The sequence below is a fragment of the Aphelocoma coerulescens genome, chromosome 17 (genome assembly GCF_041296385.1).
Source record: "Aphelocoma coerulescens isolate FSJ_1873_10779 chromosome 17, UR_Acoe_1.0, whole genome shotgun sequence".
NCBI classification, from domain to species: Eukaryota; Metazoa; Chordata; class Aves; order Passeriformes; family Corvidae; genus Aphelocoma; species Aphelocoma coerulescens.
This window is the reverse complement of record NC_091030.1, coordinates 1434-247995: the sequence shown is the minus strand read 5'-3', so window position 1 is coordinate 247995 and position 246562 is coordinate 1434. Positions and strand designations below refer to the sequence as shown.

The 246562-nt window shown below is 53.5% G+C and overlaps 18 protein-coding genes and 1 pseudogene across 36 annotated transcripts; 11 read left to right on the top strand and 8 right to left on the bottom strand.

Moving 5' to 3' along the window:
- Window positions 1-2972: 2972 nt before the first annotated feature.
- LOC138119824 (POU domain, class 5, transcription factor 3-like) lies at window positions 2973-9267 on the top strand. Its single transcript, XM_069032030.1, has 5 exons — window positions 2973-3567; window positions 5161-5272; window positions 5634-5764; window positions 6287-6451; window positions 7190-9267. Exons 1-5 carry the CDS (start codon window positions 3070-3072, stop codon window positions 7439-7441), a joined length of 1158 nt encoding a protein of 385 aa, XP_068888131.1. The 5' UTR covers window positions 2973-3069; the 3' UTR covers window positions 7442-9267.
- Window positions 9268-9359: 92 nt separating this feature from the next.
- FUT7 (fucosyltransferase 7) lies at window positions 9360-11667 on the bottom strand. The gene has a single exon (XM_069032031.1). It carries the CDS (start codon window positions 11657-11659, stop codon window positions 10613-10615), a length of 1047 nt encoding a protein of 348 aa, XP_068888132.1. The 5' UTR covers window positions 11660-11667; the 3' UTR covers window positions 9360-10612.
- Window positions 11668-16279: 4612 nt separating this feature from the next.
- Window positions 16280-50429, top strand: ABCA2 (ATP binding cassette subfamily A member 2). Of its 6 annotated transcripts, none has more exons than XM_069031902.1 (49): window positions 16280-16506; window positions 23431-23524; window positions 25831-25942; window positions 26367-26533; window positions 26734-26861; window positions 26981-27085; window positions 27576-27758; window positions 27840-28058; window positions 28677-29011; window positions 29252-29411; window positions 29620-29748; window positions 30029-30196; window positions 30935-31031; window positions 31389-31562; window positions 31643-31745; window positions 32275-32389; window positions 32739-32929; window positions 33160-33310; window positions 33610-33814; window positions 34269-34433; window positions 34738-34921; window positions 35215-35427; window positions 35744-35940; window positions 36021-36203; window positions 36620-36804; window positions 36893-37013; window positions 37738-38025; window positions 39058-39276; window positions 39429-39531; window positions 39894-40219; window positions 40685-40898; window positions 41044-41149; window positions 41427-41538; window positions 41964-42024; window positions 42289-42463; window positions 42549-42664; window positions 43117-43264; window positions 43474-43597; window positions 44413-44545; window positions 44720-44837; window positions 44957-45135; window positions 45445-45586; window positions 45924-46058; window positions 46236-46339; window positions 46610-46702; window positions 46998-47100; window positions 47236-47373; window positions 47567-47773; window positions 48009-50429. In XM_069031902.1, exons 1-49 carry the CDS (start codon window positions 16441-16443, stop codon window positions 48042-48044), a joined length of 7530 nt encoding a protein of 2509 aa, XP_068888003.1. In that variant the 5' UTR covers window positions 16280-16440; the 3' UTR covers window positions 48045-50429. The 6 variants fall into 6 exon arrangements, with proteins under 6 accessions (XP_068888003.1, XP_068888002.1, XP_068888004.1 ...); XM_069031901.1 differs by having other exon boundaries at window positions 27573-27758; window positions 34741-34921; XM_069031903.1 differs by having other exon boundaries at window positions 27573-27758; window positions 37738-37944.
- Window positions 50430-50672: 243 nt separating this feature from the next.
- LOC138119760 (chloride intracellular channel protein 3-like) lies at window positions 50673-54316 on the top strand. Of its 2 annotated transcripts, none has more exons than XM_069031910.1 (6): window positions 50673-50836; window positions 51690-51799; window positions 52155-52280; window positions 52408-52514; window positions 52836-53011; window positions 53354-54316. In XM_069031910.1, the coding sequence occupies exons 1-6, from the start codon at window positions 50801-50803 to the stop codon at window positions 53513-53515; spliced, it is 717 nt and encodes a 238-aa protein (XP_068888011.1). In that variant the 5' UTR covers window positions 50673-50800; the 3' UTR covers window positions 53516-54316. The 2 variants fall into 2 exon arrangements, with proteins under 2 accessions (XP_068888011.1, XP_068888010.1); XM_069031909.1 differs by having other exon boundaries at window positions 52803-53011.
- Window positions 54317-54402: 86 nt separating this feature from the next.
- Window positions 54403-56829, bottom strand: PAXX (PAXX non-homologous end joining factor). 3 transcript variants are annotated; one of them, XM_069031908.1, is made up of 7 exons: window positions 56720-56829; window positions 56567-56627; window positions 56400-56434; window positions 56081-56271; window positions 55466-55540; window positions 54914-55007; window positions 54403-54531 (listed from the first exon to the last, which is right to left on the bottom strand). In XM_069031908.1, exons 1-7 carry the CDS (start codon window positions 56803-56805, stop codon window positions 54501-54503), a joined length of 573 nt encoding a protein of 190 aa, XP_068888009.1. In that variant the 5' UTR covers window positions 56806-56829; the 3' UTR covers window positions 54403-54500. The 3 variants fall into 3 exon arrangements, with proteins under 3 accessions (XP_068888009.1, XP_068888007.1, XP_068888008.1); XM_069031906.1 differs by having other exon boundaries at window positions 54438-54799; XM_069031907.1 differs by having other exon boundaries at window positions 54440-54799; window positions 55466-55537.
- Window positions 56830-57015: 186 nt separating this feature from the next.
- TMEM141 (transmembrane protein 141) lies at window positions 57016-58700 on the top strand. 2 transcript variants are annotated; one of them, XM_069031816.1, is made up of 5 exons: window positions 57016-57096; window positions 57201-57267; window positions 57379-57462; window positions 57631-57711; window positions 58390-58700. In XM_069031816.1, exons 1-5 carry the CDS (start codon window positions 57043-57045, stop codon window positions 58467-58469), a joined length of 366 nt encoding a protein of 121 aa, XP_068887917.1. In that variant the 5' UTR covers window positions 57016-57042; the 3' UTR covers window positions 58470-58700. The 2 variants fall into 2 exon arrangements, with proteins under 2 accessions (XP_068887917.1, XP_068887916.1); XM_069031815.1 differs by having other exon boundaries at window positions 57631-57762.
- A 94-nt stretch (window positions 58701-58794) lies between these two features.
- LOC138119707 (splicing factor YJU2 pseudogene) lies at window positions 58795-62120 on the bottom strand (annotated as a pseudogene).
- LOC138119708 (ATP-binding cassette sub-family A member 2-like) lies at window positions 61035-64479 on the top strand. The gene is made up of 7 exons (XM_069031813.1): window positions 61035-61050; window positions 62092-62206; window positions 62477-62569; window positions 62865-62967; window positions 63103-63240; window positions 63434-63640; window positions 63877-64479. Exons 2-7 carry the CDS (start codon window positions 62133-62135, stop codon window positions 63910-63912), a joined length of 651 nt encoding a protein of 216 aa, XP_068887914.1. The 5' UTR covers window positions 61035-61050; window positions 62092-62132; the 3' UTR covers window positions 63913-64479.
- A 7328-nt stretch (window positions 64480-71807) lies between these two features.
- LOC138119857 (chloride intracellular channel protein 3-like) lies at window positions 71808-75443 on the top strand. Of its 2 annotated transcripts, none has more exons than XM_069032094.1 (6): window positions 71808-71971; window positions 72825-72934; window positions 73291-73416; window positions 73546-73652; window positions 73974-74149; window positions 74492-75443. In XM_069032094.1, exons 1-6 carry the CDS (start codon window positions 71936-71938, stop codon window positions 74651-74653), a joined length of 717 nt encoding a protein of 238 aa, XP_068888195.1. In that variant the 5' UTR covers window positions 71808-71935; the 3' UTR covers window positions 74654-75443. The 2 variants fall into 2 exon arrangements, with proteins under 2 accessions (XP_068888195.1, XP_068888194.1); XM_069032093.1 differs by having other exon boundaries at window positions 73941-74149.
- Window positions 75444-75535: 92 nt separating this feature from the next.
- LOC138119854 (protein PAXX-like) lies at window positions 75536-77973 on the bottom strand. Of its 3 annotated transcripts, none has more exons than XM_069032089.1 (7): window positions 77858-77973; window positions 77705-77765; window positions 77538-77572; window positions 77219-77409; window positions 76603-76677; window positions 76051-76144; window positions 75536-75936 (listed from the first exon to the last, which is right to left on the bottom strand). In XM_069032089.1, the coding sequence occupies exons 1-7, from the start codon at window positions 77941-77943 to the stop codon at window positions 75897-75899; spliced, it is 582 nt and encodes a 193-aa protein (XP_068888190.1). In that variant the 5' UTR covers window positions 77944-77973; the 3' UTR covers window positions 75536-75896. The 3 variants fall into 3 exon arrangements, with proteins under 3 accessions (XP_068888190.1, XP_068888192.1, XP_068888191.1); XM_069032091.1 differs by having other exon boundaries at window positions 75536-75669; XM_069032090.1 differs by having other exon boundaries at window positions 76603-76674.
- A 7-nt stretch (window positions 77974-77980) lies between these two features.
- LOC138119856 (transmembrane protein 141-like) lies at window positions 77981-79682 on the top strand. Its single transcript, XM_069032092.1, has 5 exons — window positions 77981-78078; window positions 78183-78249; window positions 78361-78444; window positions 78613-78744; window positions 79372-79682. The coding sequence occupies exons 1-5, from the start codon at window positions 78025-78027 to the stop codon at window positions 79449-79451; spliced, it is 417 nt and encodes a 138-aa protein (XP_068888193.1). The 5' UTR covers window positions 77981-78024; the 3' UTR covers window positions 79452-79682.
- A 1578-nt stretch (window positions 79683-81260) lies between these two features.
- On the bottom strand, window positions 81261-90772 carry ENTPD2 (ectonucleoside triphosphate diphosphohydrolase 2). The gene is made up of 9 exons (XM_069032088.1): window positions 90523-90772; window positions 86486-86603; window positions 85837-85987; window positions 85024-85183; window positions 84704-84931; window positions 84117-84383; window positions 83792-83911; window positions 83380-83514; window positions 81261-82377 (listed from the first exon to the last, which is right to left on the bottom strand). The coding sequence occupies exons 1-9, from the start codon at window positions 90631-90633 to the stop codon at window positions 82177-82179; spliced, it is 1491 nt and encodes a 496-aa protein (XP_068888189.1). The 5' UTR covers window positions 90634-90772; the 3' UTR covers window positions 81261-82176.
- A 14505-nt stretch (window positions 90773-105277) lies between these two features.
- On the bottom strand, window positions 105278-115929 carry SAPCD2 (suppressor APC domain containing 2). The gene is made up of 6 exons (XM_069032039.1): window positions 115416-115929; window positions 110720-110850; window positions 107165-107311; window positions 106949-107047; window positions 106302-106415; window positions 105278-105426 (listed from the first exon to the last, which is right to left on the bottom strand). The coding sequence occupies exons 1-6, from the start codon at window positions 115927-115929 to the stop codon at window positions 105298-105300; spliced, it is 1134 nt and encodes a 377-aa protein (XP_068888140.1). The 3' UTR covers window positions 105278-105297.
- Window positions 115930-118949: 3020 nt separating this feature from the next.
- UAP1L1 (UDP-N-acetylglucosamine pyrophosphorylase 1 like 1) lies at window positions 118950-137145 on the top strand. Its single transcript, XM_069031718.1, has 9 exons — window positions 118950-119277; window positions 126091-126295; window positions 127963-128138; window positions 129201-129373; window positions 130179-130372; window positions 131204-131344; window positions 132869-133054; window positions 133797-133863; window positions 134771-137145. The coding sequence occupies exons 1-9, from the start codon at window positions 119001-119003 to the stop codon at window positions 134855-134857; spliced, it is 1506 nt and encodes a 501-aa protein (XP_068887819.1). The 5' UTR covers window positions 118950-119000; the 3' UTR covers window positions 134858-137145.
- A 1975-nt stretch (window positions 137146-139120) lies between these two features.
- Window positions 139121-158538, top strand: MAN1B1 (mannosidase alpha class 1B member 1). Its single transcript, XM_069031824.1, has 13 exons — window positions 139121-139314; window positions 141512-141620; window positions 142698-142834; window positions 143815-143975; window positions 145629-145738; window positions 147468-147653; window positions 149717-149865; window positions 150478-150666; window positions 151504-151694; window positions 153340-153460; window positions 155086-155283; window positions 155587-155718; window positions 156514-158538. The coding sequence occupies exons 1-13, from the start codon at window positions 139180-139182 to the stop codon at window positions 156715-156717; spliced, it is 2022 nt and encodes a 673-aa protein (XP_068887925.1). The 5' UTR covers window positions 139121-139179; the 3' UTR covers window positions 156718-158538.
- On the bottom strand, window positions 158449-180887 carry DPP7 (dipeptidyl peptidase 7). The gene is made up of 13 exons (XM_069031825.1): window positions 180764-180887; window positions 180347-180460; window positions 176118-176257; window positions 175267-175430; window positions 170267-170402; window positions 166493-166574; window positions 164575-164741; window positions 163394-163454; window positions 161930-162048; window positions 161690-161846; window positions 161319-161383; window positions 160411-160481; window positions 158449-159354 (listed from the first exon to the last, which is right to left on the bottom strand). The coding sequence occupies exons 1-13, from the start codon at window positions 180828-180830 to the stop codon at window positions 159219-159221; spliced, it is 1479 nt and encodes a 492-aa protein (XP_068887926.1). The 5' UTR covers window positions 180831-180887; the 3' UTR covers window positions 158449-159218.
- A 1901-nt stretch (window positions 180888-182788) lies between these two features.
- Window positions 182789-193300, bottom strand: LOC138119801 (ficolin-1-like). 7 transcript variants are annotated; one of them, XM_069031978.1, is made up of 9 exons: window positions 193150-193300; window positions 192237-192368; window positions 191442-191495; window positions 189498-189533; window positions 188141-188176; window positions 186242-186369; window positions 185688-185829; window positions 185018-185152; window positions 182789-184159 (listed from the first exon to the last, which is right to left on the bottom strand). In XM_069031978.1, exons 1-9 carry the CDS (start codon window positions 193226-193228, stop codon window positions 183912-183914), a joined length of 990 nt encoding a protein of 329 aa, XP_068888079.1. In that variant the 5' UTR covers window positions 193229-193300; the 3' UTR covers window positions 182789-183911. The 7 variants fall into 7 exon arrangements, with proteins under 7 accessions (XP_068888079.1, XP_068888080.1, XP_068888081.1 ...); XM_069031979.1 differs by having other exon boundaries at window positions 185688-185817; XM_069031980.1 differs by having other exon boundaries at window positions 192237-192350.
- A 12320-nt stretch (window positions 193301-205620) lies between these two features.
- On the top strand, window positions 205621-212718 carry LOC138119784 (serine/threonine-protein kinase pim-1-like; the record flags this gene model as incomplete). Its single annotated transcript, XM_069031944.1, is given in 7 exon segments — window positions 205621-205710; window positions 205828-205878; window positions 206084-206252; window positions 206255-206464; window positions 207098-207274; window positions 209110-209245; window positions 209533-212718. Coding segments are annotated over 6 exon segments (786 nt in total), but the record flags the coding sequence as incomplete, so codon positions are not given.
- Window positions 212719-231307: 18589 nt separating this feature from the next.
- LOC138119798 (olfactory receptor 14J1-like) lies at window positions 231308-232291 on the top strand. Its single transcript, XM_069031975.1, has one exon. It carries the CDS (start codon window positions 231308-231310, stop codon window positions 232238-232240), a length of 933 nt encoding a protein of 310 aa, XP_068888076.1. The 3' UTR covers window positions 232241-232291.
- Window positions 232292-246562: the final 14271 nt, after the last annotated feature.

Genomic DNA, 246562 nt, shown 5'->3' with positions numbered 1-246562 from the left:
ATTACAGCTCAGGGGCCTTTGTAATGAGGGGACAGAACTGGACAAAACACCCTCTGTGATTTTCCCCTAGGCCAGGTTTGGAAGCACAGACTCCATGCTGTCCTCCTAGGCCAGCTGCAGTCCAGAAAGCTGTGCTGACAGGGAGCAGATCGGCATTCCTCCATGCATGGGATTTCTGGAGCTAAACCCCCTGTCCAGCCCTCCTTAGATGGTCCTGGGGTGACCCCCTCACCATGGGACCCTGACCCACCACATGCAGGACTGCAGGCCCCCTTTGGTGGGCAACTCAGGGGTATCCAGCACAGTCCCAATGGCTTTTCCATCACCTGCTGCAGAAAAGGGTGGCCTGGCCATGAATAAAACATCATCTGTGCTCATCCACTCTCTTAAAATCTTGTCCCCAAGCACCAGTGCCACACCAGCACACTCAGCAAAGGGAGGATGAGCAGATGTACACCTCAGCTCTCCTCAGCCTGCTGCCATCTCAGCGAGCCAGAAAAGCAGATGCATTTCTTTCTGCTCCCATTTTCTTAGCAGGCTCCCACCGATCCCTGGCTGCCTTAGACGGAGCCTGGCCAAGCCTGGAACCCCAGCAGGTTCCAGATACGGGCTGCTGGAAGGATGCATCCATCCATCTCCTCTGGAGCAGGCAGAAGAGACATGTGGTCTGGTGAGACTGGTACTCAAAGACCACAATAACCTCACACAGCCCCCCCCCAAAATCACCCCATTGAAATGTATGGGGGGGCACACACCGAGAAACCCCACTGACTCCTTCCACATCCCCCAGCTAAAACCATCACCGCCACAATGGGCCCCGCGCCTACAAAGGGGCCGGTTCAAAGTCAACGTCTCCCTTCCCCTCCGTCTGTATATGAAAGGACCAGGAATGCGTTTGAGGGCCGGGGGGGGCGGGGGGGAAGGAGAGGCGGAGGGGGGGAGGGGGGCCTGGGAGGCTTCCCGGGGAGATGGAGAGAAAAAGTAGGTTGGCAGGAGGAGGGGGTCCAGCCCGGGAACAATAAATCAAAGGGAAAGGGAGTTACTGCCCGGCCAAGGAGCTTCTGAAACCCTGGGCCGCAGCAGGAGCCCGGGAGGAGCAGGGCTGATGACTGCCATCGGGGTCCCGCAGAGAGATTTCCTCTGCCCGCCGGCAGTGGGGCAGGCAGCAGCACAGCAGGCAATGGGCTGGTCTGCCTGCACAGCACTGGGTCCAGTATCCCCAGCAGCACGGTCCAGGTCGTCCCTTGGCAGATTGAATGCAGCCCCTGCTGGGGAAGGTGCTTCACCACTCTGGGCATGGGATCCCCCAGATCCAGAAGCCACAGGGCTCACTCAGAGCTGTCCATGTCCCCACTGACAGGGTTTTTGAATCCTTAGTTCATTTTCCTGGGGCTGCTTTCCCTCCTGGAGCAGTCTGGCACAGCTAGGATGGGCAGCCTGGAACACGTCCTGCCGGGCGTCAGGAACAGACATTAATTCCAGCTCATCCACTGGGCCATTTTTTTCCTCAGAGGAATATCATTAAGAGGCTTAGCTGTTCCACTTCCCCTGACATGCAGCAGTTCCATGTGCTGGGCCAGGGGCTGCTGCAGGCACTGTGGATACCAGTCCCTGGGTGCCAGTCCCTGGATGCCAGCTTTGGGTACGAGTCCCTGTCTACCCGCCCTTGGGTGCTTGTCCCAGGGCATCTCTCCCTGGGTGCCAGTCCCTGGGCTCCAGCCGTCTCGGGAGCCAAAGCAAGTGCTTCATAAACATCATCAAGCACCTTCCCCGAGTCCCCCCGCCCACAGCCCCATTCCCATCCCGCCGCGGGGGAGGCTGCTCCAGCCTATCTCCTCGGCATATCTCCAGTGCTAGACGGCAGCAGCTCCCGGTAATCCGGGTTAATAAACAGGCAGCCGTGTCGGCAGCGGGATCACTCCCTGCCTTGCTCCTGCTGGGATCACGGTGTGCTGGCAGAGGGAGCACCCCTCGCCCTGCTTCAGCTGAGGTCAGGGGGTGCCCACGCCACTGGGACCTGCCCGTACGCAGGAGCTGGCATCGGGCAGAGCCAAACAGAGGCTGATGTCATGGCAGTGTCAGGATCGGGAAAGCTCCCGGTGCTGAGCCGGGAGGGAAGGAAAGGGGAAAGCTCTGGAGCACCATTGTGAAGGGCAGTGTGAAGGAAAAGTCTTTAAGACAGAGAAAATGCGGAGCATGCTTCATTGTGGAGCTGATGGACACGATAGCTGGGCCTGCAATTCCCTCCCCGGCAGCACACCCCGAGCTCTGGGGCCTCAGGGACAGACACACTCCTCCGAGCCTCAACCCTTCTCTGCAGAGTGAGGAACAGGAGAGGGATGGTGAGAGCGTAAGGGGCCCCAGGAGCCTCAGCTCTCTCCATGCTCCCCAAGGAGCTAAGGCTCTGTCAGCAAGACCAGGCATCAAGAGGGGCAAGAGGTGATGGTCCAGCCCTGGACCATCCCTGCTGCTGCACTATGGCACCGGCATCGCGGGGCTTGTCCTTTGTACTGAGGACAAGTGGCTGCTGCAGCTGGATGGGCTGCCCTCACACCAGCCCCTGGCCCCGGTTCATGCCGCCAATAGCTCCCCAAAGACATCCCGTTTCTTGCCCAGGCTCCGCAGCGCTTGGGGGTTCCCAGGTGGCAAGACCCCGGAGCTGCTGCTGCCCTAACACTGACGCGGTACCCCCCGAGCAGCGTGGGGCAGGAGGGGTGAGAGGGACGTGGGTCTTCTCGAGTCCGGGACCGGAGGGGTGCGATGCCCCGCGGCAGGATAGGTGTCCTGCCCCTCCCTGTCCCATCAGGGCCGCCCCGTCCACCTCCCCGCCGGCGCTGGGTGCGGGCCGGCTCAGCCCCCTCCCATCGCACCTTCTCTCCGTGCCCCCCGCCCCCCCGGGGGATCAAGTTCACGCCCGACCCACCGAAGCGGGGTCCAATGGGGCCGGAGCCCATCTCCATCCGGCCCGGCCCGGCCCCGCCGCTCTCAGAGGCCCCGGCGGCGCCGCAGCAGGGAGGCAGCGGCCGGCAGCCCCCGCATGGAGCCCTAGGGCAGCGGGCGGCGGGCAGCATGTTCAGCCCGGACGGGGGGCTGCCGGCCGCCCCCTTCGGCCTCCTATCCGACGCCGGACCTCCCTTCCCCCGCGGCAGCTTCGACGGGGCGCCCGCCCAGCCGCTCTTCTTCCCCTTCGCCGCCACCCCCGAGCCCGAGCCCGCCCGCGACCCGCCGCCGGCCCGCGCCTGGCTGCCCCCGCCCGCTCCCGCGCCGCCCGCCAAGGCGGAGGCGCGCCCGGGCCGGCCCTGCAGCCAGCCGGAGACCGAGCCCCGCACCGCCGCTTGCTGCGGCCCGGCCTGGCCGCCCCCGCCCTGGGCCGGCCCTCCGGCCCCCGGCCCAGCCGCCCTGCCCGGGCCGCCCTTCCCTGGCCCGGCCGCCCCTGCCTTCCCTGGCCCCCAGCTCTGCCCCGCCGCGCTGCAGCCGGGCTCCGGCGGCCCCTCGGGGCTGGGCAGCAGCGGCAGCTCCAGCGGCGCCGCCAGCGAGGGCGGACACTCCAGCGACAGCGGTGAGGAGGTGAGACCCGACGGGACGGGGATGGGGCGGGCTGTCCTGCCCCGCTCCCGCCGTGCGCACACGGTATGTCCCTGGGGCTTTCCTCCCCGTCCGGAGCCCCGGTTCGCCGCCCCGTCGGCAGGAGCTGCCCGGCTGCTCTCGCGGATCGCCGAGACCCCGCCGGTGCCACCTGTCCGGCCCCGCCGTCGGGTGCCCCCGGGAGAAGCTCTGACCCGGCGCTGGGGCTCGTCCCCCATATGTCAGAGTCTCCGCAGGGTGGAGAGCCTTGGGGAGGCTGCTTTGGGGTAAGAAAGGGGGTTTTGGGAAGTCGGGAGAGCAGCTTCCCGTACGGGATGCGGCGGGGCAGTCCCGGGTAGCGATGCCGAAGGTCGGCTCCGGCGGGGTACTCGGGGCAACGCAGTGCCGTCACCGAGGGGTCCTGGCCAGCCCCTCAGTCCCCTTCGGTCGGCTGCGTCCCCGGCCGCCGCTCCCGGAGGTCCACGGGCACTGAAGTTTGCTGGGGCAAGAGACAGCCGGCAGAGGAGGGCGGGAGGAAGACGGGGGCAGCAGCTGGTCCCCGGCACGACTGGATTTGTGGTTTGCGTTAGTTTTTAATATTTCTTAATATTGACATAACACGAGTTCGCCCCGGGGACAGCAGCGGATGCCGATGCTGGTCCCTGAAAGGGTTGGGAGAATTTGCGCTGCCGCCGCCGGGTCGGAGCTGCGGGAGGTCCCACACCACGATGGGTGCGGGTGTGTCCTCGGGCCTCAACCGGCCCCGCTGGGGGGGAGCGGTCACGAATGGCGTTTCCCAGCTGCGGGACGGTGATGCAGGACGGCGATGTGAGACGACATCCCACCCCCGTGGGAGGGATGCTCCGAGTTTACCGGTGCCGATTTACGCCAGGAATTAAAAGCCGTGGCTCGGTGACAGGAAGAACGCCTGGAAAACCCGTAACTCCGCTGAAAACGTGGAAATTGGGTAAAAGGCTTCAATATGCCCCCGCAGAGGCTGGAGGCTGCACGGCAGGAAGGTGGGAAGTGCCTAGGTAGCCGCTTGCCAGAAGGGAAGAGCTTGCTGGTGGCAATTAGGTGCTTAAATCTCACGCGGCTCACGGGCACTTTTGTCCCTCTCTTTACGGGAGCCTTTTCCCTGCTCTGGACGCAGGCGGGAGAGGTGGTGAGGGGCTGCCTCAGCCCGAGAGCCAGGGGAAGTGGCCCACGCCGCAGGAGAACTGAACCGTCCCCGTGCGGACGTGTCGTGGGATGAGTGAGTGGGGCGAATCTGGGGTTCAGCCAGTGTCATCATCGGTGGTGCCTCTGGCCAGGCCAGGAGGGTGCGAGCCAGAGGACAAAGGGAACATTTCCAGGGCGTGTTGAGGCAGAGCGGGAGCTCTTGGTGCCCTTGTGCTGCCCTTGGACGCCGCCGCGCCGGGCTGGGTTGAGCTGAGCAGTGTGCGTGGTCGCGGGGGTGCTCTGTGGGCCTGCTCGGTGCCAGTGCTGCCGAGGGCTCAGCCGAGCCCTCTTGTGCCGCTGTCTTTCGGGGACCCCGATCAACCCTGGACCTTGGGCGCGAGTTGTCCCCTCTCAGTGTCTTTCTGCCCCTGCCAGGATGCGCCAACCTCGGGAGAGCTGGAGCAGTTCGCCAAGGACCTCAAGCACAAGCGCATCATGCTGGGCTTCACCCAGGCTGACGTGGGACTGGCGCTGGGCACGCTCTACGGTGAGGGGTCGGGGGAGGGCCCCTTGCGTTACCCCACAGCTGGTGGGAAGGGAGAGGCCCGGGAGGGGTTTGGAATCACCTGGGCTAACGATTTCTGCTCCTTAACGATCCGCAAAGGAGCCATCAAGCACCAGCCCCGGAGGGGCACTCGAAAGTTCGAGCTCACAGGGAACTGGTTTAAAAAAGCTACATTTTTTTATTGAGACGCGTTTCAGGGCTTTAAATCCCTGCTGAAGGAATGGGGAGAATCCTTTTCCTGGTCTCCCAGGAACAGGGAAAGCTTGGGGGCGGCCGATCCTGGGGAGCTGCTGGCAAGGGAAGCTGCGCAGTGCATAATGCCCTGCCCACCTTGCCCGCGCAGGGAAGATGTTCAGCCAGACGACCATCTGCCGCTTCGAAGCGCTCCAGCTCAGCTTCAAGAACATGTGCAAGCTCAAACCGCTGCTGCAGCGCTGGCTCAACGAGGCGGAGAACACGGACAACATGCAAGAGGTGCAAGGCTGAGGGGGCTGGGAGCTGGGGTACCTGCAAGCCCTCAAGCCACAGATTCTCCTCCCTTTCCCACGTGTTTTTGGGGAGAGAAGAGGGGAACAGAAGGCATCTTGTGCCACTCGCTGCATGGCTTGAGGCTGGCTTGAGAGTGAACCACTGGGTATCACCTTCTGCCAGGCTGGGGGAGGGAGCCCAATCCCCCTGCAGACACCTTGTCATTGTGGCAGTTCCTATTTAGGAGCAGCAAGGTCCTGCTGGAATCTCATAGACTGAATGTGCAGCTTGCTGCTCCCTGGGGAATGGGGGGGGGAGGGGGAGGGGATGCAGAAAGATGTGTCCAGCCTCACTGCTGGCAGTGCTGGGGCACTGGGAATGCCCCCAGTCACAGTGGAGTGATGCTCAGTGGAGAGTCACAGGGACACAGTCTGTCCTCTGAGCTCTGCAGCCAGCTACACGTGTGTCCCAAGCGTGGTGGAGACTCTTCCACCTGGTAACCCAACATATTCCCTCTCTCATTCCCAGATGTGCAATGCAGAGCAAGTACTGGCCCAAGCCCGGAAGAGAAAACGCAGGACCAGCATCGAGACCAACGTGAAAGGGACGCTGGAGAGCTTCTTCCGCAAGTGCGTGAAACCCAGTCCCCAGGAGATCTCCCAGATCGCTGAGGACCTCAACCTGGATAAAGATGTAGGTTGCAGGGGGGGAGGATGGGTGCCCAAATGGTACCAGCTCCTAAGCCCCTGGCACTTTCATACTTTGGCTCAGAGCAAAAATGAAATGGAGAGGTGTAAAGAACTGCCCTTTAGCTCTGCCAGACAGTTAGGATATATATGGCTCATCAATATGAAAAAGAAATACCCACCTGGTTCCAGAGAAGACTTTTGTTCACAGATTTAATATTTAAATTTAAGAGAGAAAAAAATAGTTCCCAGACCCAACAACAGGCATCTGTGTTTGTGTATATGCACATAAATATATAAAAGTAATCCTCTGATACTAATTCATCCCTGAAGAAACTGATTTTTGCCCCCAAGAACCCACATAGAAAAGTTACAATGTTTTTCTTCTGAAGTGGAAATGCACCAGAAGAGAGACAAAACACAACCTACTAACGATACACAAGTTTGTGTATTAGCTTCATCTGGCTATGGCACCAGCCTTTGGAGGGGAACCTTTCTTTTAATTTGTTATCTTCTTTCCTATTTAACATTTGCCATTTCTGTCATCTCTCAACTCTGGAAGCAGTGGGAAAGTGGTCATGGCTAAAGTTTGTTGGAGCCCAGCCTAGCAAGGAATTGTGGCAGGGAGGGGGCTGGACCAGCAGGTTGGAGTGCTGTGGAGATGCCACCAGCAGAGGGGTCTCTTTGTCACCGAAATGGTGTGCCTGGGTCATGCCCTCACCCTTCTCTGTCTCCCTTCCCACAGGTGGTCCGGGTCTGGTTCTGCAACCGGCGTCAGAAAGGCAAACGGCTGCTGCTGCCCTATGGCAACGAGGCAGAGGGGATGATGTATGACATGAACCAGCCCCTGGTGCCCTCCGCCTTGCCCATCCCAGTGACGTCCCAGGGCTACAGCCTGGCACCCTCCCCTCCTGTCTACATGCCGACCTTCCACAAAGCCGAGATGTTCCCACAAGCGCTGCAGCCTGGGCTCTCCATGAGTAACAGTGGCCACTGAACCAGGGGCTGTGGGATCACTGCAGGTGGGCTGGTGCTCTGGGGAAGCCTCCTTTGCCCTGGGCTGACACAGGCACAGCCCTGCTTCTGCTTGCTGGGCTGATGTGTGGGGCTTTTGGGGTGTGAGGGGCTGAGAGCCTGGCGCAAGGATGGTGCCTGCTCTCTGCAGATGCTCCCAGTCCTTCCCAGTTATGTGAGCTTACTGGTCCCAGCAGCGCTGGCCCCCCCCTCTGACCTCACCTGGGGGCAGCTCCTGCCCCACTGCACCCTCTGAAGCCACATGTGCCCAGGGCTCTTGAGCCTGTGTCCGGCCCCAGCCCAGCCGCTCTCCTGCAAGACCCAGAAAAAAGTATTTTTTAGATTTTGGGAAGGGTGGGGGGAGGGGGTGGTTTTATTATTTCTTTTAAAGGTTTTTGGTTGTAGTTTTTAAAAAGCAAAAATTTTTGTAGTGATCTAGTTTCCCAGGTGTCTCCTTCCGCCCTGTCATGTAGAGCAGGGCTGGGGTGCCGTGCCCAGGGCCAATGGCCCTGGTGGCTCTGCCCACCCTCCTGGGCAGCCAGGGTGAGCAGAGGGCTGGGGCAGGGGAGAAGGTGAGCCCCCCACCACCCCTCGCCCCGTGGCACAAGAGGTCCTCACCTGATGAGGCTTGTTTGGGTTGGGGGGTTCCTCCCCAGTGCTTTGTGCCCAGCATTACCCCCAGTCCCCCAGGCCCTCCCTGTTCTCCAGTCGATGTCCCCCTACCCCAGCCCGGCTGCCCAGAGACCTTTCCCTGGAGGGCCCAGCCCAGGGGGCCTACACCACCCTGTCCATGCTGCTAGCACCCCATGCCTTCCAGCCTGCTGTAGTTAATTATGATTTTTTAATTTTTTGTTCTTAATCACATTCCCTCTGGCAGTGAAATAAATCTCAGAGTTCTTAGAGGCAAGAATGAGTTAACCCTTTCCTTGCCTCCCTTTGCATCCCTGCTCCTGCATCCCAGCAGTTGAGGTTTGGCTGCATGCAGGGGCACAGCAGGGCTGGAACAAGGCACCCTAAGAAGGTGGACATGTCCCCATCATGCCAGCAATGCCCAGCTCTTGGCTGCCTGCAGCTTGGCCTCCCTCCATGACTGGTGGCATCTTGGCCCTGGAGTGGTACCAACTTGTCAAGGCTGTTGCCCCCCAAAATCAGAGTGGGTCAAAAGTGAAGGGAGGGGATCGTCTTCCACCCAGTTCGAGCTGCTGGTTTGCTGTAGCTACCTCTGGGAAGGTTGGAAGCAGTGTGAGCTTACTTGCAGGTTACTCCAGCAGCTGCCAGGCTCAGAGAAAAGGAGTAAGGAGAATGTAGCAGGGTGGGCAGTGAAGAGGTCTGGAAAGCTGGGGCTGTCCTCACTGTAATAAGATGTCGATAGGGGAGGGATGTATGTTCCCATATGTGTGGTCCAGATGACGCAGTCTCTGGTGGGGTGATAACAACCCAGTCATGCAGGTCCACTGGGCACTGAGAGCTGAGCTGGTGGGGTCAGGGTGTCTAGGGGATGACCCTTCACTTTTCCCCACCACAGCCTCTCAGTTGGTTTGCCCCCAGTCCCATTCTCTCAAGGGGCCCTTCCCCTGAGCAGAATGAAATCCCCAACCAAGCCTGTAAGGAAATGTCTGCAAAGCCCTGTTTTCAGTTTGATGGCTGGTAGCTGGGGCTTTGCTCTCTAGGGCTGCCTGGAATAGGGGCACTGCAGGCAGCTGCTCACAGGGCACCTTGGGACCCTGCAAAGGGCTGGGCTGGGCTAGGTGCCAGACCTGTGGGGCGGGGTCCCCTGGGTGGCATCCACCAAAAACTGGCCCCTGTTGCTGCTGCCCAGTGCTGCCTGGTGCTTTAGGGGTGCAGGAGGCTGGAAGGGTCAGGAGCAGAAATGTGGGACAGATGCCATCTCCTGAAGGTTTGCTTCTCTCCACATTTCCACTATCTAGTTTTCTGCTTGCAGCCATGCAAGAGCTGCAGTCTACCATAGGACCCCCACATCCTGCTACCCTGGCATCCCCTGCCCACGAGTACCCAGCAGCTGTCTGTGGGCACCCACAGCCCCTCCTGTTCCACTTCTGGTTGACCCAGAAAACAACAAAGCGGAAATCAGAAGTCACAGAAGTCAGAAGAGCACAGTGTGCCCATCCAGCTGCCACCTCACCAGGGCTGGGCCAGGGGAGGGATGTCCCCTATGCCAACTCTCAGTCCTGCTGGGCACCCGGCAGCTCACAGGTTTGGTGAGTTCAGGAAGAAAACTGGAAAGGAAACCTGTGACAAAAAGAGTTGTTTATATCAAGGGAGTTGATAGCACTGATTAGAGGGGCAAAGAGCAAGGCACAGAGGGAGCAGTCATGTCTGACTCCATGTCCTGTGACATGTCCTGTCACTCAACCCCTATATCATCACTGATTCCAGATAGGTGCTTCCTCTTGAGATGCCTGTGGTGCAGGGTGGCCTCTGTGCAGGGTGTGCAATGTGCAGGGTTTCCACAGTGTAATGTGTGCATGTGCAAGTTGCCCACAGGACTGGCTTTGCTTCAGGCTTGTGCAAGCCTCCAGAGGCTGCCAGCTCACTGGCTTCCTGTCACAGCAGGGAGGGAGTGACAAACCACAGTGTCCCTCTGCCTGCCTGGCAGCACTGAGATTGCTCTGAGAGCATCCACAACTCGGGGTGGGGGCAGGAAATGGGTGCTGCTGGGAAGGGGGGGAGCAGACGCTGTCCTTCCTCCCTGGCCATGGGGTAATGGATCCCTGCCCCGGGCTGACCACCGCTCCTCCAGCCCAGCCACAAATGTTACCACTGGTGGCAGGACTTAGGCACTCAGCAGAAGGTGCTGGGGGGACATTGAGGATCACAGGGAAAGGCTGGGGAGTCCTGAGCCACCCACCACCCCCCTGCCCTGCCCATACCACATGCACAGTCTCAGCAGCACTGTGCTGCTTTTTTCCAAAGCACCCTCTGGTCCTGCCAGCACCCTGGCAAGGTGTTCAGTGTTGGGTCGGGGTGATAAGTCCTGTTTCACAAGAAAGGAAGTCTTGAAGTTCCAGTGTGGCAACAGCTGGGTTGGGAGGAGAGTGGGGACTCCTGTCCTTGCTCCATGTCCTGTGTGCAGGTGGGTGCTGCACACACCTCCCACCCCTGCCTGGATTCATCCCAAGGGTCCCGGCATGCACTAGGAATTGAACCAGCTCTGCAGGTCGGGATAGAGGCGGCCACGGGGCAGGTGGGGGTAGGCCGTGCAGATGGTGCAGATCCGCTCCCTCCAGTCAGTGTAGAGCTTCACGCTGAACCTCCTCTGCCAGGCAAAGAACTGCTGGTAGCGGCTGGAGTTCATGGTCTTCAGGAAGGTGGCCAGCTCCTCCAGGGAGCCAAAATCATTGACATGGATGAAGGAGTCTGCAGGAACAAATTGCTCATAGTTGGCCCTGGGTGGCCCCAGCACCACAGGCACGGTGCCAGCCAGCAGTGAGTTCTTCCAGAGTTTCTCTGTGATGTAGTCCCGGTGGATGGAGTTCTCGAAGGCCAGGTAGAACTTGGACTTGGATATTGTTGGCAAGAGGCAGTCCTTGCAGAGGGGCTTGTTGTTTGCTTTCCCATATATATTCACATGGAGGTACTTGGAGAGGTTTCTGTAGACCTCAGCTCTTTTCTGAGTCCTGTGGTAGTTGCTGATAACCCAGGACACCAAGTTGGTCTTTGCGGGGATGTTCACGGTGGCTGACCGGTTGGGCACAAGCTTGCCATAGGGGATGAAGATGTCCGAATCCTGTCTGTAGGTCATCACCCAGTTGAAGGTCTGGTTCCATTCTGCTAGAGCTCTAGTGTGGGAGGGGGACTCCAGGGAGACCCACACCCAGTTCTGCCCCGGCAGCCTCTCCTTGGGCAGTCTGTCCCGGCCAGGCTGGAGCCGGGAGTGGAAGAACACCACCACATCGGCCTGGTGCAGGAGCTGCTGCTCTGTGGTGAGCTGGCAGCCTGTGATGCCATACAGCTCACTGCACACATCCCTGCTGACATTGGGGACCTGCTTTGAGGGCCATTCCCACACCAGGATCACCAGTGGCTCCCTGTGTTTAGAGTCTTCTCCAGACCCCTTGGAGGGGTTGAGGAAGAGCCTCAGGTTCCAGAGGGTGGTTACAAACAGTCCGGCAGTGACCAAGGCCTTCACACCAGGCCGGCCCCATGGAGACCATCGCAGCAGCAATGCCCAGGTCACCATGGTGGTGGGTTGGCTGTCACCTCATCGGGTGACAGAGCTGACACCTGTGAGAGAGGAGCAGCCACCGAGGGCCATCAGTTCAGCTTGCCAGGGGTGATGGGGGATGGGGAGGCACTGGTGCCAGAGGGGCCAGAGAAAGGGCTTCTCCATGAAACCTGGGCCTCAGCATCACCCCAGGACCCTCTGCTTCCCTGTGCCACAGAATTCCCCATGCATCTGGTGTCACCCCAGGGTGGCCTTTGTTCATGCTCCTGCAGTCCCTGGTGACCTTAGGGGGAGCAGAGATGCTGCTGGGAGGTGCAGAGCTGATGGCAATATTCCCTGTGCCCTTCTGCCCCACCTGGCTGGCCCCACTACAGGCAGTCTTTTCTTGCTCTGTGCCTCAGTTTCCCCACCTGACAAGCAGCCACAGTCTCAGTCTTCACTTCTTGTTTTGCCCAGAATAGGTCAAATCTAATATGCAGCCAGCCTTGCCACTGCTGTGCACCAAAGGACAAGAGGGAACATCCTGGTCCCACCTGAATAGCCCCATGGTGAGGCCTTAGCTGCAAAATGGGGGGACTCTGAAGTCCAAAACTCTGACGAGGGCTGGGTTTGGGAGTGTCCTGCCCAAGAAGTGCTCCCTCACCCCAGTATTCTCCTGTGACAATGGCAAGGCAATTCCCAGGCTCGAGGTGCCCTCCCCAGGTCAGGGTGCACTCCCCAGCCCCTAAGGGCATCAGGAGCCCCAGCAGGCTGGGAGCTCATAGCCTCAGTGCCCCAAACACGTTTTATATTCAGGATGTCAGAGATGGCCAGTGCTGTCAGAGCTGTTTAACCAGCAGCACTGCTGGGAGCAGAGCAGTGGCGGAGGTGGTGAGGGGGATGGTTGGCTGCACTGAGGACCAGCCGCCAGCTTAAGCCCTCTCTGGAGCGCTGGTCCCACTGCAGGGCTCAGAGCATTCAGCAGCAAAGGTGGTTTCCCCTTTTCTGGAAACCTCTGGAAATGTGGGTTGCCTGAGCCCCGCTGCCAGCTGGGGCTGAGTCCCTGCCTCCAGGATGGAAACCTCCTGGAAAGCAGTGCCCTACTTTCCCACCCACCCCAGCACTGCCACTTGGCTGCAAAAAATCCCTTCCCCACCTTGGCCCACTCCGTCTGTCCTGCTAAAATATATGAGCTAAGTTTAGGCTCCAGACAAATCTGGCATGGGAAGCAGAAAGGGCTGGGAAAGCTTTGCTGGTTCCTTGAACTGCACATCAGTGCTGCAGGTCCCTGTCTCCAGCAGCAGGACTATTGCTCCTGTTTTGGGGATGTTGCCCCCATTTTGGGGATGCTGCCCCTATTTTGGGGATGTTCTGAAAGGGAAACCCCTGCTCTATGAGTGGTAGGGGCCACCCCATTTCTCAGCCCCTCTCCCCTCCGCGGTCAGTAATGTTGAACTCAGACTTACTGTGGTGGAGGTGTGCAAGGTGCGAGGTGCGTCTGCCCGGGTGCTGCTGTGCTGGGCTGGGGCACTTGAGGGCTTCCTCTTTTTTGTCTTGTCCCAGCCCCATGGGCAGATCCTTCCTGCCCCACGTGGCAGCTGGCACACCCCACTCCCAGCACTTCCCCTGCAGTGCACCCACAGGGTGGGTACCCTGTGGCTGGGTGGGTGCCCCACAGTTGGGTGGATACCCTCTGGCCAAATGGGCCCCATGGCCCAAAACCTGTTGGGTGCCCCGTGGCTGAGAAGGTGCCCTCAGCCTTGACAAGGTGCCACCCATCTGCCACCCGCAGCTTGGTTGCAAACAGGATACCAACTCCCACTGACTCATCCTGAAACCATCAATTAACAGCTCTGAAGTGCCACAGAGCCCTGGGCACTGTCCTGTCCAGGATGTTTCCTGCCAACGAGCCTCAGCAGTGTGTGCACAGGGAGCTGCCTCCTCTGCTCCTGCCCCACTTCTGCCTTGCTCCCAGTCTGGCTCACTTGTGTCCTTTGCTGGCATTGCTGTTCAGGACCCAAGACTCCATGAAAGCCAAAATGAGATGGGTAAACCGAGGCAGAGGCAAGGAGGGGAGCATCGAGGTGTGCAGCACTGCCCCAGAAGCTGGCAAGGGTATGCCCTATGCCTTGGCACACACAGAGCAGGGAACAGGGCTCCAGACTGCTCCCTGGGGGTTCTCAGGCTGCTCCAGTGCCCCTGGGATCTGCACCCTCATTCCTGCTGGCTGCCAGCCTCTTGGAATTCCTGTTGGGCACAATGCCATGCCACTGTGCTAGGGTGTAGCAGGGCTCTGCGGTTTCAGGAGCCCTCAGAGGCCAGCTGCAGCCCCAAGGGAGGGTGTTCCTTCTTCCGCAGCCATGTCCGTTTCCTGTCGTCTTTTCTCACTCCTTTTCTGCATTTCTTCCCCTGCATGATTGAGAGCCCATATATCATAGTCCATGGGCACCACTCCCAGCCTTGCCTGCCCTAGCCCTGCTGGTTGTGGGCAGTAGTCCCGGCCTGGCTGGAGCATTCAGCATCATCCTGCTGCTGTCCCATAGCTTGAGGGCCCAGGGCCACAAGGGCTGGGGCCACTCCCCCCCCCCCCATGGAGGACAGCACTGGGGACAGCATTTCCATAGGGCATTCAGGATGGCTGGTAGAGCAGCAGGGAGCGCTTCCCTGGCACTTAATAGCTGTCATGTGCAGGTGCTGCCCCAGGACACCCTGGGTGCAGGGACAATGCCCTGGGAGGACTTGCAGCCAGTAGATCCAAGCACCCTGACCCTGTGGCCCAAGGGACATGGCTCTGAGCCAGGCAGGGAGCCAGGGCCAGTGCTGCCTGCGTGGGCTGGGCAGAGATCAAGGCCGGGGGCCAGGCCATGGTACCATCAGGAATGCTGGACAGCACCAGCACAGAGCAGGGAGATGCATGTGTGTGGGTACTGCCATCTGTAGATGACTTCACACAGAAAGGAGCTTGGCCACCCCACAAAGAAGTCCCCTGAGAGGTGCTCAGGGCTCCATGTCCCCACATCTTCAGGACCCCTGGTCCATGAAGGAGATGGGCCACAGGGTCTTTGGAGCTTCTAGGCTGTGGAGGGGATGAGCCCTGGGTCCTTGGAGGAGATGTGCCACCATGTCCCCGGGGCTGTGCTGCCCTGTGGTACACTGCTAGGTCTGTCTCTTGCTGGCTTCTTGAGGATTCTATGGCCACGCCAAACAGAAGAGCAGCTGTGAAGCTCTCCAGGACCCACCCACAGGAAGGAGGAGGGCAGGAGCAGGAGATCCAGGTCAGGGCTTTGACCCACCCACGGGTCCCCCCACTGTGCCCCTCCAAGCTGGAGACCCACTCTGCTGCAGGACAGGGGTTTTGAGGTACTCCTTGTGTGGGCTGGGGGCAAACCATGCACAATTCTTTGCTGGGAGCCAAGGGTGACTGCATCCCTCATTCCCCAGGGGCCTAGTAAAAGCCCAGCTCCGCCCAATTCTGAGCAGCTCTGCTGCCTGTAGCCCTGCTCACGCACCCGGCAACCCTCCCAAACCAGTCACCCTCCCCAGAGCATGGAGCTGGGCACACAGTGCCTCTCCACCACCACATCACCAGGCATCCTTTGTCCTCCTGGACCTCAGCACAGTGTTTTGCCCAGAAGTTTGGGGAATAATGCTGCTTTGTGTTGGACAAAGGGAGATTTGTCAGCCCCGGGCAGCTGCCAAAGGGCCTGCCCTGAGCACAGGCACCTTGGCAGCACCACTGGGGCTGGGGCAGCCAGAGAGGGATTCACTGCTCCTGACTACATTTGGCCCAGGAAGCAGCATGGAGAATGAGATGGTTACAGGGAGTTGGAGGAAAGGAGAGGGAAGGGGCAAAGGAGGCTGCAGAGAGCAGGAAGAGAGAGGGACAAGTGGGAAATGGAGAGAAGCAGAAGGACAGGAAAGGGGAGGGAAAGAAGGATGGGGGAATGCATGGAAGTGAGCACAGATGGAAGGAAGAAAAGATGGCAGGAAGGAGGAAAAGAAAGAAGACAGGATGGAAGGAAAGATGGAAGGAATGATAGATGGGAGGATGGATGGATGGATGGATGGATGGATGGATGGATGGATGGATGGATGGATGGATGGAAGGAAGGGTGGATGGGATGGAGGAGAGCTGGGAGCTGGCCTGGTTCAGTCCCTACTACTGCTGAGGGCATCCTTCCCAGCCCTGGGTTCTGAGCTGACAGGGAACAGATGTGGCAGCAGGTTGGTCCCTCCAAAAACACCCGTGGTCGCCCCAGCACGTGCCCGTGGGTTAGGTCAGGCAGGAGCAGGGTGGGCAGCATCCAAGAGCAGGGACAGCCGTGGCACCCTGGCACACAGACCCCGCAGCCACGGGCTAGTCCGTCCTATCCTGCGGGGGTACGAGGGGCAGAGGTGCGGAGGTGACCCGTGCATGGCTGCGGGGCGGGAGGGCGGCCAGGGAGGCAGCTCGAGGGGAGCGAGGGTTCCGCAGTCCCCGGGGCAGCACGCCCGCTCCGGACAGGCCGCGCCGGGGCCTCTGCTGCCGGGATGAGCTGGGCGCGGGCCGCGCTGGGCCGGGGCCGCCGTGCGGGCGGAGCGGGCGGGCCCGCCGGTGCCTTTAAGGGGCGGCCGTCGCGGGCCGGGGGCGGTGCTGGTGCTGCGCAGGGTCGGGGCGGGTGCGGCGGAGCCAGGCCCGGGCCGAGGCCGCTCCGCTTCCTCGCAGCCCACGGCAAGCAGTAGTCGGCGGTTGGGAGGGGATGGCGGTGGGCGGCGGGTGACCGCGGAGCTGAGCGCGGCGCGGCCCTTCGGCGGGGCCGGCCCGGCCCGACCCGACCATGGGGTTCCTGCATCAGCTCCATCTTCTGCTCTGGAAGAACGTGACACTGAAGCGGCGCAGTCCGGTGAGCGGGGGCGGAGGGGCCCTGCAGCCCCAAGGGGCGAGGCCGGGCGCCGCGTGGAAGTGGTGCCGGGGGGTCCCCCCGGTCCCTTGGCCCGGCGGTCCGCCCGCCTCGAGCCGCCCGTGCACGAATCCTCCGGCCCGGCGCACCCGCCGTGCGGCAGCAACAGCTGGGGCTCTCCCGCTCCGCTCTCGTGTCCCTGGGGTCGGCCGGGCCCGGGGACCGCAGGAGGAGCCCGGCACCGGGGCTGGATGTCGCCCCCACCGGGTGGGATCGTTCCCGAGCCTCGGTACCCGCCGGGTATAAATAGGTTTTCAGCCCATATGTGGGTCGGAGCCGCCTGTCTTCCGTGGGCTGGAGAAGAGCTGCGCTTCGTGGGGCTGGGGGCCAGAGAGCTGGTGTGTGTCCCTCCCGGGTTGGCAGAAGGGGCAAGATGGCATCGACCGTGCTGTGACCTCGGCGCCGCTGTCACCTTGTCGAGGCTCCCTGTGTGGGGTCACCTATCAGTCCTGCGAGGGAGCCGCGGACCGAGGGACCCCGCGGCCGTGGGCAGGGGGTGGGTGAGCGGCCCGAGGGAGCCGGTTATTTTTAGCGGGTGGGGGAGGGGAGCGAGCTGCTGCTCGCAAGCTGGCATCGCTTTTCCCTTCTCCTCCCAAATATCCTGCAGGCCCGATCCTGCTGTTCCTCGCCGGCAGCCGCCGGCACCACACCCCGTGGCCCGGTGGCCGGAGCAGCAGAGGCTCCTGTGACAGGAGCAGGGCCGAGCCTGGCGCTGCAGGCAGGTTTCCATGCACGGGCAGCCCCGGTGCCCCCGAAATGGATGAGGGGGATGATGCTCTTTGGCTGAGTCATCTCAGCTCTTTACCCTGAGCAGAGCTGCGTGGCCACGACAGGGGCTGCCCCGGACCCCGGCCCACGAGAATGAGCAGCCTGGCACAGCTGGGCCCTGACACACGCCAGCTGACCCAGCCCTGGCTGCCATGGCCATTGGGTTACAGAGTGGGGGTGCACACAGCTTTTGGGGACTCATTTCTGGGCAGTGTGGGGGTGCAGCGCAGGAAGCTGTGGCTGGAGGAGGAGGATGAGGAGCCCAGGCCCCATCGCCTCCATGTGTAGAGACTGTTGCTGGAGTGCCACTGCTGCAGTCAGGGTGGCAGGCTATGGAGCAGCCCCTCCTTGCCCACCCAGCGATGCAGTGTGTGCATGGGGTGTGCAGGGAACCAGCCGTGTGCCAGGACGAGAGGTGGTCCCAGTGCCGCTGCTCATGGACGGATTTGGTGCAGTCCCTGGGACAGCTGTGCCCTGAGGATGTGCATGCCCTGTGTGTGTCACCTCCTTCCTTGTGGCTGCTGCTGTGTGTGAATTCCAGAGTCACTTGGTGTCCCTGGTCTGCTCAGGGGCCATCATCCTGCCCACTCCTGGGGGAGCTCTGCCCTTTCTTAGCAGTGCTGGGCTGAGCTGCCAGTGCTGGCTGACCAGGGCATAGCCAGGCCCTGTGTGGTGGCTGTGCCTGGCATCCAGCAGTGGATTCCCTAGTGCAGGTCTGCCCTGGCAGTGGCCACAGATGGATGTTTCACTGAGAGAAACCAGCTCCCTCTGGGGTGATCTTACTGCAGCAGCCAGAGGCTGGGGGATTGGAGCAGGGAAGGGGGGATGCACTAGCCCATTCTCCTGCTGGGTGTTCACCCAGGGGCAGGCAGAGTTGGGGGTTTCTGGGCTTCTCCCAACCTCAGAGAGAGAGTGTGGGCACTAGCAGCTGCCCTTTGGCACAGCCTGGTGCTGCAGGTGCTCCCCTGGGGTCAGTCCTTGCCACCATGTGCTCCTGGACTCCTGGCAATAGGTGGAGCAGAGACCCCAGGTTTGACTGAGGGCTCTGGGCTGGGACTTGAGAGCTGGAGCAGTTCTGTGTTCTGCCTGTGAATGCTGATGGCCTGGGGGTGCCCATGGCAGCCCTGGGGATTGCTGGTTGTGCCTTGAATCTGCTGGGACAAGAATTGTTAAAGGATGGGCTCTCCCATGACTTTGGTATCTGGTTTAAACCCATGTTGGATGTAAACTTAGCAGGTGCTCTCTCAAAAATCACCACAGGCACAGTTCAGGGTGTTCACCCACCTGCCCTGGGGCTCTTTGTGCCCATTCATTTGGGATGGGCAGGCAGCCACAGCTGGAGCTCCCTGTGATAGTAGTGTGCTGCCAGTTTTCTTGGTCATGGGGAAGGGTTGGTGGGCAGGACAAGGCTCTTTTGGGGGAATGGTGTGAGCAGTTCTGTGCTGTTTTGGTGCTGCAGCACATTGGTGGGGCTCCCTGTAGCATGGGCCCTGGGATGAGGGAAGGGGTACAGGGAGAGCTGACAGCAGCGTAGCTATTCTGCCCTGTGCAGGATCTGTGCCTTCTGCTCTTTGTCCTGAAGACGGAAAACTCTCTCCACACAGGAGCTGGCAGATCTGTCCCTTCCCCCTGGCTGGTGGCAGCAGAGCTGGAGGGAAACTGATGCTGCCGGAAGAAGCAAGGCTGACGTTTGGGGTGCCAGGGGCCTGTAACAGGGCCTCTGCTGGGGTGCAGTGTCCCTAGAACGCTGTGCCTGTGGCGCTGCCAGCTCCTGCTGCCAGGGCTGGGAGAATGCTGGTACCGGATCCTGCAGCAGGAATCGGTTGGGTGCTGCCCTGGCTCTGGGTGCTCTTTGCCCTCTTGTTGTTTGCAGCAGGTGTGGGGAGGAGAAGCACGGGTGTCAGGGGTGTGCTGGCCCAGCAGTGTCCCTGTGAGTCCTTGCTGGCAGGGCAGCCGGGGGCACCTGTTGCAGAGCACCTTCCTCCACTGGCTGCTGGCATGGCCCTGTGCTCGGGTCAGGCATCTTGTGCCAGTGGGAGGGTGGCCATGTCCCAGTGCTGTGTGGCTCTGGGACAGGGCACTGGTGATGACATGCCCCCTCAGCCCACACAGGTGCCTGGCTGACACCGCAGGGATGGGGAGAACCGTGGTGGATGTTCCTGGGTCCTCGGCTCAGGAGCTGTTGACAAACCCCAGAAGGGATTTCTTCCTCCTCCAGCCTCCCCACGGCAGGACCCCAGGCTGCTTAGCCAGGTCTGTCAGGGTGGGGATGTGCCCATGCTGGAGACAGGGGGTAGTGGGACAGGAGGTGATGGACATAACTGGCAGTGACCAGAGGCAGAGGTGAGGGCAGCCAGGCCTTGGCAGGATGGGAGTTGGCAGCCCCTGGACTTGGGCTTGTCCATCGCCATGGGGCAGGTGATCTTGAGGAAGCCTCTCAGGCCCACACCTGGGTGGTGGCCATCAGTGAGTGTCCATGGTCAGGTCCCCATTGGAGCTGGGGGGCTCGGCACAGCCTTATGCATTTTGGGGCCTGTTTTGCCCCAGAGCTCTCGTGCTCATCTTTGCCAGTGACCGTGGCTTTATCTGCCTATGCTTTCTGGCTGTGGGCAAAAGTGGGCATTTAACGGTGATTAAAGTCTGGAGCCATGAAAATTTAAAGGTATTTCTGCAGCCTTAAAATGATATTGGAAAAGTTGGATCCTGCAAGAGCTGAGAGCCCCATCCCTCAGGGTTGCTGCAGGCCAGCATCTGTTGCCAGTTCCTGCTGGCACTGTAGGCAGCACTGGGATGGGAAGAGAGGCTGGCAGGGAGTAGGCAGCAGCTCCATCCTCCCATGAGGAGCACAGGCAGACCCTGCCCTGTTCTCTGGGGGGTATGTGTGGGGGTTTTGGATGCTGTGTGTGATGCTGCTTCACCTGTGTCGGAGCCAGTAAACCTCCTTGCAAGTGCCAGGCTATGGGAGACGGGGGCTGACCTGGCAGGTTTGGGGTGCAGGGGTGTCACTGGAGTTGCCAGCTTGAGAGTCTTAGGATGGGGGTGCCCAGCCCCTGGCTGCCCCTCTCCCATGCCATGCTGGCTGGAGGATGTGGCTGTGGGCATCAGGCATTGCTTGGGGACAGGCAGGAGGGAACTGAGCAGACTTTTGGGTGGCAGTGATGGACAGGAAGAGCTGCCTCTGCCTGACCTGGCTGTCCCCACGACTACTGGGACATGAGTGCTGCCACACCCTGGGGACACCAGTGGAGTTGTGCATTTGTCCATGACCTGATGCCCATGTCCATGCTGACCCTGGCTCCAGCACATCTCCCAGCTGTCCCAGTGCTGTGTGGAGGTGGGCATGGTGGCACCGCTGTGCTGGGCTGGGCTGTTTGCTCTGCTCTGTTTGCACCACTGTCCTGTGGTGCTTGTCTGGCCTTTTGACCTGGCTGTGTGGGCACTGTATGTTGCAGCAGGCACTGCTGCCTCCTGCTTGGCCTCTTGCTCCCATCTGATGGTGTGGCAGAGGATGGGCACAGGCATTGAATCACTGTCCCAATGCTCCAGGAGAGACATGTCCCCCTGCCAGGGGCCAGTACCCTGCTGTGGCATCCATCCCAGCTCTGCCTCCCTGCCAGGGGAGCTGGGCAGGACCCTGCCACCCCTGCCTCCAGCCAAGGGCAGGGCCAAATGTGGGACAAGTTACCCCACTGTCTGTAGGGTGGCAGGTGGACACCCAGCACTGGTGCAAACCTGGACAACACCTATGACCTCATCATGACCTCATCCAACCAGGCTGAAATGAACATGTGGCAGGGGGTGTAGAAGGAGTGAATGCCACCGTCCAGGAGCTGTCCCTGGCTCCACAGCCACTGTCACCTGGTGCAAGGGCTCCTGGGACCAGTGTCCCACCCTTGGTCCTGCACCTGTGCCCTCGTCAAGAGAGGAGGGAGGCAGGGGATGGGTGGGAGGGCAGGGCAGACTAGTTGGTGCAATCATGGCCAGCTGCTGGCAGGGATGGGCCTCTCTCTTCTCCTCTCCTACCTTCTGGGGAGCATTTCCTTCTCAGCTGCTTGCATCCTGGCCATTCCTCCTTGCTTCCTCACACAATCCCAAAATATTCCCCAGTGTCTTGCACCTGTGGGCAGGGACCCCACCATCCCCAGGCTGTGCTGGTGTCCCTGCCAGGTGCCTCTCTGGAAGGCTGAGGCTCCCTTGGGCCCCACTGCGTGCCAGTGTCCCACTGTGGGTGTGGAGCAGCCCTGGCTTCCCCACCTCCGGGAAGTTCCCATAGGGGCAGCTCTGGGGACCAGGGGGCCAGGATCAGTCCCAGAGGTGCAGACTGGTAAACAGCCATCTGCTACTATGTCTGCCCATCACCATATCCCTCTGGGTGCCAATAGGTGTGGGTCAGCCTGCTGTCACACTGGGGTATGTGGCAGTGCAAAGGGGCTGGGGACAAGGGACATCTCTGGGAATGGAGGTGAACAAAAGTCAATGACCCCTGTCAAAAAAATAAATAACAACAAGCAGGTTCCTTGCCACCAAGGACAGTCCCCACATGAGCCTGGTACAGCCCAGCGTGGGGGTGTGGGGATGGTCCCCCCAGTGCCCGGGCACAGAGGCCCCGTTGTGTGCCTGGTAAACAGGCAGGGGGCGGGGCAGGGGCCTCGGGACAGCAGTGTGTGTCAGGGTGTCCCCTGCTAGCGTGCCTTGTGCAGGAGCAGTGACACCAGGGACTCTCCCTGGGACTGGTGTTATCAGAAAGATGAGGAGTCTCTGGTACTGCTCCTGGGGCATTTTCCATCCCCTCCAGCCCGTCTTCCTCTGGTCTCTGCCTCTTCCAAAACCAGGAACTCTGATGTGGCGAGGGCAGCATGGGTAGCAGTCATGGGTGCAGTCGTGCTCATCCCACAGCAGTAGCACTGTGGCCATTTGCTGGCAGGGACCCACGTGCAGGGGTCCCACTGCTCGCTGCCATTTGGGGCTGCTCTGACTTTCTTGACTGAGCGCTGGCAGCCCGTGAGTGAGGCAGCATGGAGGTGATGTTGGAGACAGGAGGGCTTGACCCTGTCACCTGTTGGCAGCTGCATCCTTCCAGGCAGGCCTTGCCATGTTAAAGTCCATTCTTCCCACCCCATGGGCTTGCCCATGGGCGCTGGTCGCTGGTGGGAGGCCGGTGTGGGTGGTGTAGCAAGTACCTTCCCAGCAGTGGAGCTGGGCCCTGCCCTGCCCATGGTGGCAGCAGGTTTTGGGGTCTCAACAGCTGCCTTGGGTCTCATCTGGCCCTCGAGTGAGCCACAGTTGGCTCACCTCACCCTGTGCCTCAATTTCTGAACCTGCAGTTGTTCTCTGCCGCTGGGCAGTGGGGCCGTGATGTGTCCGGGCACTCCGGTACAAAGTGGCAGCAGCTGTGCTGGCAGTGTGCCCGGTGCTTGCTCCTGCCCATGGCTGGAGATGCTGATGCCTATCCCCAGGGCCTCTGGGCATGGAGCCTAGCCTGGAATTCTGAGCCACTGTGGCCAGGAATTCCTGGGGATTTGCTGTTATTTACCACATGCTGCCAGTGGAAATTCTTTGCAGCCAGAGCCTTTTAGGAGGGCACGGAAGGGATGCCAGGATGGCACAGTTGCACCTGGAGCACCAGGGGCTGGCTGAACTAAAGGTCTGCCCTCTGCTATTAGATTCAGCTGTTGGACCTGATGACATCCAACAGTGGCACAAGTGACAAGGGAGCATCATGCTGCTCCAGGCTGTGAGGGCACTAGCCTTCAGGACTTGAGGTGGTCTCCCTGGGCAAGCCCAGCTGTAGTGGACCACCACGGCTGGGCTCAATCCCCAGCACCCTGTTTGCACTGCTGGAGGAGGGTTCCTTCCCTTCTGTGTACCCTGCCCTGTCGTGCAGTGCTCTGGACAGGGTGGAGCAGGCAGGAGGTTGTGGGATGCCCAGGAAGCCATTTGCCGCTGGCTGAGCTGTGACAGAGCCACCAGCCATCTTCAGAGTGTGGACACTGCTGCACTGCACCAGTGCCTGGGGACCCCTGTACTGCCCATGCTTCTCCCTGGTGGCTGGGTTCTGTCCCTAAGCATTGTGTTCCCTCTGCTCTGTGTCATCCCCAGTGGGTGCTGGCTTTTGAGATCTTCATCCCCCTGGTGCTCTTCTTCATCCTCCTGGGGCTGCGGCAGAAGAAGCCAACCATCCCTGTGAAGGAAGGTGAGTCCCGCCAGGGTGGTGCTTGGGGCGCTCCCACACCTGGGGGCACCCTGAGGCTCTGGGGAGATGCTCCAGCCTGGAGGCAGGGGGGACCTCGAGAGGCCTTTTGGGAGACATTGCACTGGGCAGGGGCTACAGCCAAGGACTGGTGGGGCAGACATGGTGGGTGGAAGTAGCAGTCTGTCCCAGTCTGGGGAGGCTCCCCTGGGGGTGGCAGCACTAACCAGCCTGTGACTGTCATCAGCACGGACATTTTGCATGGGGAAGGGTGAGCCGGATGGTGCTGGAACAGTCACAGTCCCCTCGAGTTCTCGAGGGTCAGTTGGAGTGGCTCTGGGAAGGGCTCCCCAGTGAGGGGGAAAGTGACTTACAGAAAGCCCTGTGCCTGGCCCTGGAGGGGGCCAGAGGCCTGGCAGGATGATAAATTGATGGGACCAGAGCTGAGGACTCTGGGAGAATTCCAGCTGGAACTTTGGCCTGGGCTCTGGTGCCTGCAGTCTGTGCTGCTGGGAGGAGGCAGCGGAGTGGAGCTGCCAGCTTGCAAGGGCCTGTGGATGCCCACCCTGATGGGTGCCCTGGCACAGATGGCACAGCAGAGCCAGGGGAGATGCTGGGCCCTGGTGGTGACCCCAGGTAACGATGGTTTGAGCCTGTGTTTCAGTGTGTGCCGGCGAGGGAGAGCCCAGCTGCCAGCGCGGTCCGGCTGCGGCAGGCACTGCCCGGGTTCCTGCCCCGGCGCTGACGTGCGCTCCGTGTTGTGTGGTTTTTGGTTTGGTTTTTGTTCTTTTTTGCTCATGTTTTCTTTTTCTCTCCCACCATCTCCCCTGCCCGCCTGCCCTTCATGCCTCAACTGCATGCGCCAGTCTGTAAGTTGGTGGGACGGGTGGGTGCCTCCCCCCATTCCCTTGCCAGTGCAGGCCTCGTAGTCTGGGGAGGAAGAGCCTGGTTTAGATCAACTCACTCTGGCCTAATCCCTGCCTCTGTAACCCCCTTGCCTTCCTCCACAGCTGGTGAAGATGAGCTTGGGCAGCACAGTATGGCCCCTGCCTGCTCCTCCCTGGGGACTGACCAGCCATGGTGGTGTACCCCCTTGGCTGATGGTGCTGGGTTCCCCAAGTGCTGGGGCTACTGGTGGCCATGTCCCCAGCCTCCTGGGCTTCACAGGGCTCTCCAGGCCAGGTGGAAGCTTGTCTTACCCCTTCTTCTTGCCTCCCTCCTAGGGCAAGGTCTGCTGGGTCCTGTCACCCATGTGGTGGCCTGTGGTCACCCAGTCTTGGCCAATCACCAAGGGGTTGGGGCTGGCTCCCACCCTGGCATCACCACCAGGTCCCTGTCTTGGCCCCTCATGGCTGGGACAAGCTGGGATGTGGCACTAGAGGAGCCTCAAGGCCAGGAAGATGCTGTGCACTGACTTTGTCACCAAACTGTGGCATGGCCACCAGTGTGGGTCCCACCATCCCAGCTGGCCCATCCCATGCTGCACCTGTCTCTTGTTCCTGCCAGAAGCCCATCTTCACCAGTCCCCACCGATTGTGGCCATGCTAACAGCACTGACCTATCTCTAACCACAGGGTCATCGGATGGGTGGCGAGAGCAGGGTCCCTGCCTGGCACTGCCCGGTGACAACCTGTGCTCCCCATCAGGCAGGGGCATTCTGGGCTTGCCCTGCCCTGGGGAGGGACATAGGAGGGTCCCAGCAGGGATGATGATTCAGTGTCAGTGGAGGGGGGAAGGTTTGCCAGCCCTTTGCTGCTTCTTGTTTCTTCCATGTTCTCGTTCTGTGTCTCCATTTCCACCCACCTCCAGCCGCCGCACGTCGGGGCAGCCGGGTTGGGGGGAGGCTGGGGGCTCTGGGAGCTGCAGGTGACGACTGTTTTCCCTGTCATATTCTTCCTCCTTTTCCTCTGGAGATCCACCACTGCCTCTGAGGCTACTAACAGGAGAGGCTGGGAGCCTGGAGGAGGTTGGTGGCCACCTTGGGGGCAAGCAGCAGAAACTGGCATCATCATGGGACTCAAGGGACCCATCACTCAGGGCAGAGTGGGTGGGGGCAAGAGGGCTGGAGCCAGGGGTGCTGGAGCTGCCTGCAGCCCCACAGAGTCACCAGCCAGGACTGCCCTGATGGGAAAACTGCTGACTTCTGACCATGGCCGCCAGCCTCCCATGGGCTCACAGACCCCAGCGTGTGCTTTTCTGAACTGAGTGTCTGTTTCTCTGGTGGCCTCCTTCCCCCTCCCTGCCTCTTTGCCTCTCCTCCCCGCTGCCCGCACTTTCCTTGGCCTCTTCTGCACTCTTACTGGCTCCAGCTTTCTACACGGCGGCCCCGCTCACGTCAGCTGGGATCCTGCCGGTCATGCAGTCCCTGTGCCCCGATGGCCAGCGTGACGAGTTTGGCTTCCTGCAGTACTCCAACTCCACGTGAGTCCTGCCCTCACCATGCACTTCCTCTCCCACCCCTCATGCTTCCACACAGAGCCTGCCCCTTTCCATGCTGGCACTGCCACCCTGGGGCTGAGGCAGAAGCACTTTTGGCATCCCCCAAAGTGCAGACCACCGTGTCCTCAGGGTGCAGGGGACACCTTGGTCTGTCTGTTCTGCTGTGGGCTCCCAGGTGTTCGGTGCTGGGAGAAGGATGGAGGTGGCTCCTGGAGACACCTTGAGGTGCTGGGGCTCTCCTCTGAACCCTGGCACACTGGATTCAGTGCGCAGGCAAGGGCAGTGGTGCCCCGTTTCAGACAGGACTGCTGTCCCCTGCACCTGAAGGGCTGTTTTCCCCAGAGCTCTGGGGAAGGTGTCCCCATCCCTCTGTCCCTGAAGCCAGGGTGGTGCTGGACTCTCGCAGGGTGACACAGATTCTGGAACACCTCAGCGAGGCAGTAGAGCAAAGCAGCCTCTTCGACCCACAGCACCCAGGACTGGAGGAGGAGCTAGAGTCGCTGCGCCGGCACCTGGAGGCCCTCAGCAGCCCTGAGCCCAGCTCCATGGAGACCCACTTCAGCAGCCTCGCAGGTGGGTTGTGCTCTGCCTGCCCCACCTGCCTGTGTGGGCAGGGACAGAGAGTGCCAACTTGCCTGGCACCCAGCAAAGTGGTGGTGTGTGGGGCAGTGCCGTGCCACTGTCCTGCATCACTGCAACGGGCCAGCTCTGGGGCCGTGCCGTGTCCCTGATGCTGGTGGGCTGCTCTGACACCCCACCTTGCTCCTTGGCAGGGTCTGGCTTCACACTGGCGTGGGCGGCCAAAGACCAGGGCGAGCTGCGGCGCTTCCTGATGCAGAACTTGTCCCTCCCCAACAGCACAGCTGAGCTGCTCCTGGGCTCCAGCATTGACTTGCGGGAGGTGGGTGACCTCTGGGCTTTGCAGGGGTCTGTGCTGCCCCGTGAATGGCAAGCAGCTGGGATTTATCCTACCCTGCTCCACTTGGCACACCTGGCAGTCCTGCTCTCATCTCGGTGCAGGTGTACCGCCAGTTTTTTGATTCCTTTCCTTTGGTACCCGATGAGACCCATGAGCGAGACCTGTGGGATGGGTTTGGCCCCAGCAAGAAGATGACACAGCTGGAGGTGAGGAGCGGTGCTGCATGCAGGGGACATAGTAGGGTAGAGCCTGTCCTCTTTTCCCCTCGATATCCCATCCCAGGTGATCTGGGGCTGTCTGGGGCAGTAGAGGGCAGTGAGGGCTGTAGAGGGGCTGTGGCAGAACGTTGTCAGGGGGCAGAGCAGCAGCAGGGATGGCTGGTGTCCATCCTGGAGCTGCCACCAGTTCCCCCAGGGTTATGAGACACACCAGTGCCTATGCCTGGGTTTGCCATTGCAGTGAGGGTTGGCACTGCCTGGTTGGTGGCTGTAGAGGGAGCAGGGGAGATTGTTCCCCCTTTGTGTCTGGCATGTGGGAGACCCCTGCCTCTGCACATCCCTTTTTCCACCCCCCCCGTCCCCCATGGAGACCATGGGTGCTGTGGGGCTGTTCATGTATGCTTGGGGACACACAAGGATGGGGGTCTGGGGGGAGGCCCCATCCCACCAGCCATCCCCATTCTTTGTCTTGCAGAAGAGCCTCCCCAGTGGCTGGAGGAGCCTGCAGGAAGGGCTGGTTCACAGGGTGCTGCGGGACCCAGTGGCAGTCCCACACCGGCCGGCGCTGCTCCGCATTCTCTCCCAGGCTCTGGGCCTCACCAGCACTGCTGTGGCACCTGCCCTCTCTGATAGCCCCCAGGCCTTTGTCACCGAGATGGAGGTGAGCACCTCATGGGGCAACCTGGGCTGCTCTGCCAGAGTGGGCACTGCAGCGCTGTCCCTACAACTTCCTGCCCTGTAGAGTGTCCTCTTCACCGGGCCAGTGCTGGAGCAGCTGACGTGTGAGCAGAACCCAGGGGGGCTGCGCCGCCTCCTGCGCGTGTCCCCCAGGCAGCAGCCGCTGCTGGCAGCGTACCGGGCGCTGGCCTGCAATGGCAGCCGAGCCACCCGCCAGGAGCGCTTTGCCCAGCTGGCCACCGAGCTCCAGGAGCAGCTGGACACCCCCAAGATTGTCAGCAGGGTGAGAGCTGAGCAGGCGGGGCAGGCTGGTGGCAGGAACGAGACTTGGGCAGAGGTTTCTACTCAGCTAGCATTGTGTTGGGATGGGGAACTATTATATGGCCTGGCTTCTCCTGGTCACCCCCTTCCCTGACATGAGCACCCCCTACCCAGCTCCATGGTAAGATCCCAGGTGATTTCCCCTCTAGCACTTGTTTGGACACTGCCTGTTGGATGGGACTGAGTGTCTCCAACGTGTTCCAATGTGTCCCTGCCAGCTTCTCTCCCCAGGACCGGCAAGGCCCTTGGTGGCACAGCTCAAGGCTGGCTCTGAGTTCCCATTCCTTGTCCCACCCAAGCTCGGTCCTTTGTAGAAGCAGAGGACCACCCTTCTTCCTGTCTTGAATGATATCTTGTGTCCTAACCCAAGTCCCTGCCAGCGTTTGCCACCATTCTCACTGCCTCATAGCCACAGGTGCACAGCAGTGAGTCCAGGGCCTTTCCTGGGCACAGCTCCAACCTTTTAACCAAGAAAGTGGAGTTGCTACTGCTTGGGGTCCCCATTGGTCCCTTCCTAATGGCAAGCAGAACCCTTTGTTGTCCCAGCAATGAGTAACTCCTTGTCCACTCATCCTGACAGCTGAAGCTGGAGGAGGTGAACAGCACGGCCACCCAGCACCGCCTCCGTGCCCTCCTTGAGGACCTGGTGGAGATGGAGAAGGTTCTCCGTGACGTGGACATCCTCTCAGCACTGGCCAAGCTGCTGCCCAGGGGAGCCTGTGCCAGCAAGGCCCCACTGCCCACTGCCAACAGCACCAGCTGGGCCGGCACCAATGCCACGGCCGGCAATGCCACTGCAGAGGAGGAGGAGGGTGCCGGGGAGGGTCCTTCTGGCAGCGACAACCCCCAGGGGCAGTTCTCAGCATTCGTGCAGCTCTGGGCGGGGCTGCAGCCCATCCTCTGCGGCAACAACCGGTAGGAGTGCTGGGGGATGGCTCCAGGTTCTCCCTGCACAGGCCAGGGGTGTTACCCCTTGCCGAGTAGGCAGGATGGGTGCTGGACCGCAGCCTTGTGCTGCAGCCGAGGATGCTCCCTGTGTTGGGCAGCACCATGCTGGAGTCAGTGTGAAGGCCTGTCATGGGCAGGGGCGGGGGCTACCTGCAGCAAGGGGTGCTGGGCCTGAAGCAAAGTGGACAGCCTGAGCTCCCTTTGCAGGACCATCGAGCCTGAGGCACTGAAGCAGGGCAACATGAGCTCACTGGGCTTCACCAGCAAGGAGCAGCGGAACTTGGGCCTCCTTGTGCATCTGATGACCAGCAACCCCAAAATCCTGTATGCACCTGTGGGCACCGAAGTTGACAAGGTCATCCTGAAGGTGAGGATGCATAGGCTGGGGCCCCTGTCCTTCTCCCACCAGTCCTGCTCTGCAGATGGGCTGTGTGGCAGGGAAGAGGTTGACTGCCAGAAACAGGCAGCTCTCACAGGCAGTGGGAGGTGGGCAGGTATCTCCATGGCTGCTAGCCATCCCAGAGAGCAGGAAGCCCCTGCCTCTGCCTGTTGTATGACCTTTGCCTGGCCCCCAGGCCAATGAGACCTTCGCCTTTGTGGGCAACGTCACCCACTACGCCAAGGCATGGCTGAACATCTCCCCTGAGATCCGAGCCTACCTGGAGGAGGGCAGGCTGCAGAGGCGCATCCGCTGGCTCCAGCAGGTAGGACAGTGTGGTGAGGATGAGCCTGCCTGGGATTTACGGCTCAGGCAGTGGAGAAGGGGTTGTCCTCCCCCCAGATACCCTGTTACTTCTTCATGGGGTACTCCCTGGTACCCACCTTGCTCATGTGGAGACTAGTCTGGATCCCTGCGCAGTGTGCACGCTGTCCCCCATCCCCAGGAGGAGCTTTGGGCCCTACCTGTGTCCATGGGGAGGACAGTGACCTGAGAGGCAGGGCATACCCCAGCTTCTCCTTCCCATGTCTTCCTCTCTGTCTCAGTTGACTGCTGACCTCCACAAGCACCCAGAGATCCTGAATGTCTCCGACAGTGATGTTCTCCACAACTTCCTCAACGGCAACTTCTCCCTGCCCAATGCCAGCGTCCTGCTCCAGCAGCTGGATACCATTGACAATGCTGCCTGTGGCTGGGTCCACTTCATGGCCAAGGTGAGGGGGAGCCCACCTTTGGGAAGGTTGAACCACCCACAGCCAGACTCTGTTGGGCTGAAGAGGGTCAGATCCACTGAGACTATTTTAAGAGCATGGGGCAGGAGCCCTGGGGGAGGTGGTGGCTCCTGCAGTGTCCAGAGGAACTTTGGTGTAGATGTCTAGGGTGGAAGTGCTCACACACTGTTGACTTCAGGGGCTGGGGCTGGCTTTGGGTGGCACATGCTGTAGAGTGTGCAGGCTCTGTGTGCTAGACCCATCCAGAGCCTTGGGATCTTGCTAGCCTGCTGGAGCATGTCTAGAGAAGGGCACTGGAGCTGGGGAAGGTTCTGGAGCACAGGTCTGATGGGGAGGGACTGAGAGAGCTGGGGGACCTCAGCCTGGAGAAAAGGAAGCTCAGGAGGGACCTTTTAAGTCTCTACAATTACCTAGAAGGATGTTGCAGCCAGGTGGGGGTTGGTCTTTTCTCCCAGGTGACAGGACAACAGGAAACAGCCTAAAGTTGTATCAGGGGAGGTTTAGATTGGATTTTAGGGAGAACTTCACTGAAAGGGTGATCAGCACTGGAACAGGCTGCCCACGGCAGTGGTGCTAACCCTGGAAGTGTTCAAAAAGTGTGTGAATTTGACACCTGGGGACATGGTTTAGTGCTGGGCTTGAAAGTCTTTGGGTTAATGGACTCAATGATCTTAGAGGGCTTTTCCAATCTTAGTGATTCTATGACTCTCCTTCCACTAGGTCAGCGTGGACATCTTCAAAGGCTTCCCGGATGAGGAGAGCATTGTCAACTACACGCTGAACCAGGCCTATCAGGACAATGTCACGGTCTTTGCCAGTATGTCCCTGGGAACCAGCCCTTCTCAAGGGTCCCTGAAACTTTGCCCTTCTCCAGCTGTGCCCTGGAGCCACTGGCTTCAGGATGTGGGTCACTTGGTGCATGTTTTGGGTGGATGAGGGGGCTGAGCATCTCATGGTGCCCATCCTCTGCCCCATGCTGCTGTCCTGGCTCTCCCACTCCCACAGCCTGCTGTCTGTGTGCCCTTGCATCCCATGGGGGTCTCACATCCCTGGCCATGCCGCCTGTCTCATCCATGGCATCCCTCATGGTGCCCTCGCCATCCCTTCCTGCTGCTGTGGGTCAGCTGATGTGGCTGTCCCCCTGTGGACTCTCTGCCTCTTCTGCTGCCCACAGGCGTCATCTTCCAGACCAACAGGGATGGCTCCTTGCCCCCTCATGTCATGTACAAGATCCGGCAGAATTCCAGCTTCACGGAGAAGACCAACGAGATCCGTCGGGCATACTGGCGGCCTGGCCCCAACACCGGCGGCCGCTTCTACTTCCTCTATGGCTTCGTCTGGATCCAGGGTAAGTGTCAGTGCCCTGCCACAGCTGCCCACAGCCCTGGCCCCTGTGCACTTAGCCTGGCCTCTCCTCCTCTTCCACAGACATGATGGAGCGTGCCCTCATCAACACATTTGTTGGCCACGATGTGGTGGAGCCCGGCAACTACGTACAGATGTTCCCGTACCCGTGTTATACCCGGGATGAGTGAGTAGCACTCACCTTCAGGACCTTCCCCCTTCCACTTTGCAGCCCTGGATACTATAGCCGGGGAAAGGGAACAAGTTTGGGGGCCTGAAAGAGATTGGTGACACTGGGAATGATGAGCAACCAGTTAAGTCCAGTTCCTTGGACTACCAGGCTCAGGAAGGCAAAGCAAAGTAAAGGAATGGCACATGGGTCTGTCAGTGGTTATGGATTACGGTGATGTGGAGGCAGCACCTGTAGAAGTCCCAGAGCCAGCAACACTCTTGGGCATTGGAAAGGGCCCCATCCACACCATGGTAGGCGGGGCCCTGGGCTGAGCCCGTGGCTACTACCTGTCAGCCACAACACTGGATTGTCCTGTGGGCTCACTGGAGAAGTTCTTTTAGGGCACTAAGGAGGTGCTGGGTTAGAGACTGGTTGTCCCTGATTGGTGGGAGAGCCCCTCCAAGGCCCCATGCCCCAGGGTCTCCACAGGTCTCTGTGGCAGTGCCACCATCCAGTTCTCCTTTCTCTTCCTCTACCCCATCAGCTTTCTCTTTGTCATCGAGCACATGATGCCCCTCTGCATGGTGATCTCCTGGGTCTACTCGGTGGCCATGATGATCCAGCACATTGTGACAGAGAAGGAGCATCGCCTGAAAGAGGTAGGGGTGGTGGAAGAGATTCTTGGGAAGGTGTGGGCATATCTGAGTCCTACATTCTGTGCTGTGTCCTTGGTCACCTTCCTTGTATTTCTGGGTTATATGAGCTGGGGCAGATGCAGATCCCAAATCCCTGGGCTGAGATGGTCCTTCTGAGTGTCCCCAGCATGAGATGAGCCCTGCCCAGTGCCGGAGGAAGCCGAGCTCCTTGGCACTCCAGTACAGGGTGCTGTGTCCTGCCCACTCCCAGCAGCTCCCTTGGTGCTACCCCTTGTTCTCCCAGCCCAGTGAGAGGGGCAGCAGGGGTGCGCAGGGCTGGGGACAGCCCCGCTCAGCAGTTTTGGCCTCACAGGTGATGAAGATGATGGGCCTGAACAATGCAGTGCACTGGGTGGCTTGGTTCATCACTGGCTTTGTCCAGCTCTCCATCTCGGTCACAGCGCTCACTGCCATCCTCAAGTACGGCAAGGTCCTGATGCACAGCGACGTCCTCATCATATGGCTCTTCCTCGCCATCTATGCCGTGGCCACCATCATGTTCTGGTGAGCTGCCTGGTCTGTGCTGGGCAGTAAAGGGGCATGGGCAGTGCCAGATTCTTGTGCCAGGAGCGAGGGTTCTGGGAGCTGTGTGGGCAAGGGCCAGTGGAGGGGCACAAGTCCCTCCAAGCAGCTGATTTGGGGAGCCAATTTATTGCCTCAACACCACCAAAACCAGCCGGTGTGGGGAACGTCCTGGTGGAGCAGGATCTAAGGAGACACTGTCCGCCCTGCAGCTTCCTGGTGTCGGTGCTCTACTCCAAGGCCAAGCTGGCCTCTGCCTGTGGCGGCATCATCTACTTCCTCAGCTACGTGCCCTACATGTATGTGGCCATCCGGGAGGAGGTGGCGCATGACAAGATCACAGCCTTTGAGAAGTGCATTGCGGTGAGTTGGCTGTGGTAGCTGGGGACGTGCTTGGTCCCAGGTTTGCCTCAGGCACCTCGTGTCTAGTACAAAGCCACCAAGCTGTCACCAAGCCCTGGGCAAGCCATTGCCTATGTGAACCACCTCCCTGTGGGACTTCGGAGGTATCTCCAGAAGGTTTGCTGCCTCTCAGGGCGAGGAGCATTTCCATGGGGCTGGGTGGGGGCAGTACTGGGTAGGAATTCACCCCAACCTCTTCCTCTGGAGCTGGCCTGTGGTTCCTGCTGACCTGCCATTCCCTTCCCTCCACCTCTTCACAGTCACTCATGTCCACCACAGCCTTTGGGTTGGGCTCCAAGTACTTTGCGCTGTATGAGGTGGCTGGCGTGGGTATCCAGTGGCACACCTTCAGCCAGTCACCTGTGGAAGGAGATGACTTCAACCTCCTGCTGTCCATGATGATGCTGGTTGTGGATGCCGTGGTGTATGGGGTACTCACATGGTACATCGAGGCCGTGCACCCGGGTACGTGTGGGCAGAGGGGCATGAGGGCACCCCAGACCTTACAGGAGCCTCTTTGCTGGAGGACACCTGCCCACATGTCCTAATCTGCTGGTGTCAGCCAGGTGTCTCAGTTCAGGGGCCAGCTGTAGCAAAGCTGGATGTCCACAGCTGGGATAGCGATCCCCCTTATTTCCCCTTGTGGAGGCATCTCAGCTGCTCCCTATTTTTTCATTGTAAAACTGAAGCATGAGCCAGCCCAACCTGAATCCCAAAGGACTTTGTTTCCTGGCACAGCCCACAGACCTGCCCTGAGCCCAGCTGTCTGGAATGTTCACAGCTGCCACCCTGCAGTGGTGACCTGACCTGGGGAAACCCCCAAGCCCATGCCCGTGCCAAGCTCTGACCCAGCCCTCAGCAACTTCTGCATGGCCCTGGGTGTAGGGTTGGCCCTGACTCCCTGGGGTTGTGGTTGCAGGCATGTTCGGCCTGCCACGGCCCTGGTACTTCCCTTTCCAGAAGTCTTACTGGCTGGGCAACGGGCGCGTGGAGACCTGGGAGTGGACCTGGCCGTGGTCACGCACCACCCGCCTCAGCATCATGGAGGAGGATCAGGCCTGTGCCATGGAGAGCCGGAGGCTGGGTGAGGGCAGCTGGGGGCGGCAGTGGATGGCACAAGGGTGGCCCTGGCTCTGCCGCAAGGTCTTCCCTTGGCCATGGACCCCTGTGCTCTTGTCAGGGCAGGATACTGAGCCGAGCACTGTGGCCTCTCTGGGAGCTGCCACTGTGGCATGGGAGGGGGAAAACGGGTGAGAAGCAGAGGGGAAGGGACCACAAGCCAGCATAGCTGCCATGGGATGGAGGCGGGTTGATTCATTCCCAGGGAGCCCCACTCAAAGCCTGGCTTCCCTGCCCTCCTCTGGCTCCTCACCATCCCACTGTCACAGCAGAGGAGACGAGGGGCATCGAGGAGGAGCCAACCCACCTCCCCTTGGTTGTCTGCATCGACAAGCTCACCAAAGTCTACAAGACAGACAAGAAGCTGGCGCTAAACAAGCTGAGCCTCAACCTCTACGAGAACCAGGTGGTGTCCTTCCTGGGGCACAATGGTGCAGGCAAGACCACCACCATGTGAGTGCCTGTCCGGGCTGACAGAGACCATGTTCCTCTGGCCAGCTGCAGGGTGTGAGGAAGGGGCTTTGGGATGTCCCTGCAGGGCCCTGTGGCAGCTGGTGCCATGCCCAGAGGGCAGCAGTGTGGGTGTGGGGCTGGCACAAACATGGGACAGGCAGTAGGCTCATGGCCCTGTGCTGATAGGGCTCTGCCTGGGTCCCAGCAGGTGCTCCCAGAGGTGATGGTTGGCATTGGGACCAGACTGAGGAACATGAGCTCCCTCACATTGTTGCCTTTCTCCATCCATCCAGGTCCATCCTCACTGGCTTGTTCCCTCCAACATCGGGCTCTGCTACCATCTACGGCCATGACATCCGTACGGAGATGGACAAGATCCGGAAGAATCTGGGCATGTGTCCCCAGCACAACGTGCTCTTTGACAGGCTGACAGTGGAGGAGCACCTCTGGTTCTACTCACAGCTCAAGAGCATGGCAGAGGAGGAGATTCGCAAGGAGATGGACAAGTAGGCACCCTCCAGCTCCTTTGTCTTCATCCATGCCTTTGGCATGAGTGAGTCTCCGTCCTGCTGGCTGTACCAGGGGGTGTGATCTGGGGGCAGAGGTGTCCCCTGGAGCAGCTCCACCAAGTGTTTTCCCACCCTTGGGGTGTTAGGCTGTGGAAGTGAGCACAAGATGCTCATAGGCCTGACTGCAGCTGGGCAGTCCCAGCAGCTGAAGGCCGCAGGTACTTTGTGGGGAAGAGGCATTACATACTCCCCACAGGCACTGGGCACCAGTACAGCCCCCCCAGCATTCCTGGTGCTTCTGCCCTGTCCCCAGGATGATTGAGGACCTGGAACTCTCCAACAAACGGCACTGCCAGGTGCAGACTCTCTCGGGCGGCATGAAGAGGAAGCTGTCAGTGGCCATTGCCTTCGTGGGTGGGTCACGGGCTGTTATCTTGGATGAGCCCACAGCTGGTGTGGACCCATATGCCCGAAGGGCCATCTGGGACCTCATCCTCAAGTACAAGCCAGGTGAGCAGAGCTGGGCAGAGCCTGGCATACTCCTCTGTGGCAGCCCTGGCCCCTCTGCTGAGGCTTTGTGCTGCCATCAGGGAGGACCATCTTGCTCTCCACACACCACATGGATGAGGCTGACCTGCTGGGGGACCGCATCGCCATCATCTCCCATGGCAAGCTCAAGTGCTGTGGTTCTCCATTGTTCCTCAAGAGCACCTATGGTGACGGCTACAAGCTGACAGTGGTGAAGAAGCAGTCGGACACCAGGAACGGCACAGGTCTGGGGAGCAGTGGGACCCTTTGTTTAGAGGAGTAGATGGCACCAGCCCTTCTTCAGCCCAGCAAAGGAGAGGTCAACACCCAAGTACTCCCATCCTGAGTCTCCTTAAGGCCACTTGGAGGGCAGTGGGGATAGGGTAGGGGTGTAGGAGGTCCCATTGCTCAGCCTTAATTTTTCCGAGCTGGGTCCTTGGCCAGACCCTACACAGTGGCATTTGTCTGCAGGTGCTGGTTCTCTCCAGCTTGTGGGTTGCCCACTGAGATATCCAGTGTGGACCACATTGCAGAACACCATCCCCAGGCCTGTCAGGGTGACAGGGAAGCCCCCATGGTACTGGGGAGTAGGGAAAATGTGATGGGTCTTGGTGGGAGGCCAGGTGTGAAGTGACCAATGGGTACTGCCCCTCTGCCCCAGAGCCAGGCCAGCCACACAGCCCCCTGGGTCACTCCTCTGTCAGCCCCTGCTCTGAGCCTCGCGTCTCCCAGTTCATCAAGAAGTACGTGGCCTCCTGCCTCCTCATCTCAGACACCAACACAGAGCTCTCCTACATCCTGCCCAGTGAGGCTGTCAAGAAGGGCTGCTTTGAGAGGCTCTTCCAGGTACCTGCAGGGGCTGGCAGGGTGGACAGGCAGAGGGCTGTGGCACTGTGGACATCTGCCCTCCTCACGCAGCACTTTGCTCCCACAGCACTTGGAGCAGAGCCTGGAAGAGCTGGACCTCACCAGTTTTGGGCTGATGGACACCACGCTGGAGGAGGTCTTCCTGAAGGTGTCTGAGGAGGATCAATCTCTGGAAAACAGTGACGTGGGTATGGGCGCTGGCGGGGCACAAGGTGCTCCTGGGGCTAGTGAGGGGCTGTGTGATCTTGCTGGGCTTGGTGCCTGCAGGAGTCTCCTGTCCCGGATGGTGGAGGGGTTTCCAGCATTCCATCCTGGCCAAGGGCAGCCAGCCTCTGCTCCCCTCTGGGTTTACTCCCACCTAGAATAGTGTCTAGCTCTGGTGTCCTCAGCACAGGCCTCCAGAGGACACCATGGAGATGCTCCGAGGGCTGGAGCACCTCTGCCGTGGTGCTGGGAGGGCTGGGGGTGTTCACCTGGAGAAGAGAAGGCTCCAGGGAGACCTTATGGCACCTTCTAGTGCCTAAAAGGGGCTTGAAAAAATGAGAGAAGGTCTTTACGTGGCCAGACAGTGTTAGGACAAGGGGGGGAATGGTTTTAAACTAAAAGAGGAAAAGTTTAGATTGCATGTTAGAAGGAAATTCTGCCCTGTGAGGGTGGTGAGGCCCTGGCACAGGTTGTGCAGAGGAGCTGTGGCAGCAACATCCCTGGAAGTGTCCAAGGCCAGGTTGGACGGGGCTTGGAGCAACATGGTCTAGCAGAAGGTGTCCCTGCACATGGTAGGGGGGTGGAATGAGATGAGGTCCTTTCCAGCCCAAACCGGTCTGTGCCTGTATGGCATGTATCATCCCCAGTCGGTGGCATGATGCAGTGAAGAGTAGCATGGCTGCTGGCAACCCACGTTTTTTCTTTCAGACATGAAGGAGTCCAAGGATGCCCTGCAGCCACCCGCCTCTGAGCTGGGCCCAAAGTCTGAAGCCAATGGGGAGCCCCTGGCCGAAGCGGCCATGCCAGAGAAGCCGGAGGTGGAGCTCAGCAACCTGGTGACCTGCTCCAAGCTGGCGCAGTCGCAGGCGTCCCTGCGCTCAGCGTCCTCGGTGGGCTCCGTGCGCGGCGATGAAGGTGGGGTTTATTCCGAATTCTTTGGGGATTACGCGCCCCTGTTCGATAACCGGCAGGACCCCGATAACGTCAGTCTGCAAGGTTGGTGCTGCTGGTGCCCGGCCAGCGGCAGGGGCCGGGGGAGGTACTCAGCTGGGACATGGAGGGTTTGCCCAGGGCGGGCAGAGCTGGCCCTGGTCCTGCAGGGTATGCGGTTGTGTCTGAGGTGGGTGGCTGTGACTGCTGGGACAAGAGCCCGTGGGGAGAGGACTGATGGTGCCTCCAGCGACACAGCACCCAGAGAGCCACAGCCCGGGTGGGGGGGCTGGGAATGGGCTCTTTCCACAAGTTTGCACCCCATACTGGTAGGGTGTGCATGAGGGTCTTGTGCCAAGGCATGGAGCCAGTGAGGGCAGCCGCTGTTGGCTCTGCCTCTGCCTCCTGTGTGTCTCCAGTGCCACCTTGCAGACTTGCCCCACTAACATGCCCTGTCCCCACACTGGCACCAGTTGGGTTTTTCCTCTTGGCCCTTGTGCACAGAGTCACCTTCCAGGTGGTGGCTTCACCTCTCATACCCTGCCCCAGGTGCAAGGCTCTCCCTGCCTGGATGTTGGGATTGCTGGATATGGAGGGTGTGGGCAGGTGCCTTGAGGTTGTTGCTGTAGTCACAGATCCTGTTCTGGGTTATCTCAGCAACTCTTGTGACTAATTTAGGGATGTGCCACCTCTTCCCCCCACCAGGGCTGTGGGAGGCAGAGCTGGGACAGTGCTGTGGCAGAGCTCCCACTGTCTCACTGGGACTCCCACCTGTGTCTTGTTCCCTGTTCCTGACTGTGCTGACCCCTCATCAGCTGGCAGAGCTGATGGGAAAATTGAGGGGTCCTAGAAAAAAGCACCAATTTCAGTTGTTTTTTAAAACTATTGTCTAAATTTTCCTTCTGGGGCCAAGAGCAACCTGCCAGCCAGCTGCCTTGCTTCCCACTGCACTGCTGCTGTGGCTTGGTGGCAGAGTTGGGGTTGGGTGCTCACCCTTGGGATGGCTGAGCTGGGCTGGGTGTCTGGTTCAGCTTCCTGGGAGCCCAGGCAGGTGTGGGAGCAATTGTGCCAGGGGGCTGATGTCCTTCTCCCTCCCAGAGCAAGAAGCAGAGGTGGAAGCAGAGGATCGTGACCTGGCAGGTCAGGGGAGCTTCAAGCTGGAAGGCTCGTGGCTGAAGCTACGCCAGTTCCATGGGCTGATCGTCAAACGCTTCCACTGTGCCAAGCGCAACACCAAGGCCCTCTTCTCGCAGATCCTCCTGCCCGCCTTTTTCGTCTGTGTGGCCATGACTGTGGCACTCTCCGTTCCTGAAATAGGTGCATGCAAGCCGCCTACCTACCTGCATGCTGGGTGGCCTGTTCTGCCTGCCCCAGTGTGGCCACTGGCTGCAGTAGGACAAGGCCAAGACAGTCTCCCTGTGTGCAGCGGTACTGTGGGTACAAGCAGGTTCCTGTCCTTGTCCCCACAGGTGACCTGCCACCCCTCATCCTCTCGCCATCCCAATACCACAACTACACTCAGCCCAAGGGCAACTTCATCCCTTACGCCAACGAGGAGCGGCGTGAGTACCGGTGAGAGCTGCCACCGCTGGTGACCAGCACCCTGTGCCCTGTCTCCATCTGTGGGACTGCGAGGAGGCCAAGTGGGGAGGGCAGCCCCAGCAGGCCTGGTGCCAGGGCTGGGTCAGGCTTGGAGCAGAGCCCGGGTAGTGCCATGTCCCCTGACAGAAGGCAACCTCTGTCCTGGCCCGGGTGTCTCTGGGAGATGTGGCAGCCCTGGCGCTGTGACTAGCAGCTCAGTCATGCCAGGCACCGGCTGTGTGTGCCCATGATAAGTGCCAAGGCCTCAGGGAGGTCCTTGAAGAAGATGGCCATGGTGCTGAAATCTGTGTCTCCTGCTCCTTGCTCCTCCTCACTGGCTCCTTTCTCTGCAGCATTAGGCTCTCTCCTGATGCCAGCCCTCAGCAGCTGGTGAACACTTTCCATCTGCCCTCTGGTGTGGGGGCCACCTGTGTGCTCAAGACACCCTTCAACAACACGCTGGACCAGCCCATGCAGACCCTCAACCTCAACAGCAATGAGTCCAAAATGCTGGCAGCCAAGTACTTCGATGCCATGTGCATTGACTCCTTCACCCAAGGCCTTCCACTTTCCAACTTTGTGCCGCCGCCTCCATCCCCAGCTCCCTCTGACTACCCCATGTCAGTGGATGAGGACCTGCTCCATGCCTGGAACTCCACGACCTTCTCTGCTGTTAAAGGTATCACCTGTGCTGGGTGCTCCTGTGTCTGGGATTTTTCTCCAGCAGGGAGATGATGATTCTCCTCACAAAAGTGGCTCCAGGGACCCCTGGGAGTACCTGTTAGTCTGGCCTGGCCACACAGCAGAGCAGGGCTTTGTTAGGATGTTGGGCTCTGGCCCTGGAACACTGTCCCCATTCAGCCCCAGCCATGCCAGTAGAGCCCCTTGGATGGTGACACTGTCACAAAGCCCTGTGAGGAGCCTTGCATCACCTTTGCTGGGTGTGGTCCCCAGCCATTTCTTCTCCAGCCACACCTCGTGGCCCGTCTCTGAATCTCTGTTCCCCCAAAGCTTTTTGCACGTCCATCTCTTGGTCCCTCTTGGTCACCAGGACCCTGCCTGGCCAGCCACCCAACCCTCATGCTGTCCCCAGCAGCTGGGGCAGGCAGGAGCCTGGCTGTGAGCCACCCCTTCTGCTCCTCAGGGACTGTGACCTCAGCCCCCGCCCTGCCCCGCATCATCCATGAGCCCATCAAGTGCACGTGCTCCATGCAGGGGACTGGCTTCTCCTGCCCTAGTGGCGTGGGGGGTCATCCCCCGCAGATGAAGGTGGTGACAGGGGACATCCTGACAGACATCACAGGGCGCAACGTCTCTGAGTATCTGCTCTACACCTCGGACCGCTTCCGTCTGCACAGGCAAGAGGGGAGGCTGGGAGGGTCTGCCCTGCACCATAGAGCCCCAGGGTGCTGGCTGGGAGTCAGCAACATCCTCGAGCATGCTTCCACCCCCGGAGGTGGGGGACAGCAGTTGCAGCTTCCTCAGCACTGCCCCGTCCTACAGGTACGGGGCGCTCACATTTGGCAATGTCCAGAAATCCATCCCAGCCTCCTTTGGAGCCAGGGCTCCGGCCACGGTGCGCAAGATCGCTGTGCGGAGAACGGCCCAGGTGGGACAGCGCTGCGCCTTGGGGCAGGGGGGATGGGTGAGAGGAAAGGGGGCAGGCAGGGACCCCTGGGACTGCTCTGCTGCAGTGCTCTCCTCCAAGTGCTTTGGGAGGCTCCAGCCATGGGGGGAGTGGTTAGTAGGTCTGGCCCAGCAGAGTCAGCAATGGCCTATTCTCCCCACAGCCTGTGGGCTGTCCATCCCATCCTGTCCTTCCCTCCCAGTACATCTCTGGGCCTAGCTCTCTTGCCACCTCCCACTGTTCCTCTCTCCTCCACCAGGTCTTCTACAACAACAAGGGCTACCACAGCATGCCCACTTACCTCAACGCCCTCAACAATGCCATCCTGAGAGCCAACCTGCCCAAGAGCAAGGGCAACCCTGCTGCCTATGGTGAGCATCTGGAGGTGTTTGAGGGTAGGAGCATGTCAGGATCAGCATTAGGGCATAGTCCAACCAGGCTCCAAAGTGCAGTGTCCACCTTGGGCCAGCAAGCTAGTGTCCAGCTGGAACAGGGGTTCACACACCTCCGCTGTGAGATATGAGAGCTGGGATAACCTCTTTGTCAGGCCTGGGCTGGAATATCCCAAAGTGCTGCCTGAAAGTGCCTGACATGCTTGTGACATGTCCAAGGGTGCTCTCCAGTGAGGGAGGGCTTGGCCTTGAGGTGCTGAGTTGCTTCAGAGAGCCCAGCTCCTGCTGAGCTTCAGGTTGGAAGCCCATCCTGCTCAGAGCCAGGACCAGGCAGAGTGGGGACAGGGGTCTGTGTCCCAAGCCAGTTTTCATGCTTCCATGTTTCTTCTTGGTCGTTGTTGCAGGCATCACAGTCACCAATCACCCCATGAACAAAACGAGCGCCAGCCTGTCCCTGGATTACCTGTAGGTTCAAGGAGAGGGTCTGAGGGGAGGGTGGCTGTCCCACGGGAGGTAGGGGGCTTCTTACTGATGGTTGCAGGGGAAGGCCAAGGCTTCTGCTCCACAGGCTGCTTGGTGGGGAGGGACAGGGTGGCTGTGACGTGGGGCTCCCTGTGCCATGCCCTGCACTGTGCACAGTGATTGCCCCATACCAGAGTGGGTGGCCATTCCCCAGGCAACTGAGGGTGCTGGAGTCCCTCCATGGAGCTCTCTTTGCTCCCCATGCAGCCTGCAAGGCACAGATGTGGTGATTGCCATCTTCATCATTGTGGCCATGTCCTTCGTCCCAGCCAGCTTTGTGGTATTCCTGGTGGCCGAAAAGGCCACCAAGGCCAAACACCTGCAGTTTGTGAGTGGCTGTGACCCCGTCATCTACTGGCTGGCCAACTACATGTGGGACATGGTAAGCAGGACACGTGGCCCTACTGGCCAAGCCTCTGGGGCTGTGCCAGAGAGTGGGCAGTCACAGAAGTTTCTGTCTTCTCCAGCTAAACTACCTGGTGCCAGCCACGTGCTGCATCATCATCCTGTTCGTGTTTGACCTCCCAGCATATACCTCTCCCACCAACTTCCCTGCTGTCCTCTCACTCTTCCTGCTCTATGGGTATGTTGCTCAGAGGGGGGTGGTCAGGAGGCACTGGGGATGCCTCCAGAGTCTTACGAGGCGGTGGTTTTAAACTAAAAGAATAGACATTTAGACCAGATATTATGAAGAAATTTTTCACGATGGGGGTGGTGAGGCCCTGGCACAGATTTCCCAGAGAAGCTGTGACTGCCCCATTTGTGGAAATGTCCAAGGCCAAGTTGGACAGGTTGGAGCACTAGTGGAAGGTGTCCTTGCCCATGGCCAGGGACTGGATTAGATGACTTTGAAAGGTCCTTTCCAGTCCAAACCATTCTGTGATGTTCTGCAGCCCCCATAGCTGGTTGGGGTGGGGTGGCTGTGAGGGCTGGGGTGGGAGAGTCTGGGAACAGCAGGCTGGAAATGGGCAGTCCCAAGGTGGGGGGCCCCTCTCCTGCCATGCTGATGTGTGCTTCTGCTTCTCACCTCCCCAGCTGGTCTATCACCCCTATCATGTACCCAGCCTCCTTCTGGTTTGAGGTGCCCAGCTCTGCTTACGTCTTCCTCATCGTCATCAACCTCTTCATTGGCATCACAGCCACTGTGGCCACGTTCCTGCTGCAGCTCTTTGAGCACGACAAGGTGCGGCATTCACAGCTCTGCCAAGGGCCACCGGGAAGGGAGACACTGACATCAGGTTGTGGGGTGGCTCAGTCTGGGAGGGACCTCAGGAGGTCTCTGTTTCCAGCAGGATCAGCCATGAGACCTGACTGGGCTGGATCTTGGGGATCCTGATCCTACCATTCACTCAGGGTTGTTTGATGGTTGTGTCCTCTCTGCTGTCCCCACAGGACCTGAAGGTGGTGAACAGCTACCTGAAGAGCTGCTTCCTCGTGTTCCCTAACTACAACCTGGGCCACGGCCTGATGGAGATGGCCTACAATGAATACATCAATGAGTACTATGCCAAGATTGGTATGGCCTCTTGTTCTCTCCCTCCCTTGCTCCAGGGCATATGGGGCTGGAGGGGACCACGATGCTGGCACATCCCCTCTGCCTGCCCCGTGGGGGTGTCCTGAGGCCCAGAGCAACCTGGAGCAAAAAGCCAAGGGGGTGGACTAGATGGGGCACAGAAAGAGACACAGCTGAGGGTCAGCAGGGGCATGGTGCCAGTGCTGCTGAAAGTGGTTCCTTGGGCCATCCCACATAGCAGCCCCAAGGGGAGAGGAGGGTGTGGGCCTTGACAGAGGCATGTGGTTCTGCTGCTGCTGCACACTGCCTGTGGTGGGCCGTGGTGAGGCTGTGGTGGATCTTAGTGGGGCCATAGTGTAGCTGTGGTGGGCCACGGTGGGTCTGTGCTGTGACAGGAGGGATGGGGGCTGCAGGGACTCCCAGACAGGGTCTCTTGGGGGCTGTGCTGCCTAACCAACACAAGCCTGTTGCCAGTTACAGCTTCAGCCTGGCCTCAGAAGCTCGCCTGCTCTCTGCTTTTTGAACAGCTTCTGTACTTAAGCCAGGTGCTGCTGGCATCATGAGGGACAGTTTTGGGTCAAGATTTGACAAATCCATCTGATACCACTCTCAGCTGGGTTGATTCATCCTACTGAGGTTGAAAAGTTGCCAGATGATTTCCACAGCACCCATGCTCTGCGAGGGAATCGTGTTGCAACCAGCCCAGGCAGCTGTTGTGGGGGAGCAGTGTCATTGTCATGGGTCAGCTCAGGAAGTACAACCAAGCTGTCCCCATGGGAAGGTGTCCCTAGCTGCTCTCTCCTCTTCCTCGTGCTCAGGGCAGTTCGATAAAATGAAATCACCCTTCGAGTGGGACATCGTGACACGGGGGCTTGTTGCCATGACAATTGAAGGCTTTGTTGGCTTCTTCATCACCATCATGTGCCAGTACAACTTCTTCCGGAAGCCCCAGTGAGTGTGGCATGGGGCAGGGATGTTGGGACTGGCCATGGGGTAAAGATTTGCCATGGGAACCCTTGAGCTTCAGGCTGCCCTTCTGGTGGTGTTGAGTGGGAGCTGCCTGGGCCTGTCAGGGATGCAGCTCCTGGTCCCACATTCCCCCGGTGTCCCTGCCCCCTCCCACAGACGCCTGCCTGTCTCCACCAAACCCATCGAGGATGACATCGACGTGGCCAATGAGAGGCACCGGGTCCTGCGTGGTGACGCCGACAACGACATGCTAAAGATCGAGAACCTCACGAAGGTGAGGGCTGCATCAGGGTGCAGGGAGACTCTTGGGACCAGCCTAGCCCAGGGATGTGGGTGGGGCAGGGGGTCCAGGTGGCTCCTGGTGGGCTGAGTCCCCGTCCCCTTCCCTGCCAGGTGTACAAGTCCCGCAAGATTGGGCGCATCCTGGCTGTGGACCGGCTGTGCGTGGGCGTGCGCCCCGGGGAATGCTTTGGGCTGCTGGGCGTCAATGGTGCGGGCAAGACCACAACATTCAAGATGCTGACAGGGGATGAGAGCACCACGGGTGGAGAGGCCTTCATTAACGGACACAGGTTAGGGGGGGCTGGGGGCTGCCTGCTTTCCTGGGAATGGGATGGGATGGGGTCTGCTTGGAGGGCTCCCAGGATAAAGCAGCATAAGTGAGCTTGTGTGTCTCTGTAGGACTCTGCAGCCTTGTGTCCTCCTTGGTGACCATCATTCTGGGATGTGGGGCAAGAGACAGTGGCCGTGGGCTGAGGCTGCGCCATGGGGTTTTAGCTGGGGGGAGATGCTCCAGTGTAAAGGCGTGTGAAAGGGGGCTCAGCAGCAGTCCTCACAAAAAGAATTCCTTCTTCCCACAACCCCTCCATCCTCTCCCACAGCATCCTGAAGGAGCTCCTGCAGGTCCAGCAGAGCTTGGGCTACTGCCCCCAGTTCGACGCACTCTTTGATGAGCTGACAGCCCAGGAGCACTTGGAGCTCTACACCCGCCTGCGTGGAATCCCCTGGAAGGATGAGGAGCGGGTAGGGCTCTGGGCAAGCAGTTGGCAGCATCCAAGGGCTGGTGCTGCACCACAGCAATGGCATCTCACTGGGCAGCAGCGGCAGCTTGAGCAGGTGCTGCTGCCCTCGTGGCAGTGCCACCCTGGCGGTGTGCCCACGTGGGCTGCCAGGGCCGGGCACATGCACTCACAGGTCCCCACCAGTGCTCATGGCTGTGCCGGGGCTGCCATGGGGCTCCCCTGACTGGCACGTGGCTTGTAGTCCCCTCAGCAGCTGACGTGCCAGGGAGCCCAACCCCTGCCAGCTCTGCCAGCTCTGTGGCCTTGGCAGGATAACAGCAGCCCCCCACGCCTTGCAGGTGGTCAAGTGGGCACTGAAGAAGCTGGAGTTGACCAAGTACGCAGACAAGCCTGCCAGCACCTACAGCGGGGGCAACAAGAGGAAGCTGTCCACAGCCATCGCACTCATCGGATACCCAGCCTTCATCTTCCTGGTGCGCCCTGAGGGTGGAAAAACGACCCCGGGTGGGATCTGCCCACCCCCCAGCTTCACCACGCATCACGCATCTCCTGGAGTGTGGGATGGTGGCCTGAGCTGGATTCAGGACAGGAAGGGAGTGGCAGGGTCCCTCCCAGGGCTGACATGTCTGAGAGTGCTGTCTGTCCCCCAGGATGAGCCAACCACAGGGATGGACCCCAAGGCACGGCGCTTCCTCTGGAACCTCATCCTGGATGTCATCAAAACGGGTCGCTCCGTGGTGCTCACGTCTCACAGGTCCAGGGGGTTCTGTGCCCATGGTGCCTGCAAGCACCTGGGGTGCTGTGTGGGAGGGAGGGGGCTCGCTGGTCCCCAGAGAATGGGATTTGGTAGGGGTACGAGGAGCAGGGGGAGCCTGGGATGCCCTCTGTTGCCCTCTCTCATCCCTGGTGGTGGGGCCACAGCCCTTGGGCGATGGTCTGGGGGGCCCAGCTCCCCACCTGTCCCCACCATAGCCCTGGCACTGTCCTCCCATGCCCCCCGCTGAAGCCTCCCTTGTCATCCCAGCATGGAGGAGTGCGAGGCCCTCTGCACCCGCCTGGCCATCATGGTGAACGGGCGGCTCAAGTGTCTTGGCAGCATTCAGCATCTGAAGAACAGGTAAGAGCCTGGTGGGAGCCCAGCATGCCTGCATGGGGCCCAGCAGCCTGTGTGTGCTGTTGGGCAGGAAGGGGCTGGATCCCCACGGCTGGGTGACAGTGTGGCATCCATGAGGAGCTGTCAGCCCTTTGTGTGGGTGCTGCTGTAGAGGTGGGCAGGGAATGGGGTCACTGAAGTGCCCTGCTGCTGGCCTGGTGTCCAGCAGTGGCTGCCTGACAGCATCGTCCCCTTCCATAGGGTCACGGGGGTGCAGATCAGGGGACAGGTCCTCATGGGGTACCTTGTTCCTGTGCAGGTTTGGTGATGGCTACATGATCACAGTGCGCACCAAGTCCAGCCTCAACGTCAAGGAGGTGGTGAGGTTCTTCAACCGTAACTTCCCTGAGGCTGTCCTCAAGGTGAGCTGCCCATGGTGGCTGTGCTGTCCCCTGCCAGCCCCCACTTTGGGGCACAAGCAGCCTTCATCCTCCATGGGGTGATGGGAGGGAGTCCGGGAGTGAGGGCTCAGTGCCCCTTCTGTGACCGCCCCCCAGGAGCGTCATCACACCAAGGCCCAGTACCAGCTGAAGTCGGACCAGATCTCACTGGCACAGGTCTTCAGCAAGATGGAGCAGGTGGTGGATGTGCTGGGCATTGAAGACTACTCTGTCAGCCAAACCACACTGGACAATGTAAGACTGGGGACAGCACGGGCAGCTGGATGCTTGTCCCCAGGGAGGGTGGCCAGGCAGGATCTGCCTTTGGGGCAGGGGTCGGAGCTAGATGGGGAACACGGTGACAGGCACGGCACAGCAGGATGCACCGGGTCTTGACCTGGAGGCATGGGGTGGAGGATACCTGAGACTCCTGCCCCTTCCTCCTCAGGTGTTTGTGAATTTTGCCAAGAAGCAAAGTGACAACCTGGAGCAGCAGGAGACCAGCCCCAGCTGTGTCCTGCAGTCGCCCCTGGAGCGTGTGCTGAGCCTGCTGCGCCCCCGCACTGCCCCCACTGAGCTGCGGGCCCTCGTGGTGGAAGAGCAGGAGGACCTGGAGACCGATGACGAAGGCCTCATCAGCTTTGAGGAGGAGAGGGTGAGAGGTTGTCCCCAGATCTGGCTGTTGCACCTGTGTCCCTGCCACGGGCCCTGGGACTGGATGCTGTGACACCACAAGGGTGACACAATGGAGCCAGGGCAGGGCCTGGCAGGGGTGGGGGCTCTCTTGGAGAGGTGTCTGCTCTGCCACCTGTGCCAGACTCTGGCCCCAGATGCCCTGGGTGTGCTGGCAAAGTGGGCAGCCCCTGAGCCCTGCCTGTCTCCCTGCTCAGGCTCAGCTCTCCTTCAACACGGACACGCTGTGCTGAGACCCCGGGGACAGCCATGTTCCCGGCTTGAAGCCACCAAACCCTTTTGGCCTCTCCCCTCCCTTTGCCCCGTGGAGCGGAGTTGCCGCAGCCGGAGCCACGTGCCAGGGAGGACACAGTGGGTACAGCAATGCCTGCATGGACCTCGCAAGCCACCGCTGGGGTGGCTTTTGTCCCCTTCAGCTCTGGAGCAGAGTCATTGCGTGGTGCCGGGGGCATGGTCCTCAACATGCCGTGGACGGAGACTGAAGGAAAGGACACGGCTTGGTGCCAGCAGCGCCAGCCCCACTGACTTTGGGGCCGAGACACAGGGGCGTGTGAGCGGTGCCTTTGGCTGGACACCTGTGTTGCACTCACTCTGGGGCCCCTTGGCTGTGGGTACCCCCCAGGCCTGGCCCCGTGGAGCTAGAAGAAGGATGGCTGCTTCCACATCACCCCTGCCTGGTGCTGCCCTGGGCACTGCAGGGGCGCAGGTGCTCTGGTGCTTCACCCGTGACCGATTTCTGTCACCACCGGGATGTCACTGGGGGTCTTGGCCCTACTGGTACATCCTGCCCACCCTGGGGTCCGTTGGCCCTGGCCCTGCCTGGCCTTGGGCACTGGCTTTGTCCCCCAGGCAGCAGTGCCACTGCAGAGGCACGTGGGGGGGGCAGAGGGGTATTTCACAGGGTATTTCACATGCTGGCACCAGCTGTTTCTCCCCTCTGCCCCTACCCATGTCCCTCACCCTCAAGTCTCTCACCCTGCCCTCCTCCCTGCCCCCTCACCACTTGCTTCCCCCATCACAGGGCATTGCTGCAGCTCTGCCACCTTTTTGCTGTGTCCCCTTCCATGTCGCTGTTGCCCTGACACTTGTTCCTCAGTGCCAAGCCCTGTACGGGAACCACCTGCACTCGGTTCTTATTCTTGGGTCACTGGTGGTACTAGGAGAGGGGTTGCTGCACCCCAGGATGGCTTTGGAAGCTGGTAGTGGGGTGGCCTTAAGGTACGAGGTTGGGACAGTCAGGGTGGGTGCTGGCACAGCCTGGCAGCGGTGCCCGGGGCGGTGGGGAGGGAAGGATGGACTGCAGGCGTGGGACTGGCAGTGTCACTGGCCAGCAGTGGGCACCCCCTCAGCCAGCAGTGCCCCTCCTTTTTGCAGAGGGTCCTGCTGCCTTGTCACCCACAGGGACCATGGCTGGTGCCTGCAGCTCTCAACAATCTGCAGCTGTGCCCAGAGGATAAGGTGGCAGCAGGGCCTGTGACGCTGGCCCCGACCCCCCACTGCTGGGTGCCACAGTCTTTGCAACACCCCAGCGTGGCCGTGCACCTTTCTGGGGAGCACCCGTGGCCCATCTGCCCTGTGTGCTCTGCTTCCCTCTCTGCCTCTGTGGCACAGGCTTGGCTGGAGGCCCTGAGCAGCACCAGGCGCCTCAGCTGGCTGCCATGGGAGCTGGGGGGAGGCTGGCTCTGGCCCCGCTTGGGGACGGGAGCAGGGCCTGCCCTCGGTTGTCTCCATGCACCCCGGTCCCATCAGCCCCATCTACCACCTGCTAGAGATTGTGATACAATATACAGTATTTTCAATAGGGGGAAAACTGGGGGAAGAAGCTCTATTTTCAGATTTTTCAGACCGTATTTTTTTTAATGACGTGGGAAACTGGCTGGATCTGGGATGGGGTGGACGGCACAGGGGGGCAGCCCCCATCAGCGTGCCCCTTCTCCTTTGCTGGCCACACTCTGCCTTCCCCAGTGGATGCTGGGAGACAAGCCAGCTCAAAGTTTGCCCTTTGCCATCAGGGAGAGGGGATAGTGTCATCTTTGAGTCCCCAGCTGACAGCTTGGGCAGCCCAGGGCAGGCAGTGCTGCTGTGCTCTGGGCTGTATCCTCACGAGCCCCATACCTGCCACACTGCATTGTCACTGCGGGCTCCAGCAGGGCACTGGCACCCCCCCGTCACAGAGTGTCTCCCCTGTCCCCAGTCTTCCCCCTGCCACCATGCCGTCATCCCCATGGCTTCTAAGGGTCAGTGGAGGTGCCCATACAGCCTGGGTGGCCACGGTGGCCTCCCTGCCCTGGGTTTAGGGCTGTGTGGGCACAGTCCCTGCTGGAGTCACTCCAAGGGTGGGAGCAGGTAGGTAGTGCCCCAGGGCATTGCCCCAGGGCAGGGGTGGCTGCTGCCTTAACACTGTTCACTTGGTTGAGTTTGGCCCCCCGCTTCTGGCCTTGCCTCCCTCTGCACGTCCTTGGCCACCAGCACGGGCACAGCGCCAGTGCCATGCTCAGCCCTGAGCATGGGGCCCCTGGGGCTGGGGACGTCTTGGAGCTGCCTGTATATTGCTACCAAACAAAACAAAGATGAAATGTGAAAATAATGATCGTTTTAAATAAAAAATAATAACTGGATCCTTTGAGGCTGTGTCGTTGGCCGGGGAGGGGAGTGGCAGTGCCCAGCGTGGGGGGTGCAGGATCCTGCTGGGGCAAGGAGTGCTGGGCACAACACGGGGCTGTGCCCGGTGCTTCGCATCATTCAGGCAGTGGGGTGGCTGGGGGTACAGGCAGGAGCGGTAGCAATGCCACCAGCTGCCCTTACTGGCCTGGGGTTGGCAGCAGCCACGGTGGCGGGGCCCCATGGCAGGGCGTCCTCTCTGTGCTGTGGGGCCAGGTGTGGGTGGGAGCGGGTGCACCCCGAGGAGGAATGTGGGCTGGGAGGGGCCGTGGTTTCAGCTGGGGCACTCAGGGTGCAGCCAGCAGTGCAGCAGCAGCCGCCACGCAGCATGGCCGAGAAACCCCAAATCCAGCTCTTCATCAAGGTGAGGGGGATCCTGAGGTCAGTGCCCCAGGCCACTGGGCAGCCACCAACCCTGGCAGTGCTGCAGTGGGGTGGCTGGGCCGCCCCTGCCCAATGCAGGGCCCGGATGTGGGGCACCGGGCAGGCAGAGGGGCAGGTAGTGCGTCAGGCACCAGGTAGGCAATGGGGCTGGCAACGGGCAGCGGGCGGCTCGGGCTCTTCTCCAGGGCACACTGCTTGCTGCTTCCTGCCCGGCAGGCACAGGGGCTGTGGGGACTCAACCTGGGCAGGTTGGACCAGGTTCCCCCTCTGCCCCCCCCTTCCCCCTTCCGCCAAAGCAGGGCCCAGCAGCCCAGCACCACAGCATCTGCCTGCACCTGCCGGGCCCTTCCCAGCCACCGCCTGGCCGGGGCAGTCTGGCCGGCTGTGCAGGGCAGCACAGGGCTCACCTGGGATTGTGGCTGGCGTTGACAAGGCCACCAATATCACTGTCACCTTCCTCCGGCACAGTCTCTGCTGCTGGACTCTCCCCTGCCACAGCCGCCCCTGCTGCCACTACTGCTCTGAAGCCCTTGTCCCCTTGGCACCGTGAGGCTGGTGCAGCCTGAGGGTCCTTGTCCCCAGAGGGTGCCAAGGCCAGCACCTGCTGTGCCACGTGGCTGTTCTGGGCTGTGGCACTGAGGCCCTGGGAGCAGGCAGGGGCCAGGGGCTGGTGCCCTGCCTGGCAGAGCAGGTGCCATGGACTGCAGCACAGCTTGCCAGGCTGGGCTGCGGCATGTGCCCTAGCATCTTCACCCTGTGCCCTCTGGGGCTGCCCCCACTGGAGCCATGCCAGGGTGAAAGGGCAGCTGAGCTCTCTCCCTCTGTGCCCACAGGCAAGCGAGGATGGGGAGAGCGTGGGGTACTGCCCCTTCTGCCAGCGGCTCTTCATGGTGCTGCTGCTCAAAGGGGTGCCCTTCACCCTCACCACCGTGGACGTGAAGAGGTGAGTGGTGGCCCCCTCCCAAGGAGTGCCAGCCCTGGCTCCAGGACCACGTGCAGGGTGGGGGGGGTGGTAGGTCCCCAACGGTTTGGGGAAGGATGTGAAGGGCGGGCACTACGGGATGTGTGGAGCTTTTTGTACCTCCCCAGGTGACCCCTGGTGTTTAGGGGAGGTTGGCGGGTATTTCCTTGGGCACACACTGAGGCAGGAGGGGCCCGAGGGCAGCACCTTGTGCACCGGCCTCCCAGAACTCCCTTTGCTCGGGACACACGTGCACATCCCAACACACACGTACACACAAGGTGCTCTGCAGAACCCTGGACGTGCCAGGCATCAGCGGTGTCCCCATCTCCCACAGGGCGCTGGACGTGCTGAAGGACTTCGCACCGGGTGCCCAGCTGCCTGTCCTGCTCTACAACGGCGAGCCCAAGACCGACACCATCGCCATTGAGGAGTTCCTGGAGGATCAGCTGGGCCCCCCCATGTCAGTGGCTGGTGCTGCCTTGAGAGGAGGAAGGGGGCCCGAAGAAGGGCAGGACAAGCTGAGGGAAGAGGGAAGAGGAGCCTGTCAGCCTCTGCCACCTGGCTCAGCTGTGCCCATGTCTCCGCAGGTGCCCCAGTCTGGTCCCGCAGTACCCAGAGTCAAGCCTGGCTGGGAACGACATTTTCCACAAGTTCTCCGCCTTCATCAAGAACCCGGTGCCTGCCCAGGACGACGGTGAGGAGCGGGTGGGGGAGCACCCCGTGCAACCTCTCAGGTGCCACACCCCAAAGCCGAGCTTGGTCCCACTGAGCTTTCCCAGTCCCCCCACCCAGACCACAGCTGGGTCTGTCCAGGCACTGCCCTCCCTGTGTGGGTCAGTGTGGCTGTGCCAGGTCTCTGTGGGAGGGCAGAGGCAGGTGCCAGCCTGAGCTTCAGGTGGGAAGAGGCTGACAGGTGCTGCCTGGACACAGGGCTGGGCTGGGAGGAGGCCACAGCAGAGCAGGGTCCCCATGCCCGCAGCAGGCCTGGACTGTGATCTGGCCACCCTCCCTGCAGCGCTGCAGCGGAGCCTGCTGCGGGCCTTGCTGAAGCTGGATGAGTACCTGAGCTCCCCTCTGGAACACGAGCTGGCCCGGGACCCCCACCTCCGGGCCTCGCAGCGCCGCTTCCTCGACGGAGACCACCTCACATTGGCCGACTGCAACCTGCTGCCCAAGCTAAACATTGTTCAGGTAAGCCAAGGGCATCCCAGTACCATGCCCTTCTCCTTTCCCTGCCATCCCCATGCCACTGGCTCCATGCTCTCACTTTCCTCCTGGTGCCTACAGCAAGCCCCTGCTCCTTTCCCAGCTGCTCTGTCAGCTCTGTGTCCCTGAGCATCCCTCTCCCCAGGAGGCCTGCCCAGCACAATGTCCTCCCCCACAGATCCCACTCCCCTCTGCATCCCCTCCCGAGTGCCAGCCCTCGACTGTGCAGCACCAGGGATGTCCCCTGGCTCCCTGCCACCCTTCCCAACTGGTGCCTGCCCTCCCTGGCACAGTGTCAGGCAAGGCTTTCCCCGTTTGTGCCCGCAGGTCGTGTGCCAGCACTACCGCCGCTTTGGGATCCCCAAGGACCTGCGGGGCGTGTGGCGGTACCTCAGCAGTGCCAGTGAAACCAAGGAGTTCAAATACACCTGCCCCAAGAGCCAGGAGATTATACAAGCCTATCGTTCCGTGGTCCGGGCACTGCAGTGAGCTGGGCACGTGCCCTGGTGGGTGCAGGGCCAAGGCTGGAGTCAGGCAGGAGCTCAGCACCCACCCTGACCCTGCCTGCAGGGGCTCAGGAGAGCCAAGTACAACATGTGCCCCTCATACCCAAATTCCCTCCACTGGCACCCAGGTGCTGGCAGCAACCTGCAGTGCACTCAGCCCCTCTTGTGCCACCCACCCTTCCTCACAACCAGGACCCCGTGGCCCCTCGAGCATCAGGGTGAGGGCAAGGGGGCACAGCCACCAGTGCCATCAGTGCCAAAGCTGTGCCCAGATGAGGGCAGGGGCAGAGCTGGGGACAACAAGCTGCCCTGCAGCCACTTGCCCAGGCACACTGTGCCAACCTGCCTGGGCAACGGGTGCCACAGGGTGCCCTCACACCTGCACTGGGTGAGAAGACCTGGCACAGCCACAGAGAGACCTAGGAATGGAGCTGGAGGGGGATGGCACAGACAATGGGCAGTGGTCATTTCCCCCCAGAACTTGCTGTTAGGAAGCTCTCAGCAAACTTGGGTGCTGTGAAGCAGAGAAAGCCCAAGCTAAGCTTCAGAGTTCCTGGAAATCAATAAAGGCTTTGCAAGCAAGACCAGTGTGAGTCTGGACTGACCACCCCAGCAGCTCCTCCCTCACAAGGCTTTGTACTGACCTCCTCATCCTCTCCCAGTGCCCAGCGAGGCAGAGCCCACCCTCCCAGCTCTCCAGACGGGTTGGCCAGCCTCTAACCACACCCCCAGCAGCCCACTTTCAAAAAGCTGCCAGGGAAGGGAACTTCTCTGAGGCCCGGACCTCCGGGTTCAGCTGAAACAGGCCCGAGGCTTCCTGCAAAAGGGAGAGGCAGAATGGACAGACACACCCAGAGAGACCAGCTGGCTAAAAACACCTTTACTGGCAAGAAGCAAAGCACAGGGGATCTTTCCATTCCACGGCAGAAAAGTTCCATCCAAACTCCACCAGTTCATGGTAAATGACGTCAGCAGGTGGTCCCTGCCAGCAGGGAAGAGCTGCAGGGGGAAAAACCCACCATGCTGGTGTCCCCTCTGCTCCATCTGCCCCCCCCAAAGGCCCTGCCACCACCCCAGCTGAGGGGTGGCTGCCAGGTGCTGCTGGCTCCGTTGTCTCCCTGGGCACGAGGAGCTCAGCAGGCCTGGAACACAGGGACACCCCCTCATTCAGACACAGGGGTCCATAGGGGTCCCCAGAGCTGTCATCAGGGCACAGGCCAGCACCCATCAGGAGTCCTCGAAGTTCACTCCAGATGGCGCCTTCTTGCTGGAAGGATGTGGAAGGCGCATCAGAGCCCCGAGCCCCATGCCCTGCTGCCACACAGCTTCAGAGCTGAGCTCACAGGGTGCCCAGGGAGCAGCGCCCAGCCCCAGCACTGACCTTTTGAAACCAGGGTTAATGAGAGACTCCCCCGGGACCTTCCTCTTGGCTGGCAAAGCTGAGCCAGAAGCCTTACTCTTCCTGGAGCTGGGGTCTGCCTCGGTCAGGAACAAGCAGCACACAGATTACAGGTGAGCCAAGAGCTCTGGCAGCCCTGCCAGTCCCTCCAGGGCCAGAGGGAGCCGGCGGGAGCCCAGCCCGGCAGGACCAGCAGCCACGGAGGACGAGGAAGAGCCAAACTTGGCCTCCTCTCCCAAAAGGGGCCATGGACCTGCCACAGCCTCCAGTCCAGAAGCACAGCAAAGCCTGCCCTCCTGAGGCTGGCAATGCCTAGCCTTTGACCTGAGCATCCCAAACACCCCGAGAGCCACCACACTGAGCCCTGCCCCTGCTCTGCCCGGAACAGCAACAGGACAATGGGTGGCTGCCAGCAGCCACAGCCGAGGGCACTCCGAGTGTCCTGGAGAGCACATGGATACAGGACCAGCAGCCTCCAGGGAGGAGAAGACACAAGACTGCAGGACCAGGGCAGGTGCCCCTGGCAGTACCTACCTGGCAGGAAGAGCTGCTGGCTCCGGGCAGCATTCTTCTCGGGGCTGCAGGAAGATGCCAACGTCTCCACTGCTACTGAGACAGGAGCCAGAGCCAAAGCTTGTGACAACACCCCCCAATACCGCATGCAGCACGTCAAGCCTCCCCAGCAAGCTCCCTCCATAGCCAATCTGAGCCCCATTCTCCTCTCAGCACTTCCATCCAGACGGCCGCTGCTCCAAAATCTTCCCCGACCCCTCAAACAAAGACGTCTGTAAGGTGACCCCCACATTCAGGATGCTGCCGTGGTGCTGGCCATGAGGAGAGGCTGTGTTTCCACACAGAGACACACCACTGTGCCCTCTGGGCCCAGGCAGGGTCTCTTCTGCCCGCGGGGGTCTGGTGCAGACCCCGGCCGGCTTTGAGAATGGGCCAGCAGGAACAGGGAGCGATGGCAGCTCCGCTGCTGTCCCACTGGGACCGGTGGGAAGAACCCACCCGGGCTGATGCCCGGGAGGCACAGCACTCGCCCGCTGCGGCTGAACTGGGCCACCCAGGGCACTTTAGGTGGCGGGGACGATCCCATGAAGGTGGCAGGAGCTGCCAGCCCTCTCCCCTTCTAAACCCACCACGGACCTTCCAGGCGCCTCTCCAGGCTCTCGATGCAGCCGGCCATGCCGAAGACCAGCGCCCGCAGCTGGTTGCGCGCCTCGGCGGCGGGCAGCTGGGCAAGGGCCAGGGCCGGGCACCGCGGCTCCTCCGGCAGCCGCAGCGTGGCCGAACCCGGGCCCAGGCTCAGCGCGGCGGCCCCGTGACCCAGGGCGGCCCTGCGGGGAGCGGCCGTGAGGGGAGCGGCGGAGACAGGGAGCCCCGGGCGAGCTGGGGCCTGGGGCGGGGGCAGCCCGGGCTGAGAAGGTGCCCGGAGCGAGGCAGGTCCCAGGGCGGCGGCACCCACCTGAGCATCGCGCCGTGCTCCTCCGGCGAGCACCGCTGCACAGGGAGAAGAAGGAGGAGAGCGCGTCCAACACGGCCTAGCCTGGGCTCAGGTCCATCCCTGCCCCGCCGCCACCCCGCGTCTCAGCTCCGAGCTCCCCCGCCGCCCCCTGGCCCCCCGCTACATACGCAGCCGAGCGCCGGGCAGTCGCCGAGCTCCCCGGCCCAGACCTCCATCGCGTCCGTCACACTGAGGGAGGAAGCAGCTCAGGCCACGGCTGCTCGACCCCCGCCCGGCCCCGTGCCCGCCCCCGCCCGCTCCTGCTCCCGCCCCGCTCTCACTAGACGGCGCCGTCGGGCCCGCAGTAGCAGAGGAATCGGCCCGTCCCGGCTCGCAGCAGGTGAAACGGCCCTACCGGTTCCGCCATGGCCGCGGCGGAAAGGGCGGTGGAAGGGGCGGGCGGTGGAAGGGGCGGGCGGTGGAAGGGGAAGGGGCGGGCGGTGGAAGGGGAAGGGGCGGGCGGTGGAAGGGGCGGGCGGTGGAAGGGGCGGGCGGTGGAAGGGGCGGGCGGTGGAAGGGGCGGGCGGTGGAAGGGGCGGGCGGTGGAAGGGGCGGGCGGTGGAAGGGGCGGGTCGTGGTCAGGGCCGGGCCCGGCAGCTCCGGCATGGTCAACCTGGGCGTGCGGCGGGTGGAGGATGATGTGGCCGCCAAGCACCCGGTGTGCCCCGCGGGGGACGGGCTGGGGGCCCGGGGGGTGCCGGGGAGGCCGGGGCTGAGGGGGCCGGGCAGGCCTCCGGCCCCCGCACTGACGCGTCCCCGCAGGCGCTGCAGCAGTACGCGGCCTGCCAGTCTCACGCCTTCATAAAGGGCATCGGCACCTTCCTGGCAGGTACGGGCCGGTCCAGCCACCTGGGCATGGCCCGGGCTGTCCTTGGCCGCTCCCCGGGGGCAGCGGGGACGTCCCGGCCGTGTCCGGTGACCTGGGCCCCGGTCTCGGCAGGCAGCGGGGCCGCCTTCGCAGTGCAGAAGCTGGCGGGGCAGAAGCTGCCGTACAGCCATCAGTGGAGCCTGCTGCTGGCCGCGGGTGAGTGCCCAGCCCGGGCGGTGCAGAGGGCTGTTTGCCGGTGGCGTGTCCCTTTCTCCAGCCACCTTCCCGTGCCCCGGCCCCGAGGGCTCAGGAGGGTTCGCGGCAGCAGGTGCTGTCCCCACCAGGGTGCCGCTGGCACTCTCAGGCGCACCTCGGCTTCCCCAGCTGCAGGGTCCCTCGGAAGCTACGTGGTGACCAGAGCTGAGACGCAGAAATGCTCCAACTTCTGGATTTACCTGGAGACAGGCAAGTCCCCAGAGGAGCTCAGCGCGACTGGTGGGGTGTCTCAGCCCGCAGGTACAGTCATATCTTCCTACTGCTTTCCCTGAGCTTGTCGTGCCTGGTTCTTCCCTGCTGCAATAATTACTTTGCTGTTCCTGTCTTATAATTAAGCTGGTGAGTGTCATTGCCAAAATCTCAATATAAGTCCCATACTGGCACCCTGCAGCCAAGGGATGGGAGCAGGAGCACCCATGGTGGGTGGAGCTCCTTACCTGGTTTCATGCCTCCCACGTCCGTCTGTGCACCTGGCCCAGTGGATTCCTGAGCAGGGCTGGTGAGGTGGGCTGGTGCGCTTGCTGCTGCCTCCTGCCTTGCCTGCTTTGGGTATTCGCCAGAGCCAGCACAAAAGGCTCATTTGCTGGAAAGAGGAAGGAGAAGGTAAGGGAAGGAGAGAGCGACCGAGATGTGGAGTGGTTTGCTGCTCTGTAGGGTGGGCAGAACTGGAGGGGCGTCAAGACAGGTACTGCTGGACAATTCTCATGGCTGCTCGCTGCTCTCTCCCACACGTACCTTGAGCTTCCAAAGCTGAGCCAACTTGAAGAGGCTTTACATGCTTCCCCAAGGCTCTGTGGTTCTTTGCCCATTCTTGGAAAACTGCCCAGGGTAGTTGGAGGTCCAGGGAACTTGTACTTTCTGTTGCAGAAAACCTCCCCAGTGCAGAGGACGGGGACGGCGCCACAACATCGGTGAGGAAGAACAGGTACGGTGACGTGGTGGAGTAGCCAGCAGAGCATAGCAGGCTGTGCCCATGTCCCACTTCAGCTCCTCCTGCCTGCCCCACCTGACGCTGCCCATGCTGCCTGTGCGGCTGGTGGGCTTGGTGACACTGCTGGGAAGCTGAGAGGACTCGATCTTGCAGTGAGAGCATGGTGGAGGCACCCCAGGGGTTGCTGCCGCCTGCTCCATGGCCTCTGCACATTGCACCGGGGGTACAATAAAGGTTGAGAGCTGCAGGCACTTGTTGTGGATGAGGTGAAGGAGAGAGCAGGTGGCGAATGTCAACCTGAGGCAACTTCTGCAGTGAATGTTGGAGCAGAGAGCTCTGGTCCCTCTGTGGCGACGGCACTCCCACTCAGTGAGCAACTAGATTGCTCTGAGATGGCTGCAGGCACAGACAGGTCTGGGCTATGTTGTGAGGGCAGAGCTGTTGCTGTGTCCCCTACGTTTCCTGAGCCCAGCCAGTCCCCGTGTCCCTTGCATCAGCAAGGGACAGCTTCTTGCAGCAGCAAGGCTTTTCATACTTACCTGAACAGGCCTGAGCTGAGCCCCACAGCTGGGTGGCCTCTGGGGCGTCCTCTTTCCCTGCAACAGGGGTGACCACGTGCCCAGGGCCCCTCTCTGCAGTGCTCATCTGTCACTAGTCCCAGATTGCTTGTCCAGATCCATAACTACTTGGCAAGGTAATGGTACTGTCTCGAATCCCATGCACGCAGCGGGGCATGTGGGGTTTTTCCTAATGTCAGACTCCAAGTCTTGACTAGGTAAATTGTCTGCTCTTGGTGGATGTCCAGCTCTGACTCAGTTTCAGCTGAATTTCTTAGAAGAGGAAACCCAGCCTGAATTCTGGGAGCTGCCTGGGTTCTTAGAGCAGCGTTTCAGCCTCAGGAACCAGAAGTGCCTTCTCCTTCGTGTGAGCTCCATAGACAGGCGCTGAGCCTCACCACAGGAGGGAGTCCCTGTGCTGAGGAGATGAGGAGCTTGGGGAGGAAACTGGGTTTGGGGGTTCACAGCATCATCTGAACTGGAATCAGGTTTGCCCTGTGCAGAGAGATGGGGAGCAGCCAGTGGAAGAGCTGAAAGCAAAGTGCTGCAGGGAACAGCTGTGTTAGTCAAGCATGGCATTTCAGGAGTTCAGCTGGAGCAGGGAAGGGTGTTGGGAAGTGAGCAAGGCCACGGAGCAGAGTTTGTGCTGCCAGCAGGAGCAAAGAGGGCAGTGAGAAACTGCAGCTCCCTACAGCCACTCTTCTCCAGTGTTTGTGGAATGTGCAGGGCAGGGGGAGGCTTCCCGATGGATTGGAGAGCTGGGAGCAGCCCCATGCAGCTGCCGAGCACCACAGTGTGTGTCCTGGTGTCTCTGAGCTGCCAGTGAGTGCAGCAGCAAATGTGAGCTGCTTTGCTGCCATCCTTGAGCGCCAGCGCTGGGCCCTGGCAGTGGAGGCTGCTGGCAGGTTGTTTTGCGTGGGGGCTGTGGCAGTGAGGGACAGCTTGAGCTGCCTGCCCCTGGCTTTGGGGTGACTGCACCTCCAGCACTGGGAAAACATGAGCTTGGTGACTGTGGCTGGCTGGAGCACCTCCACCTCCAGGTGGGCCTGGGTCTGGAGTGAGGTTTCCAGGCCACCTTGGTCTGTTTGAGGTGGTCTCCAGGCTGGTAGAGCGCACAGAGCCATGATGGTGTCTTACCACTGGACAGGCTGCAAGGGCTGAGAGCTTTGGGCAGAGCCTGAGCTGGGGATGTGGCTGAGGGGCTCTGCCCCCATGGGACAGCCAGGCTGAAGTGCCTGTTGCTGATCACAAGCCACTGAGCCATAGCAGTGGTTACAAAGTTTTATTTCAGATTATTAAAAAAACTCAAACAAACAAAACCAATTCTGTTGCAAATCCTGCAAGGTATTAATTTTCATTTGAAGCTGTATTTTCTGTGGCCTAATTGCTTGTTCTGTTATTTTCCATCCCGTTATCCAGGGCAGGATCTGGCTTCTGCTTCCTGAGAGCCACCAGCCCGGCCAGCTGAGCCTTGGTGCTGAGCTTGCCCAGGCTCCGCTCCCAGCTCTCCATCCTCCGCTTCTTGCTCTGAGGCTGCAGGTCCTCCTGCAGGATATCCGTGGGTTTTGTTTGGGCTCCGGGATTCGGGCACGATTTTGCCGGCTTCTTATCCGAGTTGGAATCCACCAGGAGCCGACGGTTCTGGGCCTGTTCCAGCATGGCCTTCATCTCCTGCTCGTCCTCCTCCTGCTCCTTGCGCCTCTGCTCCTCCTCCAGCTCCTTGTACTGCTTCAGCATGGCCTCGAAATCCACACTGGCCTGGCGCTGGTTGAGCTCCTTCAGTTCCTGCAGGTTCTCCAGGACCTCCATCTCCAGCTTGGAGTCCTTGGTTCGGTTCTCCAGGACCTTCATGGGATTGTTGAGCTCTTCCTCTTCCCTCTCCATCCTCTTCTCCTCCTCCTCCAAGAGCTTCTCTGCCTGGAAGTTGCGCGTGGCGCCGTGCTCCATGGTGTAATCCGTGTTCTTGGGGTCTGTCTTGAAGGTGATCTCAGCCAGGCACCGCGTGCACTTGATGTAGAAGCGGAAGATGGGCAGCCCCAGGTACACCTCGTTCTGCACCGTCTCCTTGCAGGCGTTGAACTTCCTGCCCTTGTAGATGTACTCCCCACACGTCCTGCACCTCATGTTGAAGGGGGCCATGAGCCTCACCATGTGCTGCCGGTCCTTTGGGAGCTTGAGCTTTGGGATCTTTGCCGGATCAAAGTCCGGGGGGTAATATTTGTTCAACACTTTCCGTTCTGCCATTGCTGCGTCTGCTCCCGATCCCCCGTGCTGCCTCCACACCGCTCACCACTTGTACTAGTTGGAAAACAAACCAGTGGGAGGCACCAAGTCAGAGTAACAATTTAATAAGGAAATAAAAAAAAATAAAGGCAGAAAATACTGGGTTAAACTTACAGCGTCAGGATACAACCTGACACCCTGTTAGTCAGGGTGGTGGTAGCAGGCCCATAAGATGGTGGCTACAGTCCTCCTGAAGTGGTGGATGTGGTTCTGTTGAAGCAGTGATCCTGTAGAAAAGGGTCTGCCCTTCCTCAGAAGGTCCAGTGGTGGCTGTGTAGCTCCTGTCCTCTGGGAATCCAGTGGAAAGTTGACTGTGGTGTTTGGAATGTCAGATTATATCCAGGATGGGATGCTTGGTTCCTCCCTCTGGGTGGAGCATCTCACAATAGGGTAATGAGTCATGAGGCCAAGTGTTGATTAGGCTTATTAACAGAAGATAGTTGGAGGGAGTTATCTCTGAGTCATGTGGCAAAGCATTGATGGGCCATTAACAGCAAGATAGTCTGGGGGGAGGAGGCAAGGAAACACTGCCCCACCTGATTTCAAGAGCTCATGAGGATGGTAATGGAATACACTGCAACCCAGGACACCACTTCTGGGTTTGATTTTTCTGTCACATCCGGAGCATCTTCTGGGGACTCCCCCCCCTCTTGCTTGTGGGCAGAGTTCCCCCGCGCCCCTGGGGTGCAATATTACAAACGGCCGAAGGGGCCACTCTGCGGGTGCCTGTGCTTGTGGCACAGTTAAAATTCCAGAGATAGAGGCACAAGTAGAAGGCTCATTAAATATCTCTGTTAGGACTCTGCGTGCCTGTCCCCCAGGATGAGCCAACCACAGGGATGGACCCCAAGGCACGGTGCCTCATCCTGGATGTCATCAAAACGGATCGCTCCGTGGTGCTCACTTCTCACAGGTCCAGGGGGTTCTGTGCCCATGGTGCCTGCAAGCACCTGGGGTGCTGTGTGGGAGGGAGGGGGCTCCCTGGTCCCCAGGGAATGGGATTTGGTAGGGGCATGAGGAGCAGGGCGAGCTTGGGATGCCCTCTGTTGCCCTCTCTCATCCCTGGTGATGGGGCCACAGCCCTTGGGTGATGGTCTGGGGGGCCCAGCTCCCCACCTGTCCCCACCATAGCCCTGGCACTGTCCTCCCATGCCCCCCGCTGAAGCCTCCCTTGTCATCCCAGCATGGAGGAGTGCGAGGCCCTCTGCACCCGCCTGGCCATCATGGTGAACGGGCGGCTCAAGTGTCTTGGCAGCATTCAGCATCTGAAGAACAGGTAAGAGCCTGGTGGGAGCCCAGCATGCCTGCATGGGGCCCAGCAGCCTGTGTGTGCTGTTGGGCAGGAAGGGGCTGGATCCCCACGGCTGGGTGACAGTGTGGCATCCATGAGGAGCTATCAGCCCTTTGTGTGGGTGCTGCTGTAGAGGTGGGCAGGGAACGGGGTCACTGAAGTGCCCTGCCGCTGGCCTGGTGTCCAGCAGTGGCTGCCTGACAGCATCGTCCCCTTCCATAGGGTCACGGGGGTGCAGATCAGGGGACAGGTCCTCATGGGGTACCTTGTTCCTGTGCAGGTTTGGTGATGGCTACATGATCACAGTGCGCACCAAGTCCAGCCTCAACGTCAAGGAGGTGGTGAGGTTCTTCAACCGTAACTTCCCTGAGGCTGTCCTCAAGGTGAGCTGCCCATGGTGGCTGTGCTGTCCCCTGCCAGCCCCCACTTTGGGGCACAAGCAGCCTTCATCCTCCATGGGGTGATGGGAGGGAGTCCGGGAGTGAGGGCTCAGTGCCCCTTCTGTGACCGCCCCCCAGGAGCGTCATCACACCAAGGCCCAGTACCAGCTGAAGTCGGACCAGATCTCACTGGCACAGGTCTTCAGCAAGATGGAGCAGGTGGTGGATGTGCTGGGCATTGAAGACTACTCTGTCAGCCAAACCACACTGGACAATGTAAGACTGGGGACAGCACGGGCAGCTGGATGCTTGTCCCCAGGGAGGGTGGCCAGGCAGGATCTGCCTTTGGGGCAGGGGTCGGAGCTAGATGGGGAACATGGTGACAGGCACGGCACAGCAGGATGCACCGGGTCTTGACCGGGCATCATGGGGTGGAGGATACCTGAGACTCCTGCCCCTTCCTCCTCAGGTGTTTGTGAATTTTGCCAAGAAGCAAAGTGACAACCTGGAGCAGCAGGAGACCAGCCCCAGCTGTGTCCTGCAGTCGCCCCTGGAGCGTGTGCTGAGCCTGCTGCGCCCCCGCACTGCCCCCACTGAGCTGCGGGCCCTCGTGGTGGAAGAGCAGGAGGACCTGGAGACCGATGACGAAGGCCTCATCAGCTTTGAGGAGGAGAGGGTGAGAGGTTGTCCCCAGATCTGGCTGTTGCACCTGTGTCCTTGCCACGGGCCCTGGGACTGGATGCTGTGACACCACAAGGGTGACACAATGGAGCCAGGGCAGGGCCAGGGCAGGGGTGGGGGCTCTCTTGGAGAGGTGTCTGCTCTGCCACCTGTGCCAGACTCTGGCCCCAGATGCCCTGGGTGTGCTGGCAAAGTGGGCAGCCCCTGAGCCCTGCCTGTCTCCCTGCTCAGGCTCAGCTCTCCTTCAACACGGACACGCTGTGCTGAGACCCCGGGGACAGCCATGTTCCCGGCTTGAAGCCACCAAACCCTTTTGGCCTCTCCCCTCCCTTTGCCCCGTGGAGCGGAGTTGCCGCAGCCGGAGCCACGTGCCAGGGAGGACACAGTGGGTACAGCAATGCCTGCATGGACCTCGCAAGCCACCGCTGGGGTGGCTTTTGTCCCCTTCTGTCGGGGTCTCCTCCCCCCGCCATGTAGCCCTGGGAAGAGGGGCCCTGAGGGCACAGACACATGGGTTTTCCCTGGCCCTGGTCAGCCTCGTTCCCCATTGGTTGGTTTGTGTTTCCTGCGCGGGCAAGGGTACTGACTGTAGCAGTTCCTCGCAGAGCCCGGCCACGCGGCTGGGGAAATAAACATCTCTGAAACATCTAGCAAGAATCCCTCCATATGTATTTCTTTTCCACGGGACTCCTGGTTTGATATAGGCGTGTTACAGTATCCCCACTGTAACAAAATGGTGGAGAATTGTGAGCAGAACGATCCCCGATCCCTAAGCCACTGATTTGTGTGAGTAAACCCTGGAAACTTTGGATGCCTCTTCTTGGTTTTGTTTTGCTATTCCATATCTAAACAATGGAGGAACCGTGGGAAGACTCTTGGCTTTCAGAGCCGCATATGGACATTTATCTTAAAATGATTCTTGAACAACGATTTGTAAATTTTAGCTTGATTCAAGCTCAGAAAGAACTGAAACACTTCCTGGCATGGTTGTTTAAGAACTTTTTCTATGTTTCTTGGGATTTAATTCTTACCAAGGGCTTTTGGAAGACCGTTTGGACCCAGTTAATTTCTGAGTCAAAATATATGCTGATGGAAGAATATTTTTGTGAATATTATTTAATTACCGAGACTGTTGAGCAATGTCAGCTGTGACCTGGTGAAGGGAAGCCTGGCTCAGGGACCGTGCGGCCTCGGCCACGTGCACCGAGCGCTCTGCGAGCAGCAGCGAGACAATTCCTACGCGCGGGCAGAGCCACTCGAGCCGCAGTGTCGGTGGCGGAGCGGAGAGCGGTGGGACCCAGCAGTGCCCGCCCGGCCCCGCGCAGCGCGTGGTGGAGCGAGCCCCGTGAGCGCCCGAACGAGAGGGGCGGCGCGCGGGCGGCGGCTGGCGGCAGAGTGGAGCCGTGCCCAGCCGAAACGCGCGCTGGAGCAGGGCACGGGGGGGTCATCGCTCGGGGGCCTGGCCGAGATGCAGCCCCAGGCAGCGGCAGCGAAGCTGCGGCCAGAGGAGGCGACGCACGGAGAACGGAGCGGCGCAGCCCGGCCCGCGCGGCCCCGAACGCGACCCTGGGAAGAGCACACAGGCACCAGCAGCCCCGACAATTCCAACACTGGAGCGACCGAAAGAGAGAGCAAAGACTCAGCAAGACAGAAAACAGCAGCCACTCGGAAAAAGGAAAAGACCATAGTAGCTAAGATCTTAGGGACAGTGAAATGGTATAATGTTAAACAAAATTATGGTTTTATAACAAGATGTGATAACCAGCAAGACATATTCATGCATAGAACTGCTATTAAAAAGAATAACCCTGAAAAATGCATCCCAAGCTTGGGAGATGGAGAAGTGGTGGAATTCAAAATCATACAAGGTAGAAAAGGGTTACAAGCATCGCAGGTCACTGGGCCTGATGGTGTTCCTGTAAAAGGCAGTATACATGCAAAAAATCGTAGTCATGTTAGACAATATCTCCATTGTAAACCCCCCCTACAGTCTCCCTTTCCTAATCCCACCTTTCCCTTTTACCCTATGTCCTATTACCCCCAGTGTATTCCTAATCCATTTTTCACCCCATGGCTTCCTTATACAATTCCATTTCCCTACAATTCCTCTCCGATGCCGATGGGGGGATGAAAAGGGGGAGGGAAGAGACTGAACCCTCTCCTGCCTCAGTTTCCCCACAGGCATGTCCAGAGAGTTCTGTCTCCCTTCTGTCAGCCCTAAGATGTTCCACAGAATCTGTTTGGACATTTAAAGACTCAGGAGGGTGGCTTGTTTTGTTTTGAAACTGTTCTTGTTATGTTTATCCAGTTGTCTTCATTCTCCTTTTATTAAAATAAAACAGGTGAGATGTTGGGGTCCCTCCCCCCGTCATGTAGCCCTGAGGGAGGCACGGGGTTTCCCTGCCCCTGCTCAGCCTCGTTCCCCATGGGTTGGTTTGTGTTCCCCTGCGCGGGCAAAGCAGCTCGGGCCCGACTGTGAGAGTCCCTCAGCAGAGCCCGGCCATGCGGCTGGGGAAATAAACATCTCTGAAACATCTAGCAAGAATCCGTCGATATATATATTTCTTTTCCACGGGACTCCTGGTTTGATATAGGCGTGTTACAGTATCCTCACTGCAACACCCTTCAGCTCTGGAGCAGAGTCATTGCGTGGTGCCGGGGGCATGGTCCTCAACATGCCGTGGACGGAGACTGAAGGAAAGGACACGGCTTGGTGCCAGCAGCGCCAGCCCCACTGACTTTGGGGCCGAGACACAGGGGCCTGTGAGCGGTGCCTTTGGCTGGACACCTGTGTTGCACTCACTCTGGGGCCCCTTGGCTGTGGGTACCCCCCAGGCCTGGCCCCGTGGAGCTAGAAGAAGGATGGCTGCTTCCACATCACCCCTGCCTGGCGCTGCCCTGGGCACTGCAGGGGCGCAGGTGCTCTGGTGCTTCACCCGTGACCGATTTCTGTCACCACCGGGATGTCACTGGGGGTCTTGGCCCTACTGGTACATCCTGCCCACCCTGGGGTCCGTTTGCCCTGGCCCTGCCTGGCCTTGGGCACTGGCTTTGTCCCCCAGGCAGCAGTGCCACTGCAGAGGCACGTGGGGGGGGCAGAGGGGTATTTCACAGGGTATTTCACATGCTGGCACCAGCTGTTTCTCCCCTCTGCCCCTACCTATTGGAGAATGGTTAGAGGAGCAGGGACATGGCTCATTGATAGAATTATTGGATCAATAATCCAACTGTACAAGTAAAAAGGCCTGTGTGAGAAAAATTCTACATGAGACAAATCCCTGTGTGAGAAACCAACCTGGGAACCAGAAGGGAGTTTTTGAGAAGTGCAGCTGTGCTGATAAGATGGACTATCCCTAAGAAGGGAGGAAGATCTTTGATCTCTCAAGACAAAACATAAACAATAAGAAGCTTGCCAAATGTAGTCTTTTTATCTAACCCAATTATGTAGAGGTCAGAATGTGCTTTTATAAGTTTCAACTAATTAAAGAACTGATAAGCTTGTATTCAATACTCTATATAAGTGCCTTTGTATTGCTAATAAACGGAGCTTGCATATATCAATCGTATCGGTTGTCTGCAATGTCTCTCCTCACCTCAGTCGTCGATTTCATTTTGCAACATTTGGCGCCCGAGCAGAGACTGGGACTTCGTTTTCTTGACGAGGTGAGCGGCCGAGAGGCTTCGATAGCAGCGATCGAAAGGCAAAAGATCAGCGGCTGCAGGCAAGCGCCTGATCCGTGCCCGGACTGACCTTAACAAGAGGGGTCCGCCGATACGGCTGACAAGGGCTAAACCTGGGAAAAGGCTGCACAGCTCCTGTCGACAGGGAAAGCGGTAAGACGCTGAGATTGCGGTAAAGACGCAGATATGGAAACAAAGGTGGCCCTTAATTTATTTTTACGCTTTTTAGAAAAGCGGGGACTTAAGTATACCTTTATAAGGAACTAGCTGATCCAAAATCGTTTAAAATGAAAGCTACAGTGACAAGAGCTCTCAAAGTCACCTGGAGAGCAGTGACCAGCACTTTCGCAGAAGTAAAAACAAAAAAGACAGTTGCCGTGGTTGCCATAGGGACTGTAGAGAGCGGCAGCGCGGGCTGTAGCAGCTCCGCGAAAGAAACAGACGTGGGACGTCCAGCAGCAGCGCGGCTTCCGCGGTTTCGTCTCCTGCAGAGCCAAAGCCGGCCGGGGCAGCCCGAAAACAGCCCCAAAAGAAAGAGAAGTACCAACAAATGATACAAAAAGTAATCAAAAACTTTGCTAACTTATCTACACAAAGCATTTTACAGTCTGTCTTTACAGCAGATGTCCTGTGTTCAAAAGTATTACATCAGCATCGTCCAGTTGTTGTTAACCCCTTCACAGTTCCTGCTCTGGGAACGAACGTGCACTGCAACACTGCAGAATATCCTGCAACAACAGGGACAAGTCATCGCTACATCACTGACCAGAGAGGTGCCCAGCAAAGTGGTGCCATGCTACAGGACCCCGAAACGAGACGGCGCAGTCAGCATCAGCTCCTGAGGAACAGTGATGCCACTACCATCACAGCTGGGACTGTGAGACCTGTCCCGAAGAGCCTTAGGAGAGGCTGCAGACGTGGCTGAGTGAAGGAGCTGAGGACTTGCCAGATCCACCACTCTCCATAGCAGGAGAAATAATGAGACTCTGGGGCAAATGTAACAGCTGCCCTAGGTAGTTGCTAGTGACTTGTGGTGGGTGTCAGAGAACCCTTTCCAAAGACAAAACCAAGAAAAATAATTGCATAAATTTTTGAGTATATTACATAAATTTTTGAGTATAACACTAAACTCAGAAGTAAAGTGAAAAATTGTTTTTCAACTGTCTTGAAATAAGAGCATTAGCAAGCATTTTCAATTAGCTGCCTGCCCATTTAGGTCAAGTGAAAGCAGTCAATTTAGCAATTAGTTATGCATTTATGTTTTTACCTAGTGTTTTAGCAAACAAGCTTTATGCTATTTTGCTTAAACTTGCTTGCTGGAAGATGTTATGTTTAAGTTCTGTTACATTTAAGTTCTGTTAAGTTAAGTTCTTTTAACTTTAATTTCTGTTAAGCTTGAGTTCTGCAGAATTTAAGTGATAAGGTTAAGTTGTGTAACGTTTAAGTAGTGTTAAGGTTAATTTGTGTTAAGTGTTGTTAAGTTTAAGCAAAGTTATGTTTATGTGAAGTTAATTTTAAGTTCTGCTAAGTTTAAGTTCTGTAAAGTTTAAGTGATGTTAAGGTTAAGTTCTGTTAAGTTTAAGTGATGCTAAGGTTAAGTACTGCTGGGTATTTGGCATAAACTGTTGGCCCAGTCTGGGCCCAGTTTAATATGGGGTTGAGGGATAAGTTTAATATAACCTTGCAAATGCTTAATAAGTTAAGTGTGTGTGTTATTAGTGTTAGACATATAATATTATAAAGTTAAGTAGCCATTGATTTTCTACTATTAGCCCACAGCCACGGCTGTGAAAGGTTCCAAAGCTTGTGCTGTTTAAATCTTTCTAACCACTTTTTCCTACTTCACTAATAGATAAGTGAGTTACATCAATTAACTACATAATTATAGAAAAAAACAAGACGGTTTCAACTTAGAGGGATGGTTAAAGTCAGTAGGTTTAAAATCATAACTAGTTTTATTTGTGTAGCATTTGATTACTGTAGGACTAGTAATACTATTAGCAATAGTGTGCTTACTGTGTTTGTGCCAGTGCTTGCAAAAAATGATATACAAAGTTACTACATCTGTAGCCAATCAAATATTGCCTTTACAAAAAGAAAAAAGGGGAATTCTTGGAGAATGGTTAGAGGAGCAGGGACATGGCTCATTGATAGAATTACTGGATCAATAATCCAACTGTACAAGTAAAAAGGCCTGTGTGAGAAAAATTCTACATGAGACAAATCCCTGTGTGAGAAACCAACCTGGGAACCAGAAGGGAGTTTTTGAGAGGTGCAGCTGTGCTGATAAGATGGACTATCCCTAAGAAGGGAGGAAGATCTTTGATCTCTCAAGACAAAACATAAACAATAAGAAGCTTGCCAAATGTAGTCTTTTTATCTAACCCAATTATGTAGAGGTCAGAATGTGCTTTTATAAGTTTCAACTAATTAAAGAACTGATAAGCTTGTATTCAATACTCTATATTATAAAGTGCCTTTGTATTGCTAATAAACGGAGCTTGCATATATCAATCGTATCGGTTGTCTGCAATGTCTCTCCTCACCTAAGTCGTTGATTCATTTTGCAACACCTACCCATGTCCCTCACCCTCAAGTCTCTCACCCTGCCCTCCACCCTGCCCTCACCACTTGCTTCCCCCATCACAGGGCATTGCTGCAGCTCTGCCACCTTTTTGCTGTGTCCCCTTCCACGTCGCTGTTGCCCTGACACTTGTTCCTCAGTGCCAAGCCCTGTACGGGAACCACCTGCACTCGGTTCTTATTCTTGGGTCACTGGTGGTACTAGGAGAGGGGTTGCTGCACCCCAGGATGGCTTTGGAAGCTGGTAGTGGGGTGGCCTTAAGGTACGAGGTTGGGACAGTCAGGGTGGGTGCTGGCACAGCCTGGCAGCGGTGCCCGGGGCGGTGGGGAGGGAAGGATGGACTGCAGGCGTGGGACTGGCAGTGTCACTGGCCAGCAGTGGGCACCCCCTCAGCCAGCAGTGCCCCTCCTTTTTGCAGAGGGTCCTGCTGCCTTGTCACCCACAGGGACCATGGCTGGTGCCTGCAGCTCTCAACAATCTGCAGCTGTGCCCAGAGGGTAAGGTGGCAGCAGGGCCTGTGACGCTGGCCCCGACCCCCCACTGCTGGGTGCCACAGTCTTTGCAACACCCCAGCGTGGCCGTGCACCTTTCTGGGGAGCACCCGTGGCCCATCTGCCCTGTGTGCTCTGCTTCCCTCTCTGCCTCTGTGGCACAGGCTTGGCTGGAGGCCCTGAGCAGCACCAGGCGCCTCAGCTGGCTGCCATGGGAGCTGGGGGGGAGGCTGGCTCTGGCCCCGCTTGGGGACGGGAGCAGGGCCTGCCCTCGGTTGTCTCCATGCACCCCGGTCCCATCAGCCCCATCTACCACCTGCTATAGATTGTGATACAATATACAGTATTTTCAATAGAGGGAAAACTGGGGGAAGAAGCTCTATTTTCAGACCGTATTTTTTTTAATGACGTGGGAAACTGGCTGGATCTGGGATGGGGTGGACGGCACAGGGGGGCAGCCCCCATCAGCGTGCCCCTTCTCCTTTGCTGGCCACACTCTGCCTTCCCCAGTGGATGCTGGGAGACAAGCCAGCTCAAAGTTTGCCCTTTGCCATCAGGGAGAGGGGATAGTGTCATCTTTGAGTCCCCAGCTGACAGCTTGGGCAGCCCAGGGCAGGCAGTGCTGCTGTGCTCTGGGCTGTATCCTCACGAGCCCCATACCTGCCACACTGCATTGTCACTGCGGGCTCCAGCAGGGCACTGGCACCCCCCCGTCACAGAGTGTCTCCCCTGTCCCCAGTCTTCCCCCTGCCACCATGCCGTCATCCCCATGGCTTCTAAGGGTCAGTGGAGGTGCCCATACAGCCTGGGTGGCCACGGTGGCCTCCCTGCCCTGGGTTTAGGGCTGCGTGGGCACAGTCCCTGCTGGAGTCACTCCAAGGGTGGGAGCAGGTAGGTAGTGCCCCAGGGCATTGCCCCAGGGCAGGGGTGGCTGCTGCCTTAACACTGTTCACTTGGTTGAGTTTGGCCCCCCGCTTCCGGCCTTGCCTCCCTCTGCACGTCCTTGGCCACCAGCACGGGCACAGCGCCAGTGCCATGCTCAGCCCTGAGCATGGGGCCCCTGGGGCTGGGGACGTCTTGGAGCTGCCTGTATATTGCTACCAAACAAAACAAAGATGAAATGTGAAAATAATGATCGTTTTAAATAAAAAATAATAACTGGATCCTTTGAGGCTGTGTCGTTGGCCGGGGAGGGGAGTGGCAGTGCCCAGCGTGGGGGGTGCAGGATCCTGCTGGGGCAAGGAGTGCTGGGCACAACACGGGGCTGTGCCCGGTGCTTCGCATCATTCAGGCAGTGGGGTGGCTGGGGGTACAGGCAGGAGCGGTAGCAATGCCACCAGCCGCCCTTACTGGCCTGGGGTTGGCAGCAGCCACGGTGGCGGGGCCCCATGGCAGGGCGTCCTCTCTGTGCTGTGGGGCCAGGTGTGGGTGGGAGCGGGTGCACCCCGAGGAGGAATGTGGGCTGGGAGGGGCCGTGGTTTCAGCTGGGGCACTCAGGGTGCAGCCAGCAGTGCAGCAGCAGCCGCCACGCAGCATGGCCGAGAAACCCCAAATCCAGCTCTTCATCAAGGTGAGGGGGATCCTGAGGTCAGTGCCCCAGGCCAGTGGGCAGCCACCAACCCTGGCAGTGCTGCAGTGGGGTGGCTGGGCCGCCCCTGCCCAATGCAGGGCCCGGATGTGGGGCACCGGGCAGGCAGAGGGGCAGGTAGTGCGTCAGGCACCAGGTAGGCAATGGGGCTGGCAACGGGCAGCGGGCGGCTCGGGCTCTTCTCCAGGGCACACTGCTTGCTGCTTCCTGCCCTGCAGGCACAGGGGCTGTGGGGACTCAACCTGGGCAGGTTGGACCAGGTTCCCCCTCTGCCCCCCCCTTCCCCCTTCCGCCAAAGCAGGGCCCAGCAGCCCAGCACCACAGCATCTGCCTGCACCTGCCGGGCCCTTCCCAGCCACCGCCTGGCCGGGGCAGTCTGGCCGGCTGTGCAGGGCAGCACAGGGCTCACCTGGGATTGTGGCTGGCGTTGACAAGGCCACCAGTATCACTGTCACCTTCCTCCGGCACAGTCTCTGCTGCTGGACTCTCCCCTGCCACAGCCGCCCCTGCTGCCACTACTGCTCTGAAGCCCTTGTCCCCTTGGCACCGTGAGGCTGGTGCAGCCTGAGGGTCCTTGTCCCCAGAGGGTGCCAAGGCCAGCACCCGCTGTGCCACGTGGCTGTTCTGGGCTGTGGCACTGAGGCCCTGGGAGCAGGCAGGGGCCAGGGGCTGGTGCCCTGCCTGGCAGAGCAGGTGCCATGGACTGCAGCACAGCTTGCCAGGCTGGGCTGCGGCATGTGCCCTAGCATCTTCACCCTGTGCCCTCTGGGGCTGCCCCCACTGGAGCCATGCCAGGGTGAAAGGGCAGCTGAGCTCTCTCCCTCTGTGCCCACAGGCAAGCGAGGATGGGGAGAGCGTGGGGTACTGCCCCTTCTGCCAGCGGCTCTTCATGGTGCTGCTGCTCAAAGGGGTGCCCTTCACCCTCACCACCGTGGACGTGAAGAGGTGAGTGGTGGCCCCCTCCCAAGGAGTGCCAGCCCTGGCTCCAGGACCACGTGCAGGGTGGGGGGGGGTGGTAGGTCCCCAACGGTTTGGGGAAGGATGTGAAGGGCGGGCACTACGGGATGCGTGGAGCTTTTTGTACCTCCCCAGGTGACCCCTGGTGTTTAGGGGAGGTTGGCGGGTATTTCCTTGGGCACACACTGAGGCAGGAGGGGCCCGAGGGCAGCACCTTGTGCACCGGCCTCCCAGAACTCCCTTTGCTCGGGACACACGTGCACATCCCAACACACACGTACACACAAGGTGCTCTGCAGAACCCTGGACGTGCCAGGCATCAGCGGTGTCCCCATCTCCCACAGGGCGCTGGACGTGCTGAAGGACTTCGCACCGGGTGCCCAGCTGCCTGTCCTGCTCTACAACGGCGAGCCCAAGACCGACACCATCGCCATTGAGGAGTTCCTGGAGGATCAGCTGGGCCCCCCCATGTCAGTGGCTGGTGCTGCCTTGAGAGGAGGAAGGGGGCCCCCGAAGAAGGGCAGGACAAGCTGAGGGAAGAGGGAAGAGGAGCCTGTCAGCCTCTGCCACCTGGCTCAGCTGTGCCCATGTCTCCGCAGGTGCCCCAGTCTGGTCCCGCAGTACCCAGAGTCAAGCCTGGCTGGGAACGACATTTTCCACAAGTTCTCCGCCTTCATCAAGAACCCGGTGCCTGCCCAGGACGACGGTGAGGAGCGGGTGGGGGAGCACCCCGTGCAACCTCTCAGGTGCCACACCCCAAAGCCGAGCTTGGTCACACTGAGCTTTCCCAGTCCTCCCACCCAGACCACAGCTGGGTCTGTCCAGGCACTGCCCTCCCTGTGTGGGTCAGTGTGGCTGTGCCAGGTCTCTGTGGGAGGGCAGAGGCAGGTGCCAGCCTGAGCTTCAGGTGGGAAGAGGCTGACAGGTGCTGCCTGGACACAGGGCTGGGCTGGGAGGAGGCCACAGCAGAGCAGGGTCCCCATGCCCGCAGCAGGCCTGGACTGTGATCTGGCCACCCTCCCTGCAGCGCTGCAGCGGAGCCTGCTGCGGGCCTTGCTGAAGCTGGATGAGTACCTGAGCTCCCCTCTGGAACACGAGCTGGCCCGGGACCCCCACCTCCGGGCCTCGCAGCGCCGCTTCCTCGACGGAGACCACCTCACATTGGCCGACTGCAACCTGCTGCCCAAGCTAAACATTGTTCAGGTAAGCCAAGGGCATCCCAGTACCATGCCCTTCTCCTTTCCCTGCCATCCCCATGCCACTGGCTCCATGCTCTCACTTTCCTCCTGGTGCCTACAGCAAGCCCCTGCTCCTTTCCCAGCTGCTCTGTCAGCTCTGTGTCCCTGAGCATCCCTCTCCCCAGGAGGCCTGCCCAGCACAATGTCCTCCCCCACAGATCCCACTCCCCTCTGCATCCCCTCCCGAGTGCCAGCCCTCGACTGTGCAGCACCAGGGATGTCCCCTGGCTCCCTGCCACCCTTCCCAACTGGTGCCTGCCCTCCCTGGCACAGTGTCAGGCAAGGCTTTCCCCGTTTGTGCCCGCAGGTCGTGTGCCAGCACTACCGCCGCTTTGGGATCCCCAAGGACCTGCGGGGCGTGTGGCGGTACCTCAGCAGTGCCAGTGAAACCAAGGAGTTCAAATACACCTGCCCCAAGAGCCAGGAGATTATACAAGCCTATCGTTCCGTGGTCCGGGCACTGCAGTGAGCTGGGCACGTGCCCTGGTGGGTGCAGGGCCAAGGCTGGAGTCAGGCAGGAGCTCAGCACCCACCCTGACCCTGCCTGCAGGGGCTCAGGAGAGCCAAGTACAACATGTGCCCCTCATACCCAAATTCCCTCCACTGGCACCCAGGTGCTGGCAGCAACCTGCAGTGCACTCAGCCCCTCTTGTGCCACCCACCCTTCCTCACAACCAGGACCCCGTGGCCCCTCGAGCATCAGGGTGAGGGCAAGGGGGCACAGCCACCAGTGCCATCAGTGCCAAAGCTGTGCCCAGATGAGGGCAGGGGCAGAGCTGGGGACAACAAGCTGCCCTGCAGCCACTTGCCCAGGCACACTGTGCCAACCTGCCTGGGCAACGGGTGCCACAGGGTGCCCTCACACCTGCACTGGGTGAGAAGACCTGGCACAGCCACAGAGAGACCTAGGAATGGAGCTGGAGGGGGATGGCACAGACAATGGGCAGTGGTCATTTCCCCCCAGAACTTGCTGTTAGGAAGCTCTCAGCAAACTTGGGTGCTGTGAAGCAGAGAAAGCCCAAGCTAAGCTTCAGAGTTCCTGGAAATCAATAAAGGCTTTGCAAGCAAGACCAGTGTGAGTCTGGACTGACCACCCCAGCAGCTCCTCCCTCACAAGGCTTTGTACTGACCTCCTCATCCTCTCCCAGTGCCCAGCGAGGCAGAGCCCACCCTCCCAGCTCTCCAGACGGGTTGGCCAGCCTCTAACCACACCCCCAGCAGCCCACTTTCAAAAAGCTGCCAGGGAAGGGAACTTCTCTGAGGCCCGGACCTCCGGGTTCAGCTGAAACAGGCCCGAGGCTTCCTGCAAAAGGGAGAGGCAGAATGGACAGACACACCCAGAGAGACCAGCTGGCTAAAAACACCTTTACTGGCAAGAAGCAAAGCACAGGGGATCTTTCCATTCCACGGTAGAAAAGTTCCATCCAAACTCCACCAGTTCATGGTAAATGACGTCAGCAGGTGGTCCCTGCCAGCAGGGAAGAGCTGCAGGGGGAAAAACCCACCATGCTGGTGTCCCCTCTGCTCCATCTGCCCCCCCAGAGGCCCTGCCACCACCCCAGCTGAGGGGTGGCTGCCAGGAGCTGCTGGCTCCGTTGTCTCCCTGGGCACGAGGAGCTCAGCAGGCCTGGAACACAGGGACACCCCCTCATTCAGACACAGGGGTCCATAGGGGTCCCCAGAGCTGTCATCAGGGCACAGGCCAGCACCCATCAGGAGTCCTCGAAGTTCACTCCAGATGGCGCCTTCTTGCTGGAAGGATGTGGAAGGCGCATCAGAGCCCCGAGCCCCATGCCCTGCTGCCACACAGCTTCAGAGCTGAGCTCACAGGGTGCCCAGGGAGCAGCGCCCAGCCCCAGCACTGACCTTTTGAAACCAGGGTTAATGAGAGACTCCCCCGGGACCTTCCTCTTGGCTGGCAAAGCTGAGCCAGAAGCCTTACTCTTCCTGGAGCTGGGGTCTGCCTCGGTCAGGAACAAGCAGCACACAGATTACAGGTGAGCCAAGAGCTCTGGCAGCCCTGCCAGTCCCTCCAGGGCCAGAGGGAGCCGGCGGGAGCCCAGCCCGGCAGGACCAGCAGCCACGGAGGACGAGGAAGAGCCAAACTTGGCCTCCTCTCCCAAAAGGAGCCATGGACCTGCCACAGCCTCCTGTCCAGAAGCACAGCAAAGCCTGCCCTCCTGAGGCTGGCAATGCCTAGCCTTTGACCTGAGCATCCCAAACACCCCGAGAGCCACCACACTGAGCCCTGCCCCTGCTCTGCCCAGAACAGCAACAGGACAATGGGAGGCTGCCAGCAGCCACAGCCGAGGGCACTCCGAGTGTCCTGGAGAGCACATGGATACAGGACCAGCAGCCACCAGGGAGGAGAAGACACAAGACTGCAGGACCAGGGCAGGTGCCCCTGGCAGCACCTACCTGGCAGGAAGAGCTGCTGGCTCCGGGCAGCGTTCTTCTCGGGGCTGCAGGAAGATGCCAATGTCTCCACTGCTACTGAGACAGGAGCCAGAGCCAAAGCTTGTGACAACACCCCCCAATACCGCATGCAGCACGTCAAGCCTCCCCAGCAAGCTCCCTCCATAGCCAATCTGAGCCCCATTCTCCTCTCAGCACTTCCATCCAGACGGCCGCTGCTCCAAAATCTTCCCCGACCCCTCAAACAAGGACGTCTGTAAGGTGACTCCCACATTCAGGATGCTGCCGTGGTGCTGGCCATGAGGAGAGGGCTGTGTTTCCACACAGAGACACACCACTGTGCCCTCTGGGCCCAGGCAGGGTCTCTTCTGCCCGCGGGGGTCTGGTGCAGACCCCGGCCGGCTTTGAGAATGGGCCAGCAGGAACAGGGAGCGATGGCAGCTCCGCTGCTGTCCCACTGGGACCGGTGGGAAGAACCCACCCGGGCTGATGCCCGGGAGGCACAGCACTCGCCCGCTGCGGCTGAACTGGGCCACCCAGGGCACTTTAGGTGGCGGGGACGATCCCATGAAGGTGGCAGGAGCTGCCAGCCCTCTCCCCTTCTAAACCCACCACGGACCTTCCAGGCGCCTCTCCAGGCTCTCGATGCAGCCGGCCATGCCGAAGACCAGCGCCCGCAGCTGGTTGCGCGCCTCGGCGGCGGGCAGCTGGGCAAGGGCCAGGGCCGGGCACCGCGGCTCCTCCGGCAGCCGCAGCGTGGCCGAACCCGGGCCCAGGCTCAGCGCGGCGGCCCCGTGACCCAGGGCGGCCCTGCGGGGAGCGGCCGTGAGGGGAGCGGCGGAGACAGGGAGCCCCGGGCGAGCTGGGGCCTGGGGCGGGGGCAGCCCGGGCTGAGAAGGTGCCCGGAGCGAGGCAGGTCCCAGGCCGGCGGCACCCACCTGAGCATCGCGCCGTGCTCCTCCGGCGAGCACCGCTGCACAGGGAGAAGGAGGAGGAGAGCGCGTCCAACACGGCCTAGCCTGGGCTCAGGTCCATCCCTGCCCCGCCGCCACCCCGCGTCTCAGCTCCGAGCTCCCCCGCCGCCCCCTGGCCCCCCGCTACATACGCAGCCGAGCGCCGGGCAGTCGCCGAGCTCCCCGGCCCAGACCTCCATCGCGTCCGTCACACTGAGGGAGGAAGCAGCTCAGGCCACGGCTGCTCGACCCCCGCCCGGCCCCGTGCCCGCCCCCGCCCGCTCCTGCTCCCGCCCCGCTCTCACTAGACGGCGCCGTCGGGCCCGCAGTAGCAGAGGAATCGGCCCGTCCCGGCTCGCAGCAGGTGAAACGGCCCTACCGGTTCCGCCATGGCCGCGGCGGAAAGGGCGGTGGAAGGGGCGGGCGGTGGAAGGGGCGGGTCGTGGCCAGGGCCGGGCCCGGCAGCTCCGGCATGGTCAACCTGGGCGTGCGGCGGGTGGAGGATGATGTGGCCGCCAAGCACCCGGTGTGCCCCGCGGGGGACGGGCTGGGGGGCCGGGGGGTGCCGGGGAGGCCGGGGCTGAGGGGGCCGGGCAGGCCTCCGGCCCCCGCACTGACGCGTCCCCGCAGGCGCTGCAGCAGTACGCGGCCTGCCAGTCTCACGCCTTCATGAAGGGCATCGGCACCTTCCTGGCAGGTACGGGCCGGTCCAGCCACCTGGGCATGGCCCGGGCTGTCCTTGGCCGCTCCCCGGGGGCAGCGGGGACGTCCCGGCCGTGTCCGGTGACCTGGGCCCCGGTCTCGGCAGGCAGCGGGGCCGCCTTCGCAGTGCAGAAGCTGGCGGGGCAGAAGCTGCCGTACAGCCATCAGTGGAGCCTGCTGCTGGCCGCGGGTAAGTGCCCAGCCCGGGCGGTGCAGAGGGCTGTTTGCCGGTGGCGTGTCCCTTTCTCCAGCCACCTTCCCGTGCCCCGGCCCCGAGGGCTCAGGAGGGTTCGCGGCAGCAGGTGCTGTCCCCACCAGGGTGCCGCTGGCACTCTCAGGCGCACCTCGGCTTCCCCAGCTGCAGGGTCCCTCGGAAGCTACGTGGTGACCAGAGCTGAGACGCAGAAATGCTCCAACTTCTGGATTTACCTGGAGACAGGCAAGTCCCCAGAGGAGCTCAGCGCGACTGGTGGGGTGTCTCAGCCCGCAGGTACAGTCATATCTTCCTACTGCTTTCCCTGAGCTTGTCGTGCCTGGTTCTTCCCTGCTGCAGTAATTACTTTGCTGTTCCTGTCTTATAATTAAGCTGGTGAGTGTCATTGCCAAAATCTCAATATAAGTCCCATACTGGCACCCTGCAGCCAAGGGATGGGAGCAGGAGCACCCATGGTGGGTGGAGCTCCTTACCTGGTTTCATGCCTCCCACGTCCGTCTGTGCACCTGGCCCAGTGGATTCCTGAGCAGGGCTGGTGAGGTGGGCTGGTGCGCTTGCTGCTGCCTCCTGCCTTGCCTGCTTTGGGTATTCGCCAGAGCCAGCACAAAAGGCTCATTTGCTGGAAAGAGGAAGGAGAAGGTAAGGGAAGGAGAGAGCGACCGAGATGTGGAGTGGTTTGCTGCTCTGTAGGGTGGGCAGAACTGGAGGGGCGTCAAGACAGGCGCTGCTGGACAATTCTCATGGCTGCTCGCTGCTCTCTCCCACACATACCTTGAGCTTCCAAAGCTGAGCCAACTTGAAGAGGCTTTACATGCTTCCCCAAGGCTCTGTGGTTCTTTGCCCATTCTTGGAAAACTGCCCCGGGTAGTTGGAGGTCCAGGGAACTTGTACTTTCTGTTGCAGAAAACCTCCCCAGTGCAGAGGACGGGGACGATGCCGCAACATCGGTGAGGAAGAACAGGTACGGTGACGTGGTGGAGTAGCCAGCAGAGCATAGCAGGCTGTGCCCATGTCCCACTTCAGCTCCTCCTGCCTGCCCCACTTGACGCTGCCCATGCTGCCTGTGTGGCTGGTGGGCTTGGTGACACTGCTGGGAAGCTCAGAGGACTCAATCCTGCAGTGAGAGCATGGTGGAGGCACCCCAGGGGTTGCTGCCGCCTGCTCCATGGCCTCTGCACATTGCACCGGGGGTACAATAAAGGTTGAGAGCTGCAGGCACTTGTTGTGGATGAGGTGAAGGAGAGAGCAGGTGGCGAATGTCAACCTGAGGCAACTTCTGCAGTGAATGTTGGAGCAGAGAGCTCTGGTCCCTCTGTGGCGACGGCACTCCCACTCAGTGAGCAACTAGATTGCTCTGAGATGGCTGCAGGCACAGACAGGTCTGGGCTATGTTGTGAGGGCAGAGCTGTTGCTGTGTCCCCTACGTTTCCTGAGCCCAGCCAGTCCCCATGTCCCTTGCATCAGCAAGGGACAGCTTCTTGCAGCAGCAAGGCTTTTCATACTTACCTGAACAGGCCTGAGCTGAGCCCCACAGCTGGGTGGCCTCTGGGGCGTCCTCTTTCCCTGCAACAGGGGTGACCACGTGCCCAGGGCCCCTCTCTGCAGTGCTCATCTGTCACTAGTCCCAGATTGCTTGTCCAGATCCATAACTACTTGGCAAGGTAATGGTACTGTCTCGAATCCCATGCACGCAGCGGGGCATGTGGGGTTTTTCCTAATGTCAGACTCCAAGTCTTGACTAGGTAAATTGTCTGCTCTTGGTGGATGTCCAGCTCTGACTCAGCTGCAGCTGAATTTCTTAGAAGAGGAAACCCCGCCTGAATTCTGGGAGCTGCCTGGGTTCTTAGAGCAGCGTTTCAGCCTCAGGAACCAGAAGTGCCTTCTCCTTCGTGTGAGCTCCGTAGACAGGCGCTGAGCCTCACCACAGGAGGGAGTCCCTGTGCTGAGGAGATGAGGAGCTTGGGGAGGAGACTGGGTTTGGGGGTTCACAGCATCATCTGAACTGGAATCAGGTTTGCCCTGTGCAGAGAGATGGGGAGCAGCCAGTGGAAGAGCTGAAAGCAAAGTGCTGCAGGGAACAGCTGTGTTAGTCAAGCATGGCATTTCAGGAGTTCAGCTGGAGCAGGGAAGGGTGTTGGGAAGTGAGCAAGGCCACGGAGCAGAGTTTGTGCTGCCAGCAGGAGCAAAGAGGGCAGTGAGAAACTGCAGCTCCCTACAGCCACTCTTCTCCAGTGTTTGTGGAATGTGCAGGGCAGGGGGAGGCTTCCCGATGGATTGGAGAGCTGGGAGCAGCCCCATGCAGCTGCCGAGCACCACAGTGTGTGTCCTGGTGTCTCTGAGCTGCCAGTGAGTGCAGCAGCAAATGTGAGCTGCTTTGCTGCCATCCTTGAGCGCCAGCGCTGGGCCCTGGCAGTGGAGGCTGCTGGCAGGTTGTTTTGCGTGGGGGCTGTGGCAGTGAGGGACAGCTTGAGCTGCCTGCCCCTGGCTTTGGGGTGACTGCACCTCCAGCACTGGGAAAACATGAGCTTGGTGACTGTGGCTGGCTGGAGCACCTCCACCTCCAGGTGGGCCTGGGTCTGGAGTGAGGTTTCCAGGCCACCTTGGTCTGTTTGAGGTGGTCTCCAGGCTGGTAGAGCGCACAGAGCCATGATGGTGTCTTACCACTGGACAGGCTGCAAGGGCTGAGAGCTTTGGGCAGAGCCTGAGCTGGGGATGTGGCTGAGGGGCTCTGCCCCCATGGGACAGCCAGGCTGAAGTGCCTGTTGCTGATCACAAGCCACTGAGCCGTAGCAGTGGTTACAAAGTTTTATTTCAGATTATTAAAAAAACTCAAACAAACAAAACCAAACCTTCTTCATGTTTGCACATCCCTGTTCTTACTCAATTGGAAATGAAGGTGCATCCTCCCAGCTGCCTGGTGTGGGGCGATGCCTGGCTCAAAGTGGAGCAAAGCCCCGCCGTGTGGGAGCCCATCCCCTCTGTGCCAGCATGGCCATGCACCACGGAGCCGCAGGAATCAGGGCATGCAGGAGTCTCTGGCTGTGGCAAAGGCAAGTCTGGTGTAGGAACCATGGGGATAGGGAAGGCACAATATCTGGTTGTTGAAGTGGGACCTGGAAGCTGCCATCTTCCCACATCTGCTTGTTGCTAAGTCCTTACCCAAAGCTATTGCCAAGGCCAAGACCTTGCCTTCAGGAAGATCAGTGGGGTTTGTGCATCAGCCAGAAAGACAACATGGGCTTCTGGTGATCCCCAGAGCTCCCCAGGAGGCAGGGCTGATGCTCCAGGGACAGGCTAGCGAGGTTGGCTATAAGGACTAGTGTAAGTAATATTTCCCACTCATCCACATACACATGAAAATGAATCCTATTGTTGCCTGGGCTCATTGTCCCAGTCTAGCTCAACTCTGGTGGCAAAAAGATGTCCTAGCTCTGAATGTCCCATTCCCGAGCCTGCTCAAGGGTCCATCCCTGAGTAGTGCTGGGAAATATTTAAGCCCTTCTCCCACAGGGCCAGTGATCCTCTTCTGTCCCTCCTCTCCTGCAGCTTGAGGGCAAGGGGAGGGCAAAAGGGGACAGCTTTCCTTCTGGGACAGTGTCAGGCCTTGGAGAAGGACATTGAGCACTTGCCACATCCCAAGCATTCAGACCATGGAGCCTCCAGCAGATAGGAGTGGTCCTGCAGACACGGCCCACCCTGTCCCCACCATCAGATTATGCTGGACTTGCTGTGCCGGAGCAGGCAGATGGCAGTCACCAGGGATGTCAGGGTGGTGACCACGAAGAGCAGGATGAGGATGACCCAGTAGTTGTACAACATGCTTTTGTGGGAGGAGGGCTTCTCTGCCGGGATCATGTTGGTGAGGTTCAGCATGTAGCCCAGGGCCCAGCCAATGGAGGTGTCTCCTGCCTGTGGAAACAGCATGGCATGGTCACCACCCAGCCAGCCCAGCTGCATGGGCCTCAGGAGACCTTAGAATCATAGAATCATGGAATCATTAAAGTTGGAAAAGACGTCTAAGATCATGGAGTCCAAGCAGTAACACCAGCACTGCCAATGCCACCTCTAAACCAAGTGCCACATCTGCACCTGTTTTAAATCCCTCCAGGGATGGTAACTACCACTTCCATGGGCAGCCTGTTCCAATGCCTGACCACATTTTCCATGAAGGAATTTTTCCTAAAATCTAACTGAAACCTCCCCTGGCACAACTTGAGGCCATTTCCTCATCCTGTCACTTGTTACCTGTGAGAAGAGACCAACTGCCACCTGGTTATAACCTCCTGTCAGGGTGTTGTAGAGAGTGAGAAGGTCCCCCTTGAGCTTTCTTTCCTCCAGGCTGAGCCCCACCAGCTCCCTCAGCCGCTTCTCCCAAGACTTGTGCTTCAGACCTTTCAGGGACCACCTCAGTGTCAGCCCAAGGGAGAAGAGTGTGGGAGAGCCCACAGCCCCCTGAGCCCCTGCTTGCCCACAGGTTCAGCCAGCCCAGGGACAGAGCAGTGACCATCCTGAGCTGAACTGGGCTCATCCCCTGGGAGTAAGACCTTGTACGCTCAGGCCAGTCCTGATCTCCTTGCACATCCCATGGCACGTGCTGACAAAAGTGGGATCCTGCCCTGAGGTAACTTCTCAAAAAGCTTCAGCAAAGCATTGTTTGCGATGGCTGGTGTCTTGAGGGCCAAGGAAGGGCTGAAGGACCTGACCCCATGACTACCCCACAGCCAGCTCAGCTCATTTTTTTCCATCCCCCAGGAGATCCCTACAAAAACTGAGAGTTCCATCCTGCCCCTGTTCACTCTTCCTTGATTCTGCTTGGCTCTTTTCCCATGTGGGATCATCTCTCCTGCAGGGTTCTTTGGCCTAACTCCAAAGAGATCCCATGGGATGGGGATGTATTTTGGTGCTACCCACCTTCTTCTGGAAGGCAATGTTGGGGAAGGAGTGATTGTTGAAGCTGTAGCCTTTGGTGGTGAGCAAATATACAAATGTGCTGACAGCGCAGTAATCTGGCAGCCTCTTCTCCAGCTTGGGGGCTTTCTGGAGCAGCTGGGTGGGATGCACAGAGGGAAAGAGAAGAGGGGTCAAGCCAGCAATGGCCAGACTTGTATCTGTGGCCTGAAGCTCAGGGTGGTTGTATCTGTGAGGCCAAGGCTGCCCATACACACCTGAGCCCCCTCCCAATCCCATGTAGGAGCCATCAATTGCCTTCCCCCTCCTCAACTGGTGCCAGGAAACCCAGTGTCCTCCAAGGGCTTCTCTCAAAGCCTGGGTGATGCCTCACATGAAGCAGCCCCCTCCTTCCCACCATGCCCAGGGAGCCCACCTCGCTCCAGCTGGTGGCACAGATGGTCTCTGCAGCATCCTTCAGGTCACTGGGCAGGTGCACAGGTCTCCCCATCACAGTCCGGATGAAGTCCACAGTGTAAAAGAAGGCAGAGAAGGCCTGATGGAGGGAAAGGATCACCTGTGGGACAGGCTGGGAGCAAACTTTCTCACCATGAGCAGATACACTGGCCAGCGTGGTGGGCACCAACAACCGCCCTTGCAGAGCTGGGGGTCTGGCTTTGCTGCCACATGATGCTGGGGAGCTGGGGACAACCTGCCCAGCCAGGAGCTGGGTCACCACCCTGCTCCTTGCCAGGACTTACAATGAAGTTTCCTGAAACCTTCGGCTGGAAAACGCCATCAAAGGAGCAGTGGGAGAAGGAGCAGTTGGTGAAGTCGAAGAGCTTGCTGACATGCAGAGTGCAGAGGTTGCTGTTCCCGGTGCCGACCAAGGTAATGGTGGTGTTGAGAGCAAGGCTTGGCCTCTCCTTCTCTGTGCAGGGGCTGTCATAGATGCTGCTCAGCAACAGGCTCTTGTTGTAGCCCATGGGCCAGCAGGGATGGGAGACAGTTTCTTGGTAACTCTCAGTCTGTCAGAGGAGGGACACACAGGATGCATGAGCTGTGCCATAGCCACAGCTCCCCCAGAGCTTGAGCAGCAAGACACAGAGCAGTTGCCAAAAATGTCTCAAAATGGCTTGGGTTGTCTTGGCTCTAGCCAAGGGCTGCATCACCTAATGGAGATGGTGGGAGAAAGCCCTGGGAACACAGGAGAGGGTTGGGGGCAAAACCAGAGTTGGCTGGTAAAGGTGTGCAGCTGGCTCAGGGCTGGGGGACAGCGTAAACACTGGGATGAGGGGGCAACTGTGGGGTCATGATAGCCAGCATCCACATCAAGCACACACTGTACCTGGAGGAGCTTGGAGAGCAGCCTCTTGAGGACCTGGTCCCTCCCATAGCAGAGGAAGCTGTGCGTGTACACTTTGTATGCCTGGCCATACAGCTTCAGCACCACCTCGTTTCTGGGGTTTTCAATCGTGTCCCTGGTTTCAAAGGTGATCTGTGTGGAAGCACCCCCAAAGTCCATGGCCCCCAGGGTCTTCTTCTGAGGCTGGATCCATTCCCCGAGCCATCCACGCTGAGCCAAGAAGGACAAAAGCAGGCATAGGCATATGATGAGCTGCCCAGCCACCACAGCCATCCCACTGGATGTCACTGTCCCCTGCCCACCTTGATGAAGTTCTCCAGGAGGTAGTTTGCGGTCACCCAGCCAAAGACCCCTTCCTCTTCCCCTGATAGGATCTTTGCTCCCCGGAAATCAAAGGGGTACGTCTTCAGCATGGCTGCCACAGCTCCGAGGACAGCGTCCGACGCCTGCGGGTCCGCAATGCTGTGGGCCAAGCGAGAGGGCAGAGCGACGGGGCTGTGCCACAGTGCGGCAGAACCATCCCTGTCCCAACAGCCTTTGGGGGCCAGCACTGCCACAGCAGGGCCCAGGAGAGAGGTGAGCCCTTGCCTGGGTACCTATAGGCATGTCCCAAAAAACTGCCAGCTAATTCCCTTTGTCTCTGCCGGAGGAGGCAGGTAGCAAGAATGAAGTGTGCTCCCTCCTGCTGGGACGATGGGATCCATCCTGCCTGGGCTGGGTGAGGGGAGCACAACTCCTCCCCCTGTGTGCTTTTTGACAGGTGATTATTCTCACTGTGTACCATTAGGCTGGCAGTGGTGCAAGGGATTTTCATACTAGCAAGCTGAAAAGTCTGGGTGGGTTTTCCTGATGCTGGCACCCCACCAGCCCCTTTCCCCTAGCACTGTGCTGGCTGTACCCTGCAGAGCATATCCTCGTCTGAAAGGCAGGACTGCTTCTGCAGGGCACACCGCACTGGGCAGCTGGCTGGTGAAGAGCTTTGCCCAGCAAAGGGGCAACACTTCAGCCATCCTTCACCACCTCCACCCCTGCTGTGCGTGGCAAGCTGGCATGTCAGGGTGGCACGGCAGGGTGGCACGGCAGAGTGGCACGACAGGGCCCCCCTGAGCACTCACTTGAGCAGGCGCATGCCAGCTGTGGCACCCAGGTAAAGCGGGGTGCCCACGTGCTTCTCCTTGGGCACATCTCTTAGGGCCTGGTTAAGGCAGTGCTCCAGGCTTGTCCCGGCCGCCGGAGGGTTTGAGCTGTAGCTGGAGATGCCAGGACCTGTGAAGAGGAAACAGCATTGCTCCCTGCTGGTGAGGGAATGATGCTCAGTGGGAAGATGCCTGGTGAGCAGCTTTGCCCCTTCCAGGCTGTCCAAAGGGCAGGTTTCTGTGGGCATGGAGCCATCCAGGGTCAGCCACATCTCCCTGCCCACACTGCATTCCCTGCTGGCTAACAGTCTGGGAAAGGTTGATAAATGGAGAGTGAAAAACCAACCCTGGCTCCTCACTGGGCTAGGCAGGGAGCTGGATTGTTCCCTGGTGGTTCAGTACCTGCCAGGAAAAGACAAACCACAAGCATGCACAGCTGCAAGCCTTGGGGGGGAGTTGGGAGACATTTTGGCAATAAAGCTGAACCTTTTAGAACATGTCACTACCCGGGTGAATACAGAGGGAGGCAGCTGGGCTTGGCAGGGGCACTCACACCATGCTGCCCTGCCACAGGAATGCAACAAACACCACCACCAGCCCCTGGCCCCAGGCCAGGGCCAGCCCTTACCCTCCACATCGCACATGCTGTGCTCGCTGACCACCCCGGTGTCATTCTCCTTGTCTGAAGGCCACTTGTAGATGAACATGGCGGTGTGGGAGGACCCAGCGTCCAGCACGATGCCGTACTGCAGGGGGAAGGCAGTGGGTCAGGCCTGGAGGCCGAAGGCCCCCTGGCTGCTCCAACCCTTCCCAAGGGAAGGCACTGGGGCTGAGTGCACAACCACTCCTACCCTTTGGGTGCCCAGCAGCTCTGGAGCATCATCTGGCAGAGGCAGGTTCTGCTCAGCCCAGCCTGGCACAGCCCTGCCCAAACAGGGCACTGCCTGGGATGTGACTGGGAGTAGGATACTGGCCATCCCGGGATGCTATTTGGAACAGTACAGGGACTCTGGCTTTTTGGGTAAGGAGGCCCCCTTGAGTGCAGCCCAGGGGGCTCTTCCCCCACTGCAGGCTACCATCACTCCTGGCTGCCTGCATCTGTGCTGAGCCATGGCACCAGGTCCCTGGGACTGGTGGTGGGGAGGGACACCTGAAATGGCTTCTTGGGATGCTCTTGGCCAAAGAAGGGCAGCCAGGCCCCTCATCCCTCCTGCCCTTGTATGGCTCGGCCATTCTCTGGCTATAAATAACTCTACTCCTCCTGCCAAACAAGGTTACCCAGCTCCCAGGGAGGGGACACCATACATGCTGCCTGCAGCACCCCCGGGCAGACCCCTCTGCTTGAGCCCCCACTGCCCTGCTTGCCCAGGGCAAGCCCAGTGCAGAGGTTACATGTTGGGGTGACAGTGGCACTGCTGGGGCAGGATGCAGAACTGGCTGCCCCATGTAGACACATCCTAGTGCCCTTTGCTGCCAACACCTGTGGGTCAGGGTGGGGGGGTCTCTCGTCTTGGGCCCCCAGCCCATTTCCACCAGGTGTGGAGTGGTGGGTGAGGGGCATCCCGCGGGTCCCTCGGCCTTGGCAGTGGCAGCGGCAGCACTTAGCCCAGCTGAGGTGATGTGCTGCAACACGATGGCACTGCCACTGCAGAGAGTGCCTGGCCAACTGCTGCCACAGCTCACCCCACGGCCACCCTGGCATGAGAGAAGCCACAGCCTCGTGCCAGCCCCTCCTGAGGGCACAGAGTTTGGCACCCTGGCCTGTCCCTGTGGAGAACCCATCTTCGCCTGGCAGCGGTGAGCAGGGGTGGGAACCATGTGCACATGGTGCGTGAAGGCACCAAGGCGGACTTGGGCAGCCTAGTTTGTTCCCAGTGATGAAGGAATGTCATTTCCTCCAGTCCCGAGGGTACCCCGTGCCTCCAGCATTCACACAGAAATCGTGAATGGGGTCACCTACAGTGGTGTGCAATGGTGCCAGCCCCTGGCCCCAGATCCTGTCCCTGTCCTAGCCTCTGTCCCTGCCCAGACCCTGGGCTTGGGTATCAGAGCCACTGCATTCCCCAGAGCAGAGTGCTCTGCCACGTGGGTCTGAGTCACAGCTGAGCCACGGGCATGGGACTGCAGGGGCCCTACAGGTGGGAAGCCCCAGGGAGGAGGATAAAAGCCCACCCTGTTAGTGTTTGCAGTGTAAGCGCTGCCCTCAGCTCTGCCAGCTGAGCTGCCCTGTGCCTGCTAACAAGCACACTGCAAATGAGGGCTGGGGAGACACAAGGATGCCCTGGCACGCTCCCGTGCCCACACCTGGCTCCCATCACCCTTCTCATCTGCCTTGGCATATTTGCCTGCTGGCACCCAGGGCTTGGCAGGGTCTCATGCATGTGGGACAGCCCCCAACACCAGCATCTCCTGGTGGCACAGGGATTTTTCTAACAGAACCCCCTGACCAGACCCTGGTGAGGCTGCAGGGTGGAGGGACACAGATGGGTCCCCATTGTGGCCCTACACTGGGACAGTTTTCCAATGCCAGCCCTGTCTCTGCTGCCTCCTGGGTCACCCATGGTCCCAAGGGCTCTTCCCCAATGCAACATCACTCAGCCCAGCCCCAGTCAGGGCTGCTCAGTCCTAAAGCCCCTGCTGAGGGGAGGCAGAGGACAGTGATGTTCCCAAAGGTCATGGGTAGGGCTTGGGGCTCCTGATCAGTGTATGGCTCTGCCCAGGGGAAGAGGCAGATGGGGACACTGAGAGTGCCCCATGTGCTGCTGCCTGGCACTGCCCCATGGCCATGCCCAGGACTCCAGTCCCCATCCCACAGGCTCTCCAGGCTGCTCCATGTCGCATGAGGGGCTCATCCCTGCCCCCCAACATTCTACCTCCCGCAAGGGTGGTGAGGTCATGTGGCATGCAGGTTTGCAGTGAGTTGTGACAGGTTTCCTTCCTGCTGCAGTAGCCACAGCAGCCACAGGACACAGAAACTGCCAGAGATGCATTTGCCAAAAGAAGAAAGAAAAGAGCTGTCAAGAGCAGGCAGCAGCTCAGGGCAGTCAGACCCACAAGGGAAGGATCAGTCCCTCAGCAGCAAGATAACTAATCCAGGGTGGTTTTAGGGCTATCTTCCAAGCAAAGGAGCTGGAAAGGGAAGGTGTGGAGCTGTAGCTCAGCAGTGAACATCACTATCCAGCCGCTAATGTGGACTGAGTCAGCAAGGAAGATGTGCCCAGGATCTTCCATAGCAGGACTGACCTCTAAGCCATGCAGGCATCTTTTGGGCTGAGTTCAAATAACACAAAGTTCTTCATTCTCAAAACAGCACTGAGCTTTGTATGAAAGCAACTCCTCAGCACCTTCCTGGTGCCAGCCCCATGGGAACAGGCACTGCTGGACGCTGGTGCACACACCAGAATGGACCTCGCAGCACTTGGCATGTCCAGGAACCCTGCGTCCCTGGGCCAGGCCTTGTGCAGAGCAGGGCCAGGACCCAGGCAAATGTTCAGGGATGCTTGGCCCCAAACTGCAGCACTGCCTGCAGACTAAAAGGTGCTACCACTCAGAGAGTGAAAAAGCACAAAAAAAAGCACAAGAAAAAAGTTTCTGGGAATTCATTTGGTTTAAAACCAAAGTTTCGTCTTGGAACCAGGAAGAAGAAAGGCTCTCCAGGCTGACCCAAGTGCTACATATGGGGATCTTGGTACCAGTCTAATTCCTCCGTGTTCCAAGAGATAAAATGCATTTTGAAGCCAGCTCAGGGCACTGCCCAAGATGCCCTAGCATGTGGCAATGAGTGGCAAAGAAAGGTGTCACAGAGAAGGAGTTAATAGTTGGTAGTTATACTAAGAGCAGCAAGGGTCATCTTGGCTAAGGCAGCTCGTCTTCTCATTCTAATCTTCATTACATCTGACAAACCCAGAGAGAAGGCAGCAGCACATCTGGCATGCAGGCTGGCTCAGAAAGTTTCCAAGCAAATTGCTTGGGATGAGAAAAAGGGGGTTTTAGATGAACTATTTTTCAGGACAAGAGCCTGGGACTATTTTAAAACAAAAGACTTGGACTACGAAAGGAGTACTTGGCCAACACGAAATTGTTTGGGAACTTCTTTCATCATCTGAACTTACAATGAAAAAGGGAAAAGAACCCGCAGCTTGTATTCAAAACATTTGTCACCCAGCAGCACTCGGGCAATGCAGTGGGGCCCGGGGAGATGCTGGGGTGCGCAGGGGAGCCCTGGCCCAGGCAGAGCCGCAGCAGCAGATGCTGACTCGGCTGTTCGGGCCCGGGGGGCCGCTATCTTTCAGTGTGTCCAACAGATTCCCCTCCCCTCCCAAAGCGCAGCTCCTAGGGCACAAGGGTTGGGCAGCCGGGGGTCCCGCAGCCGGGGGTCCCGCAGGGGAGGTGTCACACAAAGTGTCTCGCTACTGGGGCGGCCCCGTCCCTGCGCAGCCGGCGGGGGCTGCTCCCTGCGACCCTCCCCGCAGATGAGGGACCCCTCCGCCCCGGCCCCTCCCGTGACGCTGGGAGGCTCCTGATGCCGGAGCTTCTCCCGCACCGGTAATCCGCACACCGGGAATGTCATAGACTGGGGTGCCCACGGCGGCTCCCCCAGCAGCCCAGGACCTCCCGGTGTCCGCCGCCACTCCGCGCCCGGTGCCCCCGCACCGCCCCGCTCACCTTGAAGCCCGGCGGGCCCCGCGTGTCCCCGGAGCCGAGGAGGAGAAGGAGGATGCCCAGTAGGCAGCCGAGGGCCAGGAGCAGGAGCAGGGCGGCCAGGCGGCGGGCCATGGCGGGGCCGGGCAGGTGAGCGGCTTGGCGGCGGCTGCGGCGGCTCCTGCCGCTCCTCCCCGCCTCTCCCGGCTGAGTCACCGCCGCCCCGGCCCACCCGGGCGGGACACCGGCTCCGTGGCACTGCGCGGAGCGGCCCCGGACTCAGATCTTCCTGCCCCCTCCGCCCCGGGACCAGCCCATCTTCCTCCCCCAGGCACGATCCTTGTGATCCCCTTGTGGCTGGGGATCAGCCCCAGCCCGGCCCCTCGGGCACCGCCCCGGCCGCAGAATCAGCTTTGTCCCTCGAGCATCACCATTACCGGGAGGGCTCAGACCAATGCTGTCCCTCCTCCCTGGGCACAGCCTACGTCCCTGGGATCAGCCCCATCTACCCCTCCGGGCATGGTCCTTGACCCCAGGTTCAACCCCATCCTGCCTCCGCCCTGGGGCTCAGCCCTTAGATGGGTTCAGTGGGACGTGGGAACACCCTGACATACAGAAAAGCTCCAAGAACCTCTCACCTACAATGATTAACAACTATGGCTGTGTTACTGTTTTTAATCATCACAAGAACTTCGTGACAGCCCTGAGGAGCCCAAATGTACATTGAGGCTGTTTTTAATATGATCACAAGTGAATAATGTGATGCATTTGCTTATGGAGCAGCAAGCCAAAGGAGGTTGGGCTCCTTCCTCTGAGAAGGACATTTGCAGCTTGCTTACTCAGGGGGATACAACAGTGAACAAAATAATAAACAAGGAGAGAAGGCTGGAGGACACAGCTCCTAGAGCAGCTGGGTTGCAGGCTGAGGGTCACACCCTCACACAGGGCTCCTCACACCCTGCCTCACTTCTCAATATTTTTTGAAGCAAAAACTTTCCTGCCACTCACAGTTGACCCATGCACAGCACACATTGCACCAGCACAGGACCTTCTGCAGAGCTTCCTGTTCATCACTGTGGTATTGGGGTGCAGAGGCGCTCATGGGGGCTAAGCCTCTGCCCAGGGCTTGTGGTGCTGGAGCCCCCAGCCCTGACGTGCTGCACCGCTGAGGAGGTTCTGCTGCTGGAGGTCCTGCAGGGGATGAGCTCCAGTGCTGTCCCTAAAGCAGTGACTGGCAGCAGAGTCTGGGGAAGAAAATGGTTAAATAGGGGCACAGAGAGTTACCGTCACCCTGGCAGTGCCCATTTTTGGAGCAGGCCTTCTCTGCAAGACTGCTGGGTTCAGTCTGTGAGTCTGTTTGCAGGGGTTTACCTCTTCCCTTCAATTCATTAAGCACTTAACCCTGGAAAATCCATATCAATCTCCTCCAAGACACTATTATATTAATTTATGTGAAAAAAATTATTCCCCTTTGCTGCTGATTATGCCACAGGAAACTGCAGTCCTGTCCCCAAGGCTCAGCACAGAATCATTTCTGCTGCCTTTCTGCCTTCCCAGGCTGACTCTTCTCAGGTTTCCATGGGAAAAATACCTGCCTATTCTTGACTCTTCATGCTGCCCACCTCACCTCCTGAGGCACTCATCTGCCATCCTCTACAGTGCAACTGCACCAGGGACTACCACAGAGACATCTTTTCTGGATTGCACTTAATCCCTTTCTCAAACCTCCTGCTTCACTTTTAGAAGGACAAGCAATGAGAAGAGGTCTTCAAAGACTGAAAAGGAGCAAAGAAATCTCTTTTCTGGATGGTAGGGAGCAGAATCAGGGTTGGGGGAGCCCTGTGGGAGTAGGGATGGTCCCCTTGCTTCTCATCCTTCTTTTGGTTTTGGGGACTTTGGAGCTAGTTCCTATCTGGCAGGTGGTTCTTGGTGTGGTGGGACCCATCCTGGGAGATGAGTGTCCTCCATACCTTGGTCTTGCGCAGACTTGGCCATCCTATTCCCAGGCTGTCCATCAGTGGTTTTGAAAGGGGGATTGGCATCCCTTCCCTCCCCGAGGGGGACTGCTCCTACTCTTCAAGGGGTCACATTTACCACCCTCTTTCCAGCCCCAAGGGGGTAGGAGGTGTGAGCTGAAGTCTGAGGGAGCCTGTGCGAAGCCCTGGACAATCGTTGGTGTCCCAGGATACTCAGCCTCCAGTGCAAACAGGAAGGCACCAAAAGCTTGGACATGCTGGGGTGGAAATACTCCCATTCCCAGGGGAATGTCAGCCAGGCAAACACATGTTCAGGCGGGGAGCACCCCAGCATAGCTGTCTGAGCTCAGCCCAGGCAGAGTCAGGCACTGCCAGCTGCTGCCCCAGTAAGGGGGGGAGTCATGTCATTTCTCCTTTCCCATGTAGCCCCATCAAGGCACCACAGGCTGGAGAGCAGGGCACCGAGGGTGGCAGTGCCTCTGCCCATGGTGTGTGGGCAGCCCCAGCCACTCACAGGGAACCCAGCCTGTGTCCCCTGGGGGAGGAGCAGGTGTCTGTGCTGAGGTGGCTGCTCCAGGTGGGCAATGCCTGAGCTGCAGGCACAAGAAAGATCCTTGGGAAAAAGAAAGTGAGAGGCAGGGAGGGCTTTCTCTGACATGGAAGACAAAGCAGGCAACTTGCTCCAATGCCAGGAGGTGAGAGCAGCCTTGTTTGTCTGAGGAAACAGGGATGTGGGTTTTGGGCATCATCAAAGAAAGGCAAGAACAGATGTCACCTCTGCAGGACTCAGGTTGTGAAGCACACAGTCTGCCCAAGTGAGCAGGTTCAATGAGCAAGCAGCTGCGTGGGGAGCCAGCTGGCACTGCCTGCTTGCCCTGCCACACTACCACTCTGCCACCTCTCCACCTGCCACGTTGTCACCTGTCTGCCTGCCACCCTGCTTGCCATCTGTCTGCCTGCCATCCTCTCACCTCTGTCACCTCTGTTGATCTCCACAGCGCTGCTCTCCATACGTTCATCCTGCCTTGAGCGTTCTCAGGGACAGAGGCACACGGCAAATTTTTAGGGAACTGCTTTGATAGTGGGAGGGACAGATCCCCTCAGCATGACCAGATATGAAAATGGCACTGAAACCTGAAATAATCAGATAATCCACCAGGTGCAGGAGCAGTGTTTGCTGTGGGGCAGCAGTAAGTTCCCCACAATTTAATGCCAATTTTTCGTGATTACAGCCTGTGAATTGGGTGTTACCACTATGATGGGGCCACAGCAGCAAGGGACCAGGTTAACCTGTGAGATCGGGCAGGTCCTGATCTCTTCTCTCTGCTGCTCAGTGACAGGACCTGAGGCAACAGCATGAAGCTGTGTCAGTGGAGGTTTAGGCTGGATATTAGGAAAAGGTTCTTCCCCAGAGGGTGCTGGGCACTTCCCAGGCTCCCCAGGGAATGGTCACAGCCCCGAGGCTGCCAGAGCTCCAGGAGCATTTGGACAATGCTCTCAGGCACAGGGTGGGATTGTTGGGATGTCCTGTGCAGGGCCAGGACTTGGACTCCATGACCTTAGAGGTATTTTCCAACCTTAACGATTCTGTGATTCTGTAATCCTTGTGAGTTCCTTCCACTGAGGACATTCTATGGTTCTGTCATTCTCTGTGGCATGGGATAGGAGCCCAGAGGAGGGGATGGGTGTCCCAGGCAAGGGGAAACCAGCTCAGGAGCCCCAGCTCCCCACTGTGCTGGTGTCTTTGGCTCACCCCATACCTGAATAAACTCAGAGCTTAAGCCCAGGTAAAGCTGGATGAGGAAGTGTCACCAGCATGCCTGAGGCACCTGAGGACTCTTGTCTGTATTTCTACGTCCCCTGCAGCTGGTGTGGACATGGGCTTCAGCTCAGTGACTTCGGGAGACACGGCCTTCCTCCAAGGAGAGGCATGGGCACAGAGTCCCCAGGAAAGACAGGGCATGCTGGCACCCATCCCAGCTGGGCAGAAAAGCTCGTCCCCACCATGAAGCAGGGGAAATAATCCCTGGGGGCAGAGTGGAAGGTGAGTACAAAGAGGAGAAGGTGGGGAGTGCATTAGTCACCCAGCAGTTCGGGGGACCGCCACTTTCCCAGACAAAGGAGAGGTTTTCTAATCCATCTCTTCCAACAAAAGCCTCTGAGGTGGGGCCACCTGAGCGAGGGTTGCAGGGTTGAATGAGGGATCAAAGAACACACTGGAGCAGGAGAAGGAAGTCGATGGTGGCTCTGAGAGGTGGGGTTTGTTGGCTGTGGGACTCAGGGCTGCTCAACGGCTTTGTAAAACATGAATGAGCACATCTGGGAGCGCTGGTGGGCGGCACATCTGGGAGCGTGGGTGGGCGGCACTGCAGCTCCATATGTGGTTGGGAAATAACAGGAAGAACACAATGAGCCTGTAGACACTGCAACAGGCTGGGGCCCAAAGGGAGGGGTTAGGGACAGGATTCTCTACTCCCATCTGCGAGCTCCTTAGCCAACAGCAAGTGCAGGGGACCATTCAATCCAGAAGCATTCAACAGCTTTGGGATTGGGATGAGCCACCAGCGCGGGCCAGCCATGAGCAATGCACAAGCAATCCCACAACACACTCCAGAGCTGCTCCAGCACAACACTGATCTCAGCCCTGGCAGAAGACCCAGGGGTCCTGACCTGCTCAGGAGGGTCAGGAAGCCAATGGGGTTCCTCTGCAGAGGCACCCAGGTCAAGAACCAGCAGGGACAGAGAGGGGCTGGCTGGAGAGCAGCTTAGTCCCTGTGGCAGCCAGGAGATTTGGGACAGCATGAGGCTGAAAAAGGTGTTCCCAGAAGGAGAACAGCCCCCATCTGCCTCTGCAGCACAGACCAGGGAATAAGGGCAGGGACTTGTTCCTTTGGCCTCAGGTTGGGCTGAGGCTGTTCACCCATCCACAGGCTGTGGTCCATGGGAGAAATCCCCTAGCCCTGTTCTCGATCCAAACCCCAAACCCACTCCCATTCCCAAGCTCAGCTCTGCCTGGGAGCTGCGCTGGAGGCACAGACAGATGGAGGAGTGGGAACCTGCTCCCAGTGTTCAGGGCTCTGTGACTCCAGCTAGAGCCAGGACCTGGACTGACCTACCCTGGGACTCAGCTGAGACATCAGGTGTATTTTTTGGCTAGTGCAGGCCAATGAAGGCCACTGTGCATGCTCAGAGGTGCCTCTTCCTCAGGGACCTCCAGGCCAGCTGAGTCCTGCACCAACCAAAGGACTATAGGCTTCCCCAACTGCTGGGGCTGACTCTCTCCCCAGTGTCTCATTTCCTTGCATGGAGGAGTCACAATACTGAGTGGGGTATCAGGAAACCTCCCAGCTGCCTGTCCTGCTGTTGAGTGTATCCCACATTCCAGCAGAGATGCGTGAACCTGGAGCCAGAAAGATGCTTTTGCTCAGAGTGCACCTACCCACATCTCTACCTGCACAAGGTTGGAGTCAGACATGACTGGAATGAAAGCAAGGACCTGTCAGGAATTGCTGGGGATGCCCAGCACTGAGTAAGGCCACAGCACATGTGTGAGGCATTCTGGGGTGTTCTTGAGTCTGTGGCCAGTCAAATCCAACCAGTGTTTGCACTGGTAGAGTAAAAGAATAAGGGAATGCAACAACCTCCATCAGTCAGGACTGAGCTCCTGACTGAGTGCAGCTCCTGCTGAGCCTCTGCACCCTGTGAGTGGGAGCCCACTGATGTATTCCAGCCTCGGCTCCAAGCCCAGATCTTGTCCTCTTAGAGGCACTGAAAGTCTGGAAGGATCTTGGTGTATCCAAGGGTATAATCCCCCTCCTGGCAAGGATCCGTGTCTGGAAGGAAAATCAAGCCCAAGTACAAGTCTCTATTCTTGCCTCACTTTCTAAAGCCTTTTTTGTCTCCTGTTTCCCAGGCCTGTGTCTGTGTGATACAAGCCCTGAGGGGGTCCATGGGCAGGGATCCCTGTTGCTCTGGCATTGAACCAGCCAGGAAGTAGGTAGCTTTTCCAGAAAAGCCCCACTGGTTTCTCCTGGTTGTCTTGCCAGGAGCTCTCTCCTGCCAGGGCAGAGGGCCAGGAAGTATCAAGGCACAGAGCAGCCCCTCAGGCTGGCAGCCCTGTTCCCACAGCCCTGGCACAACACCTGACAAGCTCTCTCCTCAAGCTTGTGACATGAGCCTGTGGATGCTGGCACAGGACACCGCACCTGCCAGCAGAACATCTGTCCCCTACACTGTGGCCCCAGGGCAGAGGTGTCCTTGGCACATGGAAGCCCAGGGTCATGGTGATATCCTGTTGGCTCCATGCAGCCACTGCAGTCTTCCCTGTCCCTAAGCCTATGGGACACGTTGGGTGAACACAAGTGAAGCACGTGACATGAAGGAAGGGAGCACCACATGCAGACCCTCCTGGGCAGCCTTGTGATGAGGGGCTGATCCCCATCCTCAGTGTGAGGGAGGGGACGGTGGTGGGGTGGGGACAGAACTGGCAAGATGGAGGGGAAAGTTATCTTCTGCTTGGAATAAAGCAGGGAACTGTTTGTCACTTTTCTTAAACTGGCCAACACTACCCACAGGCTCCAAATCCAAGGGAGAAACCATGTTTTGAACAATGTCAGCTCATCCCCACAAGCACCAGGCCATGGCCATGATGAGCAGCTGGGCCACACAGAGGCTGAGCCCTTGCCTGGCTCTCGAGGCAGCAGGCTCACTGAAGCAGCCCATGGCCATCACCACAGCCCCATGGAGAGCAAGAATGGACTCCCTGGGGGAGGCTGAGACACCCAGGCTGTACCCACTGAGCCACATCAAATCATCAGAGGGCTCTGATCAAGCAGGGGGCTGCTGGGGGCAGCTGAGGGGCCCTTCTGCCAACCCTGCTGCTCATCAGCTGGAGGCCTGAAGTAAACAGGGCCGTGGGATGCTGCAAAGGTCCCCGTGAGTGGCAGGAGGACAGGCAGCAGGGCATGGGGACTTGGGGACAAGGGCCAAGACAAGGGGGAGTGGCCTGAATGGGATATTGGGAAGAAATGCTTCCCTGTAAGGGTGGGTGAGGCCCTGGCACAGGTTGCTCAGAGAAGCTGCAGCTGCCCCATCCCTGGAAGTGTCCAAGGCCAGGTTGGATGGACCTTGGTCCATTCCTTGCTTGGAACAACTTGGTCTAGTGGAAGGTGTCCCTGCCCATGGCAGGGAGTGGAACAAGATGGACTTTAAGGTTCCTTGCAACCCAAACCATTCTGTGGTTCTGATCTGCAAAATATTTTGAAGAAAAGGTCCCATGACAGATGTTCTGTGCTGCAGGACAAGAGAGCAATCAGGACCTTCACCTGGGATGGCACCACTTAAACGTATCCCTGAGGCTGAAGCAGATTGCAGAGGTGATGGAGTCAGCATGAGGGGAAAGGAGATGGAGAAAGCTGTGTCCTGGGATGATCTCAGGCCTTCAGGGCTGCTAATGCTTCACTCAAGGCCATGGCCCTGCCCTTTTAAGATACATTTGTGCTTTGTTCCTAGGACAAAAGGAAAAGAAAAACCTGCCCAGGTTCATTCGCAGGAAACTGGCAGTGACCTCTACTCGCTCCTCTGTGCCTGCAGGGATAGGGCCATGCCCAGGAGAGCATGGGAAGGATGCTTGTCCCACCTCCTGCTCCCAGGTTTCAGCAGGTGACTTGGATGAAACTCCTGAGTGCAAATTTTCCAGTTTCAGGTGGATTTTAGTTTTTTTGAGGTAGAAGAGCAATCATGGTTTCATGGGCTAATGACAGCTGCTGCAGGGAGGCACTACCCTGTTGTGGGGAAAAACTTTCTTTACTGGAGTGATTTCTTTCTGCTCAAAGTCCCTGGGCAGGGCTGAATTTAAACCCTCAGAACAAAAACAGTGCTTGCATGAGAGTGAAATTTGGCAGCAGCTTGGGGTGCAGGCAGCTTGCCAGAGGCACTCAGCAGCTGCTCCCCCCCTTTCTGAGGAGCAGACGGTGAGGTCCAGATCCTGAACTCCCCTGCACCAGGTGCTGAAGGAGCTGCCCAGGCTGGTGAGTCCTCAGGAGAGCTGACATCAGCCCAGGTGTGTGAAGCTTCTGTCAGGACAGCCATGGTCCTGCCTGCTGTGTATCAACCAGACAGGAGCTGGGCAGAGGCTGCTGTGGATGAGCATCCACATCCCGCTTCCAGTGTATCCTCCTTCTTCTCTAGCCTGGTCCCCATCCTGCCAGGGGGACATCGTGTCCTTGGGACTGCATTGGCAAGGTTTGGGCAGTGGGGGTCTGTAGAGTGCCTTAGGGAGAAGCTGTCCCTGTGTTGGCCCAGCTGACTCCAGGACGGACCCATCATCACCCAAAGCTGAGCCCGCCAGCAGTGATGGGGGGTTACTCTGGGATGATGTATTTAAGAAAGAGTAAAAACCACTGCACAGCCGTGCAGATCCCAGTTCAGTGGAGAGGGAGAGGAGGAGATGCTCCAGGTGCCAGAACATGGGGATGACCATGAAGAGGCAGCTGTACTCCTGAAACCTGTGGAGGTCCATGGTGGAGCAGATATCCACCTGCAGCCCGTGGAGGATTCCACACCTCTGCCTTCCCATGGCAAGAGCCTGCTCAGCCTCTGAGGGCTGGTTTGAGAGCCAAACTGGTGCTGGGAGCCTGCCTGGCTGCCACTGTCTCCTACCCCACCTTGTCATGCAGGAATGCTTTATGTGCCTTGCTAAAGGATTCAGCTTCCCTTTCCAACACCCCATGCACGTCTCTCTTTGGAAGCAAACCCTGAGATCGGCAGTGTCAGTTCTCCTGTAGTTAGGGGGGTGCCCAATCACAGCAGGACTTCCCCAACCCAGGGTCAAGCAGAGCTGCCAGGCAGCTGCCACATCCCAGCCACTTCCAGCCAGAGGCATGGAGCACCTGAGTCCTGTGCCAGGCTGCAGGTGCTGCTCAGGCTCCTCTCAATAATCTGCCAGGACCATCACTCTTGAGGGGCAGGGAGAGGATGGACGCCGGGTTCTGTGGCTCAGCAGTGAGTTGCTACATGAGGAGCAATGTTTCCAGTGTTTGGAATAACTGGGGTCTCCTGGGAGTCACTGGGCAGCTCACCAGGGAACCAGGCACTTGCTTAGACTCCTAGCAGTAGGTTTAAGCTTTCAGGTGAGATCTTTACAGGTGCAAGTTCCACTTGTTTAAAAAGTAACATCAGAATGCAGCTGGAGCCTGTGCTAGCCACATTCCTGGCCAGCACACATTGCCCTCAGCAAATAAGCCTGGGAGCAGCCAGCAGTAACACAGCTGTGATATTCCCACCATGCCCTCCTGCCACCCAGCAGTGTCCATGAATGAGGAAGGTGACAGCAAGCATATGGGACACTTGCCTTGAGCCTTCTCTCTGTCTCCAGCTCCCTTCAGCTGGGGGGATTTCCTGAGCCAGCTTTGATTTTCTGATTTACACCCTTCAGTAGATCACTCCTCTCTGTACTTGTCAAAATTCCTCTGTTGCAGTGCAGGCAAACCTCCAGGAGCACCATCCATTTTCAGGGAGCTGCTGTACCAGCACTGGGACCTGCCTCCTTTAGGTTGAGCTGGATCTGGCTTCTACCTTCTCTTCATATACTGGAAGAGCTGGCGGCTCTATCCCTTTCCAATCTCTCCAGGACTGCCCTGAGTTTCCAGACCCCCAATTATATCTTCTCTGGCTGGAGGGACCACCACTGCTTAGACAGGTAGGGTCCTTTCCACCAGAGTTTCCCAGGGACCCTATGGCCATGTGATGACTCCTGGCAGGGCTCAGCTGCCCCTGCTGCCCCATGTGCCACTGCACCACCCTGGTGCATCCCAGGGGGCAGGATCAGCCCCCACATGGTCCTTGCTGCCATGCTGACTGTTCCCACAGCCAGCTCCCACCTCACATCCCACCTGGGGTGAGCAGGATATCCATCACAGAGCAGAGGCATACTGCTATCCATCCCACAGGCTGGCCTGGACCTCTGGGGTTTTCCCACCAGTGATGTACTTTCCATTGCTTTAAAAATAAAATCCCAGTAATAAAAACTCCAGCTAATTTTATCCCCAGCCTGTTTTTCCCAGGCTGCTGCAGGATGAGCTGCCTCCCCCAGCCTCGCCTGGTGGATTCTCCGTGCAACACCAACAGTGCTCATGCATGCAGGGTGTCCAGGGGCACTGGAGGGGAGGACATCGAGCCCCAGCAGTTGGTTGGTTGCCCATGGAGGAGCTCTTTCCTCTTTGCCTTGCTGGAGAGCCAGGAATGAGAGGGCAACAGCTTGGCGTAGTGAGAGCAGGGCCACGATGTGAACACAGCCATAGTGTGAGCACAGCCACAGTGTGAGCACAGCCACAGTGTGAGCACAGCCAAAGTGTGAGCAGGGCCACGGTGTGAGCAGGGCCACGGTGTGAGCATGGATACATGCAACCATGGACAGTGTGACCCGTGAGCACAATGTGAGCACAGACACAGGCTGAGCATGTACCTGGCGTGACCACGGTCACAGTATGTGCACAAATACCACGTGCATGTCCACAGGACAGCCTGGCACAGTGTGAGTGTCTACAGCCACAGCTGTGCTCATGCCCTTATGCATGCCGGAGGCAGAGGAGGACTTCTCTAGCAGTGCTTGAATCCCTGAGCATCTCCCGGAGCACTGCCACGGATGCTGGCACAGCAGTGTCTGTGGCAGCGTTCCCCCATCCATCTGTCATTGGAGGGAGTCATGACCATGCTCACAAGCAGTGCTGGAGCACCCAGCAGCTGCTGAGCTGTGGCAGTGGTCAGCCGAGGTGGCTGTCACAGCCTGACACTGGCACACACTAGGGACAGGAAAGCCGTTTCTCAGCCCTGCAGCTGGTCTGGCAGCTGGAAGGATGGGCCAAAGTTCCCTGGCCCTGAAGGCAGCACCTTGGTGCCTCTAGCCAGCAGCAACAGGGCAGCAGGGGCCCAGGGGGCTGGGGACCTTGAAGAAGGGATCCTGCTATGCAGACCCACATCCCATCCTGAGCCTAGCATGACAGCATGCTGTGAGCAGGGAGAGCTGCCAATCCCACTGAGAGGCAGGAGGAGGAAAAGCAGCTTATGCCCCCACTAAAATGGCAAAAATCTCTGGAAAAGCCACGGGAATTGGAGATGGGCTCCAGGGCAGAACGGGTGGGTGGGTTTTGAGCTTCCACTGTTCCCGGGACATGGTGCAGCCACAGTGGGAGCTCTGCCCCTCCTCAGACCCCCCTGGCAGAACTGTCCTGTGGGATGTGAAACAATCAGGTCACTCCTGGGGGTGTTGGATCCTGCAGGATGAGCTGCTCCAAGCCTCGCAGCCCCAACAACCCAATTAAGTTTAGCAGTACTTAACTTTTCATAGCCCCTTTGGTTTAGTAATTTTGGGCTCCCTCTGGAGGCGAGTACTGCATGGGACGCTGAGCAAAGGGAGAGAAGAAGGCTGAGGACCCTGGAGAGAAATAAACACCTTCTCCTAAAAGTACTGCTTACAAAAGCTGCTTTTGTTGGTTTTCCTTCCTTTTTTTTCCCTCCTATTTCTTGATTTTAGGAGGGCTAAGGAGATTTATGACTTTCTGGGAGCTGGCAGTGATGCAACAGTCTACTCATCCAAGAAAAATGTGAAAAATGGCTGGGCTGGGAAAACCCCCTTAGGATTTACAGAGAAGTAAAATGGGAGCTGACAAGTGGAGGTGTCCGGGCAGTGCAGAGTGTGGGACACTGCAGGGGTGAAGCTGCTCCTGCAGATCTCACCAAGAACCTCTCCAGAATCAGCCACAGGCCTCCAGCTGCCATGGATGCAGGGGTGCCAGGGATGTGCTGGGGTGAGCGTGGAGGGCTGTGGGGAGGTGAGGTGGGTTGGCAGGAGCTGTCCTGGCTGGGGACAGCAGAGCCCTGCTCCAGCTGTCCCCAGAGTAACCACAGCTTCACAGAGTGGGTTCCAGCAGTTATCAGAGCCCTAAAGGCAGCACAGATCTATCCAAACTCAGTTCCAGCAGGAACAAAGCCTAAAGAGAATGGAAGGTGTTCACCCACATGTCCCAGCATACACATCACTTACAGACCTGGCCCCAAACGCAGGTCTCATGGCTCCTGAGGCAGCCCTCACAGTTCAGGGTGCCAAAGTGGACACAGCCCAGACACACAGGGGAAGGTCAGGCCTATCAGGGACCTAGAAGCAGTGTAGCCAGTGACAGCCTGAGGTGAGCCCTGCAGCCTCGGGGGAACCCTGGTCCCAGTGGGCCGTGGCACTGCCAAGGCTACCCCACAACCTGCAGCAGTCTTACAGAAAGTGGGCTGGGGGCCAGTGCTGCTGGCCAGGGCTGGGACAACGCCCCTGGGCTGGGGCAGAGAGAGCTGCCCTGGCTCTGCATGGAGCAGCCTGGAGTGGGGACCATGATTCTTTTTCCTTTGGAAGCCCTCATGAGTTCCACACCCAAGCAAAGGCATGAAATGGGAACCAAAGGCAATTACCAATCCTCTTCCTGCCCCAGCTGGAACTCATGGTTGCCCTAAGCACCACCTGAAGGAGGCCATGGCAGAGATCCCTCTGCCAGCTGCTGGTGAGTGGGTCTCCCTCTTGGCTCTGCTCCCAGCAGAGGAGGCTCAACCTCTGCAGGTGCAGGGTTCGCCCCACAGCCTGAAAGAAGGGTGCCCCCAATCAGTGCAGAGCCTCAGGTTCACCCCATGTGAGTTGCCATCTCAGCATAGGGACACATGCCACACATGCCATGCCACTGAGGTCCCCTGTGGCTGACCCTGTGGGAAGAAGTCACTGCAGAGCACCAGTCACTGCTCCCACCACTGTGGGGCAGCTTTGAGAAAGGGCACTTAAAAGCAAATGAGAGGTTGTGAATTGCAGCAGCACCACCTGAGGAGTGTGAGCCCCAAGCACAGCTTCCAGAAGAGCAGACAGATGAGGCTCCATCACTGGAAGGGGTGCAGCTGGCTTTAAGACCCTGCCCCACAGCAGGGGACAGGGAATCCCCAGTCCCTGGGAAGCCCAGAGGGGATGGGAAAGGACATGGAAACATGTCCAGGTGCAGAGACCCCTGGGCTCTTTGTGCTCACCAGATTGCAGCTTCAGCTCCCCCCGCATCCTGAGGGACAGGACAGTCAGGGACTTCAGGGCTGGCAGCAGTAGATGTGCTGATTTAGGGAGAGAGACAGAAGGATAAATTAAATATTATCCAACTTTATTATCCCTACAGACAGGTAACCCTCATAAAAGGGGTCAGTTCTAATTAAGCCTCAGGCAAAACAGGCACTGGACACCAGAGGAGGCATCACAAAAAGGATGGCTGGCACTGATACCCAGGGGACAACTAACACCAAATTCCTGCAGATGGGACATGACTAGCCATGGCCTTGTTCCTCCTCCTCCACCATCTCCCTGGCACTCTGATGATCCCCACTCCAGCTGCAGGCACAAGGGCAGAGCAGGGATTCATGCCTTGCAGTGAGCTTTAGCTCAGGATCAGTCTCAAAGAGAACAGCTGGATGGGACAGAGAGTCCTGACAGATAAGAACAGGAGTGAGAACAGATTTGGCTTGCATGTGTCAGCTCAGGGCAGAGCCAGCACCCCAGAATCATGCCTGGAGAGTCAGAGCATGAAAGAACCCCACAGAGAAAGGTCCTGGCCTTGGGGGTACAGAGGGCCAGGCTGTGCTACACGGGGTTCACAGGGATCTCCAATGGATACCAAGTACCAAACCACAGTCGAATGTCATTCAGCTCAAGCATCATCACTGAGCTGGGCGGGAAGCAGGAGGAGTCCTGAGATGCACCATCTAATAGGACCCATCTTAGACCACCACCACACCCCCTCAAGAGACCTGCAGAGGAGTGCAGCTCACAGCCAGGATGTCATCCCAGGCAGTAGCACCCACAACCATGCGAGGCAGAGCTGCCATTTCTCCATGTGATGTGCACAGGGAAGAGCCCGTCAGCCTCTGCTCTGTCCCACACTCAGTTAAATACAAAACCAAGTTCTAAAGCCCCTCTGTGAGGTCAGGCTGATGTGAGCATCCTCAGGCTATGGAACATCACTTCTCCTTTTACAGTCATCATGAAAAGAATCTAATCCTGGCAGACATCAGGAAATATTTGCCAGGTCAAGCCAAGTAAAAGGTGAGGTGTCTGTTTCAACTTGCCAACAGCCTGAAACAGCAGCTCAGAGGTGTAGGCTACCTTGGTTGGTTCTATGGCTCTTTCCCTACAGGAGCCTGCAGACATGTAAACAGCAACTATGGTATCACTACCACCAGTGGGACGGAGGGGTTGCCGTGAGGACCATCAGTTTGGGCACTACAGGGTCAGGACAGTGTCTCTGGCAGGCAGAACGTGGGCAGCAGAGAGAGGCCAGGCATGCCTCCTTGGATTTCCAATCTTGTCTTCCAACAGCAGGACAAGCAGGAGCAGGCACCCTCTAAGGTCCAGGCTTGTCTGGAGATGCTGGCTGGAGTGTTGAAGATGCATCACTTTTTCCCAAGAGCAGCCAAAATCCAGCCTAAGTCAGCAAGGGCACAGCAGCTCACCCCACAAAGGCAGCACAAGGCAGCAGCCATGTCTCCCACACGCTGGGGGTCACAGGGCTGGGGACAGCATCCCTGCAGCCCATTTAGAGACAGAAAAGAAGCAGCTTGAGAGCAGCATGGCTGATAAGCCATCAGCAGGGCAGGGATGCTCCCCAGGAGGGGTTCCAGTTTCCTCCCACAGAGATGCCACCAGCAGCCCCAGACCTGGAGACACAACACCTGGAGCAGCAGGTGTGATGAGTTTGGGGCAAGAGTCCCTTGAAACCCCAGGGGAAGTTTGGGGATGGGGATGGGGAGGCATGTGCTAGATGAAGGTGGAGTCCAGCTGGCTCATCTCATGGTTGTTGTGGGCACGAGCCTCGAAGAGCTGCTTGATCAGGGCAGATTTCTCCTGCTCCAGCTGGGTGATGCGCTCACTCTTGTCAGTCACCTCCTACACAAGACGGGAGAAAAATGTTGGTTAGAGGAGGAAAATGCTGGCAACCGGTGTGTTGCAGGTAAAATTTCATTGAACCACAGAATCCCAGGTTTTGGGTAGGTGTGAGTAGGACATTAAAGCCCATCTCATCCCAGCCCCTCACCATGGGCAGGAACACCTTCCACTAGAGCAGGCTGCTCCAAGACCTGTCCAACCTGGCCTTGGACACTTCCGGGGATGGGGCAGCTTCTCTGGGCAACCTGTGCCAGGGCCTCACCACCCTCACAGGGAACAATTTCTTTCCAGTATTCCATCTCACCCTGCCCTCTGGCAGTGGGAAGCCATTCCCCCTTGTCCTGTCCCTCCACGCCTTTGTCCAAAGTCCTTCTCCAGCTCTCTTAGAGGCCCTTTAGGCCCTGGAAGCCTCCCTGGAGCCTTCTCTTCTCCAGGTGAACATCCCCAGCTCTCCCAGCCTGGTTCCAGAGCAGAGGGACTTGAGCCCCCAGAGCATCTTTGTGGCCATGTCCCATGTGGGACAGAAACCCCAGCAGTGAGCCTGGTCCTGGCAGGGGCACCATCCCTTCCCTGGCAGCTGCCAGCTGCAGCCTCTGCGCTCTCTTGTGACCTCCATCTCTCATAGTCCTTTCCCTCTGTCAGGAATGCCCCATCCCTGCCACTGACTCACCCAGCAAACAGCTGGAGACAGCTGGGCACAGCTGTGTGCCAGAGGGTCTCCACGTGCAGCCCACACACCCTTCTCTGGGATGACCAAGTCTGGCCAAGCTGAAGGAACACTTCCCACTGCCTGTCATTCCTTCCCCGGCCCCATCCCATCCCCTTCCATTCCCAGCACCCCCAAGGGCATCTCCTCCAGCCATACCCCCACTCACCTTGGTGAGAAGCCGATTCTGCTCCTTCAGCATGTTGATGGCTTGCTGGGAGCCTGTAGAGGCTGGGGATGCCACAGGGACCAGCCTGCTCGGGGCAGGGGAGGGGTTTGCTGTCTGTAGAGATGATGAAAGGATGAGACACTGAGCCTCCTCCCCTGTCGCCCTTCCCAGCCCTTCTTCAAGGTGACATGTTTCTATTGCACACAAAGAACTGAGGGAAACCCAGCAGAGGATTAAAATCTCAGCACAGGCCATCACAGGGTCTCCAGCCCACCAGGCAGTATGGGGAAACATTCCTGTTAGTGTGCCTGGCTCCTGCCAACGTGCCTGGCTCCTGCCTGGCAGGACAGACAGCTCTGAAGTGGCTCAGGAACTTGGGCTCCTTGTTCTCTTGACAATGGCTACACCTTTTTGAGGATCTCCTTAAACGCACCAAATGCCTTAAGCATCCTCCAGCCCAGCTAAGGACCAGCTGTGCTGTCCTCTTGCCTGTTCCCCATCACCCGTTTTGCCCATGGAGCCAAGTCACCTTCCCAGAGCTGGGGGAAATTCTGGCAGCTCCAATGTCAGCCCAGTCACCAACGTGGGGGGGACAGGATGGGTAAGATTACACAAACAACCTCAAGCTGCTGATGTGCTGTTCTCACCTTGCAAGCAGTGGAAAGAAGGTCACCCAGGCAGCGGTTCACCTCCTGCAGCTTGGGGACCAGGCGCCCCAGGTAGCTCTGGCCACCTTCAGGGAAATCCTGCAGGATGGGGAGGAAGAAGATGCTGGAGGTTACCATGGGGCCAGCTCCAGGTCCGGCCAACTCCCAGCCCTGTTCTTCAAACCCACAAGCAGCCAGAAGAAGCCCCAGACTCACAGCACTGCTTCTCTTCTTTCCCAGGAGCCGCTGGTGCTCCTGCATGAGCTGGATGTGCTGGTGGTACCACTCTCGAGCCCGGTCTATAAGCTCCAGGCCCTGCAATAGGAAATCCTTCTCCTGTTCCAGCTCCTTCATGTACTTCAGCTGCAGGACAGAGCACAGGGATGTCACCCACTCCCCACCAAGGCTTTGTCAAGTCCCAGGAGGTGGTTTCTTCATGAGCTGTGAGGGGATGTGGATACAGGCAAGGGTCTCAGCCCCTTTCCCCATGAAAAGCTGCAGAGGAGCAGGATAATGACTGCTGCTTGATGCTGCTTTGGAGGAAGACTTCTGGAAGAAAAGTTCTCCAGTTTGGGAGAACAACCAAAGTGCGTGAAGAACACTCAGGTCACCCCTACCCTCCTGCTCACCATTGCAGGTGCAGGTTTCTTCACCTATTTACCCAGGGAGGCAGCAGGAGCAGTGCCTGCAACTTCCCCCAGCTCCCTTTGGGGTGTGAGTGTCAGCCACAGAACAGACACACCTGGATTTCAGTGAGCAGTGAAGAATCTAGCTCACTGTGCAGGCTGTAAGTCAGGGAAAACCTGCAGCCCTGTCTCCCCAGCACTCTGCCCCCAGTTTGCCTCATCCCTGGAGGCACATGAAGCTGAGCAGAGCATAGCACACCACACCTCTCTGCAGAGGGTCTCTGCCAGCTGCTCAGGTTCCAGCATCAGCATCACCTGGAGAGGCAGTGGGGGCCCTGCTGTGCCCAGAGAGCTGCTACAAGGGTGCCTGGGGCTCCTGCCCCCAGAGCAACCCCTTGGAATAGGCCAAGCATGACCCAAGGCTGCTGCAAAGCAGGGGGCTCAGCCCACATCCACAGGGGATACAGGGTCCTCATTCCACTGCCACCTTCTGCTCCTGCTACCCCTTGGCACCAAGAGAGGTGGAGAGGGATGAGGGGACATCCCTGGGGAACAGAGCAACTGAGGCAGTGACCCGTTCATCACCGTCACTCCGTGAGCCTGCAGCCCTTCTCTCCTTTTCAATACCAGGCTGCTCCCAGGGGCATGGGGAGCTTCCTGCCTCACTGCCTCTGTCTTCCTTGCCACAACACAGCCTGGCTTTCACCCCCAGCACAGCCTGGGCTCCAGAGTCTTCTCCAGGCACCAGAAAATATCTTGGTCACCCAGAAAATGCTGGATGTACCAGAACCTCTCCTATGCTTTGCAGAGCATGAGGAGTGGTGCAGCTCAGAAACAACCCTGAACAGAACCCTGTGGACAAATGGCACCATACCAAGACCTTCTTCAGGCCATCAGCATTTCCATGTCCCCACTGCCAGCCTCCCCACATCCCATACCTGCCACCCATTACACTGGGCCTGCTCTTGCTCCTGCTGCTCCTGGAAATGCTTTTTGCAATACAACAACTCCTCCTGCACCCTCCTCCAACGGCCCAAAGGGACCTACCCAGAGGAAGAAGTGCAGCGCCTTGGTGCTGTTGCTGAGGGGCACAAAGAAGGTGCTGTGTGTAGCAAGGACCCCCACCCAGCTGGGGGTACAGCCCACTGCCACCTGGGCTGCCCTCCTCCCACCAGGCTTGCTGACCAGCACAGAGACCAGAGGAAGAGGGAGCTTCCCACAGAGCAGAGGGGCACTGCCAGCCCTGCCCGGTGTGGGGACAGGCAGCATATCGCCAGGATGAGACATTTGGGGCAGGAGGAAGACAAAATGCTGGAGTTGGCTGGTGCTTGGTGGCTGGTAAAGGGGAGGGGACAGAGCTGTGCCCTGGGCTGCCTACAAATGACAGCGCTCCACCTCTCAGAGAAGGTCTCATCCCAGCCACCCTTGTGGCCATAGGGCAATCAGGCCAATTGATGAGGGACTGGCTGGAAAAACACCAGCTGAGCAAGTGGGCACCAGATGAGATGGTGCAAAGGGTCCTGGGGCTGCAGCATGGCCTCCACAGCTCCGCTCCCTGCTCAGGAAGAACCAGTCCTGGTGCACTTCGGGATGCAGGATGGACACCAGTGCTCCCATCCCCCATGGGCTTTAGGCAAATTCATGTAATGACAGACAAGTTCCTTGCCCCTTGGGAGCCCAGCATCAGGGCAGGGAGGGGTAAGGGAGGTGACAGTACAAGGATTCAGTCCTTGCTGGACTCAAACCTGTTCCAGCTGTCTCTGTAGGCTTGGAAATGACACCAGTGACTAAAGACTGTGCCCAGGGTGTCAGGGAAGGCTGAGACATCCCTTCTCTGGGGTCAGAAGCACAAAAAGGCAGTGCAGCACTTGGGGACATATAGGGAGAGAGGGAAGGAGGGGACATCCCTCCCACTGCCCTCACGATAACTTGGGGGAATAGAGACCAGAGCAACACAAGCCCAGAGCAAGAGTGCTCACGGCAGAGCTGGGGACAGACATGGTGGCCATCAGCCCCTTCATAGCAGCACAAAGTTAAGACCTTGAGCTTGGGACCTTGAGATGGACTCCAGCCCAGAGCTGCACGCACAGGGAAGAGCCTTGCCAGGGAAGCAGAGACCTTCCTCTCTCCAAACAGCAATCCCCAGCCCCCAAAACCCCAAGAAGCAGAGCCCTCAATCCCAGACACACAGAGCTACATTTATCACTCCTTGTCAGCACCTCTCAGCAGAGGCCCCTCGGCCCAAGGGGGCCCCTGCCCCTCGCATGGCTGCAAGCCCAGCAAACTACCTGCACAAACATCCTCTCCCCAGGCTGGCATGCTGTGTCCCCAAAAGTCAGCGACAGGCTGGGCACTGCTGATCAGGCCTGCTGGGCTGTAGGAGCAGGGTGACACCAGGGCGTGAGAAGTGGAAGTGCAGTGGTGACAGTTCCATGGAGTACTCATCCTGCAGGCTTGGTCCTGGCTCTCTGTCCAGGACAATTTAGCTTGAGCCTGTGGGCAACGTGCCCAGGCAGCTCCTCCATTCCACCTGGGAGCAATGAGATCCCTTCACCCAGGCAATTTGATCCAAGCCTCTCCACTGAGCAGCAGAGAGAGAGGAGCAGACCCCTCTATCGTGGGCTGCCTGGATAAATTCCATGGGGATTTCTCTGCTTTGCTAGCAAAAAGTCTGTCAGGAGGCAAGAGGATGTGCATGTTTGAGCCCTGATCTACATGGAACACCGGGGAGGGGACATAGCCTGGCACCACTGCAAAGCATACCTGACCCTTTCTGGGGTGCCCTAAAGGCCCAGAGATCCACCTGTTTCCACACCTCCACCGTTGCCTTCCTCTTCCCAAGACCTTGTCCATGGGGAAGGCAGTCAGCACACTAGCTTCATGGGCTGACCCCACTCTGGGGGAAGGCATGCACCTCCTCCCCGTCTGGCACAATTCAGGATGGAAAGCTCCTCGGAAATAATGACAGAATGTCCACATACATCAACAGAGCCTCATACCCAAAATATCAGGATTTGCCCGATGCCCCACAGCTCATGCGTGCAGGGCGGGCAGGGAGGAAGCCAAAAGCCCAGAGATGGTGTCAGCAGTGAGGGACCCCTGCAATCCAGCTTCCCCTTCATGGGAGCCCACAACACTCCCTTACCATGCTGAAGTCCACGCCATTGGTGATGGTGTGTCTCCGGTGCTCTGCACGGCCTCTCTGATGCCTCTGAGTGTCCCCAGCCCCTGGGTGGCCACCATCTCCCTGGGACTGCCCAGACTTTGCACCACCACCTGGAACAGAGGAAGGCATGAGGCCAGGAGCTACTTTCAACAAAATCCTCCCCAGGGCCACTTCTGTGAGATGATCTGCAGGGTGGTCTTGCAAGCTGGGAGAGACTGAGCAAACCACCAGCCTGAGCACCTGCTCCCGGCTTTGTCCAGGCAGGACAGGTGTCAGGAATGGCTGACTCAGCTGTGCCAGGCTGGCAACAGACCTCAGTGTCATCTTCTGCAGAGAGCAAGCAGCTTCCAGGCAAAGCTGGTCCAGTCCCAGCAGAGGAAACTAAACCATTCGTCATATTGCCTGCCCTCATGTGTCCTCATGGGACACCTGGCTTCCACTCAGGTGGCACCAACTCTGCCAGGAACCCAACTTCTCCTGAAGGCAGCTCTTGCTTGGTGATGGACTTGGCCATGTGGACATCGACTCCAGACACCATGTCCATGATGTAATCATAGAGCGATAGTAAATCAGGCTGTAGATTTTCCAAAACTTTATTAAAACCCCAACATCCTATCCTGCAAAAGACTAATCTACTACAAACACATGGTGCTGATGCAAATCCATGCATAACCTATTTTTGAAGATTAAGTTCATGCTGGCAGGTTCCAGGCTGGATCAGGCACCTCCTGCCTGTCGGCCAGGGCAGGAATTCCCATGGCACCTGCAGTGAAGTCCGTACAAGCCCCACACTGCCTGCCCTCACCAGAAACCCCGCAGCCACAGCCGAGCCAGCTCCGATCCACTGCTAGCCGAGCTGGTAGAGCAGCACCGTGACACCCCACCACCCCAAACCACAGCATCAGGGCAGCCAGGGGTGCAGCCAGCACATCCCCAGGCAAGTCTGGGCAGCAGCCTGCTGCTCCTCCCTTCCTGGCCCAGTCCCCAGCCAAGTGCCCAGCACACCCTGTCTCATGCCACCCCCTCGGCCCCACAGCTTCCCAGCTCCCTGCACACAGGTTTCCTCAAGAGTTCCTTTCCCAACCTGGCTTTTCAAGAAGAGCAGCAGGGAGCTGGCAAGTGATGGCAGGCAGCTGAGGAAAAAGCCCTCCTCCCAGGACAGCTCTCCACAGATCTGTCAGGCACCCCCACCCCTTGCACATCCTTCTACCAGAGCTGCCTGGCACAGGTATGGCACATTCCCTGCTGCAGGCACATGAAGGGCTGTGAATAACAGGACAGGGTATGTGGCACCACATGGGCTAGCACATTTCTTCCCTCTGCTCCACAGGTTTCCTCAGCTGAGCACATGGACATGACAGAGGAAGGATATGAAGCAGGAGAGGGCAGCCATGGCCACAAAAGCCACCCTTCATCTTGAAGGTATGAGGTGTGGGAGCCCTGTACTAGGGCTGCCTGTGCTACCACAGTCACATTGGTTCAGTGACAGGAGACAGGCTCAGGGGGCAGCAGGCAACACAACACCTTAGTTTGTCACTTTGTGTCACTGGGGAAAGAAGCCACCATGCCATAGGAAAAGTCCTCCTTCTGGTCCATGACAGTATCTCACCCCACCTCCCAGCAAGTACTCTGGCACAGACAGGTCTCTAGCACATCAATGAACACAGTCTGATATCACCCATCCATCTGCTTTGCCAGCTCCCTTTGGTTTCATACACCCAAGTCTATTTGGGAGGAACCTAGCAAGACTGGTGTGACCACACACAAGTTGTCCTAGCAGACCTGTAGCATATCCTGCTCGAAAAGCTGAGGAACAACCCCAAAACCAAGGATACTCTCAACAGTCAGAATCCTAAGGCAAAGCCAGGAGCAATTCTGGTAGGAGTTGCAGGACAAATACATGTCAGAAAAGTTTTTGCTGCAGTTACCTAAAGTGCTGGGTTGAGCTGAGCTGCACCTGTGATAAGAAGGAGTTCATGGTCAACCAGCTGAGCTCTGCACACCTGAGCTGACAAGGTAGTGGCTAAAACAGGACCCCTGCTAATGAGCTGGGATAGTTCTTCTTAGGGAAAGAACAGGACCAGATCACCAGAGGTGGAAGAGATCCTGCCATGAGATAATGGATGGGCTCCTCCCTCTGGGACCCTCTCTGCCCAGGACAAGCAGACACCTCATGGTTGTTTTACACTTCTCCACATTGTCCTTGGCAATGGCCCAGACAAGCCCCTCCAAACCTTCCCCTCCCTCCTGCCAGTGCCAACAGCTCTCCAGCTGCTAGAGACAAGCCATCCCTGGAGCAAGGGAAAGCACTGTGCTGGGGAGGAGCCAGTGCCCAGGGCCATGACACACTTCCTGGGCTCCTTCTGCTGTGTGCCTTGACTTCCCCAAGTCCCAGCTCACAGGGGAAATACTGGGGTAAAGACCCCAAGAGTGATATGCTCAGACACTCCTGTGACAAGACACCAGGCACCAGAGGTAGGGACATCATTATGGTGACTTCCCTGCCCTGTGATTTCTCCAATATCCACCTTACCATCCTTGTGTCCAATGGGTGCTGTTGGCTCCCCAGGAACCACGGGGTGCCAAGCAGCAGCTTGCAGACTGCACCAGCACTGCTGGGCTGAGAAGCTGGAAGCTGACTTAAGCAGGGACTTCAGAAGCACTTCTGCCCACATGCTAGGAGAGGTTAGTGTGGGAGAGGAGATAGAATTGTTGTCCCACTGGCTCACTGCACCCCTGGACGTGCCAGGAGAACCACCTGGCCCCAACCTCTGCCATTTTGCCATGAGTCACATCCAAATCGCCTCCGACACGTGCAGATGCTCCTCAGATCATAAAGCAGAGCTGGGGAGGCACCCTGTGAGCACCCTCTTCCCCCAAAACACAGGCAGGGAGCATTTCCTCCAACTCATTGCAGCTTATGAGCACTGATACATCATCTCATTGCACTTGGTTGGGGTCTTACAGAAGCCACCACATACAGCTGGAGGCTCAGAGTAGCCTCACACCCAAATAATATAATCTTAGTGGAGACAGGTCTTCCCGGAGCCACAGGCAGCTCCCAGCACCCACCACACATCTCTGCAGCAGGGATGGAGACATATCCTGCCATGGCACTGCCCAACTTCCTTGCATCCATCTGAGGAGAACATCCACCTGTTCAACTGCACCCTGGGAAACCATCTATGGAAGGGCACATTGGGCAGTTGTGCAAGATCTGGAGCTAAAGGAGAAGGAATAACTGAGTTGTACCATTTTCTAAGCTGCTGAATGAACCTGAAACTCAGGCCACTTGCCAGAATATGGCCCTGCAATGTGGGATGCTGGCAGCAAGGGCTGAAGCACTAACCCTGCCCGCAGGCTCTGGACAGTTATGGAACATCACCCTGTAATGGAAAAATCCTCAGCAAGCAGAAAGCTGCTGCAGTCAGCCCAGGGCAGAGCTTTCAATCTGCTGCCTGTTCACCAAGCAGGATTTTTTTCAGGTTTTTCCAGATTTACACTCTTGATGATAGAAGAGTTAGTCTGCTTAATAATATTCCCTTAGATGAAGCTCCAGTGATTAGTCTGGAGGCAAAATGGAAAGCAGAGAACCTCAGTCACAGTTAAAAGTTTCTTCTCCACCCAGCAGAAGGGACGGGGAGGGAGCGGTTGGGAAGGGAAGGCAAACCAGCCTGACGTTCCCAAGGTGGAGGAAGTCACTGCACTGAGGTGGTGCAATAACAAGTACCAGCTCCTCACACAGACTTTGTCTCCCTGATCTCAAAGCACTTCACAAACCTAGATAAAGAATTATTACCTACCCAGGTAAGCCCAGAAGCCTGGCTTCCTTATAACATCAACTGACTAGCAACAAATCAAGATGCCAGCGAAACAGTCTCCCCCATGCCAAGGTCAGTGTACCACCCTGGAGGGCTCTGGCAGAGCCAGCACAGGGAGCCCAGATCCCAAGGAAAGGGCAGAGTCCACAGGGATGTGCAGGTGAGTTCTGCAGACAAAGCCTGCGACTGCAGAGCACATCACCCTGGTGCTGCTCTCCCATTTATTAATTGACTAATTATTTACTATTGGGAATAGTGCTGTGGAATGATCCAAACCAAAAAGCTGGATCAGGTTTTGCATTTTTTATTTGTCCAAACCATGTATGACATCGTGAAGGAATCATTCCTGAAGGCCAGTCCAGCGCAGAGCCCACCGAGCACACGGCCGCTCCGTGACCGCAGCTTCACCCCAGCGAAGCCGCTCGGCTTCGGGAGTCCCCAGGGCCCAGCCATTCTCCGAGACGCCCAGCTGTGCCACCCATCCCCGGGGAAGGTCAGGACAGACTCTGAGCCAGGGGACAACCACGGACACATTACGGCAAAGCCCTTAATTCCTCCAGTCAGCGCTATAAATAGCCCAGCGCATCGCGAGGGGAGCACAGCCCCGGGGGGCGGCGGCGCTGGGATATTCGCACTGGGATCGCAGTTCAGCGAAGCCAAACTGGGACTAACAGTAACTTTGGGGGAGTTTTACGCCGGCCCTGCGAGAATCGCTGGCTCTGAGCCCAGAGGAGGGCACAGGGGAGCGGGGCGAGCCGCGGGATCCCATCCCGACCTCCGAGCGCCAGCCCCCGGCCCCGGCGCTGCCATCACCCCCGCGAGCCCCAAGTCCCCAGCCCAGAGCTGCCACTCACCGCGGCCTCGGGGCTGGCCGTGCCCCGGCTCCCGCTGCCCGCTGCTCTTCCCCCGCCGCTCCTCGGAACAGCGAGGGCTTGGCGGCTTCTCCACGCTCCGCCGCCCGCCGCTGCCACCCTCCACCGGGGGCTCAGCCCCAGGCAGGGCCGCCCGCAGCCCCAGGACGAACCTCTCGAAGGTGAGGTACCCGCTGGCCGGCGCCGCCTGCCGCAACCCCTCCATCACCCCGGCGGGCAGCTCCTGGGCTTCCGCTCCCCGCCAGCGCGACTCGATCTCCCGTAGGTGCACGTAACCCCGCCGCCGGTCATCCAGGATATCGAAAAGAGTTCGCAGGCTCTGCAGGAAAACGCGGGGAAGACCCTCGGTACCGGCGGGGAGCGAACGGTCACCGCGCTCCGGGGCCATCGCCGCCGCTCCGAGCGTTACTCCGCACTCCGCCCCCGCGCGCCTATTGGCTGGCGGCGGGAAGTGCCGCGTTCCCATTGGCTGGCGGCGGGCAGGCGCTCCGGCCATTGGCTAAGAGGGGGCACGGCAATTTGAGTTGCACGCGGCGCCCGCCCCGCCCCCGGGCCGCGGTGGGTCCCGGTCCCTTCGCGGGGGGAGCCGGTCCCTCCCCTGCGGTCGAGGGACCGCGACAAACGCCAAACCCTTCCTCCTTCTGCCCCCCGCTTTATATACTGAGCATGATGTCGTATGGTCCAGAATATCCCTTGGGTCCGTTGGGGTCAGCTGTCCTGGCTGTGTATCCCCCCAACTCCTTATGCATCCCCATCCCCCTCCCTGGTGGGGTGGGGTGAGAAGCAGAAAAGACCGTGGGTCTGTACAAGCACCACTCAGCAATAAGAAAAATATCTCCATGTTATCAACACAATATTTTGGTCTCCATATTCTCAGCACAAAGCCAAAACCTATCTCCATAACAGCTACAGCGAAGAAAATTAACTCTCCGCCAGTCAAAACCAGCACAATTTCTAGACTTCAGAGCCAATGTGATTAATGAACAGGGACAAGGAGAATCCCAGCGATGGCATTCACTCTTACTGCCACCTTTGCAAACACACCCAAAAAGTGTCAGTCAATGTAGCATCCCTACAGGAGGGGGATGTAGAGCACCAGCAAGAAGGAGTCCTGTGTGGTGTACTTGTCTACTGCCATGGGGGAAATAAAATGAATCCCATCCTCCCAGTGCTGTGGCTGGTAAGGCACCAGTGGGCACCAGACAGCAGGAGATGGGGTAGAAGCCCAGTTGAACCAAAGACATGAAAAAAGGATGGAAAAACCCACCAGTGTTGACAAAAGTGAGAGAAACAGGATTTGGATCTTATCTTTTACAAACTTAATATGCACTGGCATTGGTAAGAGAATGAGTTTCTCTACAGGGAACTTTGCTGTGTCTGTTAGATGCAGCAGCATGTTAATCCTAGTGCAAGGTCCTGCCTCCTCTGCAACCCCCCTCAACCAAAGAGTCCATTGCAACACAGCAGACTGCAAAGCCCTGGTGTCATGATTCCCATGTTACAGGCACCTCAGCTTGCTCAAGGGGCTCTGGGCAGCCACATGCCAGCACCTCCAGAGCCCCCACCCTGGTCTGATGCTCATGATGCTGAGAGGAGTGTCAGGGAGCAAGACTGCTGGAGAAGAGTGATGGCCAGGAAAGGTGATGAACCACTGTCCAAATGCTCAGGTTGTGGCACTACCTGTGTCATGGACATCTCCTTGTGCCATGTACCAGGGGTGATTCCCTTTAGCTCTGAGTTGGCTTTGAAGGAAGAGGGTGGAAGCTACTTGGGGCTCAAGCTCTCCCACCCACATGGCCTTTGCTATGCTCCCCTTGCCATCAGATTCCCTGTCCAGGTCAGACTGCATCCAGGTGTCTTCAGCACCTTGGTCCTACTTCTGGCTACTCATTCCATTCTTGCCACTCCTCTTCTCCATGGACACTCAGCCTTCCCAGCCCCAGGCTGCCAGGTAAATCACAGCAGCCTCTGGAGACCCTCAGGGGGCTTTTCTCTACCAACATCCTGCTCCAGCTGCTCTCTGTGCTGCTGCTGAGCTGTTCACAGCCTGCTTTGCTTTAATTCATTCCTTTTCAGAAATTTCTGGGACCTGTCCTACCTGTTTGAGATCTCTGCTTGGCTTAGCTGTGTTTGACTGAACAGGTTCGCACCTGCTCAGGATATGGGGAGAAGGAACCAGTGCTTCCCTTCGCTTCCTACTCGGAAAACAAGGCAGTCGCTGTGGTGCTGCTCAGCTCTGGCAGCATCAGCACGTGGGCTATTATGCTCAGCAAAGGCTTGATCTACAAAAAAAGGGGGTTTCCTCTAGGTTCCTCCCCCATCTCTGACCTTGCGGAACAGGAATAACAGGGGGAAATCAGAAGGACCTTAATGTCTTTTGTCCAATCTCTCTGCCTAGCCAGTCTATCCCAGCAGGAAAGTGAACCAGAGATACCAGACACAGCTCCTGGTGTTTACTGTATCTGCAAGTTCAGCTGAAATATTCTCGCTGCTGTCCATGTGGAGCTTCCTGCTCCAGCACAGGGAGTTGGGACAAAACTGCTGATGGCAGCTCTGCTCTTGCTGCGTTTTCTGTACCAAAGTGCCCTCGACAAGCTGCTTTGAGACACACTGGCATTTCCATCCTCAGGGTGGCCCAGTGGATGAAGTTAGGGAGATTTTGGATATTCTTGGAAAAGACTTTTGGGGGGTTTGTGGTTTCTTAGGGGAGGGTTTATTTTCTCTCACTATACAGTTTATCTTGGGGCCAGCCCAGACTCTTCTGACAAACAGAGATGTCTGTTTTTATATAAACAATGCAGTTATTCAGCTCTCCTTCCTTCAAGCTACTGCAAAGCACCAGTTGCCATTCGTATCTAGCCCACCCCTGCCTCTCTGCTGGCCTTTCCGGATGGATAAAGGGTTGGTGGTTATGTAGGCACCACTTGTGTGGAAGGACCTGCACTCATTTGCACACTGGGCAGACAGGGGATGCCACCAGAGCAGGGAGAGATTTCATGTAAAGGGGAGCAAAGCAAGGAGGTTTCAAAACCCCAAGGCTCTTAGGAGCAGAAGCTGTGTAAAGTCACATAAAATAAGAAACAGAATGTGAAACTGAAGCTTTGACAACTCTCAGGGATTCTTCCTGATCTGATGGTCACATCTGGATGGGGTCTCGCTTCCCTGACTCCAGTCACATGCAGGGACGTGGCTGTGTCTGAGCTGCTGTCTGTCTTCTCATGTTCTCCTACCCAGCTGGGCTCTGACTGCAGGCAGGATGGCTACTGTAAGGGGCAATCACAGCCTATGGGCGAGGATTTTACTATGCTCATGAGCACAAAGTTCAAACAAAGTTGTTCTTTGGCATTTTAGTTTGATTTTTAGTGTCCTCCTGTTCTTGACTCCTCAGTTCACGCGCTGCCCGCAATCCCTGCGGGACCGCGGCTGGGGCGAGCCGGGGGGCGGCTCCGGGAGCCTCGTGACCCGCGGGCGGCGGGGAGGGGCTCGGGGGGGGCGGGACAGCGTCTCTGGCCCGGCCCTGCCCGGTCCCGCCGCGTCCCGCGCTGCTCAGACTGGGCTTCCCACGCCATGGACCCGCCCGAGGAGGTGCGGGCTCGGCTGGAGCGGTGCGGACAGGGCCATCTGCTGCGGTTCTGGGCCGAGCTGGACACAGCGCAGCGCGGAGCGCTGCTGGCGGCGCTGCCGCCGGGGCTGGGCGAGCACTGCCGGCTGGCGGCGGAGGCCGGGGCCCGCCAGCGCGGCCCGCCCGAGCGCCTGGACGGCCGGATGGAGCCGCTCCCCGCCGAGCTGCTGGGCAGCGCCCGCCGCAGCGGCCCCGCCGCGCTGCAGCGCTGGGAGGCGGAAGGTGAGCGGGCCGCGAGGCCGCCTGTCTGTCCCGTCCCCGGGCTGCCGGGGTCCAGCGCGGGGGTTCGGGGGCAGCCGCGTTCCGCCGAGCCCCAGCGGTGCGGGAGCGGGGCTGCGCCCGGCGGGGCCCCGGGGCAGGAGCCGCCTCTTGCGGTGGCACCGCGGGGCACCGATGGGTCCGTCCCCGGCACCGCGTGCTCCCGGGGCCGGCGGCCGGCGGGTGGGAGCCGCAGGGACGGCGGGTCGGACAAGGAGGGAGAGAGCGGGGTCACGGCCACACCCCGGCCCGAGCGCCGGCAGCCGGTGTCCTGGACCCGGGGAACATTGGGTGAGACACCGAGTTTCCACTCTGCGTTATGGAATGCAGCAGCCGAGGCCCCGCGGCCGTGCCTGGTAGGATCAGATCTCTACAACTCCATGGCAGGCGGTGATAGCCAGGTGGGTCTCAGTCTTTCCTCCCACATAACAAGCGATGGGACAAGAGGAAAGGTCCTCAAGTTGTGTCAGAGGAGATTCAGTTTAAGTATTGGAGAAAATTTCTTCACTGAAAGGGTGGTCAGGCGTTGGCAGAGGCTGCCACGGCAGTTGTGGAGTCACCATCCTTGGAAGTGTTCAAAAAACATAGGGACGTGACACTGACAATACTGTTTAGAGGGCATAGGGGTATTCTGTCAAAATGATTTGCAGTATCTGTCATGAAAAATATGTAATACTAAAGGATTTAAAGGGGCTCCAAGAGAGCTGGAGAGGGACTTTGGACAAGGGCCTGGAGTGATAGAACAAGGGGGAATGGCTTCCCACTGCCAGAGGGCAGGGTTAGATTGGATATGCGGAAGAAATGCTTCCCTGTGAGGGTGGTGAGGCCCTGGCACAGGCTGCCCAGAGAAGCTGTGGCTGCCCCATCCCTGGAAGTGTTCAGGGCCAGATTGGACAGGGCTTGGAGCACTGGTCTAGTGGAAGGTGTCCCTGCCCATGGCAGGGGTGGAAGGAGATGGTCTTTAAGGTCCCTTACAAGCCAAACCATTCTATGACTCTATGAGTCCCTGGGGAGGGTGGGAGCAGGGGGAGTTTCATTGCTGCTGAGCTGGGTAGCTGCCTTTGTGGGAGGATGAGCTCTCAAGCCCACCAACAGATGCAAAGGCCGGTTTCAGGTGCTGATCCCCATCCATGCTGTGCCATGTGTAGCAGAAGGCTGGTGGGATCTGGAAGCAGAGTGGGTGAAGGAAGCCCAGGAAAGTCTATAATCTGTGGTTTTGGGAGCCTGGTAGATGCAGGTGTGTGAAAGGTAGGGGTAATGGGAGAGATGGTGGCTGGATGTGCTCTTCCCACAGCGTGTAAATCTTATATGGATGTCCTGTGCTTTTTTCTAAGTGTACAGTCCTATTTATTTGTAAGGGCTTGCATGTGTCTTGGATCTTTCTTTATAAAATATAATAGCCCTGTTAAAAAATAATTTTAATTAAAAAAAAAAGCCAGGAAAACCCACCTATGGTTGGTAGAGATACTTGCCTAAATTTTGACAAGTTGGCTGCACAGCTTTGACCCAACCTTGCCAGTAAAGAGGTGAGGATGTGTGGGCAGGGGAGTCAAATTTTCCAAGCAGAAAAAGAAATAGAAGCATCGGGGTCACAGGGCAGAGGAGCTTTTCTGCTGTGTCAGACTGCACTGATGGGGCTGAGTGGTGATGGAGGGAACATAAGCTGGTACAGTGAATCATAGAATCCCAGAATGGTTTAGGCTGGAAGGGACCTTAAAAACCATCTCATTCCAACACCCTGCCATGGGCAGGGACACCTTCCACTAGACCAGGTTGCTCCAAGCCCTGTCTTACCTGTTCTTGAACACTTCCAGAGATGGGGCAGCCACAGCTTCTCTGGGCAACCTGTGCCAGGGCCTCCCCACCCTCTCAGGGAAGCATTTCTCATCTATCTAACATCTATCATATCTAACCATGGCCTCTGTCATTGTGAAGCCATTCCCCCTTTTTCTGTCATTCCAGGCCATTGTCCAAAGTCCCTCTCCAGCTCTCCTTTAGGCACTGGAAGGGGCTCTAAGGTCTCTCTGGAGCCTTCTCTTCTCCAGGTGAATGCCCCCAGCTCTCCCAGCCTGGCGTCAGAGCAGAGGGGCTCCAGCCCTTGGAGCATCTCCATGGCCTCCTCTGGATCCACTCCAGCAACTCCATGTCCTTCTTGTGCTGACAACCTCAGAGCTGAAGGCAGCACTGCAGGTGGGGTTTCACCTGAGAAGGGCAGAGAATTTCTTCCTCACCTGCTGCCCCTTGTGGGATCAGCCCAGGGCACAGGGGCTTTCTGTGTGCCAGTGGACTTGGTCAGGGCATGTTGAGGTTCTCATCCACACACACCCCCAAGTCCATCTTGGCAGGGCTGTTTGAGGATGTCACAGTGAGGAGGAAGGGACCCTTTGAGCCCTAGAGGCAAATGGGGCTGGGTCAGGGCCACTGTTAAACTAACAACTTTATCAAGCTGGGTCACTTGTTCCCCAGCCAGCTAGGTGAGTGAGGAGCTGGTGTGTCTGCCTTGTGCCACTGGCTGCAGCACGGAAAGGAAGGGAAGGCTAGGCTGCCTGTGTGGGCTGGCCTTGCTGGTGGCCAGCACTGCCTGCAGCAGCCCAGGTCTAGTGTGTTTGGGATCCTGCCACTGTGCCCAAATCACCTGGCCCTGAAGTCTGATGGCTCCAGGCCACCTCAGCCCTACAGGCAGCCTGAATTTCTACCAGAAGGGGTACACACAGATGTTCTGTTTCCTTTGATTTGTTTTTATGATCTGGTTTAAGGAGGGCAGTTGGGAGCAAAGCCTTTGTTCTGCTGAGCTCAGGCATTGCTGTGTGTCCCTGCAGACGTGGCCTTGTCACCAGCAGCATCCCTGCATGGCGTTTCCCAGTGGAACCCATGTTGTGGGCACAGGCTTCACGGGATCGTGGGTCTCTGAGGGGATGCAGCTCTGGAAGGCCTGTGTTTGCAGTGAGCTGCTGGTGGTGTTGAGCAGGGTGGGAGCAGATGAGCTGTCCCAACCTGCTGCCCAGCATCCCTGAGTCTGCATGGCTGGTACAGCCTGTGGCTGTGGGGTCACTGTCACCCTGAGCTGAGCTGCTCTGTCCGTGGGTGTCTGAGCTCTCCACAGCTGCCACCTGCATTGCATCCTCCAAAGACTGAACAGCTGAAATGATGTCTCCTCCTTTCCCCTTCCCCTTTTTCTAGGATAAAAAAATGATGGATAAAAGAACCTCAAAACAGACAACTCAAAACTTGTCTTGGGAACACCTGAGATATTTTTAATAGTTAAAAAACTAATACTACTATTATTGTCTCTCAGACAACAAAACTGCCTGGTTAGATTTGCTTTCAGATCTTAAATGCTGACATTCAACAATCACATTTTCCAAGCAGCCCTAGGGATGATGGTATGAATCAAACACACATACAAGCACTTTTACATTCTGTCAGTGTTCTATTAATGAAATCTAAGTCATGGCCATGGGCTGAGGTGTACCCATTTCATCAGAGTTTGATGAGCCATTCTGGTTATCTGACTGCTCTGCAGAGTTGAAAAGTTTGGACTCTTCTTCACTTGCTGACTGCTGTTCAGTAAGAGAATTCTTGCAAGACCAGTCTGTTCCTCCTACAAAATCTATTTTTGTTATTTTACTTTTTATGCAGAGTAGGACTGGCTGCAGCATTTGTGGGTATCTCAGCAGCCAACACTTTTTCGGTTTAGTTGAGCTGTTTGTATTTCATATGCTGCACAAAATAAGGTGGATTTTTTTTAAGGGGATAGATCTTTCCATTGCAGCCAGATGAGTCAGTTCTTATGAACTTTAGTTGTGAATATTGGTAATTTTACAGCTGGGAAGTCAGAGCAGAGCTACTTACTCAGATTTTTGGGGGTATTTGTTTTCATGGTGACCTAAGATCAGAACTTGGAAAAACTGTCTGGGTTGTAGGGTTGTACCATAAATACTGAGAATGCCATAAATGATGGGAAGCATTCCCCTTTCTGGGTTGTTCATGTGCACCGTGGTGAGCCCTCCTGGAATATGGCCCTGTCAGTCTGCTGGATTATGGAAAAAGTGACATCCTTGATGTTATCAGTGATATTGCTTTGAGCTTGGGTTTATCCCAATGAGGTTGAGGTTTCAGTCCCTGCAGTGAGAGGCTCCTCCAGGAGATGGGTGTGAGATGCCAAATCCCCCTTGGGCAGATCCCATCCCCTTGTCACTGCATGGAAAACTTCTGAGAACTGCTATCTCCTCTGGGGCATCTGCATTTCAGTGGAGTGATGCCAGCTGTGGCACCTGTGAGCTGTGGCTGAGAATTGTAGCTCCTTGCTGCTGTGGGACAAAGTGGGGGCCTCCTTGACTTTCCCAATACAGTGTTCACTCCAGAGTGTCAGGTGAATGATCCCCTTGGTCACAATCTGCTGCTCTGTAGGAACCTCTAATCTGGGGTCTGTGGGATGTGGTCTGTTGCATCAGAACCCAAGTGAGTGTTGGTGTGAGCCTGGCAGTGCAGGGGGGAGATGCAGCAGGGCAAGTGCCCAACTTGTACCACTGGTGGGTGAATCTCAATTGCACTCCAAAGCAGGACCCCCCATGCTGCAGCAACTGAAACCAGCAAATGCTGAGCTCAGACCTCAGGTAGCTTTGGTTTAAATTGATGTGAAATACTTTAGCTCAAGCAGTTTCAGTTCTAGATAATTTTAAAGGAAAATATATTTTTAAAATGTTTTAATTGCCCATTTCATAGAATCAGAGAATGCTTTGGGTTGGAAGGGACTTTAAAGACATGGGTGTGGATGCCACCCACTAGATGAGATTGCTCAGGGCCCTGTCCAACCTGGCCTTGAACATTTCTAGGGATGGGGCAGAACAGTTTGGAAGTGTCCCACAGGGCAACTTTTTTAGGATTGTTTTCCCCCTCCATAAATTCTTTCTGTGCTGGATCCCAGTAGGGAAACAGCACCACCCAAGCCAGGGCACGAGGAGGTCTGGAGCCATGCTCTGGTGCCCCTCCACTCAGCTCTTTCGCTTCTCCTGCAGTGGTGCCTTGCACTGGCAAACAGCTGAGCACAAAGGAAAACCCGTGTCATGGGACCCCTGAGAGCCTGAGACCCTCTGCTCTGTACTTTGAGTCTCATGGGCAGCTCAGTGGAGGCACAAAGGAGCCGTTTATTGCTTGTGGTTTGTTGTGAAATGCTGGTTGTGAAATGCTGGTTGTCTTATTTGCATCACCATGCAGCTCACCCAGATGCTCAATGTCTTTTACATTAGAAATTTAAACCTATTCAAGCTTCCCCTGCTATCCAAGGACCTCCTGAAACTTTGAAATCTCAAGATCTCCACCCACAGGTTTCTCCTTAGGGAGTTCCCCTAATCCCACTTGGAGGATTGAAGATCTCCAGAGGTTGTTTCCACCTCCCACTCCTGTGGCCCTGTGACCCCAGAGGCTGCTCTGCAGCAGAACCATGGCTGTGGAACCACCTCCCTGTGTGCCTGGACACCACCAGCCTTTTTGGAAGGGGGTGTGTTTAGAGGGAAAGATTTGTGTTACTGCTGTGGTGAGACTGAAACTTGTAAGCCTGGGAAGGGGAGTTGTGTTACTGCAATGTCATGGATGACTTAAGTCTTTGCTGAAAAAATTGCTGAAAGCTGCAGTTCTGAACAGAATTAAAATCGAGCCAGGTTGTTAAAACAGCAATTGGTATTTTTGCTCTATTGTTCGTTTAAACAGCCAATTATTTAAAGATTAACATAAACCCAATCCTGTTTTTCTTCTAATTCAATTTCTTTGGTCCCCATATCTTTCAGTCCAAATCAAGAGTGTTTTAGCCCCAGCTGTGGTTAATGTGGGGTGTTTGCTGAGGGCTGGGGTGCTCCACAGGCTGCCCTTGGCTGCAGGAGTGGTGGCAGTTCAGTGCTGTGCAGTGGCAGAAGGCCCTGATAGCTACTGCAGCAGAGCTGTGGCTTCTGACATGGGCAGTGCTCCTTGCATTCCCAGAGAAACACAAAGTATTCCCTAATGAAAAATCCTTCTCACAGTTGTCAGTCATTATTGTGATGCTGGCTTCGGAGAAGACAGGGACCAAAGTCTGAGAGTGAGCTGAGTGTCTGGTTCTTCCCCGGATTCTGGACTTCCCTGATTTGTCAGGAGCACTGAGACTGGTTTTAATTAGATTGTGGAAGTTGCAGCTCCTGCAGGCTTGGCTGTGTTACTAGCCCTGACTGCAGCTTTGTTCAGCTTCTATTGAAGCTGGAGCACAGGTCCAGGTAATTGTTTAAGGCAGATTCCAGAAATGCTCATGCTTTACTCAAGATGATGAGACTTGGCTTCTTTGGGATGTAGAAATGATAAGGGACTTCTGGAGGTCTCTAGTCCAACCCCCATTTGGACCAGAACTGTACACAGCCCGAGGCCAGATCAGCTACAGCTTTACCAAAGTAAGCCTTGAAAACCTTAGGGGACATCTCCCCCCTCTCTGGATGTCTTTTCCAGTGCTGCACAACCTCCCTAGTAAAGACTTTGTATCCTACTGTCCAGTTTGAATCTCCTAAGCTGCTGCTCATGGCTATTGTCTGTTTTCACACCAGTTGTTGCTTTAGATGAGGAACCTGCTGCATCCAGGAGGTGAAATGAATTTTCTCCTGTGTGTGCAGTGGCATATTTCTCTCTGAGCTGCCAACATTGAACTGGCAGCTTCTGGCTGTTGCCTGAGCTCTGCAGCAAGGCTCAGGAGAAGAACATGGGGTGTTGATTGCTTTGGAGGTTCTTATGTTCCCTTGGGCTTCTTTTCCTGTTCAGGTTTACATCAGATCTCACAGAACAAGGTGGCAGTGCTGCTCCTGGCTGGAGGACAAGGAACCCGCCTGGGAGTCAGCTACCCCAAGGGCATGTACAATGTGGGGTTGCCCAGTGGCAAGAACTTGTATCAGATCCAAGCAGAAAGAATCCGCAAAGTGGAGCAGCTTGCTGGCAAGAGACACCACTGCAAGTGTGCCATTCCCTGGTAGGTGATGCAGAGCCAGATCTGCAGTGCAGGGCTCTTTGCATTCCAGTCTTGCCCATGTTGTCTTCAAGAAGCACTGAGCTGGGTGCTGTACAGAGACAGGTCGGGGGGAGCCTTTTGTTGGTGGGATTTGCGATGCCGGTGGCTGGAGGAGGGTGCAGAGGGATGGGAGGTGGCAGGTCCATGTCTGCAGACCTGAGGGATTGAGTGCTGCCTTTGCATCACTGACCACAACCCTAACTTCTGTACCTTGCTGGCTTTCCAAGCAGTTACTGGCAACACCTTAAACAGCACCTTTCAGTGATGGTTTCAGATGCTTTACAAGAAATTTCATTCATTTCTGCTTTCTCAGGTTCCTGCATGGAGGACAACCTAGAGCTCACCTTCCAAGCCACTCTTCCCACCCTTGTCCATAATCTCTGCCACAGCAAAAAACCTCTTGCTTTGTGTTCAGGCCACCTCCTGCTGTCACTGTTTACAGTTGCCACTTCTGCTGGCTGCTCCTGGCTTTCAAAAGAGATGAGCTCTGGGCAAAGTGCAAAATGTGAATTCCCTATGGGATGTGGTGGGTGAGAGGAAGGCACTGCAGATGTGTCTGGAAATGTTTTCTGCTAAACGTTCTTTGTTAGACCGTGAAGATTATGAAGAAATACCCTTATGGTATCAGTGTGTGGTCTGAGGCAAGGTTTCTGCAGTGAAAGAGCAGGTGTCTGAGGGCTACAGGTTGCCACATTGTTTTACAAATTGGAAGTCAAAGTCGATTGATATATTGTTTCCTTATGGAAGGTGAGTCCATATTGTCCTTCTTCCTGAAGCCTTGTATACAGGACCTGAATTGCAAATACATCATCCCTGGTGCTCCTGGAAGCCAGGATGAATTATTTGCAAGATGCCACATCTGTTTCCAGTTCCCCTCCCACAGCTGAGGAGGCAGTTGAAGCAGTTTGCTGCTCCAATACGCCTGAGCCCAGGCTATGCTGTGCTGCAGAGATGTAAATTGGGGCCGGGGGATTGAGGTCCAGGCTCTCCTGTGCCAGGCGTTGTTTCCTTTGTCATGCTGACAGAGGACCTTGTATTCTGTGCTGATAGTTGTTGAAGACCTTGACAGGTAGATGATGAAGGTGGCTTTTAGACAGTAGTGAGGGAGTATAATGGAGGAAGAGACAGAAGCAATGTGGAGCTGAAAGGAGAGGAGGAAATAGAAAAACCTAAGACAAAAACAAATAATGCAGCCAACATACGGGAATACTGCTGCTTGCCTTGGCACTGAAGAGGTGCTGGCGGAGTGAGCTGGTCAGGGTTTCTTTAGACCCTTAACATCAGTTTGAATCTAGAGTGAATGAGGCTGTTTTCTGCCCTTTGTCTTGTTTTCCAGCTCATCCAGATACCCAAATGTTGTTCACATTTAGGGCAAGGCTCTGCCTCTGTCCTGGCTGGAGCTAGGCCAGGGTAGGATCATACCCTGATATGGTCATAGGACCCCCTGCAGCCTTTCTGTTCTGGAGATGAGTTCTGGAAACGAGCTCTCGTGTGCAGTTGCTCACCACAGGATGCTGCTATGTCTCTCATTTCACACTCCTGGGATTCCTCTGTTTTGTGTTCAGTTTGAAGTTTTGCCTTTCTCTTGTGGTGTTCTTTCTCATTGCCCAGCCCCTATTCCTGCCCAGGTACATCATGACAAGTGAGTTCACACTGGGGCCGACAGAAGAGTTTTTTGTACAACACAACTACTTCAACTTGGATAGATCCAACGTTGTCATGTTTGAACAGAGGATGCTGCCTGCTGTCACCTTTGATGGGAAGGCCATCTTGGAGGAGAAGGGGAAAATTGCCATGGCTCCAGGTACCTGCTGTTTGCTCTTCCATACTGTAGTACCATCATGTGTGTTGATAGTTGCTATGGGCCATCAGCGAGCCAGGCACACAGAGCAGGCTTTGGAGGTCAGGGTTAATGCTTCCAGTTAATGTGGAAAGCTGCTGCTAATGTTTCAGGCTGGTAATCAGGAGCATAGCTCTGTTTAGTTCTTGCTGGAGATTTGACCACAGCACATGTTTTTTATCCAAGTCTGGGAGTATTGGTAGGATTAGGAGTGCTGTGGCTGCAGGGTAGGAAAAAGGTGCATCAGCAGAGCTCTCTATGAGGTCTCTGGAGTGCTGCCTCCTGTGGTGAAGGTCAGGAGCTCAAGGCTGATAGCTGGAAATTGGTAAAAAAGCAGCAAGAAGATTAACTCTTTTCAAAATGACAGCAGTGTCTCACCTTGTAATGTTCTCTTAACCTAGACACGGTAAGAGATTTGGTAACAGCAGCCCAGTTAGGACTGTGTTGCACCTGCAGAGTGGTTCTCCTGAGCTGACAAGGGCATCCAAGAAGGAACTGTAAATGGGTGATCTGTGATAAACGTGCAGGTGTCTTTTGTGCAGCTGCAGTTCAAGCCTTTAAAAAGGCATTGAGAAGTTGGGGGGGGAGGAGGGGGAAGATAAACAGAGAATAAGATTTATTTTAGTCTTTCTCCAAGAAAGAGAAGAAACAAGCTTTTGCCCTGCATTGGAGGAGAAATGTAAAAGACTTTTCCCACCCTCTGCATAGATTTGCCCTTTAGTATTCTCCCTCTGAGGATCTCACTAGCCTTCATAGTCTCATAATGCTGCTCAGTGAGGCTGGTCCCCATGGTCCCATTCTGCAAGTGAGAGAGCTGGGGTAAAGAGAGGAACACAGTCCCCTGAACTGTGTGGCAGAACTGGAAATAAAATCTGGTAGCACTGGCTCTTGACTAGAAAACATTCCCTGCTCTTCTGTTCAAGAAAGCTTGTTTGGTACTTTCTGCTTTTGCTCTGTTAGCCACAAAAAAACCCCACCCCAAAGTCACTAATAAGCCAAGACTTTCTCTTTTCTCTTGCATTGTAGATGGCAATGGTGGCTTATACCGTGCTTTGATGGATAATAAGATCTTGGATGATATGAAGCAGCGTGGAATCCAGTATGTCCATGTATACTGTGTGGACAATATCCTCGTGAAAATGGCAGATCCAGTCTTCATAGGTTTCTGTATTTCCAAAGGGGCAGACTGCGGTGCAAAGGTGAAGCAGTGCTAGCACTGGGCTGGTTTCCCACAGGGAGTTTGGGTCTGATGACACTTGGAAGCTGCTGGCTGCAGGGAGCTTACATGACCTGGGGTGTTCAACCCTTTGCCCATCAGCAGCTCACTCTGAGCAGATTTAGAGCTGCTTGCTGCCTGCACTGTGTTCCAAATCCCTACCCATGGGTGTCCTCTGTTCTTCCCAGAGTATTGTGGAAAAATAAACTTCAATTAGGGCAAGGACTATAGCTGCACAGGAAACTACACCCTGAAATTGCTTTCCCTCTATGCCCAGCCCTTTCTACAAAGGCACTTGGGCTGTCTAGAAGCCATACTGGACTGGGTTGTGTTTTATAAATGCACCTTTAAGTCTAATGGAGGCATTTCTTATGCTCTGCTGTGGAAGATGGGGAACGCTGAAACAGCCTGGATTTTGTAAACCTAAAGCAGCAGGTGCCTGAAGAGAAATTTATGTTACTTGAGTCATTAGCACTGTTCAGGCAAATGGGGAGTTGAAGGCTCATAGCTGCAAACAGCTTTCTTTTAATGCCAGATCCTAGTCCTTGATAAGAAAACTGCCCCCCAGGATGCTGATTGCTTTTAACTGGTTTGTCTTCTGAGAAACTGTTCAATTAACAGTTGAGTACTAGGGTTTATGTTGAATTGTTGGGGAAAATATGCCTCCAGACTGCTCTGTGCCCCTTGCACAGCCCTGAGGACTGCTGTGGGATTGTTTGTACTTGGGAGTTGGAATAGTCCTGGGATTTTCTTCCTCTTTGTCATAAACCTGTGTCCTGTGGCTGCAGGTAGTGGAGAAGGCCTACCCCACGGAGCCTGTTGGGGTGGTGTGCTGTGTCGATGGGGTGTACCAGGTGGTGGAGTACAGCGAGATCAGCCCGGAGACTGCACAGCAGCAGCGCCCTGAGGGGGGACTAATGTTCAGTGCTGGCAATATCTGTAACCACTTCTTCACTGTTGAGTTCCTGGAAATAGTGGCCCAGTAAGTCCCAGCAGACCTTCTAGGTAGCTGTGCAGCCCAGAAATGCCTCCGAGAGTGGGTGTTCCTGTTTCTACTCTGTAATTTCAGTTATGGTTACCCACCCTGTGTTGCCTTTCGCTTTCTCTCTCTTCCAAACAGTTCCAAACACCTGTGTCCCATTTCTGACAGCCCCAACATGCTCTCCAGGCCCTACCCAGGGAAGAGGTTCCCAGGTTCACTGTAACTAAATCAATTGAGATATACCAGTGCATGATCTTCCTGGGCCTTCAAGGGTGAGCAGCTGTACAGGCTGCAGTGTGGTCAGTGATGCAGCCTCACCCCACAGATTTCCAGTGGGAATGTCACCCATGCCAAGCCCTGGGAGAAGAGAGTTTGCAAGAGACGGTGAAGTTGCGGGTAGACTCTGCACAGTGGTGTTGGGGAATGGGGATGTGATGCTGGGCATTCAGTGAGCAGCTGCACAGCCTTCCTGAAGAGCTTGAATTACCCTTGGGTGAGGGATCTGCTCTGCTCCATTTTCATCCCAATCAGGTAACAATTTGGGTTGCCTCTTTTTTTTGTAACCTCTGCCTGCAATTTCAGCTTGATGCAAAGTTCTCCCTCTCCTCTGATTGTCATGGCCCAGTGGTACAGGGAGAGCCTGTGGCCAGGCTGCTCTGCTCAGGGAAGTGTTTCCTGGATGTGACCCTGATCACTTGGGAGGGAGCAACACCACCACAACAGTTGAGAGTTGACCCAGAGCAGTAATGAGCTATCTGCTTTCCCTCAAGTGTATTGCTTTTTTTATAAGTGGGCTTGAACTAAATAAAATGGTTTCTTCTCCTTCTGCAGGAAATGGGAGTCGCAGCTGAAGCATCATGTAGCCATAAAGAAGGTGCCCTACATTGACAAGGAGGGAAATCTGGTAAAACCACTAAAACCGAACGGGATAAAGCTGGAGAAGTTTGTGTTTGATGTGTTCCAGTTCTCTAAGTTAGTGACAGACATCATTTTACTTTTCTCCTCCCCTTCTCAGTGTTTGTTTGAATGACTGTAGGTTGAAACAAGCCATCCCAGGGAGCACATGGTTTGTGGGTGGCTTGTTAGGAAGGTTGTTGCATCTATACCCAGCTCCAATCCAACAGTAACGCTGCAAGCTGTAAGGGGAGCTCACAGGGTACTCAGTGCTTGCACCAACCCTGCTCCCAGGCTGGTCATCCTGCTGAGCATGTGCTGGCTGGCCTGGCCTCTGCCAGCCTGGGAAAAATAAAAGGAAATTGAGTGCAAAGCCAATGAAGCCTATATCAGACTTGCAAAAATTGGGTCTTTCAGCATTGTGGTTGACATGGCAACTGCAGCTCTGGTTACAGTTTTGGGTGCTGTTATGCCAGGGCTCAGGTTGCACCCTTTGTGCTCAGAAAACTCTTTACTTAAACACCATGGGGCCAAGTTACTGTTGCTGTGGGAACTGTCAGTGTTCACTTTCCAAGTTCTACAGCATAGCTGGGAGTGCTGTGACATATGTAGTCAGGGGTACTTGTGTCTAGGGAATGTGGGATTTTAGCAATTAAGCATAAGTGTTCTTATAGAATGTATTTTCCAAGGTCTCAAGTTCAGCAGTGAAGATTGTGTTTTAGGCTTAAATAAATGGAAAGGAGAGACCTCAGGCAAACTGAATTATCTTTGTTTGGGGATAGTATTTCTCTTTTTAGGTGATTTCCTTTAGAATAGAGAGCTCAAGGTTTGAACCAGTCTGTTTCCTGATCTGCGTTCAATAAAGTAGTATTGAACTAAAGACAAAACCACGGTGATGGGAACACTGCTGAGTTCTGAGCTGTGACAGGACTCATTTGCAAGCAGTGCTTCCTTGTGCTTTTTTAATGGCTCAAAACCACCTTGGCAGCTGTGCTTCACACATGAAGTGCAGAAATGCACAGATGTTGCTGTGGCGCTTCTTAATTTGCATTCCCATTTCTGGTAAACAGCTGTACTTCACATTCACCTGTGAGGCCTCCCTTGTTGCTTGTTTGTCCCTGGGAACTGGTGTCCTTAGTTGGTCCTTACCTACAGACTCCCATGCAGGGGGCATTTCTTGGGGCACGGTGGGGTGCTCTGCAGTGAGTGCTGTGCTGTGTCCAAGCTCTGGACAATGCTGTGCTCTCTGTCCTGCTGTGCTCTGACCTGTCTTGTTCGGGAACTGCCTGAAGATGTTTCTATGGCATCTCTGCAGAACTTGTTCTTTTTCTCTCCTCTGAGCACAGCTCTGGTGGGTTGGAAGGCTGTAATTATGTTCCCAAAGAGACAAGGCTTCTTGTGTTTTTCCATTCTACAGCCCTGGTACTCCTTGGCTCTTCAGATGGGCGGTGGGCTTCCCTTGGCTTGACTGCCTCAGGCTGCATACAGTGCTGCTCCCTAAAATATAGATGAGCCTTTCTCCCTGAATGTTGTTGTTGCATTAGCAGGGCTGATGACTAGCTCTGGTTTTCATGATCATTGTTTTCTTCCCTTTCCTGGTAGGAATTTTGTGGCATTTGAAGTTTTGAGAGAAGAGGAGTTCTCGCCACTAAAAAATGCAGACACAGCTGACAAAGATACTCCTACCACTGCTCGGCAAGCCCTCCTGGCCCAGCATTACCGCTGGGCTCTCAAGGCTGGGGCCAGATTTGTGGATGAAAATGGTTGCAGGATACCAGAAAAACTCAGGTATAAATCTCTGTGACCTTCTCTGCAGCTTCTCTGCTGGAAGTGCTCAGCTGTGCCAGCTGGCCAGTGGCACATGCTGGGTTCTCCAAAACCAGGCATTAGTGTAGTCACAGGGTGGCTCAGCGTGATTTTTGGTCCTCTCTGGATGTGCAGGTTGATGTCTATTACAGCTCCTGCTCCTCTCATGACTGTGGGTGCTCCAGGTAGTTAGTACACAGGGCTCTGGGCATTCTCTCTGGCAGATCCCTGCTCTTGGGGTAATGAGTTGGCTCCTCCTATAGCACCTTTTTAGACAGGGGCAGCCTTTTCCATCACTCTGGATTTAGCAACGCAGGGAATTTTAATTTGTAGGCCCTGACAGCTTTTCTGACTGTGGTCCCAACAGGATTCTCAGGTGGACTTAAGGATTGGCTGTTAGAGTGATTACCAGTACAGATACTTCCTGCATCATGTATAATGGGAAGCTGCTTTTACTCCATGGGGCCATTACTTCATCAACTCATAGTTCAATAAACCCACAGGTTGTTCATTTTATTTGAAAATCTCTATAAAAGTGGTGTTTTGGTTTTGCTGAGTAACATTTGGGACCTGCTAATTCCTTTTTCACACTTTATTTTCACATAATGTGTGACTACAACAAATGTCTTATCCTTCTGGATATCCTATTCTGGACAATACTTTGAAGAAGTTGCACTGGTTTTTTAAGCATGGCAGGAAGTTAATCCTGTGTTCTCTTCATTAGTCTCTCAGGAACTGAAGATCCTCCGGCTGTGTGTGAGATTTCTCCATTAGTGTCTTACTTTGGAGAGGTGAGAATAACTATCTATGGAGGCATTTTTAAGAGTGTGCAGGTATACATCTGATTTCCTTCCAAACACAGGTGTTTTCTTTAGCCTGGACTTGCTGAAAAATGATAAGGAAACAGGGACTTGGGCTCTGTGTTACCATGATGTGGTTCCATTATGGTTTACTCTTCAGCAGTTTGTTCACTCTCAGTTTTAGCCATCTGTAAAATGAGATTTGCGATGAGGCTGCAGTTTCATGAAGACTCGTGAGCACTTTGAGATCTTAATGAGAAGTGCAGAACATTCAAATTAGAAAATCCATGGGTTCTGTCCTCATTTGTGCCCATCTCCCACAATCAGTGAATCCTGACTGAGAAGTGTGATATGTGTGTGGGCTTTAGGGAAGCCATTACTCAAGTTTGTCCCTCTGAAAAGAATTGATCCTGAGAAGCCTGCTTCCATTTAGCAGTGAGAACAGGAGCTTCCCTGTGTTATACAGAGAGGGTGAGAAATAGTAGATGTCAGGAGCATGTGTGGACACTTTGCTAGGTTTCCACGTGTTAACTTACAAGCCAGCTACCTGCACTAGGCGTATTCCTCAGCACGTGCAGGTGGCGAACTTGTTGCAATCAATACATTGTCAGAACAAAATGTAAACAAGGCAATTGAAGTTGACTTTTCTTTGCTGGGATTGTTCTAATGATTGTTAAGGACACACCTTCCCATGCTGCCCTCCCTCCCCCAAGAAGCTTGTTTCTGACATCACATTTTATGGTTCCTTAGTGCCTCTGCTTGTTGAACCCCAGAAACACTTTCTGTCACTGGGGAAACTGTTACTGTGTTGCCTGTCCTTGACCTTCATCAGTCATTCCTTGAGGACTTAAAAGTTCTGCATTTACAGCCTAACAATACTGTTCTCACACCTTCTCAGGGTCTGGAGGTGTACATGAAGAACAAAGAGTTCCCTTCTCCCTTTGTACTCGACGAAAACAAAGTGGAAATGCTGGAAAATTCTTGAAGTGGGAAGCCTTTCCTTCTCAAATCAGATCTGTGTTTGTGAGATCCATTATAAGAACTGACAGTACTAAAATGTCAGCTATGAAGTGCATTATAAAAAAATTGCTTTGCAGTGTCTGATTGATGCCAAATCTTTGCAGCAGTTGTGATTACACACAGATGTGTGAGCTCCCCAGTGCTGTTTGGTAACTTTGAAGGCTGTGCCTTTTACCTCAGTCTGTTTTGTATACTTGGATGTGAGTGAGGATTAACACTTTCTAGGTGCTAAACAGATCCTGTATTTCTTATTTACTGTTTCATATGAATTTGGAAAAGAGCCAGTCAAAGCCTGATAATCATGTTGCATTCAAGAAGATTCAATTTCTTCAGTGCCTTGTTAGGTTATCTTCTTTGTGTTGGTGTGGTTGTTTTTTTTGGTTTGGTTTTGTTTCTAAATTGTGTGCACAGCTGCAGTCAGTTTGAGGCCCCATCCTGAAAAGTATGGAAGGACTTTGGGTACTGAGGTTTTCTCTCCAGTGGTTAGTTTTTTCCCATATCATGTCCTGATTAGAAGATCCAATTCAGCAATTGCATCCTCTAAGCAAATCATACAGAGTCTGCTCTATGTAGGGATGTTGCTGTGCCTTAGCATTGCTTGAGGCTTGGAGTCCAAAGTAGAACAGACTAGTTTTGTATCTGGGCTCACTGGTCCCATGCCTAGACTGATTGCTCCTTACAGTTGTAGTGACTTGGGTTTTTTTAATTAAAAAAAAAAAAAAAGAATATTTTACAACCCTCTGTCCTTCCTGGCTATAACAGTTTTCCTTTCCATTTCCTGTTTAATATATACCAAATCCCTCAGACAAGGCTCCCTTGAGGTACCTGAAAGTAGTAAGAGAAAAATATCCTAGTGGTAGATTTTAATGCTTAACCAAAACAAAAAAAAAGACTTACTCTCAGCATCAACAGGGTACACAGTAAAACACTCTGCTTCTACACTTTTTGCCCAGGTGATTTTCCAGCACTCTTTCACTTAGGAAATAATTCCATAGATGCCTTTCTTTTAGATATGTTACTAACCATAATGTGAAGATAAGTGCCAGCTAATGAAGGACACTAACTGTCAGAACATGTGTAGCATGTGAACTCAGCCCTGGCCAAGGGCTCCCAGGGTAGCCCTGACCCTCGACCCACCAGTGATTCTTCCTGTTCAGTCTTTGGGCACTGCCCCAGGAAGCTCAAGCCCATCTGATGTAGAACGTGCACTGAGCATCCCCGAGTTGTTTCAGCCTTGGTGAGGAGGCATCAGGTGCACTCTGGTGGCTGGCCTTTGCATCAGAAATGTTCTGTACTCTCCTAAACATGGTGTTAGGGAAGGTAGTGAGAAAAATGTTTCATCTGAAATGTTATTTCACGCTTCTACTGAGGAATTGCTTATGCTGTTTCATTAAGCATAAATAACTTCCATGGCTTTCTACAGTTTCTGATGTGACATTCTATTCAGAATAATAGAGAAGGGAATGGGGAAGTATAAAAATTACTCTGAGAGTAACTACAGTTTGTAAGTATGCTCAAGTTTTCCAAGGAAAGCATCTAAATGTCAGTATCAGAGGTTTTGGTTGTAAAGTGCTTCTGCATGAACTTGAGTAATGATCCTTTCACACATGCAGACCAGCTAATGACAGTTCTGATTACCTCAGTTGGCGTGTGCAGCCAGTAATTCACATTTTTAGTATTAATGAAGCATTTGTCCTTGTCACCCAATTCTGTAGTCTTTTTGCACAGTGTTTCTATGACACATTCCATTCCTGTCAGTCAAGTTTTATATTTGAGAACAAGTTGTGTTGTGTATTTGTGAGTATTGCTCAGCAGTTTGAGCACATGCTTGTTTTACACTGCGCTGTGCTATAAAGGAAGATTTCTTTTGCTTTTTCTAATAAAAGCAAATATAGCAAATAATAAAGTTCTTTCTCTTTTGAAGCTTCAGTTTCCATGCACGCAGAACAGAGCTGCTGACATGGTTTTCAAGGGTGTTTTCAAGCAGAAGCTAAATTAGAATGCTGAATGCCTTGTCTGTTTTTTTTTTTTTTTATTATTATTATTTTCTATGTCTCTTCACATTTTAAACTGGAATATAGAAACAATTTTGAGGCAACTTTAACAAAAAAAATCTGTCCTATAAGTAACAAAGTCTTTGTATGCATTATAAAATGAAAAAAAGTACCTGAAACAAAGGGAAGGCCTGTAGTACTCCAGAAACTTCTGGACATCTAAGCATTTTTAACAATAAAGATGTTACTGTGATTTCTATGTGTTTGTCTGTGTTTCTTGTATGTGAGAAAAACACACTTGTTGTCTTTGTCTGTATGCATGTTGTCACCACAGCTGCAGGATAGTGTCACTGGTGGTACATCTGGAGGTTGCAGTGCCCACCGTTCAGATTACAGGGGCATATGGAACTGAGCAGAGGGTGATTCCTGAAGGGGGTTGACATTGTGGGATCTATTTTTTCCATCAGAAAACAGAATATTGTGTTCTTGTTTGCAATGCCTGTATATTTTTCCCAAGCTTTTCAGCTAGTTACTGAGGGAAGGAAGTCTAATTGCAGGTGGTTGTTTTATTTCAAGTCGATTTGAGTAATGTGGTTCTGAGTCAGTTTGGCAGCTGGTGTGTAGGTAATGAGCACTCGCTGGAATGCAACTTTTACTTTGCTTCCTGATGACAGGCACTTCTTAAACAGGGTTCTATTTATAGCACAATCAGTAGGGAAAGTCAGTAATACCTCACAAATGGTGGATTGCCCTCATTTGGGGGCTTAGTGCTGAACCCAGCAAATATCAGAAGCAAATCTTCCTTTCTTACTTCTTTCCCCCCATTTATCTCTTGACATCCATGTGAAAGCTGCTGGGGATTTAAATGTGTTTTTAAGTTAGATGAATCAGTAGTTTCCTGTGATAGGAAAATTAATGCTAAAAATGAATGCATGCTTTAGGCATCTTAAATTGTTCTTCTGCTTGTTTATGCTGTTCCTGTCTATCAGAATTTTTGATTGATTAGTTTTCTTAATCATGAAATGCTCAAAAAATTTTCAGTTTTATCTTGAAATTTAGTTTGAGATGGATTCCAAATGTAAACGCTCAAATGATGCATCCTAACCTGCCACTTTAGGCACAGCTGGAGGTGAATTCAGTGCCAGCACTTAGAGCAGCAGTCTTAAAGCAGCTGCTTCAATGCTGCCTTCTTCCCTTTGGGCTATGAACCTGAGCTAGAAGTTATTACAAACCCGGTCCTGCTATGGCTCTGAACCTGTACATCACTAAACAATCGAACTATGTCCCTCCTTCTCTGCAGGGAAGATGCAGGGAACTTTTATTGCACAGGGAGTGACACAGGGCTGGGGGGCTGTGGAGGAGCAGCTGAAGGAAGGAATTGTGTGGGGTGAGTGCTTCCTGCTGCATACCAAAATTCAGTGCCAGGTCTTATAGAACGGTTTATTTACCCAACTGGTTAAGTTGCTTTTTACCCACTCACATACATCCTCTCACAGGTTCCAGTTGTTTGCCCTCAGGCCCGTGTTCCCGCATCGCCTGCTGGAAAACTCTGTGTCTCGGTTTTTCGGTGGTAGGTGATAATGAGATCAGACAGCACCTCCCTGTCCCCTCGGAGGCAGCAGCACTTGGGGCTTTTCTCTGGCCGTGCTCACTGTCCTGGGGGAGCCGCAGTGTCCGTGCCCGCTCCTGTGCCCTGTGCCGGGGCTGGGCCTCACCACAGCGGCCTCCTCCCAGCTCCATGGGAGCTTGCAGGCCCTCTGCTGAGCTGATTTGCCTTATGACCTCCCACATGCACGTTTTCCTTTCTAGTTCTTCCATGCCAGTGATTCTGTGACTGGTCTCTATGTTGTAATCTCACGACACCGAACAGCGAGAATTCCCAGCCTCTCCTTTGCCTCACTGCCCATCCTGGCAGCTGCGCTCCTCGCTGGGCAGGGCGTGGCTCGGCGAGGTGCTCCGGGACAGCGGGAGGCAAGGGCAAAATCACCGCAGCCCCGAGCACCCCCGGCCCAGCCTGAAGGCGGAACCCCGTAGTAGTCGGGGGGCTCGGGCCGGGCCCACGCCGATGGCTGAAACGTCCTCCTGACCGCCCGCGGAGAGGCCCGTCCCGCCGGGGCTCCCTCACGGCCGGGGCTCCCTCACGGCCGGCGCCGCCGGGCGCGCTGGGCCCCGCCCCGTCCCGGTGCCACCGAGCGCTGATGCGCCGGCGCCAGAGCGGCACCGGAAGCGGCTGCCGGAAGCGGCCGCTCCGTCCCGCGGGGCGATGGCGGCAGGCGGCCCCTGAGGTGCCGCCATGTACTCGGGTGCCGCCGCCGCCGCGGGACCGCCGCGCCGGGACTTCATCTCCGTTACTCTCGGCCCGGAGGAGGCGATCGGGGTCGGTGGCTACAACAACAGCAAGGCCTGGCGGCGGCGCTCCTGCTGGCGGGTGAGGGCCGCGCGCGGAGCTGTGCGGTACCGGGAGTATCCGCGGGCTGGGTGCGGGGGGCACCTGGCTGTGGGGGAGGGCTGTTGGGCCGGGCGATCAGGAGAGTCCCTGGGCTTAGGTGTAGCTGGACTGTCATGGTCGACCTGGCGTGGTCCCCCCAGTTCCGAGTCGGGCTGAAGCCATGACTGCGGGCCCTGGCGCTGGGGCGGCCCCGCGCTGGGCTTTGCTCTCGGGCTGCTCGCGGGGCAGATCTCCGCGGGGTAGGGGAGGGTAGGGCGCGGGCTGGCTGACGGATCTCCACGTCATGTCTTAATTTTCACGAGCAAAGCTGGGACGGTGGCATATGGTAAAATGCTGCCCTCTGCTAGTGGACATTTGAGGGGCAACGCTGCGCTCCCTGGACAGGAATGAGGGGAGTGAGATTTGGTCTCTGTGCCCTTGTTCCCCGTGCTAAGGCTGAAGGGGAGAGTCCTGTCTTCTGCCCTAGTAGAGTACAGGGAACAGTTTTGCATTCAGTAGAAAAGCTGAGTGTGAGGAGAGGGATCCTCTGGCAGAGCTCTGGGAAGTGACCTTGTCTGCTTGTGGGTGGAGTGGGCAGGCAGCTTCATGTGGGGAGTTTTGGGCTGGAGAGTCTTCTGTGGGAAAGAGTGAGTCAAAGGGACAAGATAACCCTTGTTACAGATAGGAGATGATATATAGTCACCTATAGAGGCTTTACAGGTCATCAGATGAAGTGTATGAAGAGCCTGTTTAGGGACACAGTCTCACAGTTCTCTTTGTATTACCAGCTAGAGAAATATGGGCCTGACTCATCAGCCTTCATTGTATTCTTATTCTTTGTGAGCGAAAAAACAGTGAGATGGTGATGAATGCCCTCGTGTGTTCTTGTGCCTCATTCCTACGCGTTCCAAGACGCCACAGTTAAAGCTTCTTTTCCCGTCCTACCCTGATGAACCACAGGGCTGCTGGATTTCAAGGATCTTTCTGCAACGGGGAGAGGGTCATACAGTTTGCCATGCAGGTAGAACTGAAGATGACGCAGTGTGACCAGCATCTTGCAGTGTGCACAGAGAAGGGTGTACAGTGTTCCTGTACAGCCGTCAGCGCAGGGGGAAGGCAGGAAGCTGTGTGCTGTGGGACTCACAGTGGGAGCACGTTGACAGGTCTGCCCTGAGACATTCCCGGCCTCTGGCTGTTGCTAAGAGGATGAGGACTATGGGAAGTGCTGTGTGGTTTGTGGGAAGGGTTGTTCCCAGGCGTAGCATTGGCTATGAAGTTATACCAAAACCAGAATTAGTGAATTTCAGGAGGACGGTTGGAAAAGTAACAGTGACAATTTAGCACTTAATGTTTAACTCCAGCTTCTCTCTCTGTAAATAGAGGCTAATGTACATTGGCCTCTTTCAGGTTAATGTAGCATTTGCTTGTTGCATATACTTTAGTGTTAACAATACATTTTTGCCCAGGACTAAACTTGAAAAGATTGTGGGTTCGTCTTGTTTGCTGTGGTGGTGTTTTACTTCATTTTCACATTGCTGCAGGTTGGTGACTTTTTTTTGTGGTGCAGAACTTGTTCTGTGTAACAGTTTCCATGCTTGTCAGAGCCAGGATGCCTGACTTCTCTTTCACAGATTCACAGAATATCCTCAGTTGGAAGGGGCCCACTCTTTAAGCAAACAGCCCATATGAGGATCGAACCCACAGCCTGTCCAGTGATTGGTGCTCAGCTTGTTTTGAGCTTTTCTTCTTTGCTACAGTAACATTTTTAGTTTTCTTATCATTTTCTTCTGTTTCTAATTTTGCATGTGCACTCTGCAGTCCCTCCCCAGCCAGGAGGAAAGAGGCTTTTGGCGGATTTCCCAGTTGATACCTGGGCAGGTGTTCAGGTCAGCCAGTGGAGGTTGTGATCAAAGTCAGCTGTAGTTAAAGCTTTCTGGGAGTCTTGGCACTTGGCAGGTTCTGAGGTTCTTGCATTAAGTGGCTCTTATGTTCCTGTGAGCTTGTTGTGCCTTGTGCTGGCCAGTTGGATTTCTATTTTCTCTGTCATCAAATGCATATATGCAGTTGGAAACAGAGTAGAATTAAACCTACGTGATTTTGTGAATTTTAATCTGAATGAACCAATAAGAATTTATTTTTAACCAAGTAGGCTCTTAATGTCATGCTAAATGTTCTTTCTTTCACTTCTCTCCTAAAGAAATGGAAGCAGCTGTCCCGGCTCCAGCGGAGTGTCATTCTCTTCCTGTTTGCGTTCTTGGCAGTATGTGGAGTCATTTCGTACACAAGCATGGGGGAAGCATGGAAAAGTATGTGTTCTGTACAGCTCAGAATTGGCAGAATGAGGTGTTAGAAGTTAGGAGATTGTTGTGGGTCTTATAACCAGTTTTAATTTCTATTGGCAATGACTGGGTGTATTCATTAAAGTGCAGTGCTGAGATGATTTTATGTGATGTTTGAATGACGTAATTTTTTGTATGCCTTTTCTTTGATTCGCTTGACGAGAGCAACGTTTTGTTTGATATCCTGGTTTCAGCCAGGACAGTTGATTTTTTGAAGTAGCTGGGAGGGGGTGTGGCTAAGGCCTGGATGTTATTCTGTACCACCTCAGTCATTGCTGGGCATGGGAGAGGGGAGAAAGGGACTCTATGCTGGGGAGAAGGGGTTCCTTCTGATGGAGAAAACATGGCAGGGGCAGCTGCCCGTATTCGTGCCTTCTGTAAATAGTTTCTTTTTCTTTTACCTTTTGTTATTAATACTGTTGCCCATACTCTTTGTTTTCTTATCTCAACCGGTTATCTTTGCCTTTTGTGCATCCAGTTTTCGACTCCACCCACCCCAGAGGGAAGGGGAGGGAGAGGGGAAAACAGGCCAGGGAAAGAGTGGCAGTGTCGTTTTTGTGGCTTCAGAGAGCACTGAATTGGGGAGTACCATTCCTAAGCTATGGCAGTTGATTAAGATTTGAAGGCTTTGAGTGTGTTTTTTTATTATGTTTGTATGTAGATATGGGTAGCTAAAGCCCAATAACTAGAATAATGTAATCCTCTCTTGGTTTTGACTGCCTGTCAGTTTAGACATTCCAAGCATTTGTATAATACTAAGGCACATTTACCTCTGACATTATCTTAGTAATTGTATTGAAATACTGAAATAGGAGCAATTAAAAAAATCCCCATGTGCCTTTTAGCAGCCTCCTTTTATATTAGGGAGAGGATTAATACCAAAATACACTTTTTATCTAACAATTAGTGTGTGTTCATCAATGTTTTGTGAATGCAAACACTTTTTGGAGGTGCATCTACTGCTTGAATGCAGCAAACTGTTACAAATTTCTAACTGCAGCCTTAACTGTTGATTCCTTGTGCTGAGTAGTTTTGTGTGTCTAGGTATAACAAACAAGTCGTTGGATGAGCAGAGAACAGAACAAGAAATTCCTGGATTAAAGCTGGCAAATCCAGCTGTTCTACCAGCACCCCAGAAAGCAGATGCCAACCATGGAGACTACCCTGAGCTTTCACTGCAGGTAATGTGAGAAGAAGTTAAGTTTTCTAACGCCACAAGGAGTTTGTGAAGGCAAATAGTGCTTGATTCCAGCAGTTGTTGTGGAGGAAGGAGTAAGAACTTGTAATAAAAGTGTGCTCTTGGTGGAATGCTCTCCTCGCAGGAAGGGCTTTGGTGTAGTATTTCTTGGCTTTCTGTTTTTTATTTACATGTTCTGTATGCTGTTTCTTATTCACTGCTCTGCCCCAGGAGCAGCAGGACTTTAGGTCACAGTGACCTCTTGCTTGAGGCTTCACTCGTGCTGTGTGCATCAGTCTCCACTGTTGTGAGGAGCCTGGAGTCATGATTTACCTGGGAGCTTGAGAAATAGCATCAGAAAGAGCAGATGGTAGGAGGATTTGAAGGGTTACGTTTGTGGGGAATGCAGTGGGCAAGGAACATCAGCTGACTGTGGATTAGTTGAGCAGAGGAATACTGGTTACTGTGTTGCTCGTCATGGATTTATCTCATGAATTTGGGGATTTTCAGTTAATGAATACAAAATTCTGTATGAAATCTCTTCTTCATCATGCAGAAATGTACATGTATTGCTGTATGGTAATTCTTGGTATTTACACTGGCATTGTGTAAACTTTTTTTTTGCATTCTTTTTGCTAATTCTCATAAATTTACTGTGCCTAGTAAAATGGAATAAAATATCTTTACAATCCTTTGTCACTGCCTTGTGTCGAATACCTGGTAGCAGTAGAGGTAGTTTAAAAATAATTTATCAGTGTAAACTTAAGAACTGGATAATTTTACCAAATATTTAAAGCAAACGAAACCACAAGGGTCTTTAGCATACCTTTCATTCAGGTCAGAATTTGCCTGCTGCAAAAGAAACAAAATAAGATTTATCTGAATTTATGTTTAATACTGGAATGATGTTGATTTATGGTTTGAAATTTTACCATCTCTGCAATTTACCAAGCACATATTTCTTTTTTCCCTTTATATTCTCAGAAGCCACCAAAACCACCTCATGTTCGTCGTGGTCCTTCCAATCTTCAGATCAAGGCACCTCGGAGAGACATGAGGCTGAAGACCCGACATGATACCATCAGGGCTGTAGAGGAGCTGGTCGAAGCTGATAAAGTAGAGAAAACAGAGAAATCCATTATCAGGTAGAAATGTTTCAGGCAAGGTACAGTGCTTCCCCCTTTCCCCCGCCGAGACCCATTGAGCGTTGGAGTGAAAATTTTCAGCGCTTTTTGTTGTCTGTGTCTGAGGTTATTTTCTTTCTTTGCATGGGTTTGTTCTCAGGCCTGGCCTGATAGCTGCTGATATTGCTAGGCTAGATAGATTTCATTCTGATGAATGTGCAGAGTCTCTGATTCTACTGCTTGTATCCCACAGCTGCAGAGGGTTTGAAGCCCTGCGAGGCTGGCTGTATTTCTAATGCACTTAGACACTCTTAATGTTCAGAAGGATTCTAGGTGTCCAGAGGTTTCTGCTTGTAGTTTGTTGTAATAAATGTTAATGTAACAGTATCAATATAATAGTGCTGCTACAAGTGTCTTTGTCTTGGGCCAGGCTTGGAAAGTGATAGCAGTGTCAGTGCTGGTTGTGGGTTGGTGCCACTAAACACAGTGGGCCCAGGCACACATGTGTATGCAGTTGTGTGTGTTTAACAGCATGTGCTCACTTCTTTCTTACAAGAGATCTCCTCCCTTATACAGATCTAGTCTTTAACAGAGGGTCTGTGCTTCTATGATTATGGAAGTGTTTTGATTTGGGAATAAGTGAAGGAAAGTAATATGGATACTGAAAAGACTACTAGAAGTTCAGCAGAGGTTCTTCAGATTTGGAACATGAGGCTTGGGGGTTTTAAGTGTTTGTGTTCTCTTTAGCACTGGCTCAGATGAGCTGATCATAGCATCAGAACTGTGCCTGCCTCAGCATTTTGGCTGTCAGTGTTATCTGAAAGTGTTTTATTGTTTTGCTTTTGCTTGTAACTCACAGAGTTAAACAGGTGGTAACAAGAGAACTTACAGGAGCAATGAAAACATAGACTAGTTACAAATTTAAAGAATGAAAGTAAGAAATGAAATATGGCATTTATCTAAGTCAGAAGATATGCTGACTGTAAACAATATAAGCTTTAAAGGTCCTGTTAGCCTGGTTCCCTTAGGAAGCATATAATGGGCTCAAAGGCAACATACCTTATATATTAAATGGTATGGTTGATATTGTTTGATCTTGATATGAACTTGGCTTGACTTGAAGTCCATTCTGAAAGACTTCTCCTTCAGGAGATTCTTCATAAAAACCTGTCAAAACTGATTTAGGCATCCGTGGTGGCAGAGAAGGCTTGTGATCCCTTGATAGCAAAGTTAGTACTTTGAGCATCTCATCCTTTGTGCTTAATCATGAGTTTTGGTGATCATCATTTGTGTGGTACTATTTAGCATTAGTAGCTACTGTGGTCATTTCAGAGCTGGTAGATAACAAATTGCTTGTAATACAGCATTTTCAGGTGTTTGATTTATTTTAAGAAGTTTTTTATTAAATTCCATTGCCAAGATATTTAATGAAATCCCAAGAGCTTGTAACACACATTTCTTAATCAAGTAAAATTTCTCTGCAAAGAAAATTGCTCTCTTTGAACAGAAAACTTACCTAGTGGGCAGCATAGTTATTTTGATCCTTGATATAAAATCTAAATTCTGTTTTATCAAAGTATTGTGTGATAAAGGAAATGCAGAGATAAATCCCATTCATTTGCATGATTTTCTGTGACCAAAATAAGTATTAATTACAGTCCCTTGTATTTGCAGCTGGAGAGGAGCAGTGATAGAACCTGACCAAAGCACTGAACCTCCATCCAGTAAAATAAAGGAACCAGAAAAACCTTCATCTATGGAAGCTGAAGACCAGAAAGAACCAGGTAAATAGGACAGCTAATGATACCTTTTTTTTTTGTTTCCTTTTATGGCTGAAGTTGTGCAATTTCTCCCCATACACATTATTTTATTTATTTATTTAGATTAGAGGAAACAGAAAGTGTAGGAGAGATTGCTAGAGCATCCTAGTTTTTCAGTGTTCTTATTTCACAATGCCAGCCTTCATGCTTATTAGCCTTCAGAATTTGAAAATAAATTTTAGAGACAAATCTTTGAAATACAGCCTCTGGGAGGAGGCAGATATTGCAGGACAGGATAATCTAAAGGAGGGCATAAAAGAGACGGCTTTCTTTTCAGCCATGCCTTTTCTTTTGTTCTGCAAATACAGGGAAGGTGACTTTCTGCTCCTGAACTAAATGGAACTCTTTTTAGGGCTCACCAGAAAGCTGCAGAAGTTGTTTTTGAAGTTGCTGTGCTTGTGGAACAAAGAACCTGTTGTTTCTTTTTCTGGGTTCAGAAAAGAAAGCAGGAAGTTCTGGTGTGATAAACATTTCAGTGTGATAAATTTGTGATAAATATTTCAATGTGCTATATTTGCACTTTTGCAAGCTTAATCTTTATGGGGTTAGTTGTGCTGCTTGGTGTTTCCCACTCTAGAAGTCTTTGTTCATAATCTTCCAAAATTTCAGCTAACGGGCATGAAACTTTTCATGTTCAGTGTGTAACACAAACTCCACTTCATGGCAAATGGCAAGCAAAAAATTAGTACAACTGTGGAAAAAGACATGGTTTTGCCAAGATGGAAAATGTAAATTTTCTTTCTACTTTGGTATTAAATAGAAAGTTCAATAGAAATAGTTTTGTAGAAGTGATTTTAAATTTAACAGAAAGCAGTTAGTAGGAGAGGGAAGATGAAGAAAAAATGTTATGTGTTGAATTAGCTGAGGATTTTATTGTTAAACATATGTATTCAGCACCTGAATTACCATGGATCCTAATCTGGTATTTCCTGACTTTCATCTCTTTGAGCTTCAGTGATACTCATCTACAACTGTGCATGTGATTATTTTAATGTTTTATTTGCAGAAGTGACAGTTTTGTTGCCGGGGAGAAATCTGTTTCCACTTGGCTGAATTGCTGACTAGAAACACTGACTGGTTGTTCTGCAGAGGAAAGGCTGTTCTGAAAAGAATAATCCGAGGGTGGTTTTTCCATTGCACTGATCAGTTAGTTTGGAAGAAATTTTATTTTCGGTGGAATGCAGCAAAGTGGTGTGGGGTATAGTTCCATAAGTGCCCTGCAGAAGTCCTGAGCAAGGGGCTGTTTGTCCTCTGCTGTTGGAAGCTCTGCAGGACGAGGAGCCCGGGCCCCAGCAGGGGGAGAGAGAAACAGTCCAAAACCAATATGGTTGATAAATGAACTCCGTTTATTAGCAGTCCAAGGGCACTTATCTAGTATCCCAGCTTGTTAGCTCCTAAGTGGCTTAAAGCTTATCAAGACACATTTCTATTTCTACATAATTGGATTTACATTGGCAAGTCTCCACAGTCTTGTTATGATCAAAAGAATTCAGTGCTCACCTCCCTCGTTCACTCCCGGATAGCACAGCTGCAAGTTTTTCACTCCCTCTCTGTTCCTCAGGCCTGCTTGTTTTCTTTCACACAGGGACTTTCCCATGGCAAGTTTTCTCACACACAAGCCTAAAACTTCCAGGCCTATTGCTTGCACAGTTCTTTATTGATCCCCATGATTCTGTTTCCCAACACTCTGCAGTGCCCATCAATGAGCGCCAGCTGGCTGTGATCGAGGCCTTCCGCCATGCCTGGAAAGGGTACAAGGATTTTGCCTGGGGCCATGATGAGCTGAAGCCTTTGTCCAAGTCCTACAGTGAGTGGTTTGGACTTGGGCTTACCTTAATTGATGCCTTGGATACCATGTGGATTTTTGGCTTAAAAGAAGGTAATTTTTTTTCCTCTTCCACTTTTTTCCCTCTAGAATAATTCCTTAATTTCTCTTCAGGCAGTGCATGTTCAGAGTTCTTTGAGGGGAATATTTATTACCTGTGCCTATAAGTGTAGCTTTCCTGTGAGGGTAAATACATACATACATATATATGTATACACAATGTATATATTTGGTAGAATTTGAGGGAAGTTTTAATAAACTTCCTGGTCTTTGTGTCTGTACTAAAACCCCAGTGCTACCTCTGTGCCATTATACAGCCACTGGAGGCTTTCTGCCCATCACTCTTGGGTAGTTTGCCTGTACGTTCCTTGCTTGTGTTTTATCACACCTAATATCAATATTTCATATATGAATTTAAGAAGGCTGTTTCTGTAAGGAATCCATGGGTGGAGAAAGGGAGTGCTCAGTACCTCTTTCCTGAATTGTTTTGCTGTCTATATTTTTGAGAGTTATTTTGGAAATGACCATGTTAGAAAACTTTCAAACAGATTTTAAAAACGAAGCCAAAAAATTTTGCAATTCTGTTACAAAAAACTTAAATGCTTGATTAGTGTTTAAGACCTTTTTTTCTTGTTGGTTGGTTGGGTTGGCTGGGCTTATTTTTTTTGGTGGTGCAGAGGGTTTTTTTAGTGGTATTTAAAAATTTCTGGAACTGTATCTATTTAAGCATGGTAGATAGCCACCTTCGTAAACTTTTATTAATCTTGCAGCTTCTTCTGTCAAGATACAAAGAGCTGCCAGTGAGGGTACAATAAATACTCAAAGTATTTTATGGTTCTGTCACTACTACCTTTGAAGTTTATGTAAAGTAATATGTCATGTGGGTGCAGCTCTAGGCTTGAGCAGGCTGTCTTGAAGTTTCATCAAGTTGTCTGTGTGCTGCTCTTTTTTCCCCCCAAAAAGTTAATTGTGAACTGAGTAGAGCTGTTAAAATAAACTATTAGTGTTAGAGATGTGTTGAAAACGGGTTCTTGATAAGGGCTTCTTCCTATTTTATATCAGTTCTGCTGACTGCCTTAGGTCCTGGGGTTTCTTCTGATTAACAAATGCTATGTAAATGCAAGTTCTGTTTAAGGCTGCTAGTCTTTCTTATCAGCTGATGAATGCAAAAGCTTCTGTGGCACAGAACTCGGCCTTTGCTGTTGTACTGCTAACAACACTGACAGGGAGATTTTCTGTAATTCTTTTCAATGTGCCTAACATCCTGTATTTGCCCAGCATCCAAGACTGGAGGGCACAAAGGCATCTATTTGCTTTAGAGTTTATCTCCTAAGGAATGCCTTCCATTTCTGGCAAACTGGTTATTCTGCTGCTTCTCACAAGCAGGAGTTTCTAGAAGCTGTGAGATCACTGAAATAGCTCAGCCTCCAATTGTGAGGGCTAAGCTGACTCACATGCACCGTGGAGAGAGACCCTGTGCCAAAGCAGTCATTGAGTGATGCTGCTGCTCAGCTGGTTGATGAACCTAAAACAGCTTTTCTTTTAAACTTTTTTTTTTTTTAATTTAGTAATGTGATAAACAACCATTTTTGTTTCTAGAGAAAAAAAATTGCAACGTCTTGGGATTTTGGGTGTTAGATGCTGAAGCAGGAAGCAGGCTCCTGAGGACATTGCTAGGCTAAAGCTGTTAACTGAAAATGTTACCTGTTGTCTTGGTAGGTAACAGCTTTGGTTGAAAAAGATTTAATTAAAATTAGAAGGCTTTGTGGAAGTGTAACTGATTGTCTGATAAGTCAAATGGATGGATTTGAAAGATTTTAATTTCTGGACTATTTTAATAAAGAATTCCTCTATTTCTTCTTTTCTTAAACTATTAAGGACTTTCTGTTTCGCTGGATGTTTCTGTCTCTATGCATCTGTGGTGGGTGCTGAATAAGAATTAAGCCAATGGTAATCAAACTTCTGCCAGCATGTGCTCTTAATTTTGATTTTACACCTAAAATTATGATCTCTGTAGGCAAATATAAGTAACTGTCATGAATATATGGAGTACTCATGTCTCTAGTTGTTGGAACATGCTAGAAGTTCCTAAGTGAACTACCTTTTATGCCTTGCAGAGTTTGAAGAAGCAAGAAAATGGGTAGCAAATGATTTAGTATTTGATAAAAATGTGGATGTGAACCTGTTTGAGAGCACTATCCGTATCCTGGGTGGCTTGCTGAGCACCTACCACCTCTCTGGAGATAGCCTCTTCCTGGAAAAAGCTGTGAGTCACTGGCCTTACAAATGAAACTTGGTTATGTATTCCATACTGGACAAAGTTGAGGGAAGATTCCTCAGAAAGTTAAATGTTGCTGGTTTTTAACAGTATCATATTTAAAGTGGTGGGAAAGGCATTTACCATTAAGCTTTGAAGCCGTCACCTCTGCTCTCTGTACAACCTCAATGCCTTGCCATGTTTGTCACCTGTTCTTCTCTGCTCTTCTGCTGATGAATGGCTGACCATCATAAACCTCATGAAACTAGAGAGGAAATAAATGATTGGCAAAGGGTAATAGTTGTCTTTTGTTGCCCTTTCTGTGTGTCTTAACAGCATCAGCCACCTCATCACATTAGCTAGATCAGCCAGTGACTGCAGGATAGGGGTTGCAGCCTCATGAGGCCTGTAGTGCTAAGGACAAGGTGGGAACTCTGCTCATTACTATGAATAAGTTCATGACATTTTAAATTTCTTTAATTGCTTGCATCATCTAAAACTAAGCTGCTATTCTATCTTTTTCTATCTGCTTTGTGAAGAAAATCTAATGGGTTGTACATGTGTATGTATTTATTTTTGTTTTGTTTGTTGTTTTATCCTGTGCTCCTGGGTTGTCTTTAGAAAGACATTGGAAACAGGCTTATGCCAGCATTCAAGACCCCCTCCAAGATACCATATTCTGATGTCAACATTGGTCGGGGCACTGCACATCCCCCTCGCTGGACATCTGACAGCACTGTGGCAGAGGTGACCAGCATTCAGCTGGAGTTCAGGGAGCTCTCTCGTCTGACTGGAGATGAGAAATTCAAGGTATGAAAGAATCAGTTGATGTCTCTCTCTTTTTCCATTTCTCTGCAGCTCCACCACTGACTCTCCATTAGTACTCAGTCTCAGGAGTCTGTAAGTTATGATAAATAAATTGTGAAACTCTAGACAAGGGAAGAAAAAAACCCAAAATATTCTGATTGTTTTATTGAATACCAAAAGTAGTAGTGGAGATGAGCAATTATTTTTCTTCCTCAGAAACAGCTTTTAACTAAAAAAATAATTTCCGAGTGTGGTTTCTTGATGCCATTATCTGTATGCAGAGAACAAAACTGAAATGTTACCATCCAAGGAACTAAAATTTCACTCAACAGATAAGAGTCTGAAAGCAGGTGACCATATAGGGAAAAGTTCGTTGAAATAAAAATAGTTTCAGAGAAAATAATATTTTCCACTTTTCTTTTTGTCTGCTGTTATTATTTTGAACTGTATCCACAGCTCAGTGTTGAAGAATGCAATAATTTAAAGAACCTCGGCTATTGCTAAATAGATTCATGTAGTTGTTATTTTTGCTGGACTTCTCCTTTACAAATCTGAGTAAATCTGAGTGCTGTAGTACTGGCTTTTGAATGGACTTGCCTTCAAGGAAAGGAAACAGTTATAATTGCTTCAGAGTACTTGAACATACCCAGAACATCATCTTTTGAGAGTCCAAAAGTTTGAAATCTTTAATTTAATATGTTGCTCTAGCTGAACTTGATGTCCCTGATGATAATTTGGGGAAGCAAAGTTTACAGATTTGTTACTGGACTATAGTGACTAGACACAGTTCTGTACCTCATTTATACCTGTAATTTATATTTGCCATTTTCCTTCTTGTAGAAAGCTGTAGATGAGGTGATGAAGCACGTTCACAGCCTCTCAGGGAAAAACGATGGCCTCGTGCCTATGTTCATCAACACCAACAGTGGGCAGTTCACCCACCTGGGGGTCTACACCCTGGGAGCCAGAGCTGACAGCTACTATGAGTATCTGCTCAAGCAGTGGATTCAGGGTGGAAAGAAAGAAAATGAGTAAGTTCTTTACACTTCTCATATTGGTCTGAGAATTAGGTGAGCTGTAAAACTCTGTTGGAGTTTGCTGCTTAAAAGAAAAATAATGCATGTGCCCCAGAGTCAGCTGAACTTACCACTGTTTTTAAAAGCAAGCTAAGCATAAAGAGGGACCTTTGGTAACTCGATGAAAGAACACGAGGAGACTTAGCCTTAGTCTCAAAACTCCTTCTCCACAGAAACCTTTTCTTCCACAGGTCATCAAATGTGAGGAGTGCCACAGACAGGAGATGAGAATTAAGTCTTTGCAATAGATATTGAGCATAATTAGACACTTCTGAAATACTGTGGGCATTTCCTTTCAACAGTGATGTCTGTGTTTGCTCTGGGTTTGTTAGTGAAGGGTGAAAGGAGACAGAAGTTTAATGTTTGTGTTATCTTCTCTTTAATTCCAGCATCCCAGACTGGCTGGGGTTGGAAGAGATCTTAAAGCCCATCCTGTCCCACCCTTGCCAAGGGCAGGGACACCTTCCACTATCCCAGGGTGCTCCAGGCCCCATCCAGCCTGGCCTGGGACACTTCCAGGGATGGGGCAGCCACAGCTTCTCTGGGCAACCTGTGCCAGGGCCTCCCCACCCTCACAGGGAAGAATTTCTTCTTTATATCCAATATCAATCTACTTACTTTCAGTTTAAAGACCCTTGCTCTATCACTACATGCCCTTGTAAAAAGTCCCTCTACAAGTCTCGTATGTTTGTTATCTGTACTGCATTAGTGGAAGAGTGTTTGCAAGGAGGAGTTAAAGATGTTGGAAAAGCAGCTTTCCTTCGAGACAAGTCTGCACATAAGCTAATTATGTTAGACTTGTTAATTTCAAGGTGTTTAATGCAAACAGAGCAAAAACGTGCCTCTTGGAGGCATTTCTGTGTGCCAGAGCAGATGCCTTTCTACAAACAAAGCTTTCATCACTGCTCTTTCCAAGCCTTACCTCACTGTAAATGGAGAACCGGTGTCTTTGGGACCACAGTGGCATTTTGTGAGCCTCACAATGGTATTAATCAACAGGTTGTTTTCCATATTGAAAGTATGTAAAATCAAGGATAAATCAAATTAAATACTGTGAAACAATGTTTCACAATGAAAGAGGTCAACTGGAAAAGATTGCTCAAACTCTTTGAATCTCCATCTTTGGATGGGGGTACTAAAAAATTGCTTGAATAACCACTCAGACAACCTGATGTGGCTGAGTCTGCCTCAGAGCAGAGGGTTGAAGTAGAGACCTCCCAGAGGTCCTTCCCAGCCTAGATTTTTTGTGATTTCAATAACTCTGGATTCCGAGGATAAAATCTGGTTATTGCCTAGAAACAGTTGCAGGTGCTTTCTTTAATATTTGAATAAGTAGTAAAGTATTATTATTTACTTTGCAAGTAAACCCAGTATTGCTACATGGTAGTGATAACCAATTAATGTCACCAATTAATGTCACGTTGATGGTTACTGAGGGGGTTTTTTAAGTTTTCACGTTTAATTAAATAAATAATTTTATTAAATATTATTCTTTCAACTGAAATAACAGTCACCTAAAAGATTGTGCTGAACATCAGCTGTGATCAAACATGTTCTGACTGCGTGCATGTGAGGCAACTGGGAATGATTTTTTTCACAGGCTGTTGGAAGACTATATGAGAGCCATAGAAGGAGTGAAAAAGCATCTTCTTCAGAGATCAGAACCCAAGAAGCTTACTTTTGTAGGAGAGCTTGCTCATGGCCATTTCAGTGCCAAGATGGTAAGAAATACAACTGCAAAAGAAAACAGAAAAACCATTACAAAGTTTAAGTAAAACCCAACACAGAGGCAAATGCAAAGCTTTTCCCTCTCCAAAGCAAAAAAAAAACAAACCCCAAACCACCAAAAACCCAAACCCCAGGACTATATATACATGCACATCTGTCCAGTGTGATGGCAGTGATGAGTAACTGGCTTGTAGATACTCACCACATGTGCAAGCCAGGGGCCTTTCCTGCGAGTTACTCTAGTAAACCCATTCTGTTCCTTCAACACTGAACATTTTGGTGCTGGAATTAAATTTTCTTTCTGTTTTTTTCTTTTTTTCTGTTCTGGTCATAAAATTCCAGTGTCTGAAATTGTTGAGACAATACCTATTTTATGTATTACTCATTTTCCATAATTCAAAAATACATGTAGACACTTGCACACCTGTGTTTTCAGATTTGCCTTCAAAAGAAGCATGTCATCTAATATTGTATTATGGGGTTAAAAAAAATTAATAATTTTTGAGGTTTCTGTCTAGTAATAACATCTTTTTATTTTCCTACCTGGAGAATTCTTGAGTAAAACAGTATGCTGTTTGCTGAAGGGAAAATTGATTGATCTTAACCCTCTGCTCCTAATTTGTGCAGTTTAAGATCTTTCAGTTAAAAAACTCATGCAAGTGCAGGTATTGTATATGTGTGTGGCTTGTCTGAAAGACAAGTGATGTATTATTAATAAATGTATAGCCTTTCCTGATGTAGTATTTTTAAGATACTCAGTTCTAGTTTTCAGCATGTGCTTCTTGGATCTGAATTTCCCAAAAAACCTGCTGTAAGACCAGAGTTTGGGTTTTGGGTAGAGGGCACTGCCCCATCCCAAGATAGGACATAATTGAATTGAGACAGATAGATTTGGCTTTGGTGTTTGTATGTGTCAGAACTCTTTCTTCTGTTTCAGGGAGTCAGAATTTTGGTTTTAATCCATTATTATTGGGTGAAAGGCTGCACAGGTTTCTTACCCTGGCCAGCTGGAAAAATGGGGGATGTTTGGCTACTTTGTCTATGCTGACTTCTACAACCCTCAACTTCCTTAAGGACTGGACAAAGCTTTTAAAGGTCATACAGGGGCATCAGAGTGGTTTTACTATGTTTTTGGGTGATGAGACCTGAGCTTTGATTCTGAATGTTGAGAATCATTTGAGATCCCATATGTGACATTAATCTGCAGTGCTTACTTTCTTATATCAATGGTAGATTAGCCCCAGAATGAGGACAGCCAAACCTTTAGGTGGTTCTGTTGACCCCTTGCATGAGCTGATATGACATATATGCTTCTGGTAAACCAAAAGACACTCTCCTTCCCTTCAACATGATCTGAGACCTTCTTTTCAGAAACTTGTCATAAAAATGCATTCTTGTACATTTTTGAAATTAATGGTTTCTGTAATACTGCTGCCTGCCTCATGCTACATTACATCAGATTGTTAAAAAGTTACCCTCAAGTTGTTGGTACCAGAAATGTGTTTTGAAGAAGAGAAAGAATAAAAAAATTAAAAAGACAAAGGTACACTCACGCCCTCCCTACCTCCCCTTGCTGCTTGACGTGTAACTTCTCAGTAAGAGTTGTCTTGTCTTGCAGGATCACTTGGTTTGCTTCTTGCCAGGTACTTTAGCACTGGGAGCTCACAATGGACTGGCTGCTGATCATATGAAATTGGCTGAAGCCCTTATAGAAACCTGCTACCAGATGTATGCTCAAGTAGAGACAGGCCTGAGCCCAGAGATTGTACACTTCAACCTCCATGCACAGAAGGGCCACAAGGATGTGGAAATCAAGGTGAGCAGACAGCTGGCCTGAACTTCAGTTCCATGATTTCTCCATAGCTCTAGTCTGCTGTTGAACTCCTGGCCAGATATTAGGGATGGGGTTTGTTGTGGAGCAGTTAATTCTTTTGCTGCCTTGCCTTCTAACTGTACCCTAGGCCTTGGTTTTAGTTAACCCAGAAGTATATTTAGAAGCTGACTTATGTGTAGCAAACTCTTAGGAGCAGATGGAGATGGGAATAATTCTTTTTCTCCCTGCATGTATCCTTGAGGAAATTTCCTGTCTGAAATACTCTTGCCATTTTTTCTCTTGCAGCCTGCAGACAGGCACAACTTACTGCGACCAGAAACTGTGGAAAGCCTTTTTTATATGTACAGATTCACTGGTGATAAGAAATACCAAGACTGGGGCTGGGAAATCTTGCAGAATTTCAACAGATATACCCGGGTAAGGCCAGCTTATAGTGACCTTGTTCTGTCAGGACTGTATTTGCTCACTTGCTTTGTAACACCAACTTTGAAAACACACTATGTTTCATCAGATAACTGGGGGGGAATTTGTAAGTATATACAGAAAAATCGTTTTCTTACAGATTGAGATACACTGCTCAGTCCATATAGTGAAAGAACTTGTATTGCATTGATGAAAAAGTGAAATGCAGAAGCTGTAGGCAAGACTATCAAAGTGTTAGAATCTCTAGACTTCAGAAGGTGAGAAGGACATGGCTGGATTGAAAGAACTCTTCAATTAAAGTTGACAAAGGAAAAAAATTAACCCACAATGGCATTAATGGTTTAATAGAAGGTTTTTCTATTCATTCTGACTACAGTGCTCATGGAGATGTCACTGATAGGCTGTGAAAGTGTGATACCAAATATCAATGGTCTGCTCTTAAGAGAAATGGATTCAAGGCTTGGGCCAGCTCTAATGTAGAAATCGCTGGTTCCTTTCTGTATATTTGTCCAGAAACTTCAAAGGGATGTTCTTTGTGGTACTTCTCTGCCCTAAGTACAAATGAATATTTTGCTTCATTTATCGTTCTGGTTTCTTTTAAAATGCAATGAGATTTTTTTTTTTTCATTACTGAAGCTTTATATGTAAATGAAAACTAAGTGTGAAATGAAAAATATGAAAACATGATGATCTTTCTTAGCATTTATCTTCTCCAAGTGCATCTGCATGTTAAGAAGTAAAAAATTATTTTAGGTTATGTAAAGATACATTTTTTTTTTTCCCCCACAGGTTCCTACAGGTGGTTATACTTCCATTAACAATGTTCAGAATCCCAGTAATCCAGAGCCACGGGATAAAATGGAGAGCTTCTTCCTCGGGGAAACACTCAAATACATGTTTCTGCTGTTTTCAGATGACATAGACTTAATCAACCTTGACAAATACATCTTTAACACAGAGGCTCATCCACTCCCTATCTGGGTGCCAGCATAGACTCTGCATCAGTGGATCTTCCAGTGGTGGCATTTTTATCTTAAAGTCACTTTATTTTTCAGGGTTTGAGGAGAGATGCTTTAATGCACCTTTTTTGGCTTCAAACAACAAACAAAAGCTTGGGAAAAGCATCTCTGGTTTGAAGAAATCATGTCAGTCTTAAATCTAATCCCTGGTTCTGGGATGGGCAAAGCTGTGCCATATGAAGCTGGTTTCCCTGGTAATTGTACCGTGGACCATGACATTCTTGGGGCTCTGGTGACCCAGAACTCACTTATGTCAGTATTACTAAATGCTCATTAAATACTGGGACTACAGCAAGTTGCCTTAGGGCACAGGGTTGTTCCTGGAGAGCAGGAATAAGTCTACAGTTTTCTGGTTTATTCTGGATTCACTGAAACACTGGATTACAGAGCCATTCCTTTGTCAGACTGTCCAGTGGTTCAGGTGGAAAGTGGAATAAACAAAGAGCTGTAGTGCTGTCCCAGGGAGAAGCTGTCAGTATTGCTGCTGGTACTCCCATCTCATTCCAAACTCCCGAGCTATGATGCATCACCTTAGGAGAAGGAAGAGGCTGCAGAGTATCTGTTGTATAGTGTCTTAGTTTTGTAGAGCACTTTGAATGGTCTATTCAAGCTCTGGCTGAAATGAATGGTCAAAGAGAATTTGCTGCTGGTTTGGCTGAAAGTGGTATATAATTTTGTAGAGGTAATGCAGTTTTTTAACTTACCTGCAGGAATGCAGGAGATAATGTGAAATGCAAGTAAAACACGTGCATTTTGTATCTTATTTGCATCAGTTAGACTCAGGTATTCTGACTGAAAGCTGCTTTCTGAGGTTGGGCACTGGGAAAGCCTGTGAGCATATTGGGTATCAGCCTCCTTCCGTCCCTTCCGGTTCAGATATCACATTGGGGGTGTTTGTTGACTCAAAACAAGCTTACAACTGTACAGCAAAGTTCTTGTTACTCATAATTTCTTGGACCATGGAGAAATTTTCAATTATTTGTTTTCCTTAGGAGTACACTGGGTATTTTCAGTAGTAGTGTTAAAAGCAGACAGTCGAAAGGTATTACAGCAGTTCTAGGCCCCAGTAGAATTGGAGAAATTAATTTCAGTTACTTGAAGACAAAATAGACCCAGGTTTTTTTAAGAATCTTACAGGAGCCCTGGGATCTTTCATTTTTGTATGTGCACACTTTAGAGATTTAAAGCCATGAATTTGGAAATGAGCTTTCTGGAGTGCTTTTCCTTTTGGATTTGGACAGTCCTGTATTCATGGATGAGATCTCAGAAATGTGGTTGTTCATATGAATGTTCATTGTCTCACTGAAAGTCTCTTTCTCCCTGTGGCAGGGGTTGTGATGGGCAGGGCCAGGAGGTGCAGTCCCCACTAAATCCAGGGGTCCCTGGCCTTTAATGGAGCTGACTGAATTTGACTCTAATGGTTCATTTTCTGGTGGCTGAGGGAGGTATTTTATAGTAATTGTAACCTTTGATTTGTAAAGTAAGATGCATCTTTATTGATTTTATGCTGATCCATTCTGTTTGCTGGAGTTACATGTTACTGTTGGGACCACTATTTATCATTCCATGTACTAATGGAAATGGAGAAATGTTACAAAGGTCAAATTTTAAAAAGGTCAAAACAAATTATTTAAATGCACATTTTTCTGTCATCAGAGGGATCCTGTCCTGGGATTGACAGGACATGACTAGTCAGTGCAGAATGTTATTTTTTTTGCCTTACAACTGGCTTGAGAGTAATAATTCATTTCTAATGAGCTGAAGGAGAAAAGAAATAAACTGTCACTTTCCCAAACGTGTCTTGTCTTTTAACAACTGTCCAACTGTACCAATCTATCTAGCTCCTGTGAAGATGTCTGAGTGGAAGTGTGCTTTACTGGTTACCAGTACACTGCACTTGAGTGACAGCAGTGCACACCAGGATTCCTTTGTGTAAATCTTCACCTCAGCAACTGGACTCTCTTGCACAAGTTAAAACCAAAACTAAAACATCCCCAACCCACAACCATGGCTAAGACTGATAGTCTGTTTTAGATAACTGGTCACTAGTGGAGCTCATCAGGACCCTGTGTCAGTCACAACCATACCTGTGCCCTTCCACTAGCCCTCTACTATTTCCTTTTTCTCTAAAAATAATTCTGTTTCAACCTTAAGGTCCCTCATGCAATGATCCTGTTCAGAGCTGTGATGGTTCTTGGACCTTCCAGGCAAGCTTTTCATATTGCTGCCCTTTGTAACAGCTCATGCTGAGCAGGCAAGCACGGAGCCCAGACAATGTAGTTTTGGCTTCTGTCAGTGATTTGGCCTTTTGCATTTCTTTTGATGCTCAATGAGGTGTAGGTGGGACACTTAGGAAAAGGGAGTTCCCATCATCACGGCAGAGGAGAGAATAGTGTCCCAGCCAGCCTAGAACCAGCTCAGCAGGCTACTGTGTCCTTTGGCAGTGGCACCCAGGGGCTGTGGGCACGGAGGGGCTCAGGGCTGGCCGCCTGCTGCAGCTCCTGCGTGCTGCTCCCGCGCCAGGCCTGCGGATTTCACCCAGCTGCTGATGATCCCGGCTTCGAGCCTGCGCACCTCCGTGACGGACGGGGGGTCGGCGGGGTTGCGTCCCCTGGGGAAAGCAGAGCAGTGTCAGGGACTGGACGGGGGTTTTGCCTCCTGCGCAGGCAGAGCCTGTGATCTTAAGGACAGAGACTGACTGCTTTGTGCTTCACGTTTACGCCCTGGAAACCAAGATGCAGTGTCAGATCCCCAGTGCAGTTGGGCAGCAGCCCCAAGCTTGCCCTTGCACTGCTGGCTGCTGCCCCCTCTGCTCCAGGCCCAAAGGCAGATGGCTACTGCCAGGAGGCACTGGACTGCTTCACGTGCCTGATTGCTGCAGGCTGTCTCACACTTGTGCCAACCCCTGTGCAAGAACACCACCTAATGACAGGTGAGCTGAGTGCCAAGTTCTGCACAGCTCAGCATCCCTGGAGCCCTGTGCTGGGGAAGAAGATCACTCTTCCACATTGGGCTGCAACAGCCTGGTACTCATCCTCTTTAAGTACTTGCCCTGTGGAGGCAATGGTGAGGCCACACCTCAAATCCTGAGGTCAGTTTCAGGTCCCTCTTGACAAAGAAGACACTGAAGGGCTGGAGTGTGTCCAGGGAAGGGAACGGAGCTGGGGAAGAGTCTGGAGCACCAGGAATGGCTGAGGGAGCTGGGGGGGGTGGCCTCAGCTTGTAGAAAAGGAGGCTTAGGGGGGACCATCTTGCTCTTACAACTCCCTGATGAGAGGTTGTAGCCAGGTGGGGTCAGGCTCTGCTCCCAAGGGACAGCATGAGAGGAAACAGCCTCAAGTTGAACCAGGAGATTAGGGAAAATCTTTTCATGGAAAGGGTTGTAAAGTACTGGAACATGCTGTCCAGGGAAATGCTGAATTCACCATCCCTGGAAGCATTCAGAAAACTTGTGGATGTGGCACTCAAGGGCATGGTTTACCGGTGAACGTGGTGGTGGCATTGGGTTGATGGTTGGACTTAATGATTTTAGAGGTCTTTTCCAACCTCAACAAGTCTATGATTCCGTGATTCTAAAGTATCTCCTGATTGTTTGGGCTGTGGCTTGCTGAGATCAAGTACCCAGGGCATCAGGATTTTGCCAGCCAAAGGAGAGTTCGGTACTTACCGGAGATCAAGGTGATGGGCACCTCCTTTAATGGTCAGCGCAATCAGTGAAGGGCTGAGGCTGCTGTTTATCTGGGAGGAGAAGGAGCAAAGACCAATTCTCACCAAGTTACTGGGAAAAACTGGACATGAGTTCTGAAAAGTGGAACATGATCTGGGCAAGACTGAGGAGAAGCATGGGAAGACATCCTTGGTACGGCTGGTATCCACAGCTAACAGTCTGAATGACCCAGATCACCTGTCTCAAATGAAGGGAATGTTTTCCCCAAGGTGGGAACTTTCCGCTGATTCCAGCACAGGCAGTTCGAAGTCAGGTCTCCTTTGGGCCCATGCACCCTAAACAGCCTGTTGCTCCTGCAGCTGGGATTCCAAGCCAGCCTAAAACAAGGAGCTTCTGTATTTAATCAAGAGCTCAATTAACTTGAAATCCAGTCCTGGGTCATTTTTGTTCTTAAATTTTAAACTGGACACTGACAGCACTCTGAAGTTTTGTGGAATCTAAGACAAAATAAGTTCTGGTTTGAGCTGCTGCTCATAGCACCCACCTGGTCTCACCAAGTGTGCTGGGACTGGAGAGAGCCAGGAGCACATGGCCAACAGCACTGAGACCACGTGTGGATGCAGAAACACACCAGGCCGTGGTTCAGACCCTGGGTGTGGGCTAAGGAAGGTCCTGCTGTGTCTGCACAAGTGAAGCCACATTTGTTCCATCAGTATTCCTGGCTGATGGACACTACTCAGTGTGTCTGTCATCAGTCCTGAGATTCCTCAGTGGTTCACCAGGAAACAGCTGCTCACAGAAACTCAGGCTAAAACTGAATTGCCAGTGCAGCTCTGAAAGGTAGAGAGGGCAGTATGTCACCTGCAAAGGCTGCTCTGTGCTCAGGGTGCAGGAGTGCACATGCTTACCCCACCTCCAGCCCATGGGTCCAAGTCTCCATTTGAAAAAATGATGTTGCTTGCACTTCTCAGGTCTGAAATTCAGAGAGTTCATAATTGAGAGGTCTCCTTCCCACCCAGTTATCCAAATGTGTTTGGCTTCTGCAGCAAACATGGCCAAGCACAGGAAATACCGAAGAACTGGACAAATTATTGGTAGTTTTTACATTCTCCTCTTCTGTCCCAAAGAGATACAGAAAGGTCTGGCTCAAATCAGCACAAGGCTGTGACTTTCTGCCATTAGTGTGCTGTGCCTGTCCTCATGGGGCTCAGCTGGACAGAGGGAAACAGGGAGACAGCTACAGGGTAACACAAAGGGACAAGCAATCAGCACAACTCACCTTCTCCCCAGAAGTTTGTCTGCAGCCAGTGTGCTCGTGGCCTCACACGCCACTTGTTCCAACAGTACTGCTCGCGCATGGCCTCTGTGAAGGGCATCTCAGGGAACATGTCTGTCACATTGTTACTGTTAAATGTTAAGTTGATCTCGGTGCAAACCTAAGAGAAGCACAGGAGCTGTCATGGGGCAGGGGCATAACCAGGACAGCAGCTGAAACCTGTTGGTGGCTCCATCCGCTTACCTGGTAGTCCCAAGCCTCTGCATCCGAGCCGATGCCGCAGCCCGTGGGGTCAGCACAGGACTGGTACAGCTGGTATATGTCATAACACTGTGCCAAGCCAGAGGAGTTGTAGAACACTCCTGCCAGGCGGGAACACAGCACAAAACCAGTCAGTAACTTTGCTGTCTCACCCACCGCCTCCCACATGAACTTCATGGCCAAAACCAAGCCAAGGGCTGAGTGAGCGTGCAAGGATGGGACAGAGCTCACCGAGCCTGTAACTGTGTGAGGTTACAATCCAGCTTTATGGCAACGCTTATAGATGGGGCTGACAAATTCCTCCAGATGACACAAACTTGGTTATTTCCCTCAATTCAGTGCAATATTGTCCTGTTTAGACAATTTCCTTTGTAATGGGTTAAAAGCCTGGATAGCAGGCAGGGCTTCAGCTCTGCCAGGTTCAGCAGGTCCCTCTGGCACCTTGCTCAGCTTACTCCTCCAGGCCATGCCATTCTGGTATTTTATTCAGTTTCTTTTGAGGCTCTGATTGCTAAATGTGGATCAAAAATCTGGCACCCTGAGCCCTACAATGTTCAAACAGATGTTAGGACACTGGTTTCCTTTATCATGAACCAAGCAAACCTGAAGTGACAGCAATACCACTTGAGACATGGTATGATGAGCAGGTACTGGTCTGGTTCTCTACAGCTGAAGGAATGGATTCACATTAAGGAGATAGAGCATTATTGTCCTGGAAGCCATCAGTGGACAACACTAATGCTGTCCCCATTCACCTGTTGCCAGTTCGGCATCACAGCCCATGGCACTATGCTCTACCTGGCAGGAGGTGGGCTGCTGCAGAACATGCAGAAAAAAGACAGTGTTTTCCTGTATGACACAGAGGGGCAAGTATGGAGAAAAGCCAGTCCCCTGCCTAAAGTTCTGGTGGATCATTCCTCTTGCATGATTAAACTCCACCAAGTGAATGCAGCTGGGGAGACAGGGAGAGGCAGGAGGTGCTCCCCTGCAACTGGGAGGAAGAAATCCACCCTTGGCTCATTCATCTCAAAGAAACAAGACTCCCACTCTGCCTCACAGAAGAAGTAGCACGTGAATACATCCAGGAGATCTGACAGTGTTTGCCAAGATGTGTTTTAACAACTTTTCTAGCTGCCAGCCACACATCTTTAGCAGTGATTTAGGATTGGTACATTTCTGACTTGGTGCACATACATGATTTGGACAAAAAAAAAAATTAGCTCCCAGTTGTACTAAATTGAATTATACTTGTAAGAAGTCCTTAAATCTTTTTTTCTGGGCCACTGTGAGACATCCTGACAGACAAAAGCAGAAGGGGCAAAATGTCCCAGAGGGAGATCAGAGTCATACCAGCTCCCCTGACACAGTAATGTGACAGCTCTGCTGACAGCTGCTGCTAGAACACGTGGTGGTACGTAAAAGATCAAACCAATAATATTAACTCACCAACAAGAGCAGCCAAGCCTTCAATTGGGTCTTTCTGGGCCATAATTTGTTCACAGCCGACCTGGGTGAGACACATTACAGGCAAATGGCAGACAGAACAGTTACCAGCTGCTTTGTGGAAGGGCTAAGCTGGAAGACTGATTAAAATTATCATTTACACATTTTATGGTTCAGTGGCTTTCCAAGGCCTTCATGCAACAGGTCTTGAAGTTTTTAGTTTTCTCCCCTGTAGCAACAAAATACATAGACACAAGAAGACAGGAAAATGGCAGACAGTTCCTTCACCAAGTTAGGGAGCTGTGGAGGGGCCACAGTGATACACAACAGTTCCTCCTATCATCAGAGTATTTATTGCCCTTTCCAGGGAGTGGGGGGAATGTGCAGAATAATTGCTTCCATTTTAGAGGTCATTAAACAGACCCTAGAAGGAAACTGGGTGCCCAGTGCAACCAGAGGCAGGATGTCCAGAGTCCCAGTGCAGCAGAGCCTGTGTGACCTCTTGTACAGTGTGCTCCAGGTAGGACTAGAACTCTAAATGCCTCAAAGCCAGAGGCAAAGACAACACACCGGGAGACACCAAGAATTGCAACAGCCTCTGGTGATCTGGGATCAAAGCTGGTACCTTTCAAAAGCAGCTGGTGTCTCAGAGGCTTTTGTAAACCCCTGAGAACTTGGCTCTTTTCCCACATTTTGCCATCTCTGATTCTCTTGAAAGTTCACACGTTTCCCAGTCTCCATAGCAGCAGGTTTTTTTCTGCATTATACCTGAGGTATGTCAGCTTCCTGGGCAATACTTAAAAAAGAGCCTGACTTTTACATCTCCATCCCTACCCACCATGGAAAACACATCTCTGAAAGCACATTGAGGTGGGCTACAACAAAATTTCTTTTTTCTTTTTTTAAAGCTACAAGTTTGTAGTGTTTATAAGCTGAAGTCAACAAGCTTGCACAGGTCTTTGTGTCCAAGGTAAAGGCAGAGCACGGCAGAAGTGACTCCACCAAACCTCACAGAAGCACATTTCAAACACAGCAGTCACCATCACAGAGAAGTTTCAGTTGTGCAGATTTACTGTCAGACTGGAAAGGCTGCAACATCCACCACTACTGCCGTGACCATCACCAATGGTGTGTGCCTCACAGTGTCCTAAGCTCCAGGCACCCACTCACACCAATGTGCTCACCTTCACTGGATTGGCAGGGAGGTGACCCATGAAGTCGGTTTTGTATGGATAGTCCATCATGGCCATCATGGTGAAGGCATTTCTAGCAAACCCAAACAGCTGGTAAACATCCTCCTTGTTAGAGATCTTCTTGCATGTAGCCATTTTGCTGCTGATCTCATCATAGGCTGCAGAAGAAAGGAAAAGAAAAGACACAAACTTCAACAGAGGAAAGTAACACCAAGCTTCAGCATCTTGTTTCACTCAGGAGTAAGAAGATGCTGTAATGTGAGATGAGTTTTTTAGTGGAAAGGACACACTACATCTAAATTTACACATGTGAATGCAATGTTCAGGCACAGCCTCCCTGAGCAGTGTCACAATCTTGTGTGGCCCACAGCCCATGTTCTCTGCCCCTCATGGAGCCACTGATACCTCCCTGGGGAGCCTGGAGGAATCAGCAGCTGTTGGGACAGAACTGGTCCCAGCTGAAACAGTGAGCAGAGCACCTCGGTACAGCCTGTCCTCACCAGTGCTCTGATGGCCGCTCCTGCTCACGCCTGCACACCCCTTTCCCTGCCAGGGCTGCTGTGTCCCACAAGGCAGGTTCCCCAGGCAAGCCCTCATGCAGGAGAGCAAGGTACAGCATATAGGACCCAGTGAGATTCAAAAGCTGGAAAAAATGGCAGGGAGGAAAAAATACCAACTAAAAAAACTTAAACCAAACCCCAAACAAACGCCATCCTTCCCCACTAAAAATAAAAAGAAAAAGAGCTCCTTGGGAGGAGGGTGGTGCATCTGCAGTAAGAACTGCTAAGTGAGAACAGTCCTCACATAGGACTCTCAAGACATGTCTTCAAACATCAATGGGATGCAGAAGTCAGCTGGGGTCAGGACATTCATCTTTGAAGACATTCCTTCAAGATGTACCCATATACATTTGCTTTTCTGCTGTGGAAAGCTGCTCCCTTCATTTTCATCCTCCACATTTTGGAGTCACAGTTCCTGTCCCCATCCTGCTCTACAGCTGACCACTGGAGCACAGCTGTTTTTGCTTGGGAACCCACAGCCTGCAGCCTGACTCTGGATACACACTTGAGGGCCTAAGCCTTAAATATGACCACCTTACCCCCAGCTGCAGGAAGCATGGCCCCAGGCAGAGCTGGAAGAGCTTGACTAGTTAACAGTAACATTCTTCCTGCTGTGACCCAAAGCTAAAATGGCATTTTGATCCCTGGGCTCCTCTGCCAGTTCCAGGACCAGCAGCAGCAGCAGCTGGGAGGCATACAGCTCCTGACACACAGCATCACAGACCAAAGCTCAAGACAGGCCCAGAAGCCACCACATCTGCCCCAATACCACGCACAGCTTCCAGGAGATGCTGCATCAGCCCTTGGCATCTGGTCCAGCCTACTTAGGAGCCATTTCAGAGGTCTTCACCAGTCTGTCCCAACTGTCCAAGACTGGAGATGGAAGGGACTTGGATTGCTTCAGGACCTAGACTGCCCTCCATGTATTTCTCAGATCTGTCCAGTGAGCTGAGCCACACAGCTCTCATACCCACTAGAACAGCTCTTAATGGTGTGGATATTGAGGCCAAGTATCTGGTTAAACATGTGGCTTTACTAGCATAAAATACTGGTGGTTTTCACCTGCAAGTGGTTTTGCACTTTGGTGCAGTAAAAAAATGGTTTCATTAACACTGTGCAAAGCTCCACAGAGCTACTTATATTTTGGTGTTGGTTACCGATTTTAATGCTAACTGAAGCTGTTAATAATAAAAAAGAAAAAAATTCTGCAAGCAGAAAGAGGAAGCCATGTGGGCACCTGCACTGATTTATCTGAACAACTAGCTGAGGTAAAGCTGTATCAATTCTTTTCCCCCGTGGCTGGGAATGCTGGCTGCCCTTGGGAGCCACCTGCAGGGCTCTCTTCTTACCTCCACTCAGCCACAGGTCCTTGATCTGCTGGAAGGCTTTACGGACAGCTGTGACACATCCTAGGCTGGACTTCTGAAAATCCTGAAGGGACAGAAAGATAGGAGATGATGGTTTCCCAGAGGAGATACTTGAAGAGGCTGCAACAGAAAATGCTGCCAGAAGGACCAGAAGATGCAGGGGTTATTGGCCCACTGGTCAGCACCTCATCTGCATTTCCAGGGGCAGCGACACCAGCACTTCTGCCTTGTCCTTCAGAGAGTCAGTATGTCTCTGCAGAACCCAGTGCTCTGCACAGCTTAGGCCCAGCAGCAGCTGTGCCACCAGGTCTGGCTGGGATGAGCTGTCAGACAGACCACTCTGCCCTTCATGGAACATCAGGCTGAACATGAAGCAGCAAGAGAATATGAAGCATGCCTCAGAGGGGGCCAGGCTGCAAGGGCCATAAGGGTTTTGTTGTTTTTAAACACAGAGCAGAGTCCTTGAAACTGCACTTTATCTGTGAGAAGGAGCCATGGGAGAAGTCAGTTATGCATTGGGAGTACAAGACCAAGATCTGCTTTTCTTCTTAAGCCTGCTAGTGGCCTGCAAAATGACCATGTCCTTTTTCTTGGGAAAACCATTACTGATCCTGAAAAAGCACTTTAAGTTAAGTTTGAAGAGCTGTGGTTGGTTATGGTGGATCAAGTTGCTTCTGTGATTGAAGGCTCTAGGAACTCAAGCTCTTTGTACTCTCTCAAGTTGTAAGGCAGATTTAGATTGGCTGGCAACCAGTGTTTTGTAACAAGAATTATTAGGGCTCTTCTGAGGTCCCTTTGCCCTGCTAGAGCAAGGTAAGCAACCACAAATCACTAGCTAGGCTTTTTTCTTATAAAGACCCAGCCTCAATTAAAAAATAGGCTTGGGACCTTTCTTTTCTTCCTAATTCTGCCTTTGTCTGATAATTATGTTTAAAGAAATCATTGTGGGGTTTTCCACATTGTGGGGTTTACCTGGGCATCCCTTTAGGAGTTCCAAATATCCTTCTGGATGTGCTTATTGATCTACACCTACTAATGGCTCTAACTGGAGTGTGGGGATAGTTTGGCCTGGGACAGAGGAGTAGGCCTGCTCTGGCTGCTGGGATGGCTGAGCTCTCCTCTAGGCACTGCTGGGCTGCTGCCAGGCACTGCCTGGCATGAGGACCCTTTCAAGCTCACCCCCAGACCCTTACAGACCAGAAACTGTTTGGCTTAGCAGAGGCAAGAGAAACTGCAGCCATTCCAAGGAAAGCTATTCCCCTCCAGGCTTCCAGCTTTACTCTTGACTCACACCCAGTTCGGATGTGTGATCTGAGCTGATGGCCTGAGCAGCTGCTGCAACAGTAACCTCAAGGGAAGTAGCAGGGGCTGTATGTGCAGCACAGCACTCACACCAGGGGTTTTGCCAGCTGCAGGCTGGCAATGTCCTACATGAATGCAAAATCAATTTTCTGCCCTTAGGTCACCTTCCCCGTGAGCTGGAGGCTCAGAGTGCAGACAATGCACTCTGAGTCACAGGGTAGGACAGAGGGAAGAGAGGGCTTCCACAGCAACTCCTAAAAGGTTCGTGCCTTCATTGGGGTTAAGAGCTCTCATGGGTGTTCTCAGCAAGAAGAGCAATTCAGATTTCAGATGCATAAATTGCAAATCAGAGCAACCTCCACACTGGAGGTGGAAGGGAGTACTTTGAAACCACATAGTGCTTGCTTAAGAGCTCAGCCCAGAGCTTGGCTTACTGCTGCAGAGAAAACAGATTTTTAAATTAGCTGTAAAGTTTTTTCACATGAAAGGGTTAAAGCCCTAAGTTTGAGGGTGTGTAATGATTCACAGCTGAAGCAAGACAGGGCTGCTGAAAGGAAGTTAGCTTCAACCAAGGAAGAATTCCCACTGCAGAGCCTGTTAGCTGACTAAATTGAAAGGAATAAGATGAATGTGCCTCTACAAACAGACTGTGAATCTGCTTGTAGATAGGGCCAGGGACTTATAGATAGGGAAGTAACAGAAGAAACTGTCAGTTCTAGAAAATGTTACCACTTGACATGGACTATTGCTCGGCCAAGGCCATGTTAAATTCCTGAACTTAAGAGAAAAAGAATAAAGACTTAATAGAATGATGAATAGTGTTTTGCTATATAAAAGAAAAAAAAAAAGGAGGGGTGCACAGCAAAGGGGAACATAGAGTAGGTGATTTGGGAAGTCTGTACCTTCCAAGTGCCTCAGCCAATGAGGAAAGGAAGAGGGTGATGCATCTGGGAAATTAGGATAAAAAGGGGGCTGCATCCCCCCAAAATTTGAAAGACTCCATGGGAAATGCCCCATGACCTCCCCCTTTATTTGAATAAAATTACAGGACTCCTCTGTCTCCTTTCTGGACATAAGCCTCTGGGGCTGTGAATTTTTCCACACAAAATGATATTACATTTTTTGTTTTAAAATGTATAACTCTAAGATGAGATGTCTATTATTCTTTTACACACTCAGGAGTTTCAAATATGTTTATTTTCATATAACAGTCTTTCCTTTATACTTACTGGTAAAGCTATCTGTTGTGTAAGTCTCTGCATAGAAACAAGTTGTTCATGTATATAAATAAGAACAAAAAGACCAGAAGTTGCATACACAGGTGTGGTGTTCAAAGTGGAGAATAACAGCAAAGTAACACATGAATGACAAGGATATGTCAACAAAGATTAATCACCTCCAGACCAGAGGGATAGGGGAGAAGAATGATAAGGTGGCCCAAAGGTAGCCCAAGACTAAGTAGCAAGGTAAAAATCACCACTGAGGCATCTCACATGCTAATGTCAGACCACCCTGGTATAGTGAACCAGGCACTGACTGCAGCATGTGCAGAAAAGCATGGGTTAAGTTGACCAGTGAACAAGTTCTATGCAACTTCTTTGTTGTAACTTGTACCAAAGCCTGCAAACTCCCCCAAGAGAGGTGCCAGCTTAATGACCTACAGCCTAGCACTACTTCTGGGCAGAAGAGCATGAAAGGTCTCAGTTCTGTGTGTTCATTGGCTCCTGCACTGGGCACAGACCTCAGCCCCAACTGAGGGATAACAAAGGTAGCTCATACAAAGCCATCTGTGTCACCCAGAACTAGAAATTCACGTCAAAAAAGAAGCAAAACAGACACCATCACAAGATTTCAGTACAACCAGGTAGTACATTTCTTTCCTTACAAGATAAATGTAAGTCAGCTCTAAAACCAACTTTTCATGGCCTGAAAACTGCAGAAGCCACATTTAAACTTTAGTTTAAGTGATCCCGGGACACCTTGCACATTTTTAGTTATGAAATGAAGACTTCCAAGTTCTTCACTGAAATGCAATCACCTTGGACTAAGGAGATCATGTGAATCATTTGTGCCAATGCAAAATACAGCATTTTGGGAGAGGATTTGAAAAATAAATTATCCAAAAGGGGTTCAGTCAGGCAGGAGGGAAAAATTTCAGGCTGTAATGTGGTCAAGCCACTAGAAATGGGAAAGTGAATTCTTAGTGGTACTAAAGGTACTGGCACAGAGTTGCGCTGCTTGGAGCAGCATCTTTGGACCCTGAGCTGCCCCAGCTAAGGCAGTGCTTAGCCATCCTGCAGCTGCTGCTTTCCCTTGCAGGTTCCCATTTAACTGCACTGCCTGCTTAGCAGTGATGCTGTTAAGACAGATGTCTATTTAAACAGCTGGAAAAGAAAAAAGAAACAGCACTCCTAAAGGAAGAAAATACTGCTCCTGAAAAGAGATGTTACTTACTGCTGTGACATCTTTGAAGAACTGGGTGGGGTCTCCAAGCCCAGCCACAGACAGCAGAGGAGCACTGGCGGCCAATGCTCCAGCCACAACATTCGGGTATTTCATCCTCAGGTAAGCACTCAGCATTCCTCCATAGCTGCCAAGGAGAGACAAGTTATTTCCTTTAACAGACAACTTCTACCCTAATAACTCAGAAGTTCAGGCCAACATTTACTGGCTCACCAGTAAACCCTAACCCACGGTAACAAGAAGCTCATGGATATCTGTGATGCCTCATGTCTCCACACGTGCTCCGTGATATGCATGATACTCATGGATATCTGTGATGCTTTGTGCCTCATCCTCATGTTGATCCAGTTATGGCCAATGAGCAGCACATTGTGTTCTTACTGGCCTTTCCCCAAATGCCCACACCAGCTCTGATGGGAGCACAGCAGCTCAGTTTGCTTCTGAAGACAAATGTAAATCCTGCCTCAGTATTTAACTTTGCACCATCCTGAGGGTGTCCCCACAGCTTCACAGCAAAGCAAAGCAGGGCTTGAGTGAAGTGCTCACTGTTCAAAGAGAGAAGACACACTGTACATTTTGCATACAGAATGACAAGAACTAGTTAGAACTAGTCAAAACTTTGCCAGGCTTTTGGCAAAGGATGTCCCTCAACACGGCAGAACAGGCAGCCCTCTCGACTGCTGGAAAGTGGAGAGTATCCTCCCTGGGCACCCCAAATAACAGCTGCATACTTGATCAGCACAGATACAGGGAAGGGGAAAAGTTAACAAATGCCCCAAGAAAAGTCAAAGCTACCTTGGTAGCTCCAGTGCCGGGGTCACAATCTAAACATGGATCAAGGGTTGCTAGATAGACCCAAGGTGACAGAAGTCATTAACGTGCTGATGGCTGCAGAGTTCTTCTGAGGCCATTGGGGGTGACAAATGACATCCCCAAAAAACAGGTTAAACCTGGTCTAACTCCAAGCTTAAAAGCACTCAAGCTCCCTCCCCACCACCTCAAGTGGTTCAGGAAATACCGTTCCCACAACACCCACGTGTAAAGCGATTTGCATTTCTCTAGCCTTGGTCTTGGGAACAGGCATTACCTGAAACCTGCTGCAAGTAATTTCAGGTTAATTTGGCACAGTTATAAGCACCAGAAGAAGTCTAGCTTTTCCCTCCCAGGGGGAATGCTGTGCTTCTCCAGCACTGCCATATTTCAGTTCTTCATTTGGGGTTTAGTGTGTTCAGGGCTGCTGCAGACTGAGCCCTCAATTACACACACAGAGCTGCAGTCTAACATGCAGCCAGCTAGGAGGTTTTGCTGAATCCCTCTCCCATCTTCCCATCCCAGGACAGCTTCTGGGCCTCTCTACGCTAGCTACTGTCCTGATAGTCACAGTATAAACCCCCATGAGATCAACAGTTCGGTCGCCACACCGCAGCCAGCTGGAGGCTTAATGATAACTATCAGGTCAAATGCTTTTTAGCTCACTGCAGTTGAAGCCCTGTACTTCTGGAAGACTTTTGGAGGGAAGCACCCCTCTACTGCAAGAGTGGGGATCCATCAAGAAACAAGGACACCACACCCACCCAGCTGCAGCACAGTGAGCACTCTGGGAAAGGACTGCTTCAAGGAACCAAGGAGCAGCAGAGCAGAATTCTATAAAAGGCCTACAATGAAAATGGATGGATGCTGTTAAAGAGGCTGTGTTTAATAAAAAGCTGTGTGGCCCCTTGAAAGAATATTTTACCAAGTATCAGTTTCCTGTGTTTCCAATGTAAAAAGTTCTGATCCTGCAGGAGGAATCTCTCATTTTCATAGCATCATAGAATATACTGAGCTGAAAGAGACCCATCAGGATCATTGAGTTCAACTCCTGGCCCTGTGCAGGACACTCCAAGTATCCCACCCTGTGCCTGGGAGTGTTGTCCAAACACTTCTTGAACTCAAATAGGCTTAGGAGCCTGTTCTTCCCTGAGGAGCCTGTTCCAGTGCTCAACCACTCTCCAGGTGAAAAACATTTTCTTGATATCCAATCTAAACCTCCCTTGACACAGCTCCATGCTGTTTCCTTGAGTCCTGTCACTGGTCATGAGTGAAGAGATCAGTGCTACCCCTCCAAAGGATATTGAAGAGGTCAGTGAGGTCTTCCCTCAGTCTCCTCCAGGCTGAACAAACCAAGTGATCTTAGTCACTCCTCGTAAGGCCTCCTCTTCAGACTCTTCCCCATCCTCATGGCCCTGCTTTGGACACTAATAGCCTAATGTCTTTTTTACATTGTGGTGTCCAAAACAAGGTGAGGCCACCTCAGGGCAGAGCACACCCTGACCCAGCCAGTGATGCTGGGCCTAATGCCCCCCGGGACACAGCTGGCCCCCCTGGCTACCAGGGCACTATTGACTCATATCCAATTTGCCACTGGACCCCCAGATCCCCTCCCGCAGCTGCTCTGCAGCCTCTCATTCCCCACTCCCTACACACAGCCAGTGTTGCCCTGTCCTAGGCGAAGAACTCAGCATCTGCCATTGGGAAACTTCATAGGGCTGGTGACCGTCCATCACTCTGATTTGTTGAGGTCCCTCTGCAGGGCCTTCCTACCTTCAAGGGAGTCAAGGGCTCTTCCCAATTTAGTGTTGTTGGCAAACTGACTTAATATTCCTTCAAGTCCTGCATCCAGGTCATTAACAAAGATGTAGAAGAGCACAGGGCTGAGGATGGAGCCCTGCAGAATCCCACTAGCGACTGGACTCCAGCCTGGTGTTACCCCAGACACTGTAACTCTGTGCTGACCAGTGAGTCAGTTGCTCACCCATCATGCAGCACAGTTATCCAGCTGTATGCTGGACATTTTGCCCAGAAGAGTCTTTGGGAGAGATAGCATCAAAAGGTTTGCTGAAATCCAAAATAATGACATTTACTGGCTTTCCTAGATCAACCACGTGGGTTACCCCATCACAGAAAGAAAACAGGTTCAACATGCAGGACTTTCCCATCCTAAACCCGCCTGTGACCAATGACTGCATTGCCCTCCAGGTGGTTTTTCAATACCTCCCAGAAGAATATTTTGCCATGATTTTCCCAGATTTTACCAGCACTGAAGTGAGACTGACAGGCCTGTAGTTTCCAGGGTCCTCCTTCTTGCCCTTCTTGAAAACTGGGACAATGTTCGCCAGCTTGCAGTCAGCTGGGACCTCTCTGGATTCCCAAGACTGCTCAAAAATCATCAAGAGAGGTTTTGCAATGACATCAGCAGCTCTTTGAGGATTCTTGGATGAATCCCAACAGGCCCCACAGATTTGCAGGGATCCAGATGGAGCAGCAGATCCTGCACATATTCAGGGTCAACTGGGAGTTGATTTTTTCTGCTTTCGTGGTCCTCCAGCTCAGGGCACTGGGACCCCTTTGGTCTGTCACCCATGGCAAAGACAGAGACAAAGAATGCAATAAACACCTCTGCCTTGTTTCTGTCCCTGTTTGTGAGGTGACCATCCTCGTTCTAGAACAGGCCAATGTTATTTCTACATTGCCTTTCACCATTTATGTATTTAAAAAACTCTTTTTATCATTCCCCACAGTTCTGGCAGCTTCAACTTCAATTAAGCTTTAACCACGTGAATTTTCTCCCTATAGTGGGGAGCAGTATCTCTGTATTCTTCTCATGTCACCTGACCTTGCTTCCACTGGGCATACAACCTCCTTTTCCACCTTATTTCCAAGAGAAGACCCCTGTTCAGCCAAGCTGGCCTTCTGCCTCACCTGCCTGACTTTCAACATTAGGGAATTGCTACTCCTGTGCCCTTAACAGGTGATATTTAAAAAGTGACCAACACTGATGGACCCCATCACCTACAAAAACATTTTCCCAGGGGACTTTACTCAATAATTCCCTGAACAGCCTGAAGTCTGCTCTCCTCATGGCCAGAGATGAGGTTTTGCTGGCACTTTTCCTCCTGTCAAAAGAGATTTTAAACTCGATGGCTTCATGGCTGCAGTGGCCAAAACAGCCACCAATCTCCACTTTGCTCACAAAATCCTCTCTGTTGACAAGCAGTAGATCAAGAAGGGTATCTTTCTGATTCTGCTCCTTTAAGAACTGTGCCATAAACTTGTCATCTGGGTTTTTCAGGGAATCTTCTGGCCTAGATTGTACCACCTGTGTGATCCTCCCAGTTGATTTTTGGCAAGCTGAAGTCCCCCAAAAGGACAAAGAAAGTTGACTTGAAAGCATCCTTAGTTCCTCAAAGAATATTTGTTGGCATCATAGTCCTGTCTGGGAGATCCAAAGGAGACACCCACAGTGACACCTGCATTATTTATCTGTCCCTTGATTCTCACCCAGAGGCTTTCAACTGTGCCATTGCCAACCGTGACCTCCAGACATTCTATTCCTTCCATTACATACAACGCCATCTCCTCATCTCTTCTGCGCTGCCCATCCCTCCTGAAGAGCCTGGAAGCATCCAACAGGGCACTCCAGTCACAGGACTTATGCTACCAGACTTCACTTTTGCTAGTGGTGCCAAATCTTTGGGCCTGGGCCAAAGCTTTGAGCTCCTCTTGTTTGTTCCTCATGCTGCATGCATTAGTGTAGAAACGTTTCAGATGAGGTTCATTGTAGCCAACACCTCCTGAAGCAGATTGAGGGACCCCATTAGTGCTTGTTTCCTCAAGTTTTGGCACACTATCCCATTTCTCATCACTTACCCTTTCCAAACTGATTTTTTTTTTTCTGCAGTTCTGGACGATTCATACATTGAAGAAGCTTAGAAACAACCAGTCAGGGGTGCTTCTCCAAGCAACCACAAATGGAGACTAATTCCTGATGGGAAAGCAGAGTGGGACCTGGTGATGAGCTCATGGGAGCTGAGGCACAGACACATCTGCTCTCAATAGGATAGCTTAAAGCTCTGCCTTGAGAACTTCCTTGAGAGCCTAAGAGATTTACAGCAGCATAACTTTGGCTGGGAAAGGATGCAGAGAAGGGAAGGAGCCCACACAACCCTTACCTGCCTCCAAAAGCGATGACAGGGCAGTCTGCAGCACCAAGCTGCTGCTTAAGCTCAGTAATGAGCACTGCATAGTCAGCAAGGGCTTGTTCCACGGTCAGCAGAGCAGTCTTCTTCAGCTGCGTTGACTCAAGTCCAAAGGGAAGAGACTTCCCATAGTACCTCTGAAATGAAAGAGGTACACTGTGGCAATGCTGGTCTGGGTCTTCTCTGCTTTCACCACAGAGCTGGGCTAAGTGTGCACTAATAGGAAGAGGTAATGGAGCATGAGGTGTCCTCTAACTTGTCCATAACTGAGAAACTGCCTCGTCTCCAGCACCTGATACACAGACACCTTCAGGACAGATCCTGGAGTGGATGGCCTGTACATAACAAGCTGCTTCAGTGGGTGCCAAGTGTGTTCTCAGCACGTGTACTTCTCCTGAAGTCCCCCAACTACAAAAGGGAACAGGACAATCTCTTCATGCCTAAGATGATTTAATAGAGTAGTGTGGGAAAGGTTGGCTTGGGACTTTGCAGGTTAGAGAGATTAAACATTATCCAAACAAAGTATCTCTCTACTCCAACATGGAGTTCAAGGCCTGTAGAAACTACTTACAAAACCAAATCATTTGTGGCATAGGCTGTACTGAAACAGCAGTCTGTATTCTGGAGTGCTGGGAAGCATAGTAAAAAAGTATTCAAAAGCCATGATTAAGGAAAGAAGATCTGCTGTCATGGGGAGAAAGCTTACAGCAGCTCTGACTCAGCTTCATGGCAAGAAATGGTACCAGTATTCCAGACCTGCAGAAAGTTGAACTTAGTAATGCTGAACAGGACTCTAAAGGATGCATAATGGTTAAAATACTCACATGCTCAGCAAAAATGACAAGTGCTTGCTGTTCCTCTGCTAATTCAAATATGAAGTCAGAGTTCTGAGCAAAAGTCCAGATGTCACCTTCATTGCCGGTATAGAAAAAGATGGGTCCAAATCCTTTCTTCCAGAACTTTGCTGAGGCAATTGCAAGAAGCAAATTAAAAAAAAAAACCAAAACAACAAGCAAACAAAACCACAACAAAAACCCAAACCCACAGAAAACACATAAAACGCCCAAAAACACAACAAAACATGTGCATGAAATTAATCCATTTTTGGTGAGTTTGGGCAGGAGCTTAACAAGGAAGAACTCTGTGAATAGGATGATTCCTGAGACCTGAGCTGGGACACAAAGGTGTTAGAAAGGCCAGGCTCCAGAAATCTCTCATTTGGATGGCGATAAATAAAAGCTTCCACTTTTTTGCAAGATTAGTACATGGCCTGAAAATTTCACTTCTGCCTGAAAAATGCATAAAATTTCAAGTTTTGCAAGTCATTTGCAGACAGCTTCCCCCCAAAAGAGTGATTTTCCCATTTATATACCCGTTTTAGCCCAACTCACTCCAAAACACTTGCACAGCTCAATTCTCACACAAAAATTATGGAATTGCCTGCATCTTTCTGATGCTCCTGCTGTGACGCATAAAATTGTAAATTGGATATCATAGGATGGTTTGAGTTGGGAGGGATCTCCAAAGACCATCGAGTTCAAGGCCCCTGCAATGGGCACAGACACCTCCCACTAGACCAGGTTGCACCAAGCCCTGTCCTATCTGGCCTTGAACACTTCCAGGGATGAGGCAGCCACAGCTCCTCTGGGCAGCCTGTGCCAGGGCCTGCCCACCCTCACAGGGAAGAATTTCTTCTTTATGTCCAATCCAAATTCACCATCTGTCAACTTCAAACCATTGCCCCTTGTCCTATCACTACTGGCTTTGGTAAAAAGCCACTCTTCCTCTTTTTCACAAGCCTTCTTTAAGTACTGAAAGGCCACAAGGAGGTCTGTCCAAAGCCTTCTCTCCTCCAGGCTGAACACAACCACTCACCCAGCCTGTCTCCAGAGCAGAGAGGCTCCAGCTGTCATGGGACAAGGGGAAGCTTCAGATAAGCCCCACCTTAGCCTCAAATTTTGGCAACATTTTAAATTTAAGGAATCACCCTGTTTCACAGTTCTAATGACAGCAAACCAGATCTACTTACAAAAACGAATTATTTATTAAACGGACAATAGATAACAGACAAAAGATCTTAATTAGAATTACTCACTACACAGTATAAAAACTAAAGAACTACTAGTAGATAACAGCATAACATAAAACAGTGCACTATATCAAGGCATCTACATTAAAGATGGCAAAAGACATAGTATTGATTAGGAGTCAAATGTAATTTACCACCGAAATGATGATAACAGACACAGATTCCTTCACTTAACCCCTGCAGAGTAACCATGAAGCAGACGTCCCTGCTCACAGGAGAGACTCCACGCATTTCCAGAAAAATCTATAGCAGATTTCTGCTTTGTGAAAGTTTAGGGTGGCTTTTGTAGTTGTAAAGTGAATGGCTGTCAGTCAGTCAAAATCCAGCTTATCTTGTCAGATCTCACTTCAGCAAGTAGGTATTTATTGGCAGTTGGGAAATACCAGACCAGCGTTAACCCTGTGGCCCAAAAAAACTCACAACACAGCTTGCCCTGTCTGAGTTACCTGACTGGCTAACAAACAACAGGTAAGTTCTTAGGAGAGGGTGAGATGCCCTGCTATACCAGCCCTCAGATCATCTCTGTGGCTTCCTCTGGACTCACTCCAGCAGCCCCACACCCTTGTGCTGAGGTCCCTGGGCCTGGAGGCAGTTCTAGAGCTGGGGTCTCACCTGAGCAGAGGAACAGAATCCCCCCGCACACCTGCTGCCCACACTGTGGGGAGGAGCCCAGGATATGCTGATATATGTTATATATGTAACACACACATATATATATCTCACATGGTATGTCATATTTATATATAGGTATATGAATATATATATATGAATATATATATACATGATGATGATATATGAAGATGATGTGCTTCATCCTCAGATCAGTTTATAACTGAAGGCAAATTGAGTCTGGCAGGACAAGCTGAGCCGTGATGCCAACACTAGCTTATCTAACAAAGTTGCTCTAATACTTGCTAACAACAAACATTTGATTTTAGTTTAGTCATAAATTGCACAGGAATTAAGAGGGGTAATAAATAGTTTTCTTCAATGACAAACCTCAGAGCATCAGTTAAGTGTTGATTTCAACACATCATCCAAAGGACCCTCCACAGCAGTTGTCCCACGGATGTTGCTGTCACATGAGGCCGCTTTCATGAGTGGAGAGGCCCAAATTTAATTCTTGGCATTCTCAGCACAGAATTGCCAAAGCCAGATTTGGCTTGGAATGGGATTTGAAATGGTTCATGAGTGAAACTGCTCCTCTTCACTAAGAAAGAGGCTGTCTGACTCTCTAGAGTGCATTTGCTTTGGGTATTGAGTAGGTAACTGGAGTGCTCAGTGTTCTCTTTCCTCTGGCTCTTCTCCTGATATGCTTCACGGCTTCTGGAGTAAACAACCATCACAGGAGCCAAAACCAAACCAGATGGGCTCCTCAGAAAGGTATCTGTTTTTAGATTGAAATCCTGGTGAATTGCCAGCTAGACTCAAAGAGTGTCAGATTCCCTGTTGTGAAATTCTTCTTCATTTTCTTGCTGATAATCTGAAAAGTCTCATATTGCACAAAAAACAGTAGAGGGAAATGGAATTACAGGAATTTTGAGTAAGAAACTCTATAAACCAGCAGAACTGCAATGTTAATATTTCACTCCTCACAAATATATTTCAGCTATGCCCAGGACTCGCAGATAAAACATAACACTTTAAAAGAAAACAAATAAAAGTTGCACAATGCTTTAAACCATGTAATCCCAACATTCTGCTCAAAAAGGGCCACTTAATTAGCAAAATCTCAGCCTTGGATATACTCTCAAAATTCACTGGTGCGTCCACATCTTTGGGTTAAACTGATTCATGAATTTGTGCCTGGTGAAAGACACAACTTAGCACAGGTGCTGAACAAGCTGCAGAGCAACGGGTGACATGAAGGCGAGCTGCAGCATCTGAAGACCCCAGTGCAGCTGGGAGGCAGCAGCAGGTGGGCACCAAGCTGGGCAGTGCTCAGGTCTGTTGCTATTCCCAAGTCCACCTTTGCTCTCTCCCTGCAAATTGCTCCCCAATTCCTGTGTATAGGCAGGGTTGAAAAACATGTGACACTGGTTATGGAAATTGCTGTGTTTTTGGTCGCATGCTGCTTAGAAAAGCCTTTTCTCTTTTATTGTCAGTGACACAGAAGGAAGACACAGCTGGCTCCTTGCTGGCACTGCTCGTTCTTTGGCATGGATTAAGCTATCTAACAGTTGCACGGTTTTAAATAACACAAACCACTGACCCAAGAGGAGTTACCTTCACGCCTAAAACTCAGCGGTACAGAGCGCAACATTTCAGTCACCATTTTTTTTGCCTGACACATTCAGAGCGCTGAGTTGCACTTGTAAGAGATGCTGGGGTCAGCTGGAGACACACACACACAGAGCCAGCTCCGGTGCAAACCCAACACAGCTCCTGCTTCTAGTCTACTCTTGCTCCAGAGAGGCCAGTCCCCACAATCCCCCCCGCACCACACAGCCAGAACAAACAGAAGGCAAGCAGTGAATCCCAGATAGGTTTGTGCTGGAAAGGGCCTTAAAGCCCACCCTGCCCCCCACCCCTCCACCATAAGCAGGGACACCTTCCACTAGACCAGGGTGCTCCAAACCCTGTCCAATCTGGCCTTGGACACTTCCAGGGATGGGGCAGCCACAGCTCCTCTGTGTAACCTGTGCCAGGGCCTCACAGGGAAGAGTTCTTTCCTCACAGGGAAGAATTCCTTCTTAATATGCAATCTAAGCCTACTCTCTTTCAATTTAAAGCCAGCCCCCCTTGTCCTAACAGTACGTGCTTTTGTAAAACGTGGACGAAAAGGAGAGGAGGATATAGACAATGTGGGGGAATGTTTGGCTCGTATAGGGTTGGCCCTTTGCTCACACTGATTCTTGGATGCCCAGAGCTACTCTCGAGCTCCTGCTCCGCCTCGGGACAGAGGCAGCTAAAGGTTAAGCAGAAAGGAATCCAGCCCGAAGCCGCAGCACCCACGGGACCTACCCGACACCAGGTACCGCTGCGGGAAGGTCTCGTTGCCGCAGGTCTCGAAGTTGAAGTGGTCCCGCACCTGCGGGAAGAGCCGCTCCTCCAGGCCGGGACGCACGACCCGGGCAGCTGGAGAGGGCATCGTCAGTACAGGGGAAACCGACAACAGGTGCTGCCACCCGATACGGCACAACCCAGCCTGGGAGCCGGGGCCCGGGGAGTTCGGAGCGCCCACCCGGCGCTCCCCAGGCTGGCTGAGGGCTCTGGCCCAGCGAGGCCCGCTCGGGGTCCCGCCCGGGGCCCGGGAAAGCTAGCGGAGGGTCCCGTCCATGGTAGGGCCGGGGCTCTGGCCAGGGAGGGAGGAGGTCAGGCAGAGGAACACGGCCCGAGGAGCGGAGGGACATGCAGAAGGGTCCGACCCGAGGCACCCACCGGGAGCGGCGCGGGCGAGCGGCGGGAGGAGCAGCAGCAGCAGCGGGAGCAGCAGCACGGAGCCCATGGCAGCCGCTCCGCGCCTGACAACGAGCGCGGGCACAGCCACGTGACCCGCCCGGCCTCGGCATCACGTGGTGGCCCAGCGTCCCTTCACGTGACAACGCGAGCGCCGCGCCCGCTGCGGCTCCGTTACGGCGGCTGGGCCCGGCCGCTGCCCTGCTGCCCGAGCCGAGCCGAGCCGAGCCGAGCCGAGCCGAGCCGAGCCGAGCCGAGCCGAGCCGAGCCGAGCCGAGCCTCCCGGGGGTGGAGGGGGCCGCGCCAGTGTGTACTGCAGAGGCTAAAAAGGCAGCAGATGTGGGAAGCTGGTCCTGTAATTGCAATGAGGCAAAGGTTACTTGGCCACTCCATCCTGTGCACGCTTAGGTCAGAGCTAAGAGAAGGGGGCACCCTCTCCCCGATCAGGTGTTTGTTGTGGTCCTTCCCAGGCACAAGTTCGTGCCATTGCATAAAAAGGACCAGGGAGCTGGGCCAGCTGAAAAGGAGGTCTGCTTTTCTCCTGTTGAATTAATTTTCTGAGGGATTGGTCTTCAGGTCTGGCTCACAGGACTGTCTGTGCAGAGGCCCCTGCCAGCCCAGGAGGGAAGGCAGGGGCAGCTGAAGCAGGGGAAGGTGAGTTGCCTTCAAGCAACAGCTGGATTTCTTCAGGGTTGCAGAATTGGTGTAGCCCAGGAGAATGCTGTGGGATAGTGAATCAGGGGGATGGGAGCAGAGGTTAAATGATTTACTAAGAATTGATTTGTTAGAAGCAATGCATGCTACTTGCCCAACACTTACTCTGCCTACCAAAGCAGGATGAGAAGACATGAGACTATTGATAAGGCAAAGGAATCTTGACCAAAAATCCTGTTTTTAACCTAAAACTAACTCAAACCAGTCTTGAAGTTTGGGCTTGGGCCAGGGGCATAAAGAGCATGCGCAGGGAGGAGTGAAAAGTTCAGGATGAGGAAGACCCTTTACTTCATCTGAGGAAGACTCTGACTTCATCTCGGGGACCCCTGCCCACGACCACCAGACAACACTGCACAAGCGCAATGCGGATGTAAATGACTTTTGGGCTCATTGTAATACGAGGCGAGGCTGGGCAGGGCTAGGTAATGAATATGTCTAGGTGTATTGGGAAACTTAGTGAAAATGGAACTTGTAACCCGATAAATACCAAGCAGAATGCAGCTGTCGGCACGCATGGCTTTGGAGGAGCTATCCCCCATGTGTCCCAGCGCTGGAATAAACACACCTACTGTACTACTTATTCCAGTAGTGGAGTCTTTTCCGCTCATCAATAGGTGTGTCTTGTTTCAATGAGATTGTGATGTGAAAGGCTGCAGTGTCTGACTGGGAGAACCTTGCCATAGTCTTTGGTTTGGTATGGTGGACATCAGAAGAAAGGTTTGACCTTGTCTTTTGCTGCTGCTGTCCCTGTAAAGTCCTGAGTGGATGTTTCTGGGGCTGTGCTAACTACTGCCTTGAGCCAGAGCTCAGCATGACGACACTGGAGGGACAGAGAAGCCAGATCCCCGTGGAGTGCAGGGAGCTGGGAGTGGCACAGCGCTGAGCCTTGTGTGCGGGTGGCATCATGCAGGTTACGCCAGCCAGGTGACCAAGTGGTAATGTCAGTCCACGTGCAGGCTTGCCAAAAGCTGCACAAAGTGTTGTTACAGCACCAGCCTCCCGATAAAATTCTTCAGGAGGTCAGGTTTGGAGGCACTGTAACAATGATGTGGCAGTTCACTTAGGAGTGATGTGGCTGCACTGCTCAGCCAGGCAAGCTGCTGCAAGATGCTGGGGCTAGGCTGCACAGAGCGTGACCAGCGTGAGACTGGCTTTTGGCCGCCCCTGCTCTCTGGACCAACATCATGCAGAGGTGGCAGACTGTGGCTCTGCACTTCTCTGCTCAGACACACACTTCCTTGTGTAACTGAAAAGGAGTAAACTGAGACAGGACCTAGCAAGTGGGGAGGTGCAAACTCTCAGGTTTATTTTTTAGCACACTGTTGACCTGCTGTGGTGGACTGAGTGACCTCCTCACTTTTCTCACCTACAAGGTTTGGATTAAGTCTTCTAGGGCTGGAGCTGCCCTTCCTACATATCTGTGCAATATGTAGTGAAATAAACCCGGGACCATTAGGAACATGACAGAAAGAGATATTCTGTTTCCACTTGTCTCTGTCCCCGCAGTGAAGAGTTAGCAGTCAGCCCTCCTGTGTCAGCTGTGGGGAGGAGTTCCAGCAGCAGGAGCACAGGAAGAAGAGACCCAGTGACTTGAAGCTGCTCTAGTGTCTTGGTACCACACATGCTGCTGAACAGCCTGTTTTGCATGCAGCTCTTGGTCCACAGCAGCTAATGAGATCTAGAAACATGCCCGGAAGAGTGGCTAAAGCTGGCTCTGGGCCTAGCTGCAGCTGTGTCCCAGTGGGAAGTGCTGAGCAACTCTGCTGTGGTTCCAGGAGCTGAGGTCCCACCTGAGGTCCTTGAACACTTGGGGAGGGAAGGGGGAAGCTGGTAGTACTGGCAGCCCTGTGCTCAGCCCTGGATGCTCAGCCCCTGGAAGCTCAGTCTTTTCCATGCTGTTCTACATCGTGGCTCCATCACAGCCTGCAGGGAGAGTGGGACAGGTCAGGAATTCAGTGCCTTTCAGACAGCTCTTGGGTCCAACAGAAAGAGGCTGCAAGTATATTGGAGGCTTCATATACATGGATTAGACTAGAAATTACCAGCAATTACCATTTAGGGTAATAATATCACAGAGCTTTACTGAGGTGCACTGGCTCTACCCATCACTTGGTCTTTAAATCAAGGTAATGCACTTTTCAGAAAAAGATGCTTGGGCTCAGTCAGCATCAGTGGGGCTTCTGGAGGTAGTCAGCATGGGAGTGAGAGGGTGAGAGTAAGCAGCAGGGTCTGGTGCTTACAGGAGGAGCTCAAACCAGCACCGGTATCTTCTGGCTTCAAAAATCCTGCTCTAGGCAGAAGGCACAACCTGTAATATCCTTCCTGGTCCACTTTTGTCCCCAGACATTATGTTTTGTGTCTTCTCTTGATTGGTGAGTGGCACCTCTTGGAGCTTATCAGGCACCCTCTCGCCACGTTAAACTGGCCTGAACTTCATTTCCGTTCGCTTATAGGAGTAGTGGTATTCTTTGCCTGTCTTCCAGTTGATGCCATCAGCATAGCTCCCATGTGGACCCATCCAGTACATCCCATTCAAGTTGGAGTAATGGCAGTCATTGTACCACCACGCTCCCTTGTATTCTGTGGCACAGTTAAAGGAGCTCATGTCATTGTCCTGATCTGTTGTTGAAAATGGCATGTCCCTGTGGTACGAGAAAGAGTCTCCTGCAGAGAGCACACATTGACAGTTACTGCAGTAGGAATCACAAACGGGACCCTGACGTGTCTGTGCACCCTTGCTGGGCACCAGCGGCCCTTGCCAGGTGCAAGGCAGATTGTATAAAACCTGCTGCTCGGTTGCACAGGTTTCCTTCTTGTCTTGGACAAAAGAAGTATCCTGAGCTCTGCTAAAACACATGGAAAATTTATCTATGCCTGTGAATCAAATGGGCCAGATATTCTCACAGGTACACAGTTGTCACTTCTCTTGCAATGCTCAGGTTCTCTGCAGACACACTGAGGTCTGAATTACCAGACAGGGTTGCAGTGTACGAAGCCACATAAACCCAGAGCACTGCTCTCTCAGGTGTTGATTTCACTCATTCCTGAATGATGGATATTGAATTTTGAAGATTTGTTTACTTTTTTTAAAAAAACAAACCCAAAACATCAGGTATTAAGAGGATGGAGTGCTGATGCTGGAAGTGTTGAAAAGGACTGCAGCCCTGGAAATGCCAAACCTCATGGGCAAATGTCTCCTGCCAACGTAACCAAAAGCAGAACTTGACCTGGCTGCTGAGAGCTGTTGGAAAGGTCAGTTGGATTGGGCACTGCTCAGGAGCAGGCTCATTTGCTGTTAAACCATACGGCTGGGCTTGTAGGTAGCGCTCTGAGTCACACTTCTTTGGGTGATGGGTGCCCCCCTCCATCTCTGTACCCAGAGGTCCCATGGCCAGTTTTAAAAAAATTGACCCAAAATGTAGCTGATACAAGGAGTTTGCATGATACATCTCTGCATAGAAGCTGAACACTTCTGAAGCGCTCTAGGAAACAGACTTTCCCAGTGATCTGCCTCAAACTTACCGGCATTTCCACCAAGGAAGTCTCCTAGCACCAGTCTGTATTTCTCTGACTCTCCTAAAACTCTGAACGAAGCATACTTGGCAAAATAGTAGTTGTTCTCAAAGTCTCTCAGGTCAATGCGGAGTTCACAGGGTCCTAGAAGAGAAGATGGACAGCAGTGGTGCAGGACGGATGGTGGGTATGCCACTGGATTTCAGGGTGGAGTGTTTAATGAACTGTGAGCTAACATGAGAGGAGCTTCCACTACTTGAGAGATTTTGATTTCTTTAAAATTCCTGCAGAGCCTTCTATGCCTTTGATGGTTTTCTAAGGAAGCAGCTTTTCAGATACGATATTGGGTGGTTATGGGCAGGAGTCCTACACACAGCTCTAATTCCAAGGCTGTGTGTGGACAAGACGATGCCATCACAACCAGTCCAAGTAGGAAGATGTGTTAGCCTGTCTCCAGGGTAGATCATGCAGCCAGCTCATTCTCTTCCCTGACTTCTAGTCTTGCTTTTCTTTAGAGTGCAATTTCCTGTATGCCATGGGCTGCAAGAGCCTGCATCCTGTTTGGGATTAACAGTGGGGGCCTCAGATGGCTATGAGAAGCTCAGAGGTCTACAATGGCCCAATGTGGTACAGGGGTTGGACTCTCTTGGCCCCAGCCCGGGAGGGAGGCAGACCTTACCCAGAGAGGTGAGGAAGTGGATGTTGTCATTCCCCATCCAGAACTCCGTCAGCTGGTTGCCAAAGCCTCGTTTGTATGAATCCCAATCTCGCAAGAAGTTCACTGACCCGTCCCAGCGCCTCTGAAAAACCTGAAAGAGACCCTCAGCCCCACCAGCCCATCCCTCACTCAAAAGCATCCACAGCACCTGGGGGACACGCCTACCATGGTAAATGCTTCCCCTGCATCAGGACACGCCTGTGGCTGTCTGGGGAGCAAACCCCACAAGAATCCCTTGCTCAAGGATCTCTTCCATATGCCCTTGGAAATGAGGAGGAAATGATTTGCTGATTTAAGCAGGCAGTGGGTCTGTGGCACTCAGCCTGCTTCCAGAGACAAGTCCTGGGGGAATCCCCTGTGTCCAGAGGGATTCACTCTGGCTTGCGGACGTGAACCTCAGCTGTCCTCAGCTGTGTGTTTTCCTCCCTTTTGTTTCTATTTTTGAGCCATCCTTTGCAGCTGTAACAAAAATCACTGTAGGAACATATAAACCTCCCTCTCCTCATCCTACTCACAATCCATCCCCCACCATCCGTGTCCATGTCGCAGAAGACGGTGGTGGCATTGCAGCCTTGGGGGTAGATTGTGTACCAGCCACTCAGAATCTTCCCTTTGGCCAACAGTTCTTGGCAGTTCCCGGGTTCTGTGCAAATCAAAGAGATCAAGTGGAAAGAGTTATAATGTGTTTACTGATCCAGGGAGCCTTGAGCCTTTGAGCCCTCCAGCACCCAGCTGGCTCTTTGTGCTGCAGGATCCTAATGTGGAACTGCTGGGAACCAAACCCTGCCATGGCTTCTGAGTCCCTATGTTGCATGGGAGAAGGGCACCTTCTAAGAAAGAGATGGTCTAAGGTGCCAAGACTCCTCTCATTTGCAATGACTTTTGGGGGTCTGAATGATGGAGCTGCTCTGAAAAGGATGACAAACTCATGATCCAGGAATTTGTCCCAGCTCCAGAATGTATGCAGGGCACAGAGAGTGTGTGGGTAATTGACAGCAAAGGAGTTAGTGACACAGAGAGCTCCCTGTGATGCAGTGAATAGTGTTCAGCTCATCCTCTGTGGGTTGAATCATAGAATCACCCACTGGTTTGGGTTGGAAGGAACCGTAAAGCTCATCTCATTCCACTCCCTGCCATGGGCAGGGACACCTTCCAATAGACCAGGTTGCTTCAAGCCCCGTCCAAACCTGGCCCCGGACACTGCCAGGGATGGGCAGCCACAGCTTCTCTGGCCAACCTGTGCCAGGGTCTTACCACCTTCTGAGTAAAAAATCTCCTCCTAATACCTAATCTAAATCTCTCCTCTTTTAGCTGTAAGTCGTTCCCCATTGTCCTGTCACTGCCCATGGAAAGTCACTCTCCAGCTTTTTTATAAGCACCATTTAAGTACTGGAAGGCCACAATGAAATCTCCCCAAGACACACAACTCTTTTGAATATGTACATTTATATATATGTATACATATACATACATGTATATGTTACGTATACTGTTTTTCCCTCCCCAAAACCATACCTGCTGACCAAAGTTCAGATTCACAGGTGACTGAATGGTCCCTATCAGACATCCCAGCCTACAGCTGCATCAGTAGCTGTTGAAGGGAAAGCCTGGGGACATGATCAGAGATGGTGGTGCTGGTGGTGCTGGTGGGGCTGGTGGTGCAGGTGTCCCAGCATGCTGTGTGTGATACATGGATACACAGCTGTACCGGGCTATCTTGTGACCTCCCTAGCAGGGAGATGGTCCTGGACTTGGCCTTTTCTTTTTTAGTCAAATGTTTTACATGCCCAGAGAAGTGTCTGGGGCAGCAAGGGACCAGTTCAGTGGCATCCCAGTCTGTCAGGCGTTACAGCAGCTTTGATCTTGCACGTTATTGTGGCCCTACAGCACCCAGTTGTAGCCAGAGGAGGTTGTAGCTCTCCTTTAACTTTAGCTCATGGAGACAGATGGAGCAACTGAAACTTGTTTTTTTTATTTTTCTTCTTTTCTTCCAATGATTAAGTTAATCTGAGCTCTATCACACACACGAACTCCACAAGTACTAAAGGTGCCACTGCAAGTGCGGGGGTGTAACTGCCTTTGAAGTAACCACATGTCCATACAGCTGTTTCTAGTGGTTTCATCTTAGAAATCAGGACACCGAGTCTCTGAAAAACTCAGATAGACCTCCTCCAGGACACACAGAGGACAGGACATTTAAGTAGTGCTCAGAGGACATGATTTTCCCAGCATGGCTAGAGTACAGAGTAGACCTACAGAAGCAAAGACAACAGTGATATTTCCTACCTCCATCCTTCAATGTCACTCTAAACTTGTTTTTATTCCTATCCTGTCCTGACTTCTGGTGCAGGTAGTCCACCACCATCCACTCTGCAAAGCTGACCAGTGTCATGAAGACCTAGGATGAAACTCACCCCATATTTCTGGAAATCCAGGCTCTCCTTTTGTTCCTGTTGGACAAACAACACCATCAACTGCTCCCCGCCTTCCACACCCAGCAATACCCTTCCCCAGTACTTGACATTTGCCAAGACAAATCCTGCTGCAGTGGAGAGCTGTGATGTTAGAGGAAGTGCTTGGCTCATCTGCGCCAAGCAAATGAAAGGCATAGAGAAACCAGGCAGGAAGAGCTGCTCAGTGTAAGCTGTCCTGGCTGCTCCCAGGCCCACCAGAGGAGACCCACCAGCCCATCTGCACAGACCCAGGAAAGCACAGAGGGGCAGGTGGGAACCCAAGTCACAAATCCCTGTAACTACAGCAATGACACCCAGCAGCTTCAGACACTGGGAAGAGCTCTCCAGGTTGACCAGGAGGTACATGGGGTGGCCACTGGGGGGATGCACTATATATATATATATACACAAATATATATATATACACATGTGCACAATGAGCAGCAGCATTTGCCTCTCTTGGCCTGTTGGACCTGGCATGATCTATTTCCCGCTGGCATCTGTTTTAGGGCTTAGAGGTCCAAATGGTGAGACCGATGCAAGATGTGTCTCTGTTGGACCTGGCTGCTCTGCCTGCTGCTGCCCAGCCCATGGAGCTGCGTACCAACAGTTTGTGCCAGTGAGTCCCATAGGGCTGGGACATGTGGAACAGGAGTGGGTAAGTGTGGGAAGGGGGAAGAAATGCACCTTGGGAAGGCAGATGAGGGGAATGACTGCTGCTGGCACAGAGCTTCAGCCAGTGGTTTGGGAGCAGCAGTGACACACTGGAGCACTAGAACTGTCTGCCAGGCCAGCGGTGTTGGACCCAGTGATTGCCAGCCAAACTCCAGAGAGGGAAGCCATAGTGAAGACAGTGCTCAGTGGTGCCTGCCTGTGGTCCTTGCATGCAGGATGTTGGCACAAGGGAAAAAACCCCATGTTTTCCTACTACCTTATTGCTGGTAGAGACATGTTCCTCTGGCACTAGCAGCAACTGAATTTCATTTGAGCCTCTGCATTTTGTCACAGCATTGGAGTATTAGGAGCTCTCCCCAAATCTGGCTGGTCCTGCAGCCGTGCGGTTTCTGCAGCTGATGGTGCCAGGTGGCAGCACCAGCTGCCCGAGCTGCGGACAGCACCCGTTGCTGAACATCTGGTTTGGGAGTGGGACTACCCACAGCACCTGGCCCAGGGTGGAGCCTATGATAAGGTATAGCTGTCACCAAATAGCCCCATCCAGTCTCTATAACTGCTCCCATCTGGTGGGTTGTACCAGAACAGCACTGGGTGGAAGTTTACAAAGTAGCTCACATGATAAATTTAGCATAGCATGATTTACCTTTCAGACCTGGGAAGCCAGGCTCTCCAGCTGCTCCTACAAAACACAAGAAGAAAATGCTCATCACAGTCTATCCAAGGCAAATGAATTACTGTGGCTCCTCAGGTGGCTGCTTCAGCCCCTCTGTATGTCCCAAATGTACAGGAGAGGCTGCCAAGAGGTGCAGAGCTACGGTGCTCGACTGAGTGTCCCAGGTGGACCTGCTGCCCCAGCCTGGCTGCTCTCTTGATCAGCAGTATCTCTCAGGAACAGCAGGAAGAGCAGGATACAGAAGAGAGAGGACTGCTGTTCCATCTCCTGGAATGTATGGGGGATTCACAGTTCCATTTCAGTGACTTTCTGTGGGGGCTTTCTGTTTACAGTCAGGCACTTGTGAGATTTCGATCAATAACTGCTTTTTCAGTGGGTTTGTCCATCTCCTGCTGGAGCTTCAGTTCAAGTCTTGGGTGCTTTTGGCCAGGTAATAGCTTCATATTCAGCATGTAAAAGGGGTGTCTTCCCTGCTGCTCAGTTCCTACGGTTCCCTTGTGCTGGGAGCTGGATTCTTTAGAAGAGACACTTTTCCAGTATTTGCAGTACACGTCCTGCTGAAGGTCCTAAGCAAGGTTGAGTGGTGAAAACCAGTTTCTTAACAGACATCATCCTCTTCAGGGGTTCATCCCATTACAAAGAAAACCTCATCCTCTGCCATTCTTTGATCCCGTTCTTGTGGTCAAGCGGGCACTGCGCACCGAGTCAAAGCCTGGAGGCTGCTGAAAGCAGTGATGTGCTGAGGCCTGAGCAGCAGGCCTAAGCCAGAGGTGATGTATAAGATGGATCCTGGGCATTGTGTGACTAACACCATCAGTATTATTTAGCTATAAATAGATGACAAAGACTATGCTAGCTGTTTATAACCTTATGTAGTTATCTGCAAGAAATGTGTGATTTTAAGAAACTTTTCCAACTGACATGAATAGAGGCTTGTTTGTAGGGTATTGTAGTGGTTTGGTCCAAAATACTCATCACTGTATTTTAGGTATTTTAGGGGAAAACCCTCCCAGCCAAGGCCTGGGCTCTCGCCAAGTCCTGGCCCTGGCTAATCAGGAAGAGTGCCATCAGACCCAGGTGTTTTCATGCTAAATATAATCAAGTCACTTTGACTTGCTGATTTGGGCCTATAAACACTGGACTCCCTTTCAGGGTGAATTCGGAGACCTCACCTATGGGTGGATACACTGCGTGGGGTTTTCCCAATTGCTGGGAAGGGTTCTCCACGTCCTCTCTGCGAAATGGGGCTCCCCAGGGACTGCAGGCTCTGGATGATGGTAAAGTATTTAGGCAATTGGTGATGTATCTTTCTCAATCACTATCCTGTCTCTCGTATAGTAATGATTAGGTTCATCACCTTGCTTATTTTTGCCTGTTGCCAAAGCCAAGCATGTAGTTTTATTGAATGAATCATTTTACTTTTGTGTTGCCTTAATATTCATAGTAAAATAAGACCATTCTTTCCATTGGTGTCTGTGTCCTTTAAATTGCCCCTGTCAATTGGCAGAACAAGCACCCAGCATAGTGCCTCTGCATCAGGCCTCTGGGCTGAAGCTCCACAGAGAGCTCCAAAGCTCCTGAGAGCTGGGGGGCATTTGGGCAGGCTTGTTGTGCTGGAGGCAGGTTAGGGTAGGAGTGGGGAATGGGGAGGAGTCTGATTTTAGGGGGCTGGTAAGTGTCAGTGGGAAATTTTGAGAAGAGTGGTATCTTCCTCTGTCCCACTCAAGGACACTGTTTCTAGTGCTCACTCCATGCAAGAGCCATACCCCCAAATCAGTCTTTTCCTATGCTACTTCAGTGCCATTTCTTAGCCTATGGCCAGCCCTGCAGTTCATCTCTGTAGATCCAGTCTCCCAATGCACGTCCTGAGCTTGGGGGCATTTACAAATTAGAACTGCATATGTTATGCATTACCTTTTGCACCAGGTGGTCCTGCTTTCCCGGGGAATCCCTGGTCTCCCATTTCTCCTGCAAAGAAAGACTCATTTTGTATGTGCACATTACAAACTGACCGGGGTGGGGCTCACAGAAGTCTGGGCAACGGGGCCTTGGCTTTCACAGAAACGAGGGAGCTGCGTTTTGTTAATTAGACTCAGTCCTGCAACATAGTTTACTCTTTTACCTTACTCCTTTTTTTCTGTTGGAGCCTTACTACAGTGGTACTGCCATTTTAAGCCTTAATTTGCAGTTCACATACGAATTCTTATGACCTTTGTACATCGTGGAGCCATCCACAGATTCTGCTGTGGTGGATCAGCTTGCTCAGCTGATGTGATTCACCTTCTCTTGAGGTGGCTATGAAAACTCTGAAGAACTCCCATCTCCCTTGCTCCCCGGAATAGGGGTTGCCAGTACATTTCGCAAACTTCCCCGGAAAACAGGCAGGAGCATCTCAGCCACCCTCCCACCCAGACCGTTCAATAAAGACCCATAAAATAAATGGATGATTTTCTGTAGAAGAAACGAATGAGACACTTCACACCCCGAGATCACTTCAGGCTTGTGACAGGACTCAAGGAAGAAACAGGTCACTCCACGTGTAGCAGCATATGTCTAATTGGGGTGTTTTCCACTCCTATTCAATTCTCCAGCTCCTCACAGCAGCCAATGCCGGGCCAGCAACTGCTCCAGCCTCAGCTTGCTTCCCCTGCCCAAAGCAACAAAACCGCCTTGTATCACAGTGCTCATCACTGGCTTTGGGGGCCTCACCTTTTCTTCCTGGGAGACCTGGTTCTCCTTTCGGGCCAGAGACACCTGGGATCCCTGGACATCCTTGAAGAATGGCAAGTCGGTCAGCATCACCCAGTCCCACTATTCTCACCTCTGAGAAATGAAGACAGTCTTTGTGGAGATTATTAGGGCTCTGAAATATCTTGGAGAGGAAACCAAACCCTTTGAATCTGAGGAACAGTGCAATCAAAAGCAATGAGTGTGGAAGTTTGGGGGTGTTGTATGGATTGACAGATAGCATTGAGGATCTCACATATTAGAGGAGCCAGACTCTGCACCTCTCTGGCTTCAGGGGAGTTCAGTGGGAGAGGAGGCTAATATATATGACATTGCATGCATGACAAATATACTGTAGCTTAATAAAACAAAAGCTGAGAGGTGCCCCAATGGAGTATAGACAGCAGAGTAAGTGACACTGATGGATCTGTGGACAGTAAGGGCAAGGGTTCTTCTGAATTTCCTGATGGCAGCCCTGTTTGAAATTCCCCCGTGGCCTTCTTGAGGAATGCAGACAGAACACTGTGCCCACACAGCATCCCCAGGCTGATCCTTTGTATTGCTCTGTATCCTTTGGTAGCTGTACCAAGGCCCTACTAACAAAAAACCCTAACCAGGGGGGAAAACCTCACCGGAGACTCTCTGTTCCTAGAGATCCCACTGGTGAGGGAATGATGTTACATCACTAGTTGGAGCCAGCAGCTTTCTTAAGTGGCTGCTGAGACTTCAGCCTCCTCCTTACTCTCCTCCCACCTGCAGCTGAATTTAAAAAAGCATAGAAGTAAAAAAAGTCATATGGTACTTTTCCCCCTCCCTCCCCAAGCTCCTTCTCTTATCAGGGGAGATGAAACAGGCCGTCTCAGTGAGACAGCAGTAATATTTGTGCTCTACTCACCTGAGCAGGTGTCCTCAGCATCACAAATCGTCACTTTTAGGCTGAGCAGTATCAGGAGGGCTGGGGCTGCCCTCCCCATGGCCAGTGCTACTCTTTGCACAGCTCCCCTCAGCCGCCTCTCGGGTGCTGCAATCAGCACTGACCCATCCAAGCGTTTCACATCGAACAAACAGCCTCGGTGGAAGCTCCACCTCTGCACTTGCCCACTGGCTGCTCCCAGGTCTGTGGCCTGGCTGGGTCTCAAGCTGTTTCACAGATAAGCCGCTTTCCAAAAGTCTGACGGGAAAATTCTTGCCTGGCTGCCCCAGCCTGCCTCACCTCTGTGCTCCACAAATTTCGGATGCCTTTCCCGTCTCCTATTGTGTTTCTAGAGAAAATGAACTGGCAAAACCATATTTACCTAAGTGTAGACAGCTTCCCTCATCCTGCCTGCTAGTAGCCCTTTATGAAGAAGAGAACTTACTGTGTAGATGGGGAAACTGAAGCACTGGGAGTCAAAAGCCCAAGTTCAACTGAGGCCAGTGGCAGAGAGGCTACACAGTCTGGCTCACACTCCAGTGCTCTTCCCGCCCGTCAGCCCAGCACCACTTCTCAGCCCTTCAGGCTTCCCTTTGTACATGATTCATGAATGATGGAGTTCAAACTCAGGCAAGGGTAGGTACACAGAGCATGTTTGATTCCCCCCCCCCCCCCCCCCCAACTCTTCATTGTACTAGCGAGCAAGATTTCTGGTTTCTCTCACCCTGTACTTTGCTTATTTGTGACAGCGTTACTAGAGGTCCAATCTGCTTCATCAAGTCTGAACCCCATATTACTTTTAGACCCAGAGCCTGTAAAGTTTATGAATTTTAGTAGAGGGCAGAACTTAAGTTTTTCCTCCTTATCGTTACATCCCAGTTCAGAGGAGACTGATTTCTTGGAGCCTTTCCCCCAGGATATCAGAGGCAGAACACAGCTCCCCCTCAAGCACTTCTATCATAAGGTGCCTCTAACAGCCCAACTTCCCATGATACGTGACAGTTTGATGTTAAGCAAATGGAAGAAAGCAAGGGAGAGGTAGGTATTGGATTGTCACTTAAATTCTTTGTGCCCCATATAGCCCAGACATGAACACACTCATATGCATACTCTTATTCATGTATATAATAATATAAAGTAATAACCCAGTAGACGTTGCAGTCATTTTAACTCCTAAGAAACAATTCTGGCAGAGAAATGCACACCTTACTTTCCTTTTCCCATCTGGAAAAATTGCAGGAAAATCAGAGGAATTGTGATGAGATGGGCTGCATTCAAGTTTGGGATTTGCTTTACATGGGAAAAAGCATCTCACTTGTAGCAACTGCTATGTTGCAGTTCTTGGGAAAAAATGAGATCAGGTCCTTTCTTCCTTCAGAAAGAAGCCTCCCAAAAGGAAAGAGAAAAGGATTGGCAGGTGCTAGGGAAGGAGAGATCTGTGCAGGGCAGCTCTAGGGTGGCTGGGAACTGTACACCTCTCTTTTCTCATTGGTACAGCCTGTGCTGTCCATCTGCAAAGAACTGGTGTCTGGACCACGGGGCAAGTGGAGGTGATGTAGAGCCAGCCCCTCACACTGAGAAGCTCCTGCCTGGTGCCTCTGCTGTCTTTGTGGAAACAGGGGGGGGAAAAAAAAGGGGGGTTGCCCAGCTTTTTCTGGATACTCCATTAGCAGCATCCAGCCCTGGGTTGGGCTGAGAATGCATGTTATGGAGGCAGCTGCGATGTATCTGTCCAGCACTGATGCATCCCTCTAAGTGTTATTAGCTGTGGGCTCCATCCAGCCTGGGGGACACTGATATCTCCCCATTCTCATCTGGGAAAGCAGCAGTGTCCTTGTTGATGCAGCTACTTTTGGGAGCTGGGAGGAAACTGCCAATAAACAAGCTTAGTCCAAAGTGGGTCAGATTCCTGAGGGTAGATTTTGAAATTGGCACAGTGATCAATATGTCCTTAATTGCTTTTCCTCATCCCAGCACCCAGTGAAGGTTGCAGAGGGCCGATTCAGAAATGCTTTTGTATGTGTACATTCTCCCTTGAGCCCTGGGAAATGTCTCCTGCGAGTCTCGAAAGTCCAGGGACACTTGAGGATGAGAAAAGAAGAATTTTAAGCACACTGGATGAGGGGGGAGCACCTCTGAACACCATCAGTTTACCTCTAGAAACATAAATGCCAAGAGTGAAGTTCCCAGAATTGAACTGATCTACAAATCCTTAAGAAACTAAGCTTAGGAAATCGGAAGTCATTGAGAACTTCACAAAGTTCACGGGGAAGCATCATAACCACGTGTAACAGAGGATTTAGCACCGATTAATGCAAAATAGCAGGTGAAGTCCTGGGTTCTAGTGGGGTCCCGGGTCTTTGCTACCAGAGGGATGCTAGAGCTTTGCAGGGAGGGTGGGGAGAGCAGCAAAAGCTGCAAGTACAAAAAACAACAAGCAGCAAGCCCCACTCATTGCATTCCTCTGTTCTGTAGTCACCTCGGAACACTGCCACGCAACTCCTCAAGCTGCAACAAGGGCAGATGATGGGCACTGGGAGCTGGGAGGTAAACTGACAAATTTGACATGAAATAAGAGTTTGCTTGAGAGTTGGCACCATCGTGGGTGCTCAAGGGACTCTTCCGTGTGCTTTGAAGGATTGTCTTGCTGGGAAAGGAGTGGTGTCAGCCTGCAAGGATAGACTGCCATCGAAAGCAACAAGGAAAGATGTTCTTCTGGCTTGGCCTTTTGTGAGCTGTGCTATTTATAGCTTTTGACTATGTGTGAATAACGAAGTTTACAGGGGTTTTTTTGATGAACACTTACATTTCCAAAGGAGAATTTCTTCAGCCCATAACCAGTCTCAGTATTTTTGGTGCAGGCATTCGCCCAGGCTAAGATAGCAGGTTTTTTTCAAGAGATGTCTCTAATTTAACCCTTTCTGCTTCTGGGTTTTGTGAACACAGTGCCTTGGTGCTAAGAGCTCTGTTGCTCATTTTTCTTGTCCTTACCACCAAAACAGTTCTTGAGGCTCCTCAGGAAGAGGAGCAGAGGAAGAGGTAAAAAAAAAAGGCAGAGGTATCTGGTAGAGTTTCTAAAGACAGTTGTCCTCACCGGGGAGGGGAAACATGGGGAAGCAAAGGGAGGAGACTCGCCCTGCTCACCCCTTGGGTTTTACATGTTGCGTTGCTTCACGCTCTGCATTCACAGGGCAGCTTCAAAGGAGTACAGAACTGACAGGGCCACATCCAGGGATGGGAACGAGATGGAGGGGGGCTTCAGGTAGGCAAAAAAGGCAGTGCTGAGAAACAGGGAGAGCACGGCCAGGTGAGGGAGGCACGTGGAAAAGGCTTTGTGCCGGCCCTGCTCAGAGGGGATCCTCAGCACAGCCCTGAAGATCTGCACATAGGAGAAAACAATGAACACAAAACAGCCAAATACCAAACAGACACTGACAGCGATGAGCCCAAGTTCCCTGAGGTAGGATTTGGAGCAGGAGAGCTTGAGGATGTGTGGGATTTCCCAGAAGAAGTGGCCCAGGGCATTGTCCTGGCACAGGGGCAGGGAAAATGTATTGGCCGTGTGCATGAGAGCGTAGAGAAAGGCACTGGCCCAGGCAGCTGCTGCCATGTGGGCACAAGCTCTGCTGCCCAGGAGGGCCCCGTAGTGCAGGGCTTTGCAGATGGACATGTAGCAGTCGTAGCACATTATTACAGCTGGTGATGGGGTCAGTAGCTCTGACCCAGGAAGAGGTGACCGGTCAGGGGAGATGGTCCTGAAAAGAATCGCCTTCCCGAGGCCTGGTGTCTTCCCTCAGCTGCTGGCAGGAGGGCTCTTGCAGAGGCTGTCAGCTCTTCAGTGATTGTCAGCTCGTGATTCCAGCTCAGCTCTGCAGGGCAGCCTCCAGGCCAAGCCAGACCAGAGAGAGAGACGAGAGGCTCATGTGGCTGGTTCTGCACAGAGGTAGCTTTATTGTTGGTCCCCTCCAGTGAAGGGGAAAGCCAGGGATGAGAGCTCTCCCCACAGGGGCAGAGGCTTTTATAGGGATACAGGGGATGGGTAAAGGCCAATGGGTTACAAAGGATCTGCATAGGGTCTCCTAAAGGACTGTGGGTCTGTCTTTTCTCGCCATGACCAAGGAAGTGATTGCCTTTCCAGGGAGTCCTGCTGGGCAATTGTGAAATCTCTTATCTCAGCAGGGATCCCTCCAGGGCAGGGGCTGAGCATACCCCACAGCACATGGTGGTGAGGAGACAATACTCTGCTCCAATGAAGAACATAAAGAAAAACACCTGAGCAGCACATGCTGAGTAGGAGATGTGCCTGGTGCCCCAGAGGGAATTGTGCATGGCCTTGGGGACAGTGGTGCAGATGGAGCCCAGGTCGCTGAGGGCCAGGCTGAGCAGGAAGAAGAACACGGGGCTGTGCAGGTGCTGGCCGCAGGCTATGGCACTGATGATGAGGCCGCTGCCCAGGAGGGCAGCCAGGGAGATGCCCAGGAAGAGGCAGAAGTGCAGGAGCTGCAGCTGCCGCGTGTCTGCCAATGGCAGCAGGAGGAAGTGGCTGATGGAGCTGCTGTTGGACATTTGCTGCCTCTGGCCATGGGGATCTGTCAAAAAGTAATCCTGGAATAGTTGGCTTTGCAGAGGACTTTAAATATCCCAGCCCAGCTTGGTGGCACTTTTCCCCCCCTGCCTGCCCAGGGCTCTGCTGCCTGGGGCTGTCCCTGCCAGCAGCTGCTCCCTGTGCCCAGGCCTGGGCCCTGCCAGTGCTGCCAGAGCCCAGCCTGGCCCTGGGGGCTCAGCTCTGCCCTGCAGACCCCTCCCAGCCCAGGGCACGGCCCAGGGGCAGCTCTGGCTCTGCAGGCTCTGATGGCAAAGTCAGAGCACCCCTGAGGAGGATACAAAAGCAACGCTGATGCTGCCTGTAAGGGACCCCGTGCTGATTTCTGTCACCGCCCGGTTTCTTCAGATCTCAGAGAAAATTTTTTTATTTTTCTCAACTTGAACTGAGAGATGAATATCCATGTGCAATTTCCCTTACAGGCAACCCAGAGCAGTAGATTAAAAAAATCAGGGTTCTTCCCTTTTATGCATTCCCTGCCTTGCTGTGCTCCCTGTATAATCTACTAGGGAATATCCTGGAGTTAAATGTCCTGCTGGGAGCAGTCCTGAGCAATGCAGCATCCCCACCACACAAGAAGAACACTTCCAAGCCTGGCCAGCTGTCTCCTTCCACCCACACCTTGTCCCCCAGCACTGAGAGCAGCTCCCTGGGCTGGCTGAGAGCTGCCCCTGGCAGGCAGCAGAGTCCCTGCCCCAGCTCAGCGCCCTGGGCTGCAGGACCCTGCTCTGCAGGACAGCCCTGGGCACCCCTGGCTGCTGTAGCCAGGAGATAAGCAGAGAATGGACTTAGAGGATCTGTAGGCATTGGGATGTTGCAGCTTCAGGAGATCCCTCCAGGAGCTGCAGCTGCCTTGTCCTGCAGCCAGAGGCTTCCTGTGTCAAGGGCTGGCCATGATTCTCCTGCAGTCACTTCCCAGCCCCTTCCCAGCCCTGGCTGAGTTGAAGCCCTGTGTGCCTCTGTGCTGTGCCCAGGCTGGCTGCAGGCAGTGCCCTGGCCCTGCTGGGCTGTGCCCAGGAGCTGCTCCTGGCCAGAGCTGTCTCTCTGCAGCGCTGCCGCTTGCCAGGAGCTGCCTCTGTGCCAGGAGCCCGGCCCAGCTCAGCAGCACAGACACAGCACAAGGACTGGAATGACCCTCTCGGGGCTTGGTGCTGAGGCCCTGAGAGGGAGTGAAAGAAACCTCTCAGGAATTCAAAGTCAGAATCAAACTCCAAAGTTTCTGGAAGTTTTAATGGGTCCCAGTGAGGGACAGGACTGAGAAAGTGTCCCCAGGTTCCAGTGAGAGCAGAACTCTGGAGGCAGCGATGGCAGGTGGGGACAAGCAAGGGAAAGGTGTCTCTGGTGCTGAGCAAACCTGGCTGTGTTCCCTGAGTGCAAAGGGCCAAGGCCTGAGCCCCAGCCCCTGGCAAGGCAGATCCTGTCCCTCCCTCAGTGCTCAGGGCTCTTGCCGGGGCACTGGGAAGTGGGGATGGGCAGTGCCCAGGGCAGCACCATGGGGCGGCCCCTGCCAGGCTGCTGGGCAGGGACAAGGAGGCACTGAGGCCCCAGGGCTGCAAGGGTCACTTGTCTCCTGCTGGCCTCAGGGCCAGGGACAGCAGCCGTGGCCAAAGGGCTGCACAAGTTGGCTCTGTCAGGGCCTTGCAGCTGCTGCCCATCCCTCTGCCCTCTGCAGCCCAGGCTGTGCCACGCTGTCCCTGCCCTGCGCCTCTGTCCCTGCAGGCTGTCCTCATCCCCCCGGCTGCCCCACCTGGCTGGCCCCTTCCTTTGCTGGCAGCTCTGTGTCCTGCCTGCCTCTACCTGGGCACACAAAGCCTTGGGCTGCTCCAGGCTCCTTCTGGGGGACGTGTTGCACCCCAGCCCTGCCCTGGGACAGAAATTCCTTTCTCTTCCTTGTGTCCAGTCTGGACCTCCCCAGCTGTCCTTGGCATTAATTCTTTCTTTCTCCAGCTGTTCTCTACTATGTCAAAAGGATCCACCATCTCTGAAACTGCCCTTCAGTCCCTCCCTTGGCTCTCCTTTGCTGTCCTCAGTCTCCACTCCACTGACCACAGAGCTCCTTTGTCCCTATACAGTGGTCATGGGCTTGAGGCCAGGGGTGCCTGGACAAGGACAGTTCTTTTCTCTAGGAAGGAAATTGCAGAACCCCAGTGTTTTGAAGGCAGATGAGAGGCAGTCACCAGAGGCCAAGGCAAGCCAGACCTGTCTGTCCTTGCAGCTTTTGGTCTGAAAGCAACCCTTGGTTATATAGGGAGTTTTGGAGGTGGAATTCCATTTCAGCTTTGACAGTTCTGCATAGGAAGGAAAGCACAGCCCCAGTGTTTCAAAGACACATGAGAGGTGGCCCCAAGGAGGCCAAGGCCAGCCAGACCTGTTTGTCTTGGCAGCTGTTTTATGGATAGATGGAATTTGGGAGGCCCAATCCCAGTTTTGTCCATGGGCATCTGGACAAGAAGGACAGCTCTTTCCCATAGGAAGGACAGTATGGAGACCCAGTGTTTCAAAGGCAGATGAGAGCTGGCCCTCAGGAAGCCAAGGGAACCTAGACAGTCCTGGCAGCTTTTGTCTGGGAGCTATTCCTTGGATATAAGGAATTTTGGAGGCAGCTTCCCAATTTTGCCCATGGATGCCTGGACTTGAAAGATGTTTTATTCCACGGGAAGAAAAGCACAGCCCCTCAGTGGTTTGAAGGCAGATGCGAGGTGGCCCCAAGAGGCCAAGGCCAGACAGAGCTGTCTGTCTTGGTAGGTTTCATATGGGAACAATCCATATGGATATAATCAAATTTGGAGGTAGAATCCCAATTTTGGCCATGAGCCCCTGGAGGAGAAGGACAGTTCTTTCCCAGAAGAAGGAAAGCAAGGAAATCCAGGGTTTCAGGGGCAGATGAGAAGCAACCCTCAACATGCCAAGGTCAGCCAGACCAGGCAGGCGGCCCCCAGGAGGCCAAGCCAACCAGACCTGTTCCATGTTCCTCGGATCCTTGGGGCCCCGCAGCATCACAATTGCCCCATATTCCATGAGGCCCCGGAGTATCAAAACAGATATTTGTTTCTATGAGGCCTAGCAATATCACAATGCCCCCTTGCTTCCATGAGGCCCTGCAGTGTCAAAAGGGTCTCCATGATTCCATAAGGTCCTGCAGTGTCACACTGGCCCCTAGCTTCCATGAGACCTTGCAGTGTCACAATGGTCACCTTGGTTCCATGGGGACACAGAGTGTCAGAATGGTCTCATTGGTCCCATGAGGCCCTGCAGTATCACAAGGGGCTCCTTGGTTCCACAAGGCCCTGCAGAGCCCCTTGATTCAACAAGGCCTCAAAGTGCCATAATGGTCTCCAGGATTCCACGAGGCTGCGCAGTGTCACAATGGGCTCTTTTGGTTCTCAGTGTCACAATGGCACCTTGGTTCCATGAAGCCCTGAAGTACTGAATGGCCCCTTGATTCCACTGGGCTCCTCACTGTTACATGAGTTCTTAGTTCCATGTAACCCTGTAGTGTCACAATGGCCTCCTTGGTTCCATGATGCCCTGTAGTGTAACAATGGTATTCTTGGTTGCACTGAGCCAGAATGGCCCCGTGGCCTCATGGAGCCCCACAGTGTCACTGCGATCCCCTTGATTCCACGAGGCCCTGCCATGCTACAATGACCCCTTGGTTATACAAGGCCCTGCAGTGTCACAATGGCCCCTTGATTCCAATGGGTTCCGAATTGCCGAAACGGTCTCCATGGTTTCATGAGCCCTCGCAATGTCACAATGGACTTTTGGTTCCATGAGCTTTTGTACTGCCAACAACGGTCTCCTTGGTTCCGCAGTGTCCCAATGGCCCCTTGGTTCCATGAGATTCTGTAGTGTCACAATGGGCTCCTTGGTTCCACATGACCCTGCTGTGTAAAAATGGAGCCATGGTTTCAGAAGCTTCCGTAGTGTCACCATGGTTTCTTTGGTTCCACAAGGCCTTGCTGTGCCACAATGGCCCCTTGGTTCCATGAGGTTCCAGACTGTCAACAATGATCTCCTTGGTTCCACATAACTGACCCTTGGTTCCATAAGGTGCCCGGCCTCCCACAGCTCCTCATGGCCCCTCACAGGCCCTCATGGCCCCTCACAGCTCATGGCCCCTCCTGACCCTTCACAGCCCCTAACAAACCCTCATGGCCCCTCACAGCTCATGGCCCCTCATGACCTTTCACAGCCCCTAACAAACCCTCATGACCCTTCACAGCGCCTCATGGCCCCTCACAGCCCCAAGCACAGGGCTCCTCCTGAAGGAGAGGGGGTTGAGTCCTGCTTGTTCTCCTTTTATTTCGGTCACTTCACCGCGACGAGCAAAGAAAGGCTGAACTGGAGCCTTTCCCCCGCGTTTCCCTCGGGGTTAATGCCGAGGCCGAAGCTCTGTGCCGGCACTGGCCCGAGCGCGAACATCCCTGCAGCCCCCGAGCCTTTGCTGTGTCCCGGGCCCGTTCCCTGTCCCCGAGTCCCGCCCGGCTCTGGCAGCAGCAGGAGCCGCAGCGCAGCGGGCGCCGGCCCGGCCCGGCCGGGGCTCCCGGGCACGAGCAGCAGCAGCGCCGGCCCTTCCCGCCCGCTCCCGCCTCGGCTTCCCAAGGGCTTTTTCCAGGTGAATTCTGGAGCAGAGCAACCATCACCCCCAAACAGCCCCAATTCCTCAGGGCCCGGCTGTGCTGCCCTGAGCCAGCCTTCAGAGAAAGAAAGGATCAGGTTCCAGCACTGATTTCAGCACTGTTTTACTCACCCTGAGGGGACAGCAGGAGGCTTTTGTTGCCTTTGCCTTGGGAATTGTAGATCACTGCTACTTTGCCCCTCTTCTGGTTGCCACTTGGAATTTATCCATAAAACTGCAATTGCCCCTTTCCATCAGTGCTACCCACAGTGCTTTTTGTGACAGGGAGCTCAGGCTTTTTGTTGCAGGCATCATGATTAGCAGATCTTGAAATGTTCACAAGTCCCTGAGCACAAAGCCAAGGAGAATTAAAGCCACACAGGCCACATTTGCAGCACTCAAACACAGCCCTGTTGCTGGTGCTGCTGAAATAGAATCCACTTACAGAGGCCATCACAGAAATTGCTTCTGGAGTGTCAAATAAAATGAAAAAACCCACCAGGATGTTAGAAGCTCTGCGGGATGAGGAGCTCAGGCCCCCGGTGGGGGGAGAGAGAGAGAGAATCCAAACCAATATGGTTGATGAGCGAACTCCGTTTATTAGCAGTCCAAAGGCACTTATCTAGTATACCAGCTTGTTAGCTCCTAAGTGGCTTAAAGCTTATCAAGACACATTTCTATTTCTACATAATTGGACTTACATTGGCAAGTTTCCACAGTCTTGTTATGATCAAAAGAATTCAGTGCTCACCTCCCTCGTTCACTCCCGGATAGCACAGCTGCAAGTTTTTCACTCCCTCTTTTTTCTCAGGCTGTTTGTTATCTTTCACACAGGGACTTTCCCATGGCAAGTTTTTCTCACACACAAGCCTAAAAACTTCCAGGCCTATTGCTTGCACAGTTCTTTTATTGATCCCAATAATTCTATTTCCCAACACCAGCAGAAAGAAAAACCAGAACTTCTTGACTCGCTTCATGGCTTCTTCCCAGCAGCAGAACATGGAGATGCCCAGAGGTGTTTGCAGCTGCTGCTGATCCCAGCTGGAGCCCAGCCTGCCGCAGGGTCCCAGTAGAACCTGAGCCCAGCCCGGGCAGCTCCCCCAGTGTCGGGAGCTCAGCGCACGCGGGGCCAGGCCCGGAGCCCTGGGCACGGCCGCCGATTGCGGGGCAGCGGCGCAGAGGGAACATCCTGCGGCCCAAACCTCCTGCTCCTCCCACACAGCGCCCATCGCTCTCCTCCTCCTGCTCTCCCAGCACGGCACGAATTCCAGCTCAGAAGAGGCTTCCAAGAGAGGGCTCTGGCACCCCGCTCCTGTTTCAGCCTGAGTGTCCCTGCAGAGGAACAGGGCATCTTTCAGGCAGTTCCAGAAGTTCAGGGTTCTCATTTCCCGAGGAATCTGGCATGCAAATGGCCTTTTTCAGAAAGATAAAAGCAGAGGGAATGGATTAGTAATTATTAGAAATTATTAGAAATTAGAAATTATTAGAAAAAATTACAAAGTTCACCAAGTCATTCCTGGCATTTCTCCTTTTCAGATTCTTTCAGTCATCTACTCTGAGAGGTCCAGCTTGTTCTGGTGCTTCAAATGAACTGATTGTACTCTTGATTTATACCAGTGCAAGAGATGTAGAATCATCTACACTGAACACAGAAACAAACTGCCTCTGTCAGCCCATTTTCATGTTCTAGATCACTTTCAAGATGTCCATGGGGATGTGTGAATGATTATCACACAACTCTCCATTTCTGGCTGCAGGCTCTGGAGATTCTTTCTCTGCATTCAGTCAGGGTTGCACTCCCTAACAATTCTGGTACCAGCTCCTGTTTTCCTAGGTTGGAACAGTCACAGTGAAAACCTTACCCAGGGCACAACTGCCCAGCCCACAAGGACAAGAAAGGACAAGTTGCCAAGTTCTCAAAACCTCTGTCCTGGTTTCCTGCAAGAGTCGTGCTGCACGCACAGTGTGGAAAGCCAAGAGAAGCTGCAACTGGTGGCACATCTTGTGACAGCAGCTCGAACTCGTTCTTCAGGAAAGGTTCTTGAAAAGAGCAGACAGGACTCTGGAGAAGAATCTGGGAAAACTGAAACAGCTTTCCAGAAGTGAAATGAAAATGGAAAGAAACAATCCAAGATGTTTTCCTCTATTTTTATTTCTATGCTTCCCTTTGCCATGTTGCAATACTTCTCCTTCCCATTAATTCCAAATAGATCTCACCTCTAATATCTATGACTTAGCAAGTTTTAGACACTCTAAAATACCATGAGCTACACACAGTTTCCCTTCCCTTGTTTTCTCTTGGAAAGCAGTGCTGGAGATGTAAGTGCAGTACTTGGGTCGGGTACAAATTCTGCGTTCAGGGAATGTGCTCCGATAGCGTCTGACCCTCAGCAGGGGCAACGCACAGCAGCAGCCGAGGGGATTCCTCTGCCATTGTACAGGAGCCAAGACTCTGGATCTTGGCTCAACACGGCAAAGTTCCCGTGTTTGGACAGACTCAGGGGCTGCTCCCAGGGAGCGCGGGGCTCGGCGGGGGGGTGAGCGGACAACGGACAAACAGACACACGGACACAGACAAACGGACACACAGACACACAAACAGCCCTGGCGCTTCAGTTGTAGCGCAGCAGCGGCAGCAGCAGCGAAAGAAGTGACTCGATTATCGACTCTTGCTTCTCCTCTCCGTCTCCCAGTGTCCCGCACCGTCTCCCGCTCTCCCTTTCGTGCTCTAGCCCTCCCCTCCCCGCCCCGCCCCGCCCCGCCCCGCCCCTCCCCGCCCCTCCCCTCCCCGCCCCTCCCCTCCCCTCCCCGCCCCCGGGCGTCCCGCCGCGGTCCCGCCTCCGCCCGGCTCTCGCCGTCCTGGCTGTGGCGCTGCTGGGCGGGCATCAGTGCCTGGCTCCTGGGCAGCATCGCCAGCCCCTGGCTCCGGCTGGCCCGACCCCTACCCCGGCCCCGGCCCCGGCCCCGGTCCCGGCCTCGGCTCCTCCCGGGGCCCGCCGGGGACACAGGCGGCGCGGCCGCTCCCGCCGCCTCCGCAGCGTCTTCCCCGCTCCGAGCTCCGCCGCTCTTGAGCGCGGCCGCCGGCCCCGAGCCGCCGGTGGCCCCTCCAAAAGAGCCCCCATGTGGGGATGGCCGGCCCGGGGCGGTTGAGCGGCGCTCGGGGGCCGTTCCTGGCCCCGGGCCGAGCGCTGACGGCCGCGTCTCGCGGGCACGGAAGGCGCAGCAGGGCCTGAAGGAGCGCTACCGGCTGGGTTCGCTGCTGGGGCGCGGCGGCTTCGGCAGCGTCTTCGCGGCCACGCGGCTCTCGGACGGCGCCCCGGTGAGTGGCGGGGCCGGCGGCGGGCGCAGGAGGCGGGGGGCAAAGGAGGAGGAGAAGGAGCATGGGGCTGGGCACGGCGGGCGGCGAGCTCAGCCCGCTGCTCCCCTTGCCTTGCAGGTGGCCATCAAACGGGTGCCGCGGAACCGCATCGGCCATTGGGGCGAGCTGGTGAGTGAGCGAGGGGCAGCGGGAGAAGCCGGGGCGCGACGGGCGGGGATGAGCCGAGGCCCGGCAGGGTGGAAGGCGCCAGAACACTTCGAGGGAGAGCGGCCGTGGGGCCAGCGGAGCGCGCAGAGCGTCCCCGGCTGGCTGAGGGCTTCCCGAGCCCCGGCACGGCATCAGCTCCGCTGACAGCACCGTGCTCCTCCCGCAGCCCGACGGCACCCGAGCACCACTGGAGATCGTGCTGCTGGACAAGGTGTCCGCTGGCTTCCCTGGCATCGTCCAGCTCCACGAGTGGCTGGAGCTCCCCAACAACGTGGTGATGGTGCTGGAGTGCCCAGAGCAGTCTCAGGACCTCCTTCACTTCATCTGGGCGCAGGGTTCCTGTCAGAGGAAGTGGCGCGGGAGCTGTTCCGCCGGGTCCTGGAGGCCGTGCGGCACTGCACCAGCTGTGGGGTCCTGCACCGGGACATCAAACCGGAGAACATCCTGGTTGACCTGGCCACCGGGCAGACCAAGTTGATCGACTTCGGCTGTGGCACCTACCTGCAAGCCTCAGCCTACACTCACTTTGCAGCTGAGCCCGGCAGGGGTAGGCTCCCGGTGCTGGGATCTCACGGCGCAACATCTCACGGCCCAAGCTGGGTGTGGCAGTGGGGATTCTCCCTTTTGCTGCCAGTCATGGGACTGAATCTTCAGCCGAGTTGCTTTTGAGCGGGGGTGGGTGGGGGGCCAGCTTCCAGCCCTGCTGGCAGCCTTTGCCAGCCACTCTGCCCAGGATGGGGGCTGGGGCTGGGGCAGCCAGCCTGACAAAAACACCCGTGGGTGGGGGTAGCAGAGGGTGGGGGGCCGGAACCTGTGCACCAGCCAGTTTGGTGTGCAGTAGAGAAAAGGCTTGGACTGTTCCGCTTGCCTTGTTTGCCTTGGCTTGAGAATGTTTTTTGGGGCAGTGCAGGAAGGGAGAATGAAGGCATGGTTTTCCCCCAGCACGGAGTGGGTTTTTCCTTTGCATGTCATGGTCGGGCCTTGCCAGGTCTTCCACTGTTCTCTTCCAACACCAGCAGCTTCTTTTCCAAACCCAAGTTTGTACACAAGTCCCAGGTGCTGGCGAGAGGGCAGCGGGTCACACCATGTGCCACTGGTGCAGCCCTGCGTGCCCAGGGATGTGGGGCAAGGCTCTGGGAGCAGGCAGCATCCCCTGATGAACTCCATCTGTATTCCATAGGAACACCGTCCTACAGCCCCCCGGAATGGACCCTGTTAGGCTGGTACCACGGCGAGGCAGCGACCGTCTGGTCCCTGGGCATCGTGCTGCACCAGATGGTCTGCGGGGAGCACCCTTTCAGGAGGGGCTGGCACAGCACCTGGGGCCGGCTCTCGCTCCCACGACGGCTCTCTCCAGGTGGATCCTCGTCTCTGCAGTACGGGGGGAATAGCAGTGCTGGGAGACAGCAGCGGGCTCAGGAGCATCCCGCACTGGCAGCTGCTGAGCAGGTGGCAATGTCCTGCTCTCCTGCTGCCCTCCAAAAGAAAGAATTGGTGGGAAAGTTTTGGCCCAGCTCTGAGCACACGCAGCACGGCCTGGCCTTGGCAAGAGTGGGGCAAAGCGGACAGGAGCCTTCTCCGAGTGACTGGTGGTTTCTGGTTTCTCTGCCCAGAGTGCCAGGATCTGATAAGGTGGTGTTTATCCGTGCTCTCCTCGGAAAGGCCCTCATTAGAAGACCTGTTGTGTGATCCTTGGATGCAGGATATTCACATGCCATAGGAGAAGGGAGAGAGCCCCATGCACACTTTGATCCAGGGACCTGCTAAGTTACAGCTCCACATGTGCCTTGGCAATAGGAAGCAGAGAAACCCAGACTTTTTTGTCCTGCCTGGAGCCCTTAACAGGGGTCATCAGAAGGGAACAGGCAGCCCTTGTGCTAGAGCTGAGCTGCTCTTCCCAGTGCTGGTGGCCGCCATCCAAGCTGGCTTTGCTTGTTCTGCTTCACTGACAGCCGGGGGCCTGGGCAGAGCACTGACAGCCTGCTCTCAGCCGCAGGGAAGAAGGAGCCCCTGGAGAAGCTGTGCCAGGTGGGGCTGCTGCTGCTGGAGACATGGAGGATGACATTGAGGATGGCAAGCTCTTCCTCGCCCTGGCCACCGGCAAGCTGAAGATGATGGGCTTTGATTTGGGCACCTTCTTCGAAGCCAGGCTCCACAGCGAATTTGCAGATGAGTCCACACGCAGGGGGATGCTCCCAGATTTGTGCATTGCACGGCCTGGCCGGGAAGCAAAGGTTCCCCCCTTTGCTGGGGCGGATGCAACCAATTCTTCAGTCGGCTGCCAAGCTGCTTTTTGGCAGGGCTGGAGGGATGGGCTGGGGTGGTTTCAAAATGGGAGTCGGCTCCTGGCCCTGCCAACAGCCCCCAGCACCCACCGTGGCCCGCGCTGGGGCTGGGGCTGGGGCAGCCAGCCCGACACAAACAAGCCCCCGTGGCAGGAGTAGAAGTGGGACTCCAGAAGCTGTGCACGGTCTGCTTTGCTTTGCAGGCAAGGAAGGGCTTGGGCTGCTCCACTGCCCTTGTTTGCTTTGGGATCACTGTGACTTTTGGGGGGCAGTGCAGGGGGAAGGGAGAAAGCGTGGGCTTCTGCTGACTTTTGGCGGGGGAAAACATGCAGACAACCAATGTGATTGATAAAGCAAGCTTCGTTTATTAGCAATACAGAGGCACTTATATAGTGTGAAAGTACAAGCTTACCAGTTCTTTAATTTGTTTAAACTTACGAAAGCGCATTCTTACTTCTACATAATTGGGTTAGACAAAAGACTACATTTGGCAAGCTTCTATTATTTATGTTTTGACTTGAGAGATCAAAGATCTTCCTCCCTTCTCATGGTCAGCACATCTTTATCAGAACAGCACTGTACCTCCTAAAAACTCCCTTTTGGTTCTCAGGCCTGTTTCTCACGCAGGCATTTTCTCATGGAGGCTTTTTCTCATGCAGGCCTTTGCTTGCGGGCTTTTGCTTGTACAGTTCTGTTATTGATTTGTACCCTTTATCAATAATCCATGTCCCTGATTCTCTAACCATTCTCCAACAGGCTTTCCTCGCCTGTGGGTGGGTTTTTCCTGGCATGTCGGTCTTTGGCCTTCCTCATGCCCTTGACAGAGATAAGATTTTTTACCTTTTTCCTTGTTTCCCCTTTTTGTCTGTAATCTATTTTCAGTAATTTGTTGTTTGTTTTTCTAAAGGAAGCGTTCTAGGTGGTGTCCAGTCTGGATCGGGAAGTGCTTGGGAGCAGCTGTGGCGTGGATGGGACGGGGCCTTGGAGAAGCGCTGAGGACACCGTTTGGGAGCAGCTTTTCTTCTGGCAGCGGGAGGTGTGAGGTGGGTGCCCGTCCTCTTGGCACGGCTGGGATAAGGGCTTTTGGGAGACGGCAGCGAGCGCAGCAGCATCCTGCTCTGGGCAGCTGCTGAGGAGGTGGCTGTGCCACGGCCGGCTGCAGGCTGGGCACGTGTCCTGCCCTCCTGCTCTCCTGCCAGAGGCAGCAATGCTGGGCAGCTTTGGGCAGCGCCCTGAGCGCGGCCAGCACGGCCTGGGCACCGCGGGCGGCTGGGACAAGGGGGACGGGAGCCTTCAGCTGACGGGCGCTTTCTGCTTTCTCTCCTTGCAGCCGGGCTCTGTGGATGCTGAGGCTGCTCTGGGCTCCGCCAGGGCTCTGCTGCGGCTCAGCCCCGGGGCCACGAGAAGCCAAAGAAGAAACGCCGTGACCTGCAGCAGAGACGTGCTTGAGTAGCTCGGCAGTGCAGCTCAAGTTTGCAGAGCGTGCACCTCAGGGGGAAAATATGACACCCCCCCAATAACAAACTTGTTCAGTAACTTCTGAAATGAAATCAGTCTGGGATGACCCCCAATGCCATTTTTCAGCTTGCTCAAGCTGAAGCTCAGCTCTTCTCTGAGCAGTTCTCTCCCCCACCTGCCTTTTGCTCCACAAGTGCTCCCTCTTTCCCCCAGTGAGTTCCCAGCTCACCGCAGTCCCCATTGCACTGTAGCCTTCCTTGATGGCCCTGGCCATGAGGAAGAGTGAGCCCCAGGTTTAGGGACTCGTGTTGTCACTGGCTGAAGAACAGCAATGTCTCAGAGGTCTGGTGAGATTTGGGGGTCATTCAGAGCTGCTCTCCAGGCCTCAGCTCTGCTCACTGCTGGCTTCCCACTTCCTTTTCCTCGTTCTTCACAGAGCAGGATGAGCTCTGTGAATGCCCTTGACCCTCGCCACTCTTCCCAGCCCAGCCACCCAGCCCAGTTAGGCTTAAGCTGGAGCTTCTCTGTCTCCTCTGGCACCCCAGTGCAGTCCCCTCTGCGGGGAGCAGCAGCCCCAGAGCACAGCACACAACAGTGCAGGCCGCAGCCGGAGCAGCTTCCCTGCAGCCATGGCTTGGCTCTTTGTGGCAACCAAATGCTCCCTGTTTGCAGCTGTCCCTGGAGGATGGCCCCAGGGCAGAGCCCAGCCGGGCTCCCAGTGCATCCCCTGAAGCTTGGTGCAGCGCTCCCAGAGCTGAGCTTAACGCTGAGCACCCAGAGCTGTGGCTCGCAGTCGGTGTTTGCAAGCGTTGTGTTCTCATCTCCTGCAACCTGTGGGGAAAACGAGCTGTGCGGCCGGGCCAGCACCGCCCCTCTGGCCAGTGACACGGCTGAAGGTCTTTGCTGTTGCAGAGGAGCCGGCATTAAGCCTTAGCAGGGCCTGGCACCTGTGGAGCCGGATCTCGCCCGCTGTCCGGGGCTCGCTGCCCACCAACCGCCCCCACCCGCCGCGCTCCCTTCTGCAGGGACAGAAGGCTCTGGCTGTACCAGGCTTTCCATCACGTCTGTGTACCCGTGGCTGTGGAACGCACATGGAGAGGGAAAGTGTCAGTCCCGGTGCTTGTGCACTCCTTCTTCAGATACCAGACACATCTATGGGCAGCCCCTATGTGCACAGATGGATTAAAAGGATGGGCATGGATAGAGATTTCCCACAGAGCTCTTACTTTGGCGTAACTCACCTTGTCAGCCAGCAGCCAGGGGATGTTTTTTCCCAGCTCTGTGTCAGTCGGTGTCCAAGGGCGGAAGGAAGCAGCAGCATTTAGAAGCAGTTTCAAGCTTTCTAGGCAGGAAGTGGAGCTGACAGCCATCTGTGAAACTCGCCGTGTTCAGTGGGAGGGACTGCTGGTTCTTTAGGAATATGGCACAATGGAGACACGAGACTGGGAAAAATCCCAGCTCTCTGTGCATTTGTGCAAAAGGGGGAACAGCAGAAACACTTTGTGTCTGCTTGTGCGCACACAAGGTCCAAGGAGCTGTGGTGACAGAGGGTGTCCTGGCCTGGGCTGGTGGCAGGTGAAGTCCTGTTTCATGACATCCCAGAGTGGCACAGGACAAAGCTAAAAGCACCCCCAGCCACACTGATAAAGTCTTTCTGATGCTGCACATCCTCTAGGAAAAGCTGCTGTCACACAATCCACTGGGATTTATAATTTCTGTTTGCAATACTTGAGGTCCAAGTTTCACACTGCAATATTTTTACACTCAAGACACAGTCATGCACAATTCATCTTTCAATTTTCTATTGCTTCAACCACAATTTAAATTAACAGTATTGGAAACAAACCCCAAAATCTTTAGAAACGGCTGCTGAAGTCAGTAAGATGGATCCATGCCATCAGCACACATAGTGAATAAATAACCAACTTCTCTTCTTAAAAAGATTGGTTACCTCTTTATCCAAAGTTACAGGAGATTTTTCACCTCACAGTTGTTTTTTGGGTTTTGTTTTGTTTCTTTTCTTTTTTCAAAACCGATAACACATCCTAAAAAAGGAATGTACAGAAAAATGAGATATATTTCTGATAAACAACAGAAATGTAGGCTCCTCATCTGTTTACTTTTGTTGGGATACCCTAAAGAAAAAAATCTTGCAGACACCAGCACAGGTGTAAACTGGTTGCTTTGGACTAAACTGGAGTTTAGCACTGGTGACATCCTGATTCAGTCAGGAGTGGCAGAATTCCTTTGCAGTTCTCGAACCATGTGTTTGCAGGCAGAGCAGAGCTGACACACCAGTGCACGAGAATAACTCTGTTATTCCTCTGCAGAATTTGGGCACAGCAAGAGGGACAAAAGCAGTCAAGTGCAGAGACTGGGAAGGGCGAGAGCTGGGAGCAGGAACAGCTGCTTCATTGCACTCTTGGAGAAAGCTCTTGGTTGTTTCAAAGCGCTGAAAGGCGTGAAGGGCACAGAGGAGGCCACAGCAAACAATGCTCCTGTTTCCACAGCCTCCCCTCTCCGTGTGCCAGAAGGAATTGGATGAACTGTATTCTTCTCTCCGAGTCGTCTCGTTCAGCTTGAGCAGCTCAGCACCAGGAGCTGAAGGAGCTGAAGCCTTAGGCCACAAGTGCTGAGCAAGAGGAAACTTTTTGAGCAAAATAATGCTGCTAACATGGACCTAGCTGAATCCAGCAGCTGGAATAATGGAATTACAGAATCCTTTCTGTTGGAAAAGACCTCTGAGCACGTCAAGTCCAGCCGTTCACCCAGCACTGTCAAGCCCAGCACTAAACCACGTCCCCAAAGTACCAAGGCCTGGACAACAGGCCCTGAGTCAAAGGTGACCTCTGGATGAACCTTGCAACCAAAGGTTATCTATGCATCTGCTCATTAACGAAATATGCATGATCATTAGCGCTGTGATTGATGTATCCACTCATTAGTGAAACATGTATTGACCTTTCTGTATTTAGAAGCTGGACAAGGCCATGAAATCCGACATCTGGCCTTGTTTGGGGCTGTATGGTCAAAGTCAGCTCCCTTGGCTCCTCCTTGAGCCCTGGCCAGGCTTAGGAGGAAGCCAAGAGGAGGATGAAAGCAGATGTTCCTGCACTAGAAGTGCTGTCAGTTTGTTTCTCCAGCACTGTCAAAGCTGGGCCCTCTCCCAGCGGGGTTGGAGCCTCAGCTGTGGCTGGAGGCAGCTGCAGGAATTCCCAGTGTCCGGGAGTGGCTCTGCAGTCCTTGGCTGGGACAGCTTCCCCCAGCTGATGGGTGGCGCTGGGTGATGGTAAAGGTTGAGGGTAACTGGGGCTGGATCTTTCTTAATCACCACAGGCAATCTTTAGTAGTGATGATTGGGGGCATTGCTGTGCTTCTCTTTCTGTGATTCGTTGCAATTTTGCATTATAACGAATCACACTGTTCCTGAACTTGGTGTCTGTGTCTTTGGTGCTGGCCCTGCCCACCAGCAAGACAGACACTGCGGCCCCAGAGAACCAAACGTGCCTTGCGACACCGTGGGGCCTCGTGTAATCAAGGGCACCACAGTGACACTGCCAGGCCACATGGAACCAAGGGGCCATTCTGACACTGAAAGGCCTCATGGAACCATGGAGATCACTGGGACACTGCGGGGACTCTTATAATCGAGGGTCCATTGTTTTCCTCTCCCTGCCCCGGCCCCAGCCCTGCAGAGCAGCCCAGTCCTGTCTGGCCCTGCAGCAGGAACTGGAGGCACTGGAGGTCAGGGACAGCGACTCTGTGTCTGGAATGCTCAGGAGATCCTCAGCTCGGGCAGCTCCTGCAGCCCCAGGGCCAGCCCCGCTGGCTAGCACAGCAGCAGAGAGCTGGCCCCGGGGCTCCTCAGGCAGCTTCTGCTGGCCCAGGCACAGGGCAGCCTCTTGCCAGGGCTCCTGTGCACACACACCAGCCTGTTCCTGAGAGTGGTTCTGGAGGAGAGCGAAGCCTTCCTGCCCTGCCCTCAGGAGATGCCCTTTGCTGATGGAGCTGCTGTGCTGGAGCCCGGCTGTGTCCCAGCAGTGCCCGTGGCCTGTCCCTGCCTGTGGTCACAGCACGGACAAGCAGCAGGACAGTGACCGAGCTGCCAGAGCACTCCGGCCTTGCACCCTCAGAAGGGCAGGGAAGGGGAGGGTGGAGTTGGGAAGAGCAGATGTGGGAAGAGGCAGGGCCATTGTCCCTGGCTGTGCTGCTGTGCTGGGAGTCTGTTCCCTGTAGAGCCAGAGAATGGCTCAGGAAGCATCTGGGACACACAAGTCAGGGCAGTCACTTGTTTATATTTAAATGCACAGGGGGCAGGCCTCCTGAAAGTCTCTGTGTTTCTAAAGAAAGGTAGATGTTCATGTAGAATTGCTAAGAGTAATACTACACTATTTTGTAAAAAACATTGTAACACTAGAACAAGAATAAGAAATGGTACCAATGAAAAAATGCAGAAATAGGGAAAGAAAGTCTGAAATTTTAAAGAGTTACGATCTGGAGGCTCTGCCACAGAAAAAAAAAAAAGGGTTTATTGCTTCTGAAAAGATACAGTCATCATTTTCCTCAGGGCATCCCTGAGCTCCCGGTTCCTCAGGCTGTAGATGAGGGGGTTCAGGGCTGGAGGCAGCACCGAGTACAGAACTGGCAGTGCCAGGTCCAGGGATGGGGACGAGATGGAGGGGGGCTTCAGGTGGGCAAACATGGCAGAGCTGAGGAACAGAGAGAGCACGGCCAGGTGAGGGAGGCACGTGGAAAAGGCTTTGTGCCGGCCCTGCTCAGAGGGGATCCTCAGCACGGCCCTGAAGATCTGCACATAGGAGAAAACAATGAACACAAAACAGCCAAAATACAGAAAAGCACTCAGCACAATAATCCCAAGTTCCCTGAGGTAGGATTTGGAGCAGGGGAGCTTGAGGATGTGTGGGATTTCCCAGAAGAAGTGGCCCAGGGCATTGCCCTGGCACAGGGGCAGGGAAAATGTATTGGCTGTAGATACAAAAATGCTGCTAGCAAGGATTTTCTTGCTATTTTCTAAGTCCATGAGAGACTTTTCTCTCTCACAGAAGAGGTAGCAGTGAATGTAAACAACCAAGCCACCTGCAACCTTGAAAAGTCTTGTTTTTGGTATAGTAGAAAAATATTTTGACAATGGATGTTTTAGGATTTTGGCCAATCACCCCCAAGGGGTGGCTGATCCTTTGTCCTATTAGACTATGAAGAAAAAAGTCTATAAAAGAGTTTGTAAAATAATTAAATGAATAAATCTTGCTGCACAATTCCTGCCTGCTGGATCTTCTCCTCCTCCTCCCTATGGCTGCGGGACACGGTGATATACCCTAGGGCCCAGGCCTGCAGTAATATTTGGTGCTGCCCGACGTGATCTGCACTCTCTGATGTGTCCTGCTGCTGCGAGCCAAGCCGAATTTTTCTAGAGGTACGCTGTTCCCCTTCCCCCCGGGACCGGGAGGTCCGACGTGACTGAGAAATGGCAAACAGCGGCTCACAAACCAACGCTGTGGTACTGGTCTGGAAAGGTGTGTTTAGTATAATGCACACCTCCATTCCTGAAAACTCAGTTCGGGAATTATTAGATTGGGCTACCTTAAAAGGGATTTCCATGGACAGAGATACTGCCCTGGACTTTGCCTTATGGCAGGAACTTGGCTCTGCTGTCCGGCACGAACTCCTGTTTGGGGACCCATCAGTGTTAGAATTATACCAGACCTGGCATTCATTATTTATTCTGCTGACAGACCTTGACTGTGTCAGCAGAGCTGGCTCGCCTTTGTCGGTGATGAGTGACAGAGGAATGTCTGAGGGGGACCCCAATGACTGGGCTTCTGGGGCAAATGATGGTGGATTCGGAAAACCCCCCTGGCTCCACAGGCAGAGCCTGCACTGCCTCACCCTGCACAATCACAGGACTCTGTGGCCCCCAGGGACCTTGCGCCGGCAGAGGCAGGGGGGTCAGGCTCCAAACCAGGAAGCGGCGTGGCCAGCGGCGAACCCGGAAGTGGGGCTGCCACGGGAAAACCTGGAAGCGGCCGCGGCTGTGGAGCGGCAGCCGGGGGCAGTGGTGCCGAAGGCGGCCGGGGAGCGAGAAACAGCAGCGGTTTCAGCAGTGGTGCCGAACGCCAATGTGGTGCAAGAGACAAGCGTGGCACCGGGTGTGGCTGCAGAGATGGCTGCAGCAGCTGCAGTACCGGTTTGGTCGGGACTGGCCGAGATGGCCTCCCATAAAGAAGCTGCTGTTCATACTGCAGCGCAGCCAGCTGTAGTCTGTGCTGTCTGTTCTGGCTCTAGTGAACTTAGCCAAAGTGCCCCTCTCTATCCACCTCTGTTCGCTCCCAGCACCTCAGAGTTGCCTTTGCCTGATGATTCCTCTTCGGGAAGTGAGGCAGATGAGGTTCTGGCCCCGGGGCGTAAAGCTGCCGTAGCCGGGTGGCGAAGGAAAAGGCTGCACTGGTCTTGCCCCTGGACCTTTCAGGACTGCACAGTAACAGTGCGTCCGACCCACTACAGTCGCTTCTTAGAGTCAGTTAAGGTGCGAGCATTGGAGGAGGGTGACTGGAGGTTATTGGAAACACTTGGAATGCCAAATGGATCTGAGGATTCTGGGGGTAATAGAGAAGCTGTTACACTCCATCCACAGGCTGTGCCAGAAGTTCAGGATGGTACTGACTCCCCTAAAGGGGAGATCCAAGCTTTCCCAGTGTATAAGGCTCTCCCAAATTCAGGCGAGCGTGATAAGCATGAGGTAATTGCTTGGAAAGTTGCCCAGGACCTGCAATCCAAGGTGGCACAATATGGACTAGGTTCTGCTGAGGTTATGCAGATAATAAGGGTGATAAATACAGATTTGCTTTCTCCATTTGGTATCAGACACTTAGGTCAAATTCTATTTCAACCTGTACAATTTACAGTTTTTGAGAAAACCTGGAGAAAGCTGGCCGGCAAGACTGCATTACTGTTGCTGCCTGTTCTGAACTTCCCCTCCCCCTCCCAAAGACACGTGCTCCGGCCACGTGCTCCGAGCTCCTTTGTTCGAAGCGCGGGCAAAACCAAATGTAACTCAAACTCTTCAGCAGTGTCTGATTGGCCACTCACCCCAGGTCCTCCCCTTCCCTCTTCTCCGAATAAAGGATAGTCGAGGGGAGGCTCCGCCCTCTCTCAGCTCAGCTATCTTCCTGTGAACATCTGTGGTTGTCTCTCTCTTTCTTAAGGCTTCTAACTGCAGGAAATTGAGCGGGCAGGGAGCTATATTTCTCCCTCTTTGCTTCTGCTGATGGTATTTGCTCTGCAGCTGATACAGGTACCGATTTTAGAGCTATTAAGGTGCTAGATCGCCTGTGCTGCCTCTCTGGGCTGCTCGAGGCTTTCTAAGGCATTGAAATACAAGCGCTAGCCGGTATAAAGCTGAAAAGATACCATCCACATTTGGCGCCCAACGTGCTATCTCTGAACTCCGGTTCTGAGAGACTTTTAGGGTGTCCCGGCAGCTGTGTGTCTGCTGGAGTTAGCTCTGCACGTCGTGCTGTGCCAGCTCTGTGTAGCGAGCTGTTACTTTTTGCGTAACAGTGAGCCCAGAGGCTCAGCCTGTACCTCCCCCACACCACGTGGCGAGGGAACGGCTGGAAAGCAGAAGACCCTTCTCGCATGTTTTTTTTTCTCCGGACCTGCTTTCCTGTGGTAAAATCCAGATTTCTGGTGAGTATTTCCCTGCTGGTTTAGGGGCTCCTGTCTTAAGCTGGTGCCGGTTCAAACTTTCTCTTTTTTTTCTCCTTTGGGCGAGTTGGGTTGAGGTTTGTGGTGTTGCTTTCATAATGGGATCTGAAGTTTCTGCACACCATAGAGAAATATACCACCAAGTTCAAAGCTACCTTTCCTTAACTGGGCATAAATACCCTAAAAATCTAGTTCAATCTTTTGTAGGATGGCTTTTTCAGTACTTTCCTAATCTTACCTCCGAAGACATAAGGTCTCCTGAATTTTGGGATAAGGTGGGCAGAAAACTTTCCTCTCTTAGGCGTGCAGGAGATGAAACAGTTTCAAAATTCTTTCCTCTCCTGTTACTAAGTTATACTTTGCCTGAGAAAAAGGCAGTACATGAAAAGCCTCTGCAAAATACCCCTGTTAATTCCCTTATACCCTCTTCCAACCCCTTTGTCCCGGACCCCTCTTCCCCTACGCTGGTAAACACAGCTCGAGCAGACTGCTTTTTAGCACAGGAGAGCTATCGTCCTCCTGGCTCACCCGTGTTTCCTCAGCACCCTGCCTCGGACGGGAATCCGGAGCCCGTCCCAGGACCTTCCCAACCCCTTTTCTCCACTCCCTTGTCCCCAGTTTCTAGCCCTCATGTTTCAAGCGCGCGAAAAAACCCCTTCTCCCCTGATCTCTTTGTTCCCAGGGAGAGCCATTGCCATGTGCTCGCAGCCCGGGGAAAAACCCCTCCCCCCAACCCATTTTCTTCGAGTTTGTTCGTCTCCAATAATGGCGGCCGCGATGTTCCTTCCTCTCCAAACTACACCTCCCACAATCCCTTTCTCCCCCACCCCACAAACCCCTTCTTGTCCCCATCCCCTCCCACTCCCGCGTCACAACCTGACCCCGCCCCTAACCCCACCCCCACAGCGTCGTGTTTCACCCCTCCCTCTGTGCCCGCCCATGGCTCAAGTACCGCCCCTGCCTCCCACAACCCCGCCCCCAACCCCTCCCCTCCTCCGGCCGTGTCCCCGCCTCCACTCCCCGCCCCTGCGCCTCCACTCCCCGCCCCTGCTTCCTCTTGTCCCGTCCCTGGTTTCCACAATCCTGTAAATACCTCTTTAAATCCGGGAACCCATGGCTACCAGGAAGTAACTCCAACTGCTTCTACTACACTCTCTCCTACTAGCAATGTAGCAAACCCTGACTGGAAACCCTTACCTTACTCTAATATTAAGGATTTGTGCAAGGCCATTAAGGAGTTTGGAATGCATAGTAATTATTTTAAGAGCCTTTTAAGTGCTACTTTTGCAACTCACTTACTAGTACCTCATGATTTACTTACATTGATGCAAACTCTTCTAACAGCTGGTGATTTTATGATGTGGAAAAAGCAATGGAAAATAATTTTATCTGATTTACTAAAAATTTTGTGGCAAACTCCAGATAATTACCTGGACCTTGAGAATAATTATATCACATTAGACCTTTTATCTGGTGACAATAATATGGCAAATCCTCAAAAACAAGCAATGCTTATCCCTCGTCCAGTTCTTACTGAAATCACACGTGCTGCTGAAAAGGCCTTAACATTATTACCATCTCAAACTCCTAACTCTCATTATACCACCATCAAGCAATTGCCAAATGAAAATATTATTCACTTTTATAACCGTTTGTGCGAAGCTGTCTCTTCTCAGGTCCCTAATCCTGACCTCCGACAAGCGCTCCTACTCGAACTTCTCCAAGTGAATACCAATGATGCTTGCAAACAAGTCATCCTCACTCTCCCTCTTCATCCTCCTCCTACTGTTGAATCCATCCTCGAAGTCTGTACAAAGAAGGTGCAGCTGAACACAGCTGCTCCCCTTTTAAAAAAAGTGGGGATGGTTGGGGAAGTTGTGGAGAATGCTATGGGTACAGGAGAAACTCAATCGCGTGGTAACCTTATATGCTATCGTTGTCAGAAAAAGGGACATGTAGCTCGCAATTGCAGAGCCATTATAACTGCTGATAAAAACTCTCCAAAGACTGTTTCCCCAGGTCAACAGCGGGGAAACCAGCAACTCAACGCGTCCTAACAGCTCCGCGTTCAGACAAAAATAGAGCTGCAGACAATGCAACTTGGACTTCTGGACTAAGGTTTAAGGTAACCTGTGCCAAAACACACCATTTCAACAACAACAAACAGACTGCAATACCTATCTCATTCCAGAATGTGGACCACATGCAAGACTTTACATACCTTTTTGTTATTGGGGACACTCGGGTAACACCTGCTGGGATAGAGGTTACACCCACACTCATGAAAGTGGATCAGAACGGGTGTTCTAACGTAATGGTACAATGTATATATCCGCCGTACTTTATGCAAAAGGGTCAAGTCATTGCACAGGCCATTCCACTGCCCAAATACCTGCCCACAGATGGTCATATCCCAGCCATCTGTTGGACTGAGGTTTTGGGAAATGACAAACCCATAATAGAATGCAAGCTCCATCATAAATCACATAAAATCAGTATAATGGGAATGATAGACACAGGTGCTGATGTGACTGTCATTCCATTTGATAAGTGGCCTGAGCAATGGGAATTGCAGTCTCAGGGCATCATACATGGGATTGGAGGTACCCAAATTGCAAAGCAATCCAAATACACCATCCAAATTGAAGGTCCTGAAGGACAAATAGCAACTCTTCGTCCGTATGTCCTGGACACCAAATTCACCCTGTGGGGAAGGGATGCCATGTCTCAGTGGGGAACAAAAATTGATATCACCCCTAGATATCAAAATTTCCTCCTGCAGGCCACTGAAGCAGAGTGCCTTCCACAAAAATTAACTTGGAAAACAGATGAACCCGTGCAAGTTAGACAGTGGTCTTTAAAAAAAGAAAACTTAGAGGCACTCAAAACATTAGTAGCTGAACAATTGGCTAAAGGAAATATAGTTCCAACTAACAGCCCATGGAACACACCTGTGTTTGTAATAAAAAAACCGGGAAAGAACAAATATAGGCTACTCCAAGATCTTAGAGAAGTTAATAAAGTTATTGAAGACATGGGACCCCTTCAACCAGGTATGCCATCACCTTCAATGCTCCCACAACATTGGCATTTAGCTGTTCTTGACATTAAAGATTGCTTCTTTCATATTCCACTCCATCCTGCAGATGCCCCTCGATTTGCATTTTCTGTACCCTCTCTTAATCATGAAACCCCCATGGAACGTTACCATTGGCTTGTGCTTCCCCAAGGTATGAAAAATTCCCCAACTCTCTGCCAAGAGTACATTGCTAAAATTCTATCTCCCATCCGTGCCAAAGCAGAGAAAGCCATCATCCTACATTACATGGATGATGTGCTGGTGTGTGCTCCCAATAATCAGTATCTTGAGCAGACACTTAACATGGTGATTGAGGCCCTAGAGGCCAAGGGCTTTGAATTACAACCTGAAAAAATGCAGAGAACAAGCCCTTGGAAATACCTCGGACTCAAAATCACAGAAACCTCTATCACCCCAACACCCGTCACCATTAATAATAACCCAAAAACATTAGAGGAAGTGCAACAGATCTGTGGGACACTGAAGTATTTAAGGCGCTGGTTAGGACTCACCACAGAGGATGTAGCTCCTATTGCAAACCTAGTAAAAGGGGAAGGCGGTCCAGCATCCCCCAGATCCCTGACAGAAGAGGCAAGGCAGTCTCTCAGAAAGATACAAGAGCTCATTTCCACCAGACAAGCACACAGGTATCAGCCCTCCCTACCCTTTAAGCTTGTCATTCTAGGGAAGGCACCACGCTTTCACGGCCTCATATTTCAGTGGGACAAAGAGCAGAAGGACCACCTCATCATAATTGAATGGGTTTTCCTTCCACTCCAGCCTCCTAAAACCATCACACAGCCACAAGAATTAATAGCAAAAATTATCATGAAGGGTAGAGCAAGGCTCCGCACCCTGGCAGGATGTGACTTTGCATGCATCTACTTACCGGTAACAACAGACACATTAGATCACCTACTCCAAAATAATATAAATTTACAATTTGCATTAGATAGTTACTCAGGCCAAATCTCCAATCATTATCCAAAGCATGACCTGTTTAATCTGGCATTCTCTTTCATCCCTCGAGAGATTCAAAGCAGAAAACCCCTCGATGCGATTACTGTTTTTACTGATGCATCAGGGAAAAGTAAGAAGTCCGTGGTCACGTGGAGAAATTCAAAGACACAAAAGTGGGAATCTGACATAAAGGTAATCCAAGGATCACCACAAGTAGCTGAATTAGCAGCTGTCATTAGAGCATTTGAGAGGTTCAAAGAACCCTTTAATTTGGTCACAGACTCAGCATATGTAGCTGGAGTAGCTGTTAGAGCTGAGCATGCTCTCCTAAAAGAAATCTCAAACAAAAAAATTTATGATTTACTCTCAAAATTAATTTATCTGGTTTCCCACAGAGAGCATCCCTATTTTGTCATGCATGTGAGGTCACATACAAACCTGCCAGGATTTATTGCGGAAGGTAATCGTAGAGCTGATGCTCTGGCTATGCCAGCAGACATAGTTCTATCAGCCGACTTACCAAAGCTCCCCCAAGTTTTCGAACAGGCAAAACTGAGCCATGCTATGTACCATCAAAATATTCCTGCTCTCATCCGCATGTTCCATCTGTCGCGGACGCAGGCAAAAGCAATAGTGGCAACATGTCCCAACTGCCAGAAGCTACAGCTTCCATCACTGGGCATGGGAGTCAATCCCAGAGGCATTAATAGCGGTGAAGTGTGGCAGATGGACGTCACACATTTCCCTGAATTTGGGAGATTAAAATACGTTCATGTTTCTATTGATACCTTCTCTGGTGCTATGTATGCCTCTGCACATGCAGGCGAAAAAGCTAGGGACGTTGAAAAACATCTTGTCCAAGCTTTTGCTGTGCTCGGTATACCTGAGGAGATAAAAACTGATAATGGACCTGCCTACACCTCTCAGGAGTTTAAAAACTTCCGTCAGCAGTGGGGATTTCGACATGTTACAGGTATTCCTCACTCCCCAACCGGACAAGGCATTGTTGAACGTGCCCATCAAACCCTCAAGCGAATGCTGCTACAACAATCAGGGACCACCAAACTCAATTCACCTGTCCTCAGACTCAGCAAAGCACTGTTTACCATAAACTTCCTGAATGGCACCTTTGAGGATCCAAACCCTCCCATCTATCGTCATTTCCAGAACACCGGGAGACAGAAACTGAAGGAGAATCCAGAAGTCCTGATCCGGGACCCAGAGACTCAGAAAATCCAAGGACCATACAAACTTGTAACTTGGGGACGTGGGTATGCCAGTGTATCTACCCCTCAAGGACTGAGATGGATCCCAGGGAAATGGGTAAAGCCTTATGTCACTTCCTCAAAAATTAAGGAGGTTAAAACTGCCTCCTGGAAGAGACGCCGTAAAAAGGATCCTAATTTTGCACCCTCATGTAAACCCTTTGCTGCAGATTTTGATGTTAATCCCTTGAGTTAAGTTGCACTGTTTTGCACTCAGGTTTTGCACTGTACTCTGTAAGTCTTCGTCCTGATACTCCATACCATAGATGTCCTAACTAACCCCCTGAGTTTTGCTGGGGAACTAGTTTAAAGGCATCCTAGGTACTATCGAAGTTGTAGGGACGATAGATTCCAATTATGTTTTGCACTGTTGTTCTGTTACTGTTCTATGCACTTTAAGTTACTAAGAGTTACAACCCAGCTTTAAAGAAAAAAAAATAGGGAATTGTTGCTGCCTGTTCTGAACTTCCCCTCCCCCTCCCAAAGACACGTGCTCCGGCCACGTGCTCCGAGCTCCTTTGTTCGAAGCGCGGGCAAAACCAAATGTAACTCAAACTCTTCAGCAGTGTCTGATTGGCCACTCACCCCAGGTCCTCCCCTTCCCTCTTCTCCGAATAAAGGATAGTCGAGGGGAGGCTCCGCCCTCTCTCAGCTCAGCTATCTTCCTGTGAACATCTGTGGTTGTCTCTCTCTTTCTTAAGGCTTCTAACTGCAGGGAATTGAGCGGGCAGGGAGCTATATTTCTCCCTCTTTGCTTCTGCTGATGGTATTTGCTCTGCAGCTGATACAGGTACCGATTTTAGAGCTATTAAGGTGCTAGATCGCCTGTGCTGCCTCTCTGGGCTGCTCGAGGCTTTCTAAGGCATTGAAATACAAGCGCTAGCCGGTATAAAGCTGAAAAGATACCATCCACACATTACGGAATATGCAGCTCCCTACTACCGATCCTAGACAGACAGCAGGAATGGATGCTTTGATGGGGACTGCTCCCTTCTCTGATCCCAGTCTACAGGGTAACTTGCCCTCTAGCATCCTGCAGCAAGCTCAACAGGTCGGCATGGCTGCCCTGTTGAAAACCATAGAGTTGTCTGCACCCAGAAAGCGATATACTGAAATAGTTCAAGGGAAATCAGAGTCATTCCTCTCTTTTGTAGAGAAAGTCGCTGCTTCTCTTGAGAAGCAGGTTGAGGATGACGGGTTAAGACAGATGTTGTTAAGGCAGTTAGTGAGGGATAACGCAAACGAGGAGTGCAGAAAAATCATAGATGCCTTACCAGGGGACCCTGAGGTAACAGACATGGTCGAGGCCTGTGCTAAGGTGGGATCTGGGAACCAGAAAAGGTCTGCTTTGGCTGTGCTTCTGCAGCCTGTTCACTCATCTTCTGGTCGTGAACCAAAGCAACCAAAACAGGCGAAAAAACGGAAGCGGCCTAAGCCGAGCCAAAAAGAAAACACACCAATCCCCCAGTGCAAGGTTTGGCAGGCCAGGCCATTGTACGGGCTACTGTAGATCCCGGACTCATGCCGATGGTCGGCCTTTGTCGGGAAACTTCCACCGGGGTGCAAGGAGGGGGAATTGCTCTCCGATGCAGTCGCTCCCCCAGAGAGTGGGACAGGTACAGGCACAGGCCTACCCAGCCACCCTAGAGACAGCACCCTAGTTAAAGCCTTAAGGACATATTTAGAATTAATAACTGATGTAAATTTCTATTTAGGATTAATAGTAGAGTTGTTATCTTATCAAACAAAAAGGGGGAATTGGAGATACAAAAATGCTGCTAGCAAGGATTTTCTTGCTATTTTCTAAGTCCGTGAGAGACTTTTCTCTCTCACGGATCAGACAGGTTTGATGTCCACACCGCAGCCGCAGTCGTCTTAGACTCTAGCGGTATTTATAAGGTTCCCTTGGATGCATATGGACCCTTAGCCCAGGGATCCAGTGCGATGCTGGTGGGAAAACCTGACATTGCCCATCAAGGAATCTTAGTGCACTCAGGAGTTAATGATGCTGACTTCAAAGGTCAGATTTGCAATATGGTCTCCACGCAAAAACCCCCTGTAACTATTCCTGAATGACCTGCCTTGCTAAATTAGTGCCTTTTAAGTCTTGTGTCCCCAGGGTAGAACAAATTCAGGAAGATAACGGCAGTGGATCTACGGGACTTCCACAGGCCTTCTGGACTGCAGACATCTCTGACCAAAGGCCACAGATGACGTGTACCCTGGTCCTGCCGAACGCCCGTCCGCCCTGGACTCAGCTTCAAGGTTTGATTGATACTGGTGCTGATGTAACTATCATCTCCTTCTCTGCGTGGCCTCCCTCATGGCCTTTACCCCCAGTGGGATCGGCCATCGCAGGATGAGGATGAACCACACAGAGCTATTGAAGCGAACGGCCTGTGACGGTGAAGGACTCAGAGGGGCACACAGCTACAATTAGGCCTGAAGTTACTACCACTTCCCTTAACCTTTGGGGACGGGATGTGTTGGCAGCCTGGGGCATACAGATCGGGACAAATTTTTAGCAGGGGTCACTGTGCGCAAAGGTGCACAGTATCCTACACTGCCTTTGCAGTGGTTGATTAACACACCAATCCGAGTCAGACTCTGCTGAGTTAGTTGAATTAAGGGCTGTTATCATGGCTTTTCAACGATTCTCACAGGAACCTTTGAATTTGGTTACTGAAGCCGACTAGCAAAAGCTCGTATACAATTAATCACCTTACGGTACCACAAAATTCAAAGAATCCTGTTCTTCTGAATCACTTTCTCTCATTGCAATCTGCAGGCAAGAGACAACTGCCCTGGGCAAAAGTCTGGGTGTGGAATTTACTCACTAACCAGTGGGAAGGCCTGCGGGAACTTATGGTTTGGGGTCGTGGCTATGCTTGCGTTTCTACAGATACTGGGGTACGGTGGCTAGCTGCAAAATGTGTTCGCCCTGCCCTACGGCACCAGAGGCAGAACAGGCAACCTCCAAATGATGACCAGAACACCAACCATCCAAGTGGCCACCAGAATGTAGATCATCAGCCATCAGACTCTTCTGATGATGACCAAGATGTTGACTATCAGGCAGATGGTCCTTCTACAAGCAGAGACTGGGATGGTCCTTCCACAAGCAGAGACTGAACTTTAAATTTCTTGTTATGGAGTCAGATCGTTAAAGCCTTAAGGACATATTTAGAATTAATAACTGATGTAAATTTCTATTTAGGATTAATAGTAGAGTTGTTATCTTATCAAACAAAAAGGGGGAACTGGAGATACCAAAATGCTGCTAGTGAGGATTTTCTTGTTGTTTTCTAAGCCCGTGAGAGACTTTTCTCTCTCACAGAAGAGGTAGCAGGGTATGTAAACAACCAAGCCACCTGCAACCTTGAAAAGTCTTGTTTTTGGTATAGTAGAAAAATATTTTGACAATGGATGTTTTAGGATTTTAGCCAATCACCCCAAGGGGTGGCTGATCCTTTGTCCAATTAGACTATGAAGAAAAAAGTCTGTAAAAGAGTTTGTAAAATAATTAAATGAATAAATCTTGCTGCACAATTCCTGCCTGCTGGATCTTCTCTCCTCCTCCTCCCTATGGCTGCGGGACACAGTGATACACCCTAGGGCCCAGGCCTGCGGTAATAAGCCTCCACTTCCCATTAGGCTTTCGTACTGGCCACACCAGAGAATTGAAAGGAGAATGAGTATGAACTATTCCTCCTTGTTCTCGCAGCTCCTGTATCACTGGCTTGATGCCCTCTTTGGCACCCAGGGGAGGGGGTATTGTTTCACATCAGTTACTTTGCTGAATGGTAGGGAGGGTGCGGCTTGGAGCAGTCTGACGTTAAAACGTGGTGTGCCAAAAGACCACAGGAGACCCTCTGAGTCCTCCCACTGCCTCCCAGCAAGGGCATTCATCCCTAATAAATTGGTTGGAATATCTCCAATATGAATAGAAAGTTGATTTTCCTCTCCAGGCAAAGTGAGCTTGACTAAGGCCACATCCATAGATTCTGTCGTTCCCAAGGCATTTAAAACACAATATGGGTTCTTTGTTGGGACAATTGCACACCTCTGGGCATCTTTCTTTGTCAGCGCAGAAATTTGTCCCCAGTGTCAATCAGAAAAGTTACAGGTGCCTGTTTAGGGCCTGTAATAGCTGTGACCATTATATCGCCTGTTTTATTTCTAGTCAGCATTCTCAGGTACACCCATGCCCCGTCTCTTCATCCACTGACAAGGGGTGGGGTCTAGTTGCCCTGGTTTTGAGGAAGAAGTTGCTTTGACTCACTGCCCAGATTCTGAGAGAGGAGGGGTGCACTGGGTCGAAGTGATGGATTCGGTAGAATGGGTTTTCGGCAGTGCCAGTTAGACACTACCTTAATTTATCAAGGGGTAAGCCATCCATCACATCTCTGGGGACCCCCTTTTTGATACCTAATAACCACCAATGCTGACAGTCAGGGATCTGTTTTACATTCTCTGGCTTTTCACTATGAGGAGCCCTAATGTACCTGACACCTTTTATTTTTTTTGATTTTTCCTCTGGGATTTTTATGGGTCCATATTTTCTACTGTAATTAATCAGATCTTCTGCAACCTCACTCCATGTCCAAACTTTGCGATCACCGGCAGGTGAATTCGATTGTGAACCTGGCGGCTGAGAGGGGGTTGAGTTTGGAGTAAACCCAGGATCGGTAGATCCAGTTTGGTCACTTGGGTTTCCAAGGAATCTGTCCAGCCTCTCTACAGGACCTACAGCTGCTATGGTTTTTTGAAGGACAATTGATGTAGGTTTGAGTGATTCTGGAAGGCCTCGAATTAAAGGGGTCATCAGCTCAGGTTTAACAGGTAATTGCGTGGGGGATTCATACCCAGGAGTTAATTTCCTTTCACGGACCATTGCAGACAGGCAGGCGGCTTTGTGGACGCTTTCTAGAAGTTGATCGGGGGTACCAACTATAGCTAAAGGGTCTCCCCTTTCTAAAGGATTGAGTCCCCCAGCCCAGAAAGCTGCACGCGGAGTCAGGGACCACGTGCCACGTTTGTCTCCCGTTGTCAAGAAAACTCTGTGTCCCCAGTATCCACTGGCCTCCTGTTCAGTTAATTGAATTTGGTCTCCTCCAGTGAGAAACACTCGAAAGACATTTTCCGTCTCAGATTCGTGGGGGAGCCGCCCATGCTCCTTTTTTAATCTAGCCAATTCAGCAGCAGTGTATGGTGTTTGTTTAGCGGTGATATGCAGTTCAAAGTCTTCATCATTGATATAATTATATTCTGTTTTAATCAGAGGTCTCATACGAGGGCAGCACTTTTCCCCACAATTTTTCACTAGCACTAGTTCTTCCTGGGGGTATATTTGGTTAATGTGAGGAGTTTCCTTTTCCTCTGTCTCTTTTGGTGAGTCAGCATTCTTTGAATTCTTAAAATATTCCTCTTTTAAAGCAGCCCACAGCAAATAATTTTCATTCCTTTCTTCATCTAATTGTTTCTGTAAAATCTCCTCTAGGTTTTGAAGGGAATCTATGATTGCTTTCTCCTCAGTACATCGCTTAAAGTGGTGATTTATAGCTGCCGTAAGGCATGCTCCCAAAACAGAGCAGATTATGGTTTTATTTCGGCCAAATTTAAGCTTTGTCTCATGTTGTAAAGAACATACTCTATCAGTCACACTCTCCAAATTAAACCCGTTATTTTGAGCTCATGCTTCCCCTCCCGGAGAGGGCCAGGCATTATGTTTTGCTAGAAGAGCATAAAACGCAGCTTTAACTTTTGCACTGGGGTTTTCAGTCATTTTATGAAGGGATCCAAACCACCACAGGGAGGTAAAAGTTAATTACATTGCGACACACACCCAGCTTCACTGTGTCTCCCTTCGCTTCCCTGGGTGGGTGAAGAGACCAAATCTGCTTGGGAGGTCCTCCTTCAGTTACTTATGGTTGTCTCTTCACTACACCAAGCAGTCCAAGTTCACACACACCCAGCAAAAAACACAGTTCCCCCTTTTACACGAAGAGATCTTTTTGTGAAAAATGTGAAGGCAGAGCCCTCAGCTGAGTATGGGGTGCTTTTCACCCAGGCGTGTGCAGTTTGTGGGAAATTCGAGTCACCCCCCTTGCTTTCTAGACACCGCTCACCCTTTTCGGGGTGTCGGGCTGGGTGCGGCTGGAGTAAAACATCCTTCCCCTATTACAGACTACACACAACCTTGCAACCCCTTCTGTCTGTCAGATCCTGTCCGTGACGCCAGTTTAATGTCACGATCTGCTAATGCAAGCGGGGGTCGTGATGGTTCGTTTATCGATCTCAGAGTGTAAAAGGACACAAGAGATTTCAGTTTTAATCAGAACAGTGCACCTTTATTAAGTGCCCACAACACGATAATGCGATAGAGGAGAGAAAGAGAGAGAGAGATAAAGAAAAACAAAGTAAAAGAGTAGAGAGGAAGAAAAGGGGGGCAATAGCTACCAACGGATGAGACGAAGTCCTTGTGGTCTCCTGCCAATAGATTCATCTTCTTTCCATGGGGAGATCTCGGGCTCAGTAATTTCAGAAAGTCCCTTTATAGCCCTTTTCAGAAGCGAGGGGCAACTGGCCAAGAGGTTGGGAAATCTACAGCTGTTGTTATGGGGCCTGTTGCTTTGGGAAACAGGTACAGGACAGACGTACAAGACAGGTGTACAGGACAGGTGTGCAGGACAGGTGTACAGGACAGGTCGTTCCTTTCCACTTCAGCACAGTCCTTCCCGCCTGGGCAGCAAGAACGGCACAGTCCATTGCGACCTGCACTAATTTTCCTCAGGAATGCGTCCCAGTTCCCAGCGGGCACACCTGCAGGCAACACTTGGCAGACATCCCACCTCAGCCAGGCCAGGACTCCTGTGCTCAGTCTCTATCCTCGGCGATGATCATGAGGCAGATGAGGGATCTTCGGACCGTCTCTTACAGGCTGGGAAGGGGCTGGGAAGTGACTGCGGGAGAATCACTCCCAGCCCCTGGCACAGGAAGCCTCTGGCTGCAGGACACGGCAGCTGCAGCTCCTGGAGGGATCTCCTAAAGCTGCAACATCCCCCTGCCTACGGATTCTGTGAATACAACTCAGAGCATCTCGAGTGCAGGGGAGGTGAAATGCTCATGAGGCTCTGATGGGCTGAGGGTTTCCGATCACTCCCAGAATATTTCTAATGCAAGGATTTTGATAGAAATGAGGACATTTCCTGAGACTTTGTTTTCAGTTTCCTGCCATTGGAGAATGGCGGGGAGGGAGGATAAATATTAAAGGTGTTATGAATTTTGTCAGGTCCCTGGGACATCTGAACTGTTCCTTTTAGTGATCAGCAGGTGCACAGGAGATCCCTCATGTGCTTTCAGCCACTCCTGTGCCCATGGACAGCACCAGCATCACCTTGGCTGGACCCATCAGGCTCAGTCTGAGCTGTCCTTTCTCCAAGCTGCAAACAGAACCTGCCCGCAGCCAGTGCCCTGCACACAGGCAGGTTTCTGTAGGGCCAAGGAGAGTGCACAGAGATTTGGGGTCTGTGAATGCTGGCAGGGAGAGATCAGGCACAGGGAAACAGCTCCAGAGGAAAATCCCCAGGAAGCAGAGATGAGATCAGGGAAGGAGAGAAAACAAACCCAGCAATGTGTCAGGGAGAGTTTAGAGATCCCCACAGGATCCCCTCCAGTGCAGCCCCTCCCTCTGAAGAAGCCCCCTCCCTCCTGTGCCCCCCAGCCAAGCCTCTGCCCTCAGGGCCGGGGCTCCAAGGCGTGAAGCCCCTCCTGTGCAGGCAGAGCTGCAGCAGAGCCGTGGGGCAGCTCTGCAGCCCCGGGCCCAGTTCCCTCTGCAGAGCACAGGGCTGGGAGCAGCTGCCCGGCCCTGGGGGCTCTGGGAGGGGGCACCGCTGGCTCAGGGTGACGCTGGCCCCAGTGCCCGGCTCTGGGCAGGGCTGTCAGTGCAGCCAGGGCAGCAGCTCAATCTCCCTTCATCCAGTGCCAGCTCTGGGACTCTTGGCTTTCTCCCCGAGGTTTCCTTCCAAGCTGGGAGTTTCCTCCAGGATGCAAATCTGTCCTGGAGCATCTTTGTGTTATCTGAAAGGCCCAGAGAGAGGAGAAAAGCAGAGATGCTACAAGTGTGAAAATGCTGTCGGGTTGGTGAAATGAGCCAGGGGTGTCCTCGGCTACGAATGTGGTGCTGAGACCTTGAGAGAGGGACGGACATTTGGGGGTCTGTGGTGGATCCATCTGCTCCCAGCAGCACCTGGTGATCTTTAAGGGAAACATGGGAGGGTGAACATTCTGCATTTGAGAAAAGTGAAACAGAGAAACTCTGAACAGGTCAGAATGACAGAGCACCTCCCCTGAGTCTCCACTCATCATCTTGCCTTGCAAAAGTTGCTCTGTTCTCCTTGAGTGAAGCAGAAAGGTTGAGGATTTCTGATACCCAAGAATACCAGGAGAGATATGGGGGAGCTTAAAAACAAAAACCTCAGAACTCTTAAACACCAAAGGGTGTCTGTGTGTGTTCCAGGGAGGGTGTACAGGAAATGGCTTTGACTGTGGTTACAGATCTCCTCTAACTCTTCACTGTCTTTTTCTCTGTGGCAGAACCCAATGCCCGGACACAGCAAATGTCCAACAGCAGCTCCATCAGGCACTTCCTCCTGCTGCCATTGGCAGACACGCGGCAGCTGCAGCTCCTGCACTTCTGCCTCTTCCTGGGCATCTCCCTGGCTGCCCTCCTGGGCAGCGGCCTCATCATCAGCGCCGGAGCCTGCGGCCAGCACCTGCCCAGCCCCGTGTTCTTCTTCCTGCTCAGCCTGGCCCTCACTGACCTGGGCTCCATCTGCACCACTGTCCCCAAGGCCATGCACAATTCCCTCTGGGGCACCAGGCACCTCTCCTACTCAGCATGTGCTGCTCAGGTGTCTCTGCTTGTCTTCTTCATGGGAGTAGAGCTTTCCCTCCTCACCATCATGTGCTACGACCGCTACGTGTCCATCTGCAAAGCCCTGCACTACGGGACCCTCCTGGGCAGCAGAGCTTGTGCCCACATGGCAGCAGCTGCCTGGGCCAGTGCCTTTCTCTACGCTCTCATGCACATGGCCAATACATTTCCCCTGCCCCTGTGCCAGGGCAATGCCCTGGGCCAGTTCTTCTGGGAAATCCCACACATCCTCAAGCTCTCCTGCTCCAAATCCTACCTCAGGGAACTTGGGCTCATCGCTGTCAGTGCCTGTTTGGTATTTGGCTGTTTTGTGTTCATTGTTTTCTCCTATGTGCAGATCTTCAGGGCTGTGCTGAGGATCCCCTCTGAGCAGGGCCGGCACAAAGCCTTTTCCACGTGCCTCCCTCACCTGGCCGTGCTCTCTCTGTTCCTCAGCACTGCCTTTTTTGCCCACCTGAAGCCCCCCTCCATCTCCTCCCCATCCCTGGATGTGGCAGTGTCAGTTCTGTACTCGGTGGTGCCTCCAGCCCTGAACCCCCTCATCTACAGCCTGAGGAACCAGGAGCTCAGGGATGCCCTGAGGAAAATGATGGCTGGATTTTTTCAGCAGCAATGAAGTGCCGGTTTTGTTCTCCACAGCTGCAGTGTAACTCAGTGCAGGCCCAGCCTGTCTGCTCAAGTTTTTCAGAGTGGCTGTGTGTGTGCAGGGTTTCCTTTTTCATTTTGTGATAATGTTGTGCACAATGAAACTTTATTTATCCCATCATCATCCCATTACTGGGATCATTCATCCTATTTAGAATTCACTGCTTGCACCTCACATTTTGCCCACAGACAATGGAAATGAGGAATCACCTCCTCTGTGCACTTTAGCAAAATAAAGGATCCTGCAGCAACTTGTTGGTCAGAAATGCTTCCTTTGAAATCTCATCTGAATCTGGCAGGGCAGTGCCTGTGTGCAGAGGGGGAGAGAAGCTGAGTCCCAGCACAGCAGCAGGGCCAGGCAGCCGCAGCACTCGGTGCTTTCAGAGCTGCTCTGTTTGTCCTTCCACGCTGTCCTGCTGTCCTTGGGGGAGTCCTCAGCTCTGGCTGCTGCGCTGCTGTCCTGCTCTGTGGCTGTCCTGTGAGCACAGGAGGGGTTGACAGATTTGTGTTATTTAAAAGTAGACAGCAGTGGCTGGAAGTGCTGGGCTATCAGTGAAGTTTTTCAGAATTTTATGGCCCTGGCATGTGAGTCACAGGTGGATCACAGCGAGTCCTGGAGCTGCCAACCTGAACATGAATAACAGAATGGACAAAGCTGCAGCTTAAACGTGACTTAAAAATAAATCCCCAGAGTGGCCAGCCCAGAGATCGTGGTCTGTGAACTGGAACAACCACATTACAACAGGGACTGCAGACCCACCAAAACCCCACCCAAACCCAGCTCAGAGGGGCCATGGTGGCCCCGTGGCAACCACTGGGCACCAAAGCAGTGAAGCCGTGGAGAGCGAGAGGCTCAGTGGCTGACATTTCTGTGGGACGGGGCTGTCGTGTGAGGGGTGGGGGCTTTAGATCCCAGGGGAACCATTGCCCAGGGAGTTTTTGTTCAGGTCTGTAGTGCATTGATGCTGCCTGGACTCCAGGCACCCACCAAAGCTGCTCTCTCACTCCTGTCCACAGCTGGACAGGAGAGAGAAAATATAACAAAGGGTTCATGGGTTGAGATAAGGACCAGGAGAGATCCCTCATCCAACACGGTCCTGGGCAAAACAGGCTCAACTTACAGGTATAAAGTGAATTTATTAATAACAAAATCAGAGCAGGATAATGAGAAGTGAAAGAAGAGCTTTCAAAACACCTTCCCCTCCCCTCCATCCTTCCCACCAATGGCACAGGAGACAGGGAATGGGGATTGTGGTCAGTTCATCTCCTGTGGCTTCTCCCGCTGCTCAGGGAGAGGAGTTGTTCCCCTGTGAGACCGTGGGGTCCCTTCCCACGGGAGACAGTTCTCCGTGAGCGTCTCTGACGTGGGTCCAATCTGACGAGCAGCAGTCCTCCCAAAACTGCTGCGGCGTGGGTCACTCTTCCATGGGGTCAGTTCTTCAAGGCCAGGCTGCTCCAGCCTGGGAGCAGGGCCCCTCTGCACCGGCTCTGCCCCTGGATCACAGCCTCCTGCAGGCATCCACCTGCTCCGGCGTGGGCACCTCCCCAATGGGCTGCAGGTGGATCTCTGCATCCCCCGTGGATCCCCAGGGGCTGCGGGTGGATCTCTGCATCCCCCGTGGATCCCCAGGGGCTGAGGGTGGATCTCTGCATCCCCCAGGGATCCCCAGGGGCTGAGGGTGGATCTCTGCATCCCCCAGGGATCCCCAGGGGCTGCAGGGGCACAGCTGCTCCACCATGGTCTCACCACGGCCTGCAGAGGAATCTCGGCTCTGGCTCCTGGAGCACCTCCTCCCCCTCCTTCTCCACTGCCCTTGGTGTCTCCCTGTTGTTTCCCTCACATGTTCTCCCCTCCTCCTCTTCTCTGACTACAAAAACACCGTGTCCCACTATGTTTTCATTTCCTTCTGAAATCTGTTATCACAGAGGCGTTACCAGCCTCCCTCAGTGGCCCAGCCTTGGCCAGTGCCATGTCCATCTTCAGAGCCATCGGGGATCGGCTCTGCCGGACATGGTGGAAGCTTCCAGCAGCTTCTCACAGAAGCCACCTCTGTGGCCCCCCCGCTACCAAAAACCAGGCGTGCCAAACCAACACACACAGGAAGGAAAGCTCGGAGCCCCAGCGCTCCAGGGCAGGTGAGAAGCAGCTCTCGCCATGCCAAGGTCAGCCGGAGCTGCCAGGCGGCCCCAGGAGCCCAAGGCAGCCAGAGCTGTTCCATGGTCCCTTGGTTCCGTGGGCCCTGCAGGGTCACAAAGGTGTCCTTGGTTCTTTGGGCCCAGCAGTGCCACAGTGGCCCCTTGGCTCCATGGAAGGCCACAGGGTCACAATGGTTCCCTTGGTGCCACCAGCCCTGCAGGGTCACAACGGCCCCTGGGTTCCACGAGGCCACGCGAGGTCACAGTGGTCTCCAGAGGAAGGGCAGCACCGAGCCCCAGGGTTTCAGGGGCAGATGAGACACAGCCACCAGAGGCCAAGGCCAGCCACATCTGTCTGTCCTGGCAGGTTTGTCTGGGCACAGCCTTTGGATATTGGGAATTTGGGAGGTGGAATCCCAGTTTTGGCCATGGGCACCTTGTCAAGTAACGCAGTTCTGTGCTCGCTGCACGAGCTCTGGCGTGCCCTCGGTCACAGAGAGTCCAGCTGCGTTACTTCTGTGCATCGCAGAAGCAACTTTGGCATCAGGAAAAGTGCTGCTGGCTGAGCTCGCTGGCTTCTGTGCAGAGGAGACACGGCAGGAGCTGATGCTATCGGCTCACGTTAGTTGGGAGATAAAGGAAGAGAGAGAGGGTTCTGGTCTGGCTTCCAACAGGTTTATTGTCAGAAGTTTAGCAACCAGAACATGGCAATGATCTTAATCCGGGATCCTGCCGAGAGGCTTTTCCCTCAGTTTTAGAGGGGGGTTGGAAACCGTGGGGAAAGGGGAAAACAACCAAAGAGTTACAAGCCAGGGGGAGGATACAATTCAACAAGAACTACTGGGAGATACAACAAAGAACCAGTGAACAACCGAGTAAGAGGGAATTCTCCCGAACAGGGAAAGGCAGTTTGGAGCCAGGCGCAGCCCTGGGGGGATGTGACTTAAGCTCCTGAGCCGCCCATTGACCCAGCCTGCGAGTCTGTGTCCGGGGAAATTCGATCCACGGGAGGGTCCGGGGTTGATCGGCATCTCGCTGCCCCAGCCCAGCAGTGGGCTGGGTCATAGCAACAGCTGAGAAGGATGGGTGTTTTCCACATGAAAGAAAAGCACAAAGTCTGGGTGTTTTGGGAGAAGATGAGAGGTGGCCACCATGGGTGAGGGCAGCCAGACCTGTCTCTCATGGCAGCTTTTGTCTGGGAGCAATCCTTGGATAGACAGAATTTGGGAGGTAGAATTTCAGTTTTGGCCATGGGAGCCTGGATGAGAAGGACGGTTCTTTTCCTTAGGAAGGAAAGCACGGAGCCCCAGGAGCCCCAGGGCTCCTGAGCCAGCCCCTGCTGCCCCGGGAGGGAATTTGGGGAGGGGGCAGAGGGGGTGCGCAGCCCCCGCCGGGGGATGACCCCGGCCCAGCGCCCTTCGTTCAGCACCGAGCTGGGCTTGGGGCCACAGGAGGAAGAGGCCGATGGGAAGCAGATCCTGCAGGGGAGACAGGGCTTGGGCTCAGGGCAAGGTCCTGCCCTGCACACCTGGCTCAGGTGTGAGCCTGCCCCAGGAAGGGAGCGGGACATTCCCATCCCCACGGATCAGGGCTGGGAGCAGCGCTGGGACCACGAACATAGAAGTACTGGGAGCCACTGGGACCACACTGAGGTCTACTGGGAGCTACTGGGAGCAACTGGGAATGACGGGTGTGTGCTGGAGGCAACTGGGATATACTGGGAATGAATGAGATTATGATGGGGGCAACTGGAACCATGCTGGGGCAACTGGGGTGACTGGGAATGAGCATGCTGGGGGAAACTGGGAGCAACTGGGAGTGACTGTGTCTGTGCTGGGGGCCACTGAGGTCATACTTGCAGTGACTGGGACTGTACTAGGGGCAACTGGGAGCAAGTGGAACCATGCTGGAGGTAACTAGGATCGCACTGAGGCTGATTTGGATCATACTGGGAGTGACAAGGAGCATGCTGGGGGCAATTTGAACCATGTTGGGGGCAACTGGGATATACTGGGAGCAACTGGAACATCACTGAGGGTGACTGGAAGTGGCTGTGGGCAACTGGAATCATACTGGAAGTAACTGGGAGGACTTGGCAGTGACTGGGAGCATGCTGGGGGAAACTGGGATATTCTGAGAGAGACTGGGAGTCACTGGGATCATGCTGGGAGTGACTGGGAGCGTGGCAATGGCCTGGGCTGGCTGATGTGGGGCCTCAGGGTGCGCAGGGAGCACTGTGACACTGCGGGGCCCCTGGAACTGTTATAAACGACCCAGATCCGATATGGAAAGGAGTTCTTAAAATTTACTGAGAACTCAATAAAAATGGCAAAGCAAAAGGGGCAGCGCTGGCAGCGTGGCTGGATGCCAGAGGCTCGCCCACAGCATGGCCATCCTGCCTTTTATACCCCTGTGATTGCATCAGCCTGATGCATATTTATTTCCTGTTTTGCATAGTCCCATCCCCTTGTCAATCTTTTGGGAGCCTGCCCTGCTCTGGTGCTGTGGCCCTCAGGCTCCTCACTGGTTGGAGTCCCATTCCTTTTGTGGTGGTGCCTTCCAAGTCTGGCTGGCAACAGCCCGGCCCTTTGCCCACCCCACAGCAGTGATGTTACAGCACACAGATCATCCAGCCCCTGTAAAATCCAACCCACAGCCAGAGCACCCCAGCAACCATTGAACAGCTCTGACCATGCAGTGTTAGAACTCATGATTAATTCATAGCCCATACAACAGACGGGAAAGCCAACTCTCAATAATTCACCTGTAACAACTGAGATTCCTCCCAGCATTCTCCTGGAGTCTTTTGACCTCTAATTTGGGCACCTGAGTTGATAACCACAGGCCCACAAGGCCTTCCTTCTTCCAAGGAAGGTTTCCAGTATGTTTTTTCTCCTTTTGAGTTACATTTTTGCTCTGGAACCCACCCGAGACTCCTCCCAGGTAGGTCCCAGAGCCTTCACACCTCCTGGAGGAAGCTGAGCTCCCAAGAAACAGCCCCAGATTCCTCCAGGGAAGCTTCCAAAGATGGTTTTGCTGGTTGGAAACAGCTCTGTGTTCCAAGGTCCACTGGAGACGCTGAAAAGCGGACAGAACTCCACTACTAAATAAGTAGTAAAGTAGGTGGGTATGCTTTATTCCAGCGCTGGGACGCACGGGGGATCGCTCCTCCAAAATCACGCGTGCCGACAGCTGCATTCAGCTCGGTATTTACTGGGTTACAAGTTCCATATTCATTAAGTTTCCTAACAAACTCATACATATTCATCACCTAGCCCCGCCCAGCCTCGCTTCGTATTATAATGAACTCAAAAGTCATTTACATCCGCGTAGCGCTTGTGCAGTGTTGTTTGGGGGTTGTGGTAGGGGTCTCTCGGGGGTCTTGTGATGAAGTCAGGGGAGTCTTCCTCGTCTGAACTTTTCACCTTTCTCTCCTGCGCATGCTCTTTTATACCTTTGGCCTGGGTTTAAGCTTTGGCACTGGTTTGAGCTAGTTTTGGGATGAGGCAGGATGTCTGTCTGAGACTCCCGCTGGTCTTATCAGCGGTCTCTTATCATTTCTCTTCCTGCTCTGCTATGCTGACCAAGCTAGATGCATTGCTCCTGACAAACGAATTCCTCTGCTCCCCATCCCCCTGATTCAGTCCCCCCTTTTCTAAAGAGTTAGTAAATTCTTTTACTAATACTTAAATTCTTTTCCTAATGAATTTTTTGGTAGGCATCTCTTAATGTTTTTCCGTGTGCGTTTGACAAAGTAGTTAGAACTGATAGCCCTTTTAGTACTCTATAGTTCCAAATAAGTAACGCGATAGACAGCGCGAGACAGGTGCTAACCAAGGTTAATAAGACAATGATGGGGTGACATAACGTATTTAGGATACCAGTTGCGGTAGGTGACCACCCGAAAAGCGAGTCCCACCAGTTATGGCTTGCGTCTTGTTTTACTCTTTGCAAGATTCTGCTGATTTCTTGTGTGTTATAATGGACGGTGACTAAGGTCTTTTCCCCGTTTCTTTGGATTTCTCTCAAAATCTCTATGAGGTCCTGATGTTTTACTAATTGCTTTACTAATGTTAGGTCCATCCCAATAGGTGTGGGTAGCAATTTATGGTAAATGGTGTAGTTAGACCTTATTAATTGATAAGATACGACTGGTGCTAAATACGAAAAGTCACACCCAACAATCTTGGCAAAATTACAAATACAAAAATTAGAGTGATTCCTGGCAGTTACATTTATAACATTGTCATCTATCATCATTGAAGTGCAGGTAGTTCTTAAGCACACACAGCCTTGCCCAACATATACAAGTACAGTTTTTGGTGAAGTGTCTGGGTGGATCTCAAAGTGACACATGCCTTGTTCTGTATCAAGACCTATGTCTCTGGCATCAAGTGTATTACTTTCACAGATAAATCCTTGTTGTTCCCGTGTAATGCAAGATTCTAAATTTACCGTTTGCCATTCTTCTCCTACCATCCGAGCCCATACTCTATGTTCAGAGGGGTAGAAAACTGTCCCTTTATGGTTTAATCCCAATGCAGCAATGGGATGAATTACATAAACTGTGGCATTCCGTATCGTAAGCACAAAGGCAGTAGCTATGTTAGTCATTGGGTCATAGGTGAAATTTACCAAGGTCCACCAGGATTGGAGCTTTCTTTCTAATTTAGTAGCATTGTCCCAAACAGCTCCTCGGATTTCAATAGGAAATACACCTTCATTACCTTCTCTTATGATTAAAAGGAAGCTGTGGACTGCATCTGTAATTGAGCTTGTATGCAGCTAAGGGCTAATGAGACATTGTCCTGAGCTGTGCCAAGTGTGTTTAATATCAGTTCGTGGTCCAGGCTGCTGATTTTCATGAGGTCTGGGAGTATTTTTGAGACTTGCCACTGGCTGTTTCCTAATGCTAATAGGGAAGATTGTAGGGGCTGTTTTAATTTGGTCAGGTCACTGGTTGCTGTGGCCAATTTATTCATCAGTATCTCTGAATCAATCCCATTTATAACTCCCAGCCCTGTTCCTAGCATGCCAGTCAGGTCTCTCCACATTCTGCCCATGAGGGGGGTTTGCTTTTGCAGCCAGGCTGTCCACCCTTCAAGGGATGTTTGAATTAAAGGGGAGCAGGCTGGTTGGATTTCAGAAATGTTAATTTGCATTAGTAGTTCTACACACTTAAGAGACCATTCTGGGTTAAACAGCAGTAATTGTTGGCCTGTGTTCCTCACTACATAAGGGCCAATCTCATAAACCTTTGGCTCAGATTTAAGTGGTGTGACCTGGGTTTGGATCTGATTGCCAGAGTAGGTCGTAGTAGGCCTAGCCATGGCATTTATCTGGAATTTGAATGAGAGCCCATTACTGTCTTGGCCCCAAAGACAAACCACTTCAACAGTCTGTACTAATGTAAAATTATACCAACAGTCTGCTTCACTTGAATAACTACAGATTTCACGGTGTTTGTCTGTAGGAGTGGTTGAGACACTGATTTGGGTTGCTTTTCTGTGAGTAGTTCCATTAATCATTCGGCATCCAATCTTGATTTTTTCTCCTACAGTCCCCTGGAGCTGCCAAGTTCTTTGTTTTTCCCATTCTTGCTTTGTATACACTTGGTTTCTGTGTATGACCACAGTCAACAGGTTTAAATTTTTTAAATCAGAATATTTCCCCATGAGTCCAGTAACCCGCATAAAGGCTTGGGACCATATGTCTTCTCTCCTATGAGTAACTTCCTGGCTGAAGGTTACAATTATAACTGTAAGAAAAACAATTTTCTGGGTTATACTTGTGTGCCACCCTAACATTTTCATTTTGTTTGGGTAAACTTCAATTTCAGTTCATCATCTCCAGGGGTCACTTTCCAAGGGGTCTCTGGAGCCTTCTTTACCCGGGTATGGTGAATCCAGGCACTCTGTTCTCTGATCTTAATCGTGGTGTAAGTGGTGAGGAGCACCTGGAATGGTCCTTCCCACTGTGGCTCCAGAGTCTTTTCTGTAAGAGACTTAACATATACATAATCTCCAGGCTGAATGCCATGTACAGGACTGTCCAAGCCTCGACTTCGAGTTCCAGCCACGTGTTTTCCAATTTCTCTAAGCTGTTTATCTAAAGCAATCATGTAGGTGGTTAGCGTTTCTTCCCCTATTTGGGTAGATATTCCTTTCTGTACCCCATATGGTCTCCCATAAAGTATTTCAAAGGGACTTAGCTTCTCCTTAATTCTGGGCTTGGTCCGAATTCGTAACAACACAAGTGGAAGAGATTGGGGCCAGGGTAGGTTAGCTTCTTGCCCTAATCTCACAATTTGCTGTTTAATCAAATGGTTCACTTTCTCTACTTGGCCACTCGACTGGGGATGGTATGGAGTGTGGAGTTCCCAGTCTGTGCCTAAATGTCGGCTGGTTTGTTGTACCACCCTTGAAATAAAATGTGCTCCCCTTTCTGAGGACATTGTGGCTGGAACTCCGAAGCGTGGTATTATTTCTTGTAGTAACGCTTTGGTTACTTCTCGAGCCTTAGCGGTCCTAGTAGGAAAAGCTTCTGGCCATCCTGAAAAAGTATCTGTTAGCACTAACAAATATCGATACCCCCCTTTTCTTGGAAGTTCTGTGAAATCAATCTGCCACTGCTGTCCCGGCCCATGGCCTCTCCCAATCTGGCCCAATTTTGGTTTAGGGGTATTTTTGGGATTAGTCTGGAGGCAAAGGTTGCACTGTCGGGTTACTTGCATAACAGTTTCGTATAAGTTTCTGGCGATAATTTTCCCAATTAAGTAGTTATATAAGGCATTTGTTCCCCAGTGTGTTTTCTGGTGTTCCTCTCTAACTACGGCCCATAGCAAATGAGAGGGAACAACTACTTTTTCCCCTGCAGTGATAGCCCATCCCTCTTGGTTAAATGTTCCCCTTTCATCTTTAATTAATTTCTTGTCTTTTTTATTATATGTTGGCTTACCCTCTAGGGAAAGTTGTCCATCTGGGATCAAGGCCCCAGTTGTTGTTACTTCACCTTTTGCTGCTTCTTTTGCCTCTCTGTCCGCCAGTTCATTCCCTTCTTCCAATTCTGAGCTCACCTTCTGATGTGCCCTAATGTGCATGATTGCTACCTTCTCAGGTAGCTGGACTGCTTCCAGCAGCCGCATTATTTCTCGTGCATGTTTGATGTTCTTTCCATGCGAATTTAACAGTCCTCTTTCTTTCCAAATGGCCCCGTGTGCGTGCACAACTCCAAACGCATACCTTGAGTCTGTATAGATGTTTATTTTCTTTCCTTTTGCCATCTCTAAGGCACGGGTTAGGGCGATTATTTCAGCCTTTTGTGCAGAGGTGTTTGTTGGCAGAGGTCCGGATTCTATCACCTCCTGGCAGGTGGTAACTGCATACCCAGCATGTCGCTTTCCACTGATGATGTAGCTGCTCCCATCAGTAAACCAGGTCTCTGCGTTGTCTAAAGGGGTATCCTTTAGATCCGGGCGGCTGGAGTAGGTGGCTTCGATAGTTTCCAGGCAATCATGGCGTACTGGTTCTCCTTGATTTCCACTGAGAAAGGAAGCTGGGTTGACAATGTTAGTTACCACTATTTCTACATCATCTTGTTCCACCATGATGGCTTGATATTTCAGGAACCTTTGTGGGGAGAGCCAGTGCCCACCTTTCACTTCCAGCACCGTGGACACCGTGTGGGATACCAGCACAGTCATTCTCTGACCCAAGGTGAACTTGCGTGCTTCCTGGATGTTTAGCACGACTGCTGCAACAGCTCTGAGGCACCCAGGCCATCCTTTGGCTGCTGCATCTAGCTGCTTAGAGAAATAAGCAACTGCCCGTCGGTATGGGCCCAGGTCCTGTGCTAGTATTCCCAGGGCGATCCCTTGCTTCTCATGGGAAAATAGAAAGAATGGCTTACTCACGCCTGGGAGTCCTAGAGCTGGAGCTGACATGAGGGCATTCTTTAGCTGGCTGAAGGCCCGCGTGGCCTCCTTTGTCCACTGGAGATCTCTGCTTTCCCTTGTAATGAGCTCATATAGTGGTTTCACGAGCAGCCCGTAATTGTAAATCCACAATCTGCACCACCCCGTCATCCCCAGAAAAGTCCGTAACTCTTTCGCTGTCTGGGGCTTTGGGGTTTGGCATATCGCTTCTTTGCGATCTTGCCCCAAAGTTCGTTGCCCAGCACTGACTTCATAGCCTAGATAGATCACTTTCTGTTTCACCACCTGAGCCTTTTTCTTGGATACCCTGTACCCTTGGAGTCCCAAGAAGTTTAAGAGGCTTACCGTCCAGGCTGTGCAAGCTTCCTCTGTTCGGGTAGCTATTAGGAGATCATCCACGTACTGCAATAGCTTCCCTTCTCCTGGTGGGGCTTCCCAGGACTCTATGTCTTTTGCGAGCTGCTCTCCAAACAGGGTGGGACTGTTCTTAAATCCCTGAGGCAACACCGTCCATGTGAGCTGGGTTTTGCGCCCACTCTTAGGGCTCTCCCATTCGAATGCAAAAATTTTCTGGCTGGCTTCATGGAGAGGGAGGCAAAAGAAGGCATCCTTTAGATCTAAAACAGTAAACCAAGTTAGCTCTGGTGTTAAGCATGTTAACAGAGTGTAAGGGTTTGCCACCACAGGATAGAGATCCTCAGTTATCTTGTTAACAGCCCGTAAATCCTGGACCACCCGGTAAGATCCATCGGGTTTACGGACAGGCAGGATCGGAGTATTGAAATCAGATTGGCACTCTTTTAACAATTCCAACTGTAAGAATTTTTCAATTATTGGGCCAATTCCTTCCCTGTCTTCCCTTTTAAGGGGGTACTGTTTAATTCTAACTGGTTGTTTCCCTTCTTTGAGTTTGATCTGTATTGGGGTTGCATTTTTGGCTCTCCCAGGTACATCTGTAGCCCAGACTCCTGGGAACACCTGGCTTATTATCTCTTCCCTAATTTCCTCCGCAGGGCCTTTGGTTGTTAATATTAGGCTCAGTATTTCTACGTACTGTTGGTCATTTACCTCCAGAATAACTTCCCCATTCCTAAAAATAATGGTTGCTTGTAATTGTTCTAATAAATCTCTTCCCAAGAGTGCTTTTGGAGAATTGGGTAAATATAGAAACTTGTGAATACCCCATTGTTTCCCAATTTTATATTTCAATGGCTTACAAAAATAAGCTTTTTCAGATTGGCCAGTTGCTCTGTGTACCACAATATAGTCATCCCCCACAGGCATTAAAGCTTTATTTAAAACTGAATATGCTGCCCCCGTATCCACCAAAAATTCTATTTCTTTTTCCTTGTCCCCTAGCTTCATTATAACCCGTGGATCTGCTAGGGTGGAATCCCCCGGCCCTCTTCAATCTTCTTTCACATGTGCAACCACCCTCCCCCTTCCTCGGTTTCCTCTGTTCTGGCGGTCTTCTTGTCTTCTTTCTGGGCACTCATTTTTCCAATGGCCGGACCTTCCACAAATCGCGCATTGGTCTCTACCTAGCCGGGGTGGGCCCTGTCTGGGAGGTCCTCGTCTGGGGGGTCCTTGTCTAAGTTTTCCTCTATTCCCTTCTTCTACTACTGCTACTAATCTCCTCATCCCTTGCTTGTAGCTTTCTTCTCGATTACTGAATGCCCTCCAAGCTGCATCTAATAGAGTTTCTAAATTCCTCCCTTCTGGCCCCTGAAGTTTCTGCAATTTACGTCTGATATCTCCTGTGGATTGCCCTATAAACAAAGATACCAGCTGTTGTACCCCTACCTCGGTCCCAGGATCCAGCGGTGTGTTACGGCGCATTGCATCCCTCAGACGATCCAGGAATTCGGATGGTGACTCGGAAGGACCCTGTCTTATTGCTACAAAGCTGACCAGTTTAGGGTCTTGGGAATAGCCCTTTCCACCCCTTTTGCTATCCATTCTTGATAACCTTTTAATTTCTTTAATTCAGCTGTTCTATTCGGATTCCAGTGTGGTTCCTGGAGTGGGAAGTAATCTTTTACATCTAATTGTTGCGTTTTGTAATAGTCCTCTGCCAAGTCTCTTGCTGTTTTCAAAACTAACTGTCTTTCTGTCTCTGTTAGTCCACCCAATAATAATTGTATATCAGCCCAATCTGGATTATGCTGTTTAATTATAAGTCACAAGCGCTCAGCAGTACTTGCTGGATCATTTCGGTAATTTTTGGCAATGTTATACCATGCATCTAGGTCAGCAGTAGAGAAGGGTACTCTAATCAACATTGTATCCCCATCAGGTGCCACCGCCTCTCTCAGGGGTGCCATCAGTACCTGTTTCCTGGTTCGGGACGAGACAGGACTGCCCGGGGGAGAGGGGGTTGGCGCTGGTGTTCCTTCTGAGTCCGCATCCTCTTCCTGTCTCCTGAGGGGAGGCTTAAGCAAATCGGTTAATTCATCATCATCTTGTCCCTGAGCTGCTGCTTGATAGACTTTGTCTGACCTTGTGCATCTCTGGCCTATGCTGCATGACGAACAGCAGCGCTTAATTCTTCTTTGGCCCTTTTTATTTTCTTTTTCCAGAGCTAACACCATAGGATCACTGGGGGGTTTGATTCCACAATCTCTCTGCCATTCAGGGTGTTTTTGGAGAGAGAAAAATGCATCAGCGTAGGAAACTTCTTCCCATTTACCTTCCCGCCTCAGAAACAGCATTAGCTGAAGCAAAGTATTATAATCTAAAGTTCCATTAGATGGCCATTTAGCTTTATTTTCTAATTTATACAGTGGCCACCACTGGGTACAATATTTTATAAGGGTTCTTTTATTTTCTCTGCCTCCAGCTCCTACTATCTCCTTCCAATGGGCTAGAATACAGCTGAGCGGGCTTGCTCTGGGGATTTCCTTACTTTGTCTGGTTCCCATCCTATTTGAGCATACTCAAATGCTGTGCCACCCCCTTCGGGTCACCTGTATCCTGTGCCTTTTGCCAAGGCTGCTTTGCTGCTTGAAATCTCCTTTTTTTTTTTTTTCCCCCAGCTTCCACAAAATCTGCACTGAGCTTACACCCACACACAAAGCAGGGAGTCCTTTCTATCACTCGAGCAGATAGGACACATGAATGGAGAGAGCTTCGTCCCCTAGTGTTATCTCGTTTCCACCCAAATCTTTCTTCACACTCTCTCACAGTTCTTTCCCAATTTTCTTCCCGAACCTCCCAAACCTCAGGCACCAAATGGGACTTCCCACACACAATCTTTAAAATCTCAGGCTCAAAATACAAACTTTACACTGCATTAATATCCATGCAACCTGCCACCCTCCCGTTGAATAAAAGGTTCTGATACATCCACAAGAACAAGCTATTCCACGTACTCTTTCAAACTCTAAATTCTCTGCTGCTGGTTGCTCTCAATCAAAAGCCACTAATCTTCCTGCAGAGGTTCTCCCAGTCAAGATTCCAAATTCAACGAACAAGCACTCTTCCAAACAAATGTCTCAATATCACACTCTCAAACAACACACGGCAACACGCAAGCTTCCTGTTTTACAAACGAAGAGGCGACCTAATACACACCCACACCCATAAAAGCAGTCCGACAGCAACCAATGTCTGCACAGACATAAAAGCAACACAACAACATTCAAACCAGCTGCTAGTAGCAAAAATGGTCACAACACTCACTTGTAATAGTTTCAGGGTCCCGCTTATACTTTCCCAACACAGTAACAAGTTCCACTGGGACCCCCCTGGAATCACCCAATCCACTTTCAGGATCGTGAGCGGCCGCTCTATCGGTCGGCGATTCCCCCTTGCCGGCTCCGTAGCCGGTTGCTTGCAAGCCCCACCTTTTCCCTCACAGGGACTGTGCTGCGCGTGGGACGTCTCCTCACGGCTTACCAGCAGCCCTGGCCACGCGTACGACTTACAGGCACCTTAAATGCAAAACATACCGTTTGTCCATAGCTTCAGCAGGTCGTTGTCTGTCCGCTGCAGTGAGCGAGCTGAGGGGAGGAGATCCTCCAGGAAAGCCTGGGGCGCACCTAGGATGTCCCTCTCCTCAGTCAATCCTGCAGCCGGGCAGAGTCTCTCCTGGCTGCTCGCCAAATGAAAAGCGGAAAGGACTCCACTACTAAATAAGTAGTAAAGGTAGGTGGGTATGCTTTATTCCAGCGCTGGGACGCACGGGGGATCGCTCCTCCAAAATCACGCGTGCCCCACAGCTGC

Coding starts and splice junctions, on each gene's coding strand:
- LOC138119824 (XM_069032030.1), top strand. CDS start 3,070: ATGTTCAGCCCGGACGGGGGGCTGCCGGCCGCCCCCTTCGGCCTCCTA. Junction 3,568..5,160: donor CCAGCGACAGCGGTGAGGAG/GTGAGACCCGAC, acceptor TGCCCCTGCCAG/GATGCGCCAACCTCGGGAGA. Junction 5,765..6,286: donor ACACGGACAACATGCAAGAG/GTGCAAGGCTGA, acceptor TCTCATTCCCAG/ATGTGCAATGCAGAGCAAGT.
- FUT7 (XM_069032031.1), bottom strand. CDS start 11,659: ATGGTGACCTGGGCATTGCTGCTGCGATGGTCTCCATGGGGCCGGCCT.
- ABCA2 (XM_069031900.1), top strand. CDS start 16,441: ATGGGGTTCCTGCATCAGCTCCATCTTCTGCTCTGGAAGAACGTGACA. Junction 29,749..30,028: donor GCATCCGCTGGCTCCAGCAG/GTAGGACAGTGT, acceptor TCTCTGTCTCAG/TTGACTGCTGACCTCCACAA. Junction 34,922..35,214: donor GCAGGCAAGACCACCACCAT/GTGAGTGCCTGT, acceptor CCATCCATCCAG/GTCCATCCTCACTGGCTTGT.
- LOC138119760 (XM_069031909.1), top strand. CDS start 50,801: ATGGCCGAGAAACCCCAAATCCAGCTCTTCATCAAG. Junction 52,281..52,407: donor GATCAGCTGGGCCCCCCCAT/GTCAGTGGCTGG, acceptor ATGTCTCCGCAG/GTGCCCCAGTCTGGTCCCGC. Junction 53,012..53,353: donor CCAAGCTAAACATTGTTCAG/GTAAGCCAAGGG, acceptor TTGTGCCCGCAG/GTCGTGTGCCAGCACTACCG.
- PAXX (XM_069031906.1), bottom strand. CDS start 56,805: ATGGCGGAACCGGTAGGGCCGTTTCACCTGCTGCGAGCCGGGACGGGC. Junction 56,272..56,399: donor GAGCACGGCGCGATGCTCAG/GTGGGTGCCGCC, acceptor CGCTCCCCGCAG/GGCCGCCCTGGGTCACGGGG. Junction 55,541..56,080: donor CCTGGAGAGGCGCCTGGAAG/GTCCGTGGTGGG, acceptor CTCCTGTCTCAG/TAGCAGTGGAGACGTTGGCA.
- TMEM141 (XM_069031815.1), top strand. CDS start 57,043: ATGGTCAACCTGGGCGTGCGGCGGGTGGAGGATGATGTGGCCGCCAAG. Junction 57,268..57,378: donor CATCGGCACCTTCCTGGCAG/GTACGGGCCGGT, acceptor CGGTCTCGGCAG/GCAGCGGGGCCGCCTTCGCA. Junction 57,463..57,630: donor GAGCCTGCTGCTGGCCGCGG/GTGAGTGCCCAG, acceptor CGGCTTCCCCAG/CTGCAGGGTCCCTCGGAAGC.
- LOC138119708 (XM_069031813.1), top strand. CDS start 62,133: ATGGACCCCAAGGCACGGTGCCTCATCCTGGATGTCATCAAAACGGAT. Junction 62,207..62,476: donor GTGGTGCTCACTTCTCACAG/GTCCAGGGGGTT, acceptor TTGTCATCCCAG/CATGGAGGAGTGCGAGGCCC. Junction 63,241..63,433: donor GCCAAACCACACTGGACAAT/GTAAGACTGGGG, acceptor CTTCCTCCTCAG/GTGTTTGTGAATTTTGCCAA.
- LOC138119857 (XM_069032093.1), top strand. CDS start 71,936: ATGGCCGAGAAACCCCAAATCCAGCTCTTCATCAAG. Junction 71,972..72,824: donor AAATCCAGCTCTTCATCAAG/GTGAGGGGGATC, acceptor CTGTGCCCACAG/GCAAGCGAGGATGGGGAGAG. Junction 72,935..73,290: donor ACCACCGTGGACGTGAAGAG/GTGAGTGGTGGC, acceptor CATCTCCCACAG/GGCGCTGGACGTGCTGAAGG.
- LOC138119854 (XM_069032089.1), bottom strand. CDS start 77,943: ATGGCGGAACCGGTAGGGCCGTTTCACCTGCTGCGAGCCGGGACGGGC. Junction 77,766..77,857: donor GGGCCCGACGGCGCCGTCTA/GTGAGAGCGGGG, acceptor TTCCTCCCTCAG/TGTGACGGACGCGATGGAGG. Junction 75,937..76,050: donor ATTAACCCTGGTTTCAAAAG/GTCAGTGCTGGG, acceptor ACATCCTTCCAG/CAAGAAGGCGCCATCTGGAG.
- LOC138119856 (XM_069032092.1), top strand. CDS start 78,025: ATGGTCAACCTGGGCGTGCGGCGGGTGGAGGATGATGTGGCCGCCAAG. Junction 78,445..78,612: donor GAGCCTGCTGCTGGCCGCGG/GTAAGTGCCCAG, acceptor CGGCTTCCCCAG/CTGCAGGGTCCCTCGGAAGC. Junction 78,745..79,371: donor TGGGGTGTCTCAGCCCGCAG/GTACAGTCATAT, acceptor TTTCTGTTGCAG/AAAACCTCCCCAGTGCAGAG.
- ENTPD2 (XM_069032088.1), bottom strand. CDS start 90,633: ATGGCCCGCCGCCTGGCCGCCCTGCTCCTGCTCCTGGCCCTCGGCTGC. Junction 83,515..83,791: donor GTGCCACCAGCTGGAGCGAG/GTGGGCTCCCTG, acceptor CATCCCACCCAG/CTGCTCCAGAAAGCCCCCAA. Junction 82,378..83,379: donor ACATTGCCTTCCAGAAGAAG/GTGGGTAGCACC, acceptor CTGTTTCCACAG/GCAGGAGACACCTCCATTGG.
- SAPCD2 (XM_069032039.1), bottom strand. CDS start 115,929: ATGGCCGGAGCGCCTGCCCGCCGCCAGCCAATGGGAACGCGGCACTTC. Junction 110,851..115,415: donor CGGCCAGCCCCGAGGCCGCG/GTGAGTGGCAGC, acceptor CCTCTGTTCCAG/GTGGTGGTGCAAAGTCTGGG. Junction 105,427..106,301: donor AGAATCGGCTTCTCACCAAG/GTGAGTGGGGGT, acceptor CGTCTTGTGTAG/GAGGTGACTGACAAGAGTGA.
- UAP1L1 (XM_069031718.1), top strand. CDS start 119,001: ATGGACCCGCCCGAGGAGGTGCGGGCTCGGCTGGAGCGGTGCGGACAG. Junction 130,373..131,203: donor TTCCTGGAAATAGTGGCCCA/GTAAGTCCCAGC, acceptor CTCCTTCTGCAG/GAAATGGGAGTCGCAGCTGA. Junction 133,055..133,796: donor AGGATACCAGAAAAACTCAG/GTATAAATCTCT, acceptor TCTCTTCATTAG/TCTCTCAGGAACTGAAGATC.
- MAN1B1 (XM_069031824.1), top strand. CDS start 139,180: ATGTACTCGGGTGCCGCCGCCGCCGCGGGACCGCCGCGCCGGGACTTC. Junction 147,654..149,716: donor GATTTTTGGCTTAAAAGAAG/GTAATTTTTTTT, acceptor TATGCCTTGCAG/AGTTTGAAGAAGCAAGAAAA. Junction 151,695..153,339: donor GGTGGAAAGAAAGAAAATGA/GTAAGTTCTTTA, acceptor TTTTTTTCACAG/GCTGTTGGAAGACTATATGA.
- DPP7 (XM_069031825.1), bottom strand. CDS start 180,830: ATGGGCTCCGTGCTGCTGCTCCCGCTGCTGCTGCTGCTCCTCCCGCCG. Junction 163,455..164,574: donor TCCCTGCCAATCCAGTGAAG/GTGAGCACATTG, acceptor TGTCTCACCCAG/GTCGGCTGTGAACAAATTAT. Junction 161,847..161,929: donor CAGAGGCTTGGGACTACCAG/GTAAGCGGATGG, acceptor TGCTTCTCTTAG/GTTTGCACCGAGATCAACTT.
- LOC138119801 (XM_069031978.1), bottom strand. CDS start 193,228: ATGGGGAGGGCAGCCCCAGCCCTCCTGATACTGCTCAGCCTAAAAGTG. Junction 192,369..193,149: donor TGCTGAGGACACCTGCTCAG/GTGAGTAGAGCA, acceptor ATCTCCACAAAG/ACTGTCTTCATTTCTCAGAG. Junction 185,153..185,687: donor CCACTTCCTCACCTCTCTGG/GTAAGGTCTGCC, acceptor CTTCTCTTCTAG/GACCCTGTGAACTCCGCATT.
- LOC138119798 (XM_069031975.1), top strand. CDS start 231,308: ATGTCCAACAGCAGCTCCATCAGGCACTTCCTCCTGCTGCCATTGGCA.